The 288358-nt window shown below is 47.8% G+C and overlaps 2 protein-coding genes across 5 annotated transcripts in view; both read left to right on the top strand.

Moving 5' to 3' along the window:
* Positions 1-17136: 17136 nt before the first annotated feature.
* Positions 17137-214854, top strand: LOC137517768 (NXPE family member 1-like). 2 transcript variants are annotated; one of them, XM_068234798.1, is made up of 7 exons: positions 17137-17220; positions 51579-51754; positions 51860-51957; positions 85701-86389; positions 104481-104542; positions 164179-164397; positions 212525-214854. In XM_068234798.1, the coding sequence occupies exons 3-7, from the start codon at positions 51865-51867 to the stop codon at positions 213061-213063; spliced, it is 1602 nt and encodes a 533-aa protein (XP_068090899.1). In that variant the 5' UTR covers positions 17137-17220; positions 51579-51754; positions 51860-51864; the 3' UTR covers positions 213064-214854. The 2 variants fall into 2 exon arrangements, with proteins under 2 accessions (XP_068090899.1, XP_068090900.1); XM_068234799.1 differs by lacking the exon at positions 17137-17220 and adding an exon at positions 51358-51416.
* Positions 214855-243279: 28425 nt separating this feature from the next.
* LOC137517769 (NXPE family member 1-like) overlaps positions 243280-288358 on the top strand; it is a 126376-nt gene continuing 81297 nt past the window's right edge. For 2 of the 3 annotated variants that reach the window (XM_068234801.1, XM_068234800.1), the window contains exons 1-2: positions 243280-243321; positions 243446-243543. In XM_068234801.1, coding sequence (XP_068090902.1) covers positions 243451-243543 — 93 coding nt within the window. In that variant the 5' untranslated portion in view covers positions 243280-243321; positions 243446-243450. Of the gene's footprint in view, positions 243322-243445; positions 243544-283185; positions 283262-288358 lie in introns of those variants that run through there. The other variant, XM_068234802.1, reaches the window with a different exon arrangement.

Consider the following 288358-nt stretch of genomic DNA (forward strand, 5'->3'; position numbering starts at 1 on the left):
CTTCTCTCTGGCCCACTGGCTTTACTTTTGCTAGAATAGCTGTTTTCTCCAAGCATTTAACTCTTTTGCTGCTGGCCTTTGTTTATTTGTTCTCTCTGCTCAGTGGTGGACATACGGCCGTGCAGCCGCACGAGGGCCCCTGAAGTTCCGTTGCTTCAGGGGCCCATTAAGTATTGCTGTTTTTTTTTTTTTTTAATTTGCTGTTTTTTTTATTATTATTATTTTTTTTTTCCTGGGGGGCCCCGACTCCTATCCTACCCCCCTCACCTCGGGCCCCCCCCCCCTCATGCGGCGGGAGAGCGGCAAATACAGGAAGTCTCCGGGGCTCCGGGCAGGCGCTAGAGGCTCAGCGGCCGCTCGGTCTCCGATGTCTCCAACTCTGTATACTGCTCGCTACTAAACCAGGAAGTAGCGAGCAGTATACAAAGTTGGAGACACGGGAGACCAATAGGCTGAGCCTCTAGCGCCTGCTGGAGCCCCGGAGACTTCCTGTATTTGCCACTCTCCCACCGCGCATACCGGGAGGGGGGCCCCCCGAGGTGAGGGAGGGAGGGAGGATAGGAGTCGGGTTCCCCACCCGGATAGCTACCCACCCACCCGGCTACCTACCTACCTACCCACCCGGCTACCTACCCACCCACCCGGCTACCTACCTACCCACCCACCAGGCTACCTACCTAAAGACCCACCAGGCTACCTACCTACCCACCCGGCTACCTACCTACCCACCCGGCTACCTACCCACCCACCCGGCTACATACCCACCCACCAGGCTACCTACCCACCCACCCGGCTACCTACCTAACCACCCACCCGGCTACCTACCTACCTACCGGGCTAGTTACCAACCCACCCCCCAGACTACCTAACCACCCGGCTACCTACCCACCCACCTACCTACCCACCTGGCTACCAAACCACCCACCAGGCTACCTACCCACCCAGCTACCCAGCCACCCACCCGGCTACCTACCCACCTACCAGGCTACCTACCCACCCGGCTAAGGGCTACCTACCTACCCACCCACCAGGCTGCCTGCCTACCTACCCACCCACCAGGCCACCTACCTACCCACCTACCAGGCTACCTATCAATCCCAACCACCCATGGGAGCTGCGCGTAGGATGGAGGCTGGGACAGGAGGTCTGCTGCTGCAGGTGGGTAAATGTTTTTTTAATTTATTTATATTAGCAGGTGTATGTTCTGGGCAGGTCTGCCGACATGATTGCACGTATTTTCTGGGCAGGTCTGCCGACATGATTGCACGTATTTTCTGGGCAGGTCTGCCGACATGATTGCACGTATTTTCTGGGCAGGTCTGCCGACATGATTGCACGTATTTTCTGGGCAGGTCTGCCGACATGATTGCACATATTTTCTGGGCATGTCTGCCGACATGATTGCACGTATTTTCTGGGCATATCTGCCGACATGATTGCACGTATTTTCTGGGCATATCTGCCGACATGATTGCACGTATTTTCTGGGCACATCTGCCAACATGATTGCACGTATTTTCTGGGCATATCTGCCGACATGATTGCACGTATTTTCTGGGCATATCTGCCGACATGATTGAATGTATTTTCTGGGCATATCTGCCAACATGATTGAATGTATTTTCTGGGCATATCTGCCGACATGATTGAATGTATTTTCTGGGCATATCTGCTCACATTATGTGTATTTTCTTAAGAAAACCTGCACAATTATGTGAATTTTCTGGGGAAAGGGTCACCAAAACTTGGGCCCACTGTCTTTGCGTTGCACTTTTCAAGGGAACCTGAGGTGAGAATAATATTGAGGCTGCCATATTTCTCTCCTTTTAGGCAATACCAGTTGCCTGGCTGCCGTGCTGGTCCTCTGTCTCTTATTCTTTCAACCATAGACCCTGAACAAGCATGCAGCAGGTCAGGGGTTTCTGACAATATTGTCATAACTGAGAAGATTAGCTGCATGCTTGTTGCTGGTGTAATTCAGTTTATTACTGCAGCCAAATAGATCAGCAGGGCCGCCAGGCAACTAGTATTGTTTAAAAGGAAATAAATATGGCAGCCTCCATATCACTCTCACCCCATGATCACTTTAAATTACAGTTAGCTCCGCCCTCATCCGGTCATTGCCACGCCCATTTTTTTGCCGCGGCACTATGCGCCGCAGGTTCTTTCCACACCTATTTTTTTGCGCTGCAGGTTATGGCCACGCCCATTTTTGCAGCGCCGCGCAAAGCGCCGCAGGTCATAGGGGCCCACAATTGAAATTTTGCACAGGGGCTCACTGCTGGCTGTGTCCGCCACTGTCTCTGCTCTTCTCTTTATCTCACTCTTCCTGCCAGCGCTGATCTACTGGTATTGTTCAGGCTGATAGAAGTCTTTCCTAGTATTAAACTGTTCACAGCTGGTGGTTGTACTTTGTTTTTCCAGCACTGGCACTTTATCAGTTTACCTAGCTTTTCTGATTACTTGACATGGTTGCTGCTACACTTCAGGGCTTCTATTCCTACAAACTAGAATTACTGGTAAATCATGTTGACCATGGTGTGTAGCCAGTTGTGTAAAATGCTCCTGTGATAGGCACACTGGCATAACAATAGGGGAAGCAGCCGCTGCCCCTGCGGGGGGAGGGGGGGCCGGGGCCTTTCTGGAGCCCGCTCATGGCCGTTTTGGGGGGGCAGGAGGGGTCGCAGCATGAGGGGAGAGCTTTGCACATCAGCGGGCTCTCCCCTCTGCGCTCCCCTCCTGCATCTATGTAAGTGGCAGCAGCGGCGGCAGCTATAATTACCTCCATTCACCACGGAGGTCTCCAAACTGCAAGGTCGTCATATTATTTCCTGTTAAAACAGGAAGTAATGTGAAGCCCTTGCAGATCGGAGACCTCCAGTGGTGAATGGAGGTATTTATAGCTGCCACCGCCGCTGCTGCCACTTACATAGATGCAGGAGGGGAGAGCCCGCTGATGTGCAAAGCTCTCCATTCATGCTGCGACCCCTCCTTCCCCCCCAAAACGGCCATGAGCGGGCCCCAGGGGTGGAGGCGCTCAAATTCTTGCAGGGGGGATCAGTTGCAGGGGGGATCAGGAACTTCTAGTTACGCCCCTGGATAGGCAGGTTGGTGAATACTTACAGTATTTCTGTTGTAGACTTTTAATTATATCAGTCTATCTATCTGTCTAGTTAAAGGGAAGGTTCAGGGAGGATTAAAAAAAAAAAAATCCGCATCCACTTACCTGGGGCTTCCTCCAGCCCGTGGCAGGCAGGAGGTGCCCTCAACGCCGCTTCACAGGCTCCCGGTGGTCTCCGGTGGCGCGTCCTACCTGGCCAAGCCGGCGGCCAGGTCGGGCTTCTTCTGCGCTCCAAAATGCGCCTCATGGTGGCGCGCTGACATCATCGGACGTCCTCCGGGCTGTACTGCGCAGGCTCAGTAGTTCTGAGCCTGCGCAGTACAGCCCGGAGGACGTCCGATGACGTCAGCGCGCCGCCGTGAGGCGCATTTTGGAGCGCAGAAGAAACCCGACCTGGCCGCCGGCCTGGCCAGGTCGGGCGCGCCAGCGGAGACCACCGGGAGCCTGCGGAGCGGCGCCGAGGGCACCTCCTGCCTGCCACGGGCTGGAGGAAGCCCCAGGTAAGTGGATGCGGATTTTTATTTTTTTTTAATCCTCCCTGAACCTTCCCTTTAACTCATATTTCTGTTATAAAAGTTCCATGCTGCCAAGTGACCACAGTGAGCTGGCTCTTCCAGGTGTCGGCCATTACATTACAGTCAGCTCCACCCATATCATGTAATAGTCATGGTCTTTTTTGCTGCAGAGTGCAGAGTGACATCACTTCAGCATTGCAGCGCGGTGTCCACAATGGTACCATGCTCCCGCTGCTCACTGGCTGATTGGAGGTCTGACGCTTGCTGCTGGCATGCTCCCTATTACATGATAGGCAGCGGGGATGGATGGGCGGCAGTGAGTGGGGTCCCTGTCACTACCTAAACTAGGGGCAACTGTCACTATCTTAACTGGGGGTCCCCTGTCACTACCTAAACTGGAGGGCACCTGTCACTACCTAAACTGGGGGACACCTGTGTCTGAGGCGCTCGCAATCTAATTCTTACTATAGTCCTAGTCTAATGTCCCACCATTGCTAAGTTCGTGTAAATTTGGCTCCACTCCTGACCACACCCACATCCTGATCCATGACCACGCCCATTGTTCGTCGCAGCGTGCGTATATCTCCCCCCCCTTCTTTTTAGCCCCCCCCCCCCCCCCCCCTGGAAAATTTTCTGCGGACGCCCATGACGACAGACTGTATCGCTCAAATCCCTGTTGACGCCCGGGCAAAGTACCGCAATTGTTTGAACAATTATACCAACCAGTATAATGAAAACTAGAAGAACATTTACGATTATAGGCTACATACTTCGCATCCCGTCACCGTACTCTCCCCCACCCACATTGTCACATGGACAATGTAAGTCTATGTAGACTTAAGCACTACTTTGACGCAATTCGGTGCAACAGAAGTAGTGAAATCAAGGCAAGGCCACCACAAACTCTGCAGTGTGTTGCCGCATGATCTGTGCATACCGCATGGGTTATGCAACAAAGCAAGTCTATGACGATGCAGTAAGTGTGCACAAACGATCGCGGCAGCGGCGAGCATGTGCAGAGCGAGCATAATCCATTTACACATTGCATATACAGTGGCTTGCAAAAGTATTCGGCCCCCTTGAAGTTTTTCACATTTTGTCACATTACTGCCACAAACATGAATCAATTTTATTGGAATTCCACGTTACAGACCAATACAAAGTGGTGTACATGTGAGAAGTAGAACGAAAATCATACATGATTCCAAACATTTTTTACAAATAAATAACTGCAAAGTGGGGTGTGCGTAATTATTCAGCCCCCTGAGTCAATACTTTGTAGAACCACCTTTTGCTGCAATTCCAGCTGCCAGTCTTTTAGGGTATGTCTCTACCAGCTTTGCACATCTAGAGACTGAAATCCTTGCTCATTCTTCTTTGCAAAACAGCTCCAGCTCAGTCAGATTAGATGGACAGCATTTGTGAACAGCAGTTTTCAGATCTTGCCACAGATTCTCTATTGGATTTAGAGCTGGACTTTGACAGGGTCATTCTAACCATGGATATGTTTTGTTTTAAACCATTTCATTGTTGCCCTGGCTTTATGTTTAGGGTCGTTGTCCTGCTGGACAACGACCTCCACCCCAATCTCAAGTCTTTTGCAGACTCCAAGAGGTTTTCTTCCAAGATTGCTCTGTATTTGGCTCCATCCATCTTCCCATCAACTCTGACCAGCTTCCCTGTCCCTGCTGAAGAGAAGCACCCCCAGAGCATGATGCTGCCACCACCATATTTGACAGTGGGGATGGTGTGTTCAGAGTGATGTGCAGTGTTAGTTTTCCACCACACATAGCGTTTTGCATTTTGGCCAAAAAGTTCCATTTTGGTCTCATCTGACCAGAGCGCCTTCTTCCACATGTTTGCTGTGTCCCCCACATGGCTTGTGGCAAACTGCAAACGGGACTTCTTATGCTTTTCTGTTAACAATGGCTTTCGTCTTGCCACTCTTCCATAAAGGCCAACTTTGTGCAGTGCACCACTAATAGTTGCCCTATGGACAGATTCCCCCACCTGAGCTGTAGATCTCTGCAGCTCGTCCAGAGTCACCATGGGTCTCTTGATTGCATTTCTGATCAGCGGTCTCCTTGTTTGGCCTGTGAGTTTAGGTGGACGGCCTTGTCTTGGTAGGTTTACAGTTGTGCCATACTCCTTCCATTTCCGAATGATCGCTTGAACAGTGCTCCGTGGGATGTTCAAGGCTTTGGAAATCTTTTTGTAGCCTAAGCCTGCTTTAAATTTCTCAATAACTTTATCCCTGACCTGTCTGATGTGTTCTTTGGACTTCATGGTGTTGTTGCTCCCAATATTCTCTTAGACAACCTCTGAGGTTGTCACAGAGCAGCTGTATTTGTACTGACATTAAATTACACACAGGTGCACTCTATTTAGTCATTAGCACTCATCAGGCAATGTCTATGGGCAAATGACTGCACTCAGACCAAAGGGGGTTGAATAATTATGCACACGCCACTTTGCAGTTATTTATTTGTAAAAAATGTTTGGAATCATGTATGATTTTCATTCCACTTCTCACATGTACACCACTTTGTATTGGTCTTTCAAGTGAAATTCCAATAAAATTGATTCATGTTTGTGGCAATAATGTGACAAAATGTGGAAAACTTCAAGGGGGCCGAATACTTTTGCAAGCCACTGTATTTACCAATACAGTCTATAGCAACCTTCCCTGAGGCCTAGAAATATTTCTTGATGCATACATGTAGCATCTGCATTATACAGGTTATTGAACACAAGCAAAACTTAACCCCAATCCTGCATCAAGACAGAGCATGACATCAGGGATGCTCATCCGGATTCCGGATATCCGGGTATTTCGGATATCCGAACTTTTTTTCAGCTATGGATATCCAAACTTTTTCAGCTATCCGATTCGGATTTCTGTGCAAATCCGGATAGCAATCCGCGGATATTTGGTCGCATACCCGGATATCCGCGGATATCCGTCGGATATCCGAATGCGAATACTGTAACTAAGGAGATGACGTCATTGAGCCAATCAGAGGGCTCCCAGCAGAAGCCCTAGCAACCAATCACAGAGGGGAACTCTGGCCAGCCCTCCCCCCCCCCCCCCCCCGTATATAAAGAGGCGGCCATGTTGAGGGGACTCATCCTTGCTTTGTGACTGCACACTGAGAGACAATCCAGTGCTTTTTGGCTAATGCAAGTGCTTTCTACTATGTTAAACCCAGCGTTTTTGCACATTAACACCTGTACTATACTACTCTTTTACTGTTCTTTAGCTAGTTTGTTGTATTGCGATTTTAGTTAGTGTGTGTCTGTGACAGTCTCTGCTGCAGCCTGTAGCAGCTCTGCTAGTTAGGTGTCTGTGTCTGTGTGTGTGTTTGTGCACACAGGCCAGGCCTGTGCTATATTGCCTTAGCTACGGTATAGTTTAGGGCATAGAGATTTCTGTGTTATTGTGTAGTTATTACTGCAGTGCTTAGTTGTTAGAGACTAGTACTGTGTCTGTGTTAGGTACAGATCACTGCATTTCTGATGCGCTGCTGATTGTCAGTGTGTGTGACAGATAGACCGTCCGTTAGTGTGCACAGTCTTTTCTTCTTCTACTCAGTTGTCTGTCACCCCCCGTGCTGATTCATCAAAGTCCAACACCAATTTCAATAAAGTGCAAGTACCCCACATCCATCTGGTGACATCATCATCAAACAAACTTGCACTATGTCTGCTGGCACTGGAACCCGGGGGAAGGGCATCAAGGGCAAGAAGAGAGGGAATATTGCTGGCACTGCCGGCAGTTCTGCCGCACCAGTGTCCATTCCGCCGCTAGCCACTGGCTGTGGACGCACTGGGCGGCCAGCTGGAGCTGATAGGGGAAGTCACGCTGCAGATGCGCAGCAGCGTGTAGCGGCCATTTTTCAGCAGGGTCGGCACCACAAATTGGAGAAGGAAGACGCCAAGCCTGTGATGCAGCTGATGGTGGATGAGCAGGCTACCACCAGCTCTACAGCTACACCTCCACCCCCACCACCACTCCTGTTCGCAGAAGCAGCAGCAGCCGCCCAGCAGTGCATGGGGACTCGTCGGTCATCATGTCGACCCCAGCGGGCAGCCTACCCTCAGTCAGCGTGCTCTGTAGACCAGACACCGCAAGCGCAGTCAGGGCTGTTACCATTGACTTTGAGAAGGACATTCTGGCCACACTGCATTTTGCGGAGGAGTCAAAGATGGTGACGTTGATTGTTGGGGGGAATCCTTGCCTCAGGTGTCAACATCTCAGCAATTATTTGAGAAGGGGGGAGTATGATGCTGGTGATAATTATGATGACGAGATGAAGGACCATGACTACCAACCACAGGAGGGGGATGTTGGCTCTGAGTCTGAAGAGGAGGAGGCATCCGTGGGTCTGACACAGAGAATCAGCATCGCTGACATTGGCAGGAGCAGCAGTGGGCGTGGAATGCAGGACCCACAGCCTGCAGCTTCATCTTCTGCCGCTACCACCAGCCGCACCAGTCAACCCCAGGCCCCAACCACCGCAGGGCCAACCACCACAGGGAGAAAAAGGGCAGCAGCCCAATTAGGGGCGTAAGGGAAAATTGGCAGTTTTTTGATCTGCCTTCAGTGTACAGCAAGTTTGTCACTTGTAACGTGTGCCAGTTGAAGCTGAGCAGAGGTTGCAACCCCCTCCAACTACGGCACCTCCAGCTTCATCAACCACCTGGCCAACAAACCTCTTCACGAGTGTCACGGACGGTTGCGGGGACGCAGGCGCGTCCTGGAACCGCCCGTGAAGAAAAGAACGATCGCACTCGATTCCTGCATCGATTGCGCCTCAGATCAATAGAACCAAGATTTGACGTGTAGTATCCCTATGCCTAGGAACAGCTGGGGGATCTGTCTTAGCTGAAGTGACAGCCTGGGGGGAAGGTGTTAATTAGCTTGGACATATTCCCTGTGGAAGGCACAATTCCCCTTTTGGTTCTGGGAACCAGGTGACACTTAGCTGATCTCATGGAGATGTTAATTAACCAAAGGATGCCTAGGTACAGCCAGGCAGGCTACGAATCCACGGGAGGTCTTGACACTTTGCTCCCTAGTAAAGATCAAAGGAAAGTCAGCTGTTAGCAGCTAGAACACACCCTGAATAAACCTGAAGTCTCATGGCATAATCCATAACTTCCCAGATCTGTAATATTTCTGGGGTTCCTGAGATGGCAGCTTCACCAAACGTGGGGGAAGTGTAGCATGAGCCCCGATGCTGGTTCTGAGGAAGTTTCAGAACATTCTGAGGTAAGGACTGCCAGTTAGGCAGTTTGAAAATGCCCTGATGATACCACAGGGGTCCCACCCCTCATGTCTGGTATCAGGGCACTGGGTAAATCGAGACAGACCTGAAAATGTTAATAAATCTGCCCTGACCTGTACGGTTCTGTGAGATAGAGCCCATATATGGGTAGATATGATTTCTAGCCCCCAGGATAAGGGGAGGGCTCATCTCATCTTCTAAGGGGGTGTATGGCTCCCCGCCCTCACTCCCTCCTACTGAAGCAGGGGCATAAGAATGGCTGAGGACCCAAACTCAGTGTCCTCCACACTGAAACATCTTGAGCTCATCAGATGCCAGCTTGAGGATATGCTGGCATCCACCTGGTCTGAACTCTGAACTCAAATTGAAACCCAGAACTCTGTTTTCCCACAAAAAGGACATCTTTCCAGGAACTAAGTATTTTTCTCCCTTCTTTTATCTTTTATACTGGCTATTACTGTTTTAATAATTGTTGATTTTAATAATTGTCTGTATATATTAATTATTTATATTGCGTGAATAAACGACTTTCTCCAAGTCATTCACTGTCTGCTACCCTGCTTATCAGCACACACAGAACTGATCCCGGGTCTCTGAAGATACGCTACTGTTTGTTTGTTGTTGGCTAGACAGAATATCGTGTGTTTAACCGTTTTATTCGCAGGATTAGTCAGTTAATGGGCTCCACGGTCCCATGGTAACCGCGGTGGTGGCAGTTTACTCTGAACCAGTAGGTGACGTTGTAATTACCCGTGTCTCACAGGCTCCCTTCTGAGTTGTCTGCGGCTAATTCTTAACGGTTCCTGCGCATTGACTGCGACCAGAGTTCGCACGATCTGTGCGCTGGCACCGTTTAGAAGGCTAAGTGCGGTCAGCCACTAGGGCTCCTTGTGACAACGAGCATGAGGAGTTCAAGAGGCTGAAGGAAGCTGGCGCTGGCAGTGTTCCGACCAAAAGCTCCACCAGAACCCCCTTTGCCAGTGCCACTCCTGCCGACACTGAGGCCTGTTCAGGCAGCCAGTCCTCCTCAGTGGTCTCCTCTGCTCCCTCCTCCTCTTCCCGTGCAACCAAAAAACCCCAACAAACCCTTTCAAGCGAGCCCTTTGTGGTCAGGGCTCAGCCTCCCAGCAGCCGTCGCATCCGCCAACTGAACGGCCTGCTTGCACGGGCCATGTCCTCCCAGTTCCTCCGTGCAGGAGGGGAGCGACATGCGTGCACTCCTGCAGAGTGCAGCGCCGGATTGGCCAATACCCAGCCGGCACTACTTCTCACGCATGGCCATCCTAGCACTGCACCGCTTCGCGATGGCCAACGTGGAGCGTGGGCTGGATCATGCGGTGGGTGAGCGGGTCCATGTGACCATGGACTCATGGTCAAGCCGGTTTGGGACAGGCCGGTACCTTTCATTCACAATGCACTGGGTCAGTTTGGTGTAAGGGGGTGAGGAGGGGACAGCAGCATCGGACACAGCAGCAATCCAGTGGGTGGTGCCCAGCAGCAGGGTCAGGGGAAGTGCAGCAGGTTCCTCTGGTCCGGTTCCATCCTCCGGCAAACCCGCCGCCGCCAAACGCCCCACCTCAGCAGCAGTGTGAAGGCCCGCCACTGCCAAGCACTGCTGGAGATGGTCAGCCTGGGGAAGCACAGACTAATGGCAGACCACGTCCTGGACAAACTCCAAGAGCAGGAGAGGACTTGGCTGACCCCCAGAGGCCTCAGAGTTGGAGATTTGGTGTCCGACAATGGGGCCAACCTTGTTGCTGCCATCCACCGGGGAGACCTCACCCACATCCCCTGTCTGGCCCACGTGCTGAAGCTGGTGGTGCAGAAATTTCTGAGCACCTAACAGGGGATGGACCCACTTTTGAAAGCGGCTCGGAAAACCGCCGCTCGGGTGGTGCCTCAGCAGCACTGGAAGCCATGCAGCTGGAGTTGAGCCTCCAACGGCACCAGTCTGGTTGAACAGAGGAAGGGTGTCAACCGATACCTGGCCAGAGCCATCGCGGACGCCACCGTGTTCGGGACCGGCACCACCCACCTCCCGGACATCATCCTGAATGCAGAGTGGGAAAAAATGCAGCTGGTGTGCTTGGTGCTGGCACCCTTCCTGGAGGCCACCAACATGGTCAGCCGGGACAGCGCGTCGCTGTGTGAGTGGGTGACCATGGTGTGCATGCTGGACAAGGCCCTTGATGCTCTGCTGGAAGTGGGAGAGGCAGCCTTGATCCAGCAGGAGCAGCAGCAGCAACCTTTACAGTCCACCTCTGTGCATCAGGAGGAGGAGGTTGAGGACTTGGAGTTGGAGGACTTGGAGGTCCCTGACCCTGAAGATGAGGTGGCACGGGCGAGTGCAGCTGCAGTTGTGTGGGGGTGGAGAGCAGGGGGATGCTCAGGAATCAGAGGAGGAGGACAGCACTGGGGGTGATGATTCAGAGTATGTGTCAGCAGAGATGGCAACCCTCTTCCCCATGGCAGCGCACATGCTGCAGTGCCTGCGCAGTGACCCAAGGGTCAAGCAGATGCCTGCTCGGGAGGACATGTGGATCACCCTGATGCTGGACCCATGGCTGAAGGGAAGCTGCATCAGTTCCTGCCTGCAGGAGGAGACCCTGTGCGCCGAATGATGGACTTGCAGTGGTCCCTGGTTCGGCGCTTGGAGTAAGCCCTCCCCCAGACTTTCCACCCCCCTGCTGTCACAGTCCAGCCAGCACAGCAGCAAGTGCCTGCGTCCATCAGCAGCAGACGCCCATCAAACCTGCTGTCTCTCACAAAGGCACTGTACACCACGCCGGTACAGCTGCCGACTGAGGAGGTGTCTGCAGCAGCATGTGGCTTTCAAAGCCAGAACCAGCGCCTGTACCAGATGGCGGCAGACTACATGGGGTCCTACAGCGGGCTTGACAGCGACACCCCTGTGAACCCCTTGGATTACTGCGTCATGCACCTGGATATTTGGAGTGAGCTGGCGCAGTACGCCCTGGAAGTTCTTGCTTGCACCCCTTCCAGCGTGCTGTCCGAAAGGTGCTTCAGTACGGCCAGTGGCGTGGTCACCGAGAAGCGCTCTTCCTGGCCCCTGTTGTTGACAAGAGGGGGAAATGAAGTGGCTGGAAATCACTATGCCTGCCTTACCACCGCAACCTCCAGGCTCCATCTTGAGTCATAGGCCTGGTTCAAAAAATTTTTTACGGCCATGGTACCAACACACTTGGTGCCATGGTGAACTATGTAAACACAATTGCTGTGTAATTTTTTGGGAGGTGTCTGTGCTGTCCGAGTTGTGGGGAGGCCCCAACTGCGGCAGTACGACCGCTTCCTGGAACCTCTCCTAATGTTTTACTGTGTCGTGGTACCAACACTAGGTGCCATGGTGAACTATCTAAACACAATTGCTGTGTAATTTTTTTGGAGGTGTCTCAGCTGAAAACTGTCAAGTCCCAGATGTGCGGTTGTACTTTGGACACAAAGGGCTTGATTCACTAACCGGCGCTAAGTGTTAGTGCCGGTGTGAAAAGCCCTTTTTGGCCGCTAGAGCGCGCAAACCTACTTTGCACGCGGCCCCGTGCACTGCGCGCCCAGCGCAGATGTGCCGATCTTAGTGCGCGGTGCGCGATAACATTGCACCCAAGTTGCACCCGATGCGACGAAAATGGCTCATCGGGTGCCCGCGAAGTGGCGCATCATAGCGCTGCTTAACGGGCACCCGATGCGTCATTTTCGTTGCATCAGGTGCGACTTTTAAAGGCCAGCAATGCACACTATTACCCGTGCTGCACGCTGAGCATGCAGTGAGCGGGATTGTTTCAACTGTGTGGGCGCAAACCACCTAACGCTGTGGTTTGCGCACACTACCACTTAGGGCACACTCATCGGCTTAGCGCCGGTTAGTGAATCAAGCCCAATGTGGGCTGCACGACCGCTGTCTGGAACCTACTCCTGATGTTAATTTACAGCCATTTTTTTTTGTATTTTTAACTCCCCACATAATAAATTAGTGTTTGCCTTTAAAAAAACATGATGCTACATGCATCATTTACCTCAAAAAACGTTTATTTATTTATAGGCCACTTCCGGTTTTGCTATCCGGATATCCGAATCCGCCCGCATAGCCCGGATAATGCATTCGGATATCCGCATGTACGCGGATATCAGAACGTTCAGATCCGGATATCCGATACGGATATCTGGGTATCCGGATCCATTCGGATTTTGAAAAGGGGTATCCGAGCATCCCTGCATGACATGACGGGCTCTGTCTTTTATACTTGAATGCACACCTGAGGTGAGAGGGAAATGGAGGCTGACATATTTATTGCCTTTTAAACAATGCACATTGCCTAGCTGTCCTGCTAATTCTCTGCCTCTAATACATTTAGCCATAGACCCTGAACAAGCATGCAAATCAGATGTTTCTGACTCAAGTGTGGAGCTGACTGCAGCAAATGCAAATAAATCTAGGCAAAGATGGTGCAGTCTGCAGTGGCAGTGTGCAATCTAGACTACCTGGCTGGAACTTAGTACAGAGGGTGAGTGAGCTAGAAGGCAGGAGGTGCACTGGGAAGACAAGGCAGTGGACTGTAAACAGGGGGTGGCTCCAAGATTTTTGTTTTTGCAAGTGCTCAACCGCAGGGGTAGGCAACCTGCGGCACGCATAGTGCACTGTGGCAAAAAATTGGTTTGTCCATGCACTGGAAATGATGCACTGGTAATGATGGGTCATGAGCAGGGCCAAAAGTACATGAACTTGGCAGCAGTCAACAGGAAAGTTTGAATGAAGCCCCCTCTCCTAATAAAAAAATGATGTCCTACTTACTATTCATATAGCAGAGATTAGATTGTACGCTCCTTGGAGGACAGTCAGTGACACGACTATGTACTCTGTAAAGTGCTTCAGAAGATGTCAGTGCTATATAAATCCATAATAATAATAATATGGTAGGAATTTAGACTAGGACTATGGTAGGATTAGATTGTGAGCTCCTCTGAGGACAGTCAGTGACATGACTATGTACCCTGTAAAGTGCTGTAGAAGATGTCAGTGCTTACCGATACCGACTGACCATAGTGCTCGCTTGATCGGTTCGGGTTAATTTTTCTCCTGGTCTGTCCCTGCGCCTGAACACTTAAGGTGGGTGGGCTAAACAATTGCCAGGTAAGATACAGTGGCTGGATGATTACCTGGTGGGGGTGGGCAAAGATAGCCTGGTGGGAGTGGTAGGGTGGGCAGATAGATAGATAGCTTGGTGAGGGTGGGCAGATAAGATAGATAGCCTGGGGGGGATGTAATAGCTAGCGGAACCGCCGCCAGAATGCACATGGCGGCGGGTTCCGCATCACAAGCGGGAGCCTTCGCTTCTCGGCCGGCGGGCGGAGTAGGGCAGGCGGCGGAGTCCGTGAGCTCGGCGGACTCCACCACACGGTCACTGCCTGGGAGGTCATCCACTCCGTCGCCGGCTCACTGTCTCCGCCTTACGCGCGTACGCGCGAGGAGACAGGAACTTTATGCATCCAGAAGGGGAGTCAGCTGACCAGGCCGGTCAGCTGACTCCAGCAGCTCCTTGGATTGGCTGGGGCTCTGGGGCGGCGCTGGGCAGCTCTTTGGCTACATGTAGGTCTTGCTTGTCAGTAGCAAGTTGTCTGCTGTCGTGAATAGTTCTGTGTTAGCGCTCAGACCTTAGGCTAGATCCCAGGTGTCGAAAATCAAGGACTTCACACCTCAGATTAGGATTGTATTGTATTGTTTACCTGTGTATGACTCTGGCTATCCCTGACTATCCTTAACTCTAAATTGCTATTGTACTTCTGCCTATTTGATTCAAGTTGCCAACCCTGCCTGTTTACCGACTCTGAATCAGCTTTCTGTTTCTGTACCTTGCCAGCCTGCTCCGTTACAGACTATTGGCTTGATTTCTGACTATCCTGTCCTCTCACGTCTCTGTACCGCTGCTGCCCGTACTGTTGCCGAACCTCTGCCTGTCTGACCTTTCTCCCTTCAGTGGAACGTCTCCCACTGTAGGGTTCTCTCTGAGGCTTGCCTCTCCGAGACGCTTGCCCTAGCAGACCGTTACTGCTAGAGGCCGAGAATCTCCCTCTGCCTTATTGGGGGATCTCACACTCGGGGATCCCATTCAGAGGTAACCACACCTCTGAGGAATAGCCGGGTGGTGGATTTTTCCACTACGTTGTGTATTATTACTGCTGTGATTATTATCACATTTATTCGTGTGTCGATTACCCTGCTTTGAACAATTCCGCAGATTGCTATATAATCGGGTCTGTCCTTGTATTATTGGTGATTCTGCGGATCCCCAATAATCAAGGTGCTGGGTGTGACACTGATCCCGTCTGATCGTTTCAGGTGGTACATCTGTAGTGAGCCTTCCGCTGATTTACCATCAGGAAGATACTGATTACTTTGCTCTTATATCTGCAGTAGTGGTTGTACTGCAGATAATCACGTAATCAGATTCCCGTGCTCTAGCTGAGAGATTGTCACAGGGGGCAGATCAGATAGCCTGGTGGGGGGAGGGTGAGCAGATAAGATAGATAGCTGGGTGGGGTTAGGAGGGTGGGCAAATAGCTAGCAGGATGAGAGGGTGGGCAGATAGCTAGCCGGGTGGGCAGATCGATAGATACAGTAGATAGATAGATAGATAGATAGATAGATAGATAGGCAAAAAGGGGTGTTAGAATTTAAAGCGGAATATAACCCTGCATTTCAACTTTGCTCTAAAACATTATTTACAGTATATTATATGCAACCAGCATTTTTTTTTTTTTACTAGACCAGCATTGGAAGGGTTACACAGGGCTTTAAAGTTCCTTTAGATTTCTGCAGACACATCCGAAGCTGAAAAGAGATACATTTTGTTTACAGAAATGTATCTAAGTGTTGAATGACTCATCTCTCTGACTGAGAAGGAGCTTGGAGGACTGCCAAAGAGTGTGTAACTGTTTATCAATAGATACATAGAATGTAACAATCTGAACTTCTGCATATCTCTCCAGGGAACTTGAAACGTCTGTGTTTAACCCTTCCAATGCTGGTCTAGTACAAAAAAAAATGCTTTTTGCATATAATATGCTGTAAATAATATTTTAGAGCAAAGTTGAAATGCAGGGTTATATTCCGCTTTAAGTATTATACGCTTGAATTTGTAGGCCTCGGGTACTTTAACTGAGTTTAGTTAAAAGACTTGATGTGCAGAATTTCCCTTTAAGGAGGATTTCTAGGATCACTGCAGAACAGTGTGTTTCTGCTTTCTTCAAGTCCAGAGGGTTTATCTGTCCTCTGGTGTGCAGACATAGAGGCAGTCTGTTTTGTAAACATTGAGTGTTTTCATATTTCCTAAAGGTAAACAACTGTCCTTCTCAGATTAAGGGACAGGTAACTGGAATATGGAATTTTCCCGTGCATGTGCAGTAAAGACTGCGCTTGTCATGAGGTCACGGGTTCTTATCCGCCAATAGCAAGCGATCAGTTACTGATCCGTCCATGCTCAGATGATGTCACATTTAACTCTTTAGAAGTCAGTATAAAAGCCAACGTGGCCTCCCGAGGAGCTAATTCTGACTGAGGACTTTATTCACTCCTTTTCCTACTTTCATTCTACATGATCTGTATGCTGTATATATACAGTATATGCCTAGCATAGATGTAACTAAGAGAGGCCTGATCTATCTATTAGGGATAGATCAAGTGATGCAAGGAACGCATAAGATTCTACAGACGGTTTACTTTGCCGAGGTTAGATATTGCTACTGAACATATCTGTATATTTGTTTTACAAATAAACTCTTGAACTTTGACGATGTCTACGAAGTCCTATCTTCTGTGCTGTATGTTGTGATGAGAGTCAAGTTATCACACTTCCTGTGATATGGTGCTGAATCAAGGTGTAGTGTTGTTGCCAATAGCAACCAACGTATAGATTGTTACAATTGGTGCCGTGAAACCCAGTGCTGTCTTGCAGAAAAAGACAGGAAAGGTCTGGGGCCAGAGATATCAGTCTATCAAGGACTTTCACAGCAAAAAAAAAAGTGGAGAGGACGCTGGAAGCTTATCGAGAAGAGATAAGTGAGTGCGGGGCTGCAAGGAGCCCGGAGAACGGAATGAAGTTCGAGTACTACAGCGGCGGATCTCTAGGACGTCATAAGCTGTGCCGTACACACAGTTACTGCCAAAACAGGATCCGGACTAGGAGTCATCCCGGGCGCGACCAGGCAAATTGCCGTGAGGTGAACACATGGGTCCACTGAGTGGGGTCTCAGAGCTCCAGGGGAGACGTCAGAAGAGAGATACGTGAGAAAATTTGCCACAGCTGTATGAACTGTCATTCGATTCGAAGGAACGTCGAGAGGTTCCGGCAAGTTGTTGTTTGTTTGCTAATATACAAGTTTTTTATAATGCATTCTGTGCTGTGTTGTTGTGTGTTATGTTTTTTTTGGATGCAAAATCCTCACCCCCTCCCCGCGAGTATTTGGGGGGGGGGGGGCTAACGTGGCAGCACCTCTCAGCTCCAGTGTGGGTTTAGCTCGAGTGTGAGTTTGCAGCTTATGCATGAGAGGTATGGTAGAAGTTTAGGCAGCGTAGAATGCGAGAAGAGAATGTGATGTTTTTTGCAGGGGTATGTTGAAATGTCAGTTGAGTGGATAGACGCAGCTGGGTAGCATGAGAAGGTTGTTCTGTGCAGTATGCGAAAAGAGAGCGTATGTGTGATTTATGTGAGAATGCATATTTCTTATGATTTACAGTTTATGCAAGAAGCAGGGCCGGATTTGTACTTTTTTACACCCTAGGCCCAGTATCACTAACCGCCCTCCCCCCCCCCCCCCCCCCCACACACACACACACATTTTTTTCTAACCGACCTTTCGCAGTGCGCATTAGTTTAAATTTGAGTCAGAACCATTTAGAACAGCAGTATCAATTGGAACACTCATCCCTGCTCCGAACAAAGAAAAGAACAGCATCTCCTTCAGCGAGTGTGATTTTAAAGCAAACTTGAGAGGGGGGGCAAATTCTATTTTAATTACCTGAGGGTTCTTTCAGCCTTTCATAGCCTTACAAGTCCCTTGGTTCCTGCCTGGTCCATTCCATTGTGTTGCTACTCCCTCTGAATTATCAAAAGTGGTGGGCTACTGCGCACATATGTGGCCCAGGTTGCACATCTCCTTGATTGTGCTCCCATGGCAGGGAGCATTCTATTCATGCGCAGAACGATCCTATTGAGGAGGTGCGCGGCCTGGGTCACGCATGTGCAGTAGCCACGACTGGTCTACTGGACAAGCTTCTGGAGGGGGATAGCGACACAGCCTAGCAGACTGTGAAGAAACCAAGGGACCTGTAAAGCTATGAGGGGCTAGAGGAAGCCCCAGGTAAGTAGATTCAAACTTTTTCCCATCTCAGGGATTTTTTAAAGGAAAAAGATATATACTTACCTGGGGCTTCCTCCAGCCCCCGGTAGTCGGTTTGCTTGGTCATCACCATTCTCCCACAATGAAGCCCACAATCCAGCCCAGTCGCATGTGCGGTAAAGGAGGGCCCCTGATTGAAATACCAGAAGCAGAACATTAGGGGACCACAGTCAGCAAAGACAGAGGATGGGGAGTGGTAAGAAGCCCTAGGATATATAATTACCTAATATAAAATCACATTAATTCTAAAGGGGAGGGGAGCCCTCAGTAAACATCACCACCCAGCAATTGTTATTTCACATTTGATTTTTGCAGTCAGTGACACATGACATGATGCTGTAGGCAGCAGATGATTTCTAACTATATATCTTTAACTTACAATTAAAGGTTAGGGTGGGTGCAGACTCCAGACACAAAGGGGGGGTCTCGTTCTCCAGGGCGCCCGTGCACTGCAGCTCCTATGATCCATCACCCCAGCGGCACCACGAGACTTCCCCATTCACTACAGTCTCCTGGCCAGCGCCTGTGCTGTGACGTCACTGATTGACAGCGGGGGCACCCTGTTACAAGATGCGCTCTCCCTCGCTCTCACCGCCGCAAGTTGGAAGCTCGGAGCTCAGCTGCCTGGGGTTGGGAGAGTCTGTGGTGTACCAGCCGGATGGCAGCTGGCGGCTGCCAGGTGCACCGTGCAGGCAGGCTCGCTCGAGTCAATGGCAGCAGCAGTCGGCATCTTCACTATCTATTGGCGCATTGCTCCCGATTTCCTCCTCAGTCCTCAAGGGTTCCCGCCTCCTTGTAACCAGGCAACCGCCTCGCCTCTGCTCACTCACATCGCGCACAGAGCGGCAAGCGGGGCGGGCAGCTGCAGACAGTTGCGGGCGGCTAAGCTGACAGCCTATAGAGGCGGGTGACAGATACAGTCAGTTAACCTGTCACCAGCGGCCGCCCCATGGAATGTTACAAATGTAATTCGCCCTAGTCCTGTGCCTCGGAGGCCTTTCCACAAATCCGGCTCTGGCAAGAAGGCATGGTTACAATTGAGTTGGTGAGTGAAAGATGGCTATGCCGGGGGTATGGAAGTTAGCTGAAGGGGCCATCTCAATTTCAAGGTCTGCTGTCGTTTTTTTAAATGGGAGCTGGGTGATAAGGAAAGGAATGCAGCACGCCCCTGTGTGTGCTATTCTACAGTGTGTGGGCTTTTTTTGGGGGGGGCTGTGAGAGCATAGCAGCAGGATTACGTGTGCGTATCTGTCCGAGAGTTTGAGCGAACTTTGATGATTCAGGATTTGTGTGTCTGAATGCTGCATGGGTTGTAAGATGTCCTGCAGGGTAAATTATGTTTTAAAAATGTCAATGTGTTTGCATTGTTTTTTGTCAAAGTTTTGTATTACGATCAATGTCTGGCAGTTTCCAGTTTCTAAAATGGTGACAGAGCTCAGGGAAGGGCCGTCCCAACATTCGTGACATATGAAGCTCCCATAGATAGAGAAAGGGGGGGTGCTGGAAGAGCCCACGAAAAGGCACGCCCTCAATGCTCATAGAAGCTGGCAAGCTAGAGTCATATCAGCGAGGGAGGGGGCCAGGGATCCACATCAGGGCTGTGCAAAAGGGCACCTTGCACGGAGCAGCCGATCGGGGGATCCATAGAGGGGACAAAGACACTCTACTGAGTATCTGCTTCCAGATTATTTTCCCGGAGTCTGGGCACGGGGAAAAAGAATGCCAGAATATGTGAAACAAGCAGTTGCTAATAGACATTCATGGTTACTGAGGTCATAGGAAGTGTCTTCACGCAAGGTACATGGAGACACATAGATGTCAGATATTTCCCGGGGAATGATTTGCAAGAGCGGATCAGGGAGTATCTGGACAGAGTTACTTATGGGATTATTCCTTTAAGTGATGCACCTTAAACAGTGGTGCAGCATGAGTTCCCAATAGAGAAAGGGGGGAACAGTACATAAGGGTGTACAGGAGGTGGAAAAAAAAGGAGTTGACCAATCCAGGTGTCAGTCGCCACGGCTGCAGAGCGGTAAATGTTTATTTTCGGGTTTTTGTCGTGGACAGGACCAGAGATTGACAAAGAGGTCGATGCTGGGCTGTGTGTGTGTTTTTCCTCGTCCACTGATTGATTAAATATATTTTTTCCAGCTCCTATCAAGTTTAACATAAAGAACAGAACTAAAATCAGTTCAAGGGGCAATTACAAAGAAGCAAGGAATTGCCATTTACAGAGTCACAGTGTACTAGTAGAATGTTTACCATAGGACTACCTACCTAGTGGGCATTCAGTGATTCTCATGCAGGCATATGAAGCTGGCATGTGTAGCCCTGAACCCTGTGTAGTTAAAGTGCAAAGCACACCTTCCTACATAGAGGTAGCCATTTTTTAGGTAAGTATAGAGGTAGTAGCATTGGCAAACATTGGTCAGAGGGTACAACAAACAGGATTTCTAGCAGAGCTGGTTGCGATCAAGGAAGTTCTAGGTAAGTAAAAATGAAAATGAGCATTGCAAGCTTAGCTGAAAAGCAGTCTGCAGGTAGCAGCAACATGTGTGTGGCATCCGTACTCAGTACATACTACAGCCGAGTATGTACAGGGGGGATGAGGTAAGAGTTTCCAATGAGGTAAGAGCTTCCAAAAGTGAAGTCCGTGGGAGTATATTTTAAAAAAGTAAGTACTTATGACATTGTAACATAAGGTAGGGGAGAGGAGTGTATCTCCATTTTACCAAAAAGAGTAAACAGAGTTCAAGAGAACCATAAAAAAGCGAGATCAATTATGGTATATATTGATCAATCTAAGGTGTACAGAGTACAAGCCCACAGGGCGAAACCCAAATCATTAATAAGAATTGATTTGTTTGTATTTCGGTTTCAGGAGTTTTGGCAATATGGAATCGAGAAAGCTGAGGTGCTGGCAGCAGAGACAGAGACAGACATGTCAGTCGGATAACCGAAAGTTTCCAGAGGCCACTCCTGGTTTGGAGAACAGCGAGATTTCCGAGATCAGGAAAAGACTAAAAAAAAACGACTGAGCAAAGCATAATGCAAATTGTTCATGTTTCCCAAGGAGGTGCTCTCATAATCAGGGCTGCTCAAATCTGGAACCGGGAGATACCCGGATAGTTGCTATCCGGATATCTCCCAGTAAACCTGTGCGGGGGAGGGGGGGTCAATCTTACCTGTCTGACGTCTTCTTCGTCCGTCCCTCGGAGCCTCCCACGATGCGCTCCACGCGCGTCACATGATTACAAACACTTCCTCCTTCAACCCGGAAGGAGGAAGTGTTTGTAATCACGTGACCGTAGCTTGGAGCGCATCGTGGGAGGCGGCGAGGGACGGACGAAGAAGAAGTCAGACAGGTAAGTTTGACCCCCCGTGCCCCCCCGCACAGTTTAACTGGGAGATATCCGGATAGAACTATCCGGATGTCTCCCGCTTCTGGATTTGAGCAGCCCTGGTGGTGATACTAGGTTACCATTTCGTCCTAGGAGACCGAGGAGAGGACATTCTCAAGACCAATAGGGGGTTAATGAGAACACAAGGCCCAAGCATGTTAATGTTGGGAGAAAAAGGTACTGATCATTTTGCACTTCCCTCTGATTGGCCCGACTGGACCGAACAGGAAAGGAGGAAAAGAACACTCGTGCAAGGTGGAAACAAATTTCATGGCACAATGTTGGTGAAAGATATAAAGGGTCAAGTGTGCTGGAAGTGTGATGTGAACGGCAGCTTAAAACTGCTCTAGAATGTCAAACTCCTGGAACCAACGCAACGATCCAAAGTCTTGTTAAAAGGTACATTGCAGTACAATGGGTACATGCAAAAGGTGGAGTGTGTTGTTCAGGATTACCTTGTCTTGGTTCTCTGGAGTGAGATGGTTCAAGATTGGAGAGGAACGAGCAGTAAGCATCACTTCTCCTCCAGGATAGAAGCAGGGAACAATATCACACTCTGGAGCAACCAACAGAGGGTGTCTCTGAGACAACTATACAAGGCTGGAAAGCAGAAGGGTTTTGGCAGTGGCGTAGCTAAGGAGCTGTGGGCCCCGATGCAAGTTTTACAATGGGGCCCCCCAAGCACTCTATACATAACAATTGATACAGCGCACCAAAACCTGCCAATGGCAACTACAGTGTCAAAGGAGCAAGCAGGGGATGAGGAGCAGTTTGTTAATGATTACCACTATTCAAAGAATCTATAGAAGTGATTATTATAAGCACAGGACCAATAGAGAGCTAATACTGTAGTTGAGGGAGGGACCCTTGGGGCCCCTTTGGCCCAAGGGCCCCGATGCGGTCACTACCTCTGCACCCCCTATTGCTACGCCCCTGGGTTTTGGTTCTCGGAACGAGAAGTAAAAATTGAGATTCACTCACATTTTCAGGTGACAAAGAGGGTGGTAGAGCGATCCCAGGAAAGGGAGAGCCAACATAGGTAACACCATCCCCACTACACGGGTCACAATATGAGACAATTCCATACAGTCCATATTCAGCCACTTATCCTCATTCTAGATGGGTAAGTGAGGGGGTACTCTTAATTGGAAGATAGCAGAGGGTATTCTTCCCGACCTAAAGTATGCATTTTGCCTCAGGACATACAGTGGCTTGCAAAAGTATTCGGCCCCCTTGAAGTTTTCCACATTTTGTCACATTACTGCCACAAACATGAATCAATTTTATTGGAATTTCACGTGAAAGACCAATACAAAGTGGTGTACACGTGAGAAGTGGAACAAAAATCATACATGATTCCAAACATTTTTTACAAATCAATAACTGCAAAGTGGAGTGTGCATAATTATTCGGCCCCCTTTGGTCTGAGTGCAGTCAGTTGCCCATAGACATTGCCTGATGAGTGCTAATGACTAAATAGAGTGCACCTATGTGTAATCTAATGTCAGTACAAATACAGCTGCTCTGTGACGGCCTCAGAGGTTGTCTAAGATAATCTTGGGAGCAACAACACCATGAAGTCCAAAGAACACACCAGACAGGTCAGGGATAAAGTTATTGAGAAATTTAAAGCAGGCTTAGGCTACAAAAAGATTTCCAAAGCCTTGAACATCCCACGGAGCACTGTTAAACGATCATTCAGAAATGGAAGGGGTATGGCACAACTGTAAACCTACCAAGACAAGGCCGTCCACCTAAACTCACAGGCCGAACAAGGAGAGCACTAATCAGAAATGCAGTCAAGAGGCCCATGGTGACTCTGGACGAGCTGCAGAGATCTACAGCTCAGGTTGGGGAATCTCACCATAGGACCACTTTTAGTTGTGCACTGCACAAAGTTGGCTCTTATGGAAGAGTGGCAAGAAGAAAGCCATTGTTAACAGAAAATCATAAGAAGTCCTGTTTGCAGTTTGCCACAAGCCATGTGGGGGACACAGCAAACATGTGGAAGATGGTGCTCTGGTCGGATGAGACCAAAATGGAACTTTTTGGCCAAAATGCAAAACGCTATATGTGGCAGAAAACTAACACTGCACATTACTCAGAACACACTATCCCAACTGTCAAATATGGTGGTGGCAGCATCATGCTCTGGGTTGCTTCTCTTCAGCAGGGACAGGGAAGCTGGTCAAAGTTGATAGGAAGATGGATGGAGCCAAATACAGGGCAATCTTGGAAGAAAACCTCTTGGAGTCTGCAAAAGACTTGAGACTGGGGCGCAGGTTCACCTTCCAGCAGGACAAAAACTCTAAACATAAAGCCAGGGCAACAATGGAATGGTTTAAAACAAAACATATCCATGTGTTAGAATGGCCCAGTCAAAGTCCAGATCTAAATCCAAACGTTAATCTGTGGCAAGATCTGAAAACTGCTGTTCACAAACGCTGTCCATCTAATCTGACTGAGCTGGAGCTGTTTTGCAAAGAAGAATGGGCAAGGATTTCAGTCTCTAGATGTGCAAAGCTGGTAGAGACACCCTAAAAGACTGACAGCTGTAATTGCAGCAAAAGGTGGTTCTACAAAGTATTGACTCAGGGGGCTGAATAATTACGCACACCCCACTTTGCAGTTATTGATTTGTAAAAAATGTTTGGAATAATATGATTTTCGTCCCACTTCTCACATGTACACCACTTTGTATTGGTCTTTCACGTGGAATTCCAATTAAAAATTGAATCATGTTTGTGGCAGTAATGTGACAAAATGTGGAAAACTTCAAGCTGGCCGAATACTTTTGCAAGCCACTGTAAGGGGGGCAAAGGTTCAATCAGGACAGTGGGGAACATCTTTTGTCATTGAGATGCTAATCAATTTCCCAGAAGAAAGAGTACCAACAGTATTCTTCTGGGGAGGGCCACAAGGGTTAGCATGGGAGTTTAATGGATCAGGGGACTTTTTAGAGTAGAGAGGTAGAATCCTGGGATACATCAGGTAGCACCCCGGGAACTCTCTATGATGGAAGGGTGATGGGCCTAAAACTAGGGAGTTTAAAAATAGCGCCCTTAGTCCGAGGATGAAGGACCATGGACATACGGTTTTTGCATCCCACAGTCCCTAGAGATTAAAGGTCCAAATAGATCTTGCATAATGAGAAGGGGAACCATGACAGTAAAAGTGGGGGTTCCCATGACTCCTAAAGCTCAGGTAGTCACCCTGCCAGTGACTACCCAGGAACCCCGCCTACCGTCATGTGATACACATCAAGTTGTAAAAAGTGGCCCTTTTTAGTTAACTTAACTGAGGGAGACTCCAGTTATCATGGAGGCCCAGCTTCAATTGATCACTTGGCAGATTAACTGAGAAGAGTGGGTAATATCTACCCTAACTGCAGCACTGTCGCTTGCACCCTGGTACAGGCTTTTATGTTATGGGCACCTTCCACAGGGAATAGTGTAGCCAGAATAAGGTCCCGGGTTTAGCAGATACCATCTTGGGAGGCATGGGCACTGGAATGGGGGTAGCAAACAGTGTAGACATAGAAGGTATGACAGGGGTCATTCAACAATTAGGCACATTGGGACAACAGAATGTGGGTACCCAACATCATCTGAACTTGGTTTTGGAACAGTTAACGCACAACACATATAAAGTTCAGGGGTACACTCAAAGGCACATTTAAATAATTCTTCAGAAGATGATTGCACATGCTAAGGGTACTGCATGGGAAACAGCATGCCTGTCTATGCAGACTGAGTGTACAGCGGATTTTAAGATAATGGCTCAAGCCTTATCAGAAGGTAAAACTCATTTACAACTGAGACTTGACAAGGAGAGATTTATCGATTTTCCAGGGGAAGGATCTTTTGCATGGAGGCAACGAGATGTCTGGGTAAACAGGTGAATAGGGTGCGTGTCTTACACCACATGTCTTACATCATGACCTGAGAGGTCAACATTTTTTGGTGCTAGACGGAGAGGTGAAACAAGTAGATTTGTCGTCATGCTGGCAATTCTTAGAGAAGTACCTGTGTTTGCTGGGCAGGGCCGGATTTCTGGCAAGGCCACCTAGGCCATGGCCTAGGTCACCAGAAATTTAGGGGCGGCTCAGTGAGGGGCAGTAAAGCTGTTCTATGGAGCCATCCCTATCTACAAGGACAGCTTTAACCTTTGAACTATCTGCCCTGTACTTTTGTCATCCCTGCAAGACCTGTAAGCTCTGTCCTGCAGGTACACATCAGCCTAACTCTCATGGTGACACAATGGGTCCATCATTAAAGAGATGGCAAACATAACATAAAAGTTCTTAAGGAAAACATAACTTATCTATACGCATATTACTAAAATAGTTATTGTCTGTGGCATCCAATGATGGAGAGCAAGGAGAATTCTCATTGGGACACACAGAGATAACAACCATACAAACGGTATAGTTGGCCTTGGGCGGTAAAAAGCACAAATCCAGCCTTGTTGCTGGGGCAAGTCAGATTTAGTGAGGAAGCATGCTGGCTCAATAACACAGAATGCGCAGCTGCCTTTCAAAAGATCCATCCTAAAGACAAACCAATATCTCCGGTGGATGAAGGAAAAGTTTGTTTTTTAAACATGATGTCTACTGACACATTCATGGTACATTTTCATAATTGTTCCAACAAGGTTGATCTTCCAAGGGGAACTTATTGTGTGAGCGGAGATCCCATATGGATCCAGTCGTCAAGGTTTGACTACGTGATTCCTCAAATCGTTAAGAGAAGTGCCTATCCTGAAAGATAAAACACCATGGGACAAATGGGTACAGGTTTTGACACAAGACCACACTTTGTTACAACGGTTAAACAAACAGGACACTAAACTAGAGGTGATATTTCACCATTAACAAGGGGATCTTAAAGAGGTTGAACACAAATATAATCAGGTGAGTTCCAGTCTGACCTGGTGGAGAAGGTTTCTGGCGAGGTTCCATGGACACTCGGACTGGGCCTCTGCAGTTCAAAAGTTCTTTATACACCCACTATTAGAGATGTCGCGAACCTCCGATTTTCGGTTCGCAAACCTTCGCGACATCTCTAATAGTGGGTGTAATCTGGATTTGACGCAAAGCAGCGTTTTGAGGGCAGAAATCACACTGAATGCTAAATTGCAGGCCTAAAGTGCTTTCAAACATCTTGCATGGGTATACATCACCCAGGGAGTGTAATTAGAGTTCTGCTTCACACTGACACACCAAACTCACTGTGTAATGCACCGCAAACAGCTGTTTGCGTAGTGACGGCCGTGCTGGACTGGTGCGCACCGTGGCCAGAGTGTAGGCCGTGGCAGTTTTCAAGCCCATATGGTCGCCGGGCTGTGGTAGCTCAATGATAGAACAACAGTGACTGTCCAGCTGATCAAATTTGGTCTGACCACAATGAAGCAACGACCTTATTATCTTTTGTGTGCCACCGCCACCCGAGACACTCAAATAGCCGGCGGTCATTGCTTCATTGTGATACGCAAGCCCCTTCACCGCGGCAAGGTAATGATCACGTAGGGGGATGGGCACATGTACATGCCTTTTGTTTATTTGTTGCAGCCGCCCGCAGTGCAGCCAGAAAAATTAGGCAGGCATGTACACGCACCAGAAAAATTAGTGTAGCGGCCACTGCTAGCAGCAGCCTTAAAAATTCAGGAATCCGCCTAGAGTCCTGGACCCTGTTGGTGGTGGCGGAGAAGGCAAGCGGCCTGCAGGAAGAGATGCTGTGTGTGGGGACTGACTTAGTCTTCGGTCGTGCAGTTGCCCTTCGTGATCCATTCCTCATTCATTTTGATAAAGGTCAGGTACTGAACACTGTCGTGAGGCGACTTCTCTTCTCAGTGACAATTCCAGCTGCACTGAAGGTCCTTTCTGACAGGACGCTTGCGGCAGGGCAAGAGAGAAGTTGTATGGCAAATTGGGACAGCTCTGGCCACAGGTCAAGCCTGCGCAACCAGTAGTCCAAGGGTTCATCCTCGTTTTTTGCAGTGTCTACATCCACACTCCGGTCCAGGCGATGGTGGAGGGTGGATCCGGAAGGACTATGGCGAGGAGTTGGACTAAAGAATGTCCGCATGTCCGACATCACCCTGAGATTGCTGGAGCGTCCTGTCCTTGCCTGCGTGGACTTGGGAGGAGGAGGGTTACTGCCAGTGGTACCTTGATTGCGTTGTGCAGCCACATCACCCTTAAACGCATTGTAAAGCATCATCGACAGATTGTTCTGCAAGTGCTGCATCCTTTCCGCCTTCTGTTGAGTTGGTAACAGGTCCGCCACTTTGTGCCTGTACCGAGGGTCTAGTAGCGTGGCCACCCAGTACAGATCATTCGCCTTGAGTTTTTTGATACGGGGGTCCCTCAACAGGCTGGACAACATGAAAGAGGACATCTGCACAAAGCTGGATGCAGACGTACTCTCCATCTCCTCTTGCTCTTCCTCAGTGATGGGACGCAACTCCTCTTCCTCCCCCCAGCCACAAACAATACCACGGGAACGTGGAGCAGCAGAAGCCCCCTGTGACGGCTGCCGCGGTTGTTCTTCTTCCGCCGCCTCTTCCTCCTCCACAGAAACACCTTCCTCATCACCATCATCAGAGTCTGACTCCTTTACTTCCCCACACGACTCCTCTTCTTCCTCCTCCTCCCCCCTCTGTGCTGTCGCAGGTGTTGTGGAAACATCGGGTTCGGATGTAAATCGCTCCCACGACTCCTGTTGCTGTAACTGTTCTCGTTCACGCTCCTCCACAGCTGTATCCACCACTCTACGCCCGGCACGCTCCAGGAAGTAGGCGTAGGGGATCAAGTCGCTGATGGTGCCCTCAGCGCGACTCACCAGTTTGGTCACCTCCTCAAAGGGCTCCATGACCCTGCATGCATTTCGCATCAGTGTCCAGTTGTTGGGCCACAACATCCCCATCCTCCCAGATTGTGTCCTTGTACTGTAATGATACAAGTACTGGGTGACGGCTTTCTCCTGGTCTAGCAGGCGAGAGAACATCAGCAAGGTGGAATTCCAGCGAGTCGGGCTACCGCAAATCAGGCGTCTCACCGGCAAGTTGTTTCTACGCTGAATGTCCGCAAAGCGTGCCATGGCCTTGTAAGAGCGCCTGAAATGCCCACACAACTTCCTGGCCTGCTTCAGGACGTCCTCTAAGCCTGGGTACTTGGACACAAATCTTTGCACGACCAGATTCAGCACATGTGCCATGCAGGGTATGTGTGTCAGCTTTCCCAAATTCAACGCAGAAATGAGATTGCTGCCGTTTTCACACACCACGTTGCCGAATTCCAGCTGGTGCGGGGTCAGCCATTGCTCCACCTGTTTGTTAAGAGCAGCCAGGAGAACTGCTCCAGTGTGACTCTCCACTTTCAGGCAAGACATGTCTAACACTGCGTGACACCGTCGTACCTGGCATGCAGCATAGGCCCTGGGGTGCTGGGGCTGTGTAGCTGGATAGGAGATCGCGGCACCAGCCAAGGAGGAGGAGGATGACGACAGCGAAGAGGTGGTAGCAGGTGGAGAGGAGGTGGTTGGAGGCCTGCCTGCAAGCCGTGGAGCTGTGACAAGTCGGTCCGCTGCGCAGCCACGTACTCCCTGCTTGCTGCCATCGGTCACCAGGTTGACCCAATGGGCTGTGTATGTAATGTAGTGGCCCTGCCCGTGCTTGGCAGACCAGGCATCCGTGGTCAGGTGGACCCTTGACCCAACGCTCTTCGCAATAGATGACACCACTTGCCTCTCAACTGCACGGTACAGTTTGGGTATGGCCTTTTGTGAAAAATAATTGCGGCCTGGTATCTTCCACTGCGGTGTACCAATGGCCACAAACCTACGGAAAGCCTCCGACTCCACCAGCTTGTATGGTAATAGCTGGCAAGCTAATAGTTCCGCCACGCCAGCTGTCAGACGCCGGGCAAGAGGGTGACTGGCAGACATTTGCTTCTTACATTCAAATACTTCCTTCACGGGCAGCTGGGTACTGCTGTGGGCAGAGGAGAAGGAACTGCTGAAGGGAAGAGGCGGTGTGGAGGAGGGTGGCTGTGAAGGTGCAAGGGAGAAAGCGGATGAAGACTATGCACCTGAATTAGGAAGAGGAGAAGGAGGGTGGCTTGTCTTTTGTGTGCTGCTTTTCCTCAGGTGTTCTTGCCATAGCTGTTTGTGCCTTCTCTCCAGGTGCCTTCGTTAGGCACTTGTCACTACGTGAGAGTTGGCCTTTCCACGGCTCAATTTTTGCTGGCAGAGACAACAGATGGCTTTGCTCCAATCTGAGACACACATGTTAAAAAATGTCCAAACCGCTGAGCCCCCCTGGCGTGATGCGCGTACGGTGGCATTAGCAGCTGACGTTGAAGGGCATGTTGGCTGGCTGTCCATAGCTGGCGATACATGGCGCCGGACACTGCCCCCAGCTGTTTCTGAGGACGAGCTCCCTCTGCTTCTATCATGGAGTCGTCTCCTCCTACTCCTCTCTGACTCCCCCTCTGAACTGTCCCCCTGGTTATCTCCTCTACCGGGAACATACGTGGCATCCGTATAATCGTCATCATAATCCTCCTGCCCAGCTTTGCTTTCCTCAGACACCTCCTCAACTGCATCAACTTCAGGTGGTTCATCATCCCCCTCCTCACACGTTATGTCCATACTATCGCCACCTAACTCAGACGTATGAGGTGGTGTACCTGCGCCTTCTTCTTGTTGTTGCAGTAGTGGCTGGGAATCAGTGATTTCACCACCACCACCAAATAACTCCTGCGAAGTGTCAAATGCAGCGGATGTGGTGCTTGTTTTAGCGCTGGTGGCTGTGGGAGATGAGGTGTTCTGTGTTAAATAGTCAAGCATGTCCTGATCTTGGGAAGTGATGGCACGTGCCTTCTTCTGAGCACTGTATTTTGGGCCAGGTCCGCAAGAAATCACAGCAACACCACCTCGGAAAGACCTGCCGGTGCCTGGTGGCCTACCTCTGGGTCTGCCTCTACCTCTTCCTCTACCTGGTTTGTCCATCTCGGGGGGGATGCTAGGTATATGCAGTGAGCTGGGTTCACTCAACTCAAGCATGTCCTGATCTTGGGAAGTGATGGCACGTGCCTTCTTGTGAGCACTGTATTTTGGGCCAGGTCCGCACGAAATCACAGCAACACCACCTCGCACAGACCTGCCGGTGCCTGGTGGCCTACCTCTGGGTCTGCCTCTACCTCTTCCTCTACCTGGTTTGTCCATCTCGGGGGGATGCTAGGTATATGCAGTGAGCTGGGTTCACTCAACACAACAGGTAGTTAGATGCAGTGAGCTGGGTTCCCTGAACAGTAAAGGTACTTAGATGCAGTGAGGTGGGTTCACTCAACACAACAGGTAGTTAGATGCAGTGAGCTGGGTTCACTGAACAGTAAAGGTACTTAGATGCAGTGAGCTGGGTTCACTCAACACAACAGGTAGTAAGATGCAGTGAGCTGGGTTCACTGAACAGTAACGGTACTTAGATGCAGTGAGGTGGGTTCACTCAACACAACAGGTAGTTAGATGCAGTGAGCTGGGGTCTATGAACAGTAAAGGTACTTAGATGCAGTGAGGTGGGTTCACTCAACACAACAGGTAGTTAGATGCAGTGAGCTGGGTTCACTGAACAGTAAAGGTACTTAGATGCAGTGAGGTGGGTTCACTCAACACAACAGGTAGTTAGATTTAGTGAGCTGGGTTTACTCAACACAAAGCTAGGTATATGCAGTGATGAGGTGGGTTAAGTAAACACAACAGGTACTGGGTATATGCAGTACTGGGTAGTACAATGTGCAACTCCCTGTCACACACACAGGTAGTCACTGAATGTGCTGAGCTGCCGGCAGTGGCACACACACTATCAATTAGCAAGGCTGTGCATGCAACAAAAGTGTCAGTTTGACACACAGAAAAAAAACAAAACATACAGGATGAGCTCTGAAAAGAGCTGTTGAGGGGTGCTATAAAAGCAATAATAATCAGCCAGGAGCAAGCTGAGCAGCCAAGAACCTAACTAATCTGTCCCTAGAAGAACAAGTCTGCAGCAGCTGTCCCTAGTCTGTCTCTAGCAGGCACACGAGTGAGGCTAATGGCTGCCGCAGCCTGCCTTATATAAGGGGGGGGGGGGTGGGGCTCCAGGGCTTAGTGTAGCCTGAATGGCTACAATGTGCCTGCTGACTGTGATGCAGAGGGTCAAAGTTGACCCTCATAGTGCATTATGGGGCGAATCGAACTTCCGCAAAAGTTTGCCTGGTGCAGGCGAACGCGAACCCCCAAAGTTCGCCTGGAACCGTTCGCAGGTGAACCGTTCGCGACATCTCTACCCACTATTTGTCATGATGGGGATGACAATCATAGGCATCATTACACAGGTGAGTTTGTGTGTGAAATTACGCAAACAAATCAACATGGTTAAGAGATTGGTGTCAGATAGACAATCTCATAAGCCAATATTGCCAAGCTAAGCGATATACAAGGTTAGGTGTCTAGCTTTCAGCAGTACCTATGAGGATGGAGCTGATTGTTTAAAGGCGCTTTTTTAGAAGACACCTGGCACTGCTCCGTTGCTTAACAGACAAACAAGTTTCACTTTTCCATGAACATGCAAGTTTGTAAGCGATACGCATGTAACGCAAATGTGGAAAGTTTGGTCAATAGGGACCTAGAAGTAGGGCATCCCCAGAGAGCCTGGTTAAAAGAAGGCCAAGAGGTCTTGCTCTCTCTCCCAGGGATAACTACCTAGAGCAAAGCAAGTGTGTGAGCACGAGCATCGAAAAGTGAAACATAAAGGAAAGAATCATGGGTACTGTCTGAACCAGAAGAAGGAATCTGCAGATCAAGCCTTTTCAGGGGGGCTGTTAGAATTTAAGAATTATATGCTTGAATTCGTAGGCCTCGGGTACTTTAACTGAGTTTATGTAACAATCTGAGCGTAAGCCAGAACTAGGTTTCTGATTATCAGGTGATCTGCAGTATCACCAATAATACATATACTATATCTGATTATTGATGATCTGCAGAATCATCAATAATATAAATATAGCAATTTATGGCGTGATATCAGACACAACTTTATTGCACAGTGTGAGTGTTTGGTGCAAACAGTAATTTCCTGCTAGGTCCTCAGCGATAATCTCACAAGGCACGAGAGATTGGCTGAAGGGACGCAGCGAGGGACCTCACCAGTGGAGAGGGCCCACTGGTGAGTAGAGTGGTCAGACAGATCGAGTAGGCAACAGGCGGGCAGACAAGGTACAGAATCAGAAGGCAAGCTCAGAGTTAAGTTTCAGGCAAAGGTCGGCAACAATATCAGATGACAGAGGTACAGAATCGGCAGGCAGAAGAATAGTCAGAATGAGCAGAAGTCAATCACAGAAAGGCACAAAATATATGCAATACTAACTAAGGATAGATATATATAGCAAACACTGCATTTATATCTATCTCAGCAGGAACACTAACTGGGTCTGAGCGCTTACACGAAGTGATCGCAACAGCAGAAAAGTTGTGAGTGAAACTTCTGGGCTTAAGAGCCCGAGGAGACCCCGAGGCACGCCCCCTTGCGCCCGGCCAATCAGCGGCGGCCGGGCGCATAGCGTGGTGTCAGCCGACCCGCAGGTCAGCTGATACGCCTCCTCGCTGCATAAAGGTCATGATGGTGCGCGCATGCGTCAATGCGACCCTCTGTGCAGAAGAGAGACCCAGCCTCAGGCAGGGAGGTAGAGGCAGCTGTGATGGCAGCGTGGCCGCCGCAGCTGCCTCATTATTCATTACAGTACCCCCCCTGAGGCGTGGACTCCGGACCCGACCCGCATGGTTTTTCAGGGTGTGAATCATGAAACTCCCGTTTCAACTCCTCAGCGTGCATGGGACGATCCGGCACCCAAGACCTCTCTTCAGGCCCATACTTCTTCCAATGAACCAAATACTGAAGCGAATTGCACACCCAGCGAGAATCCAAAATTCGTTCAATCTCGTACTCAGGTTCACCATCAATCACCACGGGGGGGGGGGGAGGAATCCACATGCACAGCCGGTTTCAATAAAGACACATGAAAAGACTTTATACCTCTCATACAAGATGGCAGCGCAATGACATAAGTGACATCATTGATCTTTTTGGACATGGGGTATGGGCCTATAAATCTGGGGCCAAACTTAGCTGAAGGTTGCTTCAGTGCCAAATGCCGGGTAAAAACCCACACCATGTCCCCAGGTACAAATTCCCATTCTACAGATCGCTTCTTATCTGCCTGCCTCTTCTGGGTGAAAAAGGCCTTTTCCAGATTTCTTTTAACCATAGTCCAGATCTCCCTAAGTGATTCCTGCCAATCTTCCATCGCAGGAAGAGGAGAGGACACCACTGGTAACGGGGAGAATCTAGGGGATCTCCTCGAGACCACCTGAAAGGGAGAGAAGCCTGATGAGGTACTTTTAAGATTGTTATGTGCAAATTCCGCATACAGCAGGAATTTTGCCCATTCCAACTGAGCATCAGCTACATAGCACCTAAGGAATTGTTCTAGTGATTGATTGACCCTTTCGGTTTGTCCCTTTGTCTGTGGGTGATAGCCAGATGAGAATGACAGGTTCATTCCCAGATGATGACAAAAAGCTCTCCAGAATTTGGACACGAATTGGACTCCCCTATCTGACACCACATTTTCTGGTATCCCATGCAACCGAAAAATGTGTTGGATGAAGAGATCTGCCAGTTCTTAGGCTGAGGGGAGTCCATCCAGTGGAATAAAATGAGCCATTTTGCTGAACCTGTCCACTACCACCCAGATGACAGTTTTACCCTCAGACCTAGGAAGTTCGCCCACAAAGTCCATGGACAGATGGGTCCATGGTTGCTCAGGCACCGGCAATGACTGGAGCGTGCCCACCGGAGCCTGTCTGGATGGTTTATTTCTGGCACAGATTGAGCAATGTCTGACGAACTCTGTACAATCCGAGACCAGGGACGGCCACCAGACGCATCTAGCAAGCAAATCCTGCATTCTAGCCACCTAAGGGTGCCCTGCATTTTTATGTGCATGGAACAATTGTAAAAGTTGCAAGCGATAATGAAGAGGCACAAACAGAACCCCATCCGGTTTCCCCTCGGGAATGTCCTGTTGGTAGGGACCCAAAGTAGATAACCAATCCTCCCATGTCTCAGTGACTGCTAAGACAACTTTCTCGGGCAGGATGTTTTTAGGGGTTGATGGCTGTACTGTCTCAGGCTCAAAACATCTAGACAGGGCATCTGCCTTGATGTTTTTACTTCCTGGCTTGTAGGTAATAATGAATCTGAATCTCGAGAAAAATAAAGACCAGCGAGCCTGTCGGGGGCTAAGTCTCTTGGCCCCCTCAATATATTCCAAATTCTTGTGGTCAGTATAGACCGTAATCGTATGTTCTGCCCCTTCGAGCCAATGACGCCATTCCTCAAACGCAAGTTTGATGGCTAACAACTCTCGGTTTCCAATATCATAATTTCTCTCGGAAAAAAACTTTGGAGAGAAAAATGCACACGGATGCAGTCTGCCCTGAAGACCGGAGTGTTAAGACAGTACAGCCCCAACCCCAATCTCTGATGCATCCACCTCCACTATAAAGGGATAAGTGACATCAACATGCCACAGAATGGGGTGCGGAGCAAAACAACTTTTTCAATGATGAAAAGGCAGAATGCGCTTCAGCTGACCAATTATAAGTGTCTGCCCCATTCTTGGTAAGTTCCGTGAGAGGTGACACCATGGAAGAAAATCCCTTGATAAATTTTCTATAATAATTGGCAAAGCCAAGAAACCTCTGGAGTGCCTTCAGCCCGAAAGGCTGTGGCCACTCCAGCACAGCCGATACTTTTTTGGGGTTCATGGAGAGTCCGGCGGTAGAAATGATATATCCCAAAAAGGGAACCTCAGACACTTCAAAGAGGCATTTCTCTAGTTTTGCATATAAAGAGTTCTGCCTAAGTTTTCTTAAAGAGACACTGAAGCGAAATTTTTTTTTGATATTATGATTTGTATGTGTAGTACAGCTAAGAAATAAAACATTAAGATCAGATACATCAGTCTAATTGTTTCCAGCACAGGAAGAGTTGAGAAACTCCAGTTGTTATCTCTATGCAAACAAGCCATTAAGCTCTCCGACTAAGTTAGTCGTGGAGAGGGCTGTTATCTGACTTTTATTATCTCAACTGTAAGTGAACTGTTTACTTTTTCTCTGCTAGAGGAGAGGTCATTACTTCACAGACTGCTCTGAAAGAATCATTTTGAATGCTGAGTGTTGTGTAATTTGCACATATTATAGAATAATGCAATGTTAGAAAAAACTATATACCTGAAAATAAAAGTATGAGAATATTTTCTTTGCTGCTAATCTTCTAGTAATTATTAATAGTACACAACCAATTCATTATATCATATATTTTTTTTCGCTTCAGTGTCTCTTTAAAACAAACTTTACATGCTCCCTGTGTTCAACCAAGTTAGGTGAGAAAATAAGTATGTCGTCCAGGTATACTCTCTGAAGACCTCATTGATCAACTCCTGGAAGACGGCGGGAGCGTTACACAACCCGAAGGGCATGACTAGATACTCGTAGTGCCCGTCGGGCGTGTTGAACGCCGTCTTCCATTCGTCACCCTCCCTTATGCGTACCAGGTTGTATGCCCCTCTTAGGTCAAGTTTAGAGAAGATACATGCATCAGTAACCTGGGAAAACAAGTCATTGATTATAGGGAGTGGGTAACGATTTTTTTATGGTAATCTTGTTTAATTCTCTGTAATCAATACATGGCCGAAGCCTACCATCCTTTTTTTGTACAAAAAAGAATCCTGCTCCGGCCGGAGACTTCGAAGGACGAATTAACCCCTTGGCCAAGTTTTCCTTAATGTAATGCTGCATAGCACATTTTTCAGGACTAGAAAGGTTATATAAATGACCTCTAGGGGGCATACAACCTGGTCTTAAAGAGAACCCGAGGTGGGATTTAATTATGCTAGTGGGGCACAGAGGCTGGTTGTGCACACTAACACCAGCCTCTGTTGCCCCATGGTGTGCCTCCAGGATCCCCCTGTGCGCCGCCATACCCCCCGCAGTGCTGGCGACACACAGCGTGTCGCCAGCTCAATGTTTACTAGAGTTGGGCCGAACGGTTCGCCTGCGAACGGTTCCATGCGAACTTCAGTGGTTCGCGTTCGCGTCCCGCAGGTGAACCTTTGCGGAAGTTCGGTTCGCCCCATAATGCACATGGAGGGTCAACTTTGACCCTCTACTTCACAGTCAGCAGGCCCAGTGTAGCCAATTAGGCTACACTAGCCCCTGGAGCCCCACCCCCTCTTATATAAGGAAGGCAGCGGCGGCCATTACGGTCACTCGTGTGCTGCCTGCGTTAGTGAGAGTAGGGCGAGCTGCTGCAGACTGTCTCTCAGGGAAAGATTAGTTAGGCTTAACTTGTTCCTGTCTGGCTGCATACCTGTTCTGTGAACCCACCACTGCATACCTGTGCTGTGAACCCACCACTGCATACCTGTGCTGTGAACCCACCACTGCATACCTGTGCTGTGAACCCACCACTGCATACCTGTGCTGTGAACCCACCACTGCATACCTGTTCAGTGAACCCACCACTGCATACCTGTGCTGTGAACCCACCACTGCATACCTGTTCAGTGAACCTGCCACTGCATACCTGTTCTGTTCAGTGGACCCGCCACTGTATACCTGTTCATTGAACCCACCACTGCATACCTGTGCTGTGAACCCACCACTGCATACCTGTTCTGTGAACCCACCACTGCATACCTGTGCTGTGAACCCACCACTGCATACCTGTTCAGTGAACCTGCCACTGCATACCTGTTCTGTTCAGTGGACCCGCCACTGTATACCTGTTCATTGAACCCACCACTGCATACCTGTGCTCTGAACCCACCACTGCATACCTGTTCTGTGAACCCACCACTGCATACCTGTGCTGTGAACCCACCACTGCATACCTGTTCAGTGAACCTGCCACTGCATACCTGTTCTGTTCAGTGGACCCGCCACTGTATACCTGTTCATTGAACCCACCACTGCATACCTGTGCTGTGAACCCACCACTGCATACCTGTTCTGTGAACCCACCACTGCATACCTGTTCAGTGAACCCGCCACTGCATACCTGTTCTGTTTAGTGGACCCGCCACTGTATACCTGTTCAGTGAACCCGCCACTGCATACCTGTTCTGTTCAGTGGACCCGCCACTGTATACCTGTTCAGTGAACCCGCCACTGCATACCTGTTGTGTTCAGTGAACCTGCCACTGCATACCTGTTCTGTGAACCCGCCACTGTATACCTGTTCTGTTTAGTGAACCCGCCACTGTATACCTGTTCTGTTTAGTGAACCCGCCACTGCATACCTGTTCTGTTCAGTGGACCCGCCACTGTATACCTGTTCAGTGAACCCGCCACTGCATACCTGTTGTGTTCAGTGAACCTGCCACTGCATACCTGTTCTGTGAACCCGCCACTGTATACCTGTTCTGTTTAGTGAACCCGCCACTGCATACCTGTTCTGTTCAGTGGACCCGCCACTGTATACCTGTTCAGTGAACCCGCCACTGCATACCTGTTGTGTTCAGTGAACCTGCCACTGCATACCTGTTCTGTGAACCCGCCACTGTATACCTGTTCTGTTTAGTGAACCCGCCACTGTATACCTGTTCTGTTTAGTGAACCCGCCACTGCATACCTGTTCTGTTCAGTGGACCCGCCACTGTATACCTGTTCAGTGAACCCGCCACTGCATACCTGTTCTGTTCAGTGGACCCGTCACTGTATACCTGTTCAGTGAACCCGCCATTGCATACCTGTTGTGTTCAGTGAACCTGCCACTGCATACCTGTTCTGTGAACCCGCCACTGTATACCTGTTCTGTTTAGTGAACCCGCCACTGTATACCTGTTCTGTTTAGTGAACCCGCCACTGCATACCTGTTCTGTTCAGTGGACCCGCCACTGTATACCTGTTCAGTGAACCCGCCACTGCATACCTGTTCTGTTCAGTGGACCCGCCACTGTATACCTGTTCAGTGAACCCGCCACTGCATACCTGTTGTGTTCAGTGAACCTGCCACTGCATACCTGTTCTGTGAACCCGCCACTGTATACCTGTTCTGTTTAGTGAACCCGCCACTGTATACCTGTTCTGTTTAGTGAACCCGCCACTGCATACCTGTTCTGTTCAGTGGACCCGCCACTGTATACCTGTTCAGTGAACCCGCCACTGCATACCTGTTCTGTTCAGTGGACCCGCCACTGTATACCTGTTCAGTGAACCCGCCACTGCATACCTGTTGTGTTCAGTGAACCTGCCACTGCATACCTGTTCTGTGAACCCGTCACTGTATACCTGTTCTGTTTAGTGAACCTGCCACTGTATACCTGTTCTGTTTAGTGAACCCGCCACTGCATACCTGTTCTGTTCAGTGGACCCGCCACTGTATACCTGTTCAGTGAACCCGCCACTGCATACCTGTTGTGTTCAGTGAACCTGCCACTGCATACCTGTTCTGTGAACCCGCCACTGTATACCTGTTCTGTTTAGTGAACCCGCCACTGTATACCTGTTCAGTGAACCCGCCACTGCATACCTGTTGTGTTCAGTGAACCTGCCACTGCATACCTGTTGTGTTCAGTGAACCTGCCACTGCATACCTGTTCTGTGAACCCGCCACTGTATACCTGTTCTGTTTAGTGAACCCGCCACTGTATACCTGTTCTGTTTAGTGAACCCGCCACTGCATACCTGTTCTGTTCAGTGGACCCGCCACTGTATACCTGTTCAGTGAACCCGCCACTGCATACCTGTTGTGTTCAGTGAACCTGCCACTGCATACCTGTTCTGTGAACCCGCCACTGTATACCTGTTCTGTTTAGTGAACCCGCCACTGTATACCTGTTCTGTTTAGTGAACCCGCCACTGCATACCTGTTCTGTTCAGTGAACCCGCCACTGTATACCTGTTCAGTGAACCCGCCACTGCATACCTGTTGTGTTCAGTGAACCTGCCACTGCATACCTGTTGTGTTCAGTGAACCTGCCACTGCATACCTGTTCTGTGAACCCGCCACTGTATACCTGTTCTGTTCAGTGAACCCACCGCATCAGTGCGCATACCTGTGCAGTTAAGTGAACCCACCTACCTACGTGAGTGCACGCAGTGTGATATACCACTCCGTGCATACCCGATATGGACAAAACAGGTAGAGGAAGAGGTAGTGCCAGAGCCAGAGGAAGGCCACCCGGCAGGTCTGCGCGAGGTCGTGTAAATGTAATTTCGTGTGGACCTGGCCCACAGTACAGTGCTCGGAAGAAGGCACGTCCCATCACCTCCCAAGATTGTCAGGACGTGGTTGAGTATTTAGCGACACAAAACACCTCATCTTGCTCAGCCACCAGCGCTACTACTAGCACCACTTCCGCTGCATTTGACACTTCGCAAGAATTATTTAGTGGTGAAATCACTGATGCACAGCCATTGTTGTTACAGCCAGATGAATTTTCACCAGCTCATATGTCTGAGTTACGCGGCAACACTATGGATGTAACGTGTCAGGAGGATGAAGGACCTACTGATGGTGCAAGTTTGGATTTGTCTGAGGCAAGCGAAGCTTGGCAGGATGACTACGATGATGACGGTAATAGGGATCCTCTGTATGTTCCCAATAGAGGAGATGAAGAGGGGGACAGTTCAGAGGGGGAGTCAGAGAGTAGTAGGAGGAGAGAAGTTGCTGAAAGAAGCTGGGGCAGCTCTTCGTCAGAAACAGCTGGTGGCAGAGTCCGGCACCATGTATCGCCACCTATGTACAGCCAGCCAACTTGTCCTTCAGCATCAGCTGCTGAGGTCCCCATAGTGCCCACATCCCAGGGTGGCTCAGCGGTGTGGAAATTTTTTAATGTGTGTGCCTCAGATCGGACCAAAGCCATCTGTTCGCTCTGCCAACAAACATTGAGCCGTGGAAAGGCCAACACTCACGTAGGGACAAGTGCCTTACGAAGGCACCTGGAGAAAAGGCACAAACTGCAATGGGATGGCCACCTGAGCAAAAGCAGCAGCAGCACACAAAAGCAAAGCCACCCTCCTTCTCCTCTTCCTCCTCCATCAGGTGCATTATCTGCTTCTGCCGCTTTCTCCCTTCCACCTTCACAGGCACCCTCCTCCACTCCGCCTCTGCCCTTGAGCGGTTCCTGCTCCTCTGCCCACAGCAGCAGTCAGGTGTCCATGAAGGAAATGTTTGAGCGGAAGAAGCCAATTTCGGCCAGTCACCCCCTTGCCCGGCGTCTGACAGCTGGCGTGGCGGAACTGTTAGCTCGACAGCTGTTACCATACCGGCTGGTGGACTCTGAGGCCTTCCGTAAATTTGTGGCCATCGGAAGATGCCAGGACGCACTTATTTTTCGAGAAAGGCCATACCCCAACTGCACCGTGAAGTTGAGAGGCAAGTGGTGTCATCTCTTGCGAAGAGCGTTGGGTCAAGGGTACACCTGACCACGGATGCCTGGTCTGCCAAGCACGGGCAGGGCCGCTACATTACCTACACAGCCCATTGGGTGAACCTGGTGGTGAACGATGGCAAGCAGGGCGCAGCAGACCAAATTGTGACACCTCCACGGCTTGCAGGCAGGCCTCCTGCCACCTCCTCTCCTCCTGCTACATGCTCTTCGCTGTCCTCCTCCTCCTTGGCTGAGTGGCAGTTCTCCTCTCCAGCTACACAGCCCCAGCTCCGCAGGGCCTATGCTGCATGCCAGGTAAGACGGTGTCACGCCATCTTAGACATGTCTTGTCTCAAAGCGGAGAGTCACACTGGAGCAGCTCTCCTGGCTGCTCTTAAGAAACAGGTGGATGAGTGGCTGACCCCGCACCACCTGGAGATAGGCAACGTGGTGTGCGACAACGGCAGCAATCTGCTTGCCGCTTTGCATATGGGGAAGCTGACACACATACCCTGCATGGCACATGTCATGAATCTAGTGGTTCAAAGATTTGTGGCAAAGTACCCTGGCTTAGCGAATGTCCTGAAGCAGGCCAGGAAGTTCTGTGGGCATTTGAGGCGGTCTTACACAGCCATGGCACGCTTTGCGGAAATTCAGCGCAAAAACAACATGCCGGTGAGACGCCTCATTTGCGATAGCCCGACTCGCTGGAACTCGACCCTGCTCATGTTCTCCCGCCTGCTAGAACAGAAGAAAGCCGTGACCCACTACCTCTACAACTACAGTAGAATGAAACAGTCTAGGAAGATGGGGATGTTCTGGCCCGACAACTGGACACTGATGGAAAATGCATGCAGGCTCATGCGGCCGTTTGAGGAGGTGACCAACCTGGTGAGCCGCAGTGAGGGCACCATCAGCGACTTAATTCCCTACGCTTACTTCTTGGAGCGTGCTGTGCGTAGAGTGGCGGATGTAGCTGTGAATGAGCGTGACCAGGAACCGTTATGGCAGGAACAGGCATGGGACCAATTTTCATCAGACCCAGCTGTTTCCTCAACACCTGCGGCAGCACAGAGGGGGGAGGAGGAGGAAGAAGAGAAGTCGTGTGCAGAAGACGAGTCAGACTCAGAGGATGATGAGCAAGGTGTTTCTTTGGGGGAGGAGGAGGAGGAGGAGGGGACAGCGGCAGGAGAACAACCTCAGCAGGCATCGCAAGGGGCTTGTGCTGCTCAACCTTCCCGTGGTATTGTTCGCGGCTGGGGGGAGGAGGTTGACTTACCTGACGTCACTAAGGAAGAGCAAGAGGAGATGGAGGGTACTGGATCCGACTTTGTGCAGATGTCGTCTTTTATGCTGTCCTGCCTGTTGAGGGACCCCCGTATAAAAAACCTCAAGGGGAATGACCTGTACTGGGTGGCCACACTACTAGACCCTCGGTACAGGCACACAGTGGCGGACCTGTTACCAACTCACCGGAAGGTGGAAAGGATGCAGCACATGCAGAACCAGCTGTCAACTATGCTTTACAATGCCTTTAAGGGTGATGTGACGGCACAACGCCAGCAAGGTACCACTGCCACTAATCCTCCTCCCGTGTCCACACAGTCAAAGACAGGACGCTCCAGCGATCTCATGGTGATGTCGGACATGCGGACGTTCTTTAGTCCAACGCCTCGCCGTAGCCCTTCCGGATCCACCCTCCACCAACGCCTGGAACGGCAGGTAGCCGACTACCTGGCCTTAAGTGTGGATGTAGACACTGCTGTGAACAGCGATGAGGAACCCTTGAACTACTGGGTGCGCAGGCTTGACCTGTGGCCAGAGCTGTCCCAAATTGCCATCCAACTTCTCTCCTGCCCTGCCGCAAGCGTCCTGTCAGAAAGGACCTTCAGCGCAGCTGGAGGCATTGTCACAGAGAAGAGAAGTCGCCTAAGTCACAAAAGTGTTAAGTACCTCACCTTTATCAAAATGAATGAGGCATGGATCCCGGAGGGCTGCTGCCCGCCCCAAGACTAAGTCAGTCCCCGCACACACAGCATCTCTGCCTGCACGCCGTGTGACTGGCTGCCTGGCCTGCCCCAAGAAGACTAAGTCGCTCCCAGTCCCTCCACACAGCATGTCTGCCTGCAGGCCGCTTGACTACCTTCTCCGCCACCACCAACAGGGTCCGGGACTCCAGGCGGATTGCTGAATTTTTTAGGCCGCTGCTAGCAGCGGCCGCTGTAATAATTTTTCTGGTGCGTGTACATGACTGCCTAATTTTTCTGGCTGCACTGCGGGCAGCTGCAACAACAAAAGAAAAGGCATGTACATGCGCCCATTCCCCTTCGTGATCATTACCTTGCCGTGGTGAAGGGGCTTGCGTATCACAATGAAGCAATGACCGGCGCCTAGATGAGTGTCTCGGGGGGCACACCCACGATAATAAGGTCGTTGCCTCATTGTGGTCAGACCAAATTTGATCAGCTGGACAGTCACTGTTCTGTCATTCAGCTACATCAGCCAGGCGACCATATGGGCTGTAAAGCCACCAAAACCTGCACTCTCGCCATGGTGCGCACCAGTCCAGCACGGCCGTCACTACACAAACAGCTGTTTGCGGTGCGTTACACGGTGAGTTTGGTGTGTCAGTGTGAAGCAGTACCTTAATTACACTACCTGATTGATGTATACACATGCAAGATGTTTGAAAGCACTTTAGGCCTGTCATTTAGCATTCAATGTGATTTCTGCCCTTAAAACGCTGCTTTGCGTCAAATCCAGATTTTTCCCCGGGACTTTTGGCATGTATCCCACTCCGCCATGCCCCCCTCCAGGTGTTAGACCCCTTGAAACATCTTTTCCATCACTTTTGTGGCCAGCATAATTATTTTTTTTTTCAAAGTTCGCATCCCCATTGAAGTCTATTGCGGTTCGCGAACTTTAACGCGAACCGAACCTTCCGCGGAAGTTCGCGAACCAGGTTCGCGAACCTAAAATCGGAGGTTCGGCCCAACTCTAATGTTTACCTATGCGCTGTCTATCAGCGCCGCTCCCCCGCCTCCTCCGTATCGGCGCTACCCGCCCGTGTCCCCTCCCTCCCGCTGATTGGAGGGAAGTGACGCGGGCGGGTAGCGCCGATACGGAGGAGGCGGGGGAGCGGCGCTGACAGACAGCGCATTGGTAAACATTGAGCTGGCGACATGCTGTGTGTCGCCAGCACTGCGGGGGCTATAGCGGCAAGCAGGGGGGTCCTGGAGGCACACCATGGGGCAACAGAGGCTGGTGTTAGTGTGCACAACCAGCCTCTGTGCCCATCTAGCATAATTAAATCCCACCTTGGGTTCTCTTTAACTCAATGGGACAGTCAAAACTTCTATGCGGAGGAAGTTTGTCTGCCGCTTTAGGACAAAAGACATCAGCGAATTCGGCATATGGTGCGGGCAATCCTTCCATTTGAATGCAAACAGCAAGTTTCTCCATGCAATGATGATGGCAAAAGGAGGACCAGCTTAATAACTGCCCGGAACTCCAGTCAATCTGAGGGGAGTGCTTTTGCCGCCATGGTATAAGGATCACTGTGGAAGTAGCCATTTTGAGTACAAAAAATTGTACTTGCTCCTTATGAAGTACCCCCACCTGACATAACAATACAGGAGTCTGGGACAGAGGTTGTTTCCCCTGAAGTGGAGAGTCGTCCACTGCAGTAACAAAAATCTGTCTGTTCAAAGAAACAAGGGGAAGTCCTAACCTCATAGCGAAATTATAATCTATAAAATTGGCTGCTGAGCCCGAGTCTATAAATGCCTGGGTAGACAAAACTCGATCTTCCCAGGTAATAGAACACGGGAGAAGTAAATGATTCTCATTTAGAGCTAACACAGGCTCGCCTAGGGTAGTACCTCTAGCTACACCTAGGCGGCAGAGTTTTCCGCCTTCTTGGGGCAATTCTGTACCAAATGACCCTTCTCCGCACAGTATAAGAAGAGCCTCTCTGTTCGTCTCCGATTTTTCTCTACCTCTGACAATTTGGAATGTCCGATTTGCATCGGCTCATCCTGAGGAAGAGAAGGAGAGGTGATAGGGACAAATCTCCCCGAGACTCTACCTCGAGTTTGCCTTTGATAACGAACCCGGCGATCTATTTTAACTGCCAATGAGATTGCATCGTCAACAGTCTTAGGTTCTGGATGACTTAGCATAATATCAGCAACAGCGTCAGATAATCCCGTTAAAAAACAATCCAATAAGGCAAACTGTCCCCATCTAGCCGACACAGCCCACCTTCTAAATTCTGCAGCGTACGTCTCAACGGTGTTATGCCCCTGCCTGAGGGTTTTGAGTTTCCTCTCAGCAGTACTGCTATATCAGCATCGTCGTATATAATCGCCATGGCCTTAAAAAAATCCTGAACTGATGCCAATGCCTCATGACCACTAGGGAGACTGTAAGCCCACGTCTGTGAATCCCCAGATAATAAAGTTTTAATAAAAGTCACCCTCTGACTCTCAGACCCTGATGACGTAGGTCGTAACTCAAAATACGAAAGGCATCGATTTCTGAAAATCTGAAAATCAGACCTGTGCCCTTAAAATTTTTCAGGGAGAGGTACCCTGGGCTCAAAAACAACAGGGGATGGCAGTGGTGCATTAGGTGCTTGAAGGGTGCGCACCACCTCAGACAACTGGTTGATCTGTGTCTGTTGGGCGTTGACCGTGTTGGTTAGGTCGTTAACGGCCGTGGTCAAAAGTTTGACCTGACTGCACAGTGTCTCCATAGACATTTTGGTCTGCTGTTCTGTAACAATCTGAGTGTAAGCCAGAACTAGGTTTCTGATTATCAGGTGATCTGCAGTATCACCAATAATACAGATACTATATCTGATTATTGATAATCTGCAGAATCATCAATAATATAAATATAGCAATTTATGACATGATATCAGACACAACTTTATTGCACAGTGTGAGTGTTTGGTGCAAACAGTAATTTCCTGCTAGGTCCTTAGCGATAATCTTACAAGGCATGAGAGATTGGCTGAAGGGACGCAGCAAGGAACCTCACCAGTGGAGAGGGCCCACTTGTGGGTAGAGTGGTCAGACAGATTGAGTAGGCAACAGGCGGGCAGACAAGGTACAGAATCAGAAGGCAAGCTCAGAGTTAAGTTTCAGGCAAAGGTCGGCAACAATATCAGATGACAGAGGTACAGAATCGGCAGGCAGAAGAAAAGTCAGAATGAGCAGAAGTCAATCACAGAAAGGCACAAAATATATACAATACTAACTAAGGATAGATATATATAGCAAACACTGCATATTTAGCTATCTCAGCAGGAACACTAACTGGGTCTGAGCGCCTACACGAAATGATCGCAACAGCAGACAAGTTGCGAGTGAAACTTCCGGGCTTAAGAGCCCGAGGAGACCCCGAGGCATGCTCCCCTGCACCCGGCCAATCAGTGGCGGCGGGCGCATAGCGTGGTGTCAGCTGACCCGCAGGTCAGCTGATACGCCTCCTCGCCGCATAAAGGTCGTGACGGTGCCTGCGCGCACATGTCAATGCGACCCTCTGTGCGGAAGAGAGACCCGGCCTCAGGGTGCTAGACGCCCGAGGCCCAGGAGTACTGTCAGGCAGGGAGGTAGAGGCAGCTGCAATGGCAGCGTGGTCCGCCGCAGCTGCCTCATTATTCATTACAGTTTAGTTAAAAGACTTGGGGTTTGATTCACAAAGCGGTGCTAACTGTTAGCACACCTGTGAAAACCCCTTTAGCAAGTCTAAATGAGCTTTTTGCACGCAAAACTTTACGCGCGCAAAACTTTATGCGCGTAAAACTTTATGTGCCCACTGCACAGAGCGCAGGGTGCTCCGCGCGAAGTGCCCATTAAAGCCTATGGGACTTAGCACAGGCATAGGATTTTGCGCGCGCAAAACTTTGCACGCGGTACTTAGCGCGCGATCTGATTGAGAAAACCGGTGCTAACCTACTTAGCACCCTGGTTAGCGCGCCTAAAGACTTTAGACGTGCTAAGTAGGTTAGCACCGCATAGTGAATCAAGCCCTCGATGTGCAGAATCTCCCTTTAAGGAGGATTTCTAGGATCATTGCAGAACAGTGTGTTTCTGCTTATACAAGGCCAGAGGGTTTATCTGTCCTCTGGTGTGCAGACATAGAGGCAGTCTTTTCGGTAAACATTGAGTGTTTTCATATTTCCTAAAGGTAAACAACTGTCCTTCTCAGATTAAGGGACAGGTCACTGGTGGAACATGGAATTTTCCAGTGCATGCACAGTAAAGACTGTGCTTGTCATGATATCACGGGTTCTTATCAGCCAATAGCAGGCGATGAGTTATTGATCCGTCCCTGCTCAGATGATGGCACATTTAACTCTTTAGAAGTCAGTATAAGAGCCAACGTGGCCTCCGGAGGAGCTACTTCTGACTGAGGACTTTATCCACTCCTTTTCCTATTTTCATTCTACATGATCTGTATGCTGTATATATATATATATATATATATATATATATATATATGCCTAGCATAGATGTAACTAAGAGAGGCCTGATCTATCTATTAGGGATAGATCAAGTGATGCAAGGAACGCATAAGATTCTACAGACGGTTTGCTTTGCCGAGGTTAGATATTGCTACTGAACATATCTGAATATTTGTTTTACAAATAATCTCTTGAACTTTGACAACGTCTACGAAGTCCTATCTCCTGTGCTGTATGCTGTGATGAGAGTCAAGTTATCACACTTCCTATGATATGGTGCTGAACGAAGGTGTAGTGTTGTTGCCAATAGCACCAACGTATAGATTCTTACAAGGGGGAGGGGGAAGAAGTCGTGCGGCGCGCGTAGCGCCGAAAAATTGAGGGCACGACCCGAAAAATGGGATTATGTTGTGCGGCGCGCATAGCGCCCACGACGAAAAATGGGTGTGATCATGGACCAGAATGTGGTGTGGTCATGGGTGGAGACAAATTTACATGAACTTAGCAATGGTGGGACATTAGATTAGGACAGTGGTGGTGAACCTTTTGGAGGCCGAGTGCCCAAACTGCAACCCAAAAGTCACTTATCTATCGCAAAGTGCCAACAGCAATTTCAACTAAATACAAACATTTTAACTCATACATCAACATTATGGAAAATCCAAGTTGAAAATAAACTGTGAAGATAAACAATTTCATCCTTCCTACTCCTGAAAAATGTACTCATTTTTTTTAGAACCTCCCAGTTTTATTTTCTGTTTTAAAAAGCTAAAAAGTAGGTTTAATGCGATTGTCTCATATGATGATGATTCAGCTTTTTCCATAGTCTCGCAATTAGCAATCATGTGACCATCAACAAGACAAATTCAGCAATCATGAGGTCCCCCATCAAGACAAATTCAGCAATCATGAGGCCCCCAACATGACAAATTTAGCAATCATGAGGCCCCCCAACAAGACAAATTCAGCAATCATTAGGTCTCCCAACAAGACAAATTCAGCAATCATGAGGCCTCCAACAAGAAAAATTCAGCAGTCTTGAGGCCTCCAACAAATCATGAGGCCCCCAACAAGACAAATTCAGCAATCATGAGGCCCCCAACAAGACATTCAGTAACCATGAGGCCCCCAACAAGACAAATTCAGCAGTCATGAGGCCATAAATAGACAGCATTTCACATAAATAGACAGAATGCCCCCTTAATATGGTAGACACCTCTCACCTGGCTTCTGAATTCTCCTCTACTGGCTGCTATGCCTGGCAATACGGTTTTTGGCTGGATTGGGGATGATGTGTGGGCTGAAAGGCCTGGCGGTGATGCTGCGGCGGGGCTGGCGGTGATGCTGGGCTGGTGGAAGTAAATGCTGGCCTGACTGGTGGTGATGCTGTGGCCTTTTTGACAGTGATTCTGGGCTGGTTGGCTGGTGGTGATGCTGGGCTGGCTGGCCTGGATAGTTTAGGTAGTGACAGGGCCCCCCCAGTTTAGGTAGCGACAGGAGCCCCCCAGTTCAGTTAGTGACAGCTATCCCCCAGTTTAGATAGTGACAAATGCCCCAAAGTTTAGGTAGCGACAGGAGCTCCCAGTGTATGTAGTGACAGGTGCCCCCCAGTTCAGGTAGTGACAGGGACCCCCCAGTGTATATAGTGACAGAAGCCCTCAGTTTAGGTAGTGACAGGGCCCCCCAGTTCAGTTAGTGATAGGAGCCCCCCAGTTCAGTTAGTGACAGGTACCCCCAGTTTAGGTATGACAGGAGCCCCCCAGTGTATGCAGTGACAGGTGCTCTCTAGTTCAGGAAGTGACAGGGACCCACCAGCGTATGTAGTGACAGGAGCCCCTAGTTTAGGTAGTGACAGGGTCCCCCAGTTTAGGAAGTGACAGGTGCCCTCAGTTTAGGTAGTGACAGGTGCCCCTCATTTCAGGTAGTGAAAGGTGCCCCCCAGTATAGATAGCCAGGTCTATAGGTGTCCCCAATTTAGATAGCCAGATCTATAGGTGTCCCCAGTGGCAGCGGAGAGAGAAGAGAAGCGGTGGGGAGGGGAGGACGTCTCCCCCCCCCCTTCCCTTACCTTGGCACACCCCCTCTCTCGCTCTCCCCTTTAGAATTAAGTGATGCGACAGGCAGTGCCTCTGTGCCCGCCGCTTCTCTTTTCTCTCTGCTGCCACCCCAGGGTGGGCGGGCGGGCCAGCCCCTTCTGGGTTCGGTTGGCTAGGGGGAGCAGCAGCTAGCCAAGGGAGTGTGCATGCCCCATTTTGCCCTATGTAGGGACGCCCATGGCCAAGTAGGCAGGGTGGGCACATAGGTAGCCGGGTGGGAGGGTAGGCAGATAGGTAGCTTGGTGGGCAGTTAGGTAGCTGGGTGGGAGGGTAGGCAGTTAGGTAGCCGGGTGGGTAGTTAGGTAGCTGGGTAGGCAGTTAGGTAGCCAGGTGGGAGGGCAGGCAGATAGGTAGCTGGGTGGGCAGTTAGGTATCTGGGTGGGAGTGTAGGCAGTTGGGTAGGCAGGGTAGGCAGATAGGTAGTTGGGTGAGTAGATAGGTAGCCAGGTGGGCAGTAGGGTATCCAGGTGGGAGGATAGGCAGTTAGTTAGCCGGGTGGGAGGGTAGGCAAATCGGTAGCCGGTGGGCAGATAGGTAGCCGGGTGGGCAGATAGGTAGCCGGGTGGGAGGGTAGGCAGATAGGTAGCTGGGTGGGTAGTTAGGTAGCCGGGTGGGAGGGTAGGCGGTTAGGTAGCCGGGTGGGAGGGTAAGCAGATAGGTAGCCAGGTCAGCAAATAGGTAGCCAGGTGGGCAGTTAGGTAGCCGGGTGGGAGGGCAGGCAGATAGGTAGCTGGGTGGGAGGGTAGGCAGTTAGGTAGCTGGGTGGGTAGATAGGTAGCCGAGTGAGCAGTTAGGTAGCCGGGTGGGAGGGTAGGCAGATAGGTGGCCGGGTGGGTAGATAGGTAGCCGGGTGGGCAGATAGGTAGCCGGGTGGGAGGGTAGGCAGTTAGGTAGCTGGGTGGGTAGTTAGGTAGCTCAGTGGGGACCCTGACTCCTATGCTCCCTGTCTCACCTGGGTGTCCCCCCTCCTATTACGAGCAGCGGAAGAGCGGCGGTTCCAGCAAGGTTCCAGCGGGGTAAAGCAGAAGATAGAGGTCCAGCTTCCCAGTCTACGCTGTCTCCTCTGTAATTCCTGCTCACACTAAAACAGGAAGCAGTGTGAGCGGCATACAGAGGAGACAGCATAGACTGGCGAGAGGCTGGACCTCTAGCGTCTAATCTTACCCCTGGCACACCGCTAGCCACGCCTCCAACACACCCCTAGTCACACATTCCACAAACAATCCATATGCAGCAGACAAGCAAAAGTTTCAGTTTTATATATCATCCCATACTGGCCCTTCCTATCATCATTAGTTTCGATTCATTTTAAAGAGGAACTCCAGTGAAAATAATGTAATAAAAAAAGTGCTTCATTTTTACAATAATTATGTATAAATGATTTAGTCAGTGTTTGCCCATTGTAAAATCTTTTAAATCCCTGATGTACATTTTGACATTTATTACATGGTGACATTTTTACTGTTGGCAGGTGATGTAGCTGCTGCATGTTTTTTGGCAGTTGGAAACAGCTGTAAACAGCTATTTCCCACAATGCAGCAAGGTTCCCAGACAGGAAACTGCCAGGAGTACCTACTCAGAGTTTCTTGTGGGAGGGGTTTCACCACAATATCAACCATAAAGCGCCCCCTGATGGTCTGTTTGTGAAAAGAAATCGATTTCTCATGTAAAAGGGGGTATCAGCTAATGATTGGGATAAAGTTCAATTCTTGGTCGGAGTTTCTCTTTAAACATTTTCTTTTCTGCATTATGCTACATCTGGGAAAATTTATGTGTACTTTAATTTTTCATTTTTAGCCCTTTGTTGGTGAAGGCTTTGATTGATATTAGCTAAGAAGGTAGCTGATTGTGTCCAGTGATGTACACACCCTCTGCTGGAATCTGTAATTACTTATACTATGGTCAGTACTGTACCTGCTCAGTCATAGAGGAACAGACAGCACACCGTATACAGCACTGAGACCAGCAGCCTTGTAAGTGTGTATCATCATCACCGTTTGTTTTTAATTGTATATATGTTTTTATGTAATGCTATAGGAGTAATGTATTTTTATATTTTCTGTCTCTCTTTCCTATAGGTACAATGACATTTATTCAAAAATATAAAGTCCTTCTGATAGGAGCTGCTGTCTCTTGTTTACTGTTAAGCATTATTTACCATCAAAATCTAAAAAAGGTAACAATTACGAGTATATAAATTCTCTTTCATCGAGGTTTTCATACATATAAGGAATTATAGTTCACAAGTTTTAGGTTAAAGAAATATTTTGATTTTACAGCTGAATAAGTTTAATTCTTTTTTCTTCATTTTATTTGAATTTGAGAATGCTTTTTATGAGAACTATAGCTTGATATAAGCAGTAAATTCGGTTGAACATCTGGGTGATTTCATAGGTCATTTTAATGAAACCTTTACGAGTATCAAAAAAATACTGTGAATTGCTTTACAGCAGCTTTTAAAATGTATCCTCAATACAATAACCCAATACACGTTTTACAGATATAAAATTTAGGAGCTACATATACAATAATACATATATTATTACTTAATCGTATACCCTTGGAATACACCTTACCCTATGTAGCACATTAAAGTTTAAATGCACATATGCAGCAATGCGAAAGTGGTCACTAAATGTTGTTACGTTGTTAGGAAAAAGAAGGAGATACTTTTACCAACCAAAGATAAGCAGACAAAAGTGGATATGGCTGTTTGTGGAGCAGGTTTGGCAAGGAAGGGGGTAGAATGCTTTCTGCTGATTACTTTTTTCAAATGCTTTTTATCTACTTACACATGTCACGCATTGCAAGGTGACAGAATTTAAGGTTACGCAAAACATGGAGAGGAAAGAGGAGCTTACTTCTAACTGGCCACCATTTAGGCATACAGGGCCGGTTCAAGTAACAATTGGGCCCTAGGGAAAAATTAGCCTGGGGGGCCCCCAACAGACACCCCCCGACCAAAAAGCGCCATTAGAGGCCCTTTTTTGCAGCCAAATTTCCCTCCTGGGCCCCTGAGCTGGCTGCCGACCCTCCCCCAATCACCTCTCAACTTAACAGACTATGCAGAGTCCCTGGGGAGCAACATTTAAGATGGGGGAGGGACACCTTGGGGGGCGTACATCAAAAAAGGGCGTCGGGAAAAAAGGGCGCGTGGTGTAAACGATAAACAGTATTATCGTTTATTGAAATATTGTGTAGAATTTCGTTTAGAAATAGTGTTTTAAGAATTTATAAATCACTAAATAATGTGTATGAGATTGGCAATTCTTAAAACGTTAATCTTCCGTATTTGTAAACTGAAACTTATATTTACGTTTGTTAAAACCCTCCCTGTACCTATCCCTAACCCCTAGACCCCCTGTTGGTGCCTAAACCTAAGACCCCCCTGTTGGTGCCTAAACCTAAGACCCCCCTGTTGGTGCCTAAACCTAAGACCCCCCAGTTGGTGCCTAAACCTAAGACCCCCCTGTTGGTGCCTAAACCTAAGACCCCCCTGTTGGTGCCTAAACCTAAGACCCCCCAGTTGGTGCCTAAACCTAAGACCCCCCTGTTGGTGCCTAAACCTAAGACCCCCCAGTTGGTGCCTAAACCTAAGACCCCCCCTGTTGGTGCCTAAACCTAAGACCCCCTATGGATAATAATGTTTTACAGACATTAATAAATAAAAAATGTAAATAAAAAAATGTAATTAATTTTTTTGGGTGAATAATAATGTTTTAGAAATGTTTTAGAAATAGTGATTTAGTATCTTTATAAACGTTATTCGTCACGGGCTCATTTTGTAAAGTTAAATCATCACAAACATAGTTATAAATCCTTAAAAATCTCCGAGCGCCGTTTGTTAAAACGTTAATAATCTCCGGCGCCTTTTTTTCCCTGTTCGGCGCCCGGTAAACGATATTTATAATGGGAGTGAATGGGGCGCCCTTTTTGTCCACTTGTCTCATGCGCCCAAATCTCCTGCTTCCCCTTGGGGGCCCCTACAGGCTCTGGGGCCCTGGGGCAACTGCCTATTTTTCCTATGGTAGCTCCGGCCCTGTAGGCATACCATATATTCTAAATATGTAGGTCCAGGGTCGGACTGGGCTACAGTAGTATAGTTTTTTCCCTCGGTGGGCCCCCCCTCCAGGTTTATGGTGGGCCCCCCCTCCTTGTCTGACAGAGTTCCAATTGCTGCCTGCAGTACAAAAATTCTCTTCTCAGTGCTGTAATCACTCATGCTGAGAGCAGTGGCATAGCAAAGGAGCTGCAGGCTTCGATGCAAATTTTACAATGGGGCCCCCCAAGCACTCTGTACATAACAATTGATACGACGCACCAAAACCTGCCAATAGCAACTACAGTGTCAGAGCTGCAAGAAGGGGATGGGGAACAGTTTGATAATGATTATTATCATTCAAAGCATCTATAGAAGGGATTATTATGAGCACAGGACCAATAGAGCAGGCGCGGAGCTAGGGGGGGTCGGGGTAGGACAAGTGCCCCGGGGCGCCGGGTCCCCAAGGGCGCCCAGCTGAGCTTCGGGGTTTTTTTTTTTTTTGTTTTGTTTTTTGTTGCGGAGACCTGAGGAGAGCAGCGCAGAGAAGAGAGAGAGCTGTGCGGACGGTGGGGAAGGGGGGCCATATCCCCCCTCCTTCCCTCACCTTAGGTGCTCTCTCTCCCTCGCTGTCCCCTCCAATGTCTGTCCGGGACGGTGCTGGCAGCGGCGGGCGGAACTCACCTCCGTCTCGCTCCAGCGCCGGGCGGAAGTTCGGGTGCGCAGCCGCTGCTCTGGTCTGGACCAGACCAGAGTAGCGGCAGATCCATCCTGCGCTGCGAGAGACGGAGGTAAGTTCCGCCCGCGGCTGCCAGCACCGTCCCGGACAGACATTGGAGGGGACAGCGAGGGAGAGAGAGCAGCTCTTCCCCTTCTCTGCGCTGCTCCCCTCCTGCTGGGGAGGGGGACACCTGACCTGGCTACCTACTCTGGGCACATATATACCCCTGGCTACCTACTCTGGGCACATATATACCCCTGGCTACCTACTCTGGGCACATATATACCCCTGGCTACCTACTCTGGGCACATATATACCCCTGGCTACCTACTCTGGGCACATATATACCCCTGGCTACCTACTCTGGGCACATATATACCCCTGGCTACCTACTCTGGGCACATATATACCCCTGGCTACCTACTCTGGGCACATATATACCCCTGGCTACCTACTCTGGGCACATATATACCCCTGGCTACCTACTCTGGGCACATATATACCCCTGGCTACCTACTCTGGGCACATATATACCCCTGGCTACCTACTCTGGGCACCTATACCCCTGGCTACCTACTCTGGGCACCTATACCCCTGGCTACCTACTCTGGGCACATATATACCCCTGGCTACCTACTCTGGGCACATATATACCCCTGGCTACCTACTCTGGGCACATATACCCCTGCCTACATATATTGGGCACATATACCCCTAACTACATATACTGGGCATATACCCCTGGCTACATATACTGGGCACATATACCCCTGACTATATATACTGGGCACATATACCCCTGACTATATATACTGGGCACATATACCCCTGGCTACATATACTGGGCACATATACCTCTGGCTACATATACTGGGGACACATACCCCTGCCTACATATACTGGGCACATATACCCCTGGCTACCTGTTCTGTGGACATCTCTACTCCTGGCTACCTGTTCTGGGGACATCTATACTGCTGGCCACCTATACTGGGGCTACCTATTTTTGGGGAACCACTGCTGTCAGATTGAGTGTATTTTGGGGAACTGCTGCCAGGTGAGAGGTGTCTACCATATTAAGGGGGCATTCTGCCTATTTATGTGAAATGCTGTCTATTTATGTGCCTCATGACTGCTGAATTTGTCTTGTTGGGGGCCTCATGGTTACTGAATTTGTCTTGTTGGGGGTCTCATGATTTGTTGGGGGCCTCAAGATCGCTGAATTTGTCTTGTTAGGGGCCTCATGATTGCTGAATTTGTCTTGTTGGGGGCCTCATGATTGCTAAATTTGTCTTGTTAGGGGCCTCATGATTGCTGAGTTGGTCATGTTTGCTCATGATTGCGGAATTTGTCTTGATGGGGGGGAGCTCATGATTGCTGAATTTGTCTTGGAACATGCTGGAAGGTACCTACTGAGGGAGGGTGGGTGAGCGTGAGCCTGCTAACCTCCATGTACGTTTGGCTCCACCCATAACCACGCCCATATTTGGCCACGCCCCTTCACCTTAGGGGGCGCATTAATAGTCTTTGTCCCCGGGCGCTGAAAACCCTAGCTACGCCTCTGCAATAGAGAGCTACTACTGTAGTTGAGGGAGGGCCCTTCGGTGCCCCTTTGGCCCAAGGGCCCCGATGCAGTCGCAACCTCTGCGGTCGCAACTTCTGCAAAGTAGGACATTACTTTATATTGAAGGAGGGGACTCTATGCAAAGTTTTGCTGGGCAGCAGTGTCTCTGAATTACAATGCTGCTAAGATCATGTACATTTGGCCCTGTCCATAATACATCATGACCACGCACACCTTCCGGTGCATGGTCACACCCTTTTTTCACCGCAATCATGGGATGTGTGGGCCCCAGGTTGAAATTTCTTTGGTGGGCCCCCAGTGTCCCAGTCCGACCCTGTGTAGGTCTCTCCAAGGACGGAGATTGACCTATTGAGGGATTATAGAAAGTTGAAGGTACTAGAACTGGTCCTTCGAAAAGCACCAGTGTTGTACGATTGGGGGGAGGGGTTGCGAATATTGCCAATCAATTCTTAGGAGAAGAATGGTACTTTAAAACATTTAAAAATGAATAATATTAGCAAGGTGTGCAGATATCACGTAGGGGAGAACTGGGGAGAAAAAATGTCAAATAGCTTGAAAAAGCTGCCTGTGCATTTCTTTTTAGCACCTCCAATTTACAGTGGTATAGCTAAGGAGCTCTGGGCCCCAGTGCAAGTTTTACATTGGGCCTCCCAAGTACTCTATACATAAGAGTTAATACGGCGCACAAAAACCTGCCAAGAACAACCACAGAGGTGCAGGAAGGGAACAGTTTGTTAATGGTTACTAATGTTCAAAGCATCTATAAAAGTGATTATTACCAGCACAGGACTAATAGAGAGCTAATACCGTGGTTGAGAGAGGGCCCTACGGGGCCCCGGTGTGGTCGAGACCTCTGCAACCCCTATTGCTACGCCACTGCTGTTATAACACCATTCTGTTGCCCTGTGTGGCCTCACTTCGCAACATAGTGATGCATTGTGGGAAACCACAGTTGCTCACTTAAAGGACAACTGAAGCAAGAGCAATAGGTTGGCTGCCATATTTATTTCCTTTTAAGCAATACCAGTTGCCTTGCTGTCCTGCTGACCCCCTGCCTCATATACGTTTAGCCATAGACCCTGAACAAGCATGCAGCAGATCAGGCAAGATAAGCTGCATGCTTGTTTCTAGTATTATCTGGGCCGGATTTACCATAAGGCACTATAGGCAAGTGCCTACAGGCGCATGATGATGGAAAGGTGGCTCACTCCCCTCCCCCAGTACCTGCCCCCTCCTTTCCTATGCAGAGTCCTGGTGAGAGTTTAAATGAGTGGTCGCTCACCCAGCTCTTGGCATTCCACTGATGAGATCTTCCTTCAGTCAGGGGCACCTCTAGCTACTTAATACTGAGGTTCCTCTAGCTACCTAATGCTATAGGACACCTTTAGCTACCTATGATGGGCAAGGGAAGTAAGGGAGAAGTGACAGCTGGGTCAGCCAGCACACTTGGGGTGTGCTTCAGCGGGGGGTTTGTAGGTTCATAGAGGGTGAAATTGGTGTCAGGACTTCTGTGCCTATAGGTTCCTATGAGATTAATCCGGGCCTGAGTATTATTCAGACACTACCACAGCCAAATATATCAGCAGGACTGCTAGGCAACTGGTATTGTTTAAAAGGAAAGGAATATGGCACCTTCCATATACTTCTCACTACAGTTGTCCTTTAAAGGAGTTATCAGGCAATAAGTAGTAAAATAAGGGCTACTTAACCGGAGCTTTGTCCAGCCCCAAGCTCCCAGCATGTCCCTCGCCGCAGCTCTCCCTGCAGCCGTTTACCACCTCTGCCTCCCGGTCCGCGGTGATGATGTCAGGCTGACCTGGAGATCGGCCTGTACTGCAGCTGTGCAAGCGGGGCTGTAAATCACCACCACGTGGACTGGAGCGTACTGCGCAGGCGCAGTAGTTCTGCGCCTGCGCAGGTGCAGAACGCTCCGGTCCACGTGGCGGTGATTGAAAGCGCCGCTCGTGCAGGTGCAGTACAGGCCGACCTCTAGGTAGGTGGCCTGATGTCATCACCGCGGACCGGGAGGCAGAGGCGGCGAACGGCTGCAGGCAGAGCTGCAGCGAGGGACATGTTGGGAGCTTGGGGCTGGACGAAGCCCCGGGTAAGTAGCCTTTATTTTACTACTAAATTCCTGATAACTACTTTAAAGAGACTCCGTAACAAAAATTGCATCCTGTTTTTTATCATCCTACAAGTTCCAAAAGCTATTCTAATGTGTTCTGGCTTACTGCAACACTTTCTGCTATCACAGTCTCTGTAATAAATCAATGTATCTTTCCCCTGTCAGACTTGTCGGCCAGTGTCTGGAAGGCTGCCAAGTTCTTCAGTGTTGTTCTGCTATGAACTCTCCCTTTCAGGCCCCTCTCTGCACACTGCCTGTGTGATATTTAGATTAGTGCAGCTTCTCTCTGCTCTCGTATCTTTTACAAGCTGGATAAAGTGTCCTCTGAGCTGGCTGGGCTTTCACATACTGAGGAAATTCAGACAAGGGCAAAGCTGTTTGCAGGAAGAAAAGAGCAGCCTGAAACTTCAGTGCATGAGAGCAGAAGGGGGAAAGAAACACACAAATGATCTCTTGAGATTCAAAAGGAAGGCTGTATACAGCCGGCTTGTGTATGAATGTATTTTCTATGTGTGGATATACTGTACATCAACCTACTTCCTGTTTTGGTGGCCATTTTGTTTGTTTATAAACAAACTTTTTAAAACTGTTTTTAACCACTTTTAATGCGGCGGGGATCGGCGAAATTGTGACAGAGGGTAATAGGAGATGTCCCCTAACGCACTGGTATGTTTACTTTTGTGCGATTTTAACAATACAGATTCTCTTTAAAGCTGAATTATCACAATTACCTTCTCTTTTAAGAAGGCAAATTACACTGAGCATTGCTTTTAAGTTGGATGGCTTTTCGGCCTCTTTTAGTCTCCTATACTTTACTAGTGGTTGTGGGTAACTCCGAGCTGCTTGGGTATTCTGTTGTTCTAACATACCTTATGTGAACAGGTGCGTAACAATAGACCCTGCAAGGGATGCAGCTGCAGGGGGGTCCAGAAGCTGCAGGGGGCCTCGTGGGGGGGGAGAAATTTTTTTTACCTGTCCTGAGAGACTAACAACTAAGGACAGGAGAGAAAAAATGTTCTGCTCTCTGCACAATTGTTGTAATGACTGCATCTGCTCAGCCTTTCTACTCCTACCCAAGTGCTGTGTACTGTAGTGATGCTTGAGGAGTCTGGGCTAGGGATGCTCGTTCTGATTCCGTGGAAATGCAATTTCCGCATCAGAATTTGGTAATCGATAATACAAGTGTGGCAGGTGGATTTTGGCGAAAATCGCGAAAATTTCAGCGGAAGTTTCCGATACTTTAACATTGATTTTCTCAAAAACTAGACGGTCTTTTTGGAAGATTTTCTTGCAGTAATTTTATGACAATCAGAAGACTCAGAATGAATAAGCCAATCAGATACATTCGGAAATGTACGCCTAAATCCCCATTCTCTGATTGGTTTATTAATTCTGAGTCTTCTGCTTGTCATAAAATTACTGCATATCGATAATGCAGATTTTCCGCATTTTACATTACAGTCAATGGCCGGCCGACTTTAGAGGTTAATAGCAAAGCTCCCATAGGCGCTAGAAACACCATATTTTCAGAGTTTGTTAAGCAGAAGAGTGGAAACAAGATTAAGGTTTTTTTTCAAAAAGACCTTATAGTTTTTGAGAAAATTGATGTTGGCGGAAATTTCAGCGAAAATCCACATCGGGATGCGGAAATCAGTAGCGAAAAGCGGAAACGGTAGTGGTAGCATTTCCGCCAATCTCTAGTCTGGGCACGGAGAGAAAAAGCTTTCTATTCTCTGCACAATTTTTCTAATGACTGCATCTGCTCAGCCACTGAAATCGAACCATACAAAGTTTTGAAGACAAAGATTTGTAGACAGTTCCTATTCATTGTGCAGCAGGCTCTTGTGTACAGCGCCGAGCCTCCAACCTCTCTACTCCTCCCCAAGTGCTGTGCACTGTAGTGATGCTTGATAAGTCTGCAGAGACTGCTCCGTCAGAGATCGACAGAGTGATCGTAATAAGCTGAGGCTGGGAGCACACTTGTCTGTTGGTTTTCTGTGTGCGTTTTCTGCACACATTTTATCACAGAAGCTAATGTAATTGATGGAGAAAATGCGTGCAGTGTTTCACTGCTGTGCGTTTTTATCTGCATGGAGAAAACGCGTACGAGAGGAATCGGTGCGGGAGACTTGGGCGCAGGATACAGCCGGTATATTGCTGATGCTGCTACTGCACAAGTTTCCGGCCCTGTAAATACTATACCCCCTCCAGGCCGCCATGAGTAGTGAGGAATTAAATAATATGGCTTTCAGCAATAGCTGGAGGCCGAACTACAGTGGGTTGCAAAAGTATTCGGCCCCCTTGAAGTTTTCCACATTCTGTCACATTACTGCCACAAACATGCATCAATTTTATTGGAATTCCACGTGAAAGACCAATACAAAGTGGTGTACTGTACATGTGAGAAGTGGATCGAAAATCATACATCATTCCAAACATTTTTTACAAATAAATAACTGCAAAGTGGGGTGTGCGTAATTATTCGGCCCCCTGAGTCAATACTTTGTAGAACCACCTTTTGCTGCAAATACGGCTGCCAGTCTTTTAGGGTATGTCTTTACCAGCTTTGCACATCTAGAGACTGAAATCCTTGCCCATTCTTCTTTGCAAAACAGCTCCAGCTCAGTCAGATTAGATGGACAGCTTTTGTGAACAGCAGTTTTCAGATCTTGCCACAGATTCTCGATTGGATTTAGATCTAGACTTTGACTGGGCCATTCTAACACATAGATATGTTTTGTTTTAAACCATTCCATTGTTGCCCTGGCTTTATGTTTAGGGTCATTGTCCTGCTGGAAGGTGAACCTCCGCCCCAGTCTCAAGTCTTTTGCAGTCTCCAAGAGGTTTTCTTCCAAGTTTGCCCTGTATTTGGCTCCATCCATCTTCCCATCAACTCTGACCAGCTTCCCTGTCCCTGCTGAAGAGATGCACAGCCGAGCATGATGCTGCCACCACCATATTTGACAGTGGGGATGGTGTGTTCAGAGTGATGTGCAGTGTTAGTTTTCTGCCACACATAGCGTTTTGGATTTTGCCCAAAAAGTTCCATTTTGGTCTCATCTGACCAAAGCACCTTTTTCCACATGTTTGCTGTATTTCCCACATGGCTTGTGGCAAACTGCAAACGGGACTTCTTATGCTTTCTGTTAACAATGTCTTTCTTCTTGCCACTCTTCCATAAAGGCCAACTTTGTACAGTGCATGACTCCCTGACCTGTCTTGGACCTGTCTTTTGTGTTCTTTGGACTTCACGGTGTTGTTGCTCCCAATATTCTCTTAGACAACCTCTGAGACCCTCACAGAGCAGCTGTATTTGTACTGACATTAGATTACACACAGGTGCACTCTATTTAGTCATTAGCACTCATCAGGCAATGTCTATAGGCAACTGACTGCACTCAGATCAAAGGGGGCCGAATAAATATGCACACACCACTTTGCAGTTATTTATTTGTAAAAAAATGTTTGGAATCATTTATGATTTTCGTTCCACTTCTCACGTGTACACCACTTTGTATTGGTCTTTCATGTGGAATTATAATAAAATTGATTCATGTTTGTGGCAGTAATGTGACAAAATGTGGAAAACTTCAAGGGGGCCGAATACTTTTGCAACCCACTGTATAGTGTTTTAAAAGTAACTTCAGCTCCGTCCCCTGACAACTATGTGTTGCGTTCGTGTCCGTTTGAAAAACATGATGTTGCATGTATTTCTGTGCATTGCTCTGTGAAGTGCACAGCAAAGCAAGTAAATGGGTGCGCTGTTTTAGGTTTAGGTTTTCTTTAAATACTAATAATTAACTTTTTTTCAATGTCCTCTACAATGGGGTAACTACAATTCATGGAGGCCCCCAGCAAAACTTTGAAGCCCAACCCCAATGTTCACACCCCTTCCCTTGCCTCCCCTTGGTGCCCTTCATGGCCTTAAAGCGGATCTGAGATCAAAAACTAACTATAGCAAGTAACTTGTCTATATACAGTGGTTTGCAAACGTTTTTGGCCCCCTTGACGTTTTTCCACATTTTGTCACATTACTGCTACAAACACGAATCCATTTCATTGGAATTCCACGTGAAAGACCAATACAAAGTGGTGTACACGTGAGAAGTGGATTGAAAATGATTCCAAACATTTTTTACAAATAAATAACTGCAAAGTGGGGTGTGCGTAATTATTCAGCCCCCTGAGTTAATACTTTGAAGAACCACCTTTTGCTGCAATTACAGCTAACAGTCTTTTAGGGTATGTCTCTACCAGCTTTGCACATCTAGAGACTGAAATCCTTGCCCATTCTTCTTTGCAAAACAGCTCCAGCTTAGTCAGATTAGATGGACAGCATTTGTGAATAGCAGTTTTCAGATCTTACCACAGATTCTCGATTGGATTTAGATCTGGACTTTGACTGGGCCATTCTAACACATGGGTATGTTTTGTTTTAAACCATTCCATTGTTGCCCTGGCTTTATGTTTAGGGTCGTTGTCCAGCTGGAAGGTGAACCTCTGCCCCAGTCTCAAGTCTTTTGCAGACTCCAAGAGGTTTTCTTCCAAGATTGCCCTGTATTTGGCTCCATCCATCTTCTTATCAACTCTAACCAACTTCCCTGTCCCTGCTGAAGAGAAGCACTCCCAGAGCATGATGCTGCCACCACCATATTTGACAGTGGGGATGGTGTGTTCAGAGTTATGTGCAGTGTTAGTTTTCCGCCACACATAGCGTTTTGCATTTTGGCCAAAAAGTTCCATTTTGGTCTCATCTGACCAGAGCATCTTCTTCCACATGTTTGCTGTGTCCCCCACATGGCTTGTAGCAAACTGCAAACGGAACTTCTTATGCTTTTCTGTTAACAATGGCTTTCTTCTTGCCACTCTTCCATAAAGGCCAATTTTGTGCAGTGCACGACTAATAGATGTCCTATGGACAGATTCCCCCACCTGAGCTGTAGATCTCTGCAGCTCATCCAGAGTCACCATGGGCCTCTTGACTGCAATTCTGATCAGCGCTCTGCTTGTTCGGCCTGTGAGTTTAGGTGGACGGTCTTGTAGGTTTACAGTTGTGCCTTACTCCTTCCATTTCTGAATGATCGCTTGAACAGTGCTCCATGGGATGTTTAAGGCTTTGGGAAACTTTTTGTAGTCTAAGCCTGTTTTAAATTTCTCAATAACTTTATCCCTAACCTGTCTGGTTTGTTCTTTGGACTTCATGGTGTTGTTGCTCCCAATATTCTCTTAGACAACCTCTGAGGTCTTCACAGAGCAGCTGTATTTGTACTGACATTATATCACACACAGGTGCACTCTATTTAGTCATTAGCACTGATCAGGCAATGTCTATGGCCAACTGACTGCACTCAGACCAAAGGGGGCTGAATAATTACGCACACCCCACTTTGCAGTTATATTTGTAAAAAATGTTTGGAATCATGTATGATTTTCTCACATGTACATCACTTTGTATGGGTCTTTCACGTGGAATTCCAATAAAATTGATTCATGTTTGTGGCAGTAATATGACAAAATGTGGAAAACTTCCAGGGGGCCGAATACTTTTGCAAACCACTGTATCTTATCTAAAATTTAGATAGTTTGCACAGCATATCTAACTGCAAACAGCTTCAACAGTATATGATTATTTCTCCCTGGGATACAATGACAGCAGCCATGTTCTGTTTGACACATTGTACAGGCAAGCTGATCTGTATCTCCAGCCCTGAGCCCGTGAAAACTCCACTACCCTCTCCGCCCCCTTGCCTCTTTAATCTCTGGCTGGTAACACCTCCTCCTCCCCAGATTGAGATCCCATGAGCACTTGCTACATAGAATTCAGAATGCCTAGGCGCTGGAGGAGCTGTGGGCGATGCTTGTTTAGTTTATAGGGAATCAGGCTATTAAAACCATAAAAAAAGTATTTGGCTTGAGGAATGCCCTATAAACTATATGGAAGGTAGGGATGCTCACCGAGAAGTCGTGATCACAGAATAGCCGTGGACCACAAGCATTTTTCCAGTATTCGGTTTCGAAATCCAAAGCCGTGGAGCAATTTTCCAGTATTCGGCTTCGAAATCCGAAGCCATGGATTGATTTTGAACCACGTAACATGGCCACGACAGGCTGTGATTTTGAATATCTGGATACATTCACAATCGTGAACACGGCAGGAAAGCGCGTTCACGATCGCGAACACATCGGGGAACACCGTGGTTAGGTCGTGATTAGCGGAAATGGGTGGAAATTACTTCCCTGGGCCAATTAGAGGCCCCAAGCCAGGCCCTAGCAACCACTCATAGGAGAGAGGCTATGCCCTCCCTTCCTGTATATAAAGCGGCGGCCATGATAAAAATCTCCGTCCTTGCTAGACTTTGGCACTGAGAGGATCATCTCCAGGCCATTGTTGCTTCAGCATGCACTTTTTTTTGTTAAAAACTTAGCGTTATTATTATTATTATTATTATTGATTTATAAAGCGCCAACATATTCCGTGGCGCTGTACAAAGTAAGAAACAAACATGGGGTACATAATAATACAGACAATGGTGTACACCAAAATACAAGATACACAATTAGTGACAAAATACAAATTATAGAATTGGTAATGACAGTGATAAAATTAACATGACGAATAAAATGTATAATGGTTACTGTCACAGGAGCCCTAGTGGTCAGACCGCAAATTGCCTTCCAATCGGTTTCAGCACACAGACCATGCAAGCTTTGGTCGCGATCTTTGCGCAGAAACAGACAGAAATTTGGGCAGCAGCCCGACCAGAAGGGAGCCTGTGAGGTACGGTAATTACAACTTTACACACTATTTCAGGGTATCTGCCACCACCTCTGTTTTCTGAGACAGGGGAATTCACTAACTGGCTATTTCTCGACCTGCAAATAAAATGGTTAAAACACGCTGCATTCTGTCTAGATATCAACAATAGTAGCGTCTCTTCAGAGACCTGGGATCAGTTTCTGTGTATGGCTGAAAAGCAGGGTAGCGGAACAGTGAATGACTTTGATAAGGTCTTTTATTCACGACAATATAAATAATTAATATATACAGTCAATTATTAAAATCAACAATTATTGAAACATTAATAGCCCGTATGAAAAATAAAAGAAAGGGAGACAAAATACTTAGTTCCTGGAAAGATGTCCTTTAGGGGGAAGAATCAAAGTTCCTTTGTTTCAGCTCAATTTAAAATGCAAGCAAAATGGAAAATGTCCTTTGTTTCAATTCAGACAAGATGGCCGATCAAGATGGCCGCTAGCCATGTGTCCTCTGGCTAGCCCCAGACAGCTCTCATATAGATGGAATGTGGAGGACAGAGTTGCCCGGGCAGCTCATTTCTTTTAATTGAGCTGAGTTCAGAGGCGGATCTCCAGAGTCGGCCCCTGGGCCGGATTATGGTAATCACATCTGGGCAGGGGCTTTCACCAGCCCCATAACCCTGACATTTTCTGTAGGCCGACCTACGCGGCCGGCACACAAATAATAATTACATATTCATATTTCTCAGACTAGGCCAGTTCATATGATACCAAACTTGGGCATGTTTGCATGCCCGGTTAAAAAACGGTGGAATCCCCCGAGTTCTGGTTATGCCAGTGGCCCCAATTTAATATCAAAATACTCACAAGATCCGGACCAGCAGAATGATATAACTTTCACATTTCTCACCTGAACGGTATTGCTTAAACATGCTCAAAATCCTAAACTCCATGCTTTCTTATTCTGTCTATATGGCTTCGGCCAGTCTGGTGGGAAAGCAGTGCTTTGAATAGAGTCACCATTTGGTGAGCCCATTGATATCTGAGGTAATGAAAAGTAAACTCTAGCCTCCTGAACACAAGGGTTTGTTCCTGCTCATTAGCATATCAAAAGAGCTATCGTGCAATTAAGCTGATGCTATCTCTCTGCTGAGAAAAGACTGCAGATGCTCCTACACATTCAATCCAGATATAGCACATCACTGGCAATCGGTGCAATAAACCGATTGCGTTTGCGTTCTCGTTTCTCACGGCTGTTCCGTGACACCTCCCCTTCCTGATGCTGTGTAGGGGGTTGTCAACAAGACATCCTCCGTAGCAGCCATTGACGCTGTTGGGTCTAGTTCCCCCTCACACCGGGACAGCCCATCAGCGTTCCGGTGTCGGCTGCCCGCTTCGTGTCGGCCAACCTGGCTGACGGGTCTCGAGCCGCCGGCACGGCGAGAAAACCCATTGGAGCCTGCGGCTCAGTTCCCTCGGACAGGTCGCTGCCCGCTCCCCTCAGGTTTGACCTGACATGGACCGTCCTGGACAGGGCGTTTGTGCCACTGTGGTCGGATTTGGTGTCTGCCGAGACTGCTGACAACGGGCAGTGGTTTGGGTAGGGCAACAGCCAGCCCACGCAGGGGTTCCCTGCTAAGTGGCTGCGGACCTAAGGGAACCCCGCAGGAATCCCTGGACCTTCCCCGCTCCTGACAGACGGCACATCCTTTGCAGTGTTTGGCTACATCCCTGTTCATCCTGGGCTAATAAAACTGTTTCCGAATACAGGCAAGTGTCTTGCGGACACCAGAGTGTCCTGTCAGGGAATTATCATGTGCGGATTTCAGCACATGTCCCCTGAACACACTCGGGACCACAAGCCATTTGGTATTCGCCTGCGGCTTAACTGTAGGGGGCTGTACAGACTCGCTGTACAGTCTCCCACCTTCCCAGTACACATTGAAAGCGGCCCCGTCTGCAAGGGACTCAGAGGCTTGCTGCCTGAGCACCTCCAGGCTTGGGTCCCTTTGTAGTGCTGCTGTGAATACGCTGTCAGTTTCAGCCAACTTGCTCATGTCACACGAGGCCAGCGGCTGAAAGGTCTCATCCCTGCGGTCAGAGGAGGGGGAGGAGGCGGGAACCCACTCCACCTGTTCTGAGCTCGGGTTCTGCTGCGCGGTACTGCTAGCACAGGTATACCTTCAGAATGGCACAGACTGGCATTACTTAAATCATCGTTGCATGCATCAATGACAGTCAGTGGTGCTCAAATACCCCTTTTCAAAATTCGAGTTAGGTCGAATTCGAATAGTAAATTATTCGAGGTCAGTCGAATATTCGAGTCGAATAATTTTTACTATTCGATTCGACCTCGGAATTCGAGCTCACTATTCGAGTCGGTATTCGAGCTCATTATTCGAGCTGACTATTCGAAATGGCCTTAAATAGCTTCCAACACTTGTTTTGAGGGTGAATGATGCAAGAAACCTCTTTTTTTCCAAGTAACAACAGCAAGTGATTATGTGGGGATGTTCCTTTAAAAAAAAAAGTTGAAAAGAGAAGTTGTGTCCAGAAATTTGTTCAGTACTGTATATACTTCTTCTTCTTCTTCTTTATCTTCTATATCTTCTTCTTCTTCTTCTTCTTCTATATCTTCTTCTTCTATATCTTCTTCTATATCTTCTTCTTCTTTTATATTGTCTTCTTCTTCTTCTTCATCTTCTTCATCATCATCTTCTTCTTCTTCATCTTCTTTTTCTTCATCTTCTTCATCTTCTTCATCTTCTTCTTCATCTTCTTCATCTTCTTCTTCATCTTCTTCATCTTCTTCATCTTCTTCTTCATCATCTTCTTCATCTTCTTCTTCATCTTCTTCATCTTCTTCTTCATCTTCATCTTCTTCTTCTTCTTCTTCTTCATCTTCTTCTTCTTCTTCATCTTCTTCTTCATCATCTTCTTCGTCTTCATCTTCTTCATCTTCATCTTCTTCATCTTCTTCATCTTCATCTTCTTCATCTTCTTCATCTTCTTCTTCTTCATCATCTTCATCTTCTTCTTCTTCATCATCTTCTTCTTCTTCTTCTTCTTCTTCATCTTCTTCATCTTCTTCATCTTCATCTTCTTCATCTTCTTCATCTTCTTCATCTTCTTCTTCTTCATCTTCTTCTCCTTTTTCTTCTTCTTCTTCTTCTTCTTCTTCTTCTTCTTCTTCTTCTTCTTCTTCAATATCGTCTTCTTCTTCACTTATTTCTCTTTTCAAATTTTTTTTTTTAAAGAAATGCAGCTATTTTTGAGCGTAACAAATAGCTGGTGGCGCACGCATGTTGGAAGCGCCATTGTATGTGCTCCCTGGCAGTGGAAACACACAGACAGCAGGAGGTAAATTCAGCAGCAGGAGGAGGAGGATGAGTGTGTGGCAGCAGGCAGTCAATGAGGCAGGCAGCGTGACATAATAGCCCTGGTACCTAGCGGTGATACCAGGGCTGTAAATAAACACAGCAGGCAGGAGGTCCCAGACAGCGGTCGTGCAGCCCACATTGTGTCCAATACACAACTGGGACAACACAGTTTTCAACCCGGGCACCTCAGAAAAATTAAACCTTTTTTTTTTTTTGGTTTTTTTTGTTTTGTTTTTACAACAAATTACACAGATATAGCTATTTTTTGACGTAATAGCTGGTGGCAGAGTGGCAGCAGAAGGTAAATCTGTGTACCCTTGCAGTGGGAAACACAGACAGACAGACAGCAGCAGCAGCAGCAGGAGGAATGGAGGAGTAATTATGTGTGCAGCTATTGTTTGACGTAATAGCTGGTGGCAGACTGGCAGCAGAAGGTAATTCTGTGTACCCTGGCAGTGGGAAACACAGACAGACAGCAGCAGCAGGAGGAATGGAGGAGTAGTGTGAGTGTGGCAGCAGGCAGGCAGCGTGACATAATAGCCCTGGTACCTAGCGGTGATACCAGGCCGTAAATGAACACAACAGGAGGTCCCAGACAGCGGTCGTGCAGCCCACATCGTGTCCAATACACAACTGGGACAACACAGTTTTCAACCCGGGCACCTCAGAAAAATTAAACCTTTTTTTTTTGGTTTTTTTTGTTTTGTTTTTACAACCAATTACACAGATATAGCTATTTTTTGACGTAATAGCTGGTGGCAGAGTGGCAGCAGAAGGTAAATCTGTGTACCCTGGCAGTGGGAAACACAGACAGACAGCAGCAGCAGCAGGAGGAATGGAGGAGTAATGTGAGCAGCTATTGTTTGACGTAATAGCTGGTGGCAGAGTGGCAGCAGAAGCTAATTCTGTGTACCCTGGCAGTGGGAAACACAGACAGACAGCAGCATCAGCAGGAGGAATGGAGGAGTAGTGTGAGTGTGGCAGCAGGTAGGCAGCGTGACATAATAGCCCTGGTACCTAGCGGTGATACCAGGCCGTAAATGAACACAACAGGAGGTCCCAGACAGCGGTCGTGCAGCCCACATTGTGTCCAATACACAACTGGGACAACACAGTTTTCAACCCGGGCACCTCAGAAAAATTAAACCTTTTTTTTTGTTTTGTTTTTACAACCAATTACACAGATATAGCTATTTTTTGACGTAATAGCTGGTGGCAGAGTGGCAGCAGAAGGTAAATCTGTGTACCCTGGCAGTGGGAAACACAGACAGACAGCAGCAGCAGCAGGAGGAATGGAGGAGTAATGTGAGCAGCTATTGTTTGACGTAATAGCTGGTGGCAGAGTGGCAGCAGAAGCTAATTCTGTGTACCCTGGCAGTGGGAAACACAGACAGACAGACAGCAGCAGCAGCAGCAGGAGGAATGGAGGAGTAATTATGTGTGCAGCTATTGTTTGACGTAATAGCTGGTGGCAGACTGGCAGCAGAAGGTAATTCTGTGTACCCTGGCAGTGGGAAACACAGACAGACAGCAGCAGCAGCAGGAGGAATGGAGGAGTAGTGTGAGTGTGGCAGCAGGCAGGCAGCGTGACATAATAGCCCTGGTACCTAGCGGTGATACCAGGCCGTAAATGAACACAACAGGATTTCCCAGACAGCGGTCGTGCAGCCCACATCGTGTCCAATACACAACTGGGACAACACAGTTTTCAACCCGGGCACCTCAGAAAAATTAAACCTTTTTTTTTTTAATGGTTTTTTGGTTTTGTTTGTAAAACAAATTACACAGATATATAGCTATTGTTTGACGTAATAGCTGGTGGCAGAGTGGCAGCAGAAGGTAAATCTGTGTACCCTGGCAGTGGGAAACACAGACAGACAGCAGAAGGGCAGTACACAGCAGCCCACTGTAGGTGTAAAATGTGTGGCTGCAGGCGACGTAATAGTCAAAGTGAACCAGGCTGGCTTAGTGAGCAGGAGCCAGGAGGTGGTAAAGGGTGGTAAGGCACATTAACGATGGTTCTTAGCCAGTTCATGTCCCCCTCTCGCCGACAACAGGGGCCAGGAACTCGCCTTCCACCCACGCCTGGTTCATCTTGAGAAACGTCAGTCTGTCCACAGACCTGTGAGACAGACGTGAGCGTTTCTCGGTGACCACACCACCAGCTGCACTGAAGCAGCGCTCGGACAGCACGCTGGAAGGGGGGCAGGACAGCACTTCCAGGGCGTACTGCGCCAGCTCGCTCCAGATCTCCAGGCGCTTGACCCAATACTCCGTGGGATCAACAGGGGCATCGCTGTCAAGCCCGCTGTAGGACCCCATGTAGTCAGCCACCATGCGGGTCAGGCGCTGGCTGTGACCGGTGGAGGATGCTGCTGCATGCACCTCCTCTCTAGTCACTGCTGCCGGAGCCTCTACAGTCCTGTAGAGCTCATGGCTGAGAGACAGCAGGTCTGTGGGGCGCTTGCTGCTGGATGCAGGCACCTGCTGCTGCCTCTGTGCTGGCTGCTGGACAGTGGGGGTGGAAGGCTGGGGGAAGGCTTCCTCCAAGCGCTCAACAAGGGCCTGCTGCAAGCTCCTTATTTGTTGCTCTGGGTCTCCTCCTGCAGGCGGCAGGAACTGGCTCAACTTCCCCTTGAGGCGTGGGTCCAACATCATGCTGATCCAGATGTCCTCCCTCTGCTTCATCTGGATCACCCTGGGGTCTCTGCGCAGGCACGTCAGCATGTGCGCTGCCATTGGGAAGAGGCGGGCCACGTCTGCTGGCACATCGACGGCAGTGCTGCTGTCCTCATCCTCCTCCTCTGCCTCGTCAGCCTCATCCTCTCTCCACCCCCGCACCAACTCAGCTGCACTGTGCTGATCCCCCTCATCAGCAGCAAGGTCAGGGACCTCCACCAAGTCCTCCTCCTCCTCCCCCTCAGAGGTGGACTGTGCAGCTGCTTGCCGCTCCTGCTGGTCCAAGGCTGCCGCTCCCTGTTCCAGCAAAGCATCGAGGGCCCTGTTCAGCAGACAAACCAGGGGCACCCACTCGCAGACCATAGCATGGTCCCTGCTCACCATGTTAGTGGCCTGCAGAAAGGGAGCCAGCACTAAGCACACCTGCTGCATGTGCCTCCAGTCATCATCGGGGACGATGGACGGGATGTTGCTGGTCTTGTCCCTTCTCTGAGCGGCGGAAACAGTGGCCAGGGCAAGGTACTGGTTGACAGCGTGCTTCTGTTCAACCAGACGCTCCAACATCGCCAGGGTGGAGTTCCAGCGAGTCGGAACGTCAAGGATCAGCCGATGGCGTGGCAGATCCAGCTCCTTTTGCACGTCTTCCAGGCTCGCACAGGCTGCAGCCGAGCGCCGGAAGTGACGCACAACGTTCCTTGCCGTTTCCAGCAGTTCGCCCATCCCCTGGTAGGTGCGCAAGAACTTCTGCACCACCAGGTTCAGCACGTGGGCAAGACAGGGGATGTGGGTCAGGTTTCCCCTGTCTATTGCGGCAACCAGATTGGCCCCATTGTCGGCCACCACCTCTCCGACTCTGAGGCCTCTGGGGGTCAGCCAAATCCTCTCCTGCTCCTGGAGTTTGGCCAACACATGGGTTGCCGTCAGCTTGGTCTTCCCAAGGCTGACCAAGTGCAGCAGCGCTTGGCAGTGGCGGGCCTTCACGCTGCTGCTGAGGCGGGGGGTTTGGCCAGGTGTGCCGGAGGATGGCAGAGGATCGGAGGAACCTGCTGCAGTTCCCCTGAGCCTGCGGGGTGGCACCACCCACTGTGTTGCTGCTGCTGCTGTGCCCGCTGCTGCTCTCCCATCCTCACCCCCTTCCACCAAGCTGACCCAGTGGACAGTGAAGGACAGGTAGCGGCCTGTCCCGAAGCGGCTGCTCCAGGAGTCCATGGTGACGTGGACCCTTTCACCAACCGCGTGCTCCAGCCCTCGTTCCACATTGGCCATCACAAAGCGGTGCAGTGCAGGAATGGCCTTGCGGGAGAAAAAGTGTCTGCTGGGGAGCTGCCAGTCTGGGGCTGCGCAAGCAAGCAGCGCACGAATGTCGCTCCCCTCCTGCACGAGCGTGTACGGCAGGAGTTGGGAGCACATGGCCCGTGCCAGCAAGCCGTTCAGCTGCCGCACGCGACGGCTGCTGGGAGGCAGAGCCCTAACCACCCCCTGGAAGGACTCGCTCAAAAGGCTCTGGCGTGGCCTTTTGCTGGCACGGGAATCAGCAGACACAGCGGAGGAGGCCACTGAGGACTGGCTGCCAGAACAGGCCTCAGTGTCGGCGGCAGGAGTTGCAGAGGGGGGAGGAGCAGTGCGTTTCCGCACTCCTGCTGGTGCTGCTGGAGGAGCAGGAGGGCGGGTGGCTGCTGTTGCTGCTGCTGCTGAAGGCTGTGCAGTGATGGGTGTGGTGCCACTGCCAGCACCAGATGCCTTCAGTCTCTGGAACTCCTCATGCTGGTGGAAATGTTTCGCAGAAAGGTGGTTGATGAGCGAGCTGGTGCTGAACTTTAAGGGGTCTGCACCTCTGCTCAACTTCCGCTGACAGTGGTTGCAAGTGGCGTACTTGCTGTACACAGTGGGCATGGTGAAATATCGCCAGATTGGTGACAGAAACATCCCCCTACGGCATGGAAGCGCTGCTGCCTGTCTCCCTGTGGTGGTTGGGGGGGGGGCTTGGGGGGCTTGGGTGCGGCTGGTGGTGGTACTGGCAGATGCTGCTGCTGCTGCTGCTGAGCCTGAGACACCAGCAGGCTGTGGGACCTGCCTACTGCTGCCAATGCTTGCAATGATGCGCCTCCTTGCAAGGCCTACAAGAGCATCCTCCTCCTCCTCCTCAGAGCTGCTGAGGACGACATCCCCTGGAGGTGGTGGCACCCAGTCTCTGTCTGTCACCGGGTCATCATCATCCTCCCCCTCCTGAAACATGTCCTGCTGGGATGATGACCCCCCAAACTCCTCTCCTGATGCATGGATGGGCTGCTTGACTGTCGCCACAGTCTTGCTGTCCAATCCCTCATCCCCCAAAGTGCCCATCAGCATCTCCTCCTCAAAATCGCCAACAACAGCAGACAATACCCTGATGGTGCCTGGGGTAAAAATACTGCTGAGTGACAGGTCGCCAACTTGTGACGGTGAACTGGCCTCCTCCCCAGACCCTGCTGGGCGGCTGCTGCGAACAGGGGTGGTGGTGGTGGTGGTGGTGAGGGTGGAGGCCTCGGATGCAGAGCTGATGGCGGGCTGCTCATCCTCCGTCATGAGTTGCACCACAGTGTCTGCATGCTTTTCCTCAATGGGACGTTTCCGACCCGGCTGGAGGAAAATCGGAGCAGGTGCTACACGCTGCTGCTGCTGTGTCTCTGCAGCGTGAGTTGCAGATGCTCCTGCTGGGCGGCGCCCAAGGCGTCCACGGCCAGTGGCTATGGGAGGAATGTTAGCCACTGACGCTGCTGCTGCTGCTGCGGAACTGTGCATGGTGGCGCGGCCGCGGCCTGCCACAATGCTGCTCCCTCTCCTCCTGATTCCCTTGCTGCCCTTCCCCTTGCCCAAACCGCGCTGGCTGCCACTTCCAGACATCTTCGATGTTTTGGGCGTATAGACAAAAGTTTTTTAAAAGGGCGGGTGAAAAGTGGGGTACTTTAATGGAGTGGGTTGGTGGGTGAGGTGACTGAGTGAGTGTCCCTAGTACAGTAAGTAAGTAGTAACAGTCAGGAAGTACAACTAGCAGTTACAATAATCAGTAGTAATCACAAGTAAATTTAGTGTGTGTACACTACAGACAGTGAGTGCACGCACGCACGCGCAAACACGCGCAGGAGCTAGCCTATGAACAGTGACTGAGTGAGTGTCCCTAGTACAGTAAGTAAGTAAGTAGTAACAGTCAGTAAGTACAACTAACTAATTACAATAATGAATCAGTTATCAGAAGGAAATAGAGTGTGTGTAGTGTGTGTACACAGACAGTGAGTGCACACACGCAGGAGCTAGTAGCCTATGAACAGTGACTGAGTGTCCTAGACTCCTAGTACAGTAAGTAGTAACAGTAAGTACAACTAACTAATTACAATAATCAATTACAATAATCAATCAGTTATCAGAAGGAAATAGAGTGTGTGTAGTGTGTACACAGAAAGTGAGTGCACACACGCAGGAGCTAGTAGCCTATGAACAGTGACTGAGTGTCCTAGACTCCTAGTACAGTAAGAGTAAGTAGTAACAGTAAGTACAAACAACTAACTAATTACAATAATCAATCAGTTATCAGAAGGAAATAGAGTGTGTGTAGTGTGTGTACACAGACAGTGAGTGCACACACGCAGGAGCTAGTAGACTATGAACAGTGACTGAGTGTCCTAGACTCCTAGTACAGTAAGAGTAAGTAGTAACAGTAAGTACAACTAACTAATTACAATAAGCAATCAGTTATCAGAAGGAAATAGAGTGTGTGTAGTGTGTGTACACAGACAGTGAGTGCACACACGCAGGAGCTAGTAGCCTATGAACAGTGACTGAGTGTCCTAGACTCCTAGCACAGTAAGAGTAAGTAGTAACAGTAAGTACAAACAACTAACTAATTACAATAATCAATCAGTTATCAGAAGGAAATAGAGTGTGTGTAGTGTGTGTACACAGACAGTGAGTGCACACACGCAGGAGCTAGTAGACTATGAACAGTGACTGAGTGTCCTAGACTCCTAGTACAGTAAGAGTAAGTAGTAACAGTAAGTACAACTAACTAATTACAATAAGCAATCAGTTATCAGAAGGAAATAGAGTGTGTGTAGTGTGTGTACACAGACAGTGAGTGCACACACGCAGGAGCTAGTAGCCTATGAACAGTGACTGAGTGTCCTAGACTCCTAGTACAGTAAGAGTAAGTAGTAACAGTAAGTACAAACAACTAACTAATTACAATAATCAATCAGTTATCAGAAGGAAATAGAGTGTGTGTAGTGTGTACACAGACAGTGAGTGCACACACGCAGGAGCTAGTAGCCTATGAACAGTGACTGAGTGTCCTAGACTCCTAGTACAGTAAGTAGTAACAGTAAGTACAACTAACTAATTACAATAATCAATTACAATAATCAATCAGTTATCAGAAGGAAATAGAGTGTGTGTAGTGTGTACACAGAAAGTGAGTGCACACACGCAGGAGCAGCTAGTAGCCTATGAACAGTGACAGTGAGTGTCCTAGTACAGTTACAGTATATAACTACAATACTAATACAATCAGTAGTAAAGGACAGCAGAAATATATAGAATAGAGAGAAATAAACAGAGGACAGGAGGACAGCTGCCCACACAGGCAAGGCCCTGAGGCCTAAAGCTGTAAGCCTGCAGCAGCTGGCCTGTCTCTATGTAACACAAATGCTACTAACTAAAATACAATGTCTAACTAACTAACAACAATATAGGTGTGTATAGGAGGTGTATGTGAGCAAAAACGCTAGGTAAATGACCACAATAGAGCTCTTGCTAAGCCAAAGCACAAAGGAGCAACTCTCTCTCTGTACAAGTCTCAGGCAAGCACGGAGAAACGGAACATGGCGGACGCTATTTATAGGGTAGGGGCTGGCCAGGGTCCCCCTCTGTGATTGGCTGCCGTCAGAGGGCCTGGGAGCCCTCTGATTGGCTCTAAGGACATCAATCTAGGCTATGACGCTATTCGAGCTCGGTACCGAGCTCGAATAGCGCCGTTTGCTCGAATAGCTCGAATAGTGAATGGGCTATTCGAGTGTACGCGAATAGCCCATTCGAATAGCTACAGCTATTCGGAGCTCGAATACCGAGCTCGAATAGCTGGAAAAGAGCTCGAATATTCGAGCTACTCGAATATTCGAGCTCTGCTGAGCACCACTGATGACAGTGACAGGCATAGACACATTTTCATTACAGACCGTTTGTACATTAAACACAGGTACAGTTACATCTTCATCACAACAGACAGTTTGTACATCAAACTCAGGTGCCTTTGAAGCAGGCACTATTGAACCGGGTACCCTTGAACTGGGCACATTCAACCCACCTCCCTCTGGTGCTCCCTCAGGTGTATAAAGTACCTGGTGGTGGGTGGAGAGTCCGTCTCCTTCCGTGAGCGACAAGGAGGTCGTGGCAGGTTTGTAGTACGACACAAGCTTGCCCAAATCAGTCCCCAGCAACACAGGGACTGGGAGATCGTTCACAACCCCAACAACCCTTTCTTGGACCCCTACTCCCCAGTCGAGCTTCACTCTCGCGTGGGCTATGTGTAAAAGGGTGCCCTCTACTCCAGTAAGGGCAAGGGATCGGCTGGAGCTGATGCTCTCTGTCAGGAACCGGCCCGCGGCACACCTGCGTATACGGTTCCCGACTACGGGTTTGACCAGATCAAGCGGGGAGCAGCCTTATTTAAGCTACAAACAAGGCTGTGACCCCCCCAGAACACTTCTCACTGCCACCACTAGCGGTTCGCTAGACACTTCCACTCTGCTGTCGAGTCCTCAGCGCGCACTCCGCGTTTTCGTATTCGGGTCAGCTTTGCGTTTAGGCCGAATACGGGAACGCCACGCACACACACACAGTTGCAATCTTACACTGTAGTGAAGCAAAACCACTAACAGTCGTTCCGAACGATACTGTTAGACTTCCCACTCGGCTGTCGAGCCCAGAAGTGCCTCATACACACAATGCAATTACAATTTCATATGGTAGTGTTGCTCAAGCATACAATTAGGCATGGATTTATACACAGTTGCACTTCAATCTCTTCTAGGCTATGAGTGTTAGTTTAGCACAGCAGAAGTCAAGCTTATTAAATAACGATTTAATATTCCATAAAAAACGTGGAACAATGCAGAACTTAATATATACAAAAGAAGTACAAAAACAAAGTAAAAAAGTTACAAAGATAAAAGTTACAAAAATAAGAGGTTACAAAGATACACACCAAGCAATTTGCTTACCAAAATACAGGAATCCAGATAGAAGAACCTTGGACTTTTGTGGACGGACACAATTCTGGTTAGACCAGGAGTCCACTAGCTTGGTCCAGGAGACCAGCTGCCGCTACCGTCAGGAGGGGACTGATTTGAGGTAGCTGTCCCCTGGTTTTTATAATGAAATATTCGCCTCGAGGCTGTAAGCCTGTGTGGACGGGGGGGGGGGGGACCTAGATTTAATTACATCCTCAGTCATAATTGGATTTCCAGAGATCTAACATCCACCAATAATTCAATTTCCACAGGTAGAAAATGGTATCAAAAGGACTTCACCCCTTCACCCATTTCCAGTCGGCTGTCACATACATTTCAAACATTCCTGTGTTAGTCTCCAGACTGGGGTAGTCTTGCTTTGTGTATTGAGACAATGGGCCGTCTCCTGGGTTCAAAAAGCCAGGCAGATAATCCCATTAGCAGGGAACCACTCTCAGAGGAACTGCATACAGAAACTCAAAGTACTTTATGGTCAAGACAATCACCCATTTCCTGCCCCAAGCAACTCAAGGCAACAGCTCCCTTCTAGCAGACCTATATGGAACACAGGCAGAAAAAAGAAAGAATATGTTCCTTTATTATCCTTAACATCATCAGCACCCCAATATATCACCACACTCTCCTTTGGCACAAGGTGTGAGTGAACTAACGTGATGTCAGCTCCGGTGTCTCGGAATCCGGTGACAACTTTGTTGTTCACTCTAACAGGCTGCTGCTAGTCGGTTCGGTCGCGGATTTCCTTTCCGCAGGCAACCAGAACAAAATTGGATGATCCAGGCTGTGGTTCGCTGGTGGGTTGCCTCTGCTGTGGGTGAGGTACAGGTGATGCGGTTGATCCAGGTGCTGGTGGTGTCTGTCTCCGCTCCGGACAGTCGAATTTCATGTGTCCGGGCTGGCAGCAGTAGTGACAGGTGACCTCTCCAGGGGCTGCAGGCCTGGGTGTAGCAGCTGCGATGGGTGGCCTCAGTGGCTGATGGCTCACAGGAGCAGGAGAGTCTGCCGGGGTATTGGGCTTACCTCCTCTCCAGCTGGATGGGACAGTTCTGTGTTTATCAGACACCCGGGTAGTGGTAAAGGTCTCAGCGAGGTCTGCAGCGACAGTCGCTGACGCAGGCATGCGTTCCAGCACAAACAGTTGTACATCAGCAGGACAAATGTTCAGAAATTGTTCTAGGACTATCAAGTCCTCCAGGACATCATAAGACCCTTTGGTGAGGCCTAGAGTCCACTGGCGGAGTGTGGTGCGCAAGCTGCTGACCACATCTCGATAAGAATCAGAAGACTTTTTCTGCCAGGCCCTGAACTTTTTGCGATAGGCTTCTGGCGTCAGCTGGTATTTGGTAATGATAGCGTCTTTTATAGCGGCATAATCATTGTCGTTCTCCGCAGGCAATTCTGCGAAAGCATCAATCGCTTTGTAGCGCAGCAAAGGTGTCAGATGTCTGGCCCACTGGTCTTGGGACAGACGATACTGACGACATGCTTTTTCAAAAGATCGCAAAAACAAGTCAATGTCTGTGTCTTTTTCAATATTAGCAAATTTAAATTTTGCACTTACGAATGGTGCAGCTCCTTCAGCAGGGAGGCTGGGCGGGGAACTCCGGCTGGCCTCTTGCACTTTTGCCATGTTTAGCTCATGCTGTCGTTGGAGCTCCCATTCTGTAGTAGCCGCTCGCCGCTCCCATTCCTCTCACGCCTCTGCAGATTGGCGCGCCCGCTCCTCACGCGCTTCTGCAGTCTGGCGCTCCTCTCGCGCTTACATGTACTGCATGTACTTTTCCAGGTCAGTGTCCATCAGCTTTCGTAATGCCTGCTGCATTAGCGGATCAGTACAAACGGACAGTTCAGTACTGGCCGGTTCCGGGCGAGTACTTTCAGAAACTCTGGGATTGGGGTCCATACTGACAGTCTCTGGCGTAACTGTTGCAACAGGGCCTACAGGATGCTCAACCTCTGTATGCGCAGAATCTTCAGTCTCTGGTTCCCCTTGACTTGGGTCAAATGGGCTGGTATCCACTTCAGCGGACACACCCGGCTCCCGCAGTTGCTGGGTATCCCATTGAAACAAGTCATTTACCATGTCCTGTTTGTTCTTGCGGAGGGTGTCAATGCCCCGCAGCTGACAAAGATTTTCCAGGTCTGATACGGCCATGAGCTTGTAGTTCCCCGACATTTCCATGCCAAATAAAATAAAACTTTTGGGGAGGGGTACTGGCTACACAGTCTCTCTGTATATATAAAAAATATATTGCCTTCCAGCTACACCAGCGAATTAGTTCGTTTCTTGATAGCGCCAGCACTATCTTAGATACTTTCAGCACAACACAGATCCCAACCGCTGCCAAACACTGTCACAGGAGCCCTAGTGGTCAGACCGCAAATTGCCTTCCAATCGGTTTCAGCACACAGACCATGCAAGCTTTGGTCGCGATCTTTGTGCAGAAACAGACAGAAATTTGGGCAGCAGCCCGACCAGAAGGGAGCCTGTGAGGTATGGTAATTACAACTTTACACACTATTTCAGGGTATCTGCCACCACCTCTGTTTTCTGAGACAGGGGAACTCACTAACTGGCTATTTTTCGACCTGCAAAAAAAATGGTTAAAACACGCTGTATTCTGTCTAGATATTAACAATAGTAGCGTCTCTTCAGAGACCTGGGATCAGTTTCTGTGTATGGCTGAAAAGCAGGGTAGCGGAACAGTGAATGACTTTGATAAAGTCTTTTATTCACGGCAATATAAATAATTAATATATACAGACAATTATTAAAATCAACAATTATTGAAACATTAATAGCCAGTATGAAAAATAAAAGAAAGGGAGACAAAATACTTAGTTCCTGGAAAGATGTCCTTTAGTGGGAGGAATCAAAGTTCCTTTGTTTCAGCTCAATTTAAAATGCAAGCAAAATGGAAAATGTCCTTTGTTTCAGTTCAGTCAAGATGGCCAATCAAGATGGCCGCTAGCCATGTGTCTTCTGGCTAGCCCCAGACAGCTCTCATATACTCTAGATGGAATGTGGAGGACAGAGTTGCCCAGGCAGCTCATTTCTTTTAATTGAGCTGAGTTCAGAGGCGGGCTTCCCCTGGGCCGGATTATGGTAATCACATCTGGGCAGGGGTTTCACCAGCCCCATAACCGTGACATTTTCTGTAGGCCGACCTACGCGGCCGGCACACAAATAATAATTACATATTCATATTTCTCAGACTAGGCCAGTTCATATGATACCAAACTTGGGCATGTTTGCATGCCCGGTTAAAAAACGGTGGAATCCCCCGAGTTTTGGTTATGCCAGTGGCCCCAATTTAATATCAAAATACTCACAAGATCCGGACCAGCAGAATGATATAACTTTCACATTTCTCACCTGAACGGTATTGCTTAAACATGCTCAAAATCCTAAACTCCATGCTTTCTTATTTTGTCTATATGGCTCCGGTCAGTCTGGTGGGAAAGCAGTGCTTTGAATAGAGTCACCATTTGGTGAGCCCATTGACATCTATCTGAGGTAATGAAAAGTAAACTCTAGCCTCCTGAACACAAGGGTTTGTTCCTGCTCATTAGCATATCAAAAGAGCCATCCTGCAGTTAAGCTGATGCTATCTCTCTGCTGAGAAAAGACTGCAGATGCTCCTACACAATCAATCCAGTTATAGCACATCACTGGCAATCGGTGCAATAAACCGATTGCGTTTGCGTTCTCGTTTCCCACGGCTGTTCCGTGACAGTTACCAAGACACAAAAGGGGTAGAGAGCCCTGCCCTTGCGAGCTTACAATCTAAAGGGAATGTGGGGGGGGGGACGTTGCTCTGATACTGTACTTGTCAGTAGCTAGCTAGCCTGTTAGTGATTTATTATTACTTCAGTTAGCTCTAATCAGTGAAGTCATAGCGAGAGTGTACTGATTATGATTACTGTGCTTAATGCGGACAGGCAGGTTCAGACTGGTTATACAGCTGTAATACTGTATACTTTTTATCTAGCTGAGCCAACCAGCCAGTGATTAACTTCAGTTACTGTCACTGGTCAGTCACTACGTTTAGTCAGTGAGTGATATTGTACTTTTCTATTAATGCACTGCAGGCAGACCTCTGTCCACTCATTTTTGTGTTCTATATTATTTTACTGTATCACCTGTATTCAGCTCATAGCCAGAGATCAACGTCAGTTAGTTGCAGTCACTGCCACTGGTCAGTCACTAAGGTTACTCAGTGACATTGTACCGCACTGTTAGTGCAGGCAGAACACTGTCCACTCATTTTTGTGTTCTATATTATTTTACTGTATCACTTGTATTCCGCTCATAGCCAGTGATCAACTTCAGTTACTTGCAGTCACTGCCACTGGTCAGTCACTAAGTTCACTCAGTGACATTGTACCGTACTGTTAGTGCAGGCAGTTAATTTGCTGTGCGTGTCGTGCAGTCAAACTGCGGCGCTGTCCAGTGATTTTCGAGTTCTATTACAGTGTATTCAGTATATTCAGTATTGCACTGTCTTCACATTTGTTTGTTTCTTTGGGTTTTTTTTGTTTTGTTTTTTGTTGTTGTTCTTTTCTGAAAAATCAATAAAAGCACTCTTTTATATTCTGTCTGTCCCCATGCTCACACAGGTATTGACTGTAAAAAGCAGCACACTTTCTCCACCTTGAAATTTTGTGCATAGTATACAACATGTCTGGCAGGGGTTGTGCGTGTGGCAGGAGAGGGAGTGCCATTGCCTCCGCCAGTTCTGGGACTGATCCACGGCCAGGGAGAGGGCGCTCAGGTGTAGTGGGTGCAGCAGAAAGGTGTCTATCCGCAGCACTGCCTGGGCCGAGTCAGCCGACACCGGTGTCACCCATTTTCAGCACCTTGACTCAACGCCGTGTGGTCGTTCAGGAGTTTGACTCACAGGCGTTCATGGACATGATTACGGAGGAGCAGCCCATCATGAGTTTCTCACAGATCTCTGCTGTGAGCAGCCCTCCCAGCAGCGGCAGCAGCAGCAGCCAACACCCCACGCAAGTTGTGACATCCACCCCAGCAGCCAGTGGTCAGCAGCCCTCCCGAGACGAGAGCGTTGTGTCCCTCAGTCCGGCATCTGGGTGAGTATTGAGGGCTGCCATTGAGGAGATGATGGGGTCTGATGTGGAGGAGGAGGTTGTGCTCAAGCCTGCATCCCAAGTTTATGTTGAGGACAATGAGGGATCTGTGTCTGGGGATGTTGGGGAGGCAGAGGTGGTGGGGGGGTCAGGAGAAGAGTTCTATTTTGATGATGATGATGATGATGATGATGATCGGGACCATCTGTATGTGCCTCAGACCCTGGAAAACATGTTGTATCTTGCGTTTAGGTACTAAAGTCTGTGTTCCCATTGCCAGGGTCCACGGATACTTACAGTTTTTGGGCAAAATTCTCGCGCTATGGCGCCATCAATGAGGGGCCATGCCCTTCTGTGCTGCTGCTGAGTTCTTAGTAGTCCTCCTCCTGCTGCTGCTGATGTTGGAATTTAATACTTAAGTCTGTGTTCCGACTGCCAGGGTCCAAGGATATTTACAATTTTTGGGTACAATTCTCGTGCTTTGGCTCATGTCGTACTATTAACCTCCTGAGCGATAATCCCGAGCTGAGCATAATTTTTTTTTTGTTACACGCAGCTAGCACTTTGCTAGCTGCGTGTAACTTCCGATCGCCGCCGCTCGCCGCCGATCCGCCGCTCGCCGCCGTGCCGCGCAGCCCCCCCGACCCCTTGCGCAGCCTGGCCAATCAGTGCCAGGCAGCGCTGAGGGGTGGATCGGGACTCCCTCTGACGTCACGACGTCCATGACGTCGGTGACGTCATCCCGCCCGGTCATGATGGTGACCGGGGAAGCCCAGCAGGAAATCCCGTTCTGAACGGGATTTCCTGCTTACTCTGATCGCCGAAGGCGATCGGAGTGGGTGGGGGGATGCCGCTGGGCAGCGGCTATCATGTAGCGAGCCCAGGGCTCGCTACATGATTTAAAAAATAAAAAAATTTTTAAAAAGTGCTGCGCCCCCTCCTGGGCGATCTTATTGTATCGCCCAGAGGGTTAAACAACAACAGCAGTCTGTGTATCCAACACCAGGGTCCACGGATGCTACAATATTTGGGACGATTTATCGTGCTGTGGTGCCACCAGAGAGGTGCCATACTACCCTTCTTTCTGTGCTGCGGCAGAGTGCTGCTTCGCCCTCCTGCTGCCGCCTCTCATGTTGTACTGTTAAACGACAACAGCAGTCTGTGTACCCATCACCAGGGTCCAGGCATGCTGCAATTTTTGGGACGATTAATCGGATAGACAACTTTGCTGCCATGTCATTGCTATCGCTGCAAGGAAAAAAAAACATTGAAAACCTCTGAGGTTTTTTTGTGGTGTCGCCCACTTGTCTCATCCTCCTCCCTCCAGTGGTACCACCACCGCCAGATGCTATTGGGACTCACCATTACCTCTGCGATTGCTTAAAGTATATTTCCCTGTTTACAAAACAATTATTACCAATTAATAGCCACATTTTTAAGTGTTGATTTCACTTTAAAATCAATTTTCTCAAAAACTAAAAGTTCCTTTTGGATTTTTTTTTATTTTGTGGCCCCTTATCACCTTTATAATCCGAGTAATTTTGTGGATTGTAGCATGTATGGGGGTTTTGCTATTAACGTTAAAAGAAAATCCAAATCACGGCCATGGATCACGGCTGTGGATCACGGCCGTGATTGACTCATTCACAGCGAAAATCCGATTCGAATTCCTGATTCAGTTTCAAATCTGGATTGTAATCACGACGGTTCCGGATTTTCTTTTAGCCACGGCCGGGTTTGTCGAATCCGTGGATGAGGGAATCCGAGCACCATTAATGAAAAGAACATAACTTTTCAATGTGTAAAAGCTTATCTTGGATCCACTTTAAGGCCCATCTTGCAAGGGTCATAAAACAAGTGGGGCCATTATGATCTTCCCATCCATAACAAGGGTAGACCACAAAAACACCTGACCTGAAGGATATTCCCGTTTTGGAGATAGGAAAGGGTAGTAGTTGGGGTCTCCCACAGCTCTAGGCCCCTTTGCGATCGCAGGGGCTACTCCCCTCCAGTTATGCCCCTGGTCTTCTACTCCAGTGTTTCTCAACACGCGGTTCGCATACCCCAGGGGGTACGCAAGACCACAGCAGGGGGTACGCAGCCAGAGGGGGACGCAGCGCAAAACGGGGGAGCATGCCCACACATAGCAGCGGGAAGGGGGGTCCACTCCACCTCCCCACCTTGGGCTCCCCCGTCAGCGCTTCTCCCTCCGACACTCATTAATAGCAGCAGCGGCGGTGGTGGCATGGTAAAAGGAACGCGGACTTACTTCCGCGTTCCACGCCGGAGGTCCTTCTCTGTCAGCGATGACGCTACTTCCTGATAAGTGTGCATTCCTTTTACCATGCCGCCGCCGCTGCTGCTATTAATGAGCGTCGGAGAGGGAAGCACTGACGGGGGAGCCCAAGGTGAGGGAGGGCATGCTATGTGTGGGCATGCTCCCCCGTTTTGCGCTGTGTCCCCCTCCTGGCTATACTGAGGGCACCCATGCCTGTCTATACTGCAGGCACATATACCTAGATTTACTGGGGGCACCTAAACCTAGCTACACTGGGGGCACCTATACCTAGATACACTGGGGGACCAATACCTAGCTACACTGGGGGCACCTATACCTAGCTACACTGGGGGCACCTATACCTAGCTTTACTGGGGGCACGTATACCTAGCTATACTGGGGGCACCTATACCTAGCTATACTGGGGGCACCCATGCCAGGCCATACTGAGGGCACCCATGCCTGGCTATACTAGGGGGCACCCAAGCCTAGCTATACGGGGGGGGGGGGGGGGCTCCCATGCCTAGTTATACTGAGGGCACCTATACCTAGCTATACTGGGGCACCCAAGCCAGGCCATACTGAGGGCACCCATGCCTGGCTATACTGGGGGGGACCCATGCCTAGCTATACTGAGGGCACCCATACCTAGCTATACCGAGGGTACCTATACAGGGGGCAGGCACCTATACCTGGCTATCTATCTGTACTGGGGGCACCTATACCTGTGGTGGTATATATATATATATATATATATATATATATATACACACACACACACACACGCACACATACACTGGGGGGGGGGGTACTTGGCTGGAACTGGATTGTGATAGGGGGTACTTGGGTAGAAAAAATTGAGAAACACTGTTCTACGCTGACAATTGCTTTCCCTTAATAATTGTCAATAGAAAATGTGTTACTAATATATTTTTATTTCAGGAAAGCAATGATTCAAGCAATTAATAGTCTTTATTTTTGTTACAGTATCTTGTGATAGAGAGCCCCACAGTTAAAGTGAAAGATACAACTGGAAACGTATCCGAAATTCAGATCCGGATTAATGACATATTCAACGAAATTGATCAGATGATGCCCAAAGTGACTTTTGATCATGTTGACAAGACGACAAGTGCTAAAAACAGCAAAATGTTCATAAAAAATCCTAAAGAAAAGTATTGTGTTGGAGAGGAGTTTATAGTACAAGTTGATGCGTATGACTATCTGAGTAAAGGGAAAGGCTATGGAGGTGACTACTGGAGAGCAACCATTTCTAATCCTGATATAAAAGCAAGAGCTTCTGGAAAGATTCAAGACCTCAAAAATGGATCATACCACATTCATTTCTTCTTATTCTGGGAGGGGAAAGCAATTGTGACAGTAAATCTTATGCATCCCAGTGAAGCCGTCTCAGCTCTGTGGAAGTCACGAAATAGCTGGTATGGCAATGTTGGCTACTTAGGCAAATTCACAAGTGTAGATAAAGCAGTGGAAACCAAGTGCGGCTTCGACCTTAGCAAAAATGAAGAGTTGTGTGAGTATTTGGATGAGCGAGATGAGGAATACTTCTATTGTATCAAACCGCAGAATTTCAGCTGTGATTCGTTCACGGAATTTAAAAACTGGTTTACGTTGGCTACACAACTCTCCACCCTGGAAAACAGTCTTCTTGTGGCGTAGGTGATTTTTTTTTTCTATAAAATTGCATTTAAATGTCACTTGTGCTAAGTGAACCAGAACTCATAGAGAATTGGGATTATTTTTCATGGGCTGGTAGTTTTGAAATAGAGTCTGATTTGTTGGCCATGTGCTAAAGCAGGAATTGATTACAGCAAATCCTGTAAATCTATTACCTGATCAAGCTGATCACGTTTCTACACAAGACATGTCTATCTCATCATGTCATTTCGGGTATCCTTTAAAGCGGATCCGAGATGAAAAACTAACTATAACTAGTAACTTGTCTACATATCTTATCTAAAGTTTAGATGGTTAACACAGCAAAGCTAACTGCAAACAGTTTTAACCCCCCTGGCGGTATAATTCCCGCGGCTGCGCAGCCACGGGAGGGTTTTTTTCACCTTTTTTTTTTTTTTTAGCATGTAGCTAGCCTAGCGCTAGCTACATGCTTCCCCCCTCCCCGCGGCGTCCGCCCGTCCCCTCCAATCGCCGCCGTTCTGAACGGGATTTCCTTGAGGGCTTCCCCCGTCGCCATGGCGATGAACGGAGTAACGTCATGGATGTCGTGACGTCACAGGGAGTCCCGATCCACCCCATAGCGCAGCCTGGCGGCGATTGGCCAGGCTGCGCAAGGGGTATGCGGGGGGGCTGTATACGCGGCGGGTAGCGGCGCATCGGCGGCGGGCGGCGGCGATCAGACCAAACATGCAGCTAGCAAAGTGCTAGCTGCGTGTTTTAAAAAAAAATTATGTAAATCGGCCCAGCAGGGCCTGAGCGGCACCCTCCGGCGGCTTACCCCGTGTCACACACGGGGTTACCGCCAAGGAGGTTAATAGAATATGATTATTTATTCCTGTGATACAATGACAGCAGACATGTTGTTTGTAAACATTACATAGAGGCAGGCTTATCTGAATCTTGAGCCATCAGCCTAATCCCCTCTCCTCCTCCCTCCTCCCCTCTGCCTCTGAAATCAATGGCTAGTAACACCTCCCCCTCCTCCTGCCCAGACTGAGCTCCCATGAGCCCTTGCTACTGCCAAGGTTCTCTGAGCCTGTGGGCGTGGCTTATTTAGTTTATCGGGAATTAGAGTATTAAAACAAAAACAAAAAAGTATTTGGCTTGAGGAATGCCCTATAAACAATAGGAAAGGAACACAATTATGCAATGTGTAAAAGTTCACCTCGGATCCACTTTAAGGGACAAGATGGGTTAATGGCTGCAATACTGTATACACAGTGTACTTGGCTAACACTGTTAATCAATTCTTTTTGTAAATGATGAAGTGTGTGCAGAGCTAGATTTACAATTTAGGAGCTTGTAGGCACAGAGGTTCTGGTGCTCTGAGCTCCATCCTTCAACACAGGCCACACCTCCAGTTCCTGTTCCCAGTGACATGTGGGTTCTGGATGTATGCCATTGCGTGCTGGGTGTCATAAGTGTTTGGATTATGGGCGGGTACTGGGTGCTTTGTGGGTGCAGGCCATGGAATGGTACTAGGTGCATACAGTGGCTTGCAAAAGTATTCGGCCCCCTTTAAGTTTTCCACATTTTGTCACATTACTGCCACAAACATGAATCAATTTTATTGGAATTCCACGTGAAAGACCAATACAAAGTGGTGTACATGTGCGAAGTGGAACAAAAATCATACATGATTCCAAACATTTTTTTTACAAATAAATAACTGCAAAGTGGGGTGTGCGTAATTATTCAGCCCCCTGAGTCAATACTTTGTAGAACCACCTTTTGCTGCAATTACAGCTGCCAGTCTTTTAGAGTATGTCTCTACCAGCTTTGCACATCTAGAGACTGAAATCCTTGCCCATTCTTATTTGCAAAACAGCTCCAGCTCAGTCAGATTAGATGGACAGCGTTTGTGAACAGCAGTTTTCAGATCTTGCCACAGATTTTCGATTGGATTTAGATCTAGACTTTGACTGGGCCATTCTAACACATGGATATGTTTTATTTTAAACCATTCCATTGTTGCCCTGGCTTTATGTTTAGGGTCGTTGTCCTGCTGGAAGGTGAACCTCCGCCCCAGTCTCAAGTTTTTTGCAGACTCCAAGAGGTTTTCTTCCAAGATTGCCCTGTATTTGGCTCCATCCATCTTCCCATCAACTTTGACCAGCTTCCCTGTCCTTGCTGAAGAGAAGCACCCCCTGAGCATGATGCTGCCACCACCATATTTGACAGTGGGGATGGTGTGTTCAGAGTGATGTACAGTGTTAGTTTTCCACCACACATAGCGTTTTGCATTTTGGCCAAAAAGTTCCGTTTTGGTCTCATCTGGCCAGAGCACCTTCTTCCACATGTTTGCTGTGTCCCCCACATGGCTTGTGGCAAACTGCAAACAGGACTTCTTATGCTTTTCTGTTAACAATGGCTTTCTTCTTGCCACTCTTCCATAAAGGCCAATTTTGTGCAGTGCACGACTAATAGTTGTCCTACGGACAGATTCCCCCACCTGAGCTGTAGATCTCTGCCGCTCGTCCAGAGTCACCATGGGTCTCTTGACTGCATTTCTGATCAACGCTCTCCTTGTTCGGCCTGTGAGTTTAGGTGGACGGCCATGTCTAGGTAGGTTTACAGTTGTGCCATACTCCTTCCATTTCTGAATGATTGTTTGAACAGTGCTCCGTGGGTGTTCAAGAATTTGGAAATCTTTTTGTAGCCTAAGCCTGCTTTAAATTTCTCAATAACTTTATCCCTGACCTGTCTGGTATATTCTTTGGACTTCATGGTGTTGTTGCTCCCAATATTCTCTTAGACAACCTCTGAGGTTGTCACAGAGCAGCTGTATTTGTACTGACATTAGATTACACACAGGTGCACTCTATTTAGTCATTAGCACTCATCAGGCAATGTCTATGGGCAACTGACTGCACTCAGACCAAAGGGGGCCGAATAATTACGCACACCCCACTTTGCAGTTATTGATTTGTAAAAAATGTTTGGAATCATGTAGGATTTTCGTTCCACTTCTCACGTGTACACCACTTTGTGTTGGTCTTTCATGTGGAATTCCAATAAAATTGATTCATGTCTGTGGCAGTAATGTGACAAAATGTGGAAAACTTCAAGGGGGCCGAATACTTTTGCAAACCACTGTATAATGGCTAGATACTGGGTGCCATGTGGGTACTGACAGTTGGGTACTGGGTGTGCGCCGTGAGTGCTGGCATGGGTGGAAGCTGGTTGCTAGCTTTGGGGGGATACTAAATCCCATGTAGGGGCCATATGCTGGCTATGGGGGGAACTTGGTACTGCTTGAGTAGTGCATGCCATGTGTGTGTGGGTGTTGGTTATGGGGCTGTTGGCTGTCATTTGAGTCCTAGGTGCAAGTATTGGGTGCCAAGTGGGTACTGGGAGTGAGTACAGGATGTCATGTGAGTGCTGGCTATGAGTAGGTATTGGCCGTCATGTGGGTGTTGAATGCAAGTAGTGGCATGTGGATTCTGGGTGCAGGTATTGGATGTCATGCGGGTGCTAGGTGAGGGTACAAGCTGCCAAGTGGAGGCTGGGTGCAGGTCCTGGCTACCATGTGGTGGCTGCTTGCAAGTACTGGGTGCAGGTTTTGGGTGCTAAATGGGTTCCAGGTGCAGAAACTGATTGTCATGTGAGTGCTGGGTGCAGAAAGTGGGTGCCATGTGGAGGCTGTATGCAGGTATATGTATTGTGACTGGTACTGTGTGTATGTGGATGCCCAGTGTGGGTACTAAGTACTATATGGAGGCCGGGTGTAAGTATTGGGAGCAATGTGTGGGGTTTTTGTGTGTGTGTGTGTGTGTGTGGTGGGGGGGGGGGGGGTTAGGCTGAAGTTTATGTGGGTGCTTGGTGCAAGTACTGGATGCAATTTATAGAGGTGGGGTTACTGGATGCCATGCGGGTGATAGACGCTGACTTGGGGGGGTAGCTGTCTTGCAGGTACTGGGTGTCATGTGGTTGGGTGTAATATGGGTACTGGGTATTGGGAAAGGGGGTCGCTGTGGGTGTTGGCAATGGGAGAGGTGACTGTGGGAGCTGGGGAGGGAGAGGTCAGTGTGGATGCTGGGAAGGGAGAGGTCAGTGTGGACGCTCGGGGAGGAAGAGCTTAGTGTGGGTGCTGGAGGAAGGAGAGGTCATTGTGGGTGCTAGGAAAGGGAGAGATCAGTGGGGGTACTGAGGGAGGGAGATGTCAGTGTCGAGGGAGGGAGAGGTCACTGTGGGTGCTGGGAAAGCTTTACTGCAAATAAAAAAACTTTACAGCCCACCAAAAGCCCCCATTCTGTGCTCCCCATGTAATGCAGAGCATAGGCGCAACATCAGCAGTGCCAAGTTCTCTCACCTGCTCCGGCTTGGCTCCAACAATGCGTCACTCCCTCCACCGCCGGGTCCCCATTCAAATCTCCCATTGCCTGCATTTTAGGGACTCCTTGGAAGTACTCAGCTTTCTAAGTGCTTCCGAAGACAAGTGGTTCCATACTGCACACGTGGAAGTCTGTGCCTACATGTGAGCAGTCCGGAGCTACGCATCTTCAGTAGTACTTGGAGATCCAATGTACTTCCGTGGCCTTCCAAGGAGACCCGAAGGTCTCTTTGAATTCGAAGAATGGAAAGGAGGTGAGTATCTAACTTTTTCTTTTACAATACAGTTTTCCTTAACCCCCTCCTGACCGCCTCACGCCAATCGGCAGTGGTAGAGTGGCAGCCTCAGAACCACCTAACGCCAATCAGCATCAAGTCCTGGGGGTGCAGATTAGCAGGAAACTCTTGCGCACATGTGCGATTGTTCCCTGCTTAGTCACGGAGCGGAGCTCTGTGATCAGCCTGCTAGCCCCGATCACGGCTAGCAGGCTGCTAGTAAACAAAAGGGGACGAAAACCCCTTTGTTCACAAGTCAATTTAGGACGGGGAAGGGGACAGGAAGGGGGAAGGAAGGGAAAATGTGATCGCAGCAGTGATCAGAGTCCTCCAAAGGAATGTCCTGTTAAAGAGGTTCTTCCGCGAATGAGGAAAAAAATAAAAAGTGGTTTATGCATAAACTATTAAACATCATTTTAAAATAGTGTAAAAAGTGTTTTTTAAAAATGAATGGTTTCATCAATATAACATGTATTGTAAATAGTGACGTATGAAGGCATGGGAGGCTAATCCATTTGTTAGGGGTGTTTTTTTTTACTTTCTTTCACAACCATAACGTCTGCCTACATAGTTTTCAGTGGTATAACCCACTTCTAGCAGGAATCACCATTATAAACCTAACTGCTGAGCTGCTGAATATGTGTTTACATTGTTGCTAGGCAACCAGACCCCGGGCAAAGACTCCTTTTGTGAAAAGAGTCATAAGCAGCTGGGAGAATCAGTCCCATCTACACCATATGATTCTTTGTCAGATTCGATTCAATTTGATTCGATTCATTGATTTGATTTGATTCAATCTGACATGTCCGATTCATGATTCGATTCAATTTGAATCGAATTGAATCGGATCATGAATCGGACATGTCAGATTAAATGAAATCATATCAATGAATCGAATCAAATTGAATCGAATCTGACAAAGAATCATATGGTGTAGATGGGACTGATTCTCCCAGCTGCTTATGACTCTTTTCACAAAACAGTCTCTGCACCAGGCAGGGTTGCCAAGCGTCCGTCAAAAGACGGACTGTCCGTACAAAAGCTCTCAAAATAGAGCTGTCCGTACTGCCCGTATTTCCTGGGCAGTCGTCCGTCTAAAACTGCATAAATTGCTCCAATCTGTTATGCGCATGCGCGCGCTCTTTTTTCCCCCTCCCTCAGTCTCCGCTCAGCCGCCCTCTCCTCCCCGGGTGTCCCCTCCAAGGCTCCAATCAGCTCACCTCTTTTTGGCGCCGGCGCCACTCGCTGCCCAATAAGAGATGCAGCCGGGAGGGAGCCGGCCCAGCCCACAGCAGCGAGAGTCACGAGGACGGCGAGGAGAGAGAGGAGCTGAGGAGTGCGTCACACGGGAGGCAGCCAGCCAGGTCGGATGAGGTCGCAGCACAGACAGCACAGCACTCACTCTGGGGCACACACACAGCACAGCCGCCGAGCCACCACGCCGCCAGCAGGGCAGGAGTCAGTCAGGAGGAGCAGATCAGCAGCAGCAGGACCGAGCACTGCAGTGCGAGCACAGAGCAGATCAGCTCAGCAGCCTGACTCGGCAGAGTGAGTCTCCTACAGCAGAGAGCAGAGCAGACTGATTGGAGCCAGCCCGCCCCACCCCCACAGCCCAGCAGCCGCTGTCGTGTCAGCTATTGCAGCCTCTCATATTTTGCAGCCCCGCATGCGCAGTAGGAGCCTGCGTCCCATTCAATTGTGCAGCCACGGTAAAACGTCATAAATATCGCCGCTTCCGGACCAGGTACACCCCCAAAATTTTCAGGGGACGAAGGGGACCCCCAGATCTAGCACTGTGCCGAATTGCAGCCCCCGAGCCCCGCTGGTTCCCGACACTGATTGCAGCAAACCTATCTCGGGAACTAGCGGGCCTAGGGGCCTGCAATTCGTCACAGAGCTAGATCTGGGGGTCCCCTCCCTCCCCTGAGAATTTCGTGAGTGTAGGTGGTGCGGAAGCGGAGATATTTCAGCTAAATAATGTCTAACTTCCCACTGAGCATGCGCCATACTCAGTGAGGAAGGCTGCTTCCGGGCTGCAATATCTGACATTACACCGCCATCTGCCAGTTCCAGCCAGGAGCGACCCGACCAGACCAGTCACCAGGCCAAGGAAGGAAGGAGAAAAACACTAACAGCCGAGTCGACCCAGCAGGCTAACTGTGAGTCTCTGTGAGGGAGAGAGGCAGGCACCCCTGGGGCTGGGCTGGCCTGGGAGTGGGAGACTGAGTGAGTCTATGGGACTGGTTGGGGCGGGGACAGGGTGAGAGTGACTTAGTTGGAGCCAGGGCAGCCAGGGACTGGGAGGGAGACAAACAGCCGACCAAGCAGTCTACAGCAGACTGATTGGAGCCAGCCACAGCCCAGCCAGCAGCCGAGTCGACCCAGCACATTAACTGTGAGTCTGTGAGGGAGAGAGGGGCACCCCTGGGGGCTGGGAGTCTGTGGGACTGGTTGGGGGACAGGGGGAGGCTTGGAGCCAGGGAGGGAGACAAACAGCCACCCAAGCACACTCACTGTGAGTCTGTGTGTGAGAGAGAGGCAGTGGGGGCTGGGTGTCTGTGGGACTGGTCTGGGGGTCCAGGCAGGGGGAGACTTAGTTGGAGAGGTGCTGTGCTGGCTGCCTGTCACTGGAGGGGGACTGGGCCTGGTGGGGACTGTATGATAGGTGGTGGGTAAAGTAATGTGAGTTATGGTTGTCAGGAATGAAAGTGCAGGACAGGTAGGCAATGTTGACTGTATGGTAAGGGGTTTATGGCTGTTAGGGAATGATAGTGTAAGTAGATAATGCTGACTGCATGGATGGGTTATGTGAGTTATAGCTGTTAGGAATGGTAGTTGGGGACTTGTTGTTCTGTGAGCATCATCATGGCATGCCAATTGTAGTCCTGCACAGCTATCATCTGACAGCATGCTGCCTGGGACTTGTAGTGCACTGCCCCCTCTTCTTTTACTGACATGATTGCAATGCATGCTGGCCTGGGACTTTTAGTGCTCCTCAGACAGAGGAGGGTACTGAACCTGCACTGCAGTGCCCCCCTGTCATCTGCTAGTGTTGTCCGGATCATGAACGATTCGGATCTTTGATCCGAATCTATTTTATGAGTCGATCATCCGAATCATCAAAATGAGTGATTCGGATCGCAAAAGGGGCGGGGCCAGGAGCGACACGCCCCCTCTCAGCGGGCAGCGGGGTCCTGGAAGCAGAGCAGGGACGGATTGCTGAGTTGGAGGGGAGCCAGCCTTGCACAGGGACAGGTAGATGAGAGAGAGGGGGCATGGGTGCCACTGCCAGATATGTGTAGAGCACACATACTGGCTAAAACGTGCTGCCCATTATAGGCTGTCTGTTCCGTAGTTGTGCACAGTGATCACATTGGAAGCTTTTGGCTCAGCACAGCTCAGTAACTTTGCAGGCACTGTGATTGCTTTGCAATATTATCCTCCCAGACTCTGCTCTATACAGCTGCACTTATCTTCGGGGAATGCTTTCTTTCACTGTGCAACATTTGCATGAGAAAGTACACAGATGAGCATATAGGTGAAATACATGTAAAGCATAATGATTGCAGCATGTGGGTATTGTGTGCAAGCAAACACTTCTGCTCTCTGCTCGTCCCTTCTCTGTCCACTCCCTGCCCTCTGTCCATCATCTCCCCTTCTCTGTGTGTCCACCCCCCTCCCCTTCTTCTGTCCACAGACCTGTCCTGCTAGTCATTTCACCCCCGAATGCTTCCCTAGTAAAATGATCCGAGATTCGGATCAAAGATCCGGATCTTTTCAATGATCCGATTCGAATCATCCGGATCATTGAAAAGATCCGAACTTCCCATCTCTATCATCTGCTACTGACAAAGCATGCTGGGACTTGTTGTACCCTCACATCATCTTCTAGTGACAGTCAGAGCAAGAGCGTTCTGCTTTCACCTGCCGCCAGCCAGAGAGAGAGAGAGGCCACACAGCAGCATTCTATGACCAAGCGAGTGGGTGTCGGTGAGTCTGAGAGTCAGTCAGTTTGGTCACTTCACTGGTGGTGATGCTGGGTCCCCCCTCCCTAGTACCCTGAGTGTTACTAGTGCCGCTGCCTGCCAGCCAGGCCCACTGCCACAAGGAGTCTCAAAGGCTGCCAATGGTACCATGCTTAGTAAACTTAGTGTACCAGAGTTGAGACATACTTACTTTATACATACCTCCTGGGGCTTGCTCCAGCCCCATGCGCACGGATCGCTCCCACGCCGCCATCCCCCACTGCCCGCAGCAGTACTGATACTGGGTCCCATAACTTCCTCCAGTTGCGGCCAGTCTGAGGCTATTTACGTATTTCTCCAGCTCCCGCTGGAGAGATATGTAGAGGGTGCACTTCTCTTGTGCAGACTGGCCGTGACAGGAGGAAGTTACAGGACTCAGTCAGTACTGGTAGTGGGAGCGAGCGATCTGTGCCCATGGGGCTGGAGCAATCCCCAGGTATGTATAAAAGGTAAGTATGTCTTGTCTAATTTCTTTTTACATGTGCGCATGCATACTTGTATAACCTTTCTGTAAGAAAGTCTTCTCAGTTCAGGAATGCTGTTTCACATGAGCCTTATGCAGTAATCACCTGCTTCAGCTATATTTCTCTCCCCCCCCCCCCCCCGAAATAACAAGAAGTTCCCTTAAAAGCCAGCTACTGACTCCGCCCCCTGACTCCGCCCCTGTCCGTCCAAAACTTGGGGTGTCCAGATTTTTTGACCAATTTGTCCAGCAAAAATAAGAAATTGGGTTGGCAACCCTGGCACCAGGGTCTGGTTGCCTAGCAACAATGTAAACACATATTCAGCAGCTCAGCGGAGCTCGGCTATTCGGGTTATAACGGTGATTCCTGCTAGAAGTGGGTTATACCACTGAAAACTATTTAGGCAGCAGTTATGGTTGTGAAAAGAAAGTAAAAAAAAAAAAAAAAACACCCCTAACAAATGGATTAGCCTCCCAGCCGTCATCCGTCACTATTTACATTACATGTTATATTGATGGAACCATTCATTTAAAATAAAATTACACCATTTTACAAGGATGTTTAATAGTTTATGCATAAACCACTTTTTATTTTTTTCCTCATTCGCAAAATAACCCCTTTAAGGACAAGAAAAGGAGGTAAGACTCATTTGTGTGCTAAGTTGTATGGCTGTGCAGCAAGCTGTCAACGCTGCACAGCACTGATTTGTGAAAAATGGTCTGGTCACTAGGGGGGTGTAATCCTGTGGTCCTGAAGTGGTTAAAGAGACACTGAAGTCTCCTAAAAATCCACTTTTTATTGTAAAAGCCTCTGTAACATTATTGCTCTAACTAAAACGCTGCATCCCCATGGCTGAAATCTACCGTATTTTTCAGAATATAAGACGCTCCGGAATATAAGATGCACCTAGGTTTACAGGGCAAAAATCAGGGATAAAAATATATATACTAAACCTGGTGCGTCCATGTTCTAGGAGCGTCTTGTACATGTCCTCCCCCATTGCCCTCCTATGTTCAATATGTGTCCCCTTCTGGCCCGCTGTGTGGTCCTCCAGTCCCCCTGTGTCCACTCCTCCTCCTGACCCCCTCTGTGTTCCTCCTGACCCCATGTGTCCCCTCTGTCCTGTGTGTGTGTCCCCTTCAGCCCATCTGTGTGGTCCTCCAGTCCCTGTGTCCCCTCCTATGTGTGTCTGTGTCCCCTCCTGCTCCATTATGTGTGTTTCCTTGCCCCATTTAGCCCCCATGTTGACCTCTTCTCTGTGTCTGCTCTAGCCCCCCCCCATGTCTCCACTCCAGCCCCCTCCCAGTATGTCTCCACTCCAGCCCCCTTCCACCCCTCCCACCCCCCGCATGTCTTCCCTCCAGGCCCCTCCCCCCCCTCCCTGCATGTCCCTGCTCCAGCCCCCTCCCCCCACATGTCTCCGCTCCTTCGGGTAATAATAGATGCAGAGCGACTCACCTCCCTAAGGATTCCAGCACTGGGTGGTCCTCTCCGCGTCCATCTTGTCAGCGCTACCCCTGTAAAAGAATCGTTAGTGACAGAGCGGCTCACCTTCCTCCAGCGGTGGCGATCTGCAGTCATCTTGCATACCGTGCGGCTTCCCCTAGTGATGGCTCATGTTAATGATTCAATAAATCATTCCCCATGACTCAATGAGTCATTAACATGAGCCGTCACTAGGGGAAGCCGCGCTGTACGCAAGATGACTGCAGATCGCATGCGTTGGAGGAAGATGAGCCGCTCTGCCACTAACGATTCTTTTACAGGGGTAGTGCTGAGAAGAGGGAGGCAGAAAGGACCACCCAGCGCTAGAATCCATAGGGAGGTGAGTCGCTCTGCAGTTATTGTTACCGGGGGAACGGGGGCCGGCAGACTACACAGGGGGACAAGGCAGGGAGTCCCCGACGTAGCAGCGGGTCAGCGGTTCGTCGGGGATTCCGTTACTTTGGAATATAAGAGGCAGGGACTTTTTTCCTCATTTTGGGGGGAAAAAAAGTGCATCTTAAATTCCGAAAAATAAAGGTAACTAAATCCCCCCTAACTCCCCCCTACCTCTCCCCCGCAAAATCCACGACTTTCTTGGGCATGGATTTTGCTGCTGGAGGAGGCAGAGCTTTCAGCCGCAGCTCTGCCTCCTTACGCGTCAATCAGCGCGTATATCTCCGCTTCTCCCTCGCCCCTCTCAGTGAAGGAAGACTGAGAGGGGGGGGGGGCGGAGGCGGCGATCCGCGCCGATAGACACGTGGAGAGGCAGAACTGCAGCTGAAGGCTCTGCCTCTCACAGAAGCACTCTCCGCAGTGCGCCCCGGGGAGTTTGGGGGGATTTAGTTAGATTTCAGCCGCGGGGATGTGGCTTTTTAATTAGGGCTATAATGTTACAGAGGTTTTTGAAATAAAAAGATTATTTTTATGAGACTTCAGAGTCTCTTTAAAGGACATCAGAGATAAAAGTGATGAGTTGAACAATTGTATCAAACCATCTTCTTCTAAAAATGACCTTAAAGCAGCCTTAAAAATTCAGGAATCCGCCTGGAGTCCTGGACCCTGTTTGTGGTGGCGGAGAAGGCAGTCAAAAGGTGTACAGGCAGAGATGCTGTGTGTGGGGACTGACTTAGTCTTCGGGCGAGTAGTAGCCCTCCGGGATCCATGCCTCATTCATTTTGATAAAGGTGGGGTACTGAACACTTTTGTGACTTAGGCGACTTCTCTTCTCAGTGATAATGCCTCCAACTTCGCTGAAGGTCCTTTCTGACAGGATGCTTGAGGCAGGGCAAGACAGAAGTTGGATGGCAAATTGTGACAGCATTGGCCACAGGTCAAGCCTGCGCATCCAGTAGTCCAAGGGTTCATCCCTGCTCACAGTGTCTACATCCACACTTAAAGAGAACCTGTACTGAGTATAAATATTTAAAATAAACACATGAGGTAACTTCAAATGAACATTACATAATTCCCTTGCCATCAGTTCCTCTCAGAAGCTCGCCATTTTCTTCTGACAATAATCCCTTCCAGTTCTGACAATATTTTGTCAGATCTGAAATATATCAGTTGCTGTCAGTAACAGTTGCTGTCAGTTATAGCTGAGAGGAAAACTGATGTACCAGGTGATGTCCATGTTTCCCTATGGCTCAAGTGGGCGATGTTACAGTTTAACTGTGTGCTGACCAGAAAGCTGTTATGGGTAATGGCCATTTTCAAAATGGAGGACGGAAAATTCCCTTGATCACAGTGAACAAACAGGACGCGGGACAGAAGAAAGACACTGAGGAGTAGACTACATGGAAGGTAAGTATGACTTGTGTATGCTTATTTTGACTTTTAATTTTCAGTTCAGGTTTTCTTTAAGGCCAGGTAGTCGGCTGCCTGCCGGTCCAGGTGTTGGTGGAGGGTGGATCCGGAAGGGCTAAGGCGAGGCTTTGGACTAAAGAATGTTCGCATGTCTGACATCACCATGAGATCGCTGGAGCATCCTGTCCTTGCCTGCGTGAACATGGGAGGAGGATTACTGGCAATGGTACCTTTATTCCGTTGTGCTGTGACATCACCCTTAAATGCACTGTAAAGCATAGTTGCCAGCTTGTTCTGCATGTGCTGCATCCTTTCTGCCTTCAGGTGAGTTGGTAACGTCTCCGCCACTTTGTGCCTATACCGAGGGTCTAGTAGCGTGGCCACCCAGTACAGCTCATTCCCCTTGAGTTTTTTTATACGTGGGTCCCTCAACAGGCAGGACAGCATGAAAGACGCCATCTGCACAAATTTGGATCCAGACGTACTATCCATCTCCTCTTGCTCTTCCTCAGTGACGTCAGGTAGGTCCTCCTCCTCCCTCAGCCACGAACAATGAGCAGCACAAGCCCCCTGCGACGCCTGCTGCGGTTGTTCTTCTGCCGCCTCCTCCTCCAAATATAAAAACAAACAAAAAAAAACACCTTCCTCATCATCTGAGTCTGACTCCTCTTCCCCACACGACTCTTCCTCCTCCTCCTCTTCCTCCCCCCTCTGTGCTGCCGCAGGTGTTGAGGAAACATCTGATTCTGATGACAATTGATTCCACAACTCTTCCTCCTGTTCCTGTTAATGCTCCTCCACAGCTTGATCCACCACTCTATGAACGGCACGCTCCAGGAAAAAAGCATAGGTGATCAAGTCGCTGATGGCACCTTCACTGCGACTCACCATGTTTGTCACCTCCTCAAATGGCCGAATGAGCCTGTAGGCATTTTGCATGAGTGTCCAGTTGTTGGGCCAGAACATCCCCATCTGTGTCCAGACTGTGTCCTTCTACTGTAGTTGTAGAGATACTAGGTGACAGCTTTTTCCTGTTGTAGCAGGCAATCAAACATGACCAGGGTCGAATTCCAGAGAGTCGGGCTATTACAAATCAAGCATCTCACCGGCAAGTTGTTTCTCCATTGAATTTCAGCAAAGCGTGCATGGCCGTGTAAGACCGCCTGAAATGCCTACACAACTTCCTGGCCTGCTTCAGGACGTCCTGTAAGCCTGGGTACTTTGACACAAATCTCTGAATGATGAGATTCAGCACATGTGCCATGAAGGGAACATGTGTCAACTTTTCCAAATTCAAAGCTCAAATTAGATTACTGCCGTTGTCACACACCACATTGTCGATCTCCAGTTGGTGTGGGGTCAACCACTGACCCACCTGTTTGTTCAGAGCAGCCAGGAGAGCTTCTCCAGTGTGACTCTCCGCTTTGAGGCAAGACATGTCTAAGATGGCGTGACACCGTCGTACCTGGCATGCAGCATAGGCCCTGGGGAGCTGGGGCTGTGTAGCTGGAGAGGAAATCGCAGCACCGATAGAGTTGAACTGCCACTCAGCCAAGGAGGAGGAGGAGGACAACAGCGAAGAGGATGTAGCAGGAGGAGAGGAGGTTGCAGCAGGCCTGCCTGCAAGCCGTGGAGGTGTCACAAGTTCCGCTGCACAGCAACGTACTCCCTGCTTGCCAGCGGTCACCAGGTTGACCCAATGGGCTGTGTAAGTAATGTACCTGCCCTGACCGTCCTTGGCAGACCAGGCATCCGTGGTCAGATGGACCATTGACCCAATGCTGTGTGCCAGAGATGACACCACTTGTCTCTCAACTTCATGGTACAGTTTGGGTATCGCCTTTTTTGAGAAATAATTGCGACCTGGTATCTTCCACTGCGGTGTCCCAATGGCCACAAATTTACGGAAGGCCTCAGAGTCCACCAGCTGGTATGCTAACAATTCTGCCAAGCCAGCTGTCAAACGCCGGGGCAAGGGGGTGACTGGCAGACATTGGCTTCTTCTGCTCAAAGATCAGAGGTGCAGGAACCGCTCAAGGTGAGAGGCGGAGTGGAGGAGGGTGGCTGTGATTGTGAAGGTGCAAGGGAGAAAGCGGCTGAAGATGATGCACCTAAAGGAGGAAGAGGAGAAGGAGAGTGGCTTTTCTTTTGTGTGCTGATTTTCCTCTGGTGCTCTTTCCATTGCAGTTTGTGCTTTTTCTGCATGTGCCTTCATAAGGCAGTTGTCCCTATGTGGGTGTTGGCCTTTCCACGGCTCAATTTTTGGAGGCAGAGAGAACAGATGGCATTGCTCTGATCTATGGCAGACACACTAAAAAAAATTCCAAACCGCTGAGTTCCCCTGGGCATACCTCCCAACTTTTTGAGATGAGACAGCTGGACACTTAAGCCATGCCCCCAACACCCCCCCAACCACACCCCCTGACACACCTCTAGTCAATCATTATATATATATACAGTATATATCCTTTATTTAAAAAATGATTGTGGGTGGGGAGAAGGGTGAGGGTGCCCATGGGTGAGGAGGTAAAAGAAATGATCGAGGCCCCAGCCGGCAGATGCGGTGTGTGGGATGCGGGTCTGGGATAATATTGTCCCTCCCTCCCTCCAAATGTGCCCCCCAGTGTCCCCCTGTATGTAGAGATTAGGAGCGCAGCGGAGCGGGCAGTCTTACCATGCCTTCTCGCGTACCGGGTATCTGGTCTTCTCCGCTTCCTGCTTCCTGTGACGTCACAGGAAATAGATGGAAGCCAGAGCCTGGTATGTGAGAAGGCATGATAAGACTGCCCGCTCCGCTCCTAATCTCTACATACAGGGGGACACTGGGGGGCACATTCGGAGGTAGGGACAATATTATCCCAGACCCGCATCTCACACACCGCATCCGCCGGCTGGGGCCTCGATCATTTCTTTTGCACATCTGACCCCACCAGCCGCCCGGGACACTGGAGGGTCATAACGGGATAGCGGGACAGCCCCCCAAATCGGGACTGTCCCGCCGAAAACGGGATGGTTGGGGGCTATGCCTGGGGTGTGGGCACTATAGTGGCCTCAGCAGCTGACGTAGAAGGGCATGTTGGCTGGCTGTCCATAGGTGGCGATACATGGCGCTGGACACTGCCACCAGCTGTTTCTGATGACGAGTTCCCCCCGCTTCAGGTAGGTATATGCAGTGATGGGTATTACAATGTGCACCTGTCACACACAGACAGGCCGGACAGGCACAGTGACACTGTGTGTGCTCATGTAGGTAGGTGGGTGCACTAAACAACAGGTAGGTATATGCAGTGATGGATATTACAATGTGCACCTGTCACACACAGACATGTACCGGACAGGCACAGTGACACTGCATGTGCTCACGTAGGTAGGTGGGTGTTCTGAACAACAGGTAGGTATATGCAGTGATGGGTATTACAATGTGCACCTGTCACACACACAGGTAGTCACTGAATGTGCTGGGCCTGGCAGTGGCACAGTAGGAATTACCAAGGCTGTCTATGCAACACAAGTTTTTTGTAATCCCGAGATTGCATTGATTACATGAGTCCTTTTCTAAAGTGATACACTAACTATAGTGGGCAAGGTGGACTGCCCCCAAAGAGGACTGTGTTTTGATCCTTCACAATATAAAGGACTTCACCCAACAACTTATTCCTTCAAAATATGCAACACAAGTGACACACACAAACACACACACACACACACACACACACACACACACACACACACAAAAACAAAAAAAAAAAGATCACAAGAACAAGATTAGCTTTCAAAAGAGCTGTTGAGGGGTGCTTTTTTAGCAATAAGAATCAGCAAGGAGCAAGCTAACAAGCCTACAAGAGCCTAAGCTTTCCCTATAGCTCTCTCTGAAGCAGCTCTCCTTTCTCGAATTACTGCAGGCACACGAGTGAGTCCAATGCCTGACGCTGCCTGCCTTTTATAAGGGGGGGGGGGGGGGTGGGGCTCCAGGAGGGAGTGTAGCCTGATTGGCTACAATGTGCCTGCTGACTGTGATGTAGAGGGTCAAAGTTGACCCTCATGATGCACTATGGGGGTGAATCGAACTTCCGGTAAAGTTCACGGTTCTCCGCGATCGCGAACCCGGGAAGTTCACCGGCGAACCGTTCGGGCCATCTCTACATGTCACCTCGGTTGTCCTTTAAAGCGGAGTTTGTGGCATAAGTGTATAGGTTCTTAAGATAATGGAGGTGATAGTACATTTCAGGAGAACGCCCATCTAGCCACTCCCCCTAATCATAAATGGTTTTGCTGTGACCTAAGTATAATAATTCAGATTCTTTGAATTCATAATCTTTAACATAATCTTTAACAACCTAAAATGGGAACACTGTTGCAATCACTAAGGGCTGGTTCGCACTGCAAGAGCTTTTTAAGCGCTAGTGATTTTAAAAGCTCATGCTAATGCAATGCTATGGGAGATTTTTACAAAGTCACATTGATCCAGTGAGAACACACACATAGCATTACATTAGCAGCAAGAGCTTTTAAAATCACAAAGCGTTTAGAAAAGATCTTGTAGTGTAAACTAGCCCTACAAAAGCCCAACAGTGGATTTACCGCCTACAGCAGCTGAAAACGTTTTGCCTACTGAAGAAAGCAATGGTGCCATTTTATTCTGCAACCAGGGGGTGGTTTATGCAGGTGCAAGGGATAACAATATAAGTTGATAAGGAGGTAAGTAAAATACTTACCTCATAAATTCATTAAGAATATTTAAACAAGGGTTTTTTTGCATGAAAAGGTCACTTGGATTAAAGTGAACCTCCATACTAAAAATCTACTCAGCGGCACTGAAAAGGCTTGGTGTTTCTTTAACAGTTTCACAGCATCAGAACTTTGTTTTTCTTACCCAAGCCCCATTTTTAGCTGCACAGAAGAAAACCGCCAGGGGATTTTTCCACTGATGCTGTGCAAAGCATGATAGGATTTCTGATTATGTTGTTCTCTTTCTGCTGTTTTTGGCGCAATTTTTTTTTTCATTATTTTAATTTTAATTTGAGATTTGAAGCCTAGTGTGCACAGCTGGGAGGGGTGATCAGGAGACACAGGATAGTTGGAACTGGCTCATGCTCCCTGTCACCTTATTCCAACCAAAACAATGGCTGCCCCCATGAAATCACAAACATTTGCATGTTCTTTTAAAACAGGGCGGGTAAGAGATTATATTACCTATCTATTTTGATTAACATAACTAATGTAACTTAATGACAGTATGTTTGTTTAGGCTGAAGTTCCCCTTTAATAATGGTACATCTGTAAAGCACAAAACGAAAATATTTATTTGAAACTGTTTTATTTTTCTTTGTTCAATGACCTGGATAAATGAGAATATTCATTTCACAGACATAAGGTGCGTACAGTCGTACACACATACATATACAAGTGTCATCCGTAGGGATCGGAACTCTCTTACGTGACAGTTCTTGAGCCAAGTGTTGTACAGATGCCTCACTCTTCTATAGCAGAGTGATGTGTCTGTTGTTATGAAAGGGGAGGAGGAATGGTGGAGTGGCTTCCAGTTGGAGTGATAAGCAGCACAAAGTGCTTGGGAGCAGTAGCTCATAGGGGTATTCTCTTTATTTGCTTGCTCTGGTAGCTTTGTAATTTTGAAGAAAATATCCTGAATAAAAATACATTCTGTTTATCTTTCTCTTTTCAAGGTCAAAAGTCAGACTGGAAATTCCTCAACAAATTCCGGAAGTCAGCGTATCTCAGTGTAACAGTGAGTTTATTACTCTTGCTTATAATTAAACGAGGTTCAATAATCTAGGAACTCGGGGTTTATTTCACTATTGTACAGTATAATTGCCGGCAATTTTAAGGTGGCCATACATCAGGCAACTTGGTGGTCGATCGACCATCCGATTCGATTATCATAATCGAATTGGATGAAAATCATTGCTGCCAAGTGCATGCCCAACCAACAATGCGACCAATTTTGGGTTGAAAATTGGTCGCATAGTCGATGGCGCATGCTGCAAAATGTTGGGCCAGCTTGCTTGATCGAGTGCTCGGCGGGAACGGCGTGCAATTTTGTGACAATCGACAAACCCAGCAAAACCCCAGCGCTATCCCACCTAATGATAAATGTCCCTGCTAGTGCCCAGTGTAAAGTATGCATTCACTGCAATCATGGGATGTGTGGGCTCCAGGTTGAAATTTCTCTGGTTGGTGGGCCCCCAGTGTCCCAGTCCGACCCTACGCTGCATGGCCGTGTGTAGCGTGCCTCCCTGAATTTAGCTTGCAGTGCTGTCATTTATCTTGCCCTATAGAAGCACACAGGGCCGGATTTGTAATCTTTACTGCCCAAGGTCACCAGCTGCCCCCCTTCAGTTTAGGTAGGGAGATGACCCCTCCCCCCTTCCCTCCAGTATAGGTAGCCAGATGACCCCTTCCTTCCAGTATAGGTAGACAGCTGACCTCTCCCCCTTTCTCTCCAGTATAGGAAGCCCGATTACTCCCTTAATGCCTCCTTTTCCTACACCCCTTTCAGTATTGGTAGCCATCTCGCCTTCACACCGCATTAGTGTCACTCATTTTCCCGCTTGTCTCCAGTGCAGAAACTTCCTCTTCCTTTCTGTCTTCAATGCTGCTCAAGTCCATAGCTATTGGCCACAATGTAAACGTGCACAGAGAGCAAGGTGGCTGCTGTACAGGCGGCTAGTAGCAGAGTACCGCAGCCAGGTGCTTGCCTGATACCCTTGCATTGCACCATTTGCAAGCTTGCTAATGCTGCACCAGTTTAGCCTGCTGCTTTGGTGCCCTTGCTCCTGTGGTGTCCTAGGCCATGGCCTAGGGGGCCTTGGCCTAAATCCGGCCCTGGAAGCACAGCTTCACTATTCAGCCCCTTAGATACTTACCTTAGGGAAATCTGGATCCTACAGAGGCTTCCTCTGTCCCTCTCTGTCTTTCTGTTTCAGCGCTGTGTCCCCATGAGGTACCCTCCCGCGGTAGCATGGAGCTGACACTTGGTAGAGAAAGCCAAGCCCATTCGGCTCCTTGCTAGTGTACAGGCGCGAGCTGACCGCACCTGCAGATGCTGTTGGGGTGAGGAGCAGAGCGACGAGCGAAACCTCTGGAGAATCCTCTCTTGAGGTAAGTACCCGAATTGGGAACTTTTTCCCTTTAGGTTTACTTTAAAGAGAACCGGAGGTGGGGGTGAAAATGTAAAAAAAGATCAATGTTACCTGATCTGGGGGGCTGGGCGGATCCAGTAACAGCCATCCACACCGCTCTCCGCCGCTCCTGAGCCCAGTAGTCATTTAGTTTTATTTCCGTGACCCTTGGGGTCATGACGCTAGAAGAGCTGCTCTCACAGAGCAGCATGCAGGGAGTCGGGGGAGCGGCTGGGGAGATAGCTGCCCAATGGCAGCTTTGGAAGGCCTGCAGGAATGCCCCTAGTGGGTGTTTAACTACTTCAGCCCTCAGTCGTTTTCACTTTATGCATCCGAGCAATGTTCACCTCCCATTCATTAACCTATAACTTTATCACTACTTATCACAAAGAACTGATACATATCTTGTTTTTTCTGCCACCAATTAGGCTTTATTTGGGGGGTACATTTTGGTAAGAGCCACTTTACTGTAAATGCATTTTAACAGGAAGAATAAGAAAAAAACTGAAAATAATCATTATTTCTCAGTTTTCGGCCATTATAGTTTTAAAATAAAACATGCCTCCATAATTAAAACCCACGTATTGTATTTGCCCATTGGTCTCGGTTATAACACCATTTAAATTATGTCTCTATCACAATTTATGGCGACAATATTTTATTTGGAAATAAAAGTGCATTTTTTTCCGTTTTGCCTCCATCACTATTTACAAGCTTATAATTAGGGGTGGGACGACGAATCCGGCGAATCCACGAATCCCTCGAATATTGGGAAATATTCGAGATTCGTGGATTCGAATCCCGACGCCATTTTTCACTTTCCGAATCCGCCGAATCCCGACGCTGCATCGCCGTATACGCCGCTCCCCCCGCCCGCACTCGTCCTCCCCCGACCTTCTCCGACCCCCCCGCGCCTCCTCCGTTCGCTAGCATCAACTCACCTGAGTGGAGCGCACAGAGCGGCAGACCTCTCGCCGACTTCCTGGTTCCCCCTAGTGACCGGCTCTTACAATGATGTCATCAGTAAGAGCCGGTCCGGCCACTAGAGGGAACAGGGAAGTATCGAAGAGGTCTGCCGCTCTGCGCTCCACGGAAAGGTGAGTAGATACTCATGCAGGGGTGAGCGGAGGAGGCACGGGGGGGAGCGGAGGAGGCACGGGGGGGGGGGGGGGGCGGAGGAGGCCGGGGAGGGGGGTTGGCGGTGAGCGGAGGAGGCATGGGGAAGGCCCCTATACCTACCTACAGGCCCCTATACCTACCTACAGGCCCCTATACCTACCTACCCACCTACAGGCCCCTATACCTACCTACCTACCTACCCACCTACAGGCCCCTATACCTACCTACCTACCTAAAGGCCCCTATACCTACCTACCTAAAGTCCCGTATACCTACCTACCCATCTACCTACCTACAGGCCCCTATACCTACCTACCCACCTACAGGCCCCTATACCTACCCACCTACAGGCCCCTTATCCTACCTACCTAAAGGCCCCTATACCTACCTACCTAAAGGCCCGTATACCTACCTACAGGCCCCTATACCTACCTACCCACCTACAGGCCCCTATACCTACCTACCCACCTACCTACCTACCTAAAGGCCCCTATACCTACCCACCCATCTACCTACCTACAGGCCCCCCTACCTACCTACCTACGTAAAGGCCCCTATACCTACCTACCTAAAGGCCCCTATACCTACCTACCTACCTAACTACCTACCTAAAGGCCCCTACACCTACCTACCCACCTACCTAAAGGCCCCTACACCTACCTACCTAAAGGCCCCTATACCTACCTACCTACCTAAAGGCCCCTACACCTACCTACCTAAAGGCCCCTACACCTACCTACCTACAGGCCCCTACACCTACCTACCCACCTAAAGGCCCCTACACCTACCTACCTAAAGGCCCCTATACCTACCTACCTACCTACCTAAAGGCCCCTATACCTACCTACCTACAGGCCCCTACACCTACCTACCCACCTACCTAAAGGCCCCTATACCTACCTACCTACCTACATACCTACCTATACTGAAGGTCCCTTTACCTACCTACCTAAAGGCCCCTACACCTACCTACCTAAAGGCCCCTACACCTACCTACCTAAAGGCCCCTATACCTACCTACCTAAAGGCCCCTATACCTACCTACATACCTACCTATACTTAAGGCCCTATACCCTGCTACCTATACTGAAGGTCCCTTTACCTACCTACCTAAAGGCCCCTATACCTACCTACCTAAAGGCCCCTATACCTACCTACCTAAAGGCCCCTATACCTACCTACATACCTACCTATACTTAAGGCCCTATACCCTATATACCTATACTGAAGGTCCCTTTACCTACCTACCTTTACTGAAGGCCCCTATACCTAGTTAACTACCAACACTGAAGGCCCATATACCCTGCTACCTTTACTGAAGGCCCATATACCCTGCTACCTTTACTGAAGGCCCATATACCCTGCTACCTATACTGAAGGCCCATATACCCTGCTACCTATACTGAAGGCCCATATACCCTGCTACCTATACTGAAGGCCCATTTACCCTGCTACCTATACTGAAGGCCCATATACCCTGCTACCTATACTGAAGGCCCATATACCCTGCTACCTATACTTAGGGCCCCTATACCTTGCTACCTATACTGAAGACCCCTATACCTTGCTACCTGTACTGAAAGCTACCCATATTAAAGGCACCCATACCTACCTAGCTATACTGAAGGCACCTTTACCTCGCTACCTATGCCTGGGTACCTATACTGCGGGCAACTATACCATGGATCGCACAATTCTTATGTGCAGGATTCGTTAGATTCGGGATTCGAAAGGGTCGAGATATTCGAGAACCTTTTTAGATTCGGATCCGGATTCGGATTCGAAGAAATTGTGGATTCGTCCCATCCCTACTTATAATAAAAAAAAATATAAATATTTCATCTTTACATAGATATTTAAAAAGTTTAGACCCTTAGGTAAATATTTATGTGGTTTTTTTTTATTATTGTAATGTTTTTTTTATTATTATACATTTTATTTGGGTATTTTTGGGAGGGTGGGATGTAAAAAGTAATTTTTTTAAATGTAAATATATGTTTGTTTTATTTATTTTTTTTGTATGTAGCTGTAGTTTTACTTTTTGGCCACAAGATGGCAGCCATGAGTTTATTTACATGAAGTTTATTCACTTCTAAGCGTAACACGTACGCTTAGAGGGACGTAGGGAGACGTAAGAGTCAGAAAAAGCGAAGCTTCCGAGAGAAGCTGCCGCTTTTTCTGCGGGGGAGAGAAATCAGTGATCGGGCACCATAGCCCGATTCACTGATTGCCTGGCTAACGAACCGCCGGCTGGGAGCGCGTGCACGCGCACATGGCCTCCTGGACGTAGCTATATATATATATATATATATATAAATATATATATATATATATATATATATATATATATATATATATATATATATATATATACTAGCCGACCCGCGGCGTAGCATACGCCGCATAAGAGGGTAGAGGGCAGGAAGGGGTTATTGGGCACAGCGGCGGGGAGGGGGGTTGGAGCCCCCTCAACTGGGTCCCCCATGTGTGCTCTACCTCCAGCTTAAGCTCAGCTGGAACCCCACCCCCCCCCTCACCTGGGTCCCCATGTGCACTACCCCTCCAGCTTAAGCTCAGCAGGAACCCCCCCTCACCTGGGTCCCCCATGTGCGCTCCCCCTCCTGCTTAAGCACAGTAGCAGCCGCCACTATTAGTAAGAGGCAGCGTGCGGGGATGACTCACCTCTTCCGTGTTCCATTGTGCGTTCAACTGTCGTCACTTCCTGAAATGCCGCACACTGTATTGGTGTAATTAACCTTTTTAAAACAGAAGGAAATCTGCAATAAGTCAGCTATAAGTGAACATTTGTGGTTACCCACAATGCACTGCTACTAAATATGCAAATTACACCTTTTCCCCCCTGGTAAGACAAGCAAGCATCCAGAGCCGCTGGTGTAAAGCAAGCATATAGCTTTAAATTTTACACAGTCATATCAAACCCACATGTAGACAGCCTGTTTCAGACTTTTGGTCCTCACCAGTACATGGCAGGGATTGATACGGCTGTATGAGATAGGGCTTGGACCAGTACAACAGAGTAACCAAGCAGCTCAGGGTGATCCAAACCACTCGGAATGTATAGGGGGATAAAAGGGACCAAAAAGACCTCCTACTAAAAAAAGCAAAGCTTGGTGTAATTTGCTTTCCTAAAACAGAAGGAAATATGCAATAATTCAGCTATAAGTGAACATTTGTGCTTACCCATAATGCACTGCTACTAAATATGCAAATAATTCCTTTTCACCCTTAGTAAGCCAAGCAGGCATCCAGAACCACTGGTGTATAGCAAGCCTATAGCTTTAAATTTTACACAGCCATATCAAACCCACATGTGACAGCCTGTTTCAGACTTTTGGTCCTCATCTGTACATGGCAAGGATTGATATGGCTGTATGAGATAGGGCTTGGACCAGTACAACAGAGTAACAAAGCAGCTCAGGGTGACCCAAACCACTCGGAATGTATAGGTGGATAAAAGGGACCAAAAAGACCTTCTACTAAAATAATCAAAGCTTGGTGTAATTTGCCTTCTTAAAACAGAAATGTATTCCTTTTCACCCTTGTAAAGTCAAGCAAGCCTATAGCTTTAAGCTTTACATAGTCATATCAAACTCACATGTGACAGCCTATTCCAAGCATTTGGTCGTCATCAGTACATGGCAGGGATTGATAAGGCTGTATGAGATAGGGCTTGGACCAGTACAATAGAGTAACCAAGCAGCTCAGGGTGACCCAAACTACTAAGAATGTATAGGAGGATAAAAGAGACCAAAAAGCCCTCCTACTAAAAAAAGCAAAGCTTGGTGTAATTTTCCTTCTTAAAACAGAAGCAAATCTGCAATAATTCAGCTATAAGTGAACATTTGTGGTTACCCACAATGCACTGCTACTGAATATGCAAATTATCCCTCTTTGCCCTTGGTTTGATATGATACTACTTCTTCTTCTTGCTTGGACCAGCCCCTTCTTCTTGCTTGGACCGGCCCTGGGGGCAGGGCGCTACGTCTTCTTCTTGCTTAAAGGTTGAGGCACTTACTCTATTATATATATAGAAGATTGTATGATTGACTAGTGGTGTGTCACAGTGTCAGGGGTGTGATTGGGGGTGTGTAAGGGGTGATGCCTAAGTGTCCCGCTTTCTCAGAGGTATGCCATCATTATGCAGCTTCATTTGTAGGAGAGACACTTCCTACAGGCAGCCTCACAGCATACCAGAAGTTGAATTCACACTGATCAAAGGCTTCAGCATCAGCCCTGCTTGTCTATAGTTGCATAGAAATTGTAAATGCCTTTGTATGTAAATGGTTCTGATCAGGAGAGAAAACATTATGATGTGTGCCACACACTAAGAATAGATTTCTGAAATCTATTTGAAATCAGTCTAAATGCATTGTTGAACCATCAGATCCAATGCAACTCTATGGGCCATCGATCAGCTGCCAGCAACAGATCGACCCAGATTTTCAATCCTATTAGATAGATCAAATCCATCTAAATCATCCGCAAATCGATCGATAGATTTTATAGAATCGATATGTGATCAATCTATCAATTCTATAGAATTGATCAATGGTTGAAATTGACCAGTGTATGGGCCTCTTTACACACACACACATTGCTCCTGCGTGAATGGGCTCATGCAGAGATGTGTGCTCTGGATGCCTATCCCCAGCCTAACCATCAACCCATCCACCCCACTAGCCACCAGCTTCACCACCTACCCACCACATTAGCCTGACCTACCCAACCACCTACCTACTCCACCAGCCTGACCACCTACCAACATCACTAGCCACCAGCTTGACCACTGACCCACCCCACTAGCCTGACCTACTTACCCACCCACCTCACTATCCACCAGCCTGACCAACTACCCAACTCACCAGCCTGACCACCTACCAAGCCACCCACTAGTCTACAGGCTGACAACCAACCCACCCTCTACACTAGCTACCAGCCTGACCACCTATCCACCCACCTCAGTAGCCACCAGCCTAACTATCCCCGAACCTGACCTACCTCACTAGCCACCAGACTGACCTACCTACACACCATTTCCACTAGCCACCAGCCTGACCACCTACCCACCACACTTGTCTTACCTACCAACCCACCTACCCCACTATTCACCAACCTGACCTACCTCATTAGCCATCAACTTGACCTACCTACCAACCCACCTACCCACTAGCGTGACCTATTTACCCACCCACCCCACTTTGGTGTAACCCTCCTTTTCTGCCCAGCATGATCTCAGAGCCCATTTCCACTAGCTGCGATCTGCTTCAACTAGCTACGATCTGGATCGCAGCCGTTTTGCTGATTGCAAATGAGAACCTCAATAACATGTTAATCGCGGTGCTCATTTCCCACTATCATGCATCTTTTTTCCAAAATTACATAAAAATTGTCATTAAAAAATTAAACACGTGTGGTACATCGGCCATATTTTTCTAATGCTATCATCAATTGGAATCATTTATTGCAATTCTTGATATGAAAATATACTAACAAGAATTGTATGGCATGTGGCCACCTTTAGGACCGGTTTACATGGACGGCAGGCGGCTTCCGGGGGCTGGAAGCCGCAGCATCCTGTGACATCTCGTTCACAGGCGGCGGTACGGCGATCTTCGGCTTCCCGTCATGATCAGCGGTTTTCGTCCCCGCAAGGGGACATGAAACCACGGTGGCTAGGTGACCCCTAGAAGCTGCATGCGTCCTCTAGGTCAAGGTGAAACGATGCGGTAAATCGGTATTGGAATGCCGTGTTTGTCGAATCACTGTTAATCGACAGTAACTGTGCGATGCTAAACGCTCCCATTCATTTGAATGGGAGTGTTTAGCCGATGAGTGCCTAACGATTAGCGGTAATCGCTACCAAGCGTCTGTGTGAACTGGCCCTTACAGGGATTGTGTATGACATGTGTTGCAATTTGGCTACATGGTTAGCTTGTTATCAATTACTGGAAGTGAGCAATAGTTGCATGGAATAAATCGCAGAATAGTGAAGCTTTTATTTTGTATTATTATTATTTTAATACAGGTAGTCCCAGGTTAACGAACAAAATAGAGACTGTAGTTTCTTTGTGAACTGGAATGTGAAGGCTGATCCATCTCTCATCTCTTTGCCTCCAGTGTCCCCCTCTGAGTCTCTCTGTCTCCCTCCGTGACTGTTTGTCCCCTTCAGTGCCTTTGTTCCCCCTAAGTGCCTGCTTGTTCCCCCTGTGCTAGTATGTACCACCCCCCCAACCTGAGCTAGTTTGTCCACCCTGTGCTAGTTTGTCAACCCTTTGTACCTCTCTTTGTCCACCTCTGTGTCTTTTTCCCCTCTCTGTGCCTCTCTATGTTCCCCTTATTGTCTTTTTTTTCCTCCACTTCTGTGCATGTTTGACCATCACCCTACTTGCCTCTTTTTCACCCCGTACCTCTGTTCATCCCCCTTCTGTACCTCTGTTTGACCCCCACCCTCTGTGACTCTTTTTTTCTTCTAGTACATCTGTATTTCCACACTCTCTTATTCTCCGTTCGTCCCCCACCCTCTTTGACTCTTTTTTTTCATCCCGTACCTCTTTTTTTCTGCCTGTTTGTCACCCCTACGCCTTTATTTGTCCCCCCTGTGTCTCAGTTTGTCCCCACATCTGTTCCAGTTTGTCCCCCACCATCTCTTTTTATGTTTGCCCCCCTGTGCCTCAGTCTGTCTCACCATCTGTGCCTCAGTTTTTCTCACCATCTATGCCTCTGTTTGTCCCCCTGTGCCTCAGTTTGCCTCCCCATCTGTGACTGTTTGTCACCTTTGCCTTTGTTTGACGCCCCTGTGCCTCTCTATCCCCACTGTGTCCACTCATACCAGTCCCCCCCCTCCCCTGCCCTTCATTTTTTCCTCCCCTCCAATCCTGCATGCATAAGACCCAGTCCAGCAATGTCCATCTAGCCACTCCGCCTCCTGCTCCCTCTAGTTTACCGTACTGCTTTCTGTATGTCATGTGACATACAGGAAACATTCCTTGCGCTTGCAGAAGAGTCAGAGGGTGGTGGAGAGAGGAAAGGATGGACAGCGTTGTACTCGGTTTGGAGGTTAGTTCAACGCTGCTGCAGCAGCGTGGTCACTCGCAGGCACTCGGGCAAATTTGAATTATTTTCTTCAAACTTCACCCCACGTGGAAATTATGTCATCACCAGGGTTGCTCGAGTAGTACTTTTTAAAACCCGCCCGGATCCGGGTACCCAGATATCCGGATCCGATTCGGATATCCGGATCCGACCTTGCGGATATCCGAGTGAATTCGGATATCCGACCAAATTACCCGCGGGTACCCGACCTATTCGGGTCTCCGGATAGAATAACCTGAAGTGCCCTTTAAATAGCTTTAAAAAGGGTTTTTAGGGTAAATGATGCATGCAGCATCATGTTTTTTTAAGGGAAACACTCATTTATTATTTAATTAACATAAAATGAAAAAAAAAAAAAGGCTGTAAATTATTAACATCAGGATAGGTTCCAGACAGCGGTCGACGGTCGTGCAGCCCACATTGTGTCCAAAGTCCAACCGCACAAGTGGGACATCGAAGTTTTCAGCTCTGACATCTTCAAAAAATTAAAGCTATTGTAGTGGCGTGATAGCTGGTGGCAGGCTATTGTATTTGTAGTGGCGTAATAGCTGGTGGCAGCAGACGATGCAGTTTAGTGTGGACCCTGGTGTTGGTGGGTATCGCAGACAGGAGCAGCAATGAGCAGGATGAGTAGGTTGATGCAGCTATTGGAGTGGGGTAATAGCTGGTGGCAGCAGACGATGTAGTTTAGTGTGGACCCTGGTGTTGGTGGGTACCACAGACAGGAGCAGCAATGAGCAGGATGAGTAGGTCGATGCAGCTATTGGAGTGGCGTAATAGCTGGTGGCAGCAGACGATGTAGTTTAGTGTGGACCCTGGTGTTGGTGGGTACCACAGACAGGAGCAGCAGGAGCAGGATGAGTAGGTTGATGCAGCTATTGGAGTGGCGTAATAGCTGGTGGCAGCAGACGATGTAGTTTAGTGTGGACCCTGGTGTTGGTGGGTACCACAGACAGGTGCATCAGGAGCAGGATGAGTAGGTCGATGCACCCTGGCAGGGGAGCAGCACAGGCAGCAGGAGACAGGAGGAGGAGAAGAAGTGTAACGTCTGGCAGGCAGCATAGATAGTTCACCATGGCACCTAGTTTGTTGGTACCACGGCACAGTTCAAAAATTAGAAGAGGTTCCAGGAAGCGGTCGTACTGCCACAGTTGGGGCCTCTCCACAACTCGGACAGCACAGACACATCCCAAAATAATTACACAGCTATTGTGTTTAGATAGTTCACCATGGCACTTGTAGGTACCATGGCAAGTTCAAAAATTAGGAGAGGTTCCAGGATGCGGTCGTACTGCCGCAGTTGAGGCCTCCCCACAATTTGGACAGCACAGACACAACCCAAAAAAATTGCACAGCTATTGTGTTTAGATAGTTCACCATGGCACTTGTAGGTACCACGGCAAGTTCAAAAATTAGGAGAGGTTCCAGTAAGCGGTTGTACTGCCGCAGTTGGGGCCTCAGTCCCCAAAACTGAACCAGGCTTATGCGGAGCCTGGAGGTTGTGGTGGTAAAGGGTGGTAAGGCAGGCATAGTGTGATTTCCAGCCGCTTCATTTCCCCCTTTTGCCTACAACAGGGGCCAGAAATTCACCGACCACCCAAGCCTGGTTTATTTTCAGAAACATCAGTCTGTCCACAGACTGGGTGGAGAGACGAGAGCGCTTCTCGGTTACCACGCCACCGTCCGCACTGAAGCACCTTTCGGACAGCACGCTGGAAGGGGGGCAAGCAAGGACTTCCAAGGCGTACTGCGCCAGCTCACTCCAAATATCAAGGTGCTTGACCCAGTAATCCAAGGGGTCCACAGTGGTGTCGCTGTCAAGGCCGCTGTAGGACCCCATATAGTCTGCCACCATCCGGGTCAGGCGCTGGTTCTGGCTTTGAGAGCCAAATGCTGCTGCTGCAGGCACCTCCTCACTCGGCAGCTGTACTGGCGTGGCGTACAGTGCCTTTGTGAGAGACAGCAGGTTTGATGGGCACCTGCTGCTGATGGACGCAGGCACCTGCTGCTGTGCTGGTCTGGACTGTGATAGTAGGGGGGGGAGTCTGGGGGAAGGCTTCCTCCGAGCGTCGAACCAGGGACCGCTGCAACTCCCTCATTTGGCGCACAGGGTCTCCTCCTGCTGCAGGCAGGGACTGATGCAGCTTCCCCTTCAGCCGTGGGTCCAGCATCAGGGTGATCCACATGTCCTCCCGACCACGCATCTCTTTGACCCTTGGGTCCCTGAGCAGGCACTGCAACATGTGCACTGCCATGGGGAAGAGGGATGCCATATCTGCTGGCACATGATTATCTTCATAAGTGCGGTCCTCCTCCGATTCCTCAAACTCCCCCTGGTCTCTCCACCCCCGCACCACTGCAGCTGCACTTGGCAGTGAGCAGTGCCTCCTCATCCTCAAGGTCAGGAACCTTCAACTCCTCCAGCTCCAAGTCCTCAATCTCCTCCTCCTCCTCCTCCTCTTGCTGCACAGAGGGGGACTGTGCAGGCGCCTGCTGCTCCTGCTGGATCAAGTCTCTCTCTCCCACTTGAATCAGACCATCCAGGGCCTTGTGCAGCATGCACACCATGGTCACCCAGTAACAAACTGACGCACGGACCCGGCTGACCATGTTGGTGGCCTCCAGGAAGGGTGCCAGGACCATGCACACCAGGTGCATTTTTCTCCATTCAGCAATGCGTATAATCCCCGGGAGGTGGCTGTTGGTGCTTCTCCTGTACACGCTGGCATCGGCGGTGGCTTTGGCCAAGTAATGGTTGACAGCCTGCCTATGCTCAACCAGACGTTCCAACATGGCCAGGAATTCCACCGTGTTGGAACGTCAATGATCAGACGGTGCCGTGGCAGGTTCAGCTCCAGGGCTGCTGAGGCACTGCCCGAGCGTCGGAAATAACCCACCGTTTTCTGCGCCCCTTTCAAAAGTTGCTCCATCCCCTGGTAGGGGCCCAGGAATTTCTGCACCACCAGGTTCAGGAAGTGGGCCAGCCAAGGAATGTGGGTGAGGCCTCCCCGGCGGATGGCAGCAACAAGGTTGGCCCCATTGTCGGACACCACCTCTCCGACTCTGAAGCCTCTGGGGGTCAGCCAACGCCACTCCTGCTCCTGGAGTTTGTCCAGGACGTGCTCTGCGGTCAGGCTTTGCTTGCCCAAGCTGACCATCTCCAGCAGCACTTGGCAGTGGCGGGCCTTCACACTGCTGCTGAGGTGGGGCGTTTGGCGGCGGTGGTGTGCCGGAGGGTGGAACCGGAGCAGAGGAACTTGCTGCACTTCCCCTGACCCTACTGCGGGGTGGCACCACCCACTGACTTGATAATGCTGCTGTCCCCTCCTCACCCCCTTCCACCAAACTGACCCAGTGTGCGGTGAAGGACAGATAGCGGCCTGTCCCGAACCAGCTGCTCCACGAGTCCATAGTCACATGGACCCGCTCACCCACCGCATGATCAAGCCCATGTTCCACGTTGGCCTTCACGAAGCGGTGTAGTGCTGGCATGGCCGTTCGTGAGAAATAGTGTGGCTGGGGACAGGCCAATCTGGTGCACGCATGTCGCTCCCCTCCTGCACAAAGAAGTACGGGAGGAGCTGGGAGGACATGGCCCGTGTAAGCAGGCCGTTGAGCAGGCAGATCCGACGGCTGCTGGGAGGCTGAGCCCTGATCGCAAATGACTCGGTCAGCAGAGTCTGGTGTCGCTTGTGGCTTGCACGGGAAGCCGAGGAGGGAGCAGAGGAGACCACTGAGGACTGGCTGCCTAAACAGGCCTCAGTGTCGGTAGGAGTGGCAAAGGGGGTTCCGGTGGTGGTTTTGGGTGGAACACTGCCAGCGCCAGCTTCCTTCAGCCTCATGTTCAAAGTGATGTTTACTGGACAGGTGTTTTATGAAGCTGGAGGTGCCATAGTTGGCGGGGGTGCTACCTCTGCTCAGCTTCACCTGGCACACCTTACAGGTGACAAAGTTGCTGTCAAGTGACGGCAGATGAAAAAAATGCCAGACGGGGGATAAAAATTTCCCCTTACGCCCTGCTGCTGTTACTTTTGTTCCTGTGGGGGTTGGGGCTTGGGGTTGAGTGGTGCGGCTGGTGGTAGCGGCAGAAGATGAAGCAGCAGGCTGTTGGTCACTGCTGCTCCTGCCAATGTCAGAGATCATGATCCTCCGTGACAGACCCACCGACGTATCCTCCTCCTCAGACTCAGAGCTAACATACCCCTCCTGTGGGTTGTAGTCTTGGTCCTTCACCTCATCATCATAATTATCAGCATCAGACTCCCCCTCCTCAAACAACTGCTGGGATGTTGCGGACCCCAACTCCTCTTCTGCTGACACATCAGGCAAGGAGTAGGACCCCTCCCCAACAACCTCCGTCACCATCTGTGACTCAGCCACATATCCCATTTTGGCCAGAATATTCCCCTCAAACTCAGTGGTGGTAACAGGCCTGATTGCGCTCGCGGGGTCTGGAGACTCAGCACTCACTGAGGGTAGGCTGCTGGGGTCGACATGACTGATGAGTCCCCATGCGGCTGCTGCTGCTCCTGCGAACAGGAGTGGTGGTGGGGGTGAAGCTCTCTGTTGTAGAGCTGCTGCTGGTGCCCTGCTCATCCAACATTAGCTGCCTCACTGGCTCGGTGTCTTTCTCCTCCAATTTGCACTGTCTACCCTGTTGGAAAATTTCCGCTACACACTGCTGCGCCTCATCAGCGTGACTCCCCCTATCAGCTTGGCGCCCAGTACTGCCACGGCCAGTGGCTACCGGCTGAATGGCCAGTGTGGCAGAACTGCTGGCGGTGACGGTGCTAGCAATGTTCCCTCTCTTCTTGCCTTTGATGGCCTTCCCCCGACTACCAGTGCCAGGAGACATAGTGCACATTTGATGATGTCACCAGATGGATGTGGGGTATTTTATTCAAATCAGGGGGTGACACAGAGCACAGTAGAACACAGCGTGCACACTAACGGACGGGCTGTCACACTGACACTCAAGAGTGATCAGCACAGCAGAAATGCAGTAGTCACACAGACAGTACTAGTCTAACAACTAGCACTGCAGTACTGAATAACTACACAATATACAGTAATCCTCCTAAACTATACTGTGTAGCTAAGGCAATAGCACAGGCCTAGCCTCTGTGCACAAACAGCACACAAAGACACACACACCTAACTAGCAGAGCTGCTGCAGGCTGCAGTGGAGACTGTCACAGCTTACAGACAGCACAGACTGACACACACTAACGACAACAATATAAAACACTACTAGCTAAACTAAAATACAACAGTGTCAGGGCCGAGCCTGGGCGTGTGCTGCGGGTGCAAGGCACCCAGGCGCCTGCCTCTGAGAGGCGCCGCCCGGCCGCTGCTCTCCCCCTGTGGCCGCCGCTCCCTCCCTCCCTCTAGCCGCCGGCACCGCTGCGTCAGACCTCGATCAGGCGGGCGGGCGCTAGGACCTAGCACGCCGCACTGATATGCGGAAGTGACATCACTTCCGCATATAGAGCGGGTGCGTCCGGCGCCTTCTTACTGGTCGGGTCGCCCGCTGATTGAGGTCTGAAGCTGCTGCAAGGTGAGGGGGCAGCGGCGGCAGTGGCGGCAGCAGTGGCGGCAGCAGCGGGAGGGGAGGGTTGGGTGCGCTCCTGTCACTCCTGTCACTCACTACCTAAACGGGGACCCTATACCCCCTGGCTACATATACTGATCACATATACCCCCTGGCTATATATACTGGGCACATATTACCCCCTGGCTACATATCCTGGGCACATATACCCCCTGGCTACATATCCTGGGCACATATACCCCCTGGCTACATATCCTGGGCACATATACCCCCTGGCTACATATCCTGGGCACATATACCCCCTGGCTACATATCCTGGGCACATATACCCCCTGGCTACATATCCTGGGCACATATACCCCCTGGCTACATATCCTGGGCACATATACCCCCTGGCCACATATCCTGGGACATATACCCCTACCTACATATCCTGGGCACATATACCCCCTGGCTACATATCCTGGGCACATATACCCCCTGGCTACATATCCTGGGCACATATACCCCCTGGCTACATATCCTGGGCACATATAGCCCCTGGCTACATATCCTGGGCACATATAGCCCCTGGCTACATATCCTGGGCACATATACCCCTGGCTACATATCCTGGGCACATATACCCCCTGGCTACATATCCTGGGCACATATACCCCCTGGCTACATATCCTGGGCACATATACCCCCTGGCTACATATCATGGGCACATATACCCCCTGGCTACATATCATGGGCACATATACCCCCTGGCTACATATCCTGGGCACATATACCCCCTGGCCACATATCCTGGGACATATACCCCTACCTACATATACTGGGGACATATATCCCTGGCTATATATTCTGGGGACACTGGCTGTTTGTCATTATGTGCATTTACTGGTGAAAATCTGTCTTATTATGTGCATTTGCTGGTGAAAAGCTGTCTTATTATGTGCATTTGCTGGTGAAAAGCTGTCTTATTATGTGCATTTGCTGGTGAAAAGCTTTCTTGTTATGTGCATTTGCTGGTGAAAAGCTTTCTTATGTGCATTTACTGGTGAAAAGCAGTCTCTTGTTATGTGCATTTACTGGTGAAAAGCAGTCTCTTGTTATGTGCATTTACTGGTGAAAAGCAGTCTCTTGTTATGTGCATTTACTGTGGAAAAGCAGTCTCTTATGTGCATTTACTGGTGAAAAGCGGTCTCTTGTTATGTGCATTTACATGGGGAAAAGCAGTCTCTTGTTATGTGCATTTACTGGTGAAAATGTAACGATTGTGGAATCGTATTCGCGGTCAGCGCACCAGACGTGCGCTGACGCGACGGATTTCCTCCACAAGCGTATATTTGAGGACACCCAGGCTAGGTGCTATGCACTCGCAGAGGGCAATTCCCTCCGGCAGATGGCGCTGTGGAGTGCAGGCGAACACAGTCGCTGCACAGCCACAGATGCCAGACGGGAATTGTACAGATCCAGGACAAGGTACGATCAGGCAGGGCTGGATAGCCCACAAGAAACAGAGTAAAGGGACAGAACCAATGTGTGTCCACCAAACTAGTCGCCACCCAGCGACGGTGAACACACAGCGGCGTAAACGAAGTGGGAATGCAATCGCAAGAATGGCAATTGCCGACAGAGACACAAGACTGAACAAAACAGGGCACGAGGGTAGCAAAGGCACAGCAAATAATACAATAAGGAGATACGGAAAATAACAAACGCTAGCTAACCGCGAACACCGCACTCATTCGCAACAGTGCACGCGGTTATGCGCAGTCTCCACGTGATAAGCACAATAGAGACAAGCACGCCTAACTAACTATCGACAGACAAACATGAAACAGAGGACGCGAACGCTTGCTGAACGGTTACCTCACCGAGCCTCCAGCAAGCGGTCGTAGCAGACAAGACAGACACGCGAAAACAGGGACAAGCGAGAGATAGGATCCACAGCGCTAGCTAAAAGTGGCTAGCGCGATCCCAGAAGACAGAACAGAAGGATCCCCGGCGCTAGCGAAAAGTAGCTAGCGCGATCCCAGGAGACAGAACAGAAGGAAACCCCAGCGCTAGCGAAAAGTGGCTAGCGCGATCCCAGGAGACAGAACAGAAGGATCCCCAGCGCTAGCGAAAAGTGGCTAGCGCGATCCCAGAAGACAGAACAGAAGAGATAGCTGGTAGCAACCGCTGCACCAGCTATACTCCAAGAACAGAGATCAGAACCATTTCCTGTCGACCACCGTTGGGACAGGACAATGGCAAAAGAACAAACAAACAGATAATACAACCTGACTGGGCTAGAAGGGAAGCCTAAAGCAACCCCCAGGAATTAACTATACTAGATAGCAACGGATGACACTCCAGCAGTGTCCATCAGGAACAGACCACGGAAGGGAAATGACCAGCCAAGCCTTCTGGGAAACATAAAGCTCTTATAGTGCCAGTCATCAAAGAAGGCAGGTAGGGGATTTGCATAACGAATGTATGCAAATTCCCCAGCAAGAGAACAGACCAGAACTTGCAATGGAAAGACAGGTCTCTGTTCCAGAGTCCTGCAGCATGCAAACCTAAACAATGGTCAAAAGGCTGCCTGCCTGCGCAGGCAGCTGAGCGGATTCTCACAGAAAAGCAGTCTCTTGTTATGTGCATTTACTGGTGGAAAAGCAGTCTCTTGTTATGTGCATTTACTGGTGAAAAGCGGTCTCTTATGTGCATTTACTGGTGAAAAGCGGTCTCTTATGTGCATTTACTGGTGAAAAGCGGTCTCTTATGTGCATTTACTGGTGAAAAGCGGTCTCTTGTTATGTGCATTTACATGGGGAAAAGCTGTCTCTTATGTGCATTTAGTGGGGAAATTTTGTCAGTAAAAAATCTTTTGTCAGTACATTTTTAGGTATTTGTCAGTAAAAAATAACGTAGGTTGGCAACACTGGCAGGCTGTGTGGCGCAACGGGAAAGATACAGGCAGCCCACCTTGGGCTTGGCAGGGGGGAGGAGCCGACGTCAGCGAGCGAGAGTAGGGTGGCCGCAGGCAGCCATAAATACGCAGTGTGTGAATGCGTCGCACTCGCAGAGCCTCTCAGCCTGAGTCAGTCCAGAGACTAGCAGACTCGCAGGAAGCCAAAGCCAGCCAGGAGCAAGCCCATGGAAGAGTGGTAGGAATGGGGTATCACATGCATGCGTAAAGAGGTGGAAGGTGTGGGTGTGATTAGGCAGGACATAAGTGTGGTTATGTGGTTGGGCACGGTTAATTTAACCACTCCCATAGGCGCCAGAGAAAATCTTGCACCCAGGTGCCAGGCACTCCAGGCTCACCCCTGAACAGTGTTATATACAGGTGTTTGTGTGTAAAAAACGCTGGGTTTATCACTGGGATAATGCACTTGCTTCAGCCAAACACACTGGACAAACTATCTCAGTGGATGTCTCAGCAAGGACGAGATTCTCATCATGGCCCCCTCCTTATATACAGGAGGGACTGGCCAAGGTTCCCCTCTGTGATTGATTGCTAGGGCTTCTGCTGGGAGCCCTCTGATTGGCTGAATGACATCATCTCCTTAGTTACACTACCCGGATCCAGATATCCGTCGGATATCCGCGGGTATCCGGATTATGCGGCCAGATGTCCGCATAGAGCTATCCGGATCCGACCCAGGTATCCGGAATCCGGATCCGACCGGATAACGTAAAAATGGTCGGATACCCGGGTTTACCCGGGTACCCGGATCCGGATGAGCATTAGTGTTGGGCGAACAGTGTTCGCCACTGTTCGGGTTCTGCAGAACATCACCCTGTTCGGGTTCTGCAGAACATCACCCTGTTCGGGTGATGTTCGAGTTCGGCCGAACACCTAATGGTGTTCGGCCAAACTGTTCGGGTTCGCCCGAACTGCTCGGGCCCTGTTCGGCCAAATACGGCCCCCCTATGGGGTCGCAGGCATAAAGGGGGAGCATGCCCCGATCGCGGGGGGGGGGGTCGGAAATTCCCCCCACCCCCTCCGCTAGCGCTCCCCCCTCTGCCCGCTTCCCCATAAAAAAAGTTGAATGCAAGTTAAATAGTACCGGTGGCTGGCAGTGGAGTGAGGAGGAGGAGTCCGAGTAGGAGAGTGACGCGTTGAGGCCGGGCAGCGGGCGGTTCAGCGGTAGTACCCTTGTGGTACTTCCGCCCTTTCTCTGACCTCACGTCCTCTACGTGATGACGCATACGAGGGTACGCGTATGCCAGCCACTCCACTGCCAGCCACCGGTACTATTTAACTTGCATTAAACTTTTTTTATGGGGAAGCGGGCAGAGGGGGGAGCGCTAGCGGAGGGGGTGAGGGGAATTTCCGACCCCCCCGCGATCGGGGCATGCTCCCCCCTTATGCCTGCGACCCCATAGGGGCCCCAAAATGGGCATGTTCGGGGGTCCCATTGACTTCCATTGAGTTCGGGGTTCGGGCTGAACATGCCGAACATCTGGCCCATGTTCGGCCTGTTCGGCCCGAACCCGAACATCCAGGTGTTCGCCCAACACTAATGAGCATCCCTGGTCATCATTACATGATTGGGCCATTTGTTACGGTCAAACATTCTACAGTTGTGCATTAGTAAATTGGGGACTACCTGTGTTAATTTACTATTCACTTAATTTTTTTTTTAAGTTTCATTCATTCATCTAAGATGCCACAATGTATTATAAAGGGATGTCCTAATGAGACTGGACAAACTTTGTCTCAAAAAGGAATTATGTTACATGGTTTTCCTAAATATCCCCTAGTCATTCGTCGATGGTTACAAGCTACAGGCCAATCTTTCACTGATTTGGATAGCATTGTAGATAAAATTATCGAAGGAAAGTCCAACGATCTTTTTCGAACTTGTTCAACACATTTTGTCACTGAAAGTTATGAATATAAAGGTACCAAAAAAATATTAAAGAAGGACCCAAACCCAACTATTTTCATCAATAAAAACATGGAGCGCTCCATAGTGCATTACCATAAAAACTTCTTTTATTCCGCAAAGTAAAAGTTGTACTTACAATGTATCTGTAAAAAACTCGCTTATCAGCGGCAAGCAGCGCGGTCCGATGGTTTCCGTAGCTCGTCTCTAGGGGGGTGGGCGTGGCTTACTCCGAACGTGCTTGTAGCGTCATTACGCGTTTCGGCGCTCTGCGCCTTCGTCAGATCTGACGAAGGCGCAGAGCGCCGAAACGCGTAATGACGCTACAAGCACGTTCGGAGTAAGCCACGCCCACCCCCCTAGAGACGAGCTACGGAAACCATCGGACCGCGCTGCTGGCCACAGTGCGAGGGTCTTAGCCGCCGGGGAGTTAAGCGGAGGGCTTGCCGCTGATAAGCGAGTTTTTTACAGATACATTGTAAGTACAACTTTTACTTTGCGGAATAAAAGAAGTTTTTATGGTAATGCACTATGGAGCGCTCCATGTTTTTGTTTTAAAGCTGTACACACCCCTGAGAGCGGAGCTGAGCCGTGCATTGGTACATAGAGACAGCCAGGACTTGTGGAATCGTTTGGAGACCAAGATTTGAGCGCAGGGGTTTTTGTTGGATTATTTTCATCAATAACCCTGACAACATTATTATAGATGAGGCATGGGTACTATCATGTGGGAAAAAAAGACAGAAAGCTGTTCCCATGGAAACTGGTGAAAGTTCACAACCATGTCAAAAATGTAAACTTTCTATGTCAGAAAACACCCCATAGACTTTTACAGATGCTGGGACACAGAATGAAATAAAATAATTGTTAGATCACTCACTACACCATGCTTCAACACAAACAAGTTTTGTTAAGCAAAAGGTGGATCAGCGCATCACCAGGCCGCCTCCGAATGGCCTCCAATCAGAGGTGCGCTGAGCCCCCCCATAAACTGCAAACACACCTTGAACCCAAACAGGAGCTCTGCATATACACCAAAAGCAAGGTGTAATGGATTGCGGAGACACCGCCGCGCAGTCTGACAGCGGGGCGGCTTTTTCCGCGTTCAGACCGGCGGTTTCCGCACAGCAGCATGCGTCTGGTTTGTCTGAGCCTAGTAGTGCACACAGATGGAGAGCTACGCGCGCGCGCGCTAGGAGGCAGGACCTTTATGCCAATAGGAGAGGGATCAGCTGATCAGGACGATCAGCTGATCCCAGCACAGTGGATGATTGGCTGAGTGGGACTGGGCGGCGCTGAGGAGCGCTGCGCTATATATACTTCTTGCCTGTCAGTTGCTGGTTGTCTGCCGTTGTGAATACTAACGTGTGAGCACTCAGACCAGTCAGATCCCACAGTGTGTTAGAACCAGGAGGACCTGGGAATTCACACTTAGCCAGATTACGTTTGTGTTATATGTTTGACCAGTTCCAGGGTGTTGTGACCACGGACCTCACACCCAAGCTTAGGGATACTGTTTCATTGCTGTGTTATCATTTAGACCAGTTCCAGGGTGTTGTGACCAAGGACCACACACTCAAGCTTAGGAATACTGTGCTATTACTGTGTTATACTCTAGACTAGTTCCAGGGTGTCGAGACCAAGGAACTCACACCCCATAGGATTTTGTTATACTTATATGTTATGACCATTTGCTCTGTCGACCTTTCTCTTGCTTTCTGATTCGGTACCTCTGTATATCTGCCTACCTGTTGCCAGACCCTGCCTGTACCCGGTTACTGAATCAGTCTCTCTCGCTCTGTACCTGATCTGCTTGTGTGTTGCCGACCTAGCCTGCCCGACCACCCAAGCTGTCACTCTCCCTGAGTGCTCAGTCTAACTGTACTAGCAGTAACACCATTCCACCAGGTTCTCACTATCTAGGAGATCGTTTCTGCACTGCCCAGGGCCACCTGCCCCTCAGGTGGCTCTTGGCCGAGCCGTTTACATCTCCCGATCCTCGGGAGATAGCCTTCAGTTCATCTAGCACTTTACTCATTAGGTGTCCAGAGGTTAGTCATACTTGTATTATTGGTGATTCTGCAGATCATCCATAATCAAGTATACATCTGTATTGTTGATGATTCTGCAGATCATCAACAATCAGATTCTCTCTGTGTGCTGACACCATTCGTTACAGAACGGCAGACCTGAAAAACAAAATGAACGCACTTAACAGCCGTCTTGATGCACTCACCACCTCGGTGGAACATTTCATCAGGGTGCTGGACGGTCATCAGACCCAGATCACAGCATTGTCTGGGTCCATACAGGTCCTTCAGACGTCTGTAAACGCAGTGCGATCCCCTCCAGTTACAGATTTACGCATGTCTGTACCTGAAAGGTTTTCTGGTCAAAGATCTGACTTTCAGAACTTTAAAAATCGAGTAATGTCGTATTTTGAACTGAGACCCAATTTATCAGGAACTGAGGCACAGAGAATTACATTTATTAAGACCCTTTTGTCAGGGGGTTCTCAAACTTGGGCATATAGCCTGCAGGTAGGGCATGAGGCTTTATCGTCAGTTGAAGAATTTTTTAAGGCCATGGCCATAATTTATGATGATCTGGACATTGCCTCCACTGCTGAGCTGAAGCTTAAGACCTTGCGTCAAGGCAGGGATCCGGTAGAAGTCTATGCAGCTGAATTAAGGAAGTGGTCTGTGTCAGCTAGGTGGGGGGCTTTTGCACTGTTAGACTGTTTTTTATCAGGGTTGTCAGACGCAGTCTCGGATTTGATGTTGGGACACCCAGAACCAAAAACTATTGATGAGGCAATCGCTTTAGCAGTACGGGTTGATCGCCGTTTACGGTATCAGAAACAAACCCGCGGTAAGAACACTGTAAGATATGTCTCCTATGCCTCTCCTCCACCCGTCTCACCTCCGCCAGAGCCAATGCAAATTGGACAGTCCAAATTGACTCGTGTGGAGAGGAATCGCAGGAAAACAGAACAGCTCTGTTTATACTGTGCAGAGGAGGGTCATAAAGTGCAGAATTGTCCCAAAAAGTCGGGAAACGCTGCCGCCTAGGTGTAGTCAGAGGTAATACCCTAGGCGCGCAGTCTTTACCTCTAAACAACAATCATTTGCTCCTTCCCTGTTCTGTCACATGGGAGGGCCAGACTGTTACCACTGAAGCTTTCGTAGACTCTGGTTCAGCGGCTAACTTTATCGATTACGAGTTTGCAAAAAATTTGGGAATTCCTATACTCCCATTAGACCAACAGGTTTTGGTCACTGCTGTAGATGACTCTCCTCTGCAAAGTAGACATCCTCTGTCTCGAACCCCGGATTTGAGGTTCAGTGTTGGGGTGCTACATAAGGAGAATCTGCAATTTCTGGTCCTGCGTATGGCAACCTCCACTGTCATTCTTGGCATGCCCTGGTTACAGCTTCACTCCCCTCAGATAGATTGGGTTTCAGGTAAGCTAACGAGCTGGTCTACCCATTGTTATCATCATTGTTTAGCGAAAGTAACCGTGGGTAACACCAAGATTCAGATTAAAGGTGTGCCAAAACAATACGCAGAATTTGCTGACGTGTTCTGTCCCAAGTCGGCAGATAAACTTCCCCCCCACCGTACCTTCGACTGTCCCATCGATTTGAGATCTGGTTGTATGCCTCCCAGGGGTCACCTCTATAATTTGTCTGGGCCTGAGAAACTAGCTATGCAGGAATACATCATTGAAAACTTGGCTAAGGGGTTCATCCATCCCTCTCGTTCACCAGCAGGGGCAGGATTCTTTTTTGTAAAAAAGAAGGATGGAGGCCTTCGTCCCTGCATTGATTATCGAGGCTTAAACAAGATCACAGTGAAAAATCGTTATCCTTTACCCTTGATTGACGATTTGTTCACTCAGGTTACCAATGCCCAGATTTTCTCGAAGCTAGATCTGAGAGGTGCATACAACCTAGTTCGTATTAGGGATGGTGACAAATGGAAGACGGCCTTTAACACGCCCGACGGGCATTACGAGTATCTGGTGATGCCCTTCGGGTTGTGTAACGCTCCGGCCGTCTTCCAGGAGTTGATTAATGAGGTATTCAGGGAGGTGTTGGGGAAGTACGTCTTGGTCTATCTGGACGATATACTGATCTTTTCATCCAATCTCGCGGAACACCGCAAACATGTTAAGTTTGTTCTAGAGAAATTAAGACAGAATCTGCTTTATGCCAAACTGGAGAAATGCCTCTTCGAAGTGACCTCGGTTGCCTTCTTGTGGTACATTATCTCTACATCTGGTCTCTCAATGGATCCAGGGAAGGTTTCTGCTGTCCTGGAGTGGCCTCAGCCTGTAGGACTGAAGGCACTCCAGAGATTTCTGGGCTTTGCCAAGTACTACAGGAGGTTTATAAAGGGGTACTCTACAATAGTCTCGCCCCTCACCAGTCTCACCAAGAAAGGGGCTGATATTCACCACTGGTCAGCAGAGGCTCATGCTGCCTTTTCTACATTGAAAAAACTGTTCTGTTCCACACCTATATTGAGACATGTTGATGTCACCTTTCCCTTTATCGTGGAGGTTGATGCGTGGGGGTGGGAGCTGTATTGTCTCAGAGATCAGGCTTGCAGGGCAAACTCCACCCATGTGCCTACTTTTCTCGTAGGTTTTCACCCGCAGAGAAAAACTACGACATAGGCAACCGGGAGCTTTTGGCCATCAAATTAGCTTTTGAGGAATGGCGACACTGGCTAGAAGGTGCAGAACACACTATCAGTTTATACAGATCATAAGAATCTGGAGTACATAGAGGGTGCCAAGAGACTAAGCCCCTGTAAGGCCCGGTGGTCCCTGTTCTTTGCAAGATTCAGATTTGTAATTACGTATACCCCTGCTAGTAACAACATCAAGGCTGACGCCTTGTCCAGGTGTTTCGAACCTGAGGCAGTACAGCCCTCAGCCCCTGAGACCATTCTACCTCAGAAAGTAGTTCTGGCAGCCACTGAGACCTGGAAGGATTGGACAGTCACTCTGAGTCCTTACCAACAGGATGTTCCAGAGGGGAAGCCGGAGGTGGTCATGTTTGTGCCACTGCCTTTCCATCTACAACTCTTGCAACTGTTCCATTCCCACAAGAATGCTGGTCATCCCGGGGCCACCAGAAATCAGGATTTACTGGCCAGATGTGCTTGGTGGCCTACATTGGCAACAGATTGTAAGGAGTTTGTAAGAGAGTGTGCAGTATGTGCGAGGAGTAAACCCTCTCGTCTGGCCCCTGTTGGTACCTTACAACCCTTGCCAGTCCTATGTGAACCATGGACCCATGTGTCCATGGATTTTGTGGGTGAACTCCCCAGGTCTGAGGGCAAGACGGTCATTTGGGTGGTAGTGGACAGATTCAGTAAGATGGCTCATTTTGTCCCTTTGAAAGGACTCCCCTCGGCCCAGGAATTGGCTGATCTTTTCATCCAGCACATTTTCCGGCTGCATGGTATTCCGGAAAATGTAGTGTCAGATCGGGGAGTCCAATTTGTTTCTAACTTTTGAAGAGCCTTTTGCCATCAGCTGGATATGGACCTTGTATTCTCATCAGGCTACCACCCACAGACCAATGGCCAGACCGAGAGAGTTAACCAATCCCTACAACAGTTTCTCCGATGTTATGTTGCAGATGCGCAATCCGATTGGGTAAAATTCTTGCCGTTCACAGAATTTGCGCACAACAACCTGAAAAGCTCCTCTTCAGGATTTTCCCCATTCCAGGTAGTCTCAGGAAGATCACCTAAATTTGCTCCATTGCCGGTGGCATCTACACCGTTCCCAGCTCTGGAGGATTGGCAGAGGGCTTTAAAGGAGATTTGGGGAATGGTTAAAAGGAACCTGGGGAAAGCTTTCCAAACCCAGAAAAGACAGGCAGATAAGAGGCGGTCCGTAGAGTGGAAGTTCTCTCCAGGAGATTTGGTGTGGGTATCCACTCGGCATTTGGCTTTGAAGCAGCTGTCACCCAAACTGGGTCCTAGATTTATAGGACCATTCCCAGTGTCCAAGAAAATTAATAATGTCACTTACGCGATTGATCTCCCAGCCAGTATGAGAGGTGTGAGATCATTTCATGTGTCTCTATTGAAGCCAGCAGTGCACGTGGATTTCTCTCCCCCCCCCCCCCTGTGTTGGTTGTTGACCAACCAGAATATGAGATTGAAAAGATCCTGGACTCTCGCTTAGTGCAGAATTCCGTACAGTATCTGGTCCACTGGAAAGGATATGGTGTGGAGGAAAGATCTTGGGTGCCAGATTGTCGCATGCATGCGGAGGAATTAAAGAAGGAATTTCATGACTCACATCCTGGGAAGCCTGGTGGGAAGTGTACGGAGTCCACTCCTCAGGGGGGAGGTACTGTAATGGATTGCGGAGACACCGCCGCGCGGTCTGACAGCGGGGCGGCTGTTTCCGCGTTCAGACCGGCGGTTTCCACACAGCAGCATGCGTCTGGTTTGTCTGAGCCTAGTAGTGCACACAGATGGAGAGCTACGCGCGTGTGCGCGCTAGGAGGCAGGACCTTTATGCCAATAGGAGAGGGATCAGCTGATCAGGACGATCAGCTGATCCCAGCGCAGTGGGTGATTGGCTGAGTGGGACTGGGCGGCGCTGAGGAGCGATGCGCTATATATACTTCTTGCCTGTCAGTTGCTGGTTGTCTGCCGTTGCGAATACTAATGTGTGAGCACTCAGACCAGTCAGATCCCACAGTGTGTTAGAACCAGGAGGACCTGGGAATTCACACTTAGCCAGATTACATTTGTGTTATATGTTAGACCAGTTCCAGGGTGTTGTGACCACGGACTTCACACCCAAGCTTAGGAATACTGTGTCATTGCTGTGTTATACCATAGACCAGTTCCAGGGTGTTGGGACCACGGACCTCACACCCAAGCTTAGGGATACTGTGTCATTGCTGTGTTATCATTTAGACCAGTTCCAGGGTGTTGTGACCACGGACCTCACACCCAAGCTTAGGGATACTGTGTCATTGCTGTGTTATCATTTAGACCAGTTCCAGGGTGTTGTGACCATGGACCTCACACCCAAGCTTAGGGATACTGTGTCATTGCTGTGTCATCATTTAGACCAGTTCCAGGGTGTTGTGACCAAGGACCACACACTCAAGCTTAGGAACGCTGTGCTATTACTGTGTTATACTCTAGACTAGTTCCAGGGTGTCGAGACCAAGGAACTCACACCCCAGTCTAGGATTTTGTTATATTTATATGTTATGACCATTTGCTCTTTCGACCTTTCTCTTGCTTTCTGATTCGGTACCTCTGCATATCTGCCTACCCGTTGCCAGACCCTGTCTGTACCCGGTTACCGAATCAGTCTCTCTCTCTCTGTACCTGATCTGCTCATGTGTTGCCGACCTAGCCTGCTCGACCACCCAAGCTGTCACTCTCCCTGAGTGCTCAGCCTAACTGTACTAGCAGTAACACCATTCCACCAGGTTCTCACTATCTAGGAGATTGTTTCTGCACTGCCCAGGGCCACCTGCCCCTCAGGTGGCTCTTGGCCGAGCCATTTACATCTCCCGCTCCTCGGGAGATAGCCTTCAGTTCATCTAGCACTTTACTCATTAGGTGTCCAGAGGTTAGTCATACTTGTATTATTGGTGATTCTGCAGATCATCCATAATCAAGTGTACATCTGTATTGTTGATGATTCTGCAGATCATCAACAATCAGATTCTCTCTGTGTGCTGACACCAATCATTACAGTATGCTTTACAATGCGTATAAGGGTGATGTCACAGCACGACGCAATAAAGGTACCACTGCCAGTAATCCTTCTCCCATGTCCACACAGGCAAGGACAGGACGCTCCAGCGATCTCATGGTGATCTCGGACATGCGGACATTCTTTAGTCCAACGCCTTACCTTAGCACCTTTAGTCCAACGCCTTACCTTAGCACTTCCGGATCCACCCTCCACCAACGCCTGGACCGGCAGGTAGCTGACTACCTGGCCTTAAGTGTGGATGTAGACACTGTGAGCAGCGACGATGAACCCTTGGACTAATGGGTGCGCAGGCTTGACGTGTGGCCAGAGCAGTAGCGTTCCTACCTAAGGGCGCAGGGGGGCGTGGTGCACCGGGTGCCAGACAGCCAGGGGCCACGACCCCCCTACACCTGACTAAGGAGGGGAAGAGCAGCGCTAGGAGGAGGGGTGACAGCAGGGATAGCGGCGGGCAGTGGTGCTCACCGCCAGGTCATGATCACGCTTACGCGTGGATTCACGACCATTTTGACGCATTCCGCCTCGGACACGCTAAGCCGTGAATAGATTTTCAACCACGAAAATCTGCTTCGGCTTCGCATGAATGCGGACAGAAATCCGCATTCACGCTCGTGAAACCCGGCGCTGAAGTCGTGGTTAGCGGAAATGCGTCAAACTATGCGGAAGTGACACATTGCAGGCCAATCAGAGGGCCCCAGCCAGGCCCTAGCAACCAATCACAGGAGGGGAGCTATGTCCTCCCCTCCTAAATATAAAGCGCCGGCCATGATGAAAAGCTCCTTGCTAGACTGTGGTGCTGAGAGGATTATCTCCAGGCCATTGTTGTTTGAGCAAGTGCATTAATTGTGTTAAAAACAAAGCTTTTTTTTTGCTAACACTGCTCTTATACTGTACACAGTTATCCAGTCAGTGAGTGATTGCTGTAGTTAGTTGTAGTCAGTGTAGTGTAGTGGGAGTGTGGGAGTCTAGTGATTATTTAACTGTGTGTAGTGCAGGCAGGTTCAGTGCTGCAGTGTAGTCAGTGTAGTGGGAGTGGGGATTATCTGTGTTAGTGCAGCTGCAGTGTTCACTTGTATATTCCAGTGACAGTTACACACTTGTACTATTTGCAGGCAGCCAGTCACACCGCCGGCGCCGCCACTCTCTGCCAGCGCTGTTCATTCATTCTGTCAGTGACCTTGTGCCGTGCCCAGTGCCCACTGCTCGCTCGCTGGCATATAAGCATCTCATTACACAGTGTGACATCCTTGTGTGCCCACTGCATCCTTCAGTGACCTAGTTGTATATCCAGTGCCCACTGCTGTGGCCACTGCATCCTTCAGTGACCTTGTACTGTGCCCACTGCATCCTTCAGTGACCTAGTTGTATATCCAGTGCCCACTGCTGTGCCCACTGCATCCTTCAGTGACCTTGTACTGTGCCCACTGCATCCTTCAGTGACCTAGTTGTATATCCAGTGCCCACTGCTGTGCCCACTGCATCCTTCAGTGACCTTGTACTGTGCCCACTGCATCCTTCAGTGACCTAGTTGTATATCCAGTGCCCACTGCATCCTTCAGTGACATTGTACTGTGCCCACTGCATCCTTCAGTGACCTAATTGTATATCCAGTGCCCACTGCTGTGCCCACTGCATCCTTCAGTGACCTTGTACTATGCCCACTGCATCCTTCAGTGACCTAGTTGTATATCCAGTGCCCACTGCTGTGCCCACTGCATCCTTCAGTGACCTTGTACTGTGCCCACTGCATCCTTCAGTGACCTAGTTGTATATCCAGTGCCCACTGCATCCTTCAGTGACCTTGTACTGTGCCCACTGCATCCTTCAGTGACCTAGTTGTATATCCAGTGCCCACTGCTGTGCCCACTGCATCCTTCAGTGACCTTGTACTGTGCCCACTGCATCCTTCAGTGACCTAGTTGTATATCCAGTGCCCACTGCTGTGCCCACTGCATCCTTCAGTGACCTTGTACTGTGCCCACTGCATCCTTCAGTGACCTAGTTGTATATCCAGTGCCCACTGCTGTGCCCACTGCATCCTTCAGTGACCTTGTACTGTGCCCACTGCATCCTTCAGTGACCTAGTTGTATATCCAGTGCCCACTGCTGTGCCCACTGCATCCTTCAGTGACCTAGTTGTATATCCAGTGCCCACTGCTGTGCCCACTCCATCCTTCAGTGACCTTGTACTGTGCCCACTGCATCCTTCAGTGACCTAGTTGTATATCCAGTGCCCACTGCATCCTTCAGTGACCTTGTACTGTGCCCACTGCATCCTTCAGTGACCTAGTTGTATATCCAGTGCCCACTGCTGTGCCCACTGCATCCTTCAGTGACCTTGTACTGTGCCCACTGCATCCTTCAGTGACCTAGTTGTATATCCAGTGCCCACTGCTGTGCCCACTGCATCCTTCAGTGACCTTGTACTGTGCCCACTGCATCCTTCAGTGACCTAGTTGTATATCCAGTGCCCACTGCTGTGCCCACTGCATCCTTCAGTGACCTTGTACTGTGCCCACTGCATCCTTCAGTGACCTAGTTGTATATCCATAAACATACATATATCCAGGCACATCGCCTCTAGTTAGGACATTAAATAAATTATTAGGGAAAGGGAGGTGCTGAAGGGGGTGTGGCTAGAAACAGCAAAAATCAATTAACCCTTCGCACACTCACATGCAAATGTTCAAACAAATGCATTCACAGATTTACTCATCCAGGCACAACTGTTATCCCTACAGCTAAATTAAAATCCAGGGTTTTAGTTCACAGAAGAATGCATTCTTATGCTTAGTCACCTATACTGCGTAGAAGTACCCAGGTAAACATAGGTGTCCTAACTCTGGCCCTGTAACATGCATAGTGCAGACATGCAAACACATTCATTGCATCAAACCTATCAATGGATTAGGAGCACACATCCTAACTTCCTCTCCTGGGAAAGACAGTGCATCTTACCAATCGCACAAGGGAGCTAATGTTATGTGTCCATGTGCACCATGCGCATACACCAGCATAAGCTGTCTGCATGCTGACAAACATACAGGGGAAGGGGGGAGTGCACCGAATTGGACCCTAGCCACAGGGGTCAATGATAAGAATAAACATACATATATCCAGGCACATCGCCTCTAGTTAGGACATTAAATAAATTATTAGGGAAAGGGAGGTGCTGAAGGGGGTGTGGCTAGAAACAGCAAAAATCAATTAACCCTTCGCACACTCACATGCAAATGTTCAAACAAATGCATTCACAGATTTACTCATCCAGGCACAACTGTTATCCCTACAGCTAAATTAAAATCCAGGGTTTTAGTTCACAGAAGAATGCATTCTTATGCTTAGTCACCTATACTGCGTAGAAGTACCCAGGTAAACATAGGTGTCCTAACTCTGGCCCTGTAACATGCATAGTGCAGACATGCAAACACATTCATTGCATCAAACCTATCAATGGATTAGGAGCACACATCCTAACTTCCTCTCCTGGGAAAGACAGTGCATCTTACCAATCGCACAAGGGAGCTAATGTTATGTGTCCATGTGCACCATGCGCATACACCAGCATAAGCTGTCTGCATGCTGACAAACATACAGGGGAAGGGGGGAGTGCACCGAATTGGACCCTAGCCACAGGGGTCAATGATAAGAATAAACATACATATATCCAGGCACATCGCCTCTAGTTAGGACATTAAATAAATTATTAGGGAAAGGGAGGTGCTGAAGGGGGTGTGGCTAGAAACAGCAAAAATCAATTAACCCTTCGCACACTCACATGCAAATGTTCAAACAAATGCATTCACAGATTTACTCATCCAGGCACAACTGTTATCCCTACAGCTAAATTAAAATCCAGGGTTTTAGTTCACAGAAGAATGCATTCTTATGCTTAGTCACCTATACTGCGTAGAAGTACCCAGGTAAACATAGGTGTCCTAACTCTGGCCCTGTAACATGCATAGTGCAGACATGCAAACACATTCATTGCATCAAACCTATCAATGGATTAGGAGCACACATCCTAACTTCCTCTCCTGGGAAAGACAGTGCATCTTACCAATCGCACAAGGGAGCTAATGTTATGTGTCCATGTGCACCATGCGCATACACCAGCATAAGCTGTCTGCATGCTGACAAACATACAGGGGAAGGGGGGAGTGCACCGAATTGGACCCTAGCCACAGGGGTCAATGATAAGAATAAACATACATATATCCAGGCACATCGCCTCTAGTTAGGACATTAAATAAATTATTAGGGAAAGGGAGGTGCTGAAGGGGGTGTGGCTAGAAACAGCAAAAATCAATTAACCCTTCGCACACTCACATGCAAATGTTCAAACAAATGCATTCACAGATTTACTCATCCAGGCACAACTGTTATCCCTACAGCTAAATTAAAATCCAGGGTTTTAGTTCACAGAAGAATGCATTCTTATGCTTAGTCACCTATACTGCGTAGAAGTACCCAGGTAAACATAGGTGTCCTAACTCTGGCCCTGTAACATGCATAGTGCAGACATGCAAACACATTCATTGCATCAAACCTATCAATGGATTAGGAGCACACATCCTAACTTCCTCTCCTGGGAAAGACAGTGCATCTTACCAATCGCACAAGGGAGCTAATGTTATGTGTCCATGTGCACCATGCGCATACACCAGCATAAGCTGTCTGCATGCTGACAAACATACAGGGGAAGGGGGGAGTGCACCGAATTGGACCCTAGCCACAGGGGTCAATGATAAGAATAAACATACATATATCCAGGCACATCGCCTCTAGTTAGGACATTAAATAAATTATTAGGGAAAGGGAGGTGCTGAAGGGGGTGTGGCTGCATCCTTCAGTGACCTAGTTGTATATCCAGTGCCCACTGCTGTGCCCACTGCATCCTTCAGTGACCTTGTACTGTGCCCACTGCATCCTTCAGTGACCTAATTGTATATCCAGTGCCCACTGCTGTGCCCACTGCATCCTTCAGTGACCTTGTACTGTGCCCACTGCATCCTTCAGTGACCTAGTTGTATATCCAGTGCCCACTGCATCCTTCAGTGACATTGTACTGTGCCCACTGCATCCTTCAGTGACCTAATTGTATATCCAGTGCCCACTGCTGTGCCCACTGCATCCTTCAGTGACCTTGTACTGTGCCCACTGCATCCTTCAGTGACCTAGTTGTATATCCAGTGCCCACTGCATCCTTCAGTGACCTTGTACTGTGCCCACTGCATCCTTCAGTGACCTAGTTGTATATCCAGTGCCCACTGCTGTGCCCACTGCATCCTTCAGTGACCTTGTACTGTGCCCACTGCATCCTTCAGTGACCTAGTTGTATATCCAGTGCCCACTGCTGTGCCCACTGCATCCTTCAGTGACCTTGTACTGTGCCCACTGCATCCTTCAGTGACCTAGTTGTATATCCAGTGCCCACTGCTGTGCCCACTGCATCCTTCAGTGACCTTGTACTGTGCCCACTGCATCCTTCAGTGACCTAGTTGTATATCCAGTGCCCACTGCTGTGCCCACTGCATCCTTCAGTGACCTTGTACTGTGCCCACTGCATCCTTCAGTGACCTAGTTGTATATCCAGTGCCCACTGCTGTGCCCACTGCATCCTTCAGTGACCTTGTACTGTGCCCACTGCATCCTTTAGTGACCTAGTTGTATATCCAGTGCCCACTGCTGTGCCCACTGCATCCTTCAGTGACCTTGTACTGTGCCCACTGCATCCAGTGATTCATTACTAGCAACATGTCTGGCAGGGTTTCGCGGGGTGAGAGGAAAGGGAGTTCAATTGCCTCAGCCACTTCTGGGACTGCTCCACGTCCAGGGAGAGGATGCCCAGCTGTACGTGGTCGTGATGCAGCAGAAACGGGGGCAGCAAAGCCTGGGCCGAGTCAGCGGACGCCATTGTCCAAATATTTTAAAGTTTCTGGTCCCCGTGTGGTGGTTGAGCAAATGGAACCTGACGTACTCATGGACATCATGACTTCCTCCCAGACCTCTACTGTGAGCACCACTCCAAGCAGCAGCAGCAGCAGCAGCCAACGTCCCACGCTTGTTGTGACATCCAGCACCCACTGGTCAGCAGCCCTCCCAGGATGACAGCATTCTGTCCCTCAGTCCGGCATCTGGGAACCTGCTGATGCAAAAAGCTCAGGACTTACTGGGGACTGATGTGGCAGAGATTGAGATCGGGCCACAATCACAAGCGTTGTTGAGTTCTGGTGATAAAGAAGAAGAGGGGTCTGTGTCTGGGGATGTAGGGACAGAAGAGGAGGCGGGGGAGTCAGAGGAAGAGCTGGATTATGATGATGCTGCTGATGATGACGACGTTGTGGACCCTAACTATGTGCAGCCTGCTGAGTCCGTGGAAGAATGGTCAGAGCAGGATGACGAGTCACCTCGGCCTAGGCAAGGATATCGCCATATGTCAGGCAGGGGCAGGGGCATCGGCAGCAGTGGGCGTAGAGGAAGTAGACAGGACACTGCTTCAGCCGGCACCACCACCATGCAACCCCCGGCAACTACTACCACACATTGTTCCACTGCACCCTCTGCTAGTGGGGGCCGCAGTAAATTAAAGTCACCAGTGTGGGATTGCTTTGAGGAATGTACTGATGACAAAAGGTATGCGGTGTGCAGGTTATGCAGCAAAAGATTGAGCCGTGGGAAAAGTCTGAGCAAGATGGGTACCTCATCCCTCCAGGGCCACCTGAGAAGCCGCCACTGCCGCGAGTATGCGGAGTTTAAGAGGAAGCAGGCACTGCTGGCAGGGGTTCCTGAGAGCAGAAGGCCCACCAGCGCAGCAGCATCATCCCTCCCTCAGGGTCGTGAATCCCCCACAGCAGCAGCAGTAGTAGCACGCAAGCGCTCTTCCACCTCGGCTACTCAGGACACAGACATTGAGGCTGGCAGCCAGTGTTCGTCTCTCTCCTCTGTCTCCCCTGCATCCCAGCGTCGTCAGACCCTGCTGAGCGACACCTTTCAGGGTCTGACCAAGCCTCTGCCTCCAAGCCACAGGCGGATCCGCAAACTAAATGGCTTGCTGGCCCGGGCCATGGCATCACAGCTGCTTCCCTACTCCCTAGTGCAGGAGGGGAGCGCCATGCGGACGCTGCTCCAATTTGGCATCCCCGAGTGGCAAGTCCCCAGTCGCCACTATTTCAGCAGGAGCGCGATCCCAGCACTCCACAAGTTTGCGGTGGAAAACGTGGCCCGTTCCCTGGACTACTCTGTGGGCAAGCGGGTCCACGTGACCATGGACTCATGGAGTAGCAGATTTGGGACAGGTCGCTACCTGTCCTTTACGGCCCACTGGGTGACACTGATGGAAGGGAGGGAGGACAAGAGTGCATCAGCCCAGCTAGTGGTGCCACCACGCGTGATCAGGGGGGATGCAGAAGAGTCCTGTCACGAAACTCCCTCTGCACCCGGAAAGCAAGCCCGCCTCGGCAGCAGCAGCGCCAAGCCTCGGCACTGCCAAGCCCTTTTAAAATTGGTGACCCTGGGGAAGGAGAGGCTTACGGCCACCAACGTCCTGGCCGCCCTCAGGAAGCAGGAGCGGAGGTGGCTGACCCCCAGAGGCCTGGAAGTGGGGTATGTGGCAGCCGATAACGGGGCCAACCTGGTGGCAGCAGTGCAGCAGGGAAACCTCCAGCACATCCCCTGCTTGGCCCACGTGCTCAATCTTGTGGTGCAGCGCTTCTTGCGCACCTACCAGGGGATGAGCGAGCTGCTGCAGGATGCCCGGGCGGTGGTACGCTTTTTCCGCCTGTCAGCCACTGCCTCTGCACTCTTGTCCACCTTACAGCAGCAGTATGGAAGGCCACAACACCGGCTGATCATCGACATACCAGTTCGCTGGAATTCGACTCTGGCCATGTTGGAGCGGCTGTGTCAGCACAGGCTGGCTCTTAGGGCCTACATGCTAGACCCAAGTGTCCCCAGCAACCAGCAAGTCCCCATGATTACTACCACTCAGTGGACACTGATGCAGCAAGTATGCCTGGTGCTGAGTCCCTTCCTGGAGGCAACCAAGATGGTCAGTAAGAAGCGGGCCTCAATGACACCGACAGCCCCGTGGACCCCTTGGAGTACTGGGTCAAGAGACTGGACATCTGGAGCAAGCTTTCCCAGTACGCCCTGGAACTCCTATCCTGCCCTCCTTCCAGTGTCCTCTCAGAGAGATGCTTTAGTGCGGCCGGTGGCGTGGTCACAGAGAAGCGCTCTTGGCTCTCCCATGCCTCTGTGGACAAACTCACCTTCCTGAAAATCAACCAGGCTTGGGTGGAAGGTGAGTTCCTGGCCCCTATTGTCGGACACAGGGGGACATGAAGTGGCTGCTGCATGTGCTGTTAACTATGCCTGCCTTTATAAAGACAGTTACTACCTGCCTAGTGCCTACCTTGGTTAATTTTTTGGTGTTATGGTACTACTACCAGTAAGTTGCCATGGTCCTCCTTCTGAGCTGCTGAACTGACCGCCCGCTTTGTCCTCCTGACTCAGTCGCTACTACACTCTGCGTTCACACTGCCCGGGTCACCGGGTGCATTTAATTTTTTGGCCAGCACTATGACGCTGTGCTGCTGCTACTACTACCACCAGTATGTTGCGATGGTCCTTCCGTGCTGCTGCTGCTGAACTGACTGCCCGCATTGTCCTCCTCCTCCTGACTCAGTCGCTTCCACCAATGTACTCTGTCTGCGTTATATCACTGCCCGGGTCACCGGATGCATTTAATTTTTTGGCCAGCACTATGACGCTGTGCTGCTGCTACTACTACCACCAGTATGTTGCGATGGTCCTTCCGTGCTGCTGCTGCTGAACTGACTGCCCGCATTGTCCTCCTCCTCCTGACTCAGTCGCTTCCACCAATGTACTCTGTTTGCGTTATATCACTGCCCGGGTCACCGGGTGCATTTAATTTTTTGGCCAGCACTATGACGCTGTGCTGCTGCTACTACTACCACCAGTATGTTGCCATGGTCCTTCTGTGCTGCTGCTGCTGAACTGACCGCCCGCATTGTCCTCCTCCTCCTGACTCAGTCGCTTCCACCAATGTACTCTGTCTGCGTTATGTCACTGCCCGGGTCACCGGGTGCATTTAATTTTTTGGCCAGCACTATGCCGCTGTGCTGCTGCTACTACTACCACCAGTATGTTGCCATGGTCCTTCTGTGCTGCTGCTGCTGAACTGACCGCCCGCATTGTCCTCCTCCTCCTGACTCAGTCGCTTCCACCAATGTACTCTGTCTGCATTATATCACTGCCCGGGTCACCGGGTGCATTTAATTTTTTGGCCAGCACTATGACGCTGTGCTGCTGCTACTACTACCACCAGTATGTTGCCATGGTCCTTCTGTGCTGCTGCTGCTGAACTGACCGCCCGCATTGTCTTCCTCCTCCTGACTCAGTCGCTTCCACCAATGTACTCTGTCTGCGTTATATCACTGCCCGGGTCACCGGGTGCATTTAATTTTTTGGACAGCACTATGACGCTGTGCTGCTGCTACTACTACCACCAGTATGTTGCCATGGTCCTTCTGTGCTGCTGCTGCTGAACTGACCGCCCGCATTGTCCTCCTCCTCCTGACTCAGTCGCTTCCACCAATGTACTCTGTCTGCGTTATATCAATGCCCGGGTCACCGGGTGCATTTAATTTTTTGGCCAGCACTATGACGCTGTGCTGCTGCTACTACTACCACCAGTATGTTGCCATGGTCCTTCTGTGCTGCTGCTGCTGAACTGACCGCCCGCATTGTCCTCCTCCTCCTGACTCAGTCGCTTCCACCAATGTACTCTGTCTGCGTTATGTCACTGCCCGGGTCACCGGGTGCATTTAATTTTTTGGCCAGCACTATGACGCTGTGCTGCTGCTACTACTACCACCAGTATGTTGCCATGGTCCTTCTGTGCTGCTGCTGCTGAACTGACCGCCCGCATTGTCCTCCTCCTCCTGACTCAGTCGCTTCCACCAATGTACTCTGCCTGCGTTATGTCACTGCCCGGGTCACCGGGTGCATTTAATTTTTTGGCCAGCACTATGCCGCTGTGCTGCTGCTACTACTACCACCAGTATGTTGCCATGGTCCTTCTGTGCTGCTGCTGCTGAACTGACCGCCCGCATTGTCCTCCTCCTCCTGACTCAGTCGCTTCCACCAATGTACTCTGTCTGCATTATATCACTGCCCGGGTCACCGGGTGCATTTAATTTTTTGGCCAGCACTATGACGCTGTGCTGCTGCTACTACTACCACCAGTATGTTGCCATGGTCCTTCTGTGCTGCTGCTGCTGAACTGACCGCCCGCATTGTCTTCCTCCTCCTGACTCAGTCGCTTCCACCAATGTACTCTGTCTGCGTTATATCACTGCCCGGGTCACCGGGTGCATTTAATTTTTTGGACAGCACTATGACGCTGTGCTGCTGCTACTACTACCACCAGTATGTTGCCATGGTCCTTCTGTGCTGCTGCTGCTGAACTGACCGCCCGCATTGTCCTCCTCCTCCTGACTCAGTCGCTTCCACCAATGTACTCTGTCTGCGTTATATCAATGCCCGGGTCACCGGGTGCATTTAATTTTTTGGCCAGCACTATGACGCTGTGCTGCTGCTACTACTACCACCAGTATGTTGCCATGGTCCTTCTGTGCTGCTGCTGCTGAACTGACCGCCCGCATTGTCCTCCTCCTCCTGACTCAGTCGCTTCCACCAATGTACTCTGTCTGCGTTATATCACTGCCCGGGTCACCGGGTGCATTTAATTTTTTGGCCAGCACTATGACGCTGTGCTGCTGCTACTACTACCACCAGTATGTTGCCATGGTCCTTCTGTGCTGCTGCTGCTGAACTGACCGCCCGCATTGTCCTCCTCCCCCTGACTCAGTCGCTTCCACCAATGTACTCTGTCTGCCTTATATCACTGCCCGGGTCACCGGGTGCATTTAATTTTTTGGCCAGCACTATGACGCTGTGCTGCTGCTACTACTACCACCAGTATGTTGCCATGGTCCTTCTGTGCTGCTGCTGCTGAACTGACCGCCCGCTTTGTCCTCCTCCTCCTGACTCAGTCGTTTCCACCAATGTACTCTGTCTGCGTTATATCACTGCCCAGGTCACCGGGTGCATTTAATTTTTTGGCCAGCACTATGACGCTGTGCTGCTGCTACTACTACCACCAGTATGTTGCCATGGTCCTTCTGTGCTGCTGCTGCTGAACTGACCGCCCGCATTGTCCTCCTCCTCCTGACTCAGTCGCTTCCACCAATGTACTCTGTCTGCGTTATATTACTGCCCGGGTCACCGGGTGCATTTAAATTTTTGGCCAGCACTATGACGCTGTGCTGCTGCTACTACTACCACCAGTATGTTGCCATGGTCCTTCTGTGCTGCTGCTGCTGAACTGACCGCCCGCATTGTCCTCCTCCTCCTGACTCAGTCGCTTCCACCAATGTACTCTGTCTGCGTTATATCACTGCCCGGGTCACCGGGTGCATTTAATTTTTTGGACAGCACTATGACGCTGTGCTGCTGCTACTACTACCACCAGTGTGTTGCCATGGTCCTTCTGTGCTGCTGCTGCTGAACTGACCGCCCGCATTGTCCTCCTCCTCCTGACTCAGTCGCTTCCACCAATGTACTCTGTCTGCGTTATATCACTGCCCGGGTCACCGGGTGCATTTAATTTTTTGGCCAGCACTATGATGCTGTGCTGCTGCTACTACTACCACCAGTATATTGCCATGGTCCTTCTGTGCTGCTGCTGCTGAACTGAACGCCCGCTTTGTCCTCCTCCTCCTCCTGACTCAGTCGCTACCACGGTACCACCAATGTAATCTGTCTGCGTTATATCACTGCCCGGGTCACCGGGTGCATTTAATTTTTTGGCCAGCACTATGACACTGTGCTACTACTACTACCACCAGTATGTTGCCATGGTCCTTCTGTTCTGTGCTGCTGAACTGACTGCCCGCATTGTCCTCCTCCTCCTGACTCAATCGCTTCCACCAATGTACTCTGTGTGCGTTCACACTGCCCGGGTCACCGGGTGCATTTAATTTTTTGGCCAGCACTATGACGCTGTGCTGCTACTACTACCACCAGTATGTTGCCATGGTCCTTCTGTGCTGCTGAATTGACTGCCCGTATTGTCCTCGTCCTCCTGACTCACTCGCTTCCACCAATGTACTCTGTCTGCGTTCACACTGCCCGGGTCACCGGGTGCATTTAATTTTTTGGCCAGCACTATGACGCTGTGCTGCTACTAGTCTACCAGTATGTTGCCGTGGTCCTTCTGTGCTGCTGAACTGACCGGCCGCATTGTCCTTCTCCTGACTCAGTCGCTACCACCACTGCACTCTGCGTTCACACTGCCCGTGTCCACTGACAACTCTGCTGCGATGTCATTGCTAATTGCTGCAAAATAAAATAAAATAAAATAAAAAAAAAATTACAAAAACCTCTCTGGGGCCTTTTTGGCGTCAGCCACTCATCCTCCTCCAGCGGTACCTTCGCCGCCAAGTGCCATTGGAACTTGCCTTCACCTCTTTGATTGCTTAACGCGTATATCCCTTTTTAAAACCACGTATTACCAATTAATAGCCCCATTTACAGTGGTGATTTGTCTTTAAAAGCCATTAAAAAAAAAAAAATTGGGGGGAATTTTTATGTTGAAGTTATGTTGCCCCTTATCACCTTGATAATCCATGCAATTTGGGGGATTGTAGCATGTATGGGGGCTTTGATATTAACGTTTAAAGAAAATCCGCCTCCGGGCGGGAATCCACGCGTGATTACGCCATTCACGGCAGAAAATCCGCGTGGTTGCGTGGACGCGGACGAAAATCCGCATGCGTCGGGGCCGAATGCGGATTTTTTTTTGCAACCACGCGTTTTGCCGAATTCGTGGATGAGGCACATCCGAGCATCATTGGCGGCGGGGAGGGGGGAAATATCCCCCCCCTCCCTCACCTGGGTCCCCCTCCTTCTGCCTCTCTTCTCCCCCCAAAAATGCGGGCAGCGGGCCGGGGGCAGTGGGCAGCGAGCAGGCTAGCGCGGAGAATACTAACGTTACTTCCGCGTATCAGCCTGGAACGCTGCGTCGCCATCACGTGCCTCTTCTGCGCCTCCAATCATTGGAGGCGCAGTAGAGGCACATGACGGCGACGCAGCGTTCCAGGCTGATACGCGGAAGTAACGTGAGTATTCTCCGCGCCAGCCGGCTCGCTGCCCACTGCCCCCGGCCCGCTGCCCGCATTTTTGGGGGGAGAAGAGAGGCAGAAGGAGGGGACCCAGGTGAGGGAGGGGGGGATATTTCCCCCCTCCCCGCCGCTATCCCTGCTGTCACCCCTCCTTCTAGCTACACAGGGGGGGGGAGCACTATACTACCTAAACTGGGGGCCACTATACTACCTAAACTGGGGGCCACTATTCTACCTAAACTGGGGGCCACTATACTAGCTATACAGGGGGCCACAATACTGGGGGCAGCTAAACGGGGGGCCACTATACTAGCTACACTGGGGGCATCTATGGGGGCCACTATATTACCTATACTGGGGGGGGGGCACCATACCAGCTACAATGGAGGCAACTATACTATCTAAACTGTGGGCCACTATACTAGCTATACTGGGGCAACTATGGGGGCCACTATACTAGCTATACTGGAGGGCAGCTGTACGGGGGCCACTATACTAGCTACACTGGGGGCAGCAACACTACCTACATTGGGGGCAGCAGCTATGCTGCCTATCCTGGGGGCAACTATACTAGCTGAATTGGGGCAACTATACTACCTTCACTGGGGGCAACTAGCTACCTATACTGGGGGCAACTGCTAGCTACCTGGGGGGGTGCTTTGGGTGTTGAAGCACCCCTTAAAATTCTCCACGCACCCCCCAGCGTGAACTGACTTTCGGCATCTAATAGATGCCGTATCAGTTCACCGCAGCGGCAGAGCAGGGCTATAGTAAAATGTCCGAAGCCCTGCTCTGGAGACTTTGGGAGTTGCTGGCTGCAGAGGATCGTGGGAGCTGCGCACTGGACGGAGGCCAGAACAGGAGCTCTGCTGCAGGTGAGTAAATGTTTTTTTGTTTTTTTTTATTTATATTAGCAGCCATATTCTGGCTTGAAGGAGGAAGTGCTCCATAGCAAGGCTTGCAACGCGTCTTTTAGGACGCTCGTGAAACGCTGGGCAGAGAGCGGCGTTATGGGTAATTAACCACGCCACATCTAGCCACGGCAATTAAAGTTGTTTCTGGCCATGTCCATCCCTTCATGACCGCCATGTACCCATCCTCTGATGGCTACTTCCAGTAAGATAATGCACCATGTCACAAAGCTCAAATCATTTCAAATTGGTTTCTTAAACATGACAAGGAGTTCACTGTACTAAATGGCCCCCACAGTCAACAGATCTCAACCCAATACAGCAACTTTTGGATGTGATGGAACGGGAGCTACGTGCCCTGGATGTGCATCACACAAATCTCCATCAACCGCAAGATGCTATCCTATCAATATGGGCCAACATTTCTAAAGAATGCTTTCAGCACCCAGTTGAATCAATGCCACATAGAATTAAGGCAGTTCTGAAGGTGAAAGGGGGGTCAAACACCATATTAGTATGGTGTTCCTAATAATCCTTTAGGTGAGTGTATAAACATATATTAGAAATTATAACGTATGTATATAAAATATACATTAGACAACCACAATTAAAAGTGTACCAGAGACGGATAATATGCAGGAGAAGTGTGCCCTGTACGTATCTCTTCAGCGGCTGCTGGAGAGATACTGAAATAGCGTACCGTATATACTCGAGTATAAGCCGAGTTTTTCGGTCAACAAAATGGGTCAAGTGGGGGTCTCATGGAGTGCCAATCCTGTATATGCTGGCAGATTTGTGCAGGCGGAAATTCAGTGAGGTGAGGGTTCCCCCCTTCCACCCAGCAGAGTGGAACAGACTTGAGCTAACCGCCGACAGGCACGCTAGTTTGCCCAGCCTTACGAGTTTCCCCGCAGATCCCCAAACCTCCCACCGGGCAGAGAACGGAGTGGTACAGTATTCTCAGGTTGTGTCCTCTCCCTCCGGCATAAGCAAACCCCAGTACAGTGGAAGTTTTCACTAACCGGTCCCCGCCATCAGGATTCCTCTGCATACCTGTCACCGTCTCACTCATATGACGCCCTCTTGCAGTGAAGCGCTACTTCACTACAAAAAAGCTGCGATCTCTGTCCAGACTTTACTACAGCAAATCATTTTAACATATCAGGTTTTTTAAGTTCTAGTTTCCACTATATAAATGTTACATATCACTGGTATCATGATTTTACTATAAAATATATTTGTTATTCCTCAGGAACCAGTAGATAGGAAAAGAAAGATTCTTGCCCATTCCTCACTAGAACACTGCTGTGGCACCATAGGGTGCTGTAAAATGCACAGTAGATCATCCATCAACATTTGGACATTGTGGATTTCAGCACAATAGATTTGACTCCATGCCTGTCGGCATTGGAACACAGCAATGGCAACTGCACGTATTTCCAATCCGATGCCTATCGTAATCATCAGCTTGATTTGGATTATTGAGGTCCTGTCTGGGATTTTCAGGAAAGCTGTCAGTAGGAGTATCTTGCCCACTTCTCCTCCTCATCTCTGTGTGCAACAAATCGATCTACAAACAAAAATTGGAGCTTACTATATATATAATGTTAATCATATTTATATACTGTAATAATTTGGTATTTACTAATATCTGATATTATTTTGTCTTAATGTGGCACATAGTACAATTGTAGTCAAAACAATCACTTGTACAACAGACAAGGTTTGAATACTCTGTCTTGTGGCTTCTGTATCAAACTTTTTTTTACCACAGTCTATGTGCACCTTTGTTCATACTGGCTGTACAGGTGAGACATTCTACTACTATTATAATACACAGTTGCCATGTTTGCCTATTCCTGGCTATCTATACTGGCTACACCTATTCCTGGGTACCTATAATGTTTACACCTATTCTGGCTATCTGCTGGCTGCACCTATTCTCACTATGTACTGGCTGCATCTATTACTGGCTATCTATACTGGCTGCACCTATTCCTTGCTAGCTATACTGTTCTGGCTGCATTCATTCCTGACTATCTGTATTGGCTGCACATATTCCTGAATACCTATACTGTCTGAACCTATTACTGGTTATCTATACTAGCTGCACCTATTCCTGGCTAGCTATACTGTTCTTGCTGCATTGATTCTTGGCCCCTGGAAAAATAAGGAGGGAGTAAGTAAACACTAGGGCTGAATTCAATGAAATCATTGTTGCCATTTCATCCATAGATAAGTTGTCCTCTTGGTTCCCTAAGGTACTTGTTGCTTCATTAGACGCTGCCATTTTTGCTGTACAAAGTTATCTAAATAGAAAAGGATATACTACTACTAATAATTTGCAATAACATTTTTTAATTTTATTAAAAATGATCATATTCATGGTCAAGTCTGCAATTAGCAAATTGCAGACGTTTTGCCAATCGTAAAACAATTTTCCATTACTTATTTAGAAAATAGGCTAAACACCCAACAATTTGCATTGCACATTACAGCCACACATTAGACTGAGAGCTAGGTATAGGTGCATATTACAGACACACATTAGACTGGGAGCTAGGTATAGGTGCCCCCGGTGTAAGTAACCAAGTATTGGTTCATGCAGTAAAGGTGGACAGCTATAGGTGCAACTGGGTGGTAGAAGGTGGATGACACTGCAGGGAAGGGGGCCGACATCATCACTCCCCTCACTCTCCATGGGCCACCTTCCTGTGCCCCTCTGCAGTGGGTGATTTGGTAGGTAAATGGATGTGACAATTCCATCTTTATGGGCAGCCGGATGCTCTCTTGCTGCCCAATGTCTGTATGACAAGTGAACGCATCATTGAAGAGAAACAGGAAGAAGAGAGGAGACAACTGTTAATAAGGATGGGCGCGTCACATGGAGCAGGTGAGTCATTTTCAAAATGCTACACTGCACAAGCTTTGCAAGGGGGCACAGGAAAGTGGAGCATGGAAAGGAAGGGTGATGTTGGCCACCCACCCAAATTCTGCCAGGCGGGTGTCAACACTTGAGTTTTGAGGACCTTCTTGAAGATGTTGAAGGAGGGGGCTGCCCTAATGGGTGGAGGTAGGAAGTTCCATAGTGTTGAAGCAGCTCTTGAGAAGTCCTGGAGGCGTGCATGGGACTGGGTGATGCTTTGGGCGGTCAGGCGAACTTCATTGGAGGAGCGGAGTGAGCGGATAAGTGTGTACCTCTGAGTAAGATCGTAAATGTAGGTTGGACAGGTTTTGCAGAAAGATTTGTAGGTCATACACTGTATCTTGAATCTGATTCTGGACTGGATAGGAAGCCAGTGGAGGGATTCACAGAGGGGAGCCGCAGTGGTGGAGCGATGGGAGGAGTGCATAATTCTGGCTGCCGCATTCATGATGGACTGCAGCGGGGCTATTCGGTTCGTAGGGAGACCAGAAAGAAGGGCATTGTAGTAGTCAAGGCGGGAAATTATGAGGGCATGGATGAGGAGTTTGGTGGTGGCAGAGGTCAGGAAAGGGAGGATCTTGCAGATGTTACTGAGGTGGAAGATGGACGACTTTGTGAGGTTTTGGATGTGGGGAGTGAAGGAGAGTGCAGAGTCCAGGGTGACACCAAGACAGCGGGCTTGAGAGGTAGGGTGAATGGTAGTGTGGTTAACAGTGACATGCACATCTGAGAAGTTCAGGGATGGCTGGGGTGGAAGGATCATAAATTCAGTTTTGTCTAGATTAAGTTTCATGAACCTAGCGGACATCCAGGAAGAGATGGCTGATAGGCAGGAGGGGACCTTGTCCTTGGTAGTGGTGGATATGTCAGGGGTGTGGAGGTAGATGTGGATGTCATCTGCATACAGATGAAAGTTAAAACCCATGGAGAAGATAACCTTGCCAATGGAGGATGTGTATAGGGAGAACAGTAGGGGGCCAAGGACAGAGCCTTGGGGGACTATATATGCCACCTATGCTAGCTATACTGGGGACTAGGCCTAAACGATTTTAGGAAAAGATTGAATTGCATGATTTCTGCATGAAATTGCGATTTTGATTTGATTCACGATTTTCAATACACAACGATGGATCAGCACACTGATGGCGAGTATGAGTTCCCCCAGTATAGGTAGCCACATATTGGTGCCCCCAGTATAGCTTAGCCATCTATAGGTGCCCCAGGACAGGTTTACCAGTATATAGGTGCCACAGTATAGGTTAGCTAGTGTATAGGTGCCATAGGACAGGATAACCAGTGTATATCTGCCACAGTGTAGGTTAGCCAGTGTATACAGTGGTTTGCAAAAGTATTCATCCCCCTTGAAGTGTTCCACATTTTGTCATATTACTGCCACAAACATGAATTAATTTTATTGAAATTCCACGTGAAAGACCAATACAAAGTGGTGTACATGTGAAAAGTGGACCGAAAATCATACATGATTCCAATTTTTTTTACAAATGAATAACTGCAAAGTGGGGTGTGCGTAATTATTCAGCCCCCTAAGTCAATACTTTGTAGAACCACCTTTTGCTGCGATTACAGCTGACAATCTTTTAGGGTGTGTCTCTACCAGCTTTGCACATCTAGAGACCAAAATACTTTCCTATTCTCCATTGCAAAACAGCTCTAGCTCAGTCAGATTAGAGGGACAGAATTTGTGAACAGCAGTTTTCAGATCTTGCCACAGATTCTCGATTGGATTTAGATCTGGACTTTGACTGGGCCATTCTAACACATGGATATGTTTTGTTTTAAACCATTCCATTGTTGCACTGGCTTTATGTTTAGGGCCTTTATAATATATATATATATATATATATATATATATATATATATATATATATATATACAGTGGGTTGCAAAAGTATTCGGCCCCCTTGAAGTTTTCCACATTTTGTCATATTACTGCCACAAACATGAATCAATTTTATTGAAATTCCACATGAAAGACCAACACAAAGTGGTGTACACGTGAGAAGTGGAATGGAAATCATACATGATTCCAAACATTTTTTACAAATCAATAACTGCAAAGTGGTGTGAGCATAATTATTCGGCCCCCTTTGATCTGAGTGCAGTCAGTTGCCTATAGACATTGCCTGATGAGTGCTAATGACTAAATAAAGTGCACCTGTGTGTAATCTAATGTCAGTACAAATACAGCTGCTCTGTGAGGGCCTCAGAGGATGTCTAAGAGAATATTGGGAACAACAATACTGTGAAGTCCAAAGAACACACAAGACAGGTCAGTGATCAAGTTATTGAGAAATTTAAAGCAGGCTTAGGCTACAAAAAGATTTCCAAAGCCTTGAACATCCCTCGGAGCACTGTTTAAGCGATCATTCAGAAATGGAAGGAGTATGGCACAACTGTTCAGGATCTTCTAAAAAAATTAGCATATTGTGATAAAGTTCATTATTTTCTGTAATGTACTGATAAACATTAGATTTTCATATATTTTAGATTCATTACACACAACTGAAGTAGTTGAAGCCTTTTATTGTTTTTCTTATTGATGATTTTGGCATACAGCTCATGAAAACACAAAACTTCCTATCTCAAGAAATTAGCATATTTCATCCGACCAATAAAAGAAAAGTGTTTTTAAAACAAAAAAAGTCAACCTTCAAATAATTATGTTCAGTTATGCACTCAATACTTGGTTGGGAATCCTTTTGCAGAAATGACTGCTTCAATGCGGTGTGGCATGGAGGCAATCAGACTGTGGCACTGCTCAGGTGTTATGGAGGCCCAGGATGCTTCGATAGCGGCCTTAAGCTCATCCAGAGTGTTGGGTCTTGCGTCTCTCAACTTTCTCTTCACAATATCCCACAGATTCTCTATGGGGTTCAGGTCAGGAGAGTTGGCAGGCCAATTGAGCACAGTAATACCATGGTCAGTAAACCATTTACTAGTGGTTTTGGCACTGTGAGCAGGTGCCAGGTCGTGCTGAAAAATGAAATCTTCATCTCCATAAAGCTTTTCAGCAGATGGAAGCATGAAGTGCTCCAAAATCTCCTGATAGCTAGCTGCATTGACCCTGCCCTTGATAAAACACAGTGGACCAACACCAGCAGCTGACATGGCACCCCAAACCATCACTGACTGTGGGTACTTGACATTGGACTTCAGGCATTTTGGCATTTCCCTCTCCCCAGTCTTCCTCCAGACTCTGGCACCTTGATTTCCGAATGATATGTAAAAGTTGCTTTCATCCGAAAAAAGTACTTTGGACCACTGAGCAACAGTCCAGTGCTGCTTCTCTGTAGTACAGGTCAGGCGCTTCTGCCGATGTTTCTGGTTCAAAAGTGGGTTCATGCTTCCATCTGCTGAAAAGCTTTATGGAGATGAAGATTTCATTTTTCAGCACGACCTGGCACCTGCTCACAGTGCCAAAACCACTGGTAAATGGTTTACTGACCATGGTATTACTGTGCTCAATTGGCCTGCCAACTCTCCTGACCTGAACCCCATAGAGAATCTGTGGGATATTGTGAAGAGAAAGTTGAGAGACGCAAGACCCAACACTCTGGATGAGCTTAAGGCCGCTATCGAAGCATCCTGAGCCTCCATAACACCTGAGCAGTGCCACAGTCTGATTGCCTCCATGCCACACCGCATTGAAGCAGTCATTTCTGCAAAAGGATTCCCAACCAAGTATTGAGTGAATAACTGAACATAATTATTTGAAGGCTGACTTTTTTTGTTTTAAAAACACTTTTCTTTTATTGGACGGATGAAATATGCAAATTTTTTGAGATAGGAATTTTGGGTTTTCATGAGCTGTATGCCAAAATCATCAATAAGAAAAACAATAAAAGGCTTGAACTACTTCAGTTGTGTGTAATGAATCTAAAATATATGAAAGTCTAATGTTTATCAGTACATTACAGAAAATAATAAACTTTATCACAATATGCTAATTTTTTGAGAAGATCCTGTACACCTACCAAGACAAGGCCATCCACCTAAACTCACAGGCCGAACAAGGAGAGCGCTGATCAGAAATGCAGTCAAGAGGCCCATGGTGACTCTGGACGAGCTGCAGAGATCTACAGCTCAGGTGGGAGACTCTGTCCGTAGGACAACTATTAGTCATACACTGTACAAAGTTGGCCTTTATGGAAGAGTGGCAAGAAGAAAGGCATTGTTAACAGAAAGCATAAGAAGTCCCGCTTGCAGTTTGCCACAAGCCATGTGGGGGACACAGCAACCATGTGGAAGAAGGTGCTCTGGTCAGATGAGACCAAAATGGAACTCTTTGGCCAAAATGCAAAACGCTATGTGTGACAGAAAACTAACACTGCACATCACTCTGAACACACCATCCCCGCTGTCAAATATGGTGGTGGCAGCATCATGCTCGGGGGGTGCATCTCTTCAGCAGGGACAGGGAAGCTGGTCAGAGTTGATGGGAAGATGGATGGAGCCAAATACAGGGCAAACTTGAAAGAAAACCTCTTGCAGACTGCAAAAGACTTGAGACTGGGGCGGGGGTTCACCTTCCAGCAGGACAATGACCCTAAACATAAAGCCAGGGCAACAATGGAATGGTTTAAAACATAACATACAGTGGGTTGCAAAAGTATTCGGCCCCCTTGAAGTTTTCCACATTTTGTTACATTACTGCCACAAACATGAATCAATTTTATTGGAATTCAACGTGGAAGACCAATACAAAGTGGTGTACACGTGAGAAGTGGAACGAAAATCATACATGATTCTAAATTTTTTTTTTACAAATAAATAACTGCAAAGTGGGGTGTGCGTAATTATTCGGCCCCCTCAGTCAATACTTTATAGAACCACCTTTTGCTGCAATTACAGCTACCAATCTTTTAGGGTATGTCTCTACCAGCTTTGCACATCTAGAGACTGAAATCCTTGCCCATTCTTCTTTGCAAAACAGCTCCAGCTCAGTCAGATTAGATGGACAGCGTTTGTGAACAGCAGTTTTCAGATCTTGCCACAGATTCTCAATTGGATTTAGATCTGGACTTTGACTGGACCATTCTAACACATGGATACGTTTTGTTTTAAACCATTCCATTGTAGCCCTGGCTTTATGTTTAGGGTCGTTGTCCTGCTGGAAGGTGAACCTCCCCTCCCCAGTCTCAAGTCTTTTGCAGACTCCAAGAGGTTTTCTTCCAGGATTGCCCTGTATTTGGTTCCATCCATCCTCCCATCAACTCTGACCAGCTTCCCTGTCCCTGCTGAAGAGATGCACCCCCAGAGCATGATGCTGCCACCACCATATTTGACAGTGGGGATGGTGTGTTCAGAGTGATGTGCAGTGTTAGTTTTCCGCCACACATAGCGTTTTGCATTTTGGCCAAAAAGTTCCATTTTGGTCTCATCTGACCAGAGCACCTTCTTCCACATGTTTGCTGCGTCCCCCACATGGTTTGTGGCAAACTGCAAACGAGACTTGTTATGCTTTTCCATTAACAATGGCTTTCTTCTTGCCACTCTTTCATAAAGGCCAACTTTGTGCAGTGCATGACTAATAGTTGTCCTATGGACAGATTTCCCCACCTGATCTGTAGATCTCCGCAGCTCGTCCAGAGTCACCATAGGCCTCTTGACTGCATTTCTGATCAGCGCTCTCCTTGCTCGGCATGTGAGTTTAGGTGGACGGCCTTGTCTTGGTAGGTTTACAGTTGTGCCATACTCCTTCCATTTTTGAATGATAGTTTGAACAGTGCTCCGTGGGATGTTCAAGGCTTTGGAAAACCTTTTGTAGCCTAAGCCTGCTTTACATTTCTCAATAACTTTATCTCTGAGCTGTCTGGTGTGTTCTTTGGACTTTATGGTGTTGTTGCTCCCAATATTCTCTTAGACAACCTCTGAGGCCATCACAGAGCAGCTGTATTTGTACTGACATTAGATTACACACAGGTGCACTTTATTTAGTCATTAGCACTCATCAGGCAATGTCTATGGGCAACTGACTGCACTCAGACCAAAGGGGGACGAATAATTACGCACAACCCACTTTGCAGTTATTTATTTGTAAAAAATGTTTGGAATCATTTATGATTTTTGTTCCACTTCTCACGTGTACACCACTTTGTATTAGTCTTCTACGTTGAATTCCAATACAATTGATTCATGTTTGTGGCAGTAATGTGACAAAATGTGGAAAACTTCAAGGGGGCCAAGTACTTTTGCAAGCCACTGTATCTACGTGTTAGAATGGCCCAGTCAAAGTTCAGATCTAAATCCAATCGAGAATCTGTGGCAAGATCTGAAAACTGCTGATCACAAACGCTGTCCATCCAATCTGACTGAGGTGGAGCAGTTTTGCAAAGAAGAATGGGCAAGGATTTCAGTCTCTAGATGTGCAAAGCTGGTAGAGACATACCCTAAAAGACTGGCAGCTGTAATTGCAGTAAAAGGTAGTTCTACAAAGTATTGACTCAGGGGGCCGAATAATTACGCACAATGTTTGGAATCATGTATGATTTCTTTCCACTTCTCACGTGTACACCACTTTGTATTGGTCTTTCACGTGGAATTCCAATAAAATTGATGCATGTTTGTGGCAGTAATGTGACAAAATGTGGAAAACTTCAAGGGGGCCGAATACTTTTGCAACCCACTATATATATATATATATATATATATATATATATATATATATATATATATATAGTGGGTTGCAAAAGTATATATATATATATATATATATATATATATATATATACTAGCTGATTGCCTGGCGTTGCACGGGAATGTATTTGGCTGGTGTTGGCTCCGCCCACTTTTCTAACCCTAACACACAATGACTCAATGGTCTAGTGTAACAATCAATGAATTGGTGGCTGCGGACGAGCAGGGTATGTCCGCAGCCGCCTATGTCCCCTGCACTCACGCACTGTTTCTCCTCTTGGCATCTAGCATGCTGAGAGCAGTCTTATCGCCAGCTCATAGGGTTTCTGTCTCGCGCGGGCGCGCGCGGAGACAGGACCTTTATGCGAGCAGAAGGCACGTCAGTTGACCTGCCGGTCGGCTGACGTCAGGGATGACTCTCGTCGCTCGGATTGGCGGATTCCCAGGTGGGAGTGGCTGAGAGTCTCCCTCTGCTTCTTAAGCCTTCGTTCGGCAGGTGGTCACTGTCTGCTGTTGTGAATACTTTGTGTTAGCGCTCAGACCTTAGACTAGTATCCGGTGTGCTTTGATCTGGGAGGAAACCAGGGATTTCACACAAGACTAGGACTATTGTCATTATTATTGTTTTGATTATCTGTGAATGATTCTGGCTATTCTCTGACTTTGCTTCTGCTTATCCTTCCTGTACTTCTGCCTATCTGACTAGTTGCTAAACATCTGCCTGATTACCGTTTACTCTCCTGCCTCACGATTTTGTACTGTACTTACCTCTCTGTTGCCGAACCTTGCCTGTCTGACCACTCTACTAGCCAGTGGGCCCTCACCACTGGTGAGGTGATTAGTACCTTGCCAGCTCCTCTGGTAAGGACGAGCTTATATTTCTGTATCCTCAGGGCCTGTTCTCACCTGAGCGGGAATCGCACGATTCCAGCTCACGGCAAACCGCTAGCGGTTCTGCAAGAACTGCTACACAATGTAGCGAGTGGCAGTGTTCCCACTGCCGCGGTTGCGGTTAGCGATAACCGCAACCGCGCTGCATGCAGCGGTTTGCCGGCAACGAGCGTTCCGTGATTAGCTGTTGGAGAGGTCAGGTTAAACTACACAGTTGGAGTGCTAATAGTACCTTACCAGCTCCTCTGGTAAGGTCTCGCAGAACTCTTTAAGTACGGTTGCACCAAGCACTTAACACAGTCTCTGGTTAGCTATACTTGCATTATTGGTGATTCTGCAGATCACCACATAATCAGGTATAGAATATAGTATCTGTATTATTGGTGATACTGCAGATCATCCAATAATCAGATGTCTGAGTTGCAGCACCCAACTGTTACACCTAGTTTGTGAGCTTTGCATTGTTTGGCATCAATAATTTTCATTGAAATGAAACAAATCGCATTGGCTATGGCTTCACCCTCTTTTCTGATTTTGAACCCCAGTCACCCAATGACCAACTGTACCAGGTTTTAAGCTTGTGTCCTTAACAGTGCAAGAATGGCAGCAATTGAATATTCCCCTTGAAAAGCAATAAATGAATTTGGATTGGCTTTTGTAGGTTCCACCCTCTTTTATAAATATTAATCCTAGTCACCCAGTGACCAACTGTGCAAAGTTTGAGAACCCTACCGTTAACAGTGTAAGAATGGCTGGAGTTTACATTTTCCCAGTGAAATTTGTATTTGTCTCTGCCCACTGATGACCCAGCATTGACTGGGTATGTATTTGGCTGGTGTTGGCTATGCCCACTTTTTGTAACAGATATTTTGCAAAGTGGTTGTGGAGCACTCCTCAGTTTCCAGAGCGGATGTGCCACGGTATGGCCAGCTGCACCCCGGTCAATCAGATGTATGATACAAGAGAACCGGCACCATCCATTGTATATAGCTCTTTTATTCGCTTGTCAAAAGCATAACAGCAGTCAATGCGACGTTTCAGGGCAGCCGCCCCTTTGTCAAGCTATGCTGTGCAGAAAAACAATCTACAAATGCATCACAGCAAACATATATACCCCAGCAGCATCCCAAAGCAACCTATCACATACTCCCACATCTATCTAACCAATCATAGGGTCTCACTATGTGCGGACCTGATGGGAGACCTGTGCTCCGGTTATGCAATTGGAGGATTCAAACGGAGCTCTACACCTCCCCTCCTACCTCTCCAACGGATGCCCACGTTCCGGCGCACCCCTTGCGCTGAAGCCACTCCCTCCAGGCCGCCGAACCGGCGGACCTGATGGGAAACTGGACAAACGTGACGCGCAGTGCGGAGAAAACTCCGCCCATCTCGTCACCCAGCGACGACAGACGCAGGCGGCGTTGCTAACGCCGCTCGGCGCTGTTGATGTAACTAAGGGGGGCGTCGGCCAAGGCAGCCAATGGGAGGAAATCACCACATTCCTTAACTCTCTGTGCGCCTGACTTTGCATATACTACATATACTACATAGCCACACATAATCTAAAACTCACTGCGGGGGGCGGCCAGAGGTTGAGTGACAGACAATCTAACCTATATCATAAATACAATAGACATAGGAAATAACGAACAGTTCAAAAATCCCAGATCCAGCAATATCCCCATTAAAGGCTGGTACCGCCCACATAAATCATGTAGGCAGCAGCAGCCCTCACTCAGCTCAGACCAGCTCAGATACACATAAGTCTTATTGATAGATTAGGCAGCACAAAATATAACAAAACAGAACAAAAACAAACAAAAGCATATCTCATACGCAGAAGCCAAAAATCAAAAGTCAGAAGCTGGTCACGATGGAACACGAGACCCATTTACTAAAAGTCTTAAATAAATGGCAATAAATCAAATTCTCTATTTAGGCCCCTTGGTTCCATCGTGTCCAGCTTCTTAATCCAATACGCCTCTCTATACAACAGTTTTTTAACTCTGTCCCCTCCTCTCCTTATGGGGCCAACCTGTTCAATGATCATAAACCTCAGTTGACTTACATGATGTTTGGCCTGATAGAAATGATAGGCCACTGCCTGATCAGTTAAGGATTCCCTGATCGCATGTTTATGCGATGACAGTCGTTTTTTTATTTTTTGTGTGGTCTGTCCCACATATAACAGGCCACATGGACATTTCAGTGCATAGACTACGAAACTGGAATCACATGAAAAACATCCATTAACTTTAAATTTAGTACCCCTGTGGGGGTGTACTATATGATCACCCCTAATCACAGAGTTGCAATGGACGCAGTTCATGCACGGAAATGTCCCTCTACGAGTGGATCTAATACAATCCGTAGAACTAGTGTCTGCATGAACTAAACGATCACGCAGATTAGGGGCCCTCTTATAGGAAATAAGTGGAGGATCTTTTGTATCATACACTTTTTGTAACAGTAACAGACAATTACTTAATTACTCAATGACCAAATTTGTGAGCTTTGCAGTCTTTGGCATCAATAATTTGCATTGAAATGAAACAAATCTGATGGGCTGTTTGTGTCTCCACCCCTTTTATGAATTTGAACCCCAGTCACCCAATTCATAACTGTACCCAGTTTGGGGCTTGTGCAATTAACAGTGCAAGAATGACAGTAATGAAATATTTCCCTTGAAAATCAATAGATGAATTTTGATTGGCTTTTGTAGGCTCTATCCACTTTTATGAATAATAGCTGATGAATCGGCGTTGCCCGGGTATGTATTTGGCTGGTGTTAGCTCCGGCCACTTTTTCTAACCCTAACACACAAATACTCAATGACCAAGTTTGTGAGCTTTGGAGTCTTTGTCATCAATAATTTGTAGATTCCCATAGAAATTAAACAAATCAGATTGGCTATTTGTGGCTCTGCCCCTCTCCAGCATTTGAACCCCAGTCACCCAATGACCAACTGTAGCAGGTTTGAGGCATCTGTTAATAACAGAGCAAAAATGGAAGCAATTTAAATATTCCCCTGGAAAATCAACAGGTGAATTTTGATTGGCTATTATAGGCTCCACCCACTTCCCATCATATTATTCTCAGTCACCCAGTGACCATCTGGGCAAAGTTTGAGAACCCTTGCCATAAACAGTGTAAGAATGGCTGCAGTGTATATTTTCCTAGTGAAATTTGTTTTTGGCTTCACCCACTTTTTGTAACCTTGACACACAGTCACTCAATGACCAAGTTTGTGACCTCTGGGGTCCTTGGCATCAATAATTTGCAATTTACCAGTGAGATGAAACAAATATGATTGGCTATTTGTAGCTCCACCCCTTTTCTGAATTTGAACCCCAGTGACCCAATGACCAACTGTACCAGGTTTGAGGCTTGTGCCATTAACAGTGCAAGAATGGCAGCAATTTAAATATTCCCATTGAAAATCAACAGGTGAATTTTGATTTTCCTTTTAGGCTCCACCCACTTTTCTGAATATTAATCCCAGTCACCCAGTGACCAAGTTTTCAACTTTTGGGCTTCTGCCATCAAAATTGTGTGAATTGAAGGAGTTTATCCAGTAAGGTAATCTGATTGGCTGTTTGTGGCTCCACCTTTTTAGTGTATTTGAACCCCAGCCATTTCATGAGCGACTGTAGCTGGTTTGAGGCTTCTGCCATTATTAGTGGCAGCAGTTTCAATATTTCCCTTAAAAATCAATAGGTGAATTATTTTTGGCTGTTGTAGGCTCCACCAACATTTCTGAATATTAATCCCAGTCATCCATTGACCAACTGTGTCACGTTTGAGAACCCTGCCAATAACAGAATGGCTGAAATCAATCTAACAAATCTGATTAGCTGTTTGTGGCTCAGCCCCTTTAGTGAATTTGGACCCCAGTCACCTATCAGGTAAGAGGCATCTGCCATTAACAGTGTAAGAATGGTAGTAATGTAAATATTACCCTTGAAAATCAATAGGTGAAATTTGATTGGCTGTTGTTGGCGTTACCCACATTTCTGAATATTAATCCCAGTCACCCAGTGGCCCACTGTGTCAAGTTTGGGAACCCTGCCATTAACAGTTTGGGAACCCTGCCATTAACAGTGTAAGAATGGCTGCAGTTTATATTTTCCCCTGGAATAAAATGTAGTTGTTGGCTCCGCCCACTTTTTCTAACCTTAACATACAGTCACTCAATAACCAAGTTTATGATCTTTGGGCTTTTGGTATCAATAATTTGTATATTCCCATTGAAATTAAACAAATCTGGTTGGCTATTTGTGGCTCTGTCCCCTTTCTGAATTTGAACCCCGGTCACCCAGTGACTAACAGTACCAGGTTTGAAGCATCTGCTATTAACAGTGCAAGAATGGCAGCAATGTAAATATTCCCTTTGAAAATCAACAGGTGAATTTTAATTGGCTGTTGTAGGCTCCACCCACTCTCTTAAATATTCATCCCATTCACCCAGTGACCAACTGTGCAAAGTTTGAGAACCCTGCCAGTATTGTGTAAGAAAGGATGCAGTTTATATTTTCCTAGTGAACTTTATTTTTGGCTCCACCCACTTTTTGTGAGCTGTCAGGTTCCTAGCATCAAAAATGTGTGAATAGAAGCAGTTTATCCACCAAGAAAGTCTGATTGGCTGTTTGTGGCCCCACCCCTTTAGTGAATTTGGACCCCAGTCACCCAATGACCGACTGTAGCAAGTTTGAAGCCTCTGCGTGCCATTAACAGTGTAAGAATGGCAGCAGTTTTAATATTACCCTTGAAAATCAATACGTGACTTTTGCTTGGCTGTTGTAGGCTCCACCCACTTTCCTGAATATTAATCTCATTCACCCAGTGACCAAGTTTGCCAAGTTTGAAAATCCTGCGATTAACAGTGTAAGAATGGCTGCAGTTTACATTTTTCCATTTAAACTGAATGTCTGAAATTTCATTGACTGTTTTATGCTCCGCCCACTTTTCCGGGATTTGTAACCTCGGTCACCAAGTGACCAACTGTGCCAAGTGTGGGGACTCTTGCTCAATTACTGTAAGAATGGCAGCCTTTTCCATTTTTTCCATTCACTTAAATGGGTGGAATCTGATTGGCTGTTTGTAGCTCCGCCCAGGTGTGCAGGGGGGACGCGAAACCCCCAGAACATATCATCCCAGGTAGTAAGGGATCTGTATACCAACACACACACACACGCACGCACGCACGCACGCATGCACACACACACACACACACACACACAATTTTATATATATAGATTAATGAGTGCACAGATATATAAATCATTTTTGATGGTGCTTATGATAGTTCTATAGATTGTGGTGGTTAGGATAGTTTGGAGATTGTTAGAGCGGCCAAGATTACCTGGGGTATTGATTTTCTGCCTGCTGCTGCTGCTCGTTCCAGCCCAGGTTGGATGAATCCAGGTCGGGTTTGGCCGCAGAGGGAGGATGACGTCACCGGCTCTCCTCAGCGTAGCCGCGCGTGCACAGTAGGACTCACAGCACTGCACATGCATCCCCCAAACTAGGCTTGTGTGCTGAGTAGCACGGAAGAGCAGCAATCCTAGACAAGAATGATTAGAGCTGCTCATGACCAAGAAGAAGAAGGGTATGAGGCGGTGGCCATCTTGAATTTAATCCGGGGGAAAAATGTAAAGAAAAACGTTCTAAGGCACACCAGAGCGGCGAAAATAGTGGTAAGAGGATTTCCTCATCAAAAGCAATTGAATGATATGTTTATTGTGTGTGTAATGTTCATCTCTGGTTCCCTTTAAGCCTTTTATTTTAAAGAGAAACCGTAACAAATGTAAAGTCATGCATTTTGGTCGTACCAATGGTCTAGCACCATACAAAAGAAATGGGATACAGTTGGGGACATCAAACTTGGAGAAGGACTTAGGAGTACTCATCGACAACAAGTTAAATAATCGTACTCAATGCCAAGCCGCTGCAGCTAAAACTAACAAAATTTTGGGATGCATTAAAAGGGAAATAAAAACTTGAGATGCTAGCATAATATTGCCCCTGTTTAACTCTCTAGTAAGGCCACATCTGGAATATGGAATTCAGTTCTGGGCACTACATTGCAAAAAAGATATTGCAGTTTTAGAGCAGGTGCAGAGACGAGCAACAAAATTGATACGTGGGATGGAAGGTCTCACTTACCAAGAAAGGTTAGATAAACTGGGTTTTTTTAGTCTAGAGAAAAGACGCCTTAGAGGAGATCTAATTAACATGTATAAATACATTAGAGGGCAATATAATAGCTTGGCGAATGAGCTTTTTGTCCCTAGGCCTTCTCAAAGGACTAGAGGACATGATCTGCGCATGGAGGAAAAACGTTTTAGCCATTTATTTAGGAAAGGGTTCTTTACAGTAAGAGTGATTAAGATGTGGAATGCATTGCCACAGGAAGTCGTTATGGCAAACTCTATACCTGCATTTAAAGGGGGCTTAGATGCTTTCCTTGCGTTTGAAAGACATCCATGGCTACAATTACTAGGTAATGCCTAATGATGTTGATCCAGGGATTTTATCTGATTGCCATCTAGAGTTGGGAAGGAATTTTTCCCTTTTGGGGCTAATTGGACCATGCCTTGTAAGGTTTTTTTTCGCCTTCCTCTGGATCAACAGGGATATGTGAGGGAGCAGGCTGGAGTACTTTGTACTGGTTGAACTCAATGGACGTATGTCTTTTTTCAACCAAAATAACTATGTAACTATGTAACTAATAATTGAACTTCATCCCAATCAGTAGCTGATACCCTCTTTCCCATGAGAAATCTATTCCTTTTCTCAAACGGATCATTAGGGGGCTCTGAATGGCTGATTTTGTGGTGAAACCCCTCCCACAGTGTGATGTCAGCGCCTCACAGCTCTGAGATCCTGACATCACACTTTGGGAGCCTTGTTGCATTGTGGGAAATAAGAGCTGTTTCCAACTGCAAAAAAAGCAAGCAGCAGCTACTTCCACTGACATCACCTGCCAGCAGTAAAAATGTCACCAATGTGATACATATCAGAATGTAAATCAGGGAGAGGAAAGATTTTACAATGGAAAAACACTGACTAAATCATTTATGCATAGTTATTGTAAAAACGAACTTTTACTACATTATTTTCACTGGAGTTCCTCCTTAAAGTGCTTCAAATTGGTTTTATCAATGAACTGTCTGTACTTGCTTTGCTATTGATATTTGCCTGAAATATGTCTTGCTTTTCTAAGATTCAAATTCCAAGACAAAGGAAAGATGTAAAACAGGAGGGAAATTAGAATACCCCAGTGGATATTTCAAAGACAACATCTGGTATCCAAAGAACTGCAGCATGCAGACCTACCACAGTGCAGAGGAATTAAACTCCTGCATGAAAGGAAAGTTCTTCTACATGTTCGGGGACTCAACCATGCATCAGTTGATGACCTACTTTGAAGCAAAGTTGAACAGTAAGTGTTACATTCCAAATTTTATACAAAAATTATTGTTGCACCAAAACAGTTTGTGCAAAGCTACAGACTATCAAGTTTTAAGTATTTTTCACAATTTTAGCAGTAAAGTGGAAGTCTTTCCAGTATACAGAAATATGTATAGGTGCTGATAAAGGCCAGGAACTCAAGTCAGACTCAACCATCCCAGTACCGCTCTGTTGAGTTGCATGGAACCTGACCGCTTTAGACAAGCAAATAAACTAGTAATCCCTGCAGCAATTGTGGCCAGGAAACTTATAGCAAAATCCTGGAAGAACCCCGAAGCTCCCAGTATGGAAGAGTGGATATGGATGATGTCAGATTTTTTGCAAGGTGGCGAGGGCAGTGTAGAAGATGCTGGCACCAACAAACAAATGGAGGAATGGAAAATTGCATGGGAAAAAATAAGTAACATATAATATGTAATTGAGTATTTGAGGTGGAGGGGATGAGGAGAAAAGAACCAAATAACCACTATATTACCAACTGAAATTGTAAGGATAAATGGATGGATGAATGTGCAGATGCATAGATATATGTTGAAGTATAGAAGGCACTTATATGAATGTGTATGAAAGGTGAAATAAGAGTAATTGCTTTGCTTCTCAGCTTAGATATGTGACCTGTTTGTGCATGAGGCCTGTCCCCTCCATTGGCTTGGTATCGGCCCTGATGGCTCATGCATGGAGGGCATGTCCATAAAATAAGTAGGTGGTCGGAAAGGGATATTAACCACTTAAAGTTAAGATGGGTAGGTGGAGTTTGTTTTTTGCTGGTGCTTGTGTTTTTTTTTTTATTTGTTTTTCTTACTTTCTTTTTTCTCTCTCTTACTATAATTAGTTTGACCTGAGCCACTGGTGGAATATTTGATATATTGTAGTGATGATGGAGTGAGGGAGGGGGCGAGGAGAGGAAAGAAAATCAAACTATGATGCAGACCTGAGACCCACGTATGATGGCTTCACAGCTGTCACATGGTCATATCTGGGTCACATACCGGCTGAGTTTGAAAAAAAAAAAAAAAAGACTCAACCATTTGTGGTTACCAGCATGGAACTCTTATAGCCAAAGAATAATTCTAAAAGTGAAGATTTCACACAATGCTGAAAACATACCAGTATAATATATAGATGTGGGTAATGATTGTAGGTCATCCAAACTGCACTTCCTAATCCTAGGATGGATACACTATACACATCCAATCTTGATTGTCCAGTTTTACCACTTCCATGTAGTATGAGAGCTTACCTACATAATCTGTTCATAGTGTTCAAAATCTGGTGGCCCCCATACTAAACTGAAGTGTTTAAATTGGCCAATCAAAATTGTATGTGTCTATGCATAAAGGAGCCCACTTATGACACAATCTTGATTGTACAATTTTACCAAATCTATGTAGAAGCAGGGTAAGAAGAGTGAATACACTTTGAATGGATACTTTAGTTAGTCCCTCATATTACATAAAAGTGGTAAGGTTGTATGCTCCATCTGAGGGCCTTCAGCAATTTTTGCTCAACCTGGTCTAGCAAGATTTCCACCCACAGGGAGGGGAAGCTTGTCGTGACACATGACTTTAATGTCCCCCTTGATCAATCTTCCTTTACAACAATTCCAAAAACCGGTGCACAGGTCCCTTTAAATAAGCTTAGTTCACCTCAGAAGCATTGGAGGGAAGGCAGGTTGACATTCTCAACATAAGCAAAAAATTCCAAAACAACTCACTGAACTATATGCAAAAACACTTTATTGTAGGAAAATCATTGCAACCAACCCATTAAATAACCCCCCAAACCCTCAAAAACAAATAGGACCTGGGCAATACACACACTGGAGTACTCCTAGTGCACACGAACACTCTCATAACCCACACACATCAGATCTGAATCGGCCGATCCATGAAAAACATAATGCTGTGGCACTCTGATATTGAAAGTTCTATAATGTGAAGCTTGAATCAAAAGAAGGAGGCATCCCCGTCATTCATCACACAAGCAACAGCCATTTTTTGAAAGATACAGAGTCCCTCCATATAGGGTTATATAAACATGCTTCTCAAAAGTTCTCAGTTCAGGCAATTCCTCAAAAACACAGCTGTGCGACCTTACCGGAACCCTTTTGTGCCGTTCACGGCATCTGTTGTGTCCGTCCACCGGCTAACTGGTAAAAGCGTACCTTGTCTTGTTGTGCCAGGTATTCGGTCCACTAGATGCTTTCCGCGGTGTCCCGTGGTTCACAGGTACCTGTGTGAGAGGTTGGATTCGCCACAACTTGCCCACTCAGAGCATGAGAGCTGTAACTCATGTGCTGCACCAGGACGTAACTCCAGCCCAGCGTCCTAGAGTCCCGCCCACATACGCGTTACGCCTACTATGACGTAGGCTTCATCAGTGTATTGGCGCTGTGTATCAATCTTCCTTCTCTGTCTCTATACTCAGGTCCAGGGGCATAACTAGAAATCACGGGGCCCCCCTGCAAAAATTTAGATGCCAATTCCCCCCGGGGCCTGATCAGGGCAGTTTTGGGGGGCAGGAGGAGTCGCAGCATGAGGGGAAAGTGTGGCCACACATCAGGACAGTCCCCTACCTCACTTTGGGCTCTCTCCTCAGCGCTCCCCTCCAGCATCAATCATTAGTGGCAGCAGGCGGCGGGCAGGCACACATACTGTCATCCACCGCGGAGGTCCATCTCTAAGTGTCTGTTTAAACAGGAAGTAGCTTCAAACACTTAGAGATCAGAACCTCTGGCGCGTGGTATGTGTTCCTGCAAGCCGCCACTAATGATTGATGCAGCAGGGGAGTGCGCTGAGGGGAGAGCCCAAGGTGAGGGAGGGGGGACAATCTACCCTCCTCCCCGATGTGTGGCCACGCTTTCCCCTCATGCTGCGACCCCTCCTGCCCCCCAAAACTGCCCTGAGCGGGCCCAAGAGGGCCTCCTGCGGGTGCAGGGGCTGCATCCCCTATTGTTACGCCAGTGCTCAGGTCCCCATAGTCGTGCACTTTTACAGTTTCTCTCCAGGATCGATGCCTGGGATGTCTGGAGGGCACTGCACCCGGGGGGATAGGTCACTCCTTCTACTCTCATCATCATAAAAGCTACTGCTGAATTGATTTTATTTTTATAGATGCCACTTTGCTTGACAGCAATGCTTGGCAATTTCAGTGTTTGCCATAGGCGCTATATTACCCAGATCCGCCCCGGCTTGCCCCCTATATTTCCAAGGTGCAGAGCACTGGTTTGAATGTCTCTGTGTGAGACACAGACACTCCAAGTCCTATGCCAGCAGTGACCAGGGCGGAGCAGTCCCTGCGACTGCAGGGGAGCCAGTGGTGTGGAGGGGCCCGAACTACTAACCTTCCCTTTCTCTGACACTCCAGATCAGGTGTTTTCATGGCTACAATCAATGTAAAGATCCATATGGCTTGTTTTATGATCTTTGTAAAGGGGCCCATATACTGTTCGATTTCAGCCATCGATCGATCTGCAGCCGATTCTGATCGATTTTATCTGACAGGATGGAAAATCTAGGTCGATCTGCTGCTGGCAGCAGATGAATGGCCCATAGAGTTGCATTGGATCTAATGGTCCAATAATGCATTTAGATTGATTTCAGATAGATTCCTGTCAGATTCGACTTGACAGGCATCCAACAGAAATCTATCTGATGATCGAATCTGCTGCAAATCTATAAGTGTATGGCCCCCTTTAGACTGTGAGGTCACCAAGTGGAGGCAAGGGAAGGGTTGAGAACATTAAAGTGAACCAGAGGCGAAGCACCCTCGTGTATTTTACCATATATATCAGTGGGAACATTAGAGAAAACACCCTACCCTGCTCTCTGTTTCATCCTTCACTGCTCAGCCTGCTTCTAACCAGCCCTGATAAAATCCCTGACTGAGCATTCAGTCTGGCTTTGCTCAGAAATCATTATAGCTGCATAGAACCCAACTGTCCCTCTTTTGTAGGGACAGTCCCTCTGTGGGAGCCCTGTCTCTCTTTCCATCTTTCCTTCTCATTTGTCCCTCTTTCAGGACTTTGTCCCTCTTTCTATATAAATCTATTTCTCTACTAAAAATATGTTTGACTCTAAACTTTATTCCCATCCTTTAAATTGATATATTACTATTTTAAAATATTAATATGGAGGAAAATGAACCAGGTTAGAAAGGACCAGTGTGGTTTGAATTATAAAACAACATATTTTTCTTCTGAAATCTTTATGGTATGCGTTACTAGGGGTGTGACAGGGGCATGATCCAGGGTGTGGCAGGGGTGTGGCTTAAGTGTCCCTCTTTCTCATCTCAAAAAGTTGGGAGGTATGTAGCTGAGTCTGTCTTCTCTGATGTCTTTTCAAGTCCAAGCCTACCCCCTTCTGGCTCTGCTTTCCTGTTCTGTATATTCACAGCATCACAGAGAGCTGTGATGAGATGGGAGGAGCTGTTAATGTAAGGGTATATTGAAAAACGGTTTTTTTAATCTATATGGCCTGAAACACACCAGAGGAGTTTTTCTGAGCGTTTTGAGTATTTAAATCTGCTGCTAAGGTTATCCTATGTGTCTGTGCACACTGGAGCAATGAGGTTTTGTAAAAAAAAAACCATAGCATTACATTGGGAAGAGGTTTTGAAACCTCTAAAAGCTCTTCCCAATGTAATGCTATGGGTTTTTTTACAAAACCTCATTGCTCCAGTGTGCACAGACACATAGGATAACATTAGCAGCAGATTTAAAAACTCAAAACGCTCAGAAAAACTCCTCTGGTGTGTTTCAGGCCTATGTCATAAGAGTTTTTTTAGAAATGGTGATTTCCTTTTGCATAAAGCCCACTAAATAATATGCTTTTCTGATGAACTGTGTTTTGCGTGGAGTTATAGTAAAAAAAAAAACACAAAAAACGTCACATCTGAGCAGTGAAAATACCAGGTTAAAGAGTAACTGTCAGGCTGCAGAAGCTAATTTAAACCTCTATTCTCCTGTGTTAAACAGTTTAGACGGAAGCCAAAAAGGCAATAGTGAAGATAAAAATCTCTCTTACATTTGATGTGTGCTTATCAGCAAAGCTGTTAGACCCAAGAGGACGCAAGCCGCATACCATACTGCAAAGCATTCTGGGGCCCTCCCCTCGGCTGCTAAGGAGAAGTTACAGGATCAAGTTTCAGCAGCTACAAGCTCAGTCCAGCGCACAGCACTGAAAAATCTCCGGGCAGAGTACACTGCAGGAGTCCGCTATTGTTCCTAGCCACATGGCTAATTAATATTCACTGCACACTAGTGTTATTTAGTGTTGGGCGAACAGTGTTCGCCACTGTTCGGGTTCTGCAGAACATCAAGCTGTTCGGGTGATGTTCGAGTTCGGCCGAACACCTGATGGTGCTCGGCCAAACCGTTCGGCCCCATGGCCGAACTAAGAGCGCATGGCCGAACGTTCCCCGAACGTTCGGCTAGCGCTGTGATTGGCCGAACGGGTCACGTGGTTCGGACCCGAACGCGCTCTGATTGGCCGGACGGTCACGTGGTTCGGGTAAATAAATACCCGAACCACGTCATATCTCCGCCATTTCTCTGTGGGTTTAGCTTTGGGTAGGCAGGCAGGGTAGTTCGCTCTCCAGCCATGCTAGCCAGGGTCCCCCCCAGTCATTGTGTGTCGCTGCTGGGAACAGTAGTACACCGCTCGCTCAGCCACACTATATATAGCATTGTTTACTGCCACTGTGTACCTCGCTCAGCCACACTATATATAGCATTGTTTACTGCCACTCTGTGTACACGGCTCAGCCAGACTATATAGCATTGTGTGTACTGCCACTGTGTACCTCGCTCAGCCAGACTATATAGCATTGTTTACTGCCACTCTGTGTACACCGCTCAGCCAGACTATATAGCATTGTGTGTACTGCCACTGTGTACCTCGCTCAGCCAGACTATATAGCATTGTTTACTGCCACTTTGTGTACACCGCTCAGCCAGACTATATAGCATTGTGTGTACTGCCACTTTGTGTACACCGCTCAGCCAGACTATATAGCATTGTGTGTACTGCCACTCTGTGTACACGGCTCAACCAGACTATATAGCATTGTGTGTACTGCCACTCTGTGTACACCGCTCAGCCAGACTATATAGCATTGTTTACTGCCACTCTGTGTACACGGCTCAGCCAGACCATATAGCATTGTGTGTACTGCCACTCTGTGTACACCGCTCAGCCAGACTATATAGCATTGTTTACTGCCACTCTGTGTACACCGCTCAGCCATACTATATAGCATTGTTTACTGCCACTCTGTGTACACCGCTCAGCCAGACTATATAGCATTGTGTGTACTGCCACTCTGTGTACACCGCTCAGCCAGACTATATAGCATTGTGTGTACTGCCACTCTGTGTACACCGCTCAGCCAGACTATATAGCATTGTGTGTACTGCCACTCTGTGTACACCGCTCAGCCAGACTATATAGCATTGTGTGTACTGCCACTCTGTGTACACCGCTCAGCCAGACTATATAGCATTGTTTACTGCCACTCTGTGTACACCGCTCATCCAGACTATATAGCATTGTGTGTACTGCCACTCTGTGTACACCGCTCAGCCAGACTATATAGCATTGTTTACTGCCACTCTGTGTACACCGCTCAGCCAGACTATATAGCATTGTGTGTACTGCCACTCTGTGTACACGGCTCAGCCACACTATATAGCATTGTGTGTACTGCCACTCTGTGTACACGGCTCAGCCACACTATATAGCATTGTGTGTACTGCCACTCTGTGTACACCGCTCAGCCAGACTATATAGCATTGTGTGTACTGCCACTCTGTGTACACCGCTCAGCCAGACTATATAGCATTGTTTACTGCCACTCTGTGTACACGGCTCAGCCACACTATATAGCATTGTGTGTACTGCCACTCTGTGTACACCGCTCAGCCAGACTATATAGCATTGTGTGTACTGCCACTCTGTGTACACCGCTCAGCCAGACTATATAGCATTGTTTACTGCCACTCTGTGTACACGGCTCAGCCACACTATATAGCATTGTTTACTGCCACTCTGTGTACACAGCTCAGCCACACTATATAGCATTGTGTGTACTGCCACTCTGTGTACACCGCTCAGCCAGACTAAATAGCATTGTGTGTACTGCCACTCTGTGTACACCGCTCAGCCAGACTATATAGCATTGTTTACTGCCACTCTGTGTCTGCTGGGAACAGTAGTACACCGCTCACCCGCCACTGTATAGCATTGTGCTCTGTGTCGCTGCTGGCAATAGTGGTACACCGCTCACCGACCACTGTATAGCATTTCTGTACTGCCACTGTACTGCTGCCAGTCAGCGTGTACTTTAAGGATAAGTGAAATGAGGAAGAAATCCGGTGAAAGAGGGAGGGGCAAGGGAAGAGGTGTTTCCCCTGACGGTTCACGTAAAGGCCACAGGGGAGCACCCAAGAAAACCCACTCAATACCGCCCATGTTGTCCAGGACAACAACCCTCACAGATCCAAAAGAACAGGACCAGATAATTACTTGGATGACCTCTCAAGCGTCCAGCAGTGGGTTAAGCAGCACCAGCACATCACGCACGAGCTCCGAGTCCTCAGCCAGTTACAAGGAGCCAGTGGGCACAAAGCTGACACAACCAGCAGCGACACCACGCACACAACTGCCAGATTACCAGTCCGATGAATTACCTCAGGACACAATGGGGTATTCGCAGGAGCTATTCCCAGGCCAACAAACTTCCACCTTTGAAAGGTCAATGGAGGAACAGCCAGAAATGTTGTGCCCGGATTCACAACCATTAACTGTGGGAAATGCACCGGGCACTGAAATACAAGGCGAGTCCGAGGACTTTGAAACCCAAATCCCAGAGCAAGTTGGGCAGGAGTGGTTGCAATTGCAGGAGGTCGGCCGAGAAGCTCTGGAAGACGACGTTGGAGTGAGCTGCGCAGAGGTTGTTCTGGGGAGCTCTACTCCACGGCGGCGGCCCCCCACAATGACATATGACGAGTTTGAGGAGATGGAAGAGGAGGGTATGGACAATGTGGACAGAGACCCAGATTTTGTTTGTGAACGAGAACATCGCCGTCGTAGCAGCAGCACAGATGAGTCTGTTGAAGAACCCACTGCTGCACGAGTTCGCCTTGTGCCACAAGGTAGGCGGCGCGCAATTTCAGGCACCACAAGCGTGGAAGTTCAAGTGAGAGGCAAAAGAGGAGCAAACAGAAATCGCCAGCAAGGCAGGTGCTCCAAAGTCTGGGCTTTCTTTGAAGACTGCACTGAGGATGTTACCATGGCGATTTGCAAGGTGTGCAAAACCCGCCTGAGCAGGGGGAAAAGTATTAACAACCTCTCCACCACCAGCATGAGCCACCACATGCTATCCAAACATCCCACTCTTTGGGCAAACGCGGCAGGACAGGGTACCAGCAACACTGCCTCCCTTGGGTTCACCAGACTCACCACCAGACCCGCCTCAGCAGCAGCAGTAGCCCAGCCATTGCGTGGTTCACAACATTCACAAACATCAGACGACGCTGACACTGTCACTTTCCGGAGTAGTGCTCTTGAGGTCTCCCAGTCTTCATCAAACACAACAACCAACAGCCCTTCCGTGTGCAGCGCTACGGTTGAGTTGTCTGTCTCTGAGATGTTTGAGCACAAGAGGAAATTGCCAGCAAATGACCCCCGGGCCGTGGCAGTAACAGCCAGCATAGCCAAGCTTCTGGCCTGCGAAATGCTGCCATATCGAGTGGTGGAGACAAACAGCTTCAAGGGCATGATGTCAGTGGCCATCCCACGTTACGTGGTTCCCAGCCGCTACCACTTTGCGCGCTCTGCAGTGCCTGAGTTGCATGAGCACGTGGTCAGCAAAATAACCCGAAGCTTGAAGAATGCCGTTGCCTGCAAGGTTCACCTCACCACTGACACCTGGACGAGTGCGTTCGGCCAGGGTCGATACATCTCCCTTACCGCGCACTGGGTGAACCTTGTGGAGCCTGGCAGCGATTCCTCACCTGCTACGGCATGGGTGTTGCCCACGCCGCAAACAGCTGCACCGCCGTCCCTCCCACTGGATAACAACAGCAGCACCTACCTCTCTGACTCCTTCTCCTCCCAACGCATCTCAAAGCTGTACTTCATCCGGAAACGCTAACCCAGCACCAGCAGCAGTAGGATCGTGGAAGCAGTGCAGCACAGCTGTTGGCATGCGTCAGCAAGCGTTGCTGAAGCTGATCTGCCTTGGGGATAAGCAGCACACAGGGGAGGAAATTTGGAGGGGAATAAAGGAACAGACGGATTTGTGGCTGGCACCGCTGGACCTGAAACCGGGCATGGTTGTGTGTGATAATGGGAGTAATCTCATTCGCGCTTTAAGGTTGGCTAAGCTGACACACATCCCTTGCCTGGCGCACGTGATGAACCTAGTAGTTCAGCGGTTCCTGAGGACATACCCAGGCGTGGCCGATCTTCTGTTGAAGGTGCGTCGAGTGGCCAAACATTGTAGAAATTCCAGTACTGCTTCGGGGGCACTCGCCAAGATGCAGGAGCGCTTCAATCTCCCCCACCATCGCTTGCTGTGTGATGTCCCTACGCGCTGGAATTCTACGCTGCACATGCTAGCCCGCTTTTGTGAGCAGAAGAGTGCAGTGGTCCAGTACATGACGGCGCAGTACCGAGGCGCATCCGGACAGCTGCCAAGCTTCTGTGGATCCGATTGGGCCAACATGTTGGACCTCTGCCAAGTCCTCCAAAATTTTGAGCAATCCACGTTGCTTGTGAGCAGTGACAACTCTTCAGTCAGCATTACCATACCACTGCTGTGTTTACTGAAGAGGTCAATGTTGAAAATCAAGGAAACAGCTGTCATGATGCAACTGGGGGAATCTGAAGGAGAAAACGATCAGCGTGATGGTACCAACATCAGGCCATCCGCCTCAGGAAACGCTGGCCCCAGCAGCTATGACGAAGAAGAGGAGTAGGAACAGCTGGAGTTGGAGCAGGAATTTCATGCCACCACTGACGAGGGCCAGAGCGGTGCACGCTGGACTTCCACAATTCAGCGCGAATGGTCAGCAGAAGCAGACCAGGAGGAAGGTGACGACTATGATGCATCACAACAACTATCACAACGCTCACAAGAGGATGATGAGGATTCTGGCAGGACTCTGGCACACATGGCTCAATTCATGCTAGACTGCATTGAACGCGACCCACGCATTGTGCGCATTCTGGACAACACCAATTACTGGGTTTATACCCTTCTGGATCCACGGTACAAACACAATGTTCCAAAACTGCTTGAAGAAAGAGTCAGACAGGTCAAAATGGAAGAATACCAGCAGGCCCTTGTGGAGACTTTAGAGAGGAGATTGACATCCTCCCCCTCCTCTAGCCAGTTGTACGCCGACAGACTGACTTCCGCAAACCCAGGACGACCAGGAGGGCAGCAAACAACGCAAGCCGCAGCTAGTGCCCAAAAGGGAATGGTATCGGCAGTGTCCTTGGAGTGGGAACATTTTTTGACACCCATGCAGCAGCAGCCCACTGAACAGCAAGCGTGCAGATCCACCTCCAACACCGATCGCCTGGAGAAGATGGTCAAGGACTACATGTCAGATGACGTAGCTGTGTCGAACAATCCATCTGCACCCTTCAACTATTGGGTATCGAAGCTAGACACCTGGCACGAACTGGCAATGTACGCAATAGAGGTGCTGGCTTGCCCGGCAGCCAGCGTTATGTCGAAACGCTGTTTCAGTGCTGCCGGAGGCATCGTCACAGATCGGCGTATCCGCCTCTCCACAGAAAATGCAGACCGTCTGACTCAAATTAAAATGAATCAATCCTGGATTGGAAACGACTACGCAACACTCCAGGACCCCAACCAAGTAACATGACCAATGAACATCTGGGATGGTTTAGCGTTTCCAGTCCCTGTTTTTTGAACCTCTCATCTGTATTACATTTATGACTGCATGGCGGCAAAAAGCATTGCTTCTATATCCGCACGCTTTTTGTCCTCATGCAAGGCCTGGGTTGTTGTGTCTCAAAAAGCATGGCCTTCTCCTCCTGCGCCTGCTCCTGTTCCATCACGTGTGCTGCTGCTGCTGCTGGGTTAGCGTTGCCGGTCCCTGTTTATGGAACCTCTTATCTTTATTACATTTATGACTGCATGGCGGTACAAAGCATGCTACCCGCACGCTTTTTGTCCTCATGCAAGGCCTGGGTTGTTGTGTCTCAAAAAGCATGGCCTTCTCCTCCTGCGCCTGCTCCTGTTCCATCACGTCTGCTGCTGCTGGGTTAGCGTTGCCGCGTGGTCCCTGTTTATTGAACCACTTATCTTTATTACATTTATGACTGCATGGCGGTACAAAGCATGCTATCCGCACGCTTCTTGTCCTCATGCAAGGCCTGGGTTGTTGTGTCTCAAAGCATGGCCTTCTCCTCCTGCGCCTCCTCCTGTTCCATCACGTGTGCTGCTGCTGGTGCTGGGTTAGCGTTGCCGGTCCCTGTTTATGGAACCTCTTATCTTTATTACATTTATGACTGCATGGCGGTACAAAGCATGCTATCCGCACGCTTCTTGTCCTCATGCAAGGCCTGGGTTGTTGTGTCTCACAAAGCGTGGCCTTCTCCTCCTGCGCCTGCTCCTGTTCCATCACGTCTGCTGCTGCTGGGTTAGCGTTGCCGCGTGGTCCCTGTTTATTGAACCACTTATCTTTATTACATTTATGACTGCATGGCGGTACAAAGCATGCTATCCGCACGCTTCTTGTCCTCATGCAAGGCCTGGGTTGTTGTGTCTCAAAGCGTGGCCTTCTCCTCCTGCGCCTCCTCCTGTTCCATCACGTGTGCTGCTGCTGCTGCTGGGTTAGCGTTGCCGGTCCCTGTTTATGGAACCTCTTATCTTTATTACATTTATGACTGCATGGCGGTACAAAGCATTCTATCCGCACGCTTCTTGTCCTCATGCAAGGCCTGGGTTGTTGTGTCTCACAAAGCGTGGCCTTCTCCTCCTGCGCCTCCTCCTGTTCCATCACGTGTGCTGCTGCTGCTGCTGGGTTAGCGTTGCCGGTCCCTGTTTATTGAACCACTTATCTTTATTACATTTATGACTGCATGGCGGTACAAAGCATGCTATCCGCACGCTTCTTGTCCTCATGCAAGGCCTGGGTTGTTGTGTCTCAAAGCGTGGCCTTCTCCTCCTGCGCCTCCTCCTGTTCCATCACGTGTGCTGCTGCTGGTGCTGGGTTAGTGTTACCGGTCCCTTTTCCTGGAACCTCTTCTCTGTATTACATTTATGACTGTATGGCGAAAAAAAGCATGTTACCTGTGCAAAGAAACATGACATTTTCCACATTTAAAAGACAGTTTTTCCTTTGAAACTTTACAATCAATTTTCTCAAAAACTATAAGCTCTTTTTCAAATATTTTTTTTCCTCTTGTACCCACTCCCAAGGTGCACATACCCTGCTAATTTGGGGTATGTAGCATGTAAGGAAGCTTTACAAAGCACAAAAGTTCGGGTCCCCATTGACTTCCATTATGTTCGGAGTTCGGCGCGAACACCCGAACATCGCGGCGATGTTCGCCGAACGTTCGCGAACCCGAACATCTAGGTGTTCGCCCAACACTAGTGTTATTAAGTACGAGCTTTTCTGTGATCAGGAAGCAGGCAGGACATGACGACACATTTGGCTTCATAGGAGACAGACAAACATGGAACCTGCCATGAGCTGTCAGGAGCATCAATCTCTGCATATACTATATACAAATTCTGTGAAGTACAAACGTGGACAGTGAAATGCATATGTAATGTAAGTACAGCCAATATTTAGCTACTGATATATGTGTTTATTTTCTCTGAGACCTTATACCTAACAGCTCCTCTTTAAGTATTTATTTTGTAAAATGTATTGGGGGATATGTCTGTTTTGTGGCAAAGCATTCATCTCTGGTTTCCTTTAAAGATTTGCAGCATATTCGACCATCAGATAGATTCTGTCGAATCTGACAGGAATCTATCTGATGTGTGCTACACACTAGGAAAAGATTTCCAATAGATTTCATAATGAAATCTATTGGAAATCTATTTAAAATCGATCTAAATGCATTATTGGTCCATTAGATCCAATGCAACTCTATGGGTCATCTATCTGCTGCCAGCAGAAGATCGACCTAGATTTTTCATCCTGTCAGAGAGATCAAATAGATCGAAATCAATCAAAATCGGCCACAAATCGATCAATCGATAGATTTGATAGAATCAATTTGTGATTGATCAATTCCATAGAATCGATCGATCGATGGTTGAAATCGACTAGTGTATGGGCCACTTAAGAGGGTCCCACTAAAGTTTTGCTGGGGGGACCCATGATTTGTAGTTATACCCCTGGCAGTGACTGATCCTTCTTCTGCTCCCAACAATTTAGATAAGATAACTTGCTATCTGACCTCCTGGTTTCATCTCTCTCCCTCCCACCATGTTATCTCCTTTCTCTCATCTTCTCCATGGCCCATATGCAATTCACTTTTTCGCTTAGGTGATATTTTTACAACTTGTCATAAAATGCCTTTTAAGCCACCAGCAAGCAAGAAGATACTCAAAATAAATGTGATAGTGCTTTTTCACCAACCTTTGGGTATTTTTTCAATTGTAAAATGCAAAAAAAAATAGTTTAAAGAGAAGAAAAATTGTATCTCCTTGGAGACAAGTTAGATGAAAAAGTGAATTGCATTTGGGCCCGTCTTCTACAAAGGCTATCATTCATAAAGTATTTCCGCATGCGGAAATGCTTAAAACAGCTGACTTTACCAACCACTTAGTAAAGTCAGCATTCATAAAGGCTCTTTCCGCATGAAAAAATGACACTACCGAGCAGAGTGATAAATCACTGCCTTGTGCGGTGATTATCGGAACAAATGTAGCAAAATGTTAATTCATAAAGATCACCGCAAGTGGTGTGAGGTCGGGAAGTACCGCTCCCTCTGATGTGACGATACCAATGTAAGTGAATGGAGACACACAGACCTCCAAGGCAGCTGCAGCAGAGCGGAACACGGAGAAATGTATCAACTTGGCAGCTTCCGTGTCTCCGCAAGCCTACCGCCTGCCTACCGCCAGCCTAGTTTGGGGAATCTCTGCACTGCTACCGCACATGGATACTTTTTTATGAATGCCCACCCAGAAGTCTAAAACACCGCCAGCGGTGTTTTCCCGCACTGATTCTCCATACCGACAGCACTTTCATGAATGATAGCCAAAGTGCATCATGTTGGTGGCATCTTTTTTCATCAAATGCTTGCCAAATTAGACAGGTGCCTACTAAACTCCTGGGTCCATATGCAATGAACTTTTTCTCCTGAGTTTTCTCCTGGGAGATAATTTTCATATTCTCTTTAAAATAACTTTTAAGCATTTTACAGTTGAAAAAGTACCGTATTTATCGCCGTATAAGACGTGTCGGAATATAAGACGCACCCATGTGTCCTCCTGTCACCCCAAGGTCCTCCAGTCATCTTCAAGTGTCCTGCTGTGCCCCCATGTGCCCTCATGTCACCCCCATGTGTCCTCCTGTCACCCCATCCCCATGTGTCCTTCTGTCACCCCCAAGTGTCCTCCTGTCTGCCCCAAGTGTCCTCCTGTCTGCCCCAAGTGTCCTGCTGTCTCCCCCATGTGTCCTGTCGTCTCTCCCATGTGTCCTCCTGTCACCCCCATGTGTCCTCCTGTCACCCCCATGTGTCCTCCTGTCACCCCCATGTGTCCTCCTGTCACCCCATGTGCCCTGGGCCCATATGCAATTCCCATTTTCTCCTGAGTTTTCTCCTAGGAGATAAAAAATTATCTTCTATTTAAAATAACTTTACAGCACTTTTAAACTGAAAATGCACTGAAAATTTGGTGAAAACTTACTATCAAAATTATTTTGAGAATGTTCTTGCTTTTTGGTGGCTTAAAAGGCATTTTAGTGACAAGTTTAAAAATATATCCCAGGAGAAAACCCAGGAGAAAAACTTAATTGCATATGGCTCCTGGGCCCATATGCATTTCACTTTTTCTCCTGAGTTTTCTCCTAGGTGATATTTTTAAACTTGTCACTAAAATGCCTTTTTAGTCACCAGAAAACAAGAAAATACTCAAAATAATTTTGATATTACTTTTTCATTAACTTTTTGGTAAGTTTTTAGTGGAAAAGTGTTGGAAAATTATCTTAACCTGCTGGGCGGTCTGGACGAGCTCAGCTCGTCCAGTGCCGCCGGAGCCTGCCGCTCAGGCCCTGCTGGGCTGATTTGGCTCAAATAAAAAGCAGCACACGCAGCCGGCACTTTGCCAGCCGCGTGTGCTGCCTGATCGCCGCCGCTCTGCGGCGATCCACCGCGAGCAGCGGCGAAAGAGGGTCCCCCCAGCCGCCTGAGCCCAGCGTAGCCGGAACAAAAAGTTCCGGCCAGCGCTAAGGGCTGGATCGGAGGCGGCTGACGTCAGGACGTCGGCTGACTCGTCGCTATGGCGACGATGTAAGCAAAACAAGGAAGGCTGCTCATTGCGGCCTTCCTTGTTTATTCTGGGCGCCGGAGGCGATCAGAAGAACGCCTCCGGAGCGCCCTCTAGTGGGCTTTCATGCAGCCAACTTTCAGTTGGCTGCATGAAATAGTTTTTTTTTTATTAAAAAAAACCCTCCCGCAGCCTCCCTGGCGATCTTAATAGAAGGCCAGGCAGGTTAAATCGAAGATGAAAATAATCTCTTAGGAGAAAACTCAGGAGAAAAGGTGAATTGCATATAGGCCCCAGTCCCCTTGTCTTTCCCCCATCTGGCCCATATGCAATTACCTTTTTCACCTGAGTTATCTCCTAGGAGATGATTTTCATCTTCTCTTTAAAGGGGAACTGAAGAAAGAGGTATATGGAGGCTGTCATGTTTATTTACTTTTAATCAATACCAGTTGCCTGGCAGCCCTGCTGGTCTTTCTCTGCAGTAGTATCTGATTAAAACCAGAAGCAAGCATGCAGCTAGTCTTGTCAGATCAGACTTATAAGTCTGAACCACTGAAGCACCTGATCTGCTGCATGCTTGTTCAGGGGCTATGGCTAATAGTATTAGAGGCAGAGGATCAGCAGGGCTGCCAGGCAACTGGTATTGTCTAAAAGGAAATAAACATGACAGCCTCCATATACCTCTCTCTTCAGTTCCCCTTTAAGCTAACTTTTCAGTATTTTACCATTGACAAAATACTCAAAAGTTGGTAAATAGTTGCTATCAAATCAATTTTGAGTATTTTCTTCACTGCTGGTGGCTAAGAAGGATTTTTATGATAAGTTGTGAAAAGAGAGAAGTCTGGAGAAAAAGTGAATTGCATATGGACCTCTGTCTCCAACACTTTCTACTCACCTCTGCTTCTTTCTGCTATGTCTCACCCCTCTCTCCGTCACTCTTTTTCTATCCATTGTCACAGGAGCTCACAATCTAATCCTATTATAGTCAAATGTCCTGCCATATTTTTAGTGACCTCTTCTAGAGCAGGGTTCCCCAATCCTGTCCACAAGGCCCACCAACAGTGCATGTTTTGTGGAAATCCCCAGAGGTTGTTAATCAGCTCTGCTGAGACCCTAATTACCTAACTTGTGCAAGTTTGTGGTTTTCTGCAAAACATGTACTGTTGGTGGGCCTTGAAGACAGGGTTGGGGAATTCTGTTCTAGAGCACTTTAACCTCCTTAGCGGTAACCCCGTGCTGGACACGGGGTAAGCCGCCGGAGGGTGCCGCTCAGGCCCTGCTGGGCCGATTTTCATAATTTTTTTTGCTGGACGCAGCTAGCACTTTGCTAGCTGCGGCAGCACCCCGATCGCCGCCGCCGCGCGCCCGATCGCCGCTATCCGGTGCGGCGCGCGCCCCCCCCCCCCAGACCCCTGCGCTGCCTGGCCAATCAGTGCAAGGCAGCGCCAAGGGGTGGATCGGGTCTCCCGCTGACGTCGGTGACGTCATCCCGCCCCGTCGCCATGGCGACGGGGGAAGCCCTCCAGGAAATCCCGTTCTTTAAACTGGATTTCCTGATCGCCTATCGCCGGAGGCGATCAGCGGGGCTGGGGGGATGCCGCTGAGCAGCGGCTATCATGTAGCGAGCCCTGGGCTCGCTACATGATTTAAAAAAAATAAAATTAAAAAAAAACTGCTGCGCTGCCCCCTGGCGGTAGGGTTGCCACCCAGCCGGTATTCGGGCGGCAGGGCCGTTTTTTTTATCAGAAAGCCGGTGCCGGAATATTTTTTTTACCGGCAGGGCCCTGCCGGTAAAACAAGACAAGACACAGAAGATTAATATTAAAACCTCCCCAAATTGGTGCCAGCCAATGAGAGTGCTTCCACTGCTGGCCTGGCCCGCCCCTCTCCTGTGCCTGCGTTAGCTGTTAGCGTGGCCGAGGTGTAGAAGAAGGAAGTACTGAGATCTATTCTACACAGCAAGCAGAGTGTCTGCTCGTCCTCCTGCTCCTCCGCAGTATAGTGACACTTTGAAGTCCTGAGCGTCACACAGGTCTATGTTTATCTTGGTCGGCTCAGTTGTGGGCGCTTCACTGACAGTCTGTCACAGTTCTCTGTCACAGGCTTTTTACTTCAGGGATTCGGGAATGAGTGAAGGTATGTTTTGCTGTACCAGGACAAAGGCTAGTGGTTGTAAAAATTCCTGAGACCAGGAGGTGTTAGTAAAAGCATGAAACGTTTGTGAAGGAGGCTGATAAGATATGCAAATTAACCCTGGAATCAAACAGGGCTTTGGAGCTTGTAAGTTAGCTGAATGGTAGCTACAGATGATTACAGACATTCCCATCTGTAATGCTGGGTACACATGATGCGATTTCCCGCTCAATCGACTGGTCGATTGATTATTTCTGACATGTCCGGGTCTTGATTGATACAGCAGTCGATTTTTCTAATGCTAAGTGTGCAAAATCGACCGCTGTATCAGTTGAGACCCAATCAAACATGTCAGAAATAATTGATCGAGCGAGAATTTGCATCGTGTTTACCCAGCATAAGGTGCCATGTCCATTTCCGAATTGGGTAAGTCATCGGTGCTGCTGCGAAGCCGAATCACTTATAGCTATGCCATGCACGGTTCTAGGGATTCAATTGCATGGTAGGGAGAAGTGCTGGACTGCTGTCCGGATTGGCAAGCGATACAGACAGCAAGCTATTGTTTGAATAGGCGGCATTTTCCCATCTGCATATTCAGACTTATGCGGGGCATACACGGGTGGATCAGCCCTTATCAATCGAGCCGCTGATGGCTTGATTGATAATATCCGACAGGTCCGATGACCCGCCGGATCGATTCCCTGTTCGATCCCCCGCAGGCGGACAATAGCAGGGAATCAAGCAGAAGATAAGGAAGGGACGAGCGGGAATCGATCCGGATGGCCGCAGGGACGCACGGGGACGCGGTGGGAGTCGATCCGGCGGCTAATCGAGCCGCTGGATCGACTCGTGTATGCCCAGCAGTAGTGGAAACAGACTTTTTTGCTTTTACAGCATAAGAGCTCATTCACATCATAGGCACTTCGGTGCGCATTTTGGCAGCACATATGATGTGCAACACACAAGAATGGCAGAAGTGCATAGACAGCACTCCTGGCATTCACATCATATACGCTGCACAGCAGTGTGATGCGCTATCACACTGCTACATGCATTTTTTAGGAATCGCAGTGCTGATCTCATTAACTTTGATCGTACGCTTTGCGTCCAGATAGCACAGCCAGTCTGCATCAATGATGTAAATGAGCCCTTAAACTGTCTTCCCACCTGTTGCCAGATCACGTGCAGTCAGTGGGAGTGGAAAGTCCAATGACCTCTCCAATAGTCCGCTGTGATCCGGCTTTAGCCCAGGGTAGATAGGCTCCCCCACAGGCGCAGAATGCTCCAGGACACGGGAGTGTGATGAGGGCGCATGCACAGAAGCCCAGCAGAATGGAGAGATATAGTGACAGAATGGAGGGGCCGAAGAGGATGGCTAGGGAGGTCATGTGGCTTGAGGAAGCCCCAGGTAAGTATAAATAGGGGCTAGTGAACCATCTCAGGTTCACTTTAAAGAACTGAAGTGAGAGGTCTATGGAGGCTGCCATATTTATTTCCTTGTAAGCTATATTAGTTGCCTGGCAGCCCTGCTGATTCTCTGCCTCTAATAATTTTTGCTATAGTTGTTATTGGCATTATTAAAACATTTCTGCAGACCAGCAGGGCTGCCGGGCAACTGGTATTGTTTAAAAGGTAATGAATATGGCAGCCTCCGTATAACTCTTACTTCAGTTGCCCTTTAAGGTTAATAGCTATGTGTTGTATGTCCTGTTACAGCTGGGGCATAACTGTATAACCAAGGGCTCCTTATCAAACTAATCTTAAAGTGAACCTAAAGCTGATAAAAAAAAAATGAGATTTACTCACCTGGGGCTCCCCTCAGCCCCCAGCAGCCGATCGGTGCCCTCGCAGCCCCGCTCTGACGCTCCAGGACCCGCCGTTGAACACTTCCGGTTTGGCCGTCACCGGCTGACAGGCATGGGAACGCGAGTGATTGTTCGCATTCCCAGCCTGTATATCGCCCTCTATGCTGCTATTGCGACCTCCAGGCCGCAATAGCAGCATAGGGGGCGATATACAGGCTGGGAACGCGAACAATCACTCACGTTCCCATGCCTGTCGGCCGGTGACGGCCAAACCGGAAGTGTTCAACGGCGGGTCCTGGGACATCGGAGCGGAGCTGCGAGGGCACCGATCGGCTGCAGGGGGCTGAGGGAAGCCCCAGGTGAGTTAATCTCATTTTTTTTTTTATCAGCTTTAGGTTCACTTTAAGACCTGTACACACACCAGATGAAACTTGTCCAAGAAGGCGGATAACAACTACCTCTGGTAAAAAGCGTGTACAGCGGCACCCAATGCCCCATGACTGCTTGGCCAGCGAACCACTTTTGCGGATCACATTGGGCAAATGACAGCAGATAGCATTGTTCTCCCTACTTAATATCCCTGCTGCACGACGTCACTCCTGCATCGCCCCCCAACATAGAACAGAATGCATTGTTTCCTTCCAAGCAAGTGACATGTCTGCACAGCCTTTGCCCTGCAATGCCGCTCGAGGAATTGGGTCCCAATAGCCGTTGAGTGACATTGAGCATATGAATGGACCTTTAGAGCCTTCTTAGCTTGTAAGACTCCATCTTGAATGTTTCTTAAAATACCCCTGAGCCAGGGAAAAATCTATTGAAGGGTGACCATTGTGGGCTAGATTACCTTCGCAGAAGTGTCTTGGCACTGCTCGTTATCCTCAGGGTTGCCCCATTAATCCACCAACCCCCAGCTATTCTAAACTGCCAGGCGTGGGTTTTGATCAGCACAATAATAGAAAATGCTTGTGAATGAGCACTTGCTTTTTTGGTGTTTGCACCATCTGGAACTTACATCAGCGCAGTTCTGATCCGCTCTCCATCGCTAGGGGAGAGCCTCCTAGATTTCATATTTGACTGGAGAATTCCGTCAAATATGAAGGGGAAAAGGGGGACCCCAAGGACAATGAGCAGGACCAGGACACTTCTACAAAGGTAATCTAATCTACAATGAGCTTCAATCATTTTTTTTTGTCCTCAGTTCAGGGGTTCTTTAAGTTAAGGAAAGACCTTTTTAAGGTAAATCTTGTAATTATGAAAAATATGTCACTGCTATAAAAGCCACTTACTGAAACAGCACCCGACTGACTGCAATAAGTAAAAAATATTATTTTGATGATTCACTGCATTTCTCCCTTGGGCAAAATGGCAGGACTGAGCCTGTACAAATGCGTCGCTAACCTGTAGGCTAGCGATGCATTTTGTTGCTATGCAGGAGGCCCAGATGCAAACTAAGAATGTCGGGACAAACCACTCCCACTTTTAGGCCACACCCCCAGACCACGCCCACAAGCCGGTATTTCCCCCCCCAAAAGGTGGCAACCCTACCTGGCGGTATTTTTCATACTGCCAAGGGGGTTAAAGAGTACATAGTCATGTCACTGACTGTCCTTCAGAGGAGCTGTTACTCTAATCTCTACCACTAATCTCAATGCCACACTGAAATTGTCAGGTGCAGCTTGCCATAGGCTCTCCAGCCTGCCAGACACCATCCACTGCAACTAGGTGAGTCATTTAGGCTATCATTTAGAGGAGCTCACTATCTAATCCTACCATATAGTCATAGACTAATGTCTAACCATATTATTATTATTATTATGTATTTATATAGCCGTGACATCTTCTGCAGCGCTTTCCTAAGAACAGTCTCATTAGCATCATGTCAATAGCAGGGCCGCATCTACCTTAAGGCACTGTTGGCACGTGCTTACGGGCGCCTGATGATGGAAAGGGGCTCATTCCCCTCCCCAAGCGCCCCTCTAGCTACCTAATACTTGGGGGCAGTTCGAGCTACTTAATATTGAGGGTACTTCTGACTAACTAATACTAAGGGCACCTGTAGCTGCCTATGACAAGCAAGGGAAGTAAGGGTGAAGTGACAGCTGGGACAGCCAGCACACTTGCAGTGTTGTTCGGTTGGGGGTTTGTAAGGTTGTGGAGAGTGGAGTCTAGGGTGCCAGGACATCTGTGCCTACAGCCTCCTGTGATGTAAATCTGGGCCTGGCCAACAGAGGAGCTCACAAATTAATATCCACTATACTCATTGTCAATCTAGCCTGCACCAATCTAGTCCTACTATATAATTGTGTGTGCAATATTTCTGCTTAAAGGGAACCTGAAGCGAGAGGTATACAAAAGCTGCCATATTTATTTCTTTTTAAACAATATCAGTTGCCTGGCAGCCCTACTGATCTATTTAGCCGCAGTAGTGTCTGGATCACATCAGAAAAAAGCATGCAGCTAATCTTGTCAGATTCAATGAACATGTCAGAAACACCTGATCTGCTGCATGCTTGTTCAGGGTGTATGGCTAATTGGAGTTAGAGGATCTGCAGGACAACCAGGCAACTGGTAGTGTTGTTGCGAACATTACATTTTTGGTTCGCGAATGCAAATTTGCCACAAACGTTAGCGAACGGGTGAACCGCCATAGACTTCAATGGGCAGTCGAATCCTAAAAACTATAGGGACTGTTTCTGGCTACAAAAATAATGGAAAATTAGTTGCCGGAGGGGGGTCCATGGCAAAAGTCCCACCAAAAATTACAGAGTTGACACAGAGTCGTTTTAATCTCTAAAGCAGGGGTCCCCAACTTTTTTCGGCCCGGGGACCGGTAACCGTCCAAAATTTTCTCTGGTGCCCGGGAGGGGGGAAGGAGAGCGGGGTTATTCGCGGCGGCACAGCAAGTACAGTTGCCCCAGTATAGGGAGTATAGTTACCCCGGTACAGCTAGTATAGTGCCCCAGTATAATTAGTATCAAAGTGACCAAGTATAGTTGCCCCAGTATAGCTAGTATAGTGACCCAGTATAGCTAATATAGTGAGTGCCCCAGTATAGCTAGTATAGTGCCCCAGTAAAGCTAGTATAGTGCCCAGTGTGCCCCACCATAGCTAGTATAGTGCCTCATGTGCCCCAGGATAGCTAGTATAGTGCCCCAATGTGCCCCAGTATAGCTAGTATAGTGCCCCAGGATAGGTAGTATAGTGCCCCAGGATAGGTAGTATAGTGCCCAGTGTGCCCCAGTATAGCTAGTATAGTGCCCCATATGCCCCAGGATAGCTAGTATAGTGCCCCAGGATAGCTAGTATAGTGCCCAGTGTGCCCCAGTATAGCGCCCAGTGTGCCCCAGTATAGCTAATATAGTGCCCAGTGTGCCCCAGGATAGCTAGTATAGTGACCAGTGTGCCCCAGGATAGCTAGTATCGTGCCCCAGGATAGCTAGTATAGTGCCAAGTGTGCCCCAGTATAGCTAATATAGTGCCCAGTGTGCCCCAGGATAGCTAGTATAGTGCCCAGTGTGCCCCAGTATAGCTAGTATAGTGCCCAGTGTGCCCCAGGATAGCTAGTATAGTGCCCCATGTGCCCCAGTATAGCAAGTATAGTGCCCCAGTATAGCTAGTATAGTGCCCCATGTGCCCCAGTATAGCTAGTATAGTGCCCCATGCGCCCCAGTATAGCTAGTATAGTGCCCCATGTGCCCCAGTATAGCTAGTATAGTGCCCCATGTGCCCCAGTATAGCTAGTATAGTGCCCAGTGTGCCCCAGGATAGCTAGTATAGTGCCCCAGGATAGCTAGTATAGTGCCCAGTGTGCCCCAGTATAGCTAGTATAGTGCCCAGTGTGCCCCAGGATAGCTAGTATAGTGCCCCAGGATAGCTAGTATAGTGCCCAGTGGGCCCCAGTATAGCTAGTATAGTGCCCAATGTGCCCCAGGATAGCTAGTACAGTGCCCCAGTATAGCTAGTATAGTGCCCCATGTGCCCCAGTATAGCTAGTATAGTGCCCCAGTATAGCTGGTATAGTGCCCCATGTGCCCCATTATAGCTAGTATAGTGCCCCATGTGCCCCAGTATAGCTAGAATAGTGCCCAGTGTGCCCCAGCCCCCAGGATAGCTAGTATAGTGCCCAGTGTGCCCCAGGATAGCTAGTATAGTGCCCCAGGATAGCTAGTATAGTGCCCCAGGATAGCTAGTATAGTGCCCAGTGTGCCCCAGTATAGCTAGTATAGTGCTCAGTGTGCCCCAGGATAGCTAGTATAGTGCCCCAGTATAGCTAGTATAGTGCCCCATGTGCCCCAGTATAGCTAGTATAGTGCCCCAGTATAGCTAGTATAGTGCTCAGTGTGCCCCAGGATAGCTAGTATAGTGCCCCAGTATAGCTAGTATAGTGCCCCATGTGCCCCAGTATAGCTAGTATAGTGCCCCATGTGCCCCAGTATAGCTAGTATAGTGCCCCAGTATAGCTAGTATAGTGCCCCATGTGCCCCAGTATAGCTAGTATAGTGCCCCAGTACAGCTAGTAAAGTGCCCCATGTGCCCCAGTATAGCTAGTATAGTGCCCCATGTGCCCCAGTATAGCTAGTATAGTGCCCCAGGATAGCTAGTATAGTGCCCCAGGATAGCCCACTCCCCCAGCGGCCGCCTCTCCTGTTACCTTATGAGCTGGCGACCACTTCCTGTCACAGATTCCCGTAGCCGCTCTCCTCCGTGCAGCATCTTCTATTTACAGCAGCGCGTCGCACGGCTGCTGTAAGGAGGGAAGGAGGCGGGGCAGCGGTTCCCATGGTAACGGTGATTGCTGCTACAGGAAGCCGCTGCCCTGCCTCCTTCCCTCCTTATAGCAGCCGCACAGGAAGCGCTGCTGTAATAGGAGATGCTACACAGAGGAGAGCTGCTACGGGGAATCTGTGACAGGAAGCAGCTGCCAGCTCATAAGGTGACAGGAGCGGCGGCCGCGGGGGGAGGAGGGGCGAGAGGCCAGACCCGCCGCGGCCCAGCTGGAAACTGCCCACGGACCGGCAGTGGGCCGCGGCCCGGTGGTTGGGGACCCATGCTCTAAAGGGCCGAAATCACAGTACATACCTAAATTTGTGAAATAAAGTACTTTAAAACATCCAGTGTGTGTATACGTCGATCAGGTAGTATAAGGGTTCACACTGATAGACAAAACACTGTATTTACCACACCGTAAACAATCGTAAAGCGCAATAGTGATAACCACAGGTGAGCGAATCCATGTTTTTACTTGTTGACACCTCCAAGACATAAATGTTAGTCCTCTCAGCGTCAATCTTTGTGTGGTGATGTGTAGTGGTTGTCGTGCTTGTGCGCACGTTCGCAGGAGTGCAGGTGATCAAGGTTTTCCAGGTAGTTCAATAGCAGTTAAGTGACAAAAAAAACACTCATTCTGCAGCGTGGGCCCAGTGTTGGTGTAGTAAGCTTTATTGATCTCCTGAGGTGATCATAAAAAAGTGTTTTTGTCAAAACGTATGCAGTGGATCAAATTTAGTCTGATTACAATGAAGCAACGACCTTACGGTGTGCCAACACAATCATTCCTGACTCTCCTGCTGATCCTGTGTCTCTAATACTTTTAGCCACAGCCCCTCAACAAGCATGCAGATCAGGTGCTCTGACTGAAGTCAGACTGGATTAGCTTCTTGCTTGGTTCAGTCGTGTGATTCAGCCACTACTGCAGCCAAAGAGATCTGCAGGACTGCCAAGCAACTGGTATTGTTTAAAAGGTAACATCCATATCCCTCTTAAAGGTTCCCTTTAAATATAATCTAAGAAGTGGTTACTGTGTAGTTATCATGTTATGTGTCATCTGTCTGTTATTTAATGCCTTTATGTTTTCTTCAAAACGAGGGGGCACATCGCTGTTAGGGCGATGTACATTTGGCTCCACCCACAGTGTATGGTGACCCCGCCTATCAGCCACAGGCATGTTTTTGGGAACAGACAATCTCTTCACCCTTAAAAATGTTCTCTGGACAACCATGACCTTAACCATTTTCACCTTTTGGGCGTAGGTGCTACATCCAAAAGGCTGCTCTTATGCTGCTGCACGCTGCTACACGCTCCCATGCGCAATCACGCTCCTGCACGCTTCCGAGCCGCCGCCCGTTAGCCTGGAGATCAATGAATGGGAACACAGTTCCCATTCATTGATCTAAGTCCCTACTTGAAAGACAGACGGCTTCTTTCAGAAGCCACATTCTTTCTGAAACAAAAAAGTTTCCTGTCCTCCATTCACATCCTGTAAGCGAGAGGACTGGCTTACAGGACTAAAAAAAAATGTTTTTGACTGTGGCCATCTTGTGGCCAAATAGTAAAACTACATCTACATACATTTTTTTTTTAATAAATACAATTTATTACATTTAAAATTAACTGTTTACCCCCCAAACTTCAAAAAACACCCAAATATTTTTTTTCTAAAAAAAAAAACAAAAAAACACATAGTTACCTAAGGGTCTGAACTTTTTTAATATGCATGAGAAAATAGTATATTCCAATTATTTTTTCAATCATAAGCTTGTAAATAGTGATGGACGCAAAACTGAAAAAAAATTCACCTTTATATATATATTTAAAATATTGGTGCCATACATTGTGATAAAGACATAATTTAAATTGTGTAATAACCGGGACAAATAGGCAAATAAAATATGTGGATTTTAATTATGGTAGCATGTATGTTTTTAAAGCTATAGTGGTCGAAAACTGAGAAATAATGATTTTTTTCCCCTTTTTTCTTAATATTCCCATTAAAATGTATTTAGAATTCCCCTACCCCTTCCCCTTCCTTCTACCCTTCCCCTTCTCCCCTACCCCCCCCCCCCCCCCCCTCCTTGTTGTCTCATCCAGGTCTTACCCCACCCTTCCCAAGTCTCCCTTCCCCTTTCTCTCCCTATCTCTGTTCGTCCCATGAGATAATGAGACAACATTTTTTGCATACAACCGAGTCTTTCTTTCATTCTCTGATCCTAACCCAGACTTATCTTACTGCATGTTATATTGCCTCTTTTTATAAAAGACCAGGTTTGGGTTTTTTTACTGTAGATAACCTGTGCGTAGGTGTAAAAACCTATATAAAAGAAGGAACTTGTAACGCTGTCTCAATGGACCTGTGTAAATTATATTGTCTACACCTGTTTGTATTTTCAATAAAAAGTTATAACACAAAAAATGTATTTAGAAAAAAATAATTCTTAGCAAAATGTACCAACAAAAGAAAGCCTAATTAGTGGTGGAAAAAAAACAAGATATAGATCAATTTATTGTGATAAGTAGCGATAAAGTTATTGGAGAATGAAAGGGAGGTGAAAAGTGCTCGGATGCATAAGGTGAAAAACGACTAAGGCTAAGTTCACAGTGGGACGTTAAAGTCGCGCGTTAAAACAGCATTTAACGCAGAATAACTCACTGCAATGAAAAATCAATGCCCTATTCACAGTGCACACGTTGCGTTGGTGTCTAACGCTGCGCGTTAAGTAAAAGTACTGCATGCAGTGCGCTATACACGTTATTAGCTGCGTTGGACTGTTTGCACATGCTCAGTAATGACTTGGAAGCATACTTTTCATTGCCTGTATTTTTCACTGTATCTGCTGTATGCGACGGTAACGCTGCGTTGCCACTTTTTGGGCGCGTTGCGTTGTAAGCTTGCGGTGTGACTTTAACGTGGCATCAAAACGCAACGTCCCACTGTGAATCTAGCCTAAAGGCTGAAGTGGTTAAAGAGTAACTGTTGCGAAAATCTTAAAATTGAAAACACATAAAAATAAGAGATACGTTTCTTCCTGAGGAAAATGAGCCACAAATTACTTCTCTCCTATGTTGCTGGCATTTACAGTAAGTAGTAGAAATCTGACATTACCGACAGGCTGTAGACTAGTCCATCTCTCCATAGGGGATTCTCAGCATGGCCTTTATTCTTTATAAAGACCAGTGATGATCGTAATCAGCACACACAAGCAATAGAACACAGCAATACATGCATGCAGCTACATTTAAGTCGTCAGCAGGTGCTCGTCAGCCAATCAGGATGCACTGTCATACACCCTTTACCTGCCATACCACATCTAGCAGCCATTAGCATTCAGGTGGGAGGCTTCAGTTGGACGCAAATCGCAAGATTGCGTCGCTAGCAGGACCGCCCCGTGCAGGCATTCCTCCCACAGGGGTCCCTCCCTAACCGCTCACCTGTCTGCCATGTCCTAGAGCTGAAAAAAAAAACGTTTAAAAACACACGATTGGTTCGCACGATGTCCAGGGGCCCCGGACCTCTCTCACTGGCCGGGGCCCCAAGGCCAATGCGCGATACCTGGAGGGGAGTGCAGGTGGGCCTGGACCTCTCACACCCAGGCTCTGGACCTCTCACATCCAGAAAACCCACCAACACTGCCTCCATACTGAATGCTAAATTCGACACACACAAGCAATAGAACACAGCAATACATGCATGCAGCTACATTTAAGTCGTCAGCAGGTGCTCGTCAGCCAATCAGGATGCACTGTCATACACCCTTTACCTGCCATACCACATCTAGCAGCCATTAGCATTCAGGTGGGAGGCTTCAGTTGGACGCAAATCGCAAGATTGCGTCGCTAGCAGGACCGCCCCGTGCAGGCATTCCTCCCACAGGGGTCCCTCCCTAACCGCTCACCTGTCTGCCATGTCCTAGAGCTGAAAAAAAACGTTTAAAAACACACGATTGGTTCGCACGATGTCCAGGGGCCCCGGACCTCTCTCACTGGCCGGGGCCCCAAGGCCAATGCGCGATACCTGGAGGGGAGTGCAGGTGGGCCTGGACCTCTCACACCCAGGCTCTGGACCTCTCACATCCAGAAAACCCACCAACACTGCCTCCATACTGAATGCTAAATTCGACACACACAAGCAATAGAACACAGCAATACATGCATGCAGCTACATTTAAGTCGTCAGCAGGTGCTCGTCAGCCAATCAGGATGCACTGTCATACTCCCTTTACCTGCCATACCACATCTAGCAGCCATTAGCATTCAGGTGGGAGGCTTCAGTAGGACGCAAATCGCAAGATTGCGTCGCTAGCAGGACTGCCCGTGCAGGCATTCCTCCCACAGGGGTCCCTCCCTAACCGCTCACCTGTCTGCCATGTCCTAGAGCTGAATGCTAATGGCTGCTAGATGTGCTATGGCAGGTAAAGGGTGTATGACAGTGCATCCTGATTGGCTGACGAGCACCTGCTGACGACTTAAATGTAGCTGCATGCATGTATTGCTGTGTTCTATTGCTTGTGTGTGTCGAATTTAGCATTCAGTATGGAGGCAGTGTTGGTGGGTTTTCTGGATGTGAGAGGTCCAGAGCCTGGGTGTGAGAGGTCCAGGCCCACCTGCACTCCCCTCCAGGTATCGCGCATTGGCCTTGGGGCCCCGGCCAGTGAGAGAGGTCCGGGGCCCCTGGACATCGTGCGAACCAATCGTGTGTTTTTAAACGTTTTTTTTTCAGCTCTAGGACATGGCAGACAGGTGAGCGGTTAGGGAGGGACCCCTGTGGGAGGAATGCCTGCACGGGGCGGTCCTGCTAGCGACGCAATCTTGCGATTTGCGTCCAACCGATAGCCTCCCACCTGAATGCTAATGGCTGCTAGATGTGGTATGGCAGGTAAAGGGTGTATGACAGTGCATCCTGATTGGCTGACGAGCACCTGCTGACGACTTAAATGTAGCTGCATGCATGTATTGCTGTGTTCTATTGCTTGTGTGTGTCGAATTTAGCATTCAGTATGGAGGCAGTGTTGGTGGGTTTTCTGGATGTGAGAGGTCCAGAGCCTGGGTGTGAGAGGTCCAGGCCCACCTGCACTCCCCTCCAGGTATCGCGCATTGGCCTTGGGGCCCCGGCCAGTGAGAGAGGTCCGGGGCCCCTGGACATCGTGCGAACCAATCGTGTGTTTTTAAACGTTTTTTTTTTTCAGCTCTAGGACATGGCAGACAGGTGAGCGGTTAGGGAGGGACCCCTGTGGGAGGAATGCCTGCACGGGGCGGTCCTGCTAGCGACGCAATCTTGCGATTTGCGTCCAACTGAAGCCTCCCACCTGAATGCTAATGGCTGCTAGATGTGGTATGGCAGGTAAAGGGTGTATGACAGTGCATCCTGATTGGCTGACGAGCACCTGCTGACGACTTAAATGTAGCTGCATGCATGTATTGCTGTGTTCTATTGCTTGTGTGTGTCGAATTTAGCATTCAGTATGGAGGCAGTGTTGGTGGGTTTTCTGGATGTGAGAGGTCCAGAGCCTGGGTGTGAGAGGTCCAGGCCCACCTGCACTCCCCTCCAGGTATCGCGCATTGGCCTTGGGGCCCCGGCCAGTGAGAGAGGTCCGGGGCCCCTGGACATCGTGCGAACCAATCGTGTGTTTTTAAACGTTTTTTTTTCAGCTCTAGGACATGGCAGACAGGTGAGCGGTTAGGGAGGGACCCCTGTGGGAGGAATGCCTGCACGGGGCGGTCCTGCTAGCGACGCAATCTTGCGATTTGCGTCCAACTGAAGCCTCCCACCTGAATGCTAATGGCTGCTAGATGTGGTATGGCAGGTAAAGGGTGTATGACAGTGCATCCTGATTGGCTGACGAGCACCTGCTGACGACTTAAATGTAGCTGCATGCATGTATTGCTGTGTTCTATTGCTTGTGTGTGGCGATTTTAGCATTCAGTTTGGAGGCAGTGTTGGTGGGTTTTCTGGATGTGAGAGGTCCAGAGCCTGGGTGTGAGAGGTCCAGGCCCACCTGCACTCCCCTCCAGTAGTGTTGGGCGAACATCTAGATGTTCGGGTTCGGGCCGAACAGGCCGAACATGGCCGCGATGTTCGGGTGTTCGACCCGAACTCCGAACATAATGGAAGTCAATGGGGACCCGAACTTTTGTGGTTTATAAAGCCTCCTTACATGCTACATACCCCAAATTTACAGGGTATGTGCACCTTGGGAGTGGGTACAAGAGGAAAAAAAAATTAGCAAAAAGAGCTTATAGTTTTTGAGAAAATCGATTTTAAAATTTCAAAGGGAAAACTGTCTTTTAAATGCGGGAAATGTCTGTTTTCTTTGCACAGGTAACATGTTTTTTGTCGGCATGCAGTCATAAATGTAATACATATAAGAGGTTCCAGGAAAAGGGACCGGTAACGCTAACCCAGCAGCAGCACACGTGATGGAACAGGAGGAGGCGCAGGAGGAGAAGGCCACGCTTTGTGAGACACAACAACCCAGGCCTTGCATGAGGGCAAGAAGCGTGCGGATAGCATGCTTTGTACCGCCATGCAGTCATAAATGTAATAAAGATAAGTGGTTCAATAAACAGGGACCACGCGGCAACGCTAACCCAGCAGCAGCAGACGTGATGGAACAGGAGCAGGCGCAGGAGGAGAAGGCCACGCTTTGTGAGACACAACAACCCAGGCCTTGCATGAGGGCAAGAAGCGTGCGGATAGCATGCTTTGTACCGCCATGCAGTCATAAATGTAATAAAGATAAGTGGTTCAATAAACAGGGACCACGCGGCAACGCTAACCCAGCAGCAGCAGACGTGATGGAACAGGAGCAGGCGCAGGAGGAGAAGGCCACGGTTTTTGAGACACAACAACCTAGGCCTTGCATGAGGACAAAAAGCGTGCGGATATAGCAGCAATGCTTTTTGCCGCCATGCAGTCATAAATGTAATACAGATGAGAGGTTCAATAAACAGGGACCGGAAATGCTACACCATCCCAGATGTTCATTGGTCATGTTACTTGGTTGGGGTCCTGGAGTGTTGCGTAGTCATTTCCAATCCAGGATTGATTCATTTTAATTTGAGTCAGACGGTCTGCATTTTCTGTGGAGAGGCGGATACGCCGATCTGTGATGATGCCTCCGGCAGCACTGAAACAACGTTCCGACATAACGCTGGCTGCCGGGCAAGCCAGCACCTCTATTGCGTACATTGCCAGTTCGTGCCAGGTGTCTAGCTTCGATACCCAATAGTTGAAGGGTGCAGATGGATTGTTCGTCACAGCTACGTCATCTGACATGTAGTCCTTGACCATCTTCTCCAGGCGATCGGTGTTGGAGGTGGATCTGCACGCTTGCTATTCAGTGGGCTGCTGCTGCATGGGTGTCCGAAAATTTTCCCACTCCAAGGACACTGCCGATACCGTTCCCTTTTGGGCACTAGCTGCGGCTTGCGTTGTTTGCTGCCCTCCTGGTCGTCCTGGGTTTGCGGAAGTCAGTCTGTCTGCGTACAACTGGCTAGAGGAGGGGGAGGATGTCAATCTCCTCTCTAAAGTCTCCACAAGGGCCTGCTGGTATTCTTCCATTTTGACCTGTCTGACTCTTTCTTCAAGCAGTTTTGGAACATTGTGTTTGTACCGTGGATCCAGAAGGGTATAAACCCAGTAATTGGTGTTGTCCAGAATGCGCACAATGCGTGGGTCACGTTCAATGCAGTCTAGCATGAATTGAGCCATGTGTGCCAGAGTCCTACCAGAATCCTCATCATCCTCTTGTGAGCGTTGTGATAGTTGTTGTGATGCATCATAGTCGTCACCTTCCTCCTGGTCTGCTTCTGCTGACCATTCGCGTTGAATTGTGGAAGTCCAACGTGCACCGCTCTGGCCCTCGTCAGTGGTGGCATGAAATTCCTGCTCCAACTCCAGCTGTTCCTCCTCCTCTTCTTCGTCATAGCTGCTGGGGCCAGCGTTCCCTGAGGCGGATGGCCTGATGTTGGTACCATCACGCTGATCGTTTTCTCCTTCAGATTCCCCCAGTTGCATCATGACAGCTGTTTCCTTGATTTTCAACATTGACCTCTTCAGTAAACACAGCAGTGGTATGGTAATGCTGACTGAAGAGTTGTCACTGCTCACAAGCAACGTGGATTGCTCAAAATTTTGGAGGACTTGGCAGAGGTCCAACATGTTGGCCCAATCGGATCCACAGAAGCTTGGCAGCTGTCCGGATGCGCCTCGGTACTGCGCCGTCATGTACTGGACCACTGCACTCTTCTGCTCACAAAAGCGTGCTAGCATGTGCAGCGTAGAATTCCAGCGCGTAGGGACATCACACAGCAAGCGATGGTGGGGGAGATTGAAGCGCTCCTGCATCTTGGCGAGTGCTCCCGAAGCAGTACTGGAATTTCTACAATGTTTGGCCACTCGACGCACCTTCAACAGAAGATCGGCCACGCCTGGGTATGTCCTCAGGAACCGCTGAACTACTAGGTTCATCACGTGCGCCAGGCAAGGGATGTGTGTCAGCTTAGCCAACCTTAAAGCGCGAATGAGATTACTCCCATTATCACACACAACCATGCCCGGTTTCAAGTCCAGCGGTGCCAGCCACAAATCCGTCTGTTCCTTTATTCCCTTCCAAATTTCCTCCCCTGTGTGCTGCTTATCCCCAAGGCAGATCAGCTTCAGCAACGCTTGCTGACGCATGCCAACAGCTGTGCTGCACTGCTTCCACGATCCTACTGCTGCTGGGTTAGCGTTTCCGGATGAGGTACAGCTTTGAGATGCGTTGGAGGAGAAGGAGTCAGAGAGGTAGGTGCTGCTGTTGTTATCCAGTGGGAGGGACGGCGGTGCAGCTGTTTGCGGCGTGGGCAACACCCGCGCCGTAGCAGGTGAGGAATCGCTGCCAGGCTCCACAAGGTTCACCCAGTGCGCGGTAAGGGAGATGTATCGACCCTGGCCGAACGCACTCGTCCAAGTGTCAGTGGTGAGGTGAACCTTGCAGGCAACGGCATTCTTCAAGCTTCGGGTTATTTTGCTGACCACGTGCTCTTGCAACTCAGGCACTGCAGAGCGCGCAAAGTGGTAGCGGCTGGGAACCACGTAACGTGGGATGGCCACTGACATCATGCCCTTGAAGCTGTTTGTCTCCACCACTCGATATGGCAGCATTTCGCAGGCCAGAAGCTTGGCTATGCTGGCTGTTACTGCCACAGCCCGGGGGTCATTTGCTGGCAATTTCCTCTTGCGCTCAAACATCTCCGACACAGACAACTGAACCGTAGCGCTGCACACGGAAGGGCTGTTGGTTGTTGTGTTTGATGAACACTGGGAGACCTCAAGAGCACTACTCCGGAAAGTGACAGTGTCAGCGTCGTCTGATGTTTGTGAATGTTGTGAACCACGCAATGGCTGGGCTACTGCTGCTGCTGAGGCGGGTCTGGTGGTGAGTCTGGTGAACCCAAGGGAGGCAGTGTTGCTGGTACCCTGTCCTGCCGCGTTTGCCCACAGAGTGGGATGTTTGGATAGCATGTGGCGGCTCATGCTGGTGGTGGAGAGGTTGTTAATACTTTTCCCCCTGCTCAGGCGAGTCTTGCACACCTTGCAAATCGCCATGGTAACATCCTCAGTGCAGTCTTCAAAGAAAGCCCAGACTTTGGAGCACCTGCCTCCTTGCTGGCGATTTCTGTTTCCTCCTCTTTTGCCTCTCACTCTAACTTCCACGCTTGTGGTGCCTGAAATTGCGCGCCGCTTACCTTGTGGCACAAGGCGAACTCGTGCAGCAGTGGGTTCTTCAACAGACTCATCTGTGCTGCTGCTACGACGGCGATGTTCTCGTTCACAAATAAAATCTGGGTCTCTGTCCACATTGTCCATACCCTCCTCTTCCATCTCCTCAAACTCGTCATATGTCATTGTGGGGGGCCGCCGCCGTGGAGTAGAGCTCCCCAGAACAACCTCTGCGCAGCTCACTCCAACGTCGTCTTCCAGATCTTGTCGGCCGACCTCCTGCAATTGCAACCCCTCCTGCCCAACTTGCTCTGGGATTTGGGTTTCCGAGTCCTCCTCGGACTCGCCTTGTATTTCAGTGCGCGGTGCATTTCCCACAGTTAATGGTTGTGAATCCGGGCACAACATTTCTGGCTGTTCCTCCATTGACCTTTCATAGGTGGAAGTTTGTTGGGCTGGGAATAGCTCCTGCGAATACCCCATTGTGTCCTGAGGTAATTCATAGGACTGGTTATCTGGCAGTTGTGTGCGTGGTGTCGCTGCCGGTTGTGTCAGCTTTGTGCCCACTGGCTCCTTGTAACTGGCTGAGGACTCGGACCTCGTGCGTGATGTGCTGGTGCTGCTTAACCCACTGCTGGACGCTTGAGAGGTCATCCAAGTAATTATCTGGTCCTGTTCTTTTGGATTTGTGAGGGTTGTTGTCCTGGACAACATGGGCGGTATTGAGTGGGTTTTCTTGGGTGCTCCCCTGTGGCCTGTACGTGAACCGTCAGGGGAAACACCTCTTCCCTTGCCCCTTCCTCTTTCACCGGATTTCTTCCTCATTTCACTTATCCTTACAGTACACGCTGACTGGCAGCAGTACAGTGGCAGTACAGAAATGCTATACAGTACCACTATTCCCAGCAGCGACACAGAGCACAATGCTATACAGTGGCGGGTGAGCGGTGTACTACTGTTCCCAGGCCCAGCAGACACAGAGTGGCAGTACACACAATGCTATATAGTCTGGCTAAGCCGTGTACACAGAGTGTCAGTAAACAATGGTATATAGTCTGGCTGAGCGGTGTACACAGAGTGTCAGTAAACAACGGTATATAGTCTGGCTGAGCGGTGTACACAGAGTGGCAGTAAACACAATGCTATATATAGCGTGGCTGAGCGAGGTGCACAGTGGCAGTACACACAATGCTATATAGTCAGGCTAAGCCGTGTACACAGAGTGTCAGAAAACACAATGCTATATATAGCGTGGCTGAGCGAGGTGCACAGTGGCAGTACACACAATGCTTTATAGTCAGGCTGAGCCGTGTACACAGAGTGTCAGTAAACAATGGTATATAGTCTGGCTGAGCGGTGTACACAGAGTGTCAGTAAACAACGGTATATAGTCTGGCTGAGCGGTGTACACAGAGTGGCAGTAAACACAATGCTATATATAGCGTGGCTGAGCGAGGTGCACAGTGGCAGTACACACAATGCTATAGAGCCAGGCTAAGCCGTGTACACAGAGTGTCAGAAAACACAATGCTATATATATAGCGTGGCTGAGCGAGGTGCACAGTGGCAGTACACACAATGCTATATATAGCATGGCTGAGCGAGGTGCACAGTGGCAGTACACACAATGCTATATATAGCGTGGCTGAGCGAGGTGCACAGTGGCAGTACACACAATGCTATATATAGCGTGGCTGAGCGAGGTGCACAGTGGCAGTACACACAATGCTATATTAGTCAGGCTAAGCCGTGTACACAGAGTGTCAGAAAACACAATGCTATATATATAGCGTGGCTGAGCGAGGTGCACAGTGGCAGTACACACAATGCTATATATAGCGTGGCTGAGCGAGGTGCACAGTGGCAGTACCCACAATGCTATATATAGCGTGGCTGAGCGAGGTGCACAGTGGCAGTACACACAATGCTATATATAGCGTGGCTGAGCGAGGTGCACAGTGGCAGTACACACAATGCTATATTAGTCAGGCTAAGCCGTGTACACAGAGTGTCAGAAAACACAATGCTATATATATAGCGTGGCTGAGCGAGGTGCACAGTGGCAGTACACACAATGCTATATATAGCGTGGCTGAGCGAGGTGCACAGTGGCAGTACACACAATGCTATATATAGCGTGGCTGAGCGAGGTGCACAGTGGCAGTACACACAATGCTATATTAGTCAGGCTAAGCCGTGTACACAGAGTGTCAGAAAACACAATGCTATATATATAGCGTGGCTGAGCGAGGTACACAGTGGCAGTAAACAATGCTATATATAGTGTGGCTGAGCGAGCGGTGTACTACTGTTCCCAGCAGCGACACACAATGACTGGGGGGGACCCTGGCTAGCGTGGCTGGAGAGCGAACTACCCTGCCTGCCTACCCAAAGCTAAATCCACAGACAAATGGCGGAGATATGACGTGGTTCGGGTATTTATTTACCCGAACCACGTGACCGTTCGGCCAATCAGAGCGCGTTCGGGCCCGAACCACGTGACCCGTTCGGCCAATCACAGCGCTAGCCGAACGTTCGGGGAACGTTCGGCCATGCGCTCTTAGTTCGGCCATGTGGCCGAACGGTTTGGCCGAGCACCGTCAGGTGTTCGGCCGAACTCGAACATCACCCGAACAGGGTGATGTTCTGCAGAACCCGAACAGTGGCGAACACTGTTCGCCCAACACTACCCTCCAGGTATCGCGCATTGGCCTTGGGGCCCCGGCCAGTGAGAGAGGTCCGGGGCCCCTGGACATCGTGCGAACCAATCGTGTGTTTTTAAACGTTTTTTTTTCAGCTCTAGGACATGGCAGACAGGTGAGCGGTTAGGGAGGGACCCCTGTGGGAGGAATGCCTGCACGGGGCGGTCCTGCTAGCGACGCAATCTTGCGATTTGCGTCCAACTGAAGCCTCCCACCTGAATGCTAATGGCTGCTAGATGTGGTATGGCAGGTAAAGGGTGTATGACAGTGCATCCTGATTGGCTGACGAGCACCTGCTGACGACTTAAATGTAGCTGCATGCATGTATTGCTGTGTTCTATTGCTTGTGTGTGTCGAATTTAGCATTCAGTATGGAGGCAGTGTTGGTGGGTTTTCTGGATGTGAGAGGTCCAGAGCCTGGGTGTGAGAGGTCCAGGCCCACCTGCACTCCCCTCCAGGTATCGCGCATTGGCCTTGGGGCCCCGGCCAGTGAGAGAGGTCCGGGGCCCCTGGACATCGTGCGAACCAATCGTGTGTTTTTATGATCGTAATCAGCTAATAACGATTACGCAAAATTTGACGTCAATTTTTGCATTTACACTTATATGTAATTACGATTTGTAAATTCAATTGATTTCGTTTAGTGATTAGTAATTTCGCCTAAAATTTCACATAATTTTCCTGTAATTTCATGCTGAATTTAGCAGTAAATAGCAAAGCCCCCATACATGATACCAAAATTGCAACATATGTTAAGGAAAATAGTGGGTACAAGTAAAAAAAATAATTTTCCAAAAAGACCTGGTAGTATTTGAGAAAATCGATTTTAAAAATGCAAAGAAAAATGGTTTTTAAACTAAAAAATGACCATTTTTCTTTGCATATTTTAAGTCGATTTTCTCAAAAACCATAATGTCTTTTTGAAAAATTATTTTTTTGTCTTGTACCCAGTATTCTCCTTAAAGGGGAACTTCAGCCTAAACAAACATACTGTCATCAAGTTACATTAGTTATATTAATTAGAATAGATAGGTAATATAATCTCTTACCCACCTTGTTTTAAAAGAACAGGCAAATGTTTGTGATTTATGGGGGCTGCCATCTTTGTCATGGGGGCAGCCATCTTTTTGGTTGAAAGGAGGTGGCAAGGAGCAGGAGACACCGTTCCAACTGTCCTTTGTCCTGATTACCCCTCCCAGCTGCACACGCTAGGCTTCAAATGTCAAATTCAAAATGTAAAAAAAAAAATTGCACCAAAACAGCAGAATGAGAACAACAAAATCAGAAATCCCATCATGCTTTGTACAGCATCAGGGGAAAAAAGCCCGGGCAGTTTCTTCTGTGCAGCTAAAAATGAGGCTTGTATAAGAGAAAAAGTTCTGATGCTGTGAAACTGTTAAAGAAACACCAGGCCTTTTCAGTGCTGCTGAGTCGATTTTTAGTCCGGAGGTTCACTTTAACATATGTAGCAATTTTAGTAGCAGCACGGTGGTGAAGTGGTTAGCGCTCCTGCCTTGCATCGCTGGATCCCTGGTTCAAATCCCAGCCAGGTCAACATCTGCAAGGAGTTTGTATGTTCTCCCCGTGTCCACGTGGGTTTCCTCCGGGCACTCCAGTTTCCTCCCATATCCCAAAAACAAACAGATAAGTTGATTGGCTTCCACCTGAAATTGGCCCTAGACTACAATACATACAACTATACAATATAGACATATGACTATGGTAGGGACTAGATTGTGAGCTCCTTCGAGGGACAGTTAGTGACAAGACAATATATATATATACTCTGTACAGCGCTGCGGAAGATGTCGGCGCTATATAAAATGCTAAATAATAATAATAGCATGTATGGGGGCTTTGCTATTAACCATTAAAGTTGGCACAAAATTTCGCAAAATAAGGCGAAAAATTATGAAATATTACTATTACATACGAAGCTAATTACGACTTTCCCTGAAATTTTGCATTACAATTACGATGCGTAAATGCGAATTTCGATGCGAAATTTCAGCCCACCACTGATAAAGACACTCCCTGAAAAAGATTTATAAAAAGATGCTGACCAGCCTCCCTGTTCACCGTACACCATTCACTAAGTGCATTTTGAAAATAAAGAAATCCCTGTTAACCCCTATGAGGTAAGACTGGATCGCCTAGGGTAGTACTTCCAGCTACTCCTAGGCGATAGAGTTTTCCGCCTTCTTGGGACAACCAGAAATCACATGCCCTTTGTGAGCACAATACAGACACAATTTTTCCATACGCCTTCTGGTCCTCTCGACCTTTGAAAGCTTGGTGTGCCCAATCTGCATTGGCTCATCAGATGGTGGAGAGGAAAGCACAGGAGCTGAAAATGTACAGGAAGTAAATCTTCCTGGGGCCTTAGCCCGAGTTTGCTTCTGATAGCGAACTCGCCTGTCAATTTTAATCGCCAAATATATGGCCTCATCCAATGATTTAGGTGACCCAACATGAGATCAGTTACAGCATCAGATAACCCCAATAAGAAGCAATCCAAAAGTGTGTACTGCCCCCACCTGGCTGACACTGCCCATCTCCTAAACTCAGCTGCGTAAGTTTCAACAGGATTGTGCCCCTGCCTAAGGGTTTTTAATTTCCTCTCTGACGTTACTGCCAAATCGGGATGATTGTAAATCACTGCCATAGCTCTAAAGTGAACCTTAAAGAGACTCCGTAACAAAAATTGCATCCTGTTTTTTATCATCCTACAAGTTCCAAAAGCTATTCTAATGTGTTCTGGCTTACTGCAGCACTTTGTACTATCACAGTCTCTGTAATAAATCAACTTATCTATCTCTTGTCAGACTTGTCAGCCTGTGTCTGGAAGGCTGCCAAGTTCTTCAGTGTTGTGGTTCTGCTATGAACTCCGCCTTCCAGGCCCCTCTATGCACACTGCCTGTGTATTGTTTAGATTAGGGCAGCTTCTCTCTTCTCTCTTATCTTTTACAAGCTGGATAAATCGTCCTCTGAGCTGGCTGGGCTTTCACATACTGAGGAAATTCAGACAAGGGCAAAGCTGTTTGCAGGAAGAAAAGAGCAGCCTGAAACTTCAGTGCATGAGAGATGCAGGGGGAAAGAAACACACAAATGATCTCTTGAGATTCAAAAGGAAGGCTGTATACAGCCTGCTTGTGTATGGATGTATTTTCTATGTGTGGACATACTGTACATCAACCTACTTCCTGTTTTGGTGGCCATTTTGTTTGTTTATAAACAAACTTTTTAAAACTGTTTTTAACCACTTTTAATGCGGCGGGGAGCGGCGAAATTGTGACAGAGGGGAATAGGAGATGTCCCCTAACGCACTGGTATGTTTACTTTTGCGTGATTTTAACAATACAGATTCTCTTTAAGTGTCAAAAATAAATTGAGTTTTACTCACCTGGAGCTTACCTCAGCCCCCTGCAGCTGATCGGTGCCCACGAAGAGTCGCTCTGATGTTCCGGGTCCCGCTGGCGGCCACTTCCGGTTTCGCCGTCAGGACCCGTCAGGCTGGGGAACGCGGCTGATACTACGCGTTCCCAGCCAAAATAGCACCCCTATGCGGCCGAGCTATCCGAGCTCAGATAGCGTCATCAGCTCGGATAGCGTCACGTCAGACGTCACCTCGAGTCCTCACAAGCGAATCAGAGGGCTCCCAGCCCTCTGACTGCAGCCAATCACAGAGGGGGAGCCTGGCCAAGCCCCCCTCTATAAATAGCGGGCGCCATGTTGCCTCACTCGTCCTGCTTGCGACTTACTGGCTGACTGTACTGAGAGACTGCTCCAGTGCTTTTTGTCTGTGCAAGTAGTGCATTTATTGTTCAATACACCAAGCATTTTTATACTCCAACACTTGATATTCACCTGTATTGCTTTGTATTGTAGATAGATTGTATTTTAGGCAGTTTAGTTTGTGTGATTAGGGACTAGGGAGGGAGACTGTCACTGGTGCTGCTGCAGCTGCAGCAGCTAGGCTCTGTGCCTAGGCAAGGCAGCCTGCCCTGCTCTGTGCTCTAGTCTCTAGTTACCTGTGCTCTCACCTGTCCTGCTCTACTGTACTACTTCTGTGTTTAGATAGATTATTGTACTATTTTGTAGTTAGCAAGACCCAGCTTTACTGCTATACCTGTCCTGTATCTGCTCTCTGTAATCTAGTCACACCTGTTCTATTGTTTAGCTAGATTCTTCTATTGTTTAGTTAGTACTGTAGTGTACTCTAGTCTGTGTATAGGGACCGTCCGTCACCGCGTTACCTAGGGTCTTTGTGTGCGCAGTGCACGTCTGCGCTGTCTGCACCCTCTCGTTAGTGCTACACCCGTCCTATTGTTTATATTACTTGTATTGTGTATTCGCTGAATTGTACTGTACTGTAGTCTGTGTATAGGGACACCGTCAGTCTTTGTGTGCGCACTGCGCACTCTCTCGTTAGCGCTACACCGATCTCTGCTGTAGAGTACACCTGTCCGTCACCTCACACACCCACCACCACCAGTCCCACCCCATTAAAGTACCCCACTTGTCCCACCCACCTTTACATACATAACTTTTTTTTTTATTTGTATAATATTAAAAATATACGATGTCTGGCACTGGCAGCCGCTTTGGGCAGGGGCAGCAAGGGCAGCAAGGGCATCGGCAAGAGAGGAGGTCGTGGCAGCCGCGCCACCACCAGCATGCGCAGTTCTGCGTCTGCACCAGTGGCTATTCCGCCATTAGCCACTGGCCTTGGACGCCTTGGCCGCCCAACAGCTGGGAGTCACACTGCAGAGACACAGCAGCAGCGTGTGGCGCAGATGTTCCTCCCACTGCCAGGTCGTAGCCGTCCTATTGAGGAGAAGGACGCAGACTCTGTGGTGGAACTGATGGTGGATGAGCAGGCCACCATTAGCTCTGGAACCGAGTCTTCCACCCCCGCCACTACTCCTGTTCGCAAGAGCAGCAGCAGCCGCCCAGCACTGCCTGGGGAGGAGGAGGAGGAGTGCAGTTCTCCAGCCCCAGCGGGCAACACCAGCACCCTGTCACTCAGCACCTTCTTATCCCCAAGCACAGCGGGGTTATGGAGTGCTGTTGCGGCAGAATTGGAGGAGGAAGAAATGCTGATGGGCACTTTGGGGGATGATGCTTTGGACAGTCAGACAGTGGTGAGTGTCCATCAGCCCATGCATGCAGAAGGGGAGTTTGTGGGGTTATCCCAGCAGGACATGTTTGCTGAGGGGGAGGATGGTGATGACAGGGTGAAGGACAGAGACTGGGTGGCAGATCCTGGGGATGTCATCAGCTCTGAGGAAGAGGATGCGTCTGCGGGCCTTGCTAGAAGGATCAGCATCGCAGATATAGGCAGGATCAGAAGTGGGCGTGGTATGCAGACCACACAGCGTGCTGATCCGGAGAGTTCTGCCAGTGCCACCACCAGCCGCACCAAGAAACCCCCCCCCCCAACCACCACAGGGAGACCAGCGGCAGCAGCAGCACCTTCGAGCCGAAGGGGCAACTTTACCTCCCCAGTTTGGATTTTTTTCCCCCTGCCATATATGGAGTGCAAGTATGCCACCTGCAACCAGTGCCGCCAGCAGCTCAGCAGAGGGAAGGAGCCCTCTGCGTACGACACCACCTCTCTGGTGACCCATCTGGCAGGGAAACACTTTCATGAGCATGAGGAGTTCATGAAGTTGAAGGAAGCTGGCAGTGGCAGTGGCAGACCCTCCACCACTGCGAAGCCATTGGCAGCAGCCACCCGCCCTCCTCCACCTCCTCCAGCAGCACCAGCAGGAGTGCGTCAGAAACGCACTGCTCCTCCTCCCTCTGCAACTCCTGCCGCTGACACTGAGGCCTGTTCTGGCAGCCAGTCCTCAGTGGCCTCCTCTGCTCCCTCCAGTGATTTCGGTGCCAGCAAAAGGCGTCGCCAGACCCTGCTCAGCGTCAGTGACACCTTCCAGGGGGTGGTCAGGGTTCTGCCTCCCAGCAGCCATCGCGTGCGTCAGCTGAACGGCTTGCTGGCACGGGCCATGTGCTCCCATCTCCTGCCTTATTTCCTTGTGCAGGAGGGGAGCGACATGCGTGCGCTCCTGATGTGTGCAGCCCCCGATTGGCCAATCCCCAGCCGACATTTTTTTGCACGCACGGCCATCCCTGCACTTCACCGCTCTGTGATGGCCAATGTCGGGAGAGGGCTGGATCACGCGGTGGGTCAACGGGTCCACGTCACCATGGACTCGTGGAGCAGCCGGTTTGGGACAGGCCGCTATCTGTCCTTCACCGCGCATTGGGTCAGCTTGGTGGAAGGGGGTGAGGAGGGGGGAGTAGCATCGGGCACTGTCAGAGCAGCAACAGCAGCAACAACGCAGTGGGTGGTGCCACCATGCAGGGTCAGCGGAATTGCAGCAGGTTCCTCTGATCCGCTTCCATCCTCCGGCACACCAGCCCAAACCCCCCACCTCAGCAGCAGCGTGAAGCCCCGCCACTGCCAAGCGCTGCTGGAATTGGTCAGCCAGGGGAAGACCAAACTGACGGCGGACCATGTCCTGGCCAAACTCCGAGAGCAGAAGAGGAATTGACCCCCAGAGGCCTCAGAGGCGGAGAGGTGGTGTCCGACAATGGGGCAAACCTGGTTGCTGCAATCAGCAGGGGAGACCTGACCCACATCCCCTGCCTGGCGCACGTCCTGAACCTGGTAGTCCAAAAGTTCCTGCGGACCTACCAGAGGATGGACCGACTCCTTGAGGCGGCAAGGAAGGTTGTGCGTCATTTCCGGCACTCGGCTGCAGCCGTAGCGAGCCTGGAAGAGGTGCAGAAGGAGCTGCACCTGCCACAGCACCGGCTCATTATCGATGTTCCAACTCGCTGGAACTCCACCCTGGTGATGTTGGAGCGTCTGGGTGAACAGAGGCAGGCTGTCAGCCAGTACATTGCACGAGCAACAGTTGCCGCCATCACTGCAACTGGGCGTGCCGCCACCAACCTCCCGTCCATCATCTCCATGGAGGACTGGGGGCACATGCAGCAGGTGTGCTCAGTGCTGGCACCCTTCCTGCAGGCCACCAACATGGTAAGCAGGGACCATGCAATGGTGTGCGAGTGGGTCCCCATGGTGTGTGTGCTGGACAGGGCCCTGTATGCACTGCTGGAAGAGGGAGTGGCAGCCTTGGACCAGCAGGAGCTGCAGGCAGCTTTACAGGCCACCTCTGAGGAGGAGGGCTTGAAGTTGGTGGAGGTGCCTGACCTTGCTGCTGATGAGGGGGAGCAGCAGAGCGCAGCAGAGCGCAGCTGAACTGGTGCGGGGGTGGAGAGAGGATGAGGTGGAGGAGGCAGAGGATGAGGAGGACAGCTCTGTCGGCTCTGGGGCTGCCGATGATGTGCCAGCAGACGTGGCCAGACTCTTCCCAATGGCAGCGCACATGCTGAGGTGCCTGCGCAAGGACCCAAGGGTCATCCAGATGAAGAAGAGGGAGGACATCTGGATCTGGATGATGCTGGACCCACGTCTGAAGGGGAAGCTCAGCCAGTTCCTGCCTGCAGGAGGAGACCGTGCGCAACAAATGAGGGATTTGCAGCTGTCCCTTGTTGAGCGCTTGGAGGAAGCCTTCCCTCAGCCATCCACCCCCACTGTCCAGCCAGCACAGAGGCAGCAGCAGGTGCCTGCATCCACCAGCAGCAAGCGCACGTGCACCACAGACCTGCTGTCTCTGACCAATGAGCTCTACATGAGTGTAGAGCTGCCAGGGACTAGAGAGGAGGTGCCTGCAGCAGCATCCTTCTCCAGTCACAGACAGCGCTTGACCCGCATGGTGGCTGACTACATGGGGTCCTTCAGCGGGCTTGACAGCGTTGCCCCTGTTGATCCCATGGAGTATTGGGTCAAGCACCTGCCAATATGGAGCGAGCTTGCGCAGTACGCCCTGGAAGTGCTCTCCTGCCCCCCTTCCAGCGTACTGTCAGAGCGTTGCTTCAGTGCAGCCGGTGGAGTCGTCACTGAGAAGCGATCTCATCTGTCTCACAAGTCTGTGGACAGACTGACGTTTCTCAAAATGAACCAGGCTTGGGTGGAAGGCGAATTCCTGGCCCCTGTTGTCGGCGAGAGGAGGACATGAAGTGGCACACACACATTGCACCTGCTGCTGCTGCTGTATTTCTTCCTGCTGTCTGTGTCTCCACTGCCAGGGAACACATTAAAAGGTGCTGCTGCCCATGCACCACCAGCTATTTACGCTCAAAAATAGCTGCATTTCTGAAAAGAAAAAATGTTATAATTTTGTGTTATTATTTTAGAGGTGTCCGGGTTGAAAACTGTGCTGTCCCAATTGTGTATTGGACACAATGTGGGCTTCACGACCGCTGTCTGGAACCTCATGGTGTTCATTTATGGCCCTGGTACCACCGCTAGGAACCAGGGCCTATTATGTCTCGCTGCCTGCCCTCCTGCTGCCTGCTGCCAGTCTGCCACACACTCATCCTCCTCACGCTGCCTGATGTTGTATTTCCTCCTGCTGTCTGTGTCTCCACTGCCAGGGAACACATTACAAGGTGCTGCTGCCCATGCGCCACCAGCTATGTCTCACTGCCCGCCTGCCTGCTGCCACTGCCACACACTCATCCTCCTCACACTGCCTGCTGTTGTATTTCCTCCTGCTGTCTGTGTCTCCACTGCCAGGGAACACATTACAAGGTGCTGCTGCCCATGCGCCACCAGCTATTTACGCTCAAAAATAGCTGCATTATTTTGAATTTTTTTTTTATTATTTTAGAGGTGTCCTGGTTGAAAACTGTGCTGTCCCAATTGTGTATTGGACACAATGTGGGCTTCATGACCGCTGTCTGGAACCTCATGATGTTCATTTACGGCCCTGGTACCACCGCTAGGAACCAGGGCCTATTATGTCAGCAGTCACATCACAATGCCTGACACACACTACTCCTCCTCCTGTAGCTACCTTGAGCTTCTGCTGTCTGTGTGCTGCTACCACTTCCTGGGAGAACAGAAGAACTATTTTCTGCTGCCACCCACTCTCCTACCAGCTATTACCACACTACAATAGCTGCAACTACTTCCTCCTCCTGCTGATGTCTGTGTTTTACCACCGCCAGGGTACACAGAAAAAGGCGCTGTGGCTTGCAATGTGCCACTAGTACTATTATGCCATCAACACAAATATAACTATGGTGTTATTAAAATAAAATATTTCCACAAATGAAGTAAAAAAAAATATTGCAAAAGAAAGGAAAACCAAGACACACAATATAATGATAGAGAAGAAGAGGAAGAAGAAGAAGAAGAAAGAAGAAGAAGATATAGAAGAAGAAGAAGAAGAAGATATAGAAGAAGATGAAGATATAGAAGAAGAAGATGAAGATATAGAAGAAGAAGAAGATATAGAAGAAGAAGAAGATATAGAAGGAGAAGAAGAAGATATAGAAGAAGAAGAAGATATAGAAGAAGAAGATATAGAAGAAGAAGATGAAGAAGATATAGAAGAAGAAGATATAGAAGAAGAAGAAGAAGATACAGAAGAAGAAGAAGAAGAAGAAGATATAAAAGAAGAAGAAGATATAGAAGAAGAAGATATAGAAGAAGAAAAAGATAATTGAAGAAGATACAAGAAGAAGATGAAGAAGATATAGAAGAAGAAGAAGAAGAAGAAGATATAGAAGAAGAAGTCGAAGAAGAAGAAGATATAGAAGAAGAAGAAGAAGATACAGAAGAAGAAGAAGAAGATATAAAAGAAGAAGAAGATATAGAAGAAGAAGATATAGAAGAAGAAAAAGATAATTGAAGAAGATACAAGAAGTAGAAGATGAAGAAGAAGAAGAAGAAAAAGAAGAAGATATAGAAGAAGAAGAAGATGAAGATGACATAAATGAAGACTTCCAACTTACAACCATTTTGGACACACCTTCTCATGCAAACACTTTTCATGAAGTTCATTTACTATTTTTGATACCTTTTTTATAACTACTACATCACCACATAATCACTTGATGTTTTTCTTCATAAAAAAGGTGGTTTCATGCATCATTGACCTCCAATACAAGTTGTAAAAGCTATTTAAGGCCAGCTCGAATATTTTACTCGAATACAGACTCGGATAGTGACGTCGGATATCCGAGTTCGAATTGGATATTCGATTAACTCGAATATCGAACTTCGAGTGAATTCGGATAGTTTACTATCCGAATTCGACCAAACTCGAATAGGATAATGAGGTATCCGATCAACACTGACTATGTATTCACGACAGCAGACAGTGAGCGAATGCCGAACGAAGGCTTAAGAAGCAGAGGGAGACTCTCAGCCACTCCCATCTCGGAATCAGCCAATCCGAGCGGCGAGAGTCACCCGTGACATCAGCCGGCCAGCAGGTGAGCTCAGCTGACGCGCCTTCTGCCCGCATAAAGGTCCTGTCTCCGCGCGCGCCTGCGTGAGACATAAACCCTATGAGCTGGAGACAACACCGTTCCCGGCGTACTAGACGCCGAGGAAACGGATGACACTTGAGAGCCAGGGAGAAAGGCGGCTGCAGACACCCCCTGCGTGTCAGCAGCCACCAAATCAGTACTCGTTACAACTACCTACTGTAAGTGATAGTAACATAGGAGAAAAGTAATTTTTAGCTCATTTTACTCTGGAAGAATCGTACTTCTGAATTGTATAAGTTTACATATATTTAACATTTTAAGATTTTCGTGACAGAGGTCTTATAAAGGAAATCTGTCGCGAAAATCCTAACATTTAAACTACATGTAAACATATACAAATAAATAGTACGTTTCTTCCAGAGTAAAATGAGCCATAAATTACTTTTCTCCTATGTTGCTGTCACTTACAGTAAGTAGTAGAAATCTGACATTAAAGACAGATTTTGGACTAGCCCATCTTCTCATAGGGGGTTCTCAGGGTTTTCATTATTTTTAAAAGCAGTTGGTGAATGACAGTTGCTCCGTCCACCTGCCAAAAAAGTGTGCAGCGAGCAGGGAGGTGGGCCAGCATCTTTGTATAAATCTTTTTGAGGGAATGTCTTTATAAAGAATAAAGGCCATGCTGAGAGTCCCCTTTGGAGAGATGGACTAGCCCAAAACCTGTTGGTAGTGTCAGATTTCTACTACCTACTGTAAGTGAGCAACATAGGAGAAAAGTAATTTATGACTCATTTTACTCTGGAAGAAATGTACTTCTTATTTGTATGTGTTTTAAATTTTAAGATTTTCACGACAGTTCCTCTTTAAGTACTGCAAGCGATTCGTGCTGGTTGGTTAAGACTACTGTACTTAGTCTATTGTACATGCATATTCACTACCAAATGCATTAGAAAAAATAGTAGGCAAAAGTAGGGGTTTATTGAATTAACTGCACTGAATAGCAAGAAACAGAGGCAAACTGCCTCTATTTACTACTGGTGGAAATGCATAAGTTTACCTATCCTTTGTGTTTCTTTGAGCTGTTGCGTCTAACAGCATTCTTAAATTAATAGGTTATGTGTGTATTTTTTTTTCTAGACTTGAAACTGATGAATGTGTATGAAATAGGATGGGCACAAAAGCATTTAGGTGTGGACGTTGAAAGAAATATCCAAATTCTCTGGAAACACCATGCAAGGCCTTTTATGTTTCTGAACTTCAACAATCTCCGAGAAGAGCGCACCATCCCCCGTGAAATAGACCTAATTGGAGGCAACCAGTACACAGTCATTGTGCTGAACATCGGGGTGCATTTTAGGTTATTTCCTGTCCATCACTTCATCAGGAGGCTGTACAATATCCGCCGTGCTATCGACCGTCTCTTTCTAAGAAGTCCTGGATCAAAAGTCATCATTAAGACAGAAAATGTATCTGAAATGACGAAAGAATATGAAGGAATGAGTGATCTCCATGCTTCTGTTCACTACTTTGTCATGGAAACTATCTTCAAGGATATCAATGTTGGCTTTTTGAATGGTTGGGACATGACTACTGCCTTTGATTCAAGACAAATTCATCCTCCAGAACCGTATGTGAGAAATGAAGTCAACATGTTGATGACCTACATCTGCAGTTGACCTGTCATGGGCACTTATATTACTTGTTTTCATTTTTTTTCATATAATTGTTTTTTATTAAAGGTCAAAAGATAAATGTATTGATTTATAAGGTGAGCTATATAGAAATATCTGTGTGGAAATTTCTCCAAGCTGTTTCTGTTACTGCCAGAAGCATACTGCAGCTCCAACCAACCCCTGGCTTTTATCACACACATTTTAGATGTTTTACCATCTATAGTAATGTCATCCAGGCTGAACCTGAACAAAAAGAGACTACCAGAGCCATTTAAATTTGGCTATTTTCCCCCTTCCTGTATAAGATAAGTAGAACGTTTCTGAGCTTAGAAAGTAATATTTTGTGTCACTCAAAATGTTGTTCTGTCCAATAGGTCTTCTTCACAGCCTTGGCTATTACTCAGTCCCCGACCCAGATTTACATCACAGGAGCCTATAGGCACAGATGTCCTGGCAACCTAGACTTAACCCTCAATTAACCTATAAACCCCCACAAAACCACATTGCAAGTGTGCTGGCTGGCCCAGCTGTCACTTCTCCCTTACCCGTTATAGGTAGCTACAGGTGCCCCTTGGTATTAGGTAGCCAGAGGTACCCTCAGTAGTAAGTTGCATAGGAAAGAAGGGAGGCACTCAAGGAGCAGTGTGAGCCACCTTTCTATCATCAGGCACCTGTAGGCACATGCCTACAGTGCCTTATGGTAAATACGGCCCTGCTCAGTCCCATTGGTCACAAAAGGGAGACGGAATTTAATACAAAGGAAAATTGCTGCATACTCTAAGCTGGGTTGATTAAAGTAAGCCTGTGAGGTTTTAAAAGAAATAAACTGGATACTTTTTTCGAGAGATGGAAACCTCTGGATTCACCAAAGGCTGCATACATGTAAAAATGGCATGAGAAAGTTTGGGCCCAGGGTGAAGCCAAAAGACATCTCTCCCTGCTCTAGCTATTCTCTTTTTTTTTCTAAACTATTACCCTACTGATAACTCTTTTTTTCCCCATGTAATTTAAGCTCCAGCTATTTCTGGCGGCTTAATTAAACAGTCAGTTTTTAGCAAAATGTAGGCTCTAGCTGTTGCCAGTGCCCAAATTACTCAGTGAGTGCATCTATAGCGGTAATATTGGGCAGCTCCCATAGTGCCCCCCTGTCAGAACTCTCAATATAAATACAACAATCATCCTATAGGGAGCCCTGCACGTTCAGGACACCAGGTGTTAGCCTGATGAGTAATGAGAACACAGGTACTAACGACCACTCTGGTGTTCCTATAGCTCGCCTAGGAGGCTGTTATATATATTCATACCTTTTATGCGTGTGATATAGCTACACCCCTCCCCGTGAATTAGACATATGGGATGTGGCAGATCAGCAAAGAATGTTGGATGAAGAATATCAACTATTTAGATTGACGAATTACATTTTTATTGTAAATAAAGGACAGTTTATCAATTTTGTACAGAAGTAGGGGTGTCCCTGAGACCACATTTTGTATAAAGCAACATTTCTCTGTGTCCTGTCACCAGAAAAATACATAGTTACCTTAGGGACTGAACTTTTTTAATATTTATGTAGTAAGGTATATTACTGTTATTTTTTAAATTATGGGCTTGTAATAAGTGATGGACGCAAAACTGAAAAATGCACATTTATTTACAAATAAAATATTGGTGCCATACACTGTGATAGGGACATAATTTAAGCGATGTAATAACCGTGACAAATGGGCAAATAAAATACATGGGTTTTAATTATGGTAGCATGTATTATTTTAAAACTATAATGGCTGAAAACTGACAAATAATTACGTTTTTCCATTTTTTTCTTAATCTTCCTGTTAAAATGGATTTACAATAAAATAATTCTTAGCGAAATGTACCACCCAAAGAAAGCCTAAATAGTGGCGGAAAAAGCAAGATATAGATTATTTCAGCGTGATAAGTAGTGATAAAGTTATTGGCGGATGAACGAGACGTGAAAGTTGCTCAGATGCATAAGGTGAAATAACACTGAAGGCTAAAGTGGTTAATTCACTACTACTATATTTAATTCAACATTGTGACCTAATTTGAGGAATATTTTGAAGTAGCATGGATGCAGCACACTGCAGCTCACTGTGGATTATGCACCAAGGTTGATACACCTTTGAAGAGGTTGATGATTCTTCTAATTGGCCTGAGATATTAATCCTATAGAAAGGGAATCAGTTGGACCAGGCATGGTTGGTATCCATGATTCAGCAAATCATGGCAGAGTCTAAGCTGTTTTTTATTATATCATCTGCTGGACATCCCTAGAGTTATGGCACAATCTGAGACTTAATGCCAAAACTCTCTTCCTGAGGCAAGGGTCTGAAACCAGCCTGAGGTCAGGTTTCTAGAGGTGGCAGCATCTCTCATTACACTCTCCACCCCTAACAAAGAGAGGGTTATATCTGGACACAAAGGCTGCCAAGGGTCCTTCAATGCCAATCCATACTATCTGTATTTGCTAGGCAAATTGGACCAGGGCTTTTATCTTGGATTATAATGAACACAGGAAAGTAAAGGATGCAGTCATTCCATAGACTGCTCAGACTTTATTCAGTTACTATTTCAACTTTCTATTCTTATTTGACTATATACACGCACTTTGTCAGTTTTATATTGTTTGCATTTATTTGAATATAAAATAAATGATTACAAGTTGTTTGTCTAAGTGCTTACTCTGAATATTCTCTGCATAGAATCCTGCCTTTTGGATACCATAACTGTTTTATTAATATACTTTGTTATATCTAGAGAGGTTGTTGAAATAACCCTTTTTCCTACAGGACTACCTAGAGATAGAATTGCGTATTTGCACACTAATACAAATTGGTGGCAGCTTACCTTATCTCTATATGAGATTGTATCGATTTTACAGTCAATCACAATTGTGTTGTGTGTGCTCTCACTAACCAATTCAAAAGGTTACTTTGTCTGCAGCGTTCAATCCCTTTAGAATGCCCTCAGTTACTGAGGACTGAATGGTAATCGCTACGAAAGGAACAGGAATTGGAGGGTGACTTCACACCTGGGTTCCTGTTCTCTTTCCAGTGACAAAGCCATTCCTGTCGTCAACCTTGCAAGCCTCATTATCAGCTCCATGTGTGCAAACCCAGTTTTTTTGTGACTTGTCTCCAGGCTTTACCTCCCTGTGATTTCCCAGTGGCCTTTGACCTCTGCTATTTTCCTGACCCCTGTTTTGATGACCCGTTGAGGATAGGTAGAGTCTATACTTGGCTTCTCTTGTCTTCAGGATTTCAGGGTGAGTTACCTGGCCCAAGCCCATTGGTAAAAACTCGTTTGGGGCTGCCACAGTGCCCTCTGGAAATTCAAAGCTTTTTGGACATGCAGATGGTACCTAGTTCATGGGAAAACTTGTTGGCTCAAGCTCCCATGTATCATGCCTTGGAATACAGCCATTATTCTGGGTGTCCTGTGGCTTTGGTAGATGGCTATGGCAGGAAATTATCAGGATGGCTCAGGGAACCCTAGCAGTGGTACCTCCTGTTTTCTTCAGGCCAAGCTCAGGCTCTGGGCAGTACCTTGAAGGTTGGATAATCCTAATGCCACTCATAAATGGGTGGGGGTAGTACTGTTAGGAGCCCAATCAAAACTTGATCTACCTGCTGGTAGCACTGTGTGCAGGACAGTTTGTTATACAGTGGGTTGTAAAAGTATTCGGCCCCCTTGAAGTTTTCCACATTTTGTCATATTACTGCCAGAAACATGAATCAATTTTATTGGATTTCCACATGAAAGACCAATACAAAGTGGTGTACACATGAGAAGTGGAACGAAAATCATACATGATTCCAAACATTTTTTACAAATAAATAACTGCAAAGTGGTGTGTGCATAATTATTCGGCCCCCTTTGATCTGAGTGCAAATTTGGACAGAGGCGCTAGGCAGGTTAAAATGATCTAAAAACAACTAAAAAGGAGGAGTACAGGTGGACTTACCTCCTGAAATGATGGACAATCGAGATTGTTCAAATCGCAAATAACAATTTATTTTGGCACTCCGCAACGCGTTTCGCAGGTATAACCCGCTTCATCAGGCAAGGAGTGCAAGCTCAAAAAGGTCCAATAGTGGCAATGCGCCTCTGTCTATTGGACCTTTTTGAGCTTGCACTCCTTGCCTGATGAAGCGGGTTATACCTGCGAAACGCGTTGCGGAGTGCCAAAATAAATGTAATACAGATGAGAGGTTCAATAAACAGGGACCGGAAACGCTAACCCATCACAGATGTTCATTGTTCATGTTACTTGGTTGGGGTCCGGGAGTGTTGCGTAGTCGTTTCCAATCCAGGATTGATTCATTTTAATTTCAGTCAGACGGTCTGCATTTTCTGTGGAGAGGCGGATACGCCGCCGATCTGTGACGATGCCTCCGGCAGCACTGAAACAGCGTTCCGACATAACGCTGGCTGCCGGGCAAGCCAGCACCTCTATTGCGTACATTGCCAGTTTGTGCCAGGTGTCTAGCTTCGATACCCAATAGTTGAAGGGTGCAGATGGATTGTTCAACACAGCTACGCCATCTGACATGTAGTCCTTGACCATCTTCTCCAGGCGATCGGTGTTGGAGGTGGATCTGCACGCTTGCTGTTCTGTGTGCTGCTGCATGGGTGTCAGAAAATTTTCCCACTCCAAGGACACTGCCGATACCATTCCCTTTTGGGCACTAGCTGCGGCTTGTGTTGTTTGCTGCCCTCCTGGTCGTCCTGGGTTTGCGGAAGTCAGTCTGTCGGCGTACAATTGGCTAGAGGAGGGGGAGGATGTCAATCTCCTCTCTAAAGTCTCCACAAGGGCCTGCTGGTATTCTTCCATTTTGACCTCACATCTTTTCAAAAGGCAATGGCTCAGCAGTACCAAATTTTCTAGCATTGTAGGGACCCTTAGGGGGATCATGACTGGTGAGTTTTGCCACTGCTGAGCCATTGCCCTTTGAAATGGTGTGAGATTTTGGAACGGTAAATAGGAGGCCCAATGAAAGCCTATGGGGGATTTTACCAATTTTGGAGCCCTGTAACTCTGGTTTGCAGAGATGTAGGGACCCCATCTTTGGAATCCAAGTCTAACAATATGTCTTCTACCTGCATGAGACATTTCGTGAGATTCAGACGTTGCTAACGGCCATGGCTGAGATTTATGTACGTCACCATCACTACCATTGAAATAGCCCAAATAAACAGGTTTTTGTGACCCTAGGCTATGACCTCTTCGGCCCAGGGGCCCGAAACTCACCAGTCATGTTCCCCCTAAGGGTCCCTACAATGCTAGAAAATTTGGTACTGCTGAGCCATTGCCCTTTGAAAAGATGTGAGATTTTGGAAAGTGAAATAGGGAGGCAATGAAATCCTATGGGGGATTTTACCAATTTTGGACCCCTGTAACTCTGGTTTGCAGAGATGTAGGGACCCCATCTTTGGAATCCAAGTCTAACAATATGTCTTCTACCTGCATGAGACATTTCGTGAGATTCAGACGTTGCTAACGGCCATGGCTGAGATTTATGTACGTCACCATCACTACCATTGAAATAGTCCAAATAAACAGGTTTTTGTGACCCTAGACTATGACCTCTTCGGCCTAGGGGCCCGAAACTCACCAGTCATGTTCCCCCTAAGGGTCCCTACAATGCTAGAAAATTTGCCACTGCTGAGCCATTGCCCTTTGAAAAGATGCGAGATTTTGGAACTGTAAATAGGAGGCCCAATGAAAGCCTATGGGGGATTTTACCGAATTTGGAGCCCTGTAACTCTAGTTTGCAGAGATGTAGGGAACCCATCTTTGGAGCCCAAGTCTAACAATATGTCTTCTACCTGCATGAGACATTTCGTGAGATTCAGATGTTGCTAACGGCCATTGCTGCGATTTATGTACGTCAGACTCGCCACCATTGAAATTGCCCAAATAAACAGGTTTTTGTGACCCTAGGCTATGACCTCTTCGGCCTAGGACTGCATTGAACGCGACCCACGCATTGTGCGCATTCTGGACAACACCAATTACTGGGTTTATACCCTTCTGGATCCACGGTACAAACACAATGTTCCAAAACTGCTTGAAGAAAGAGCCAGACAGGTCAAAATGGAAGAATACCAGCAGGCCCTTGTGGAGACTTTAGAGAGGAGATTGACATCCTACCCCTCCTCTAGCCAGTTGTACGCCGACAGACTGACTTCCGCAAACCCAGGACGACCAGGAGGGCAGCAAACAACATAAGCCGCAGCTAGTGCCCAAAAGCGAATGGTATCGGCAGTGTCCTTGGAGTGGGAAAATTTTCACCCATGCAGCAGCACACAGAACAGCAAGCGTGCAGATCCACCTCCAACACCGATCGCCTGGAGAAGATGGTCAAGGACTACATGTCAGATGGCATAGCTGTGTTGAACAATCCATCTGCACCCTTCAACTATTGGGTATCGAAGCTAGACACCTGGCACAAACTGGCAATGTACGCAATAGAGGTGCTGGCTTGCCCGGCAGCCAGCGTTATGTCGGAACGCTGTTTCAGTGCTGCCGGAGGCATCGTCACAGATCGGCGGCGTATCCGCCTCTCCACAGAAAATGCAGACCGTCTGACTGAAATTAAAATGAATCAATCCTGGATTGGAAACGACTACGCAACACTCCCGGACCCCAACCAAGTAACATGAACAATGAACATCTGTGATGGGTTAGCGTTTCCGGTCCCTGTTTATTGAACCTCTCATCTGTATTACATTTATGACTGCATGGCGACAAAATGCAAATTGCTATCCGCACGCTTCTTGTCCTCATGCAAGGCCTGGGTTGTTGTGTCTCAAAGCGTGGCCTTCTCCTCCTGCGCCACCCTCCTCCTGTTCCATCACGTGTGCTGCTGCTGGGTTAGCGTTACCGGTCCCTTTTCCTGGAACCTCTTATATGTATTACATTTATGACTGCATGCCGACAAAAAGCATGTTACCTGTGCAAAGAAAACAGACATTTCCCGCATTTAAAAGACAGTTTTCCCTTTGAAACTTTAAAATCGATTTTCTCAAAAACTATAAGCTCTTTTTGCTATTTTTTTTTCCTCTTGTACCCACTCCCAAGGTGCACATACCCTGTAAATTTGGGGTATGTAGCATATAAGGAGGGTTTACAAAGCACGAAAGTTCGGGTCCCCATTGACTTCCATTATGTTCGGAGTTCGGCTCGAACACCCGAACATCGCGGCCATGTTCGGCCCGAACCCGAACATCTAGATGTTCACCCAACACTACACGTGACCCGTTCGGCCAATCACAGCGCCAGCCGAACGTTCGGGTAACGTTCGGCCATGCGCTCTTAGTTCGGCCATATGGCCGAACAGTTTGGCCGAACACCATTAGGCGTTCGGCCGAACTCGAACATCACCCGAACAGGGTGATGTTCTGCAGAACCCGAACAGTGGCGAACACTGTTCGCCCAACACTACTCCCCACTAGTGTTGGGCGAACATCTAGATGTTCGGGTTCGGGCCGAACAGGCCGAACATGGCCGCGATGTTCGGGTGTTCGACCCGAACTCCGAACATAATGAAAGTCAATGGGGACCCGAACTTTTGTGGTTTGTAAAGCCTCCTTACATGCTACATACCCCAAATTTACAGGGTATGTGCACCTTGGGAGTGGGTACAAGAGGAAAAAAAAATTTAGCAAAAAGAGCTTATAGTTTTTGAGAAAATCGATTTTAAAGTTTCAAAGGGAAAACTGTCTTTTAAATGCGGGAAATGTCTGTTTTCTTTGCACAGGTAACATGCTTTTTGTCGGCATGCAGTCATAAATGTAATACATATAAGAGGTTCCAGGAAAAGGGACCGGTAATGCTAACCCAGCAGCAGCACACGTGATGGAACAGGAGGAGGGTGGCGCAGGAGGAGAAGGCCACGCTTTAAGACACAACAACCCAGGCCTTGCATGAGGACAAGAAGCGTGCGGATAGCATGCTTTGTACCACCATGCAGTCATAAATGTAATAAAGATAAGTGGTTCAATAAACAGGGACCACGCGGCAACGCTAACCCAGCAGCAGCACACGTGATGGAACAGGAGGAGGCGCAGGAGGAGAAGGCCACGCTTTGTGAGACACAACAACCCAGGCCTTGCATGAGGACAAAAAGCGTGCGGATAGCATGCTTTGTACCGCCATGTAGTCATAAATGTAATAAAGATAAGAGGTTCAATAAACAGGGACCACGCGGCAACGCTAACCCAGCAGCAGCAGCAGCACACGTGATGGAACAGGAGGAGGCGCAGGAGGAGAAGGCCACGCTTTGTGAGACACAACAACCCAGGCCTTGCATGAGGACAAAAAGCGTGCGGATAGCATGCTTTGTACCGCCATGTAGTCATAAATGTAATAAAGATAAGAGGTTCCATAAACAGGGACCGGCAACGGTAACCCAGCAGCAGCAGCAGCAGCACACGTGATGGAACAGGAGGAGGCGCAGGAGGAGAAGGCCACGCTTTGTGAGACACAACAACCCAGGCCTTGCATGAGGACAAAAAGCGTGCGGATAGCATGCTTTGTACCGCCATGTAGTCATAAATGTAATAAAGATAAGAGGTTCCATAAACAGGGACCGGCAACGGTAACCCAGCAGCAGCAGCAGCAGCAGCACACGTGATGGAACAGGAGGAGGCGCAGGAGGAGAAGGCCACGCTTTGTGAGACACAACAACCCAGGCCTTGCATGAGGACAAAAAGCGTGCGGATAGCATGCTTTGTACCGCCATGTAGTCATAAATGTAATAAAGATAAGAGGTTCCATAAACAGGGACCGGCAACGGTAACCCAGCAGCAGCAGCAGCAGCAGCAGCACACGTGATGGAACAGGAGGAGGCGCAGGAGGAGAAGGCCACGCTTTGTGAGACACAACAACCCAGGCCTTGCATGAGGACAAAAAGCGTGCGGATATAGCAGCAATGCTTTTTGCCGCCATGCAGTCATAAATGTAATACAGATGAGAGGTTCAATAAACAGGGACCGGAAACGCTAAACCATCCCAGATGTTCATCGGTCATGTTACTTGGTTGGGGTCCAGGAGTGTTGCGTAGTCGTTTCCAATCCAGGATTGATTCATTTTAATTTGAGTCAGACGGTCTGCATTTTCTGTGGAGAGGCGGATACGCCGATCTGTGATGATGCCTCCGGCAGCACTGAAACAGCGTTCCGACATAACGCTGGCTGCCGGGCAAGCCAGCACCTCTATTGCGTACATTGCCAGTTCGTGCCAGGTGTCTAGCTTCATGCCCGGTTTCAGGTCCAGCGGTGCCAGCCACAAATCCGTCTGTTCCTTTATTCCCCTCCAAATTTCCTCCCCTGTGTGCTGCTTATCCCCAAGGCAGATCAGCTTCAGCAACGCTTGCTGACGCATGCCAACAGCTGTGCTGCACTGCTTCCACGATCCTACTGCTGCTGGTGCTGGGTTAGCGTTTCCGGATGAGGTACAGCTTTGAGATGCGTTGGAGGAGAAGGAGTCAGAGAGGTAGGTGCTGCTGTTGTTATCCAGTGGGAGGGACGGCGGTGCAGCTGTTTGCGGCGTGGGCAACACCCGCGCCGTAGCAGGTGAGGAATCGCTGCCAGGCTCCACAAGGTTCACCCAGTGCGCGGTAAGGGAGATGTATCGACCCTGGCCGAACGCACTCGTCCAGGTGTCAGTCGTGAGGTGAACCTTGCAGGCAACGGCATTCTTCAAGCTTCGGGTTATTTAGCTGACCACGTGCTCATGCAACTCAGGCACTGCAGAGCGCGCAAAGTGGTAGCGGCTGGGAACCACGTAACGTGGGATGGCCACTGACATCATGCCCTTGAAGCTGTTTGTCTCCACCACTCGATATGGCAGCATTTCGCAGGCCAGAAGCTTGGCTATGCTGGCTGGCTGTTACTGCCACGGCCCGGGGGTCATTTGCTGGCAATTTCCTCTTGTGCTCAAACATCTCAGAGACAGACAACTCAACCGTAGCGCTGCACACCGAAGGGCTGTTGGTTGTTGTGTTTGATGAACACTGGGAGACCTCAAGAGCACTAGTCCGGAAAGTGACAGTGTCAGCATCGTCTGATGTTTGTGAATGTTGTGAACCACGCAATGGCTGGGCTACTGCTGCTGCTGAGGCGGGTCTGGTGGTGAGTCTGGTGAACCCAAGGGAGGCAGTGTTGCTGGTGGTACCCTGTCCTGCCGCGTTTGCCCACAGAGTGGGATGTTTGGATAGAATGTGGCGGCTCATGCTGGTGGTGGAGAGGTTGTTAATACTTTTCCCCCTGCTCAGGCGGGTCTTGCACACCTTGCAAATCGCCATGGTAACATCCTCAGTGCAGTCTTCAAAGAAAGCCCAGACTTTAACTGGCTGAGGACTCGGACCTCGTGCGTGATGTGCTGGTGCTGCTTAACCCACTGCTGGACGCTTGAGAGGTCATCCAAGTAATTATCTGGTCCTGTTCTTTTGGATCTGTGAGGGTTGTTGTCCTGGACAACATGGGCAGTATTGAGTGGGTTTTCTTGGGTGCTCCCCTGTGGCCTGTACGTGAACCGTCAGGGGAAACACCTCTTCCCTTGCCCCTCCCTCTTTCACCGGATTTCTTCCTCATTTCACTTATCCTTAAAGTACACGCTGACTGGCAGCAGTACAGTGGCAGTACAGAAATGCTATACAGTGGTGGGTGAGCGGTGTACCACTATTGTCAGCAGTGACACAGAGCACAATGCTATACAGTGGCGGGTGAGCGGTGTACTACTGTTCCCAGCAGACACAGAGTGGAAGTAAACACAATGCTATATAGTGTGGCTGAGCCGTGTACACAGAGTGGCATTAAACACAATGCTATATAGTCTGCTATATAGTCACCCCGAACAGGGTGATGTTCTGCAGAACCCGAACAGTGGCAAACACTGTTCGCCCAACACTACTGGGAGGGAACGCAGATTTTAGTACCTAAACACACGATACAACATGTTTTCCGGGGTCGGACTCTGAGGCACATACAGATGGTCCCGATCATCATCCTCATCATACAACTCTTCTCCTGAGTCTGACCCACCCACCACCTCTGCCACCCCAACATCCCCAGACACAGACCCCTCATCGTCCTCAACATTAACTTGGGATGCTGGCCTGAGCCAGACCTCCTCCTCCACATCAGGCCCCATCATCTCCTCAATGGCAGCCCTCATTAATCGCTCTGGCGACGGACTGATGGACACAACGTTCTCCTCCGGGGAGGGCTGCTGCTGACCACTGGCTGCTGGGGTGGATGTTATAGCTTGCGTGGGGCGTTGGCTGTTGCTGTTGTTGGGAGTGCTGCTCACAGCGGAGGTCTCTGGGGAACTCATGTTGAGCTCATATAGTGGTTGACGGTGAGTGGAGTATTACTGATCCCAGCAATATACACACTGACTGGCAGAGTACGCAATGCTATATAGTGTGGCTGAGCGGTGTACACAGAGTGGCAGTAAACACAATGCTATATAGTCTGGCTGAGCGAGCGGTGTACTACTGTTCCCAGCAGAATCAGAGTGGCAGTAAACAATGGTATATAGTCTGGCTGAGCGGTGTACACAGAGTGTCAGTAAACAATGGTATATAGTCTGGCTGAGCGAGCGGTGTACTACTGTTCTCAGCAGAATCAGAGTGGCAGTAAACAATGGTATATAGTCTGGCTGAGCGGTGTACACAGAGTGTCAGTAAACAATGGTATATAGTCTGGCTGAGCGGTGTACACACAATGCTATATAGTCTGCTATATAGTGTCAGTAAACAATGGTATATAGTCTGGCTGAGCGAGCGGTGTACTACTGTTCCCAGCAGAATCAGAGTGGCAGTAAACAATGGTATATAGTCTGGCTGAGCGGTGTACACAAAGTGTCAGTAAACAATGGTATATAGTCTGGCTGAGCGGTGTACACACAATGCTATATAGTCTGCTATATAGTGTCAGTAAACAATGGTATATAGTCTGGCTGAGCGAGCGGTGTACTACTGTTCCCAGCAGAATCAGAGTGGCAGTAAACAATGGTATATAGTCTGGCTGAGCGGTGTACACAGAGTGTCAGTAAACAATGGTATATAGTCTGGCTGAGCGGTGTACACACAATGCTATATAGTCTGCTATATAGTGTCAGTAAACAATGGTATATAGTCTGGCTGAGCGAGCGGTGTACTACTGTTCCCAGCAGAATCAGAGTGGCAGTAAACAATGGTATATAGTCTGGCTGAGCGGTGTACACAGAGTGTCAGTAAACAATGGTATATAGTCTGGCTGAGCGGTGTACACACAATGCTATATAGTCTGCTATATAGTGTCAGTAAACAATGGTATATAGTCTGGCTGAGCGAGCGGTGTACTACTGTTCCCAGCAGAATCAGAGTGGCAGTAAACAATGGTATATAGTCTGGCTGAGCGGTGTACACAGAGTGTCAGTAAACAATGGTATATAGTCTGGCTGAGCGAGCGGTGTACTACTGTTCCCAGCAGAATCAGAGTGGCAGTAAACAATGGTATATAGTCTGGCTGAGCGGTGTACACAGAGTGTCAGTAAACAATGGTATATAGTCTGGCTGAGCGGTGTACACACAATGCTATATAGTCTGCTATATAGTGTCAGTAAACAATGCTATATAGTGTGGCTGAACGAGCGGTGTACTACTGTTCCCAGCAGACACAGAACAGTACACAGAATGCTATATAGTGTGGCTGAACGAGCGGTGTACTACTGTTCCCAGCAGACACAGAACAGTACACAGAATGCTATATAGTGTGGCTGAACGAGCGGTGTACCACTGTTCCCAGCAGACACAGAACAGTACACAGAATGCTATATAGTGTGGCTGAACGAGCGGTGTACTACTGTTCCCAGCAGACACAGAACAGTACACAGAATGCTATATAGTGTGGCTGAACGAGCGGTGTACTACTGTTCCCAGCAGACACAGAACAGTACACAGAATGCTATATAGTGTGGCTGAACGAGCGGTGTACTACTGTTCCCAGCAGACACAGAACAGTACACAGAATGCTATATAGTGTGGCTGAACGAGCGGTGTACCACTGTTCCCAGCAGACACAGAACAGTACACAGAATGCTATATAGTGTGGCTGAACGAGCGGTGTACTACTGTTCCCAGCAGACACAGAACAGTACACAGAATGCTATATAGTGTGGCTGAACGAGCGGTGTACTACTGTTCCCAGCAGACACAGAACAGTACACAGAATGCTATATAGTGTGGCTGAACGAGCGGTGTACTACTGTTCCCAGCAGACACAGAACAGTACACAGAATGCTATATAGTGTGGCTGAACGAGCGGTGTACCACTGTTCCCAGCAGACACAGAACAGTACACAGAATGCTATATAGTGTGGCTGAACGAGCGGTGTACTACTGTTCCCAGCAGTGACACACAATGACTGGGGGGGACCCTGGCTAGCGTGGCTGGAGCGCGAACTACCCTGCCTGCCTACCCAAAGCTAAACCCACAGACAAATGGCGGAGATATGACGTGGTTCGGGTATTTATTTACCCGAACCACGTGACAGTTCGGCCAATCAGAGCGCGTTCGGGTCCGAACCACGTGACCCGTTCGGCCAATCACAGCGCTAGCCGAACGTTCGGGGAACGTTCGGCCATGCGCTCTTAGTTCGGCCATATGGCCGAACGGTTTGGCCGAGCACCGTCAGGTGTTCGGCCGAACTCGAACATCACCCGAACAGGGTGATGTTCTGCAGAACCCGAACAGTGGCGAACACTGTTCGCCCAACACTACTCCCCACCTGCATTTCAAGTGGTTGCCTATGTGGTAACCCGTGTTTGTGAGTATATCCACATCTGTTAATTATTTCGCCAACAATTGTTAGACTTACTGCACTATATTGGGCTCTCGGTTTTTCTTTTTTGTTTCAAGTGCATTTGATCTGAGTGCAGTCAGTTGCCTATAGACATTGCCTGATGAGTGCTAATGACTAAATAGAGTGCACCTGTATGTAATCTAATGTCAGTACAAATACAGCTGCTCTGTGAGGGCCTCAGAGGTTGTCTAAGAGAATATTGGGAGCAACAACACCGTGAAGTCCAAAGAACACACAAGACAGGTCCAAGACAGGTCAGGGATCAAGTTATTGAGAAATTTAAAGCAGGCTTAGGCTACAAAAAGATTTCCAAAGCCTTGAACATCCCAAGGAGCACTGTTCAAGCGATCATTCAGAAATGGAAGGAGTTTGGCACAACTGTAAACCTACCAAGACAAGGCCATCCACCTAAACTCACAGGCCGAACAAAAAGAGCGCTGATCAGAAATGCAGTCAAGAGGCCCATGGTGACTCTGGACAAGCTGCAGGGATCTACAGCTCAGGTGGGAGACTCTGTCCATAGGACAACTATTAGTCATGCACTGTAAAAAGTTGACCTTTATGGAAGAGTGGCAAGAAGAAAGTCATTGTTAACAGGAAGCATAAGAAGTCCCGTTTGCAGTTTGCCACAAGTCATGTGGGGGACACAGCAACCATGTGGAAGAAGGTGCTCTGGTGAGATGAGACCGATATGGAACTTTTTGGCCAAAATACAAAACGCTATGTGTGGCAGAAAACTAACACTGCACATCACTCTGAACACACCATCCCCACTGTCAAATATGGTGGTGGCAGCATCATGCTCGGGGGGTGCATCTCTTCAGCAGTGACAGGGAAGCTGGTCAGAGTTGATGGGAAGATGGATGGAGCCAAATACAGGGCAAACTTGGAAGAATACCTCTTGGAGTCTGCAAAAGACTTGAGACTGGGGTGGAGGTTCACCTTCCAGCAGGACAACGACCCTAAACATAAAGCCAGGGCAACAATGGAATGGTTTAAAACAAAACATATCTATGTGTTAGAATGGCCCAGTCAAAGTCCAGATCTAAATTCAATCGAGAATCTGTGGCAAGATCTGAAAACTGCTGTTCACAAACGCCGTCCATCTAATCTGACTGAGCTGGAGCTGTTTTGCAAAGAAGAATGGGCAAGAATTTCAGTCTCTAGGGGCTTGATTCACAAAGCAGTGCTAACTGTTTAGCACGGGTGTGCTAAACAGTTAGCACGTGAAGTGCCGTTCGCGGAATTTTGCACGCGCAAAGTGCTGCGATTCGCGCGATCGCAGACTTTTGCGCGCACAATTTGCCGCATAATTTTAGCACCGCTTTGTGAATCAAGCCCTAGATGTGCAAAGCTGGTAGGGACATACCCTAAAAGACTGGCAGCTGTAATTGCAGCAAAAGGTGGTTCTACAAAGTACTGACTCAGGGGGCCGAATAATTACGCACAACCCACTTTGCAGTTATTTATTTGTAAAAAAAATGTTTGGAATGATGTTTGATTTTTAATCCACTTCTCACGTGTATACCACTTTGTATTGGTCTTTCATGTGGAATTCCAATAAATTGATGCATGTTTGTGGCAGTAATGTGACAAAATGTGGAAAACTTCAAGGGGGCCAAATACTTTTGCAACCCACTGTATGTACCTTCCCACTACATTTTGAGTGAACTGAAATTCATAATTCCACCTGCAAATAGCATCAGGTCTGGACTTTCTGGCACCTCCACTTCCTGCCAGCAGAGGTCATCCTGTTGTTCGGGACTTGCATACCTAATCTGCTTACATACCCATATAAAAACAGCTTGCCTTGCAGCAGGTGTCAGAACAGCAAATAGCTTCCCCTGTGCTTGCTAAACTCTTGTAGTCCCTGTGGTCTCGTGCGGTCCTGGTCCTGTTCTGTTCTCTGTTTCCTTGGTTTCTGAATGATTACTAGCTAGCCCCTGACCTTGTCTTTGCCTTGTGATCTGGGTCTGTGGTCTGTGTTCCGCTATATGTATTGTATAAATTTGTATATACAACCTGTATATGTGTTCCTGTATCTGTGTTCTGCAATCAAGTGTATATACTGTATATTTCCCTGTTACTTACTAGCATGGGCGTAGCAATCCCCCCTGTGACCCCTGCCATCGCAGAGGGACCCAGAGGCTTTGGGGACCCCTCTCCCTCCCTCTCCCCCCAACCAGGGGAGCAAAAAAACTCCCATTCACTCACAAAAACCACCCCTGTACCTCCTACCGCCATGCTGTAATTTTTTCCTGCTTCCAGACCTGCTTCACAGCAGAACACTCTCTGCTGCCATTCGCCGGCGCCCAATCATGTGACCCTCATGGGGTTCGAGGACCAAGGGGGCCGATGCTATTATTTTTGCAGGGGGCTCTATTAAGTATTAGTTACATCCCTGCTTCCTAGTTAGAGTAGTTGGGGTTTTCGGTGCACTATTCACTTGTTTGTATGTACACTGTGTCTCTGCATTTAAAGAGACACTGAAGCGAAAAAAAAATGATGATATTATGATTTGTATGTGTAGTACAGCTAAGAAATAAAACATTAAGATCAGATACATCAGTCTAATTGTTTCCAGTACAGGAAGAGTTGAGAAACTCCAGTTGTTATCTCTATGCAAACAAGCCATTAAGCTCTCCGACTAAGTTAGTCCTGGAGAGGGCTGTTATCTGACTTTTATTATCTCAACTGTAAGTGAACTGTTTACTTTTTCTCTGCTAGAGGAGAAGTCATTACTTCACAGACTGCTCTGAAAGAATCATTTTGAATGCTGAGTGTTGTGTAATCTGCACATATTATAGAATAATGCAATGTTAGAAAAAACACTATATACCTGAAAATAAAAGTATGAGAATATTTTCTTTGCTGCTAATCTTCTAGAAATTATTCATAGTACACAACCAATTCATTATATCATATATTTTTTTTTCGCTTCAGTGTCTCTTTAAATAAAACATCAATGGCTTATTTCTGGATCCTGCCTTGTTATAGCCTGCTGCACATAGTGCTCACCTGTCCATCTCCTGTGTTTGTAACAATGGCCATGAGAAGAACAGTTTTATTTCCTAGACTGACTGATCACACCATGTTGAAATGCATGTCAGAAAAGAAAGAGACCAACAGAAGAGTAAATAGGTGTTTCCTAACCCTACCCAAGGCGGCAGGGAGGGGGGCAGATGTGATGCATGTTCCTTATTCCATGACATGCCTCTGTATCACCCAGGTACTAGGCTGCCACCGACCTCGTTTACAGGCCGAGACAAACCTTTTTGACTATTCTAAGCCTGCGGATAAAATTGTTAACACACTTTAGTCTGACTAAAACAATACGATACTTCAGGGAGCGAATCTTCAGAAAGTTTATAATTATAAGAATATACAGTGGGTTGCAAAAGTATTCGGCCCCCTTAAAGTTTTCAACATTTTGTCACATTACTGCCACAAACATGCATCAATTTTATTGGAATACTACGTGAAAGACCAATACAAAGTGGTGTACATGTGAGAAGTGGATCGAAAATCATACATCATTCCAAACATTTTTTACAAATAAATAACTGCAAAGTGGGGTGTGCGTAATTATTCGCCCCCCTGAGTCAATACTTTGTAGAACCACCTTATGCTGCAATTACAGCTGCCAGTCTTTTTAGGGTATGTCTCTACCAGCTTTGCACATCTAGAGACTGAAATTCTTGCCCATTCTTCTTTGCAAAACCGCTCCAGCTCAGTCAGATTAGATGGACGGCGTTTGTGAACAGCAGTTTTCAGATCTTGCCACAGATTCTCCATTGGATTTATATCTGGACTTAGACTGGGCCATTCTAATACATAGATATGTTTTGTTTTAAACCATTCCATTGTTGCCCTGGCTTTATGTTTAGGGTCATTGTCCTGCTGGAAGGTGAACCTCCGCCCCAGTCTCAAGTCTTTTGCAGTCTCCAAGAGGTTTTTTTCCAAGTTTGCCCTGTATTTGGCTCCATCCATCTTTCCATCAACTCTGACCAGCTTCCCTGTCCCTGCTGAAGAGATGCACCCCCAGAACATGATGCTGCCACCACCATATTTGACAGTGGGGATGGTGTGATCAGAGTGATGTGCAGTGTTAGTTTTCCGCCACACATAGCGTTTTGCATATTGGCCAAAAAGTTCCATTTTGGTCTCATCTGACCAGAGCACCTTCTTCCACATGTTTGCTGTGTCCCCCACATGGCTTGTGGCAAACTGCAAACTGGACTTCTTATGCTTTCTGTTAACAATGCCTTTCTTCTTGCCACACTTCCATAAAGGCCAACTTTGTACAGCGCATGACTAAAATAGTTGTCCTATGGACAGAGTCTCCCACCTGAGCTGTAGATCTCTGCAGCTTGTCCAGAGTCACCATGGGCCTCTTGACTGCCTTTCTGATCAGCTCTCTCCTTGTTCGGCCTGTGAGTTTAGGTGGACGGCCTTGTCTTGGTAGGTTTACAGTTGTGCCATACTCCTTCCATTTCTGAATGATCGCTTGAACAGTGCTCCGTGGGATGTTCAAGGCTTTGGAAATCTTTTTGTAGCCTAAGCCTGCTTTAAATTTCTCAATAACTTGATCCCTGAGTGTTCTTTGTGTGTTCTTTGGACTTCACGGTGTTGTTGCTCCCAATATTCTCTTAGACAACCTCTGAGGCCCTCACAGAACAGCTGTATTTGTACTGACATTAGATTACACACAGGTGCACTCTATTTAGTCATTAGCACTCATCAGGCAATGTCTATAGGCAACTTACTGCACTCAGATCAGTAGGGGGCCGAATAATTATGCACACACCACTTAGCAGTTATTTATTTGTAAAAAATGTTTAGAATCATGTATGATTTTCTATCCACTTCTCACATGTACACCGGTTTGTATTGGTCTTTCATGTGGAATTCCAATAAAATTGATTCATGTTTGTGGCAGTAATATGACAAAATGTGGAAAACTTCAAGGGGGCCGAATACTTTTGCAACCCACTGTAAGTCATATTAATACCAATCATGGATAGTGTAGGACATTCTGTCACCAGGGCGGGCTCTAAACTTTTTGCTGCCTAAAGCAAACATGTGAGGATGCCCCCCACTGATTTGGAATGATCGCACAGCACCCAACAATTTACTCTGAATCATTTAATGTTCTCACATGACATGCTGCAGCTCAACACAACAGCACACTGCGTTTAACAAACTGCTCACCCTCAGCCACTCCATTCCTCCTCACTCAGGACAGCAGTGCCACCTCCTCCCTTCTGCTGTGCAAGTCAAATGAAACACTGCTGCTCTCCTGCCTCCCCCCTCCTCACTCACTGTCAGACTCCTCACACAGCACAACAAGCTGCTTTTGCCCAATGATGACCTCATCAACTCGCTTTCCTCTTGCTTCTCTTCCTACTCTGACTGCATGCTGTTAGTGTAAACACAGTACAAACATGCTGCCCTGTAATCTCTGCGCCTGATGCAAATGTTTCACCTTGCTTCATGAGAGAACTGGCCCTGTCTGTTACTGAGAAGTGGAGTAACGGGGCAGCAGTTTACGTCAGCCCCATAAAAAGCATATGCCTTTCAGCAGGGAATTAGCAGTTAAATGATATACTTTCCATACAGGTCAAACGTACAGCACCATTTCAAAATGCAAAAATCATAAAATACAGCTATGGAATACAGCCAGTGCTGTTTCCTCTGTGTCTGCCCCCTGCGGTGCTCTAGGGCTTGCCTCTGATGTGTACTACACAAATTGGGCTTGTTCACACCTATGTGTGTTAATTGGGGGGATGCTTTGCTTTTATCCCAGGCAATTAAAGACACACTGTCATCTAAAAATAAGGCTCTTCCTGAAGTAACCCGAGGTACTTAGCCCCTACATATACAGTGGGATGCTAAAGTTTGGGCAACGTTGTTAATCGTTATCATTTTCCTGTATAAATCATTGTTGCTATGATAAAAAATGTCAGTTAAATACATCATATATATCAATATATCATATATGCAGCAAACAGTGATATTTGAGAAGTGAAATGAAGTTTATTGGATTTACAGAAAGTACATAATTGTTTAAATAAAATTAGGCAGGTGCATAAATGTGGGCAATGTTGTCATTTTATTGATTCCAAAACCTTTAGAACTAATTATTGAAACTCAAATTGGCTTGGTAAGCTCAGTGACCCCTGAACTACATATACAGGTGAGTCCAATTATAAGAAAGATTATTTAACCACTTAAGGACTGCAGTCTTAAAACCCCTTAAGGACCAGGCACTTTTTTTCCATTCAGACCACTGCAGCGTTAACGATTTATTGCTCGGTCATACAACCTACCACCTAAATGAATTTTACCTCTTTTTTCGTCACTAATACAGCTTTCTTTTGGTGCTATTTGATTGCTGCTGTGATTTTTAGTTTTTATTATATTTATCAAAAAAGACATGAATTTTGTCAAAAAAATTTTTTTTTTAACTTTCTGTGCTGACATTTTTCAAATAAAGTAAAATTTCTATATACATCTTTGTCCACATTTATTGTGCTACATGTCTTTGATTAAAAAAAATCCAATAAGTGTATATTTATTGGTTTGGGTTAAAGTTATAGCATTTACAAACTATGGTGCAAAAAGTGAATTATCCCATTTTGAAGCATCTCTGACTTTTCTGAGCACCTGTTATGTTTCATGAGGTGCTAGAATTCCAGAATAGTATAAATACCCCCCAAATGACCCCATTTTGGAAAGAAGACATCCCAAAGTATTCACTAAGAGGCATAATGAGTTCACAGAAGATTTTATTTCTGGTCACAAGTTAGACGAAAAAAAAACACTTTGTGACAAAAAAAAAACTAACAAAAAAAGTTTCCATTTCTGCTAACTTGTGACAAAAAAAAAATGAAATCTGCCATGGACTCAACATGCCCCTCTCTGAATACTTTGGGGTGTCTACTTTCCAAAATGGGGTCATTTATGGGGTGTGTTTACTGTCCTGGCATTTTGGGGGTGCTAAATTGTAAGCACCCCTGTAAAGCCTAAAGGTGTTCATAGGACTTTGGGCCCCTTAGCGCACCTAGGCTGCAAAAAAGTGGCACACATGTGGTATAGCCGTATTTAGGAGAAGTAGTACAATATGTTTTGGGTTGTATTTTTACACATATCCATGCTGGGTGGGAGAAATATCTCTGTAAATTAGATTTTTTTACACACAATTGTCCATTTACAGAGATATTTCTCCCACCCAGCATGGGTATGTGTAAAAATACACCCCAAAACACATTATACTACTTCTCCTGAGTACAGCAATACCACACGTGTGACACTTTTTTGCAGCCTAGGTGTGCTAAGGGGTCCAAAGTCCTATGAGTACCGTTAGGATTTTACAGGTCATTTTGAGGCATTTGGTTTCTAGACTACTCCTCACTGTTTAGGGCCCCTAAAATGCCAGAGCAGTATAGGAACCCCACAAGTAACTCCATTGTAGAAAGAAGACACCCCAAGGTATTCCGTTAGGAGTATAGTGAGTTCATAGAAGATTTTATTTTTTGTCACAAGTTAGCAGAAATTGATTTTTATTGTTTTTTTCACAAAGTGTAATTTTCCACTAACTTGTGACAAAAAATAAAATCTTCTATGAATTTACCATACACCTAACGGACAGTGGCGGCGCCAGGGGGGTGCTTGGGGGTGCTCGAGCACCCCCTAGAATTGTCCAAGCACCCCCAAAGCACCCCCTGGAGTGAACTGACTTCAGGCGTCTAAAAGACGCCAAGTCAGTTCACACACCGGCAGCACGGAGCAGCAGGCAGGGCTACGGTAAGATGGCCGCCCGGAGCCCTGTTCTGCAGACTTCGGGCGGCCATTTTCCCGTAGCCCTGCTCTCTGCATGCAGGCAGGAAGTCTCGTCGTGACGTCGGGAAGGAAGAGGATCGTGGGCGCGCGGGCGCTGCGCGCCACAATGAGGTCGGGACTCGGGACGGGAGGTCGGGAAAGAAGGTCTTCTGGCTGTAGGTGAGTAAATGGGTTTTTCTTTTCTTTTTCAGGTGATGCGGATTGTGCATATTGGGGTCATATCTGCTACGGATTGTGCATATTGGGGTCATATCTGCCACGGATTGTGCATATTGGGGTCATATCTGCCACGGATTGTGCATATTGGGGTCATATCTGCCACGGATTGTGCATATTGGGGTCATATCTGCCACGGATTGTGCATATTGGGGTCATATCTGCTACGGATTGTGCATATTGGGGTCATATCTGCTACGGATTGTGCATATTGGGGCGATATCTGCTACCGATTGTGCATGTTGGGGTCATTTCTGCTACCGATTGTGCATATTGGGGTCATTTCTGCTACCGATTGTGCATATTGGGGTCATTTCTGCTACCGATTGTGCATATTGGGGTCATATCTGCTACCGATTGTGCATATTGGGGTCATATCTGCTACCGATTGTGCATATTGGGGTCATATCTGCTACCGATTGTGCATATTGGGGTCATATCTGCTACCGATTGTGCATATTGGGGTCATATCTGCTACCGATTGTGCATATTGGGGTCATATCTGCTACCGATTGTGCATATTGGGGTCATATCTGCTACCGATTGTGCATATTGGGGTCATATCTGCTACCGATTGTGCATATTGGGGCCATATCTGCTACCGATTGTGCATATTGGGACCATATCTGCCACCGATTGTGCATATTGGGACCATATCTGCCACCGATTGTGCATATTGGGACCATATCTGCCACCGATTGTGCATATTGGGACCATATCTGCCACCGATTGTGCATATTGGGACCATATCTGCCACCGATTGTGCATATTGGGACCATATCTGCCACCGATTGTGCATATTGGGACCATATCTGCCACCGATTGTGCATATTGGGACCATATCTGCCACCGATTGTGCATATTGGGACCATATCTGCCACCGATTGTGCATATTGGGACCATATCTGCCACCGATTGTGCATATTGGGACCATATCTGCCACCGATTGTGCATATTGGGACCATATCTGCCACCGATTGTGCATATTGGGACCATATCTGCCACCGATTGTGCATATTGGGACCATATCTGCTACCGATTGTGCATATTGGGACCATATCTGCTACCGATTGTGCATATTGGGACCATATCTGATAACGATTGTGCATATTGGGGCCATATCTGATAACGATTGTGCATATTGGGGTCATATCTGCTAACGATTGTGCATATTGGGGTCATATCTGCTACCGATTGTGCATATTGGGGCTATATCTGATAACGATTGTGCATATTGGGGCCATATCTGATAACGATTGTGCATATTGGGGCCATATCTGATAACGATTGTGCATATTGGGGCCATATCTGATAACGATTGTGCATATTGGGGTCATTGGACGTGTTTTTTGTTAAAATCTGCTCACATTACGTGTATTTTCTTGAGAAAACCTGCACAATTATGTGAATTTTCTGGGAAAAGGGTCACCAAAACTTGGGCCCTCTGTCTTTGCGTTGCACTTTTAAAGGGAACCCGAGGTGAGAATAATATTGAGGCTGCCATATTTATCTCCCTTTAAGCAATACCAGTTGCCTGGCTGCCGTGCTGGTCCTCTGCCTCTTATTCTTTCAACCATAGACCCTGAACAAGCATGCAGCAGGTCAGGGGTTTCTGACAATATTGTCAGAACTGACAAGATTAGCTGCATGGCTTGTTTCTGGTGTAATTCAGTTCACTACTACAGCCAAATAGATCAGCAGGGCTGCCAGGCAACTAGTATTGTTTAAAAGGAAATAAATATGGCAGCCACCATATCACTCTCACCCTGGGTTCACTTTAAATTACAGTTAGCCCCGCCCTCATCCGGTCATGACCACGCCCATTTTTTCGCCGCGGCGCGCTTCGCGCGCCGCAGGTTGTGGCCACACCCATTTTTGGCGCGGCGCGCTTCGCGCGCCGCAGGTCGTCAGCTCCCCCGGAAATTGGTCCAGCACCTGCATAGCACCCCCTAAAAAAATTTCCTGGAGCCGCCACTGCTAACGGAATACCTTGGGGTGTCTTCTTTCTAAAATGGGATCACTTGTGAGGTTCCTATACTGCCCTGTCATTTTAGGGGTCTAAAACCGTGAGGAGTAGTCTGGAAACCAAATGCCTCAAAATGACTGTTCAGGGGTATAAGCATCTGCAAATTTTGATGACAGGTCGTCTATGAGGGGCCGAATTCTGTGGAACAGGACATAAGCAGGGTGGCCTCTTAGATGACAGGTTGTATTGACACTGAAGTGCAGGAAGCACAGGATGTTCTCAAATCGTGACCTGGACATGGCAGCAGAGAACATGGGCATGTGATGTATTGGGTGCATAGACCAATAAGACCGCAATACATTCTTTTTGACTAGATCCATGTTAAGGAGAAGGCCCCAATGTTACGTTCGGAAACTTGGAGTGGTTTTCACTGAAAAGGCTGGGCATGGTAGCTTCTTGGATTGGCGGTTGCGTAACGGTTGGTCTCAGCCACAATTAAGTCGTAGAGACCAGCAGTGATAAGAAAAAAAAATCTGTCACTGGGGTAGGGCGGGTGAGGGTTTGGCTGGGTGATCAGAAGCCCGCAGGGGGCAGATTAGGGCATGATCTGATGGATAGGAGTGCTAGGGGGTGACAGGTGGTGACAGGAGGTGATTGATGGGTGTCTCAGGGGGTGATTAGAGGGGAGAATAGATGCAATCAATGCACTGGGGAGGTGATCAGAAGGGTGTTTGAGGGGGATCTGAGGGTTTGGCCGAGTGATCAGGAGCCCACACGGGGCAAATTAGGGCCTGATCTGATGGGTAGGTGTGCTAGGGGGTGACAGGAGGTGATTGATGGGTGTCTCGGGGTGTGATTAGAGGGGGGAATAGATGCAAGCAATGCACTGGGGAGGTGATCAGGGGGAGTCTGAGGGCGATCTGAGGGTGTGGGTGGGTAATTGGGTACCCGCAAGGGGCAGATTAGGGTCTGATCTGATGGGTAGCAGTGACAGGTGGTGACAGGTTGATTGATAGGTGATCAGGGTGTGATTAGAAGGGAGAATAGATACAAGCAATGCACTGGCGAGGTGATCAGGGGGGGTCTGAGGGCGATCTGAGAGTGTGGGCGGGTGATTGGAGGTGATTGATGGGTGATCAGTGGGTGATTAGAGGGGAGAACAGATGTAAATAATGCACTAGGGAGGTGATCAGGGGAGTCTGAGGGCGATCTGAGGGTGTGGGTGGGCGTTTGGGTGCCCGCAAGGCAAATTAGGGTCTGATCTGATGGGTAGCAGTGACAGGGGGTGACAGGGTGATTGATAGGTGATCAGGGTGTGATTAGAAGGGAGAATAGATGCAAGCAATGCACTGGCGAGGTGATCAGGGGGGGGTCTGAGGGCGATCTGAGAGTGTGGGCGGGTGATTGGGTGCCCGCAAGGGGCAGATGAGGGTCTGATCTGATGGGTATGATGGGTAGCAGTGACAGGTGGTGACAGGGGGTGAGTGATTGAGTGATGGGTGATCAGTGGGTGATTAGAGGGAAGAACAGATGTAAATAATGCACTGGTGAGGTGATCAGGGGGGGGGTCTGAGGGCGGTCTGAGGGTGTGGGCGGGTGTTTTGTGTGCCCGCAAGGGGCAGATTAGGGTCTGATCTGATGGGTAGCAGTGACAGGAGGTGACAGGGGGTGACGGGGTGATTGATAGGTGATCAGGGTGTGATTAGAGGGGAGAATAGATGCAAGCAATGCACTGCTAAGGTGATCAGAGGGGGTCTGAGGACAATCTGAGGGTGTGGGCGGGTAAGTGGGTGCTCACAAGGGGCATATTAGGGTCTGATCTGATGGGTAGCAGTGACAGGTGGGGACAGGGGGTGATTGATGGGTGATCAGTGGGTGATTAGAGGGGAAAACAGATGTAAACAATGCACTTGAGAGGTGATCTGAGGGCAGATCTGTTGGTAATCTGAGGGTGTGGGCGGGTGATCAGGTGCCCGCAAGGGGAAGGTTAGGGTCTGATCTGATGGGTGGCAGTGACAGGTGGTGGCAAGGGGTGATTGATGGGTGATTGACAGGTGATTGACAAGTGATCAGTGGGTGATTACAGGGGAGAATAGATGTATACAGTACACGGGGGGGGGGTCTGGAGAGGATCTGAGGGTGTGGGGGGGGGGGGGTGATCAGGAGCCCCCAGGGGGCAGTTTAGGACCTAATCTATAGGATAGCATTGACAGATAGTGACAGGGGTGATTGATGGGTGTTTAGGGGGGTGATTGGGTGCAAACAGTGGTCTGAGGGGGTGATCAGTGGGGGGGGGGGGGGGGTCTGAGGGGTGCTTTGGGTGATCAGGGGGCAGGATCAGTGTGCTGTTGTGAATACTAGGGGGGCCCTGGTGGTCCCTGGATCACTGGGACCACCAGGGCAGGAGGTAGCCTGTATAATACAGTTTGTATACATTACAAAGTGTATTATACACTTTGTTGGTTAAAAACCCGCCGTCACTTCTAAACAGCCAGTGAGTTGATGTCGTTGGTGGGCGGAGTCTAATGCCGGCAGATGCACTAATGCGCGCAATCCCTGGCTAATTAGTCCCCCAGGTGCCGCCGCCGATCGGCGTTACGCGGTCCTGGGGGTGCCACTTTGCCATCATCTATAGGTAGTGGGCAGTCGGCAAGTGGTTAAGGGGGTCAATTGTATGTTTCCCTCCTCTTTTAAATTTCTCTGAAGAGTAGCAACATGGGGGTCTCAAAACAAATCTCAAATGACCTGAAGACAAAGTTTGTTCACTATCATGGAAGGATACAGAAAGCTGTCTCAGAGATTTCAGCTGTCTGTTTCCACAGTTAGCAACATATTGAGGAAATAGAAGATCACAGGCTCAGTTCAAGTTAAGGCTCGAAGTGGCAGACCAAGAAAAATCTCAGATAGACAGAAGCGACGAATGGTTAAAACAGTCAGAGTCAACCCACAGACCAGCACCAAAGACCTACAACATCATCTTGCTGCAGATGGAGTCACTGTGCATCGTTCAACCATTCGGCACACTTTACACAAGGAGTTGTTGTATGCAGAGGAATCCTTTTCTCCGCCCACAGCACAAACAGAGCCACTTGAGGAATGCTAAAGCACATTTGGACAAGCCAGCTTCATTTTGGAATAAGGTGCTGTGGACTGCTAAACCTAAAATTGAGTTATTTGGGCATAACAAGGAGCATGGAGGAAAAAAACACAGCATTTCAAGAAACACACCTGCTATCTACAGTAAAATATGGTGGTGGTTCCATCATGCTGTGGGGCTATGTGGCCAGTGCAGGGACTGGGAATCTTGTCAAAATTGAGGGACTCATGGATTCCACTCAGTATAAGCAGATTCTAGAGATCAATGTCCAGGAATCAGTGACAAAGCTGAAGCTGCGCCGGGGCTGGATCTAGACAACGGCCCTATACACTGCTCAAATCCACTAAGACATGCAGAGAAACAAGTACAATGTTATCGAATGGCCATCTCAGTCCCCAGACCTGAATATAATTGAAAATCTGTGGTGTGAGTTAAAGGGAGCTGTCCATTCTTGGAAGCCATCAAACCTGAATGAACTAGAGATGTTTTGTAAAGAGGAATGGTCCAAAATTCCTTCAACCAGAATCCAGACTCTCAGTGGAACCCACAGGAAGCGTTTAGAGGCTGTAATTTCTGCAAAATGAGGATCTACTAAATATTGATTTCATTTCTTGTTTGTGGTGCCCAAAATGTATGCACCTGCCTAATTTTGTTTAAACATTATTGCACACTTTCTGTAAATCCAATATACTTAATTTCACTTCTCAAATATCACTGTGTTTGTCTACTATATGATATATTTAACTGACATTTTATTATCGTAGAAACCAACGATTTATACAGGAAAATCATGACGATTAACAACGTTGCCAAAACTTTCGCATCCCACTGTGAATTGTAACGTGAATCACAATCAGTGCAGTAAACCAATTGTGATTGCGTTTTTCACGGTTCATCCATGACAAGCACCATTAAATTGGTAAAAAAATATGGATAGGAGGCAGTTGTTGGAGGAAAGAATTAACACTAGGGATGTAGAGGCTGGGGCGTTTATATCAGACTTCTCTGTCTAGTATAAGCAGGTGGAAGGGGGGGATGAAATGCACTGTCCCTTAATTCAACTGGGATATATATGATTCCAAGTGGTGTCATAATTTCATGAATATTCAAGAATCGCATGGGCGAAGCAGTTTGCGATTCGCAGGTAATAATACGCCAGAATCAATACATCTTAGAAGGGGTGAATATTGTATCTAGCTGATTCCCATCCTTAGATACCAATTCCCTAAACAGCGAAGGTGGTACAACAAGCAGCGCATGATGAAAAAGTCTAAAATGTTGGTTTTTATATCATATGTCGGACATCCACAGAGTTATGGCATCCTCTATAATAATCAGCAAGTGTCTCTGCATCCCATGTCCCTGCGCGTGTGTTTTTTTTATTTATTTGTTGTGCACATGTGCAGGGAGAGACGCAGAGACACTAAGGAGAGCTGGGGAATTACGCGTGGCTCGCAGGGGAGGACGGGGGCCAGGAGGGGCGTGCGGCGTGGGCGTGTGTGCACGCGGGGAGCGGGCGTGTGGATGCATGAGCGGTGACAGACCTAGTACATTTTTAAAGGGGCTAAGGTCACTAGTCATTGGATAAAATGCCAAACACTCTCCCTAAGGCAAGGAACCAGATCTCAGCCAGTTAAAACTGCTGCACACAGGCTGTCACAGGGAGTCCCTGCCAGTATCCAATTTCCATCAAGGACCTGAGCTTTCCATAATTGGACTATTATAACTTCTGTTTGGACTTACAATTCCAAAGGACACGGTAACTTGACAAATTGCTTGAAATATAGTTATTTTCACTTTCTTTTAATCCTTGTTATTTTTCCTGTATCAATCTGTTCCATTTCTGTCTTCAGTTTTATGCATTATTTTCCTATAAAATAAACAATTAAACATTGTTTGTCTAAGTGCTTGTGCTTAATCGCTTTGCAAAGAGTTCGGCATCTCCTAAGAGAACGTCACCATAACTGGTTTTTATTGATATTGTTATATTTTGCTATCTCTAGAAAGGATGTTGAATTGACCATTTTTTCTACAGGATTTGCTAGAGATAGATTTGCGTATTCACATGCTAAAATGCGAATTGGTGGAAGCGACACAATCTCTATATGAGATCACAGATTGTATAGATGGTACATACAATCAAAACTATACTGTGTGTGGACTCACCAAACAATCCAAAAGGTTAGTTGGCCTGCAGTGCTGAATGCCTTCAGGATTCTCTCAGGGTCTGAGGCTGAATGGTAAACTGTGGCAAAGGGAAAAGGAATTGGAGGGTGACATCCCAAATAGGTATCGATATTAGCACTGACATGCATTAAAGGAACTCTATCTCGATTAACATGTTTTTTGAATTGAGATAGGAATTGTTTGGGAAGTGCTTTTAAGTATGAGTGTATACAGTTGACTGCTAATCTGTTTATTTACTGTTATCAAATTCCTTTCACACTTCCCTGATGCTGATTAGCCTGATCCAGACAGGCCAGTGAACCTTGAGAGGAGGGGGGATTTCCTCACACTCCATCTGTTCCCCCTGTGTGCGAGAGAAAGCTTTTAGCAGCTGAAGCTGCTGTGTCTCTGAGAACTCTGCAGAAAGCAGAAGAAATGTATCTTATGTGCAACATAAACCTTTGTAGTGTGTGAAACCTGAAACCAGAGCCATTGCATACAACTCTGCTTCAATATTACACTGTTCTTTGCATGTCAGACTGCAGAGATCCACCTATGCAGGTGAGACATTCCAAATGTAGCTAAAATCTACACACAGTGAAGTACAGCTTTTGCCTCTGATATTTAACATGTAAAGTAGGAAAATGTTTACACAGCTACTCAGACATTATTTGTATATTGTGATTTTAGAACACTTGGTTTTGATAATGTTGCTTTAAGTAATAGAAACAAATGTATTTGTTTCTAAAACTGTGATGAAAATTAAATGATCTTCAGTACAGAATTATTTTTATTTTCACAGTGTGGTCCTTCAATGCAGCTGAGGTGAAACCAGTCTAGTGAGAGCTAACAATTACAATTTAAATAAACTGTTTAGTCATTTTACTACACTATGCTAAAGCTGGGGATATGTATGTGTACTTTGTTTTTATTTTTAGCCTTTTGTTGGTGAAGACTTTGATATCCGCTGTGAAGGTGGCTGGCTGTGTTCATTGCTGTACACACCCTCTGCTGGAGTCTGTGATTACGTGTTCAGTACCTGCACTGTGATAGAGGAGTGTACAGCACACCGTATACAGCACCGAGATCAGCAGCCTTGTAAGTGTATACCATCGCCTTTGTTGATTAACCCTAGATATGTTTTTTATGTAATGCTGTAGAAGTAACGTAATGCTATAGGAGTAATGTATTTCTGTGTATTCTGCCCCTCTTTTTCCTGTAGGTGCAATGAATTTTTTACGAAAATATAAAGTCCTTCTGATAGTAGGTGCTGTCTCTTGTCTCATGTTAAGCATAATTTACCATCTAAATCTAAAAAAGGTAACAAAAAAATGAATATATTTTTTCTCTTTCAATTAAGTTTTCATACACATAAGAAATTAAAGTTCACAAGTTTTAGGTTGAAGAAATATTTTGATTTTATGTCTGAATTAAATTCTTTTGTCTTTATGCTATGTGTGAATTTGAGAATGCTTTTATAAACAAAATATAGCTTGGCATAAGCAGTAAAATTGTGCATTTATTGTGAAGGTAATTTTATTGAAACTTAATAATAATTGCAGTATTTGTACAGTGCCTTTCTCCTGTCGGACTCAAATCGCTTGCGAGGCAGCCACTAGAGCGCACTCAGTAGGCAGTAGCACTGTTAAGGAGACTTGCCCAAGAAACTCCTTACTGAATAGGTGCTGGCTTGCTGGCTTACTGGCTTACTGACCAGGCAGAGCCGAGATTTGAACCCAGGTCTCCTGTGTCAGAGGCAAAGCCCTTAACCATTACACTATCCAACTTAAATGAGTATTGAAAAAATACTGTGAATTAGTTTACAGCAGCTTTAAAAACGTATCCTCAATACAATATCCCAGTACAGTAAAACCCCCATTATCCAGCACCAACTGGGATTAGCTGATGCTGGGGAAGTGTAGTTTCTGGTTGTTTGAGAGTCAATGTTAAAAATAGGTCTTGCTAACAAACAGAACTCTGCCCTTATACTGTATACTCACTTACCATACCATATGCTTATCAGTGTTGCAATATACAGTAATTAAGAACAAATTAAGACAAAAAATGGGCTTAAATTAATGTAACAGAGGTTTATTTCTATATATGGAAGTGCAAAAGTAGATTTATGCTTCCTGCAAGACCAGGATTTTTTTTCTGATTGCTTGAAAACGATGGTAACTGAGTTCTGGATAATGGGGAATTGCTGAACTTATTTAGCAATTTCCACCTGTTTTACAAACATAACATTTAGGAAGCACGTGTTACTCATACGCTTGTGATACGTGTGCATGAAATAGAGGCGCAAGGAAAAATGGACGCTGGGTGAAGCCGCTGTCTAAGCGATAAATACCGTTGTGAATTGGGTGCCAAATGTAAACGGAAAAAATATTTACAGTGGTCATGACGATAGTAAAACATTGGTAAATGTTATTGATATTTTACTGCAATTAAACCTAACCCTACTCTCACACAGCACCTTCCCCTCTCTGAAGGCTAACCCTAACCTCCCCCCTTCCTGATGCCTAAACTTATCATTTTCAAAACGATGAATTTCAAAACGATCATTTTCAAAAACAAAAAATATTTCAAACACTATAACTTTCTAATTTTCAAAACGATAAAAATTCCAAAAATTATAATGTTCTGATTTTCAAAACGATATTTATTGGGTGGTCAAACTTCTGCTTTTGGTGCCCAATAGACGATATTTGCATTAGGGCCTATGGCTGCGCCTAAATCTTCAATTAGCCATGTGCTCAAATTTCCTGCTTCCTTGCAATACACCTTATGTTGCACTTTAACCACTTCACAACTGAGGGGTTTTACCCCTTGAGCACCAGAGCAATTTTCACCTTTCAGCGCTCCTTCCATTCATTCGTCTATAACTTTATCATTACTTATCACAATGAAATGAACTATATCTTGTTTTTTTCGCCACCAATTAGGCTTTCTTTAGGTGGGACATTATGCCAATAATTATTTTATTCTAAATGTGTTTTAATGGAAAAATAGGAAAAAATGTGGGAAAAAATGTATTATTTTTCAGTTTTCGCCCTCTATAGTTTTTAAATAATGCATGCTACTGTAATTAAAACCCATGAAATTTATTTGACCATTTGTCCTGGTTATGAAACCGTTTAAATTATGTCCCTATCACAATGTTTGGCGCCAATATTTTATTTGGAAATAAAGGTGCATTTTTTCAGTTTTGCGTCCATCCCTAATTACAAACCCATAGTTTATACAGTAACAGTGTTATACCCTCTTGACATAAATATTTAAAAAGTTCAGTCCCTAAGGTAACTATTTATGTATTTTTTTAATTGTATTTTTATTTTTTTAATTACAAAAAAAATAATTGGGGAGTGTGGGAGGTAATGAGTTAATTTTTAATGTATAACTAATGTATTTGTATATGAAAAATGCTTTAGGGTGTAGTTTTACTATTTGGCCACAAGATGGCCACAGTAAGTTTTTGATTATGCGACCTGCAAGTGTACAGGAAGTATGCTTGCAGGAAGTTCAGGGAGGCTGGGAAACTGGGAAACTTTTTTTTCACAATGATCGCGCTGCTTCTCGTAGAAGCAGCTGATCATTGCGGGGGGCTTAGATCAACGAACGGGAAAGGTTTTTCCCGTTCATTGATCTCCGGGTGCACGGGCGTCGGCGTGCACGAGCACAGGGGCACGCGGACGAGCGAGCGGGAGCGCGGACAGCGGCGGGAGCGGCGTCAGGTGCGGATTTCTCCGTCCCTTGGTGGTAACAGGGTGGAAAAAGGGACAGAGAAATCTGCACCGCTGGGGGTAAAGTGTTTAAAGTTTAAAGAATACAAAGATAAAAACACATATATAGTAATGTGAAAGTTATCACTAAATGTTGTTACGATGCTAGGAAAAAAAAGGAGGTCTTTTGCCAGCTTCAGCTTTGTAAGAAAGAAACAAAAGAGCATATGGCCGTTTGTGGAGCAGGTTTGGCAAGGAAGTGGGTACAATAGTTTTTGTTGATGACTTTTGTTTAAATGCACATTTCTTGCTGCAACATGTTATGCATTGCGCAATGTGATACCATACAGTTCACTTGAAATGCCATGGGTCACAAAGCATGAAAATGCTGCCTATTTCCTTATAACACTTCCAATAACTCACCATGTTATTGTCCTGGTTGTGGGGACTCACTTAGCAACATACCTAATGTGAACCAGCCCTATTTCTTCTCTTCAGGTTCCCTCGGGAGAATAGTAAGCCATCCGGCATGAGCTGCGAGAGCTTTCTCTGTTCTGCCAATAAACCAACAGAGCCAGAGCTTAAAGGACAACTGTAGTGAGAGGGATGTGGAAGCTGCCATACTTATTTCCTTTTAATCAATACCAGTTACCTGGCTACCCTACTGATCCTCTGCCTCTAATATTTTTAGCTTTAAACCCTGAACAAGCACGCAGCAGATCAGGGGCTTGATTCACAGTTAGCACGCGAAGTGTCGTTCGCGGACTTTTGCGCGTGCAAAAGTCTATGATCGCACGAATCTCGGCACTTTGCGCACGCTAAAGTCCGCGAACGGCACTACGCGCGCTAACTGTTTAGCACACCCGTGCTAAGCAGTTAGCACCGCTTTGTGAATCAAGCCCCAGGTGTTTCTGACAATATTGTCAGATTTGACAAGATTAGCTGCATGCTTGTTTCTGGTGTAATTCAGACACTACTGCAGCCAAATAGGGCAGGGCTGCCAGGCAACTGGTATGGCTTAAAAGGAAATAAATATGGCAGCCTCCATATACCCCTCACTACAGTTGTCCTTTAAAGAACAAGTGACACCCATGCTGACCTAGAAATAAAAAACACATACAGTATATAAGTAGATAAATATTAGTTCTACTTACATAACAGATATATTGCACTGTCCACGTTATGATTCCTGTGAATTTTATAAAGGAAAAGCAGAGAATCCTATTCTAGACAGTTTCCATCTTGGTTACCTTTGAATGAAGTTAATCCTGACATCATTTCCTCCCTCACTCCTTTTTTTCTCCTCTTGCTAATTGTTTGATACCCGCCCTCCTCCCAGAATCTTCAGACACTCCCACTGAGGTCTATACTAGAAAGTGCACTGTCTTATGTAATTAGAAGGAGGGGGAAATAAAGTGAAGAGGAAGACTATATTATAGATACCCCCCCAGCATGCAACAGTTTTGCCAGCCGATGGCAATGGCAATTAAAGGGCCAGTGCTCCTAAGGTATGTGATAACTCCAAACCATAACAGCAGAACACGTTTTGTAAGTTTTGAATGGAGAATTAGCACCCTTATCACTTAATACACTCAGACTTGCTGGACATATTGGGCTACAAGACTGTGCATCCTTTACAACGCATGGGGTCATGTGATACTATCTCTATTGCAGTTTTACATCCGGGACCTACGCAGTAGGATATTATGCATACCCACTGCTGAACAGATAGAGTATACCAGCAACTTGACTGTGACTTTGCTGGCACTGCTTGTGCTTCTATTCTACCTGCTAAGTTCGAATTGTCCTTTGCTTTGCTTCGTTGCATATCTGGCTATCTGGTATATTACACTGCTTCTATAATGTGCACTAATAACATCTTCCTAGGAACTGGGACTTTTTAGGATCGATTCTCTGGATTTTGGAGTTCTTGTGGCGGACAATTATTATTATTTAGTCATCACTGCAGGGCTGTACAGAGTATATTGCTTTGTCACTAACTGTCCCTTGGAGGAGCTCACAGTCTAATCTCTACTACAGTCCTATGTCTATGTATGTATCGTGTAATGCATGTATCGTAGTCTAGGGACAGTTTTAGGGGGAAGCCAATTAACTTATCTGTATGTTTTTGGGATGTGAGAGGATACCGAAGTGCACGGTGAGAACATACAAACTCCTTGCAAATGTTGACCTGGCTGGGATTCAAACTGGGGACCCAGTGCTGCAAGGCGAGAGCGCTAACTGCTATGCCATCGTGCTGCCCACACACTCACACACATCCCCACAATACACATGGTTGCAGTTGATATATGTATTCAAACATCTCTGTGATCCCCCAATATACCATCTCTATCCCTGTATGCATGTGATGTGTGAATGGTGAGCATTTTTTGTGTGGGTGAGCCGGCTACCCTATGGGTTTATATATTTTTTAAATTTTGGAATATTGAATAAAGTTATTATTCTTTTAAATTAAAACAGACTGTTGGAGCATTTCATTGGAGTGGGCCCCTCTTGTCTCATACCCTTATTCTTTATTGATTGTACTTTATATGGTTACTGTTCCTTTTTAACAACTTCACCACTAAGGGTTTTTTCCCTTCAAAATCCAAGGCAATTTTTCACCTTTCAGTGCTGCTTCCATTCATTTGGCAATAACTTTATCACTACTTATCCCACCTAAATGATTTATGCAATTGTATTTTTTTGCCAAAACTTAGCCTTTTTTTGGGTGGTACTTTTTGATAAAACATATTTTATTTTATTTTATATGCATTTCAAAGGGAACAAGAAGAAAATTGAAATAATTCATTCTCTCAGTTTTCAGCCGTGCGTTTACTTGACAATGACCGTGTTTACATTGGCAGTGAAGCATACTTTCATTGTACTGTATGCTTCACTGTATGGTTGCACTGCACGTCTAACACGCAATGTGACTGACACCGCTGCAATGGTAGCATAACACAATGTGCACAGTGTGGAAGGACCCTAACCCTGAGCCAAGGTCACAGTGAACAACATAACAAATATGCCTTACACTGCAAACACAAGGTAGGAGCAGCAATCAAATGGCCAGGGTGTAGACGCGTGCAGGGATTCACCTGTGTATCAGCAGGTCATCCGACAGAATCCACTTCAATCCAGCACAGCTCTTTTACAAATCTTCTTTATTATATGATAATGAACTACAAAGTTACATTAAAAATGCTGCAAGAGTGGCTACAGCCTGCTGTTTCGAGCCACTAGGGCTCTTGTCCATGCAGCACAACAAACAATGCATAGCACAAGCCTTATATACTGTATCATGAACCCGCAATGAGCCAATCAGTGCAAGGCATGCAAATGAGAGGACCTGATGGGGAACTTCACAAAAACGGCCGGTGTGGCCACACTCCATGTTCCCATTGGTAATTTTCCATCTTAAAAACTGAATCCAACCAATCAGGCACCAATACTATAAAATTCATGAAAATAGACACAAAAACAGGCTAAACTCAGATAAAAAAATCATAACTAGGAGAAGAGCAACATGTGTTCGGGTGGAAACTGCAAAAACAAAAAAGTATCGCAAAAAACGTGAAAATCCAAAATTCCGCCGCCTCAGGGCGAATTTCTGCATCCAATGTGAAAGTAAACACCTATATACAAGTCCGCAACAAAAAACCGAAAAAAATTGCATTAAAGCAGCCCAAGCGGCAAAAAATGTAAACAGGCGGAAAAATGCAGAGTTATGCACCCGAAACAGAGAAAACGCTTCCCCTTAACCACTTGAGGACCCACCCTTTACCCCCCTTAAGGACCAGCGCTGTTTTAGATGATCTGTGCTGGGTGGGCTGTGCAGCCCCCAGCACAGATCAGGGTGCAGGCAGAGCGACCAGATCGCCCCCCTTTTTTCCCCACTAGGGGGATGATGTGCTGGGGGGGTCTGATCGCTCCTGCCTGCCTGGGTGTTGCGGGGGGGGCACCTCAAAGCCCCCCTCCCCAGCGAAATCCCCCCCCTCCCTCTCCTCCCTCCCTTCCCCGGATATCCGAGGCTGCACAGGAACGGATCTGTCCTGTGCAGCCTCTAACAGGCTCCTGCCTGTCATGTGACAGCGATCCCCGGCCGCTGATTGGCCGGGGATCGCTGATCTGGTACAACGCTGCTTCTGTTAGCAGCGTTGTACGGATGTAAACAAAGCGGATTATTTCCGCTTGTGTTTACATTTAGCCTGCGAGCCGCGATCGGCGGCCCGCAGGCTATTCATGGAGCCCCCCGCCGTGAATTGACAGGAAGCAGCCGCTCGCGTGAGCGGCTGCTTCCTGATTAATTAGCTTGCAGTCGGCGACGCAGAAGTGCGTCGCTGGTCCTGCAGCTGCCACTTTGCCAACGCGCGGTATGAGTGCGCGGTCGGCAATTGGTTAAAGAAGACCACCCTATGGGAAAATAAACATATAAAATGTAATCCCAATGAAGATATTGGTGAAGAAATGTGTACAGTGAAGTGAAAACCCACTAGCACAGTTACCATATAAAATTCAAGTCATAGTCCCGGTTTAATCCACCCGCCCCAATGGTTCCCAATTCTCTAATTCAGCGGGCTTCCTGCTTCAAAAGTTCTTTATTCCTATCACCCCAAAATGATCTAGGTACCCCGTCAATAACTTGGAGACGTAGTTTGGACACATTTTGTGTCTAAATTGGGTGAAGTGTTCTAAAACTGCTTGGCCAAGATTTTTCCCCCTAATCGCTGTTTTATGGGATGAAATACGGTCCCTCAATTCCTGTGTAGTCTTTCCAATGTAGCAGCTGCCACAGGGGCACTTAAGCATATAAACAACAAAACGTGAATCACACGAATATCTATCACGAATAGTATAACGTTTTCCCATACTTGGATGTCTAAATTCATTACCTTTGATGATGCTGTGACATATGTGGCAGCTGAGACACGGAAAAGAACCACAAATCCGGGAGGTCTGAGTACAGCAGTTAAAACCAACATCTGAGTGAACAAGTTTGGACCTAAAAGAGGAGGCCTTCTTAACAGCAAACAAAGGGGGCCTGGCAAACTCCGGCACAGATGGCAACGAGTATTTTAATGCACCCCAATGTTTAGTGACGATGCGTTGTACATCATCACTAATGGTGTTATATGTACTTACAAAAACTGCGCGACCATTAATGTCGCGTTGACTCTTGCCATGTCTGTGTCTCTGCTTATTCCTGGCCAAAGTATTGTCAGGATACCCTCTGGCACAAAACTTGTTTCTCATCTCACTTAATCGTTGTTCTCTAACATTAGGATCATCTACAATTTGAATAACCCTATTATATTGTCTAGTAGGGATATTAACAATCTGATGTTTGAGGTGAAACGAGTTATAGTGCAACACAGAGTTGCGATCAGTCGCCTTAACAAAAAGGTCAGTTCTCAAGGTATTCCCAGATTTATAAATCTTAGTATCCAAGAAGGCACTGTCTGCAAGTCAGCCGTAACACTAAGCCTGACATTGGGGTTCTTCTGGTACAATTCCTCAACGAACACTAGAAGGGTCTCCAAGTTATAATTTTTAATCTGCGTTTAGCCTGTTTTTGTGTCTATTTTCATGAATTTTATAGTATTGGTACCTAATTGGTTGGATTCAGTTTTTAAACTGGAAAATGACCAATGGAAACATGGGGTGTGGCCACACCGGCCGTTTTTGTGAAGTTCCCCATCAGGTCCTCTCATTTGCATGCCTTGCACTGATTGGCTCGTTGCAGGTTCATGATACACTATATAAGGCATGTGCTATGCATTGTTTGTTGTGCTGTGTGGAGTAAACAAGAGCCCTAGTAGCTCGAAAACAGCGGGCTGTAGTCACTCGTGCAGCATTTTAATGTAACTTTGTACTTCATTTTCATATAATAAAGAAGATTTGTAAAAGAGCTGTGCTGGATGGAAGTGGATTCTGACAAATATGCCTTATGCAAATGCCTGGATATAGCTGATTTTGCCATGGAAAATCATCAAGATCATTGAGCGGTTGAAACGTACAATATAATTCTTAATACAATTTGCAGTTAACAATGTCTTGAATAAACAGAAAGCCACCCCTGCAGTTGCCTGGATATCACTGGTTTAATGTAATCAGGGGTCAAAGTTCACTTTGGCTGTAAGCTAATTTATACAATTTGCCAATTGAATGACAAACACCTGGAGGATATTGTCTAAAGATAAAGAACCTTGAGGTTGGATTCCAATCCAGGGTATGGTTAGCGTATTATTGCTCTGTAGCAGGAGTAAATATCTTGCAATATATATTTTTGTATGTGAACTATAACCAGTATGCCTGCACATTCACAATCAGTCTATGCCCTCTGTCTGTTGCCCTCCCCACTCCTCCTGAATGTGCCCTCACTCTCTCCCCCTGCATTCAGAATGTGACCTTGCTTTCTCTCCCTTAGTACCCTTAATGTACCCTCTGGCTCATCCATTTAGCACTCTTAGCACTCTTAGGGCTTGATTCACTAACCGCCGCTAAGCTGGTTAGTGAGCCCAATCACTTAGTGGGCGCAAACCACGGCACTAAGTAGTTTGCGCCCAAACATTACTGTCAGTCCCGCTCAGTGCGCGCGCAGTGAAAAGTCTCTTAGTGCCCCATAAGTAGCTCTGCGCGCACTAAGGGCCACGCAGAGATACTTCGCGCACAGCCCTGCTCAGTGAGTGCGCAGCGCGGCTGGCTGGTATTAGTGTGCGGTGCGATGATAGCATCGCACCCGCTGCCCCTTAAACGTTGCACCTGGTGTGCTGAAGCAGTGCATCAATGCGACGTTTAAGGGGCAGCAGGTGGGATGTTATCGTCGCACCGCGCACTAATACCGGCCAGCCGCGCTGCGCACGCACTGAGCGGCACGCACTGAGTATCTCTGTGCGGCCGTTAGTGCGTGCAGAGCTACTTATGGGGCACTAAGAGACTTTTCACAGCGGCGCTAACACTTAGCTCCTCTTTGTGAATCAAGCCCTTCGTGCGCTTCCACTTCCTCCCCAGCTCCTTCAAGCGTGCGCTCCTTACCCAGCACCCTCAATTATGTGCTTGCTCCCACTCCAGCAAACATGCACCCATGCAGAACCCCCCACCACCACCCTCTCAATCTTACCCTCTCTTAGTGTTTCCCATAGGTGCCATATTACCCAGATACGCCTCTGCCCTTACTTATAATTATTTTTACCTATAATGCTTGAATTTTGCATAGTAGTAATTCTGCAGAAAAATTTACACTTTTAATTTTCAAACTATTGCCGCATTAACTTTGCGCATAATCATAATTGTGTAATTTCGTATTGACTCGTAATTTTGCATAGGAAATGTGATCTGAAAGTGACTCTTTAGTGACAGTGATATGAAGGCTGCCATATTTATTTCCTTTTAACCAATATCAATGGCTAGGCGTATCTTTTGTTTTCAATAGTGTCTGAATCAGACTATTGGAACAAGCTTGTGGCTAGAGTATTCAGACTTGATCTGCATATTTATTCTGGATAAGTGACTAGAGTATAAAGGTGGCCATGCATCTAGTGATTCTGAATAAATTGACAAAAACAATTGACTTTATTAACCACTTAAGGACTGCAGTCATAAAACCCCTTTTTTTTCCATTCAGACCACTGCAGTTTTAACGGTTTCTTGCTCGGTCATACAACCTACCACCTAAATGAATTTTACCTCCTTTTCTTGTCACTAAAACAGCTTTCTTTTGGTGCTATTTGATTGCTGCTGCGAGTTTTACTTTTTATTATATTCATCAAAAAAGACATGAATTTTGTCAAAAAAATGACTTTTTTTACTTTCTGTGCTGATATTTTTCAAATAAAGTAAAATTTCCTATACATTTGAGCGCGAAAGTTATTCTGCTACATGTCTTTGATAAAAAAAAAACATTCAGTGTATATTTATTGGTTTGGGTAAAAGTTATAGCGTTTACAAACTATGGTGCAAAAAGTGAATTTTCCCATTTTAAAGCATCTCCGACTTTTCTGAGCACCTGTCATGTTTCATGAGGTGCCAAAATTCCAGGATAGTATAAATACCCCACAAATGACCCCATTTTGGAAATAAGACATCCCAAAGTATTCAGTGAAAGGCATGGTGAGTTCATAGAAGATTTTATTTTTTGTCACAAGTTAGCGGAAAATGACACTTTGTGACAAAAAAAAAAGGAAAAAAAAGTTTCCATTTCTTCTAACTTGCGACAAAAAAAAAAAGAAATCTGCCATGGACTCACTATGCTCCTCTCTGAATACCTTGAAGTGTCTACTTTGTGGGGTGTGTTTACTGTCCTGGCATTTTGGGAGGTGCTAAATTGTAAGCACCCCTGTAAAGCCTAAAGGTGCTCATTGGACTTAGGGCCCCTTAGCGCAGTTAGGTTGCAAAAAAACTGCCACACATGTGGTATTGCCGTACTGAGGAGAAGTAGTATAATGTGTTTTGGGGTGTATTTTTACACATACCCATGCTGGGTGGGAGAAATATCTCTGTAAATGACAATTCTTTGATTTTTTTACACACAATTGTCCATTTACAGAGATATTTCTCCCACTCAGCATGGGTACGTGTATAAATACACACCAAAACACATTATATTACTTCTCCTGAGTACGGCGATACCACATGTGTGGCACTTTTTTGCACCTTAACTGCGCTAAGGGGCCCAAAGTCCAATGAGTACCTTTAGGATTTCACAGGTCATTTTGCGACATTTGGTTTCAAGACTACTCCTCACGGTTTAGGGCCCCTTAAATGCCAGGGCAGTATAGGAACTCCACAAATGACCCCATTTTAGAAAGAAGACACCCCAAGGTATTCCGTTAGGAGTATGGTGAGTTCATAGAAGATTTTATTTCTTGTCACAAGTAAGCAGAAATTGGTTTTAATTGTTTTTTTTGTCATTTTCCGCTAACTTGTGACAAAAAATAAAATTTTCTATGAACTCACCATACTCATAACGGAATACCTTGGGGTGTCTTCTTTCTAAAATAGGGTAATTTGTGGGGTTCCTATACTGCCCTGGAATTTTAGGGGCCCTAAACCGTGAGGAGTACTCTTGAAACCAAATGTCGCAAAATGACCTGTGAAATCCTAAAGGTACTCATTGGACTTTGGGCCCCTTAGCGCAGTTAGGGTGCAAAAAAGTGCCACACATGTGGTATCGCCGTACTCAGGAGAAGTAGTATAATGTGTTTTGGGGTGTATTTTTACACATACCCATGCTGAGTGGGAGAAATATCTCTGTAAATGGACAATTGTGTGTAAAAATAAATCAAAAAATTGTCATTTACAGAGATATTTCTCCCACCCAGCATGGGTATGTGTAAAAATACACCCCAAAACACATTATACTACTTCTCCTGAGTACGGCAATACCGCATGTGTGGCACTTTTTTGCAACCTAGGTGCGCTAAGGGGCCTAACGTCCTATTCACAGGTCATTTTGAGGCATTTGGATTCTAGACTACTCCTCACGGTTTAGGGCCCCTAAAATGCCAGGGCAGTATAGGAACCCCACAAGTGACCCCATTTTAGAAAGAAGACACCCCAAGATATTCTGTTAGGAGTATGGTGAGTTCATAGAAGATTTTTTTTTGTCACAAGTTAGCGGAAATTGACACTTTGTGAAAAAAAACCCAATACAAATCAATTTCCGCTAACTTGTGACAAAAAATAAAATCTTCTATGAACTCATCATACACCTAACAGAATACCTTGGGGTGTCTTCTTTCTAAAATGGGGTCACTTGTGGGTTTCCTATACTTCCCTGGCATTTTAGGGTCCCTAAACCGTGAGGATCAGTCTTGAACCCAAATGTCGCAAAATGACCTGTGAAATCCTAAAGGTACTCATTGGACTTTGGGCCCTTTAGCGCAGTTAGGCTGCAAAAAAGTGCCACGCATGTGGTACTGCCGTGCTCAGAAGAAGTAGTATAATGTGTTTTGTGCTGTATTTTTACATATACCCATGCTGGGTGGGAGAAATATCTCTGTAAATGACATATATTAGATTGTTTTTACACACAATTGTCCATTTACAGAGATATTTCTCCCACCCAGCATGGGTATGTGTAAAAATACACCCCAAAACACATTATACTACTTCTTCTGAGTACGGCGATACGACATGTGTGACACTTTATTGCAGCCTAGGTGCGCTAAGGGGCCCAACGTCCTATTCACAGGTCATTTTGAGGCATTTGTTTTCTAGACTACTCCTCACGGTTTAGGGACCCTAAAATGCCAGGGCAGTATAGGAACGCCACAAGTGACCCCATTTTAGAAAGAAGACACCCCAAGGTATTCTGTTAGGTGTATGGTGAGTTCATAGAAGATCTTATTTTTTGTCACAAGTTAGTGAAAAATGAAACTTTGTGAAAAAACAATAAAAATCAATTTCCACTAACTTTTGACAAAAAATAAAATCTTCTATAAACACTTCATACACCTAACAGAATACCTTGGGGTGTATTTTTTCTAAAAAGGGGTCACTTGTGGAGTTCCTATACTGCCCTGGCATTTTACGGGTCCAAAACCGTGAGTAGTCTGGAAACCAAATGTCTCAAAATGACTGTTCAGGGGTATAAGCATCTGCAAATTTTGATTGCAGGTGGTCTATGAGGAGACGAATTTTGTGGAACCGGTCATAAGCAGGGTGGCCTCTTACATGACAGGTTGTATTGGGCCTGATCTGATGGATAGGAGTGCTAGGGGGGTGACAGGAGGTGATTGATGGGTGTCTCAGGGGGTGGTTAGAGGGGAAAATAGATGCAATCAATGCACTGGGGAGGTGATCAGAAGGGGGTCTGAGGGGGATCTGAGGGTTTGGCCGAGTGATCAGGAGCCCACGCGGGGCAAATTAGGGCCTGATTTGATGGGTAGGTGTGTTAGGGGGTGACAGGTGGTGACAGGAGGTGATTGATGGGTGTCTCAAGGTGTGATTAGTGGGGGGCAGAGGTGGGACAAGGTCCTCCAGCACCCAAGGCTGAGACACCAAAGTGCGCCCCTCCATCCCTGCCACCCCAGCCGTCACACACTGATTGCTATTAGACTAAGAGGCGCCACAGGGCCCACAACCTCCCCAACACCTTAATATCTGGTTATCTGGCTTGCAGTCACTGCTATGTATCCCCTTTTCTTATTTCTTTCTGCTTCAAACACAATTAGAAATGACAGCTGAATGAATTGTGCTCCCCCTCCTACACTGCGCCCTGAGGCTGGAGCCTCTCCAGCCTATGCCTCGGCCCGGCCCTGGTGGGGGGAATAGATGCAAGCAATGCACTGGCGAGGTGATCAGGGCTGGGGTCTGAGAGGGTGTGGGCGGGTGATTGGGTGCCCTAGGGGCAGATAGGGGTCTAATCTGATGGGTAGCAGTGACAGGTGGTGACAGGGGGTGATTGATGGGTAATTAGTGGGTGTTTAGAGGAGAGAACAGATGTAAACAGTGCACTTGGAAGGTGATCTGACGTCGGGTCTGCAGGCGATCTAATGGTGTGGGTGGGTGATCAGATTGCCCGCAAGGGGCAGGTTAGGGGCTGATTGATGGGTGGCAGTGACAGGGGGTGATTGATGGGTGGCAGTGACAGGGGGTGATTGATAGGTGATTGACAGGTGATCAGTGGGTTATTACAGGGAAGAACAGATGTAAATAATGCACTGGCGAATTGATAAGGGGGAGGGGGGGGTCTGAGGGCAATCTGAGCGTGTGGGGCGGGTGATTGGGTGCCCGCAAGGGGCAGATTAGGGTCTATTCTGATGGGTAACAGTGACAGGTGGTGACAGGGGGTGATTGATGGGTAATTAGTGGGTGTTTAGAGTAGAGAACAGATGTAAACACTGCACTTGGGAGGTGATCGGATGTCGGATCTGCGGGAGATCTATTGGTGTGGGTGGGTGATCAGATTGCCCGCAAGAGGCAGGTTAGGGGCTGATTGATGGGTGGCAGTGACAGGGGGTGATTGATGGGTGATTGACAGGTGATTGACAGGTGATCAGGGGGATAGATGCATACAGTACACAGGGGGGGGGGGTCTGGGGAGAATCTGAGGGGTGGGGGGGTGATCAGGAGTACCCAGGGGGCAGGTTAGGGACTAAAAAAAAAATAGCGTTGACAGATAGTGACAGGGAGTGATTGATGGGTGATTAGGGGGGTGATTGTGTGCAAACAGTGGTCTGGGGGGTGGGCAGGGGGGGTCTGAGGGGTGCTGTGGGCAATCAGGGGGCAGGGGGGGCAGATCAGTGTGTTTGGGTGCAGACTAGGGTGGCTGCAGCCTGCCCTGGTGGTCCCTCGGACACTGGGACCACCAGGGCAGGAGGCAGCCTGTATATTACACTTTGTAAACATTACAAAGCGTATTATACGCTTCCTATCCAGCGATCATCGGGTTAACAACCCGCCGGCACTTCCGATTGGCCGGCGGGTTGACGTCGCGGGTGGGCGGAGCCTATTGCCGGCGGATACGCGCGCATCGCAGCGCGCGATCCCCGGCAAAACAGTGCCCCAGGACCTGACGCCATTCTGCGTTACGTGGTCCTGGGGCTGCCACTTTGCCGCCGCCAATATGAAGTAGGCGGTCGGCAAGTGGTTAAGGAATTGACTTCAGTATGGTTGATCCAAAGTCGATCGACTAGTAACCCACACACTACAAACGATCCTATGCGATTCATCTTCACATTCAATTTGACCAATGTTGTGTCTCCTTGCGTTGAATGCAAAAATCGATTCAGAGTCATTTTATTTATTTTATCTATATATATAATAGACTAAGTGCCTCAACCTTCATACAAGAAGAAGAAGTACTTTGCATGAGAAAATTTATGCGTGCTCAAACACCAAGTTTAAGGCCTCTTTTCCACGGACTGTTGAGCTGTGTGCTCAGCAAGCAGTTACCAGGCAGCAGTGAGCAGATACCAGGCAGCAACAAGCAATTACCAGGCAGCAGTGAGCAGATACCAGGCAGCAACAAGCAGTTACCAGGCAGCAGTGAGCAGATACCAGGCAGCAACAAGCAGTTACCAGGCAGCAACAAGCAGTTACCAGGCAGCAACAAGCAGTTACCAGGCAGCAACAAGCAGTTACCAGGCAGCAGTGAGCAGATACCAGGCAGCAGCAAGCAGTTACCAGGCAGCAGCAAGCACTTACCAGGCAGCAGCAAGCAGTTACCAGGCAGCAGCAAGCAGTTACCAGGCAGCAGCGAGCAGTTACCAGGCAGCAGTGAGCAGTTACCAGGCAGCAGTGAGCAGTTGTGAGAGTTTGAGAGCCATTTCACTGCCTATTCACAGTCCATGGAAAAGAGGCCTTACCCCAGCAAGTCTGACATTGCAAATCTGGCCTAATTGGCTATTCATGAGGCAATGCTCATGCAAATGGATGCACAAACCAATACCACAAAGCAGTCACCCTGCTACATGCTACATTAGCACTATCCGGCTTAGTGCACACCAGAGCGGTTCGGCAGCGTTTTGCGATCCACTTGCGGCTGCAGATACGCTTGGGTAATATATTTCAATGGGCTGGTGCACACCAGAGCGGGAGGCGTTTTTCTGAAACGCATACTCCCGAGGTGAGGCATTTTTTGGATTGCGGAGGCGTTTCTGCCTCCAATGTACAGTATAGGAAAAACGCAAACCGCTCTGAAAAACGGCAGTTCAGAGCGGTTTTGCAGGTGTTTTTGTTACAGAAGCTGTTCAGTAACAGCTTTACTGTAACAATATATGAAATCTACTACACCAAAAACGCTTTACAAAACCGCAAAATGCTAGGTGAAATGCTACAGAAAAATAAGAAAAAGCGTTTCAAAATCTGCTAGCATTTTGCGGATCTGCTAGCAGTTTTTGGTGTGCTCCAGGCCTCCAGGAGCGCCACGGGGAGGATTCCCTATTCCCCCTTTTTATACAACTGGGGGGACCGCAGGGTCCCAGGCTCTCTCACTGCCTGGAAACCACAGCGGCACCCCGGAGGGGGAGGCTGGGTGGCGTGGACGACCCCCCCCCAAGTGTGGCCAGCGCCGGGGAGAGCCGTCTGCACCCACCTCCCAATATTAAAAACATACACTTACCTTAACGTCCATTGCGTTCTGCTACATGCGCATTAATTTGGGGGCACCACATGAGAAAGGAGAGAAGCATGGGTCACCCCGAGCTTTAGAGCTCAGGGCTGGCTCACATACAGCACTCCAGAGGGGGGGGGGGAGGACAGGCGCACTCACTCCAGGGTTCACACCACCGGAGCAAGCCATCCACCACCTGCCTCCAAAGGATACAAACTGCACAAAATGCTTTCCATGAGAAAATTAATGCGCATGTAGCAGAACCCAATGGACGTTAAGGTAAGTGGCTGTTTTTAATATTAGGAGGTGGGTGCGGACGGCTCTCCCCAGCGCTGGCCACGCTTGGGGGGGGGGGGGGTGGGGGGCGGCTGCGCCACCCAGCCTCCCACTCCGGGGTGCCGCTGTGGTTCCCAGGCAGCGAGAGAGCACTTTGCAGTATTGTTTTTTTGACCCTGCATAGTTTGGCATGCGAAAGCAAATGCATATTTGCATGAGCATTGCCTCATGAATAGCCAATTAGGCCAGATTTGGAAAGCCAGACTTGCTAGGGTTAAACTTGGTGTTTGAGCACGCAAAATTTTTCTCATGGAAAGCATTTTTTGCAGTTCTATCCTTTGGAGGCAGGTGGTGGATGGCTTGCTCTGGTGGTGTGAGCCCTGGAGTGAGTTGTCTGCGCCTGTCCTCCCCCCACCCCGGAGTGTTGTATGTGAGCCAGCCCTGAGCTGTAAAGCTCGGGGTGACCCATGCTTCACTCCTTTCTCATGTGGTGCCCCCAAGTTACGCAACGCAATGGACGTTAAGGTAAGTGCCTGTTTTTAATATTGGGAGGTGGGTGAGGATGGCTCTCCCCGGCGCTGACCACACTTGGGGGGGGGGTGCAGTAGCGCCACCCAGCCTCCCCCTCCGGGGTGCCGCTGTGGTTCCCAGGCAGTAAGAGAGCCTGGGACCCCGCAGTCCCCCGGTTGTATGGGGGCATTCGGAATCCTCCCCATGGTGCTCCTGGATAGTGCTAATGTAGCATGAACTAATACCCGCAGGGCGATCGCTTTGTGGTATTGGTTTTTGGACCCTGCATAGTTTGGCATGCAAAAGCAAATGCATATTTGCATGAGCATTGCCTCATGAATAGCCAATTAGGCCGGATTTGCAAAGCCAGACTTGCTAGGGTTAAACTTGGTGTTTGAGCACGCATACATTTTCTCATGGAAAGCCTACTTCTTCTTGCTTCAAGGTTGAGGCACGTACTCTATTAGATAGATAGATGCGGCGTATGCTACGACGCGGGTTGGCTAGTTTATTTATAAAGCGCTAACATATTACGCAGCGCTGACATGTGAATTGTGAACTGTAGCCGATTCCTGTGCGATCGACTGATATCTTGCATCCTACTCGATCAACTAAGCTGGTCAATTCGACAGGAAATCATCCACTTTTCATCGATTGGGAATTCTGGAACACACTTGATTCTATAAAATGATCGAATCGAATAGTCGATCGTACAGCCAAAACTAGATGTATGGCTACCTTAAGAGGCTCAGGATCTACTGGACAGCCAGGCAACTTACACAATTGACTGAAATAACTGACACTGAGAATGAGATAAAAATGGCAGCCACTTCTCTCTACACTACTGTCAGTGGCGTAGGGATCACCATAGCAACCAGAGCACTGCTATGGGGCCCGGATCCCTTCGCCACAACTGGGGGGCCGGCCTGTCCTGTTGCCTATTTTGGTTTTGTGCTTTTTTTTTTTTTTTTTTTTAAATCATGGGTGCAGGGCCCGTTCAAGATTGCTGGAGTGACCACTCCTCGGGCCTCTCTCCTTATTGCAGAGAGGCTGGCAGGTGAAATGGGACTATATTTTCACTTGCCACCTCTCTGCATATCCCTCCGACTGCCGACACTAACTTCATAGGTCCGGCCTGGTCCTGAACAGAGAAGAGCAGCGCTGGCTGTGGCTCCGCCCCTCCCACCTGAAGCTCTGCCCCTCCCCTCCCGTGCGGCTTTTGGTGTAGCCCCGCCCCCTTCCCGGCTGTCTTCCCTGTCACAGCATCGAAACAGAAGAGGGGGCAGTGGGGCGCACAGCATGAAAGAAATTTAAAGTGCTCCATCCAGCACTGTAAGTATCTGGGACATGGTGAGAGCAGTTGCAGAGTGTATGTGTGTGTGTGCCTGTAGTCAGAGTGATGTGAGTGTATGTGTGTGTGTGCCTGCAGTCAGAGTGCTGTGTGTGTGTGTGTGTGTGTGTGCCTGCAGTCAGAGTGGTGTGTGTGTGTGTGTGTGCCTGCAGTCAGAGTGGTGTGTGTGTGTGTGTCAGTCAGAGTGGTGTGTGTGTGTGTGTGTGTGTGTGTGTGTGTGTGTGTGTGTGTGTGTGTGTGTGTCAGTCAGAGTGGTGTGTGTGTGTGTGTGTGTGTGTGTGTGTGCCTGCAGTCAGAGTGGTGTGTGTGTGTGTGTCAGTCAGAGTGGTGTGTGTGTGTGTGTGTGTGTGTGTGTGTGTGTGTGTGTGTGTGTGTGTGTGTGTGTGTCAGTCAGAGTGGTGTGTGTGTGTGTGTGTGTGTGTCAGTCAGAGTGGCGTGTGTGTGTGTGTGTGTGTGTGTGTGTGTGTGTGTGCCTGCAGTCAGAGAGGTGTGTGTGTGTGTGTGTGTGTGTGGGTGTGTGTGTGTGTGTGTGTGTGTGTGTGTGTAGGGATGAGCGTAATGACGTAATTACGATTTCGCGAAATTTCGCGTAATTAGTGTAATTACGATTATGGCCGTAAGTACATAATCGTAATGAAGAAGGATTTCGCGAAATTTCGCGTAAGCGTATTTTTTTGCGTAATTTTCGCATTACAGTGGGTATTACGAAATTAATGCGTATGGCCATGCTCCCAAGCGGAAAAGTTGACGCATGGATCAATGTTAGGTAGCCGCCGACTTTAAGGGTTAATAGCAAAGCCCCCTTAAATGCTAAGAGCCTCAAATTTGGAGAATATATTAAGGAGATCAGGAGAAATAAGAGGAAACATTTTTTTTCAAAAAGACCTTATAGTTTTTGAGAAAATCAATGTTAAAGTTTCAAAGTAAAAATGTATACAGTTAAAAACCCGCCGACTTTAACGGTTAATAGCAAAGCCTGCTTAAAGTTTAGGAACACCAAATTCCTAGGGTATATTAAGGGGATCAGTGGGAATAAGAGGAAATTTTTTTTTTCAAAAAGACCTTATAGTTTTTGAGAAAATCGATTTTTAAGTTTCAAGGGCAAAAATGTCTTTTAAATGCGGAAAATGTCAGTTTTTTTGCACAGGTAACAATAGTGTATTATTTTCATAGATTCCCCCAAGTGGGAAGAGTTTTACTTACTTCGTTCTGAGTGTGGGAAATATAAAAAAAAACCGACGTGGGGTCCCCCCTCCCAGACCTCTTTAACCCCTTGTCCCCCATGCAGGCTGGGATAGCCAGAATGCAGAACACCGGCCGCGTGGGGCTCCGCACCCTGACTATACCAGCCCGCATGGTCCATGGATTGGGGGGTCTCGGAAGGGGAGGGGCAGCCAAGCTTTCCCCTCCCCCTCCGAGCCCTTGTCCAATCCAAGGACAAGGGGCTCTTCTCCACCTCCGATGGGCGGTGGAGGTGGAGGCCGCGATTTCCTGGGGGGGGGGGTTCATGGTGGAATCTGGGAGTCCCCTTTAAAAAGGGGTCCCCCAGATGCCCACCCACCCTCCCAGGAGAAATGAGTATAGAGGTACTTGTACCCCTTACCCATTTCCTTTAAGAGTTAAAAGTAAATAAACACACAAACACTTAGAAAAAGTATTTTAATTGAACAAAAAACATAACCACGAAAAAAGTCCTTTAATATTCTTAATTAACCAATAATACTTACCTGTCCCTTTAAATAAATGATCCCTCGCAATATCCTCGGAAATGTTCTATCAGTTACAATGTAACAAAGTTATTACAATGTAACAACTTTGTTACATTGTAACTACGCCGCACCCGACGTCACTCGCCGCTCAGCCGCTGCATACGCGTCCGTGCAGGACGCTAAGTCCCCGCTGGCCCCCGCTGTCCACCCCGCCCACATCTGTCACCCACATGTCACCCACATGTGGGTGACATGTGGGAGAGGCGGGGAGGGCAGCGGAGCCGGCAGAACTTAGCGTCCTGCACGGAGTCCGGACCCGACAGAGCTCTGAGCTATATAGCTCAGAGCTCTCTAAGCATCTTTGTATTTGGGCTCCAAGGAGCCCCATTGGTCCTTAGCAGACCAATGGGGTTCCTTCAAATCAGAAGGAACCCCATTGGTCTGCTAAGGACCAATGGGGCTCCTTGGAGCCCAAATACAAAGATGCTTAGAGAGCTCTGAGCTATATAGCTCAGAGCTCTGTCGGGTCCATGCAGCACGGACGCGTATGCGGCGGCTGAGCGGCGAGTGGCGTCGGGTGCGGCGTAGTTACAATGTAACAAAGTTGTTACATTGTAATAACTTTGTTACATTGTAACTGATAGAACATTTCCGAGGATATTGCGAGGGATCATTTATTTAAAGGGACAGGTAAGTATTAATGGTTAATTAAGAATATTAAAGGACTTTTTTCGTGGTTATGTTTTTTGTTCAATTAAAATACTTTTTTTAAGTGTTTGTGTGTTTATTTACTTTTAACTCTTAAAGGAAATGGGTAAGGGGTACAAGTACCTCTATACTCATTTCTCCTGGGAGGGGGGGTGGGCATCTGGGGGACCCCTTTTTAAAGGGGACTCCCAGATTCCACCATGAACCCCCCCCCCCCCAGGAAATCGCGGCCTCCACCTCCACCGCCCATCGGAGGTGGAGAAGAGCCCCTTGTCCTTGGATTGGACAAGGGCTCGGAGGGGGAGGGGAAAGCTTGGCTGCCCCTCCCCTTCCGAGACCCCCCAATCCATGGACCATGCGGGCTGGTATAGTCAGGGTGCGGAGCCCCACGCGGCTGGTGCTCCGCATTCTGGCTATCCCAGCCTGCATGGGGGACAAGGGGTTAAAGGGGTCTGGGAGGGGGGACCCCACGTCGTTTTTTTCTTATATTTCCCACACTCAGAACGAAGTAAGTAAAACTCTTCCCACTTGGGGGAATCTATAAAAATAATACACTATTGTTATCTGTGCAAAAAAAACTGACATTTTCCGCATTTAAAAGACATTTTTGCCCTTGAAACTTAAAAATCGATTTTCTCAAAAACTATAAGGTCTTTTTGAAAAAAAAAATGTTCCCTCTTATTCCCACTGATCCCCTTAATATACCCTAGGAATTTGGTGTTCCTAAACTTTAAGCAGGCTTTGCTATTAACCGTTAAAGTCGGCGGGTTTTTAAATGTATACATTTTTACTTTGAAACTTTAACATCGATTTTCTCAAAAACTATAAGGTCTTTTTGAAAAAAAATGTTTCCTCTTATTCCTCCTGATCTCCTTAATATATTCTCCAAATTTGAGGCTCTTAGCATTTAAGGGGGTTTTGCTATTAACCCTTAAAGTCGGCGGCTTTTTTATAGTATACGGAGTGTTACGGTTTAACGCAAAATTACGGTAGCGTTTAATGCGAAATTACGCCATGAACGAAACGTGAATTTACGCGTTGAAAATTACACTTACGGTATTTTCAATTACGATTTTAATGGCAATTACGCTATCGTAATTACGAAAATTTCGGCTCAACTCTATGTGTGTGTGCCTGCAGTCAGAGTGGTGTGTGTGTGTGTGTGTGTGTGTGTGTGTGTGCCTGCAGTCAGAGTGGTGTGTGTGTGCCTGTAGTCAGAGTGGTGTGTGTGTGTGTGTGTGTGCCTGCAGTCAGAGTGGTGTGTGTGTGTGTGTGTGTGTGTGTGTGTGTGTGTGTGTGTACCTGCAGTCAGAGTGGTGTGTGTGTGTGTGCCTGCAGTCAGAGTGGTGTGTGTGTGTGTGCCTGTGTGTGCGTGTTTTCTGTAACTTGCTGTGTGTGTGTGTGTGTGTGTGTGTGTGTGTGTGTGTGTGTGTGTGTGTGTGTGTGTGTGTGTGTGTGTGTGTGTGTGTGGCGTGTAGATGTATAGTGTGTGTGTGTATGTGTACATGTATATGTACTGTGTGTGTGTGTGCGTGTGTGTGTGCGTGTGTGTGTGTGTGTGTGTGTGTATGTGTTTGTGTGAGAGAGGTGTGTGTGTTCTGTAACTTGCTGTGTGTGTGTGTGTGGGAAGGGGGGGGGGAGGTGTGTGTGTTTTGTAACCTGGTGTGTGTTTGGGGGGGATGTTAGCGGCAGCAGGGAGAGGCGTCTAACTCCCCGACGGCCGTACAATACGTACATGGTGTAGGGGAAGGTGGGTGGGTGTGTTTTATCTTGCTGTGTGTGTAGAATGGGGAGGAGTATATATCTTACTGTGTGGGGAGAAGGGCTATAAGTGTGTGTATGTGCAATGTAATGTTGCAATACAGGAGTGAATTTTAAAATAAAAAAGGATACTTACCTTATGGCAAGGGAAGGCTTTGGGACCTATAGAACCTTCCCAATCCTCTCAAAGTTCCCATGTTCCAGTGCTGTCATCCCCGTTAGAGGCCATGGAAGGCTTCAGGAGCCTGAGTGCTCCTGAAGACTAGCAGCTCTGTACTGCACGTGTACGCAGGAGAGTGTGATCACGCATGCACAGTACGGAGCTGTCCATCTTCAGGAGCACTCGGGCTCCTGAAGCCTTTCATGGCCTCTAAAGGGGGTGACAGCACTGAAACGAGAGGACTGTGAGAGGAACAGGAAGGCTCTATAGGTCCCAGAGCCTTCCCTAGCCATAAGTATCTGTTTTTGTTTTTTTCTTGCTGTTTTCTGTTTACTGCATGAAGAAAATATTAATGTGTCCTCTTTCTTTCCTGGGGCTTCTTTCAGCCCCTGAAGTCCTCCTGGTCCCTTGCCATCATTCCATGCTGCTCCGTTCCTCCGCTGTTCCACTCTGAAAGCTGGGCGACTCAGCCAGTCGCCAGCTGCATGGCCGCACAAATGTTTGATCCTCCTCTTGTTGCCTGGAATGTTCTGCGCATGTGCAGTAGCAATTTTTTATTTGCGTAAAAGCAGAATGCTCCTGGCCAAGGGGGCCACGCATGCGGCAGTCAGAGGGGGACAGCGGGGGAACAGAGCAGCGCAGAGTGACAGTGTGGGACAGGAGGACTTCAGCGGGCAGGAAATCTCATATAGGGGCTGATTCTCTAATGCTAGGTACACACCATACAATTTTCTGTTAGATTTACCTGCCAGATCGATTTTTTCCAACATGTCCGATCTGAGTTTCGATTGATTTTTATTTTTTTTTTATTGTTTTTCTAATCGCTTTTTCGATTGTTTTCTTAATCGATTTTCATAGAACTGAACAATAAAATAGAAAAAAACGAGAGCCCAATATGGTGTAGTATGTTAAAGACAATTGGTAAGTGGTTTAGTGAGAGAATTTATACTCACAAACATTCAGGCAACCACTCAATAGGCAGGTGAGGAGATTAGACCTGTCCTCACTCAGGGCTAAAAAGTCGCTCTCTGTAGTAAAGAAACAAGAAAGGGGGTAGCACTCCCCTACACCAGGAGTGGACACAGATTATTTGTATGTAGAACAGAGGCGCCAGCAGGATAAAAGTCAATAACATTTTTTAAAAATTGCTTGGAGGAAGTGGTGGGCTTGCCTCCCAAAAGCAGACACGAGATCCTGTCTTCATATAAATCAATACATTTATTATACGGTACCCCAAAAACAGTGCAACACGTTTCGCAGGCCCAGCCCGCTTCATCAGGCAATAAAAGTGGGGACAAAACAGAATTTCGGCAATAGCAGGTGAAGCACTTCACCTGCTATTGCCGAAATTCTGTTTTGTCCCCACTTTTATTGCCTGATGAAGCGGACCGGGCCTGCGAAACGTGTTGCACTGTTTTTGGGGTATGGTATAATAAATGTATTGATTTATATGAAGACAGGATCTTGTGTCTGCTTTTGGGAGGCAAGCGTACCACTTCCTCCAAGCAATTTTTAAAAAATGTTATTGACTTTTATCCTGCTGGCACCTCTGTTCTACATACAAATAGAACTGAACAAAAGTCGATAAACAAAAAAAAAGATTTAAAAAAAAATAAAAAAATCGAAAAATGAAAAATCGATCGAAATTCAGATCGGACATGTTAAAAAAATAATCAATCTGGCAGGTAAATCTAACAGAAAATTGTATGGTGTGTACCAAGCATAAGTAATGGTAAAGTTGGCCATACATCTAGTGGCTGTACGGTCAACTACTCGATTCGATTTTAGAGAATCCAGAGGGAATCGAGAGAGAATTGCGTTTGTTCCAGTATGCCCGATGAAAAGTGGCTGACACTGATGTCATGTCGAATCCACAAGCGTAATCGATTGAGCAAAATGCAAAGTTTTGGTTGATTGCACAGGAATTGGCTACTGTTCAATCGACTCTGAATTGATTTTTGTATTCAGAGTATGGAGGTTAATGAATCAATTAGTGAAAGTGAATCACCTATGATATCGCCTGCAGTGTGTGGGCCACTAGTCGATCGACTTTTGATCAACCATACTGAAGTCGATTCCTTAATAAAAATCGATTGCTTTGTTGATTGAATCAGAATCGCTAGATGTGCGGCTACCGTAAGATTGCTGAGCACAGGCAGCAAACGGAAATGTTATTACTACAACCAGGCGTGTCGCTAGGGGATTTGATCCAGGGCACCGCCCCCGAACCTGTTGCCATGGTGTCCCAGATCCATTATGGCTGGGTGCCCCGTGAGCAGGGCCATTTCTAGCCCCGGGCAAATAGAGCTATCGCATGGGGCACCAGACTGAGCAGCAGGAGGGGGGCGCTGGGCGGAGTGGCAAGGGGAGCGGGCATAGTGTATTTACTAACTCACATTCCGATCCACGCAGGTAGCCTCCATCTCCTTCCTACTTCCTCCCCCGGTGGCCAACACCTTGGTTACCGCATGTCATCACAGGGGGCGCTTTTATCAATGCAATGGATGCCAGGGGAGGCAGTAGGAAGGAGATGGGCACATACCTATCTAACCTATACTGGGGGAACCTACCTATCTAACCTACACTGGAGGAACCTACCTATCTAACCTATACTGAGGGAGCCTACCTATATAACCTATACTCGGGGCACCTACCAATCTAACCTATACTGGGGAACCTACCTATCTAACCTATACTGGGGGCAACTATCTATCTAACCTATACTGGAGGCACCTACCTATCTAACCTATACTGGGGAACCTACCTATCTAACCTACACAGGAGGCACCTACCTATCTAGCCTATACTGGGGCACCTATCTATCTAACCTATACTGGTGGCAACTATATGGGCTACTCTATGCTGGGGGGACTTATACATGTGTGCAATTTAGACTAGAAACTGCCCTACCTGTGAGCCTCCCTCCCAGGCTCATATTCCCTTCCCGCTGTGCTGCCTCAGATCTCAGATCGCGGTGACTCCGCCCCTCCCTCTCTACCCTCCATCCTCCGCTCGTACCCCCGCACATGTACAAGCAGCGGCTTAACTATGCCTCAATTCCATTGTGGTGCGCACAGCCGCAGACCTCTCTCTAACTCCTGATTGTTCCCCTAGTGAGCGGCTTCTGCTGATGACACTGATCGTGTCATTAGCAGAAACCGAGCATTGGGGAAACAGCGAGGAGGGAGAGAGAGGTCAGCGGCTGTGCACTCCACGCTGGAATTGAGGCATAGGTCAGCCGCTGCTTGAACATGTTCGAGGGAGATGAGCGTAGGATGGGGGGAGGGGGGAAGGAGGTGCGAGCGGCAGCCCCTATACCTATCTACCTATTCTGAAGGCCCGTATTCCTATCTACCCATACTGAAGGCCCCTATACCTACTTATACTGAAGGCCCCTATACCTAGCTACCTTTACGGAGGGCCCCTATACCTAGCTACCTTTACTGAAGGTGCCTATACCTACCTACCTAGAAAAGCAAAGCCCCAGGACCCCAGCTCAGCAAAGCCCCCGTGCCCTAGCCCAGCAAAGCAAAAGCCTCCGGGCCCCAGGTCAGCAAAGCGTACAGCCAAGCAAAGCCTAGTAAAGCCCCCCAAAATGCCCCCAGCCCACCAAAGCCCCCAACAAATTGCCCAGCCCAGCAAAGCCCCCAGCAAGTAACCCAGTAAAGCCCCAGGCCCAGCACCCAGCAAAGACAGGCCAGTTCAGCATCACCGCCAGCCAGGCTGGCACAGCATCACTGCCAGCAATGCCAGCACAGCATCACCACCAGCCAGGCCAGCACAGCATAACCGCCAGCTTAGTACAGCACACAGACCAGCCAGCCGAAGACAAGACAGAACCCAGGTGAGGGGCTTATTCATGCGAAATACTGCCTATTGAATATATTTAAGTTACACCACTGCTATGTTCATGTACATTTGGCCCCACCTATGACCACACCCACTTTCTGTGACATGATCACGCCCATTTTTCGCTGCATTGCGCTGCACAATCATTCCCTCTTGGTGCCCAGGGGTGCCCCGGATCTCCCAGGAACATAGAAACACGCCCCTGACTACAACGGACTTTGTAACACATGTCGCCTAATTAGCATGACCTGCATTACCTAAGTAACGAGCAATGCTAGGATGACCGGATTTACAAAAATTGATATGGAGAACTACCCCTTTAAGAAAGGATTTGTGCAACTTGTCTAGCAAGGAGCCAGCAACTTGATTACTGCATAGCCATAATTCTTTTAAAACAAGACAACTGTCTCACTGCACATACAAAAATCGTTTTAATGGCAGCCTTAGCTACACTGGGTATGCTGAACTTTCTCCACCGCTGTATTAGGCGATCACCTCCATCTGCCTTAGCTTTAGCGCTGCTGGCGCTACGTTTCATGCATATGTTGAGGAGCTGGATCAGTGTGGACAGCGTAGACGGTGGGGAAACCGCGCGAGCACTCCTGCGGTAGCCACGCCCACCACGCCCAACATATGCATGAAACGTAGCGCCAGCAGCGCTGAAGCTAAGGCAGATGGAGGTGATCGCCTAATACAGCGGTGGAGAAAGTTCAGCATACCCAGTGCACTGCGGTTAACGGAGGGTCTTGTGAGCTGGTGCTCACCATCTGAAGTGCGCAAGTATCATAGAATGTACAGCCGTAGGATACCACAAGCATGTGAAGTTTGAATATTTCATACTGTGACCCCCTACCCACAAATGCCAATGCGTGAACCGACCATATACAGTAATCACTTTATTGTTCGTGGAAGCTGATGGCCATAAAGCGCTGCAGGAAGTTGCTACAATAGTTGAGGAAGCCAATTGTGTTAGATCACACTGTGTGTGCGGTGTATAGGTGGTGGTTGAGGACCATATAGATCCTAGTTTGCAGGGTGTTTTTAGCATTAGGCTGCGGCTGGGCGATCATACCTTGCGGGTAACTGGATCTAGTCCCTTCTATATAATAGCGCGCATATCCTGGCCAGGTATTGTTGTTTTTATACTTGTGGGGTTTTAAACAATGTTGTGCGATTTACATGTAGCTAAGGCTGGCATTAAAACGATTTTTGTATGTGCAGTGAGACAGCTGTCTTGTTTTAAAAGAATTATTGCTAGGATGACCGACGGTACAATGCACATTGCACTAGCAACACTTGTGTTACTCAGGTAACGTGGGGTGTGCTAATTAGGCAGTGTGTGCAACTCAAGTAGTAGTAACAGTACAAATGCTGTGTGCTACCTGCAAAGGTAGCTACACAGCTACACAGCTGCAGCAAGCAGAGCTTCACAAATGATTTTTCAGTTTGAAAAGATAATGGCCTCAATTCAGTAAACTTATCTCCTGTCTTTAATACCGTTTCTAGAGTTATCACCATGATAAGGCATGTAGTATTTAGGAAACTTTTTACCTCAGGCAAACCTAAAGTTAACTCTTCTGTCTTTAAGTTAAGGAGAGATCCCTAAAGTTAACTCTTCAATCCTTAAAATAACTCCAGAATTCTAATTTTAAAGACGGGCCCATATGCAATTAACTTTTTCAATCTTTTCTTTAAACTAACTTTTCAGCATTTTACAATTGAAAAAGTTACTCAAAAGTTTGTGAAAAAGTACAACTACATTTATTTTGAGTATTTTTTATTTTTTTTGCTTGTTGGTGGCTTTAAGTGCATTTTATGACAAGCTGTGAAAATATCAACTAGGAGAAAACTGTCTTAACTTAAAGACAGAAGAGTTAACTTTAGGTTTGCCTGAGTTAAAATGTTTGCTGAATGCGACATGCCTTATCACCATGGTGATAACTATAGAAATGTTATTGAAGGGAACCAGAGAGGAATGGTTGTGTAAAATAGAAAAAGGCTTTTATACATACCTGGGGCTCCTTCCAGCATCATAAGCCTGGATCGCTCCCACGCCGCCATTCTCCGCTTCCTGGAACCGCCGGTACCGGGCCCATCACTTCCGACAGATGCGCCCAATTGTCCGCATCACAGGGGCTCCCTCCATACCCGTACGCATGCGGCTGCGCAGTAAGCAGCCACATGCGTACCTGTATGGAGGGAGCCCCCTGTGATGCGGAGAATTGGCCGCGTGCGCCGGCCGACTGGCCGACTCGCGGCAATGACTGGACCCGGTGGCGGCGGATCCAGGCAGCGGAGGACGGCGGCGTGGGAGCGATCCAGGCGTATGGGGCTGGAGGAAGCCCCAGGTATGTATAAAAGCTTTTTTTCATCCTCTCTGGTTCCCTTTAAAGACAGGAGTGTAATGATCGCTGCTGCAGCAGCTATTCCTGGAAGTAGTAGTGCTGCAGCTCAGGCAGTTCTGATCTATTTCCATGCAAGCTGCATAGCTTTGTCTGTCTTTCCCTGCTGTCAGCTTGTGACTGATTATCATTCACCTGTGTGGAAATCTGCATGTCTGCTCCCATTGGATGACCTCAGTATAAAGATCTGCTTCCTGCAGAGTTTCCTTGGGTTTTTCATAGCTTCAGCTTAAGCCTGCCTTGCTGTCGCTTTAGCCCCCGATCGTGTTTCTTGTTATAAAGATACTTTGCTGGTCTTTGCATCATATATTGGTTCATTGCCAATATATATGCATACCAGCACGTTTATTATTTTCCTTGTATTCGTGTTACGTTGATACATCAGTGTCGCTGATATATACGTACACGAACTGTTTATTTCCTGTGTTCAGTTAGTCAGTTTTCCAGCACGTTTTGGTAGTTTGCGCGTACCGTGAGCACCCGTGCTGAGCTAGTTATCCTGTTCCTGGTCCTGTTTGTGGATTGCGTTCATCTCTGCGAGGAGATAACGAATCCTTCTGAATCCTGTCCTGTTACCGTTTGTGGATTGCGTTCATCTCTGCGAAGAGATAACGAATCCTTCTGAATCCTGTTCTGTTACCGTTTGTGGATTGCGTTCATCTCTGCGAAGAGATAGCGAATCCTTCTGAGTCCTGTTCCCTGTGTAACTCCATTCCTAGTCAGCGTTCCTGCTTATGTCATATATCGGTTCATTGCCGATATATACATATGTTAGTCAGACGTTACAAATAGTTTCATTGATAGCTGTAATTGTAATACGCTAGGAAAACATACTTATTGTATATTTATCTGTGTTACGTTCATCTATCTTAATCCTGCTATTTTCTGACTATCCTGTCCTGTCTTTGTGAGGCACGCCATCGCCGCATCGCATTGGCTGCCTCATTCCAGTCTGTCTGGTTTTGGACGCTTGCTGTCGCTAAGTAGCCGCTAGCTAGCAAGCGTTCATTCTGTCTACCTGTCCTGATCTCCTCAGTTCTGGTTTATGCGCTCAGCGCTACTTTGCGCTGAGACGTTATAACGAAAGCATTGTTTGTGGCTGTCAGATCTGCACCGGCTCTGTGCGCCACAATCTCCTATTGGAGTCAGTCCTCCCCTCCACTATACTAGGGATAGCCTGTTTCCTTGTGCTAGTGTGTGTACCTCCTCCACGCCAGCTCATGCGTTGCATGCTGACTGTGGAGAATACACCACCAAGCCTTACATTATGAAAACCCCATTACCAATCCCCATGGTGGGGGGGATTCCCAGAAAGTATGACACTGTTAATTATGGTTCCTGTTCCTTTAAGAAATTTGAAGAACTTAGCTCTGAAACAGAAAATGAGTTTTTCTCTGAATGTGCCAGGTTCCTGACCAATCCTGATCTCCAAGCGACTCCTGTTTCAACCTGGGCACTCCAACTAAGTTATATTTTGTTTAAAGGGGAATTATTCCAGTGGGCATTTGATGTTCTCAATCATTCCGATTTGAAAGAGAGACCGCTGGAATTTCTAGCGTTTGTGATCCATAACTGGTTGCGCATAGATCCATTGCCTTTTCCTCTTAATGAACTCCTGGCAGCAGGCCAATCAGCTACTCCTTCAATTGCTTGCAAAAATGTTCAGCAAGCAGAAAGTGTTACTGATAATTTTCCTGCAGCCTTGAATAAATCACCAAGAACAGCAGGGTCTAAGGCCAAACGCAAACGTTCTAAGAAACGTGTCCGATCTGCAGAGTCGTTATCCTTAGCGACTGAGACCTATAATGAGATTCTGCCATTAACAGATAATGAAATGCAATTGGCTTTCAGGGGAGTTAAATGGACTTATGAAACTACTAATGAACTTTCCTCCCTGGCTAGGGAAAATAAAGATTTTTGTTTAAAAGAATTATCTGAGTATGATTATGATGAGATATTACAGAGTATTGAACAAATCAACTTATTTGTGAACCAAGGGAAGTTTGCATACACTACAGTTCAACACTTGCTACAGGTATTGGAGATTCTTAAGAATAAGGAATCTGCCAATCACCTGCTAATTAACCCTATACATGTGCCTGCCACAATCATATCTGCAGACTGTGATCAGCCTAAATGTTTCGCTGTTAAGTATGCATGGGATCCTCCATTCGAGAGGGGAGAGATGGAAGCCCTGGTCTGTGAATGGAAGAATGATTCAAGTTCATTTTGTCAATTTTACAGTGCAAAAAGTGAAATGGTATTGAACGCATGCATTAAGTCAGCCTATAACCTAATAGAGGCTGGTGTGTGTAGGTATGACTGTGTGGCTCCTTTGATTGATGTGTGGGAACTGATTTTGGATGATTTTTATGTGACTCCGAATTCGCAAATTTGGCGTTCTGACCCGCCTGCTTCAGCACCTTTGGCTGATTCAGCAGGTGATTCGGAGCTCTTTTTGTGTGAAATTGAAGTTCCTGCAATTCTACCCTGTACCATGGATAACTCAGTGTTACTTCCCAGTAAAACAGAAGCCACTCATACATTCTTAACCTTGCCCTGCGCAAATTTCTCAGCAGACAATCCAGAGGTCCTGCTGACTTCCGAGTCCAGCCTAGCCAGTACTCATGACTCTTTGTTTAGTGAAACAGACACCAGAAAAATCTTGCCTGTCTCTGCAAACACTTCTGCAGAAATTACCTGTGTTAATAAAGTTCAACTCCTGTCTGATCCAGCAGATGCCAATAGATGCACTACATCAGTTTCCGAGTCCCAGCAATCCTGTCTAGTAACCTCAGAACCCCAGCATCTGAATTTTCCAATTTTACAAATGAATGGTGATTCAGATGCGCAAACATTGTGTCTTGATCTTCCTGTTTCTACACCTCGCTCTAGTTTCGTGAATAGCTCAGAGCATCTGCTATGTGAACCTGAAATCGCAGAATTATTACCTTGTTCAGAAAATTTTCCAATAAATTTGCCCTGTACCATGAATTGTGCAGTAGATCTCTCCAATGAAACTCAGGTCACAGAATCATTATGCTGTCCAGCAGGTGCTTCCATGGTTTTGCCCTGCAATATGGACTGTTCAGTGATCCTGTCCAGTGAAGCTGTGGTCGCAGAGTCTTATGCTTCACCCAGTACTTTGGATATTTCAAACCCTCTAGCAGAAGGGTCTGAAGCACTGCTTACCTCAGTTGGTGTTGCAGTAATATTCACTTGTCTAGCAGCTGTTTTGGAATTACAGTCTGCTCTAATAAAACTTGATGAATTTCTGCCCAGCAAAGCAGAAGCCATTGAAATATTGTCCTCGTCAGCAAGTGTGTCAGATACCTTGCCCTGTACACAGTCTGATTTAACCAATGTTGTTGAGTCCCTCTCCAGTGTTGTAACAGCCGAGGAACTCCAGCCCTGTCCTCTGCATGTTTCAGAAGGCTTGCCCTGTAACATGGATAATTCTGATTCTCTGGTCAAAATAACAGAAGTCTCAGAATTTCAGTCTGATTTAGTAAGCATTCCTGAAACCCTGCCTTGTATCCTGAAAGATTCTGGTTCTCTGGCCGCTGTGGCAGAGGTTCCAGAGTCCCCTTCCTGTCCAGGGAATTCCTCAGTTTTGCCTAGTCCAGTGGGGGCTGCTGCAATACTGACTTGTTCTGCAGCGCCTCATGAGCTCCAATCCAGTGTATTAAATGAGTCTCTGTCCAGTCCAGAGGTAGTTGTGGAGTCCCTATCTGGTTCAGTGCATACATCAGAAGATTTGTCCTGTCTTGTTAGTGCCCCTGAATCGGATTTGTTACTGACTTTGCTGGAATCAGCGACATCTAAGTCTGATCCAGCATTCTCGTGTAAAAGTCCAGTAGTTGCGAAGTTTAGTCATGATGATTTTTTTTTGGCCAGTCCTGGTTTTGGTCCTGTCTTGGCTGACCCTGAGGCTCACAGTTCCTTGACATGCCCAGAGGTTTCTCTTGTGCCGGTGTGCCCAGATGTTCTTTGTGTGCCAGAATGCCCAAGTGTGTCTAAGGTGTTAGCGTGCTCTGATGCTTCCTTCGTGGGAACACGTTCTGATGTTGCCAGTCTGCCTGCATGCCCAGAGATGGTTCTGGTCCCTGAAAGCCCTGATATTGATGTTTGTCCTTGTGGCCCTGACTCGGGAATTGCCCTAGGTTCCATAGGGGTTCTTGATAGTTCTCCATGTGAGCCTAAGGGGCATTCTGACCTATGGGGATCTCTTTGGAGCTTCAAGGTGTTCTGGGAGGTCTCTGAGAAAACTTGTCCTGGTGCCTTGGACTGGTTCAACAGTGGGTTTTGTGTTGGTAAAGACAGTACCGGTGGGCATTGCAAAGGCTTTGGCGTTTCTGAACGGTTCCTGGAAGGTGGTGGGTATCGCTCAGGGAATTTCGGAGGGCTTTCTTCTGGAAATCATGGTTCTGATGGGTGTCACACTGGGGCTTGTAGTACTGATGGGCATGGTTCTGTAGGTTCTGGTTCTGATGGGTCCAGTCTTGTGGGGACTGATTCTGGAATTCGGTCTTGCCGGGCTGTCCCGGTCATCATGAATTATCAGTCAGACTGTTTTGTTGGGAATTTCAGTTTTGAAAAGCGTCTGGAATCCACTTTTAAGGGCGGGGGTACTGTAATGATCGCTGCTGCAGCAGCTATTCCTGGAAGTAGTAGTGCTGCAGCTCAGGCAGTTCTGATCTATTTCCATGCAAGCTGCATAGCTTTGTCTGTCTTTCCCTGCTGTCAGCTTGTGACTGATTATCATTCGCCTGTGTGGAAATCTGCATGTCTGCTCCCATTGGATGACCTCAGTATAAAGATCTGCTTCCTGCAGAGTTTCCTTGGGTTTTTCATAGCTTCAGCTTAAGCCTGCCTTGCTGTCGCTTTAGCCCCCGATCGTGTTTCTTGTTATAAAGATACTTTGCTGGTCTTTGCATCATATATTGGTTCATTGCCAATATATATGCATACCAGCACGTTTATTATTTTCCTTGTATTCGTGTTACGTTGATACATCAGTGTCGCTGATATATACGTACACGAACTGTTTATTTCCTGTGTTCAGTTAGTCAGTTTTCCAGCACGTTTTGGTAGTTTGCGCGTACCGTGAGCACCCGTGCTGAGCTAGTTATCCTGTTCCTGGTCCTGTTTGTGGATTGCGTTCATCTCTGCGAGGAGATAACGAATCCTTCTGAATCCTGTCCTGTTACCGTTTGTGGATTGCGTTCATCTCTGCGAAGAGATAACGAATCCTTCTGAATCCTGTTCTGTTACTGTTTGTGGATTGCGTTCATCTCTGCGAAGAGATAACGAATCCTTCTGAATCCTGTTCTGTTACCGTTTGTGGATTGCGTTCATCTCTGCGAAGAGATAGCGAATCCTTCTGAGTCCTGTTCCCTGTGTAACTCCATTCCTAGTCAGCGTTCCTGCTTATGTCATATATCGGTTCATTGCCGATATATACATATGTTAGTCAGACGTTACAAATAGTTTCATTGATAGCTGTAATTGTAATACGCTAGGAAAACATACTTATTGTATATTTATCTGTGTTACGTTCATCTATCTTAATCCTGCTATTTTCTGACTATCCTGTCCTGTCTTTGTGAGGCACGCCATCGCCGCATCGCATTGGCTGCCTCATTCCAGTCTGTCTGGTTTTGGACGCTTGCTGTCGCTAAGTAGCCGCTAGCTAGCAAGCGTTCATTCTGTCTACCTGTCCTGATCTCCTCAGTTCTGGTTTATGCGCTCAGCGCTACTTTGCGCTGAGACGTTATAACGAAAGCATTGTTTGTGGCTGTCAGATCTGCACCGGCTCTGTGCGCCACAATCTCCTATTGGAGTCAGTCCTCCCCTCCACTATACTAGGGATAGCCTGTTTCCTTGTGCTAGTGTGTGTACCTCCTCCACGCCAGCTCATGCGTTGCATGCTGACTGTGGAGAATACACCACCAAGCCTTACAAGGAGATAAGCTTTGTGAATTGAGGCCATTATCCAAAAGGCATTGCTGATAATTTGCACTAATCAAGATAACTGCTTTAAGATATACTTTCTGCTATTTTAGGTTTAGTTGAGCTTTAACTTCTGGCTTGCCATTCTAGAACGTCACTATTTCAGGGAGGTTTTGTTTTTCTGTAGAAGTGTAGTAGGATTCCCAGGGTAAAATAAACTTTTCTTTGCTTACCTTAGAAAAAACAAAACAACAACACATGTAAAGAGTGGGCACACCTAGTTTATAACTATAGAGAACTGTGGTAAAAGCAGAGTCAGCCGTATACTCTTGCAGGAACCAATAATGTTTCATATTCCTTTACAAGGTCATGATAATAATTCTTTACAATGTTTATGAGTACTGGTGACCTATGAATTTATTACTTTCATTTTTAGCACATATCAACTACAACTTCTGTAGATTACCCTGACCTGTTAAAGTTAATTCACTTACAAGCTTAACCCATTCGCGTTCCGTCGTTTTCACTTGAGAAATGTTCACCTCCCATTCATTAGCCCAGGGGTTCTCAAACTGGGTGCCGCGGCACCCTGGTGCGCCTCGGGCACCTTTCAGGGGTGCCTCGGCATGCATCCCCATCCTATATGCAATACCATCAGGTAATGCAACCGCACATTTATATACAATGTGGCTGCTTTATCTGCTAGTTAACCTTTAGTCCCCGCAACCATGATTGAAGTTGAACATAAGAGGAATCGCAGTGCCTTATAAGCATCACTAGCTACTTGGAGTGAGTCGTTGCCTGCTAAGGGTCATAATGGCATTTCTGTTGCCGAGGGGTGCCTTGAAAACATTTACAAGTCATCAAGGGTGCCCTCACCCAAAAAAGTTTGGTAACCACTGCATTAGCCTATAACTTTATCACAACTTATCACAATGAACTGATATATATCTTGTTTTTTCCACCACCAATTAGGCTTTCTTTGGGGGGTACATTTTGCTAAGAGCTACTTTACTGTAAATGTATTTTAACAGGAAGAATAAGAAAAAAACGGAAAAAATGCTTTATTTCTCAGTTTTCAGCCATTATAGTGTTAAAATAATACATGCCTCCATAATTAAAACTCACGTATTGTATTTGCCCATATGTCCCGGTTATTACACCGTTAAAATTATGTCCCTATCACAATGTATGGCGACAATATTTTATTTGGAAATAAAGGTGCATTTTTTCCGTTTTGCATCTATCACTATTTACAAATTTAGAAATAAAAAAAATATAGAAGTATTTCATCTTTACATTGATATTTAAAAAGTTTAGACCCTTTTGTAAATATTTACATGTTTTTTTTTTTTATTGTAATGTTTTTTTTTTTTTTATATTAAACATTTTATTTGGGTAGTTTTGGGAGGGTGGGGTGTAAACATGTGATTTATAATGTAAATGTGTGTTTGAATTTTATTTTTTTTACTTTTAGTTGTAGTTTTACTTTTTGGCCACAAGATGAGTTTGTTTACATGACGTCACTCTAAGCTTAACACACGCTTAGAGCGACGTATGGGGTACGATACAGCCAGAAAAAGCGAAGCTTCCGAGAGAAGCTGTCGCTTTTTCAGCGGGGGAGAGGAATCAGTGATCGGGCACCATAGCCCGATACACTGATTGCCTGGCTAACGAACCGCGGGCCAGGAGCGCGATCGGCCGCAGGAGCCCACGGTAGCGCGCATGGTTCCTGGACGTAGTTTCTACGTCCAGGAACCAAAATAGGTTAAAGTGTAACTGTCGGGCATAAAATCAAAAATCTATTCTTTATTTTTATCTGGTAAGCAAGTAATAAGGATGCTAACCGGGCAATCCAAAAGTTAAAATCACTATTACTTTTCTTGTTGATAAATGATCATTCCCCAGTTTACCTGACTCTTATTTGGTACACAAAAAGGAAGTTGCAGGGCATGCTGGGTTGTCCTTTTTTGCTTCTCTACTTCCCCATCGACTTAACTAATGCAGCCTGATTGGCTGAAGCATCTTTCCCTCCTGTTTTCCCCTCCCACACTTCTGTTCCTCTCTGATTGGCCAATATTTCTCACTAGCCAACCTGCGTCGTAGCATACGCCGCATCTTCTATCTATCTAATAGAGTATGTGCCTCAACCTTGAAGCAAGAAGAAGAAGTAGAATTTCCATGAGAAAATGTATGCATGCTCAAACACCAAGTTTAACCCTAGCAAGTCTGGCTTTGCAAATCCGGCCTAATTGGCTATTCATGAGGAAATGGTCATGCAAATATGCATTTGCTTTCGCATGCCAAACTATGCAGGGTCCAAAAACCAATACCGCAAAGCGATCGCCCTGCGGGAATTAGTTCATGCTACATTATCACTATCCAGGAGTGCCACGGGGAGGCTTCCCAATGCCCCCATACAACCGGGGGGACCGCGGGGTCCCAGTCTCTCTCACTGCCTGGGAACCACAGCGGCACGCCGGAGGGGGAGGCTAGGTGGCGATCGCCCTGCGGGAATTAGTTCATGCTACATTATCACTATCCAGGAGCGCCACGGGGAGGCTTCCCAATGCCCCCATACAACCGGGGGGACCGCGGGGTCCCAGTCTCTCTCACTGCCTGGGAACCACAGCGGCACGCCGGAGGGGGAGGCTAGCCGCGCCCCCCCCCCAGGTGTGGTCAGCGCCGTGGAGAGCCGTCCGCACCCACCTCCCAATATTAAAAACAGGCACTTACCTTAACGTCCATTGCGTTCTGCTACATGCACAGTAACTTGGGGGCCCCACATTAGAAAGGAGTGAAGCATGGGTCACCCCAAGCTTTAGAGCTCAGGGCTGGCTCACATACATACAACACTCCAGAGGGGGGGGGGGGATGGGAAGGACAGGCGCAGACAACTCACTCCAGGGCTCACACCACCAGAGCAAGCCATCCACCACCTGCCTGCAAAGGATACAACTGCAAAAAATGCTTTCCATGAGAAAAATTATGCATGCTAAAACACCAAGTTTAACCCTAGCAAGTCTGGCTTTCCAAATCTGGCATAACTGGCTATTCATGAGGCAATGCTCATGCAAATATGCATTTGCTTTTGCATGCCAAACTATGCAGGGTCAAAAAACCAATACCGCAAAGCGGTGGCCCTGCGGGAATTAGTTCATGCTACATTAGCACTATCCAGGAGCGCCACGGGGAGGATTCCCAATGCCCCCTTTTTATACAACCGGGGGGACCGCGGGTCCCAGGCTCTCTCGCTGCCTGGGAACCACAGCGGCACCCCGGAGGGGGAGGCTGGGTAGCGCAGGCAACCCCCCCAAGCGTGGCCAGCACCGGGGAGAGCCGTCCGCACCCACCTCCTAATATTAAAAACAGGCACTTACCTTAACGTCCATTGCGTTCTGCTACATGGGCATTAATTTTCTCATGGAAAGCATTTTGTGCAGTTTGTATCCTTTGGAGGCAGGTGGTGGATGGCTTGCTCGGTGGTGTGAACCCTGGAGTGAGTTGTCTGCCCCTGTCCGCCCCCCACCCCCTCTGGAGTGCTGTATGTGAGCCAGCCCTGAGCTCTAAAGCTCGGGGTGACCCATGCTTCTCTCATTTCTCATGTGGTGCCCCCAAGTTAATGCGCATGTAGCAGAACGCAATGGACGTTAAGGTAAGTGCCTGTTTTTAATATTGGGAGGTGGGTGCGAACAGCTCTCCCCGGCGCTGGCCACACTTGGAGGGGTTGTCTGCGCCACCCAGCCTCCCCCTCCGGGGTGCCGCTGTGGTTCCCAGGCAGTGAGAGAGCCTGGGACCCTGCGGTCCCCCCGGTTGTATAAAAAGGGGGCATTGGGAATCCTCCCCGTGGCGCTCCTGGATAGTGCTAATGTAGCAGGGTGACTGCTTTGCGGTATTGGTTTGTGCATGCATTTGCATGAGCATTGCCTCATGAATAGCCAATTAGGCCACATTTGCAAAGCCAGACTTGCTCGGGTAAGGCCTCTTTTCCATGGACTGTTGATAGGCAGTGAAATGCCTCTCAAACTCTCACAACTGCTCACTGCTGCCTGGTAACTGCTTGTTGCTGCCTGGTATCTGCTTGTTGCTGCCTGGTAACTGCTTGCTGCTGCCTGGTAACTGCTCACTGCTGCCTGGAAACTGCTTGCTGAGCACACAGCTCAACAGTCCGTGGAAAAGAGGCCTTAAAGAAAACCTGTACTGAAAATAAAAGTCAAAATAAGCATACACAAGTCATACTTACCTTCCATGTAGTCTACTCCTCAGTGTCTTTCTCCTGTCCCACGTCCTATTTGTTCACTATGATCAAGGGGATTTTCCGTCCTCCATTTTGAAAATAGCCATTACCCATAACAGCTTTCTGGTCAGCACACAGTTAAACTGTAACATCGCCCACTTGAGCCATAGGGAAACATGGACATTACCTGGTACATCTGTTTTCCTCTCAGCTATAACTGACAGCAACTGATATTTTACTGACAGCAACTGATATATTTCAGATCTGACAAAATATTGTCAGAACTGGAAGGGATTAATGTCAGAAGAAAATGGTGAGCTTCTGAGAGGAACTGATGGCAAGGTAACTATGTAATGTTCATTTGAAGTTACCTCATATGTTTATTTTAAATATTTTTACTCAGTACAGGTTCTCTTTAAACTTGGTGTTTGAGCACGCATACATTTTCTCATGCAAAGTACTTCTTCTTCTTGCTTGAAGGTTGAGGCACTTACTCCTTTATATATATAGATGCTGAGACAATGCACCTTCTATAGTGAATTGCGGGCAAATCAGGCAGAGGAGAGTAAGGGAGGAAATTACATCAGGATTGGCTTAAAAATAGCCACAGTTAAAATGGAAACTGCAAAGAAGAAATTTCTTTTTTTTACTGTAGAAAAACCACTAAAATCAAAACGTGGACAGTGCAAATACATATGTTATGTAAGTAGAGCAAGTATTTATCTACTTATATAAGTGTGTGTGTGTGTGTGTGTGTGTTTGGGGGGGGGGGGGGGGGGGGTCTGAGATAGTATGGCTGACAGCTCCTCTTTAAAAGAAAAATAGTAGAAAAGAATGCCTTATATCAACATATATTAATATTACAATTCACAATTTGTATTTGTAGTCATCAATATCAGAACATTTAAAACACTAAGACACATCTGCAATTGCATTTTTCTCCTAAATTTTCAACTTCTTTTTAAAATGACTGTTCAGCACTTTGTCAATTGAAAAAGTACCAAAAAGTAGATGAAAAAGTACTATCAAAATGATTGAGTATTTTCTTGCTTGCTGGTAGTTTAAAATACATTTTTTGTTTATCCCCCATAGGGACCTTCAGGACCCTATGGTACACATCTTAGTTTATCTAGCTTGGTCAAGAGTTTAATCTATTCTTGGCAGATTATCCCATCCTCCTCATATAGAGAGATGTTTCTCAAACAATATCATTATGCATTTTATCTCTCACCTGAACAACCATTCAAAATGAACCTGTTCACCTCCCACTTATGTCTCAAATGCCTCGGCCCTCACGCGGATCTGGCCCACTGTCTTTGGCATTGTAGCATCATTGAAGCTTTTTGGAAACAAGTGGTTGATTACGCTTTAGATAAATTACTTACCGGTAATTATATTCCCTTTACTCCAGACTGGGCACTGTTTGGTATCTTGGAGATAGAGGGAACTAGAGTCACTACTCACTAGAGCTAGTAAGAAACTCTCATTAATCATCTCTGCAGTAGCGAGGAAAACAATTTTACAAAATTGGATTTCCTCCACACCTCCACCGCTTACCCAGTTTAAATTATATATATACATATATAAATATATATACACATATATATACAAAACACACACATATTATATTTATATATATATATTTATATATATATATATATATATATATATATATATATATATATATATATATGTTTTATTTATTTTATTTATTTATTGTATTTATAAAGCGCCAACATATTACGCAGCGCTGATAAATATATAAAAATATACACACACATTATACTGACTGATAAAACCTCCTTCCCCCATGTAAAGTCAATAGCCATTTTATATTTGTTTGCTCTATAATGAAGAATACAACTAGCCAGGGATGGATTTACCATAAGGCACTGTAGACTTGTGCTTACAGGCGCCTTATGATGGAACGGCAGCTCACTCCCCTCCCCAAGTGCCTCCATCCTCCTTTACTTATGCTGTGTCCCGAGCGGAGTATAAATGAGAGGTTACTCCCCCTGCTCTCAGCATTCCACTGACCAGATCTCCCTTCAACCAACAGCACTTCTATCTACTTAATACTTGGGGGCACCTCTAGCTACTGAATACTGAGGATAGCTCTGGCTACCTAATGCCAAGGGACACCTGTAGCCAGCCTCGGACAGGCCCACCGAACCACCGATGGTCCCATCGGTGGGCCCCGGCCGTCCCGCCTCCTGGGGGCCCCAGTGCTAAAAAGGAGGGGGGCTAAGCGCAGGAAGGCGGGACATTGTGCACAAATCGGCGGGGAGGGGCGGAAGCCTCCCCCCCTCCCTCACCTAGGGGCCCCCCTTCCGCGCCCCCCCCCCCCCTTCCAGAATTGCAGCCAGCGGCAGCACCGGGAAAGAATCACTTAACGGCATGACGGAGATCCGTAGCTCTGCGTGCCGCTGGCTGGTCTGTCTCTGTCTCCTGAACTGACTGTCCAATCACGCTCTCGCAGGAAGTACTGCGAGAGCGTGATTGGACAGTCAGTTCAGGAGACAGAGACCAGCCAGCGGCACGCAGAGCTACGGATCTCCGTCATGCTGGTAAGTGATTCATCCCCGCTGCTGCCGCTGGCTGCAATTCTGGAGGGGGGGCCCCTAGGTGAGGGAGGGGGTGGCTTCCGCCCCACCCCGCCGATCTTTGCCCGCTGCCAACCTGATTGCGTTTTGGGGGGGGGGGGGGGTATGATATCTGCCACCATCCTGATTGCATTTTGAGGGGGGGTATCTGCCACCAACCTGCCCACATTACGATTTTCTGGTGTCTGCTGCCCACATTACGATTTTCTGGTGACTGCTGCCCACATTGCGATTTTCAGGTGCCTGCTGCCCACATTGCGATTTTCAGGTGTCTGCTGCCCACATTACGATTTTCAGGTGTCTGCTGCCCACATTACGATTTTCAGGTGTCTGCTGCCCACATTGCGATTTTCAGGTGTCTGCTGCCCACATTGCGATTTTCAGGTGTCTGCTGCCCACATTACGATTTTCAGGTGTTTGCTGCCCACATTACGATTTTCAGGTGTTTGCTGCCCACATTACGATTTTCAGGTGTCTGCTGCCCACATTACGATTTTCAGGTGTCTGCTGCCCACATTACGATTTTCAGGTGTCTGCTGCCCACATTACGATTTTCTGGTCACTGCTGCCCACATTGCGATTTTCTGGTGTCTGCTGCCCACATTACGATTTTCTGGTGTCTGCTGCCCACATTACGATTTTCAGGTGTCTGCTGCCCACATTACGATTTTCAGGTGTCTGCTGCCCACATTACGATTTTCAGGTGTCTGCTGCCCACATTACGATTTTCTGGTCACTGCTGCCCACATTGCGATTTTCTGGTGCCTGCTGCCCACATTGCGATTTTCTGGTGCCTGCTGCCCACATTGCGATTTTCTGGTGCCTGCTGCCCACATTGCGATTTTCAGGTGTCTGCTGCCCACATTGTGATTTTCTGGTAACTGCTGCCCACATTGCGATTTTCTGGTGTCTGCTGCACACATTGTGATTTTCTGGTGTCTGCTGCACACATTTTGATTTTCAGGTGTCTGCTGCACACATTGTGATTTTCAGGTGTCTGCTGCACACTTTACGATTTTCAGGTGTCTGCTGCCCACATTACGATTTTCAGGTGTCTGCTGCCCACATTACGATTTTCAGGTGTCTGCTGCCCACATTGCGATTTTCAGGTGTCTGCTGCCCACATTGCGATTTTCAGGTGTCTGCTGCCCACATTACGATTTTCAGGTGTTTGCTGCCCACATTACGATTTTCAGGTGTCTGCTGCCCACATTACGATTTTCAGGTGTCTGCTGCCCACATTACGATTTTCAGGTGTCTGCTGCCCACATTACGATTTTCTGGTCACTGCTGCCCACATTGCGATTTTCTGGTGTCTGCTGCCCACATTACGATTTTCTGGTGTCTGCTGCCCACATTACGATTTTCAGGTGTCTGCTGCCCACATTACGATTTTCAGGTGTCTGCTGCCCACATTACGATTTTCAGGTGTCTGCTGCCCACATTACGATTTTCTGGTCACTGCTGCCCACATTGCGATTTTCTGGTGCCTGCTGCCCACATTGCGATTTTCTGGTGCCTGCTGCCCACATTGCGATTTTCTGGTGCCTGCTGCCCACATTGCGATTTTCTGGTGCCTGCTGCCCACATTGCGATTTTCAGGTGTCTGCTGCCCACATTGCGATTTTCAGGTGTCTGCTGCCCACATTGTGATTTTCTGGTAACTGCTGCCCACATTGTGATTTTCTGGTGTCTGCTGCACACATTTTGATTTTCAGGTGTCTGCTGCACACATTGTGATTTTCAGGTGTCTGCTGCACACTTTACGATTTTCAGGTGTCTGCTGCCCACATTACGATTTTCAGGTGTCTGCTGCCCACATTACGATTTTCTGGTGACTGCTGCCCACATTGCGATTTTCAGGTGTCTGCTGCCCACATTACGATTTTCTGGTCACTGCTGCCTACTTTTGGGGGGGGGGGGGTATCTGCCACCAACCTGATTGCATTTTGGGGGGTATCTGCCGCCAATCTGATTGCATTTTGTGGGGGTATCTGCCGCCAACCTGATTGCATTTTGTGGGGGTATCTGCCGCCAACCTGATTGCATGTTGTGGGGGTATCTGCCGCCAACCTGATTGCATTTTGTCGGAAAATCTGCTGCGATTTGACTACTTGATGAATTATCATGAGGCATGTAACTACTTGAATATTTTATCTAAAATGTATCTGGTCGGACCTAATCTCTGTGAATAACACCGCTACTTATGTTGTGTTTTTTTTTTTTTTTTAAGTCTGCCCATGACTCATCGTGACCACGCCGATGTTCCAGTGCGTGGTGACACCCATTTACTTTCGCTGCGCGCGCCGCATGTGGACATATGCCTATTGGAGACTGTCCTCAGAAGTGCTCACGATCTTTTCCCTACCATAAACTTATGCAAAATTTCTAGAGTACATGTGTATGTGAGCCCAAAATGGGGGAGGGGAGGAGGAGGGGATCGGGGGGGGGGGGGTAGGCTGAAACTTCTTTGGTGGGCCCTAGGCTGAAACTTCCTTGGTGGGCCCTTAGTGTCCCAGTCCTACCCTGCCTGTAGCTACCTATGATAGACAATTGTTCTAATGACTGCATCTTCTTAGCCACTGATAATGAATCATACAAATGTTTGAAGACAAAGATTTTTACACCGTGCCTATTCAGAGTTCAGCAGGGTTTTGTGTACAGATCCCTGCCCCCAGCATGTCTACCCCTCCCCAAGTGCTGTGTACTGTAGTGATGCTGGAGGAGTCTGCAGAGCCAGTTCTGCTCCATCAGAGATGGACAGAGTGAGTGTAATAAGCTGAGGCTGGGAGCACACTCACCTGTCGGTGTATGCGTTTTTGGTACACCAAGGGCT

Source organism: Hyperolius riggenbachi, chromosome 5 (genome assembly GCF_040937935.1).
Source record: "Hyperolius riggenbachi isolate aHypRig1 chromosome 5, aHypRig1.pri, whole genome shotgun sequence".
NCBI classification, from domain to species: domain Eukaryota; kingdom Metazoa; phylum Chordata; class Amphibia; order Anura; family Hyperoliidae; genus Hyperolius; species Hyperolius riggenbachi.

Excerpts from the sequence above, each read along its gene's own strand:
- LOC137517768 (XM_068234798.1), top strand. The coding sequence starts at position 51,865 with ATGACATTTATTCAAAAATATAAAGTCCTTCTGATAGGAGCTGCTGTC. Across the intron at positions 51,958-85,700 it reads ACCATCAAAATCTAAAAAAG|TATCTTGTGATAGAGAGCCC; the intron begins GTAACAATTACG and ends TTTTTGTTACAG. Across the intron at positions 104,543-164,178 it reads CAGCGTATCTCAGTGTAACA|ATTCAAATTCCAAGACAAAG; the intron begins GTGAGTTTATTA and ends TGCTTTTCTAAG.